General features: G+C 39.6%; 3 protein-coding genes, 1 long non-coding RNA gene and 1 pseudogene across 22 annotated transcripts; 1 reads left to right on the plus strand and 4 right to left on the minus strand.

Annotated features, from left to right (window-relative positions):
• Window positions 1-46,227: 46,227 nt before the first annotated feature.
• IPO8 (importin 8) lies at window positions 46,228-119,976 on the minus strand. Its single transcript, XM_028113228.2, has 25 exons — window positions 119,716-119,976; window positions 114,119-114,200; window positions 107,884-108,040; window positions 105,056-105,214; window positions 103,852-104,008; window positions 100,988-101,077; window positions 99,725-99,819; window positions 99,054-99,138; window positions 95,622-95,756; window positions 93,900-93,999; window positions 91,175-91,251; window positions 90,795-90,911; window positions 90,284-90,373; window positions 88,229-88,394; window positions 87,089-87,249; window positions 86,128-86,253; window positions 81,934-82,000; window positions 77,988-78,113; window positions 77,220-77,317; window positions 73,529-73,624; window positions 61,291-61,511; window positions 59,850-60,055; window positions 57,144-57,347; window positions 56,408-56,524; window positions 46,228-48,189 (listed from the first exon to the last, which is right to left on the minus strand). Exons 1-25 carry the CDS (start codon window positions 119,797-119,799, stop codon window positions 48,092-48,094), a joined length of 3,114 nt encoding a protein of 1,037 aa, XP_027969029.1. The 5' UTR covers window positions 119,800-119,976; the 3' UTR covers window positions 46,228-48,091.
• On the plus strand, window positions 65,599-65,708 carry LOC114216686 (U4 spliceosomal RNA; annotated as a pseudogene).
• Window positions 119,977-130,304: 10,328 nt separating the features above from the next.
• Window positions 130,305-177,088, minus strand: CAPRIN2 (caprin family member 2). 17 transcript variants are annotated; one of them, XM_088025994.1, is made up of 19 exons: window positions 176,949-177,030; window positions 175,562-175,824; window positions 173,536-173,598; window positions 161,826-161,912; window positions 156,741-156,832; window positions 155,220-155,302; window positions 152,756-152,923; window positions 151,678-151,721; window positions 150,194-150,865; window positions 147,667-147,789; window positions 146,453-146,534; window positions 144,986-145,041; window positions 142,310-142,414; window positions 140,082-140,228; window positions 137,068-137,236; window positions 135,610-135,792; window positions 134,780-134,880; window positions 132,540-132,603; window positions 130,305-131,226 (listed from the first exon to the last, which is right to left on the minus strand). In XM_088025994.1, the coding sequence occupies exons 2-19, from the start codon at window positions 175,808-175,810 to the stop codon at window positions 130,658-130,660; spliced, it is 3,057 nt and encodes a 1,018-aa protein (XP_087882120.1). In that variant the 5' UTR covers window positions 175,811-175,824; window positions 176,949-177,030; the 3' UTR covers window positions 130,305-130,657. The 17 variants fall into 17 exon arrangements, with proteins under 17 accessions (XP_087882120.1, XP_027969040.1, XP_027969037.1 ...); XM_028113239.2 differs by having other exon boundaries at window positions 135,610-135,732; window positions 156,594-156,832; XM_028113236.2 differs by having other exon boundaries at window positions 135,610-135,789; window positions 156,594-156,832.
• A 40,958-nt stretch (window positions 177,089-218,046) lies between these two features.
• On the minus strand, window positions 218,047-238,056 carry LOC114216556 (uncharacterized). Its single transcript, XR_003610803.2, has 6 exons — window positions 236,185-238,056; window positions 227,818-228,144; window positions 220,315-220,482; window positions 219,864-219,885; window positions 219,220-219,451; window positions 218,047-218,286 (listed from the first exon to the last, which is right to left on the minus strand). It is a non-coding gene; the product is annotated as an uncharacterized LOC114216556 (long non-coding RNA).
• A 14,717-nt stretch (window positions 238,057-252,773) lies between these two features.
• Window positions 252,774-284,843, minus strand: SINHCAF (SIN3-HDAC complex associated factor). 3 transcript variants are annotated; one of them, XM_028113273.2, is made up of 6 exons: window positions 284,673-284,843; window positions 269,440-269,587; window positions 267,781-267,880; window positions 265,308-265,434; window positions 257,432-257,582; window positions 252,774-254,050 (listed from the first exon to the last, which is right to left on the minus strand). In XM_028113273.2, exons 2-6 carry the CDS (start codon window positions 269,565-269,567, stop codon window positions 253,891-253,893), a joined length of 666 nt encoding a protein of 221 aa, XP_027969074.1. In that variant the 5' UTR covers window positions 269,568-269,587; window positions 284,673-284,843; the 3' UTR covers window positions 252,774-253,890. The 3 variants fall into 3 exon arrangements, with proteins under 3 accessions (XP_027969074.1, XP_027969072.1, XP_027969073.1); XM_028113271.2 differs by lacking the exon at window positions 284,673-284,843 and adding an exon at window positions 284,333-284,432; XM_028113272.2 differs by lacking the exon at window positions 284,673-284,843 and adding an exon at window positions 282,362-282,407.
• Window positions 284,844-288,358: the final 3,515 nt, after the last annotated feature.

Here is a 288,358-nt window from a genome sequence, read left to right on the forward strand (position 1 = left end):
TTATCAAACTCAATACCCCCCCAAAAAAAACAATCATCCAGTTAAGAAATGGGCAGAAGACATGAATAAACTTTTCCAAAGAAGACATCCAGATGGCTTACAGACACATGGAAAGATGCTCAACATCACTCATCATCAGGGAAATACGAATCAAAACCACAAGGAGACAGCACCTCACACCTGTCAGAATGGCTAAAATTAACTCAGGAAACAACAGATGTTGGTGAGGATGTGGAGAACAGGGAATCCTTTTGCACTTTTGGTGGGAATGAAAACTGGTGCAGCCACTCTGGAAAACAATATAGAGGTTCCTCAAAAAGTTAAAAAATAGAACTCCCCTATGATCCAATAATTGCACTACTAGGTATTTACACAAAGGATACAAAAATACAGATTCAAAGGGGTACATGCACCCCAATGTTTATAATGTTATCAACAATAGCCAAACTATAGAAAGAGTCCAAACACCCATCAACTGATGAATGGATAAAGAAGATGCAGTATATACACATTATATTGCTCAGCCATCAAAAGGAATGAAATCTTGCCATTTACAACAATGTGGATGGAACTAGAGTGTATTATGCTAAAAGAAATAAGTCAGTCAGAGAAAGACAAATACCATATGATTTCACTCATGTGGAATTTAAGAAACAAAACAGATGAACATAGGGGAAGGGAAGGAAAAGTAAGATAAAAAGAAAGGGAGGCAAACCATAAAAGACTCTTAACTATAGAGAATAAAATGAGGGTTGCTGGAGAGGACGTGGGTGGGGGGATGGGGTAATTGGGTGATGGACCCTAAGAGGGCACTTGTTGGGATGAGCACTGGGTGTTGTATGTAACTAATTAATCACTAAATATCTACTCTGAAAACAATATTATGCTATATGTTAGTTAACTAGAATTTAAATAAAAATTTGAAAGAAAAAACACTTTGAATATGTCATCCCACTGCCTTCTAGCCTTCAATGTTTCTGATGAAGTCAGGTGTTGATCTTATGGGGATCCTTTTGGTGAATTGTGGTTTTTCTCTTGCTATGTCCAAAAATTTCTTTTTGTCTTTTGGCAATTTAAATATGATGTGTGTAGGCGTGGATCTGTTTAAATTAATCCTACCTACAGTTTGTTGAGCTGCTTGGTTTTGTAGATAGATGTTTTAATCAAATTTGGGATGTTTTTAGCCATTACTACAAATATTTTTTCTGCCCTTTTTTCTTTTTTTTTTTTCTTCTGTGTATGCCTCTCTACTTCATCTGATTCATGTGCTATCTACCATCTGTTTTGCACTCCTTTCATTGCTTCACCCAATGATATGCTTACCTGAGAAGGTGATCCCTTCATTTTTAGAGATGTGCTTTGGTTGCTGCTTTTGATATTTACTACTCTAGATACCCCTGAGCACCTTCCAACTTTCTCTTTGCCAGAACTTGAAACCCATTCAAATTCAGTCCTGTCCACAGCAGGTCTAAGAATGAGGTCCTGCTGATCTGGAAAATTCCTCTTGCTGATGATTTCTATGGCCTGTTCCTGCTACATCCCTCTGTCCTCTGCTAGTCTCATTTCTGTCTTCTACCTAGACTTCTGAAAAATTCTGCTGACCTCAGTTGCTTTTGAAAACACTTCCATTCAATTTAGAATTAGTGAATTTTCTGTTTCCTAGTTTCATGAAAATTGAGTCTGTGGCCTTAAAAATGTTTTTTTCCTATGGTTTTCAAAAGAAGTCCTAGGAAGATTTATAATTAAACTACCACCATATTTATGCCAAATGTCCTTAAAATATGTGTAAAACTTTCTAGCATATTTTCAAAATCTATGTACAATGTTCAGAAGAAAGACAAAAACAACAAAAACAAAGCTGGTTCTGAATTTCAGTCAGATATTGTGACTGTTGTTTTGTACATTTCATCAAATGACTTTTAAGGGGGTTGGGATCAGAGTAATGTTACAGGAGGTTGGTCACATGTCTAAGTTGAATTTTGAACAGGATTGGGAAAATGGCTTAGCAGGACCAACATCAAATATGAGAGTTTCATAATTTTTCAGTGATTATCTTCAATTAATCTTGGGGAAAGAAGTCAAAGATGCAAAGAAAGAGGGCAATGGAGTTTGCAGAAGGAATAGAAAATGCAAATGGAGAAGACACTTGGGGCTAATAAGTAGGACCAGAAAATAAAGTGATTTCTTTCTCTGATTAGACAAGCAGTCACATAAAAGTGGACAGATGGTTTTACAAAATGCCAGTACAATTAATGTACAGTTAAATTGGTTTCAGGTGTACAATACAATGATTCAACAACTCTATACATTACTCAGTACTCACCATGAAAAGTGTATGCTTTATCTCATTCACCTAGTCACCCACCCCCCAACCCACCTCCTCTCTGGGAACCGCCAGTTTGTTCTCCGATTTTAAGAGTCTGTTTTTGTTTCCTTTTTTCATTTGTTTTGTTTCTTAAATTTCACATATGAGTGAATCATATGGTACTTGTCTTTATCTGACCTATCTTGCTTAGCATTATACTTGTTACAAATGGCAAGATTTCATTTTTATGGTTGAGTAATATTCCAGTGTGGGGTGGGTGTGTGTGTGTGCGTGCGCATGCATGTATACACACCTCTTCATTATCCATTGATCTAGTGATGGACACTGGGTTGTTTCCATATCTTGGCTATTCTAAATAAGGTTGCAATAAACATAGGAGTGCATATATCTTTTCAAATTAGTGTTTTTGTATTCTTTGGGTGAATTCCTAGTAGAGGAATGAATGGATCATGTGGTGATTCTATTTTTAATTTGAGGAAACTCCATACTGTTTCCCACAGTGACTGCACCAGTTTGCATTCCCACCAACAGTGCATAAGGGGTGCGTTTTCTCTACATCCTCGCCAACACTTGCTGTTTCTTGTGGTTTTTATTTTAGACATTTTGACAAGTGTGAAGTAACATATTGTGGTTTTTATTTGCATTTTGCTGATGATGAGTGATATCGAGCCTCTTTTCATGTGTCTATTAGCCATCTGGATGTCTTCTTTGGAGAAATGTCTGTTCATGTCTTCTGCCCACTTTTAATTGGATAATCTGTTATTTAGATGTTGAATTGTATAAGTTCTTTATTTTGAATACTACACACTTGTCAGATATATCATTTGCAAATATCTTCTCACATTCAGAAGGTTGTCTTTTGTCTTACTGTTGGTTTCCTATGCTATGAAAAAAAAGCTTTTTATTTTGATGTAGTCCGAATAGCTTTTTGTTTTTGTTTTTGTTTCCCTTGCCTCAGAAGACCTATCTAGAAAAATGTTTCTACTGCAGATGTCAGAGAAATTACTGCTTGTGCTCTCTTCTAGTATTTTTATCATTTCAGGTCTCACCTTTACGTCTTTAATCCATTTTGACTTTATCTTTGTGTATGAAAGTGGTCCAGTTTTCTTCTTTTGCATGTATCTGTCCCCATGCAACATGGTTCCCCAACACCATTTGTTGAAGAGACTATCTCTTTCCCATTGCCTATTCTTGCCTTCTTTATCATAGATTAATTGACCATACAACCATGGTTTTATTTCTGGGTTCTCCTTTCTGTTCCATTGATCTATGTGTTTATTTTTGTGCTAGTACCATACTGTTTTTGATTACTACAGCTTGTAGTATATTTGAAATCTGGAATTTGAAATCCAGCTTTTTTTTTCCCCATTTTCTCAAGATGGCTTTGGCCCTTTGGGGTTTTTGTGGTTCCATGCCAATTTTAGGATTATTCTAGTTCTGTGAAAATGTTGTTGCTATTTCGATAAGGATTGCATTGAATCTGTAGATGGCTTTCAGTAGTGTAGATATTTTAGCAATATTTGTTCTCCCAATTTATGAGCATGGAATATATTTCCACTTTGTGTCATCTTCAGTTTCTTTCATCAATGCTTTATAGTTTTTGCAATACAGGTCTTTCACCTTCTTGGTTAAGTTTATTCCTAGGTATTTTATTCTTTTTGGTGATATTATAAATGGGATTGTTTTCTTAAATTCTCTCTCTATTGCTTCATTATTAGTATATAAAAAGGTATGGGTTTCTATAAATTGATTCTGTATCCTGTGACCTTATTGAATTCATTTATCAGTTATAGTAGATTTTCAGTGGCGTTTCAGGGTTTTCTATATGTAGTCTCATGTCATCTGCAAATAATGAAGGTTTTACTTCTCCCTTACCAATTTGGGTGCCTTTTATTTCTCTTTCTTGTGTGATTGCTGTAGATAGGACTCCAGTACTATATTGAATAAAAGGGGTGAGAATGGACATCCTTGTTTTGTTCCTGGAGATCTTAGGGGAAAAGTTCTGTTTTCCACCATTGAGTATTAGGTTAGCTGAGGGTTTTTCATATATGGCTTTTATTATGTTGAGGGGTGTTCCCTCTAAACCTACTTTATTGAGGGTTTTTATCATGAATGGATGTTGTGCTTTGTCAATGCTTTTTATGCATCTATTGAAAAGATCATGTAGTTCTTATTCTTTCTTTTGTCAGTGTGATGTATCATGTTAATTGATTTGCAGATATTGAACCACACTTGTATCTCAGGAATATAGCCCAACTGATCATGGTGAATGATTTTTTAAAATGTATTGATTCAATTTACTAATATTTTGTTGAGGTTTTTTTATCTACATTCCTCAGAGATATTGGCCTGTAGTTCTATTTTTGTAGTATCTTTATCTGGTTTTGGTATCAGGGTAATCCTGGCCTTAATGAATTTAGAAGTTTTCCTTCCTCTTCTGTTTTTGGAATAGTTTGAGAAGAATGGATATGAAGTCTTTAAATATTTCATAGAATTCACCTCTGAAGCCATCTGGTCCTGACCTTTGTTAGGAATTTTTTGACTACTGATTCAATTTCATTGCTGCTAATCTGTTCAAATTTTCTATTTCTTCCTGATTCAATTTAGGAGGTTATATGTTTCCAGGAATTTTCCTATTTCTTCCAGGTTGTCCAGTATGTTGGCATATAATTTTTCATAATATTGTACAATCTTTTGTGTTTCTGTGGTGTTGGTTATTCTCTTTCATTTCTCGTTTTGTTAATTTGAGGTTCTCTCTCTCTTTGGTGAATCAGGCTAAAGTTTTATCAATTCTGTTAATCTTTTCTTTTTTCTCAGAAAACTGAAGACTGCTGGAGTGGAGGGGAGTGGGAGGCATGGGGTGGCTGGGTGATGGACATTGGGGAGGGTATGTACTATGGTGAGTGCTGTAAATTGTGTAAGACTGATGAATCACAGACCTGCAGCCCTGAAAAATACATTATAAATTTAAAAATAAAATAAGATCTTTTCTTTTTTAAAAAACATTTGAGAGAAAGAGCATGGGGTGGTGGGCAGAGGGGGAGAGAGAGAGAGAGAGAGAATCTCAAGCAAACTTCCCCACTGAGCACAGAGCCCGATGCAGGGGTCTATCTCACGACCCTGAGATGATAACCTGAGCTGAAACTAAGAGTTGGATGCTCATCCGACTGAGGCACCCAGGCACCCCAATTCTGTTGATTTTTTTCAAAGAACCAGCTCCTGGTTTTATTGATCTGTTCTATTGTTTCTTAGTTTCTATTTTGTTTATTTCTGCTTTAATCTTTATTATTTCCTTCCTTCTACTGGTTTGTGGTTTTGTTCTTTTGTTCCAGCTCCTTTAGGTGTAAGGTTAGTTTGTTTGGGATTTTTCTTGCTTCTTGGAGTAGGCCTGTATTGCTATAAACATCCCCCTTAGAACCACTTTTGCTGTATCCCATTGTGTTTTCATTTTCATTTGTCTCCACATATTTTTTTATTTCCTTTTGATGCCTTGGTTTACCCATTTATTATTTAGCAGCATGTTATTTAATCTTCATGTATTTGTGGGGTTTTTTTCCAGATTTTTTCTTCTGGTTGATTTCTAGTTTCATAGTATTGTGGTTGAAAAAGATGCATGCTATGACTTCATTCTTTTTGAATTTGTTGAGGCTTGTTTTGTGGCCTAACATGATCTATTTGGAGAATGTTCCATGTACACCTGAAAGGAATTTATGTGCACTATTTTAGGATGGAATGTTCTGAATATATCTATTAGATCCATCTTATCCAATGTGTCCTTCAAAGGTACTTTTTTGTTGATTTCTGTTTGGTCGATCTATCCATTGATGTTGTGGGGTATTAAAGTCTCCTACTGTGCTGTAGGAAGTGACCTGGAGCCACTTTGGAGAACTGCTGATGACAGATTAAAGGGGGCTGGTCTACAAGAGATTATGGAGGGTGAGTACATTGTTAGCAAGGTAGGTGGGAGTGTTTGCTCTGGTTCCCACAGATGTCTGTGTATCTGTGCTGGGGGGCAGAGGAGGGAAATGGTGCCTTCAGCTCTTTTGTTCCTGGAGAAGTCTCCTAAATTTCTCTGCCCCTCCAGCACCATTTTGAGATTAGTAAACAAATCTCCTTCCTAAGGAGTGTTTTTCAAAATGCTGTTTCTATGCTGTATCTCAGTAAGGTTGTTTGTTATGCTGTCTTTTCAAGGGCAGGGACTCAGTTTCCTATTGCACTCTTGCTCTCACAGAGCCAGAGCCCTGATTTTTTTTTAACTTCCTTGTGTTGTGCCCCCACTGATTATAAGAATTCTCCAAGTTAAGCCCCTCTGGTTTTCAAAGCCAGATGTTATGGGAATTTGTCTTCCCATTGTGGGTCCTCTGTGCCTGGGGTGCCTGGGATGCCTGAGGTGGGGTCTCTTCCTCTCCCTTCTCTGTGCTTTTGGTGTCCCTCCCTCCTGCAGACAGTGTGATTCCCAACCATGCCTCCACCCTTCCTACTATTTTAATGTCGCTTCTTCTCTACAATTAGCTGTGGAGGGTCTGTTCTGCCAGTCTTTAGGGTCATTTTCTGGGTTAGTTATACTGATGTGGGTGTTAATTAGGTGTATCTGTGGAAATAGTGGAGCTTAGGATCTTCCTACTCTGCCATTTTCTTTTGTTTGTTTTTAAAGTCTATTTTGTCTGATAGAAGTATTGCTACCATACCTTTTGTTTCGTTTGATTTTGTATGGTTTTGGTTTGGTTTGGTTTTTTGTTTTTGTTTTATTTTGTTTTGCTTCCATTGGCATGGAATTTTTTCCAGCATTCTTTTCTTTGAATCTGCATATCTTTAGGTGTGAAGTGAGGTTTTATTTTATTTTATTATGTTAATCACCATACATTACATCATTAGTTTTTGATGTAGTGTTCCATGATTCATTGTTTGCATATAACACCCAGTGCTCCATTCAATACGTTCCCTCTTTAATACCTGTCACCAGGCTAACCCATCCCCCCCTACTCCTCTCCCCTCTAGAACCCTCAGTTTGTTTCTCAGAGTCCATAGTCTCTCATGGTGTAAAGTGAGTCTTTTTTAGACAGCATATAGATGGGTCTTGTTTTTTATCCATCCAGTCAGCCTATGTTTTGATTAGAGCATATAGTCTATTTATTAAGATAATTATTTATAGGTATGTACTTGTTGCCATTTTGTTAATTGTTTTCCAGTTCTTTGTAGTTCTTCTGTTTCTTTCTTCTCTTGGTCTCTTCCTTTGTGATTTGATGGCCTTCTTTAGTGTTATGCTTGGATTCCTTTCTCTTAATTTTTTGTGTATCCTAGGCTTTTGATTTGTGGTTATGATGGCGTTCACATATAACCTATGTGTAGGGCAGTCTATATTAAGTTGATGGTCCCTTAAGTTCAAACACATTCTAAAAGCACTACATTTTTCTGACCCCTTTCAGGTTTTATACATATGATGTCATATTTTACATCTTTTTATTTTGTGTATCCCTTAACTAGTTTTTGTAGATACAATTGATTTAACTACTCTTAAGTTTTACCACCTCCATACAGGCTTTATAATTGATTAAACTACTACCTTCACTATGTTTGCTTTTACTCATATTTTCCTTTCAGAATTTTCTTCCAGTTATGACCTTTTTTTCATTTTAAGAATTTCCTTTAACATTTCTCATAAGGCTGGTTTAGTGGTGATAAATTCCTTTAACTCTTGTTTGAGAAAATTATCTCTCCCTCAATTCTGATTGATAACCTTGCCAGATAGTGTTCTTGGTTATAGATTTTTTCCTTTAAGGACTTTGAATCTATTATGCCACTCCCTTCTATCCTGCAAAGTTTATTCTAAGAAATCAGCTGATAGGCATATGGGGTTTCTCTTGTATGTAACTGTTTTCTTTTACCTTGCTGCTTTTAAGATTATCTCTTCGTATTACTTTTTCCATTTTAATTATGTGTCATAGGGTAGACCTCCTTGAGTTCATCTTGTTTGGGGCTCTCTGTGATTCCTGGACCTGGATGTCTGTTTTGTTCCCTAGATTAGGAAAGTTTTAAGCTGTTTCTTCAAATAAGTTTCCTCCCCTCTTTTTTTCCCCTTCTGGGATCCTATAAGGCAAGTGCTTTGAGGCTTGATAATGTCACAGAGTTCCCTTAAATAATAGTGGTGGTGGTGGTGGTGGTGGTGGTAGTAGTAGTAGTATTGCTGCCATTCAACTTGGTTGCTTTCCATTACCCAGTCTTCCAGGTCATAGATCTGTTCTTCGGCATCCTCTAATCTGCTATTGATTTACTTTAGTATATCATTCATTACAGTTACTGAATTCTTCAGTTCTTTTTTTAAATATATTTTCCATCTCTTTATTTTAGTTCTCACTGAGTTGATTCATTCTTTTCTCAAGCCCACTAAGTGTTTAGAACCATTACCTTAACCTCTTAATTGGGCATATTGCCTACTCCCATTTCATTAGCTCTTTTACTATGATTTTTGTCTTATTCCTTCATTTGAGACATATTCCTGTCTCCTCATTTAACTCTTTGTTTCTATGTACTAGGTAGGTCAACTACCTCTCTTGGTCTTGAAAGTACTAGCCTTGCGTTGAGGAACTCCTGTGGTGCCTTATGGCACAATCCCCCCTCATTAGAATTAGGTGTGCCAGGGGCTCCTTCCTGTGTGGGCTGTGTGTGCTCTCCTGTTTTGGCTAAGTTGTGATTGCCTTCAGCCCAGCTGGCTGCAAGGACCTGGTTTATCTGCTGTGGGTGCACTGCACAGGGTTTGCTCCTTGTACTATTGAGTGGTCCAGCTGTGGCTGCCAATGCTCACTGGTGTGTTGAGTGGGCAGTCAACCTAGCTGTCTGCAATTAGCCTCTCTATCACAGCTATAGGCACACCAAAGTCAGAGCTTGCTCCCTGAGCAGCCAGCTAGAAGGCCTAGCTGCAGGACCTGCAGGCATTCTGGTGTGTAGGGTTATCTCCCTGCACCACCCCCCAATCCCCTCCTCAGCCAGGTCAGGACTCACTTTGGGGTGGCACTTGTTCAGACCAGGGCTGCATTTCAGATGTGGTGGGACAGGAGCCATTTTGAAGGGATGCCTGCTGAGGTGGGCGGGTCTTCAGAGGAACACCAGGGTGGGGCTCATGGTGCTAGCAAGGTAGATGGAGAGTGTTAGCACTGGCTCTGAAAAACATGCAGACTTTAGTCTGGGGGAGGGGAAAGAAATGGTAACCACCAGCACTTTTTTTCCTGGAGAAAACTCCTGCAGATCCCTGCCCCTCTGGTGCACATTCTAATATTAATAAATCTCTACACATACACCCCAGGTACTTTTCACACTGCTGCTTTGTGCTGTCTCTCAGGCTGAGCTACTTAGTATGATGGCTCTTTCAGGGCAAGAACTGGGTTTCTGATTGCCCTCTGGCTCTCCTGGAGTTAAGCCCCCATTGTTTTTTTGTTTTGTTTTGTTTTTGTTTTTTCAAAGCCAGCCTTTATGGGGGCTCATCTTCCCAATGTGGGTTCCCAGTGCCAGGAAGTGCCTGGCACTGGGGGGTGTGTTCTGGTGTGCGTTCTGATCCTCTTGTTTCTCTGTGTTTGTGATACCCATTCTGTTTGTGGTTAGTTATGCTGGGGGTTTGGTTCCCAACTATATCTCCACCCCTCCTCTCCTTTTTGATCTGGCCTTCTCTCTACAATTAGCTGTGGAAGATCTGTTTTTCCAGGCTTCAGGTGCATTGTCAGAGTTAGTTGTATAGTGTAATTGTTAATCTCAGTATGTCTGTGGGACAAAGTGAGCTCAGGATCCTCCTACTCTGCCATCTTCCTGCGAGTTCATATGTTTTAAATTTTCCAAAAAAAAGAGTGAACTCATAAAACCCTAGGGAGCTTACCCTTGACATTTCCACCACCATTTTTTCTTATCTACCCATCTCCTGTCCTCATAAATCCATCCTAAATGTGCCCCTCATGGTCAGGGCTGGGGAAAGATCTGTTCCTGGCTCATCATAGCAGAGTAAGGGTTGATCCACTTGGTCACTATTTATTGTTTTTCATAAGATCCTCCCCCTCCATTCACACATTTTCCATTCTTCAAAGTGCAATATTGATAAGGTAAAACCTAAACCAAAACCAAAACAAGCTTTTTTGCTAATATTAAACACCTTTCCAATGTGTATTAAGAACTCAACACTCAAGGTGGTGATAGAAAAGTTTAAAGTGCATGAAGAAAAACAAGAACCTTGTGTTGCCTCACTGAAGCTCATTGATGGAAGACTATAAACTGATGCAGACCTACAGTTTTCTCAAGCAATATTTGGTAGCCCTGGTGTAGGAGTAGGGTTCTCAGCTGAACTGATCCAGAGCTGGAATTTTCTGGAGTTAAGTGAGACCAAAGGGCAATGGGGCCAGGGATTTGAGAACACTGGCAAAGGATAAGTGAAAGATAGCTTTAAAGGACCAGACCATGTATGGAAGGAAGTAAAGATTCTTATGTGTTGGTGGGGGGCAATGAAGGAGGTATGAGGAAAGAGGATTAATAACAACAACAACAACAAAAATTGGGGAGATCAGTGAGTGGTTTTCTTAAGAAAGATTAAAGAACAGAAAGCAAGGGTGCCTGGGTGGCTTAGTTGGTTAAGTGACTGCCTTTGGCTCGGGTCATGACCCTGGAGTCCCAGGATCGAGTCCTGCAGCAGGCTCCCTGCTTGGCAGGGAGTCTGCTTCTCCCTCTGACCCTCCCCCCTCTCATGTGCTCTCTCTCTTTCTCTCAAATAAATAAATAAAATCTTTTAAAAAATAATAAAGAACAGAAAGGATTGTTTTCTTTTCCTACCGCCTTTAAAAAAAATAAAATAAAATATCTCTCTGTTACCATGGTTCTCAACTTGGGGTACGGGAGGGATTTTGCATCCTCTCCTTCAGAAAACATTTGTCAATGTCTAGAGACACTTTTGGTTGTCACAAAGGGTTCCTACTGGCCTCTAGTGGGTACAGGCTAGGGATTCTGCTAAACATCCTGTACAGGAGAGATTCCCACAACAAAGAATTACCCAGCCCCTAATGTCAAAGTGACAAGGTAGAGAAACCCTGCTCTAGAGAGTCTTTGTAATCTGAAAACTGTGAAATGTAAACATTATCCAGAATTTTTAAGCCATACCTGGCTAGGAAACTTGTTTTTCAGCACAGTCATACTGCTATGAAGGTGAATACGAAGGTCTATAAAAGGGCAGGTAGATTTCAGGAGCCCCTTGGAACATGGTTGTTGTGACTGGAGACTTCAAGCCACCCAGATACTTGGTACCAGATGCTGCTGCTATATAGCAGACAACCTTCTACAAAGGTTCAGTCACTGGGATCTTCCCATGGTGTGAGACAGCCCTCCAATCACCAAAGCAAAAATACCCCCTTATTTAACTAGGAGGCAGCCACACTACTTAAAAGATCCTCTTTCTATTTATATAAGTTGGGATTATTTTCATAGCCAAGAATGACTCCATTACTTCCTGAAAGTGCCACAGATATTAGCCAACTTCATAGCTATAACTCTTATGCTGTTATTTTTTCCTTTTATTGGTTGTTTATACACCAATCATCTAAATCTAGTGACAAAGAAGGATGAATCTTTAATTGGGTTTTCCTGAAAATGCTAGCAAATTCTTTTTCTGTTCTAAAAATACATAGATAACTTCTGTACTCTATTTTGCTACAGAGGGAGGATCATTTATGATGCTCATTAGATGTTATATTTGAAAAATGGTCTCAGTATTCTCCTTGAATGTGGAGAAATTCCATTATTACCAAGATCACACAGAATGAGACATCTCAATGAGTCTAGGTAAGATAGACAAAACTAATAGTAGATGCAAACAAGAGCAACAGTTCTCAAATCTGTGTATCGGAATCACCTGGAGGATCTGTTAAAACACAGATTGCTGGGAGCCATTCCCAGAGTTTCTAAATCAGACCTAGGATGAGGTCCAAGAATGTGCATTTCTGACAAGCTCCCAGGTGATGCTGATATTACTTATCTGGGACCCCATATGGAGAACCATTGTGGATTTATACATTAATTTTCATGAATTCTTCTGTTTCAGTGTTAGGTTATATTTAAGAAATCATCTCTTCAGTACCATGTAGTATGTTTCTCTGTTTAAAAGAGCTACACTGAGTTCTTTTAACAGGTATTCCTGTGAACACACATATCTGAGAGTGGAAAACTTTAAGCTTTAAAATGTTTAGCAATCATACATGTTCACAGAAACTATGACTATGATTTTAATGACTTGATTTATTTTCTATAATCTCTTGAAAAGAACCAATTTAGTAAATGCTCACCAAAACCATATCTAGGTAAACTCCTGAATATCTAGAGCTAAAACAAGAGCTAGTCTTTCGGTAATGGGCCTGAGTAGCCATGTTCCTCATTTGTATAAAATAGTAGGTAGATATCCTATTAATAATGATATCCCTTTTGTTTAGTTATTCAATCTTTTTCATCTTTTGGTTTAAAATAATCACTAAAAACTGGGGTGTTTTAGAATTTCCTCATACTATGGAAACTTTCATTTCTAGTTTCAAGATATGATATTCTTATATCTTTTAAAAATACATTGTTTTTTAACGTTTAAAAATTAAACCTTTTTATTAAGACCAAATTCCACATAAGATGTAAAATAAAGTTTACTAACATTTTTCAGGGAATTGACAGCAATGTTATAAGTGATCTTTATATAGGAAATATCAGAACTGTTTCAATATTTCAAATATCTATTTCATAAAAATTTCATAGTATTACAGTAGGACCAATGTAACAAAGCATTCTGTGGCCAAATCAATTTAGGAAATGCTAGATTAATCTGTTAAATAATGTCTTTCTGGGAAGATTCCTCAGTGAGTTTAATATGCTTGTAATCCTTATGAAGCTGCAGCTATGACTTTCTCGATGTGGCATGTCTGAGGAATTCTGCTTTACCTAATGTGTTTTTGTAAATGTTTTCAAGGACAGGATGACGAATGCATTTCATCTAATATGTTGCCTCAGTTGACTATGACTTGTTGCTTGGAGCTCTGTGCTGAGAAGAGCTCTAAAGCCCAGTTGGGTTCAACCAAAAAAGGAATGCTATTTCTTTAGCCATGTCTTCTAGGTATGTGGAGAAAATGGTGGCATAAATGGTATGCACTTGGTATGTTTCTTCTAGATATTGAGAGGGATAGTTTTCTCTATCTCATAATTCTTATATAATTGTATAAATTATCTTGTCATATTTACTATGCTGAACTAAGTAATGATTTGTAAATAAAATTTCTTATTTCAAAAATTGCCTAAGATTTTCAAAAAAGTATACTATGAGTCCTAGCCACAGCAATTAGGCAAGAAACAGAAAAGTAATTTTTTTTTAAAAAGTAATTAAAATGGGTAGAAGATCTGAATGAACATTTTTCCAAAGACATCTTTGGATGTCCAACATCCAAAGATGACCAACAGATATATGAAAAGATATACAACATCACTCATCAGGGTAAATACAAATCAAAACTACAATGAGATATCACCTTACACCATCATAATGGCTAGAATAGAAAAGGCAAGAAATAACAAATATTGGCAAGGATGAGGAGAAAGAGGAACACTTGTGCACTGTTGGTAGGAAGGCAAATTGTTACAGCCATTAGTACTAGAAAAACAGTATGGAGGTCCCTCAAGAAATTAAAAGTAGAAATAAAGTATTACCCATTAATTCCCCTACCAGATACTTAAAGAAAATGAAACATTAATTCAAAAAGATACATGCACTTCTATGTTTATCTCAGCATTAATTACAATAGCTAAGATATGGAAGCAATACAGGTGTCCATCGATAGATGAATGGATAATGAAGACACACACACTGAACTATTACTCAACCAGAAAAAGGAAGGTGGTCCTGCCATTTGCAATACACAGATGGACCTGGATGGTATTATGCTAAGTGAAATAAGTCAGAAAAAGACAAACACCATATGATTTCACTTATATGTAGAACCTAAAAACAAATACATAAAAAACAGAAACAGACCCTAAACACAGAGCTACTGATGGTTACTGGGGTTGGGCAAAATGGGTGAAGGGGACTGGTAGATACAGGCTTCAGTTATGGAATAACTCAGGGGAATGAAAGGTGCAGCATAGGGACTATAGTGAACGCTATTGTAATGACATTGTATGGTGACAGACGGTAGCTATCCTTGTGGTGAGCAGAGCATAACATACAGAGTTGTCAAATCACTATGCTGTATTACCTGAAACAAATGTAAGGTTGTGTATCAACTATACTTCATTAAATAATTTCTTTCAGTAAGCTCTTCAGAAGTTTCTAATGTATTTTTTCCAAAATAAGTAGAACGTATGCTTCAGCAGACAAGAGGAAGTCAGCACCAAAAGCACAGTCACCCATAGACAAATGGACTGCATTAAACTTAATTCTTTCTTTTGCACAGAAATTTTTAATAGAGTGAAGTGGCAACCTGCAGAATAGAAGAAAATATTTGCAAATCATGTATCTGATAAGGAGTTAATATCCAAAATATATAAAGGATTTCTATAACTCAATACCAAACAACCCAAATAATCCAGATTAAAAATGGGAAAGGACATACCATGCATCTTTTCCAACCACAATGCTATGAAACAAGAAATCAACCACAAGCAAAACTCTGGAAAGAACACAAATACATAGAAATTAAATAACGTGCTACTAAACAATGGATGGGTCAACCAAGAAATCAAAGACGAAATTTAAAAAATGCATGAGACAAATGAAAACACAATAGTACAAAATCTTTGGGGTGCAACAAAAGCTGTTCTAGGAGGGAAGTTTATAGCAACACAGGTCTACCTCAATAAATGAGACAAATCTCAAACAATGTAACCTTACACCTAAAGGAGGTAGAAAAATAATAAAACCATAAATCAGTAGAAAGTAACTAATAAAGATTAGAGCAGAAATAAATGAAATAGAAACTTAAAAAAATAGAACAGATCAATGAAACCAACAGCTGGTTCTTTCAAAAGATCAATGAAATAAACCTTTACCAGACTCATCTAAAAGAGGAGAGAGGATTCAAGTAAACAAAATCAGAAAAGAAAGAAAAGAAATAAGTTGAGCCCACAGAAATACAAAGGATTATAAGAGAATATTATGAAAAATTATAGGTCAACATATTGAACAACCTAGAAGAAATGGATAACTTCTAGAAACATATAACCTCCCAAAACTGAACCAGGAAGAAATAAAATATTTGAAAAGACTGATTACCAGCAATGAAATTGAATCACAATGAAAGAACTCCCAACAACAAACAGTTTAGGACCAACCAGATGGCTTCAAAAGTGAATTCTAACTGTAAGTAATGTTACCAAATACTACATTTAATATTTACCAAACATTTAAAGAAGAGTTAGTGCCTATTCTCTCAAACTGTTTCAAAAATTGAAGAGGAATATATATATATAATCTATATCTATATGTCCATATATCTATATTATCTATATCATATATATATAGAATATATATATTTTTCCCTTTGCTTGTTTCCTAAATCCCACATATGAGTAAAATCATGTGGTATTTGTATTTCTCTGACTTCACTTAGCATTATACTCTTGTGTTGTTGGAAATGGCAAGATTTCATTTTTTTATGCCTGAATAATCTATATATACCACTTCTTTATCCATTCATCAGTCGATGGATACTTGGGCTGCTTCCATACATCAGCTATTGTAAATAACGCTGCTATAAACAGGGGTGTATGTATCCCTTTGAATTAGTGTTTTTGTATTCTTTGGGTAAATACCCAATAGTGCAATTGCTCATCACAGGGTAGTTCTATTTTTAACCTTTTGAGGAACCTTCATACTGTTTTCCACAGTAGCTGCACCAGTTTGAATTCCTACCAACGGTGCAAGAGGTTTCCTTTTTCTCCACATCCTCACCAAAACCTGTTATTCCTTGTGTTGTTGATTTTAGCCATTCTGACAGGTCTAAGGTGATATCTCATTGTAGTTTTGATTTGCATTTTCCTAATGATGAATGATGATAAGCATCTTTTTTGTGTGTCAGCTATCTGTATGTCTTTTTTTTTTTTTTTTTTTTTTGAGAGAGCATGCAAGAGAGAGCATGATCAGGGAGGAGAGGGAGAAGCAGGCTCCCCTTGAGCAGGGAGCTGGATACAGAGCTCGATCCCAGGACCCTGGGATCATGACCAGAGCTGAAGGCAGACAGACTGAGTTACTTAACAGACTGAGTCACTCAGGCATCTCCGTAAGTCTCTTTTGGAGAAATGTCTGTTCATATCTTCTACCCATTATTTAATTGGATTATTTGGTTTGTGGGTGTTGAGTTTTATAAGTACTTTATATATTTTAGATACTAACCCTTTATTGGATATGTCATTTGCAAACATCTTCTCTCATTCCATAGGTTGCTTTTTCGTTTTCTTGATGGTTTCCTTCACTGTGCAGAATCTTTTTATTCTGATGTAATCCTAATAGTTTATCTTGGCTTTTATTTCCCTCACCTCAGGAAACTTATTTATAAAAGTATTGCTATGGCTGATGTCAAAGAAGTTACTGCCTGTGTTCTCTTAGATTATTATGGTTTCAGGTCTCACATTTAGGTCTTTAGTCCGTTTTGAATTTATTTTTGTTCATAGTGTAAGAAAGTGGTCCAGTTTCATTCTTCATGTTGCTGTCCAGTTTTCCCAACACAATTTATTGAAAAGACTGTGTTTTTCGCATTGGATATTCTTTCCTGCTTTTTTGAAGATTGATTGACCTCCTAGTTTTGGGTTCATTCCTGGGTTTTCTATTCTGTTCCATTGATCTGCGTGTCAGTTTTTGTACCACTGCCGTACTGTTTTGATTACTACAGCTTTGTAATATAGCTTGAAGTCCAGAATTGTGATGCCTCCAGCTTTGCTTTTCCTTTTCAAGACTGCTTTGGCTATTTAGGGTCTTTTATGGTTCCGTACAAATGTTAGGATTTTTTGTTCTAGCTCTCTGAAAAATACTGGTGGTATTTTTATAAGGATTGCTTTAAGTCTGTAGATTGCTTTGGGTAGTATGGACATTTTAAAATTAGTAGCTCTTCGGGGCACCTGTGTTGCTCAGTCGTTAAGCGTCTGCCTTCAGTTTGGGTCATGATCCCAGGGTCCTGGGATCGAGACCCGCATCGTGCTCCCTGCTCAGCAGAGAGCCTTATTCTCCCTCTCCCACTCCCCCTGCTTGTGTTCCTTCTCTCACTGTTTCTCTCTCTGTCAAATAAATAAATAAAATCTTTAAAAAAATAAAATAAAAAGATTAGTAGTTCTTCTAATCCATGAGCATGATTTCTTTGTATTATCTTTAATTTCTTTCATCAGTGTTTTATAGTTTTCAGAGTGCAGGTCTTTCACCCTGTTGATTAAATTTATTCCTAGGTATCTTTTTATTTTTGGTGCAATTGAAAATGGGACTTTTCTTAATTTCTCTTTCTGCTGCTTCATTATTGGTGTGTAGAAATGCAACAGGTTTCTGTACACTGATTTTGTATCCTGTGACTTTCCTGAATTTGTGTATCAGTTCTATCAGTATTTTGATGGAGTCTCTCAGGTTTTCTATACATAGTATCATGTCATCTGCAAATAGTGAAAGTGTTACTTCTTCTTTAATGATCTGGATGCTTTTTTATTCCTTTTCCTTATCTGATTGCTGTGGCTAGGACTTCCATTAGTACACTGGTCAAAAGTAAAAATCAACATCCTTACCTTAGGGGAAAAGCTCAGGTTTTCCCCATTAAGGATGATGTTAGCTATGATTTTTTCATATATGGGCTTTATTATGTGGAGGTATGTTCCCTCTAAACCTACTTTGTTGAGAGTTTTTATCATAAATGGACACTGTACTTTGTCAAATGTTTTTTCTGTGTCTAATGAAATGATGATATGATTCTTATCCTTTCTCTTGATGTGATGTATCACATTGATTTGTGAATATTGAACCACCCTGGCAACCCAGGATCCACTTGATCATGTTGAATGATTTTCTTATATTGTTGAATTTGGTTTGCTAGTATTTTGTTGAGAAATTTGCATCTATATTCATCTGGGATATTGGCCTGTAGTTCTTTTTGTAGTGTCTTTTTCTGGTTTGGTATAGGGTAATGCTGGCCTCATAGAATGAATTTGGCACTTTTCCTTCCTTTTCTTTTTTTTTGTAATAGTTTAAGAACTGGTACTAATTTTTCTTTAAATATTTGGTAGAATTCACCTGTAAAGCCATCTGGTCCTGCACTTTGGTTTGTTGTAAGTTTTTTGATTACCGATTCAATTTCTTTGCTGGTTATTGGTCTGTTCATTTTCTTTTTTTTTTTTTTAAGATTTTATTTATCTATCAGAAAGAGACAGAGGCAGGCAGAGGGAGAAGCAGGCTCTGATGTGGGACTCGATCCCAGGACCATGACCCGAGCCAAAGGCAGACGCTTAACCAACTGAGCCACCCAGGTGTCCCAGATCTGTTCATTTTCTATTTCTTCCTGATTCAGTTTGGGAAGTTATATATTTCTAGGAATTTATCTATCTCTCCTAGGTTGTCCAATTTGTTGGCATATAGTTTTTCACAATGTTCTCTTATGATTGTATTTCTGTGGTATTGGTTGTGATTTCTCTGCTCTCATTTGTGAATTCATTTATTTGCATCCTTTCTATTTATTTCTTGGTAAGTTTGGTAAGAGATTTATCAGTTTTATTAATTTTTTTCAAAGAACCAGCTCCTGGTTTCATTGATCTGTTCTATTGTTTGGGGGTTTTTTTGTTTTGTTTTTTTAGTTCCTGTAAAATATTTATTTCTATTCTAATCTTTATTATTTCTTTCCTTCTGCTGGTTTTAGGTTTTGTTGTTCTTTTTCTAGCTCCTTTAGATGCAATGTAAGGTGCTTATTTGAGATTTTTCTGCTGCTTGAGGTAAGCCTGTATTGCTAGAAACTCTGCCTCTTAGAACAGCTTTTGCTACCTCCCAGAGGTTTTGGACTATTTCCATCTTCATTCATTTCCTTGTACTTTTTATTTATTTTTTATGTTTTTTAAAGATTTTATTTATTTTTTGACAGAGAGACAGCAAGAGAGGGTACACAAGCAGAAGCAGGGGGAGTGGGAGAAGGAGAAACAGGTCTCCTGCCAAGCAGGGAGCCCAATGTAGGGCTTGATCCCAAGACCCTGGGATCAAGACCTGAGCCGAAAGCAGACACTTAACAACTGGGCCACCCAAGCGCCCCTCCGTGTACTTTTTAATTTCTTCTTTTATTTCCTGGTTGGCCAATTAATGGTTTAGCATGTTATTTAACCTCCATGTATTTGTGGTCTTTCCAAATTTTTTCCTGTGGTTTACTTCTAGTTTCATAGTGTTGTGGTCAGAAAAGATGCATGGTATGATTTTTGATCTTGAATTTGTTGACATTGGTTTTGTGCACTAATATGCGAGTATTCTGGAGAATGTTCCATGTGCACTTGAAAAGAATGTGTATTCTGCTGTTTTAGGATGGAATGCTGTGAATATATCTGTTAGATCCATCTGTACCAGTGTGTCATTCAAAACCATTGTTTCCTTGTTGATTTTCTGTTTAGATGTTATACTGATGTAAGTCGGGTGTTAAATTTCCCTACTGTTTTTGTATTATTATTGGTTAGTTTTTTATGTTTGTTATTAACTGTTTTATGTATTTGGGTGCTCCTATGCTGCATGCATAAATATTTACAAATGTCATATCTTCTTGTTGGATTGTCCCCTTTATTATTTTACAGTGTCCTTCTTTGTCTCTTTACAGTCTTTGTTTCAAAGTCTATTTTGCCTGATGTAAGTATTGCTACTCCAGCTGTCTTTTAAACATTCATTTGCATGATAGATGTTTCTCCATCCTCTCATTAACAATCTTCATGTGTCTTTAGTGCTAAAATGAGTCTCTTATAGGCAGCATATAGAGGAGTCTCGGTTTTTTTATCCATTTTGACACCCTATATCTTTTTGGTTTCTTTAAGATTTTGTTTATTTATTTGACAGAGACACAGCGAGAAAGGGAACACAAGCAGGGGGAGTGGGAGAGGGAGAAGCAGGCTTCCTGGCAAGCAGGGAGCCCAATGTGGGGCTCTATCCTAGGACCCCAGGATCATGACCTGAGCCAAAGGCAGACACTTAACGACTGAGCCACCCAGGCACCCTGACACTCTATATCTTTTGATTGGAATGTTTACTCCATTTGCATTCAAAGTAATTATTGATAGATATGCATTGCCATTTTAATACTTGTTTTATGATTGTTCCTAAAGATTGTATCTGATCCTTTCTTCTCTTTTTTTCTTTCATGTTTTGCTGATTTTCTTTAGTGATATATTTGGATTTATTTCTCTTTATTTTTTGCATATTTATTAGTGGTTTTATATACAGTTACCATTGTGTTTGCAACCTCTTCTATATATAGCAGTGTATCTTAAGTTGATGGTCATTTAAGTTTGAACCCATTCTTTTCTCCTCTCCTCTCCACATTTTAGGTATACATTATCTTTATATCCTTTTTGGTGAGTTCCTTGACTGATTTTTTTTTTAAAGATTTTATTTATTTATTTGAGAGAGAGAAAGAGACAGAGAGCACGAGAGGGAAGAGGGTCAGAGGGAGAAGCAGACTCCCCGCTGAGCAGGGAGCCCGATGTGGGACTCGATCCCAGGACTCCAGGATCATGACCTGAGCCGAAGGCAGTCGCTTAACCAACTGAGCCACCCAGGCACCCTCCTTGACTGATTTTTTACAGCAATATTTGTTTTTACTGCTTTTGTGTTTCCTACCTCTATACTGTCACTTTTGGTCTTTCCTTTCCACTCAAAGAGTCCTTTTTAATATTTCTTGCAGAGCTGGTTTAGTGGTCACAAGCTCCTTTAGTTTTTGTTTGTCTGGGAAACTCTTTATCACTCCTATTCTGAATGATAGCCTTGCTGGATGGAGTATTCTTGGCTGCAGATTTTTCCCATTTAGCGCTTTGACTATATCATGCCTCTCCCTTCTGGCTTGCAAAGTTTCTGTTGAAAAATCTCCTACTAGCCTTATTGGTTTTCCCTTGTCAGTTACTGACTTCTTTGTCTTGCTAATTTTAAGATTTTCTCTTTCTTACTATATTTTGCAAATTTAATTACAATATATCTTATTTGTCTGTTTTTATTGATTTTGTTGGGGATTGTCTGTGCCTCCTGGATCTGGATATCTCTTTCCTTCCCCAGATTAGGGAAATTTTCAACTATTATTTCTTTAAATAAATTTTCTACCCCCTTTTCTCTCTCTCCTTCTGGGACTCCTATAATACAAATATTATGTTTGAGGGAGTCACTGAGTTCCCTAAGTCTATTCTCATTTTGCATAATTCTTTTCTCTCTGTTTTGTTCAGCTTGATTACTTTCCATTACTCTGTCTTCTAGGTCACTAACTTGTTGCTCTGCTTCTTCCATCCCTCTGTTCATTCCATCAAATGTGTTTCTCATTTCACCTATTGTGCCCTTTGTCTCCACTGCTATTCCTTATCTCTGTGTTAAGGGTCTCACGCATGTCTTCCACCCTTTTCTCCAGTCCAGTGAATATCCTTATAATAATTTCTTTAAATTTTCTACCAGACATGTTACTTATATCTGTTTTTGCTTAGATCTCTAGCTGTGGCCTATTCTTTCATTGGGATAAATTTCTCTGTCTCATCAAACAGCCTCTCTGTGTCTGTTTCTGTGTGTTAAGTCAGCTGTATCTTTTGCTCTTGAATGTCAGCTCATTGCTCTTTAGGAAGAAGAGATCCTGGAGTGCCCTGCAGTCATCTGTTCACCAGCACCTGGCACCTCAGGAGAGTATCCTATACGTGGTGCTTATGCCCTGCTGTTCTAAGTAACTTTTGTGGGCTGTTGTGGACTGTGCTTGCTCTCTGTGGTGTTAGTGGGGACCAGGCAGGCCAGCTCCAGGGGGAGCATGCCCGCTAGAGAACGTGGGAGTGGGCAGCAATATTAGCAAAATTTGCCCTGTGCCACTAGTCCTATGTCAGATCCTCCAAGGAGCTTTGGCAGCTGGGGATTGCTGGGGACACAAGGCTGGGTGCAGCACATGATGATGCCTGAGAGTGTGTACCTGGCTGCGGTGTGGCAGCTGGGCACAGCACACAATGAACAGCTGCTGGGGACATGTGGCTGGGCACAGCGTGGTGCACTGTGACAGCTGTGCATACCCAGTGGCTGGTTGTAGCCCATACTTGGCTTTAGCAAAATTTGCCCTGAACCCATGGCTGAGAGTAGTATGTTTGGATTGAGCTAATCCTCAGGAGAACTCATGGGCATGGCACACTGCTAGTGGATTAGGCAGCAAGTGTCTGTACAGTCCTACCTCTCATGGGTGGCTCTGTGTTTATGCTGGGGGGCAGGAGAGGAAAATGGCACCTGCCAGCTCCCTCGTTTTCAGGGAAGTCCCCCAACATGCTCCAAAATCAGTATGAAAAGATCTGTCACCCATTGACCCCCCCCCCCACATCATGTGAACTGTCATTTCTATGTTGTCTTTCCATGCAGGCTACTACCTTTAAGGGCGGTAATGGAGCTGTCACCCTCCCAGCTCACCCAGGGTTGATTTAGCAGATTTTTAAAGCTCCAGGCTCCAAGTAACATTGGTTTTATAAACTCACAGAATTCATCCCCCCTGATTTTTAAAGCCAAACATTATAGGGATTAGCCTTCCCTGTCTGAGCTCCCTGGTGTGCAGGCCCATTTCTCTGCCCTCTCCACACACACTCAGCTCCTTCTGACCTTCCAAAACTTTCAGATGCAGTTTCTGCTCTATATTTAGTCATGGAGTTTGTTCTGTCAGTCCTTGGATCATTCTCTGGTTTGCTGACTTGGATATGGATGATATCTAGTTGAAAACATGGGACAGGATGAGGTCAGCGTCCTCCTACCCTGCCATCTTTACAAGTCCCCTGGACCACTATTTTAGACCATACACAAAGATAAACTCAAAATGGATAAAGACCTAAATGTGAGACCTGAAACCATATAAATCCTGAAAGAGAACACAGGCAATAATTTCTCTGGCATTGGCCTTAGCAACATTTTTCTAGATATGTCTCCTAAGGCAAGGGAAACAAAAGCAAAAATAAACTATTGGGACTACATCAAAATTAAAAGCTTCTGCACAGCAAAGGAAACCATCAACAAAACTAAAAGACAACCTACTGAGTGGGAAAAGATATTTACAAATGATACCTCCAATAAGGAATTAATATCCAGAAATATATAAAGAACTCAACACCAAAACAAACAAGTAATCCAATTTAAAAATGGGCAGAAGACATGAACAGACATTTCTCTAATGAAGATATACAGGTGGCCAACAGACACACGAAAAGATGCTCATCACTAATCAGGAAAAAGCAAGTCAAAACCACAATACGATATAAGAATGGCTAAAACCTAAAACACAAGAAACACCAAATGTTGTTGAGGATGTGGAGAAAAAGGAACCATTGTGCACTGTTAATGGGAACGCAAACTAGTGCAGTCACCATGAAAAACAGAATAGAGTTTCCTCAAAAAATTAAAAATGGAATTACCATATGATCCATTCATTCCTCTACTAGGAATTTACCCAAATAATATGAAAACATTAATTCAAAAAGATATATGCACCGCTATGTTTATTGCAACATTATTTAGACTAGCTAAGATATGGAAGCAACCCAAGTATTCATCTGTGGATGAATGGATAAAGATGTGGTATATATACAAAATGGATATTACTCAGCCATAAAAAAGAATGAAATTTTGTCATTTATAACAACATGGATGGGTCTAGAGGTGTAATGCTAAGTGAAATAAGTCAAAGACAAATACCGTATGATTCACTCGTAAGTGGAATTTAAGAAACAAACAAATGAAGGGGGAAAAAGAAAAAACACTCTTAACTATAGAGAACAAACTAGTGGTTTCTAGAGGGGAGGTGGGTGAGGGGATGGATAAAATAAGTGGAGACAATTAAGAATAAACTTATCTTGATGATAAGATAATAATGTATGGAATTAATAAATCACTGTATTGTTCACCTGAAACTACTATAACACTCTATGTTAATTATACTGCAATGAACGAATGAATAAATGACTGAAGGGCAAAGGACTTGAATAGACACTGCTCCAAAGAAGGTATACAAATGCCAGCAAGCATATGAAAAGATGGTTGACATCACTAACTAGAAAAATGTAAATCAAAACCACAATGAGATTCCATCTTACCCCTATTAGGATTGCCACTATTAAAAAAAAAAAAAGAAGAAAAAAACAAGTGTCGGTAAAATGAGAAATCAGAACATTTGTGTGTTGGTGGTAGGAATGTAAAATGCTGCAGCCACTATGGAAATAGTATGATGTTCTTCAAAGAATTAAAAATAGAGTTCCTGGGGCACCTGGATGGCTCAGTCAGTTAAGTGTCTGCCTTTGGCTCAGGTCATGATCCTAGGAGTCTGCTTCTCCCTCTCCCTCTGCCGCCTGCCTTCCCCCACCCCCACTTGTGCTTTCTCTGTCTCTCAAATAAATAAAATCTTTAAAAAAAAATAGTTACCATATGATCCAGCAATCCTACTTCTGGGTATAGATCCAAAAGAATTAAAAGCAGGATCTTGAAGACCTATTTGTATACCCATGTTCATAGCGGCATTATTTGCAATAGTCAAGAGGTAGAATGAATAAAAAAGATGTGGTAGATACATACATCGATAGATGAATGAATAAAGAGGATGTGGTATATACATAAAGTGGAATATTATTTAGCCTTAAAAGGAAAGAGATCCTGTCTATGCTACAACATGGATAAAAGTTGAGGAGGTTTTGCTGAGTGAAGAAAGTCAGTCATGGAATAAAAAGTGCATGATTCCACTTAGATGAGATATCTAAAACCATCAGCTTATAAAAATAAAGTAGAATTGTGGTTGCCAGGGACCGGGAGGAAAGAAAATAGGGAGTTATTTTTCAATGGGTATAGAGTTTCAATTTTGCAAAATGAAAAATTCTAGAGATCTGTTGTACAACAATAAGAATATAGTTAACATTACTGAACTGCATGCTTAACATAAAAGTGGTTAAGATGGTGATTTTTTATAATTAAAAAAAGTTAAAGAGATTGTTGTGGGGGGCCTGGGTGGCTCAGCCAGTTAAATGTCCAACTCTAGATTTTGGAGCTTAAAGGAAAAGCTTTCCGTTTTTGACCATTGAGTATAATGGCAATGTGGGCCTATCATATATAGTCTTTATTATGTTGAGGTACATACCTTCTATACCCACTTTGTTGAGACTTTATTATGAACAGATGTTAAATTTTGTCAAATGCTTTTTCTGTATCTGTTGAGATGATCCTATGATTTTTATCCTTCATTTTGTTAATGTGGGATAATATATTGATTTGTGGATGTTGAACTATCCTTGCATCCCTGGAATAAATCCCACTTCATCATAGTTCTTTTTAGTAATTCAAATTATTATTTAAGGCCAATGTTTCCTTATTAATTTTCTGTCTGGATGATCTATCCATTGATTAGAATAGGATATTAAAGTCCCCTACTATTATTGCATTGCAGTCTATTTCTCCTTTTAGGTCAGTTAATGTTTGCTCTATATATTTAGTTGCACCCTATGCTGGATACATAAATATTAACAGATGTTATATTCTCTTGGGTTACTGCTTCATCATTATATAATGACCTCCTTTGTCTTTTGTTACTAACTTTGGCTTAATGTCTATTTTGTCTAAGTATAGTTACCTCAGCTTTCTTATTTCCATTTGCATGGATTATCTCTCTTCATCCTTCACTTTCAGTCTCTACATCTGAAGTGAGTCTTTGTAGACAGCATATAATTGGATTTTATGTCGTGTTTTTTTTTTTTTTAATCTGTTCAGCTACTATATCTTTTGACTGGAGAACTTAGTCCATTTATATTTAAAGTAATTATTGATAGGTATAAATATACTGTATTTCCCCTAATTGTTTTCTGCGTGTTTTGTACTTTTTTTCCTTGCTCTCTTTGTGATTTATTTTCTCTACTGGCATGCTTAGATTCCTTTCTCATTATGTTTTCTGTATATACTATAGAATTTTGCTTTGTAGTTACCATAAGGCTTACATAAAACCACTTTATTAATAAATCAATTTTAAGTTGATGACAACCTAACTTTGAAAATATTAGAAAGCTCCACATTTCTCCTCCAGCTGAATTTCATGGTTTTGTTTTAATTCCAGTATAATTAACACACAGTGTTATATTAGTATCAGGTGTACAATATAGTGATTCAACACTTCTACACATTACTCAGTGCTCGTTATGATAAGTGTACTCTTAATCCCCTTCACCTATTTCACCCAACCTTCTACCCACCTCCCTTCTGGTAACCACCAGTTCTCTATATTTAAGAGACTGTTTCTAAGTTTATCTCTTTTTTTCTTATTAATTTGTTTTGTTTCTTAAATTCCACATATGAATGAAATCATACAGTACTTCTATTTCTCTGACTTATTTCACTTAGCATTATACCCTCTGGAGTGATCCACGATGCGCTAAATAGCAAGATTTCATTTTCTATGGCTGAGTAATATTCCATTGACCATGTACCACCTCTTTATACATTCATCTCTTGATGAACACTTGTGTTGCTTCAATATCTTGGCTATACTAAATAAGGCCGCAGTAAACATAGGGGGGCATATATCTTTCTGAATTAGGGTTTTTGTATTGTTTGGGTAAATACCCAGTAGTGAAATTACTGGATCATATGGTGATTCTATTTTTAATTTTTTGAGGAACCTCCATACTGTTTTGCACCAGTTTGCACTCCCACCAACAGTGCATGAGGGTTCCTTTTTCCCCACATCCTTGCCAACACCCATTATTTCTTTTGTTATAGATTTAGCCATTCTGACAGGTATGAGCTAATATCTCATTGTGGTTTTGATTTGCATTTCCCTGATGGTAAAGTGATAATGAACATCTTTTCATGGGTCTGTTTGCCATCTGAATATTGTCTTTGGAGAAATGTCTGTTCATATTTTCTGTCCATTTTTAAATTGGATTATTTGGGGGTTTTTTGCTGTTGAGTTGTGTTAACTCTTTATATATTTTTGGATATTAACCCCATATCAGATATATCATTTGCAAATCTCTTCTTCCATTTGGTAGGTTGTCTTTTTGTTTTCTTGATTGTTTCCTTTGCTGTGCAAAAGCTTTCAATTTTGATGTATTCCCAATAGTTTATTTTTGCTTTTGTTTTCCTTGCCTCAGGAGACATATCTAGAAAAATATTGTGACTTAGGATGTCAGAGAAATTACTGACTGTGCTCTCTTCTAGTTTTATAATTTCAGGTCCCACATTTTGGTCTTTAATTCATTTTGATTTTATCTTTGTGTATGGTGTGAGAAAGTGGTCCAGTTTCATTCCTTTGCATTTAGCTGTCTGGTTTTCCCAACACCATTTCTTGAAGAGATTTTCTCTTTTCCATTGCCTACTATTGCCTCCTCTGTAGATCAGTTGACCATATAATCATGGGTTTATTTCTGTGCTCTCTATTCTGTTCCATTCATCTATGTATCTGTTTTTTTGTGCTAGGACCATACTGTTTTGATTACTACAGTTTTGTAGTATAACTGAAATCTTGGATTGTGATACCTCTAGTTTTATTATTTTTCAAGACTGCTTTGGCTGTTTGGGATCTTTCGTGGTTTCATACAAATTTTAGTATTCTTTGTTCTAATTGTGTGGGAAAATGCTATTGGTATTTTGATATGGATTGCAGTAAATGTAGTATAGAGAGCTTTGGGTAGTATAGACATTTTAACAATATTTGTTCTCCCAATCCATGATAATTTCTCTTTCTGCTACTTCATTATTAGTGTAGAAATGTAATGAATTTCTCTATATTGATTTTGTATATTGATTTTGAATCCTGCAGCTTTACTCTATTCATTTATCAGTCCTAGTAGTTTTTTGATGGAGTCTTTAGAGTTGTCGATATAGTCTCATGTTATCTGCAAATAGTGACAATTTTACTTCTTCCTTACCAATTTAGATGTCTTTTATTTCTCTTTCTTGTGTGATTGCCATGGCAGGACTTCCAGTACTATGTTGAATAAAAGTAGGGAGACAGGACATTCTTGTCTTGTTCCTGACTTTAGGGGAAAACTGTCAATTTTTCACCATGATGTTAGCTGTAGGTTTTTCATTATGGCCTCTATTATGTTAAGGTATGTTCCCTCTAAACCGACTTTGTTGAGGATGAATAGATGTTGAACTTTGTCAACTGTTTTTTCTGCATCTACTGAAATGATCTATGGTTTTTATCCTTTCTCTTGTTGGTATGATGTATCACATTGACTGATTTGTGAATATTGAACCACCTTTGCATCCCAGGAATAAATCCCACTTGATGGTGGTGAATGATTTTTTTTTAATGTATTGTTGGGTTTAGTTTGCTAATATTTTGTTGAGGATTTTTGCATCTATATTCAACAGAGATATTCTCCTGTAGTTCTCTTTTCCTGTAGTGTCTTTATCGGCTTTGGCATCAGTGTAGTGCCGGCCCCATAGAATGAATTTGGAAGGTTTCCTTCCTCTTCTAATTTTTGGAATAGTTTCAGAAGATAGGTATTAACTCTTCTTTAATTGTTCAGTAAAATTCACCTGTGAAGCCATCTGTTCCTGGACTTTTGTTTGTTGGGAGTTTTTTTTTTATTACTGATTTAATTTCATTGCCAGTAATCAGTCTGCTCAAATATTCTATTTCTTCCTGGTTCAGTTTTGGAAGGTTTATATGTTTCTAGGAATTTATCCATTTCTTCTAGGTTGTCCAATTTTTTGGTGTATAGTTTTCCATAATATTCTCTTAAATTTTGTTATTTATTTTTGTGGTGTTGCTTATTTCTCCTCTTTCATTTCTGATTTTATTTGAATCCTCTATACCTCTGTGTATCTCTCTCCATCTCTTGCTCTCTCTTTTATGAGTCTGGCAAAAGTTTTATCAAATTTGTTGATCTTTTCACAAAACCAGCTCCTGGTTTCATTGATCTGTTCTATTGGGGTTTTTTTTGTCTATTTCATTTATTTCTGCTCTAATCTTCATTATTTCTTTCCTTCTGTTAGAGACAGTTACTTAGGTTCTAACAGGATGCCTGGAGGCCAGCAGAGAGGAAGTCATGGCCAGCTATTGGGAAAGTCAGAGACCTGTCCTGGCAGTACTCCAAACAAGACAGGCCCAAGATGGCTGACAAAATAGGCCAGAAACCCTTGGCCAAATAAGGAAGAAAAAGCTGAAACCCTGCTTTCAAAAACTCCACCCCCCCCCCCCAAGTAATGAGTATTCCTCCCCTTTGTTAACAACTGTCAATAAAAGATAGAAACCAGGGGGCGCCTTGTTGATTCTGTCGGTTAAGCATCCACTCCTGATCTCAGTTCAGGTCTTGATCTCAAGATCATTGAGAGAAAGAGCAAGAAGGAGAGAGAGAGAGAAAGAGAGGAAGGAAAGGAAGGAGAAAAGGAAGGAAGGAAGGAAAGAAAAAGATAGAAACCTGAACCCCCGGGCTCACATCTCTCTCTCTTTCTCTTTCTCTCTCTCTGTCCAACTTACCTGCTCTCACATCTCAAGAGTATACTTTTGCTTTAATAAACTTTCTCACTTGTGTCACTCATCCACTCTGTTGTGTCTGTCCTTGAATTCTTTCTTGTAACAAGACCAAGAACCATCAGTGACATCTTTGGGATGAGCTGCATTGAGGCCCCAGGGCCCTGGGGTCTCCCCAGTTTACCTGGCACCATCTTTTGGCAACCATATAGGTAACAGTGTGTTAAGTAACCTTATTCATCAGTAGTCTCCAACTTTTGCCTCCCTTGTACTGGAGAGTTGCTTAGCCACTCCTTCTTTGTTCTACTGTCTCTTTCTGATCTACCTGAGAACTAGATGGTCCAGTAGCATTTATGAGAGACTGATTTTCAGCTCTGAAGAATAAAAGGACACTTGTTCCTTCTAGTCAAAAGGCACTCTTAGGTGACTAAGAGCTTTATGGAAGTGTCAAATTATTCCTCAGGAGGTACAGTAGTCCCATAGGGCTTTCCATCTCACTAGTATTACCTTGGTTCATCCACAAACACACATATAAGGATGGACTCTCCAGTGCTCTGAACCCCCTGGTTGTCTTAGACTTCCAGTGGGAGAAACTGAGACATGTAAGAGAGTGATTCATGGTCATTCATGGAAGTGATACAAACAGCACACTGAAATCCATTACCCTAATCCTTGGGTAACTGTCTGGTATTCCCAGATGATTGCTATCTCTTCAGAAATCTTTCTTTTGGTTCTTCTATTACGTCTTAGGCATCTTGTACTTATTTCTCTTCTCTTTTCTTTTTTTTTTAAAGATTTTATTTATTTGTTATTTCAGAGAGAGCACCCACACACATGAGCAGGGGGAGGGACAAAAGGAGAGGGAGAGAATTTCAAGCAGGCTCTACACTCAGCACAGAGCCAGACATGGGGCTCAGTCTCACAACCCTGAGATCATATCTGAGCTGAAATCAAAAGTCAGATGCTTAACTGACTGAGCCACCCAGAAACTCCTCTCTCAACTTTTTTGATCAACTACAGGCTCACTCCTCTCATCCCATTCATGTTTGCTCCCTCTGACAACCACCAGAGGTGGGACAGCACAAAGCTGACACTAAGCAGATCAGGTTCACTTTAAAAGATTATCTTGAGGATGACAGAGACTTGTCCTTGTATTGTGGAGTATCTGCAAGGTTTATTTCACATCTCTTGGATCATCGGACACTCTGATGCCCCATGTTGAGCCTCAGCTGGCCCCTCTCATACCTACTTCAGCACTCTCCTTTGCTGATGGTGGGGCACAGAGAGACCTGTGGGATGTTCTGCCTATCACAGAGATCCTGTAACTCCCACTGTTGTGTTTGCATGGGTCACCATAAAATAGGCTATAAGCCATTTTACACCCTAGCAAGGGACTCCACCCAACAAGATTTTTCCCTTTGGGTTTGCTTTATTCACCATTTAACTGAATGCCATTTAACCGAAGCAGTTCAGGGATTCAGAGGAAAATGGGACATAGAGGTTAATTCTATCTAGACTGGCTACAAAGTAGAAGAGATCAAAATGTTCCTGTGAGTCAGATAAGAAATATTTAGAAAATCTAAGGCAACCCCTATCCCTGGCAACCATTATTTGTCACCAATTGTTGAGAGGTCTATCAGAACAAGGGGAATGAGATATTCTGAGATCTTGAAATCATGATGATGTCCACTTCTGAGGAATCCACCTCAGGTCTTCAGGGTTACTTATCAAACATTGTTTTTTATCATTCCTATCAGGATCTTCAGGAAGGCATCACTCCTGTCACTGTAGATGCCAGGATGAGGCACGGGCCCTGGGGCCAGGGCTGGCCATTCATCACATGGCATGTTAGTCACCGCTGTGATGACAGGGGGCAAATGTACAGCAGGCTGGGGATGCCCACAGTCCACTCACCATCAGAACTCTCTGGAAGAGTTCTTAATTAAGGTCCTATTGAGGTCCTGGGAGAGAATCATCCTCCTCAGGATAATAGGAACCCAGGCTTCTAAAGAGATTCTCAGGAGAAGATCAGAGCCCCCTCTTGGGAACAATGGGAGCCCATGTTTAGTTGCTCCTTTTCTCATTACAGGAGTCATCTCTCCCTGAAGACAATGGGAAAATCCACCTCCATCCCCAAATTCTCTTCTAAGAGGTATCTTGAGACACTGGGACCAGCTCCCATTAGAAAGCTTTAAAAAGAAAAATGCTTGTAGTCTTTTGTAATACTGCTGGGCCCCAATGTAAATTAGAGGACAGGGGAAGTCTGACCAGAGAATGGTAGTCTTAACTATAATACCATGTTACAACTTGATCTTTTCTGGCGAGGAAACAAAAGGGGACCAATATCCCATATGGCCAGGCCTTTATGGCCTTATACCAAAACTCTGATCTGTCCATACTCCTTGAAGAGGTCCAAGGACACCACTCTCCTCACCCTCTACCCCTCAATCCACCGTCAGCTGACCAACAGCCTCAGGCAGTTCTACTTCTGTTAATCCACCACTATACCTGTGTTCTGTCCCGTTCTCTATGTGCCCCTTTTCTGCCTCTCTTGTAAACGTCTTGCTGCCAAGATTGTGTACATGCCCCCTCCCCGTTTTTTCCTGAGTCTGTTTCTTCGTTTGCTGCTGCTTTTGTGTGTCAGATCTGAAATATATCTTGAGAGAATTGAATGAAAGTTGCCCAATCTTGGTATATGGGGGGGGGGGGCTTCTCCTCATTCATTTCCCAGGTTAATTGCTGTGATCATTGGAGCCAATTTTCTGTGGTTAGTCTACCTACGGATGGGAATTGCTGTCAATGTATTCTCATCCCTGTCAAAACTCCTTTGGTCTCAGGGAGGCCCCCTGTCTTCTCTGACCTGGCACGGCCTGCCATTTTCCCTATTTGTTGGTGGAAAGAAAACATACATCTGTTCGTTCATTCAGCCTGACGAGCTTTAGGTAAGTCCACCTATGTGCACGTTAGGATTCCTGTTTCTCTGCCATTGGGCTTTTATCTGCCTCCAGCCTTGCTGGCTGCACTTCAGCAGCTCAGCCCCTGTACCTCTGCCTCCCCCTACTCCTGTTTCTACATTACCATGGGTATGGCTTGCATAACTGGATCCTATACCATCCTTGGTGCCTCTGGTACCATTGGCTCCTGTTCCCCTACCCTCACCGCTGAGGAGCAAATAGCACCCCAAGCTATTGGGCTACCTCCTAATGAAGTTCAAACTGAAGCACCTCCCAAATCAGCATGAAGGGGCCCAAGGACCCCCTGGACTTAAACCACCCACTTCAGATTTCCCCACAGGAGTCCCAAGTAAAATTGACATTGGGAACAAATTGATTGACTTTTTAGTGGATACAAGTACCACATTCAAGGTTGTTCAATTAATTAAAATAAAGATGTTTTTAGAGTTATCAACATTAAATATAAAACTTTTATTCTTCCAAGGTTTACTAAAGATTAAATAGGCTCATGTTATCTCCATTGCAATTTGTCAACAAAAAGACAACTTAAATTGATGATTAACTTGTCTGTCTCATAAAGGTTTTCATGGGCAACTGTTAAGAACAGGTAGGTTAAACAGATAAAAAGGTTTGCAACTAAAAATTTAAATAGCTTTCAAAATATGTGCTAACCTAAAACATTCAGGTTTTGCTAAGTTAAATGATAAATTGGTTAAAATTCATTCGATATCTAAGGCTTTTCCAAATAATACTAAAGCATTGATTACTGAATGTAGGTTTGTCTGATTTGGGCTTCTTATTGCAGAGAAACTGAGGATACTCGGGTCTGTTAGCAAACATGTTGTATGCTTTATTAAAGTTGTATTATGGGAAAAAGACATGTTTCTAGAAATTATGAAATATATTCATATATTTCTGATCTAAAGATTTCTGGTATAACAGTTCAGTTACTACTTAGTTTTCAGTGGAGATATAGTTTTCACTGGAGTAAAATTCTTCTAAATGTAATTAAAATTGATGGAAATGATAAGGGAAGCAACTCTGTATGTAGGAAGTAGGAGATGTAAGAAAGGGGTAAGAGATGAGAATACAAAGAAAGTAATTTTGTCCTAAAATGAGAGAAGGCTTAGGACAAAATCTGAATGAAAAAGAGAGTTGTAGGAATTTTATAAAGGGAAAACTTTGGAAAAGAATTTTGTGTGGTCAGGAGTGAGATTGGAATGGATGAGTTTTTAAAAGTACACTGGCATAAGATTGAAATTGGTTTACTCTCTGCTAAAAATACAAAGTTTTCGGGGCGCCTGGGTGGCTCAGTCATTAAGCATCTGCCTTCGGCTCGGGTCATGGTCCCAGGATCCTGGGATTGAGCCCCGCCTCGGGCTCCCTGCTCCGCGGGAGGCCTGCTTCTCCCTCTCCCACTCCCTCTGCTTGTGCTCCTGCTCTCGCTACCTCTCTGTGAAATAAATAAATAAAATCTTTAAAAAAAAATAGAAAGTTTTCTTGGATTGTTGGTCTGTTCTTGATAAGAAATTGTAAACAAATGTGTTTTTTTTTTTTTCTTTTCTTTGTCAGCCCAGAAAACCAGTTTCTGTGTTTTGTCTTTATCAGGTCTTTGATAACTTAAGAGAACTAAAACTTCTCAGTATTAAAATAGTTAAGTTTTGCTAACAACTATATAACCTTCTGTAGAATCTCTTATTGCCACCTTGGTTTAATTAGATAAATAGTAAGTTTTATAATCTGTAATCCTATTTAGGCACTTTAAAACTTTCTCAGGTTTTTAACAAATTTCCCAAGATTTGAATTCTAAATGAAGTCTTTTTGACTAATTAGGCTTGTTTATTTGGTATGTTAAATTATAGAGGAAGCATTGTCCAAAAAATGATGACAAACCTTTTCTAGGTTATATTTTAAGAGTACATGACATAACTGTTCCAGAAAACATATGAAATTCCTGAAGTTTTAATATGTCCTGGCATAAGGTCATCACTTCACATTCTAGTTACTAAAATGTTATGTGTCACAGAAATAACCAGATTTCCTTGTCACCTGCATTACAATGAACTCTTACCAGATTTTTAACCATATCCATTTTGAATCTTTTATCATTTATAGTTATTGTTCTGATGCTCCTGCAGAATGTTTCTTGTCTTCCAGGAGATTCATGAAAAGGACTTTTGACAAATACAGTTTTCTAATATCTTTAAGATCATAAAACTACCTGGGTAAGAATTTCTGGAACTAATAGAAAAGCTGCATTCAAACAGAACAAGAATTAGTAACATGGGACTGAATGAATTGAGAAAGATGGTTATGGTTTTTATGACTCTTGTTTAAAAACATTGCTGGTTCTCTAATGTTGGCTCTTCCAGATTTAAGGAAACATCTTCTCTTAAGAAGATAAATGTGATAAAATATAAAATATTCTTTTGTGAACAAACTGAAACATTTCGTTTTTCTACCAGAACCCTCCAGAGTTCAGAATCTGTCAGTGAGTATTCTTTCTTTCATGGCAACTGCAGTTGTTTGCATAAGTTCAATAAGAATCTGTTCTCCTTGTAACGGGAGACCATTGGAAACATTGATTATATTATCAAGGCTTTGACTAGAATGTCATTTGAGAGAGACATGCATAGACTCACATATGACCACATAGCTTTAAGGAATTAAGGTTGACTTGATGGAGCCAATAAAGCCCCTTGGAAATGTTAGCCAGATGCCTTGCTTAGAGTTCCCAGCAGTCTTACCAGGTGAGTAAATAATATCACTTCCTGGCAGATGCCAAATTCCTTCCCAGGATATATGGGAGACCTCGAGAAGAATCCCCCCAAATCTACAGGTATTGCAGGCATGTATGATGGCAAGTATTTGGCATGGCTTCTGGCCTTGAGAGGCAATGTTCAATCTGAAATTCCTTAGAAAGATTCCAGCAAAGCAGATTAAAAGAAAACTCAAATGGTTGATCACTATTCTTGCTGAGCTTACGTAAATAATTAGGCCAGTTTTGTTAAAACTGGACTTGTTTTACAAACAAATTAGTCTTGATCTGGCTATCTTTAATGAAAATGAGGGTGATTTAGAGAAAGATTATGTTTCAATAACACGTCTTTGTGGATGTTAGATTCTAGTTCTGATTGTGTTTGTTTGCCTATAAAACCGGGCTGGGTCCTGAGTTGTTCTGGTTTCCTTGAATATCTGGCTAGGATTCTCCAAACTAAGATTTCCAATTTTCTTTCATTCTCTTGACTTGGAATCATTGAGAACCAAAACTCCCCCTTTTCCCAAAGCCCTGCAAACTGAAGCTGGACAACTTGAGGTCAGCTTCAGAGAAATTGCCACATGGATATCCATGCCATGGATAGACAATCTTAGTCCTATTGTCTATGGGCCACTCAAAAGGATCACCAGGGGCATTTGAGCTACAAACCAAAAGGACCCATCAGATTGCCACTGTTTGCTCTCCCCCCTCCCCAACCTGAGGATGCTTCAAGATTCTAGAAATCTTTCCACTGGCAGCATTTAAGACTCAGACACTAGGTTTGCTCCAACCATTAATCTATGTTTTTCTTCTGTTTCCATAGAAATGCCTCTTATTAATTGATCGCATCCTAAACAAGACAATCTATATGACAGCTAACACCACCTGCTGCACACGTATTACCTCCTCCTGAGAAGTAAGAATCCATAGAGATAAAATCAGGCACCAAACCACTTGGCTACAAGAGGCCCTTGACTACATTCTTACAGAAATCAGCAAGACTGCACAAGAGCTAACATGTCGTGCTGTGTATAGATCACTTCATCCACAGAAGTTAAAGAAAGGCCTCCAGTCAGGTAAATCTCCAGATGGTGGTCCACAACAACCCCCAAAGAAACCCCAAAACAAATGACTGTCAACACCCACTAGACCAAGCCATGACTTCTACACCCCACTGTCCATTCAGGTTTCCTAAAACTTAGATAGCTAGGACTTCTGGAGCCCTTAGGCAGGGTCAACATCCCCTGACAGCATGAAGTAGTTACAGAAGATGGAACATCACCCATTTTCCCTAAAGATTTTAAGGGCCCAGAGTCCTTGAGGGGTTAATGTTAGAGGCAGTTAGGTTCTAACAAGATACCTGAAGGCCAGCGAAGAGGAAGTCATGGCCAGCTCTTGGGAAAGTCAGAGGCTTGTTCTGGCAGTGCTCCACAACAAAGCCTTTTTATCTTGATGAAATCCCAATGGTTCATTTTTGCCCTTGCTTCCCTTGCCTTTGGCGATGTTTCTAGGAAGAAGTTGCTGCGGCTGAGGTCGAAGAGGTTGCTGCCTGTGTTCTCCTTTAGGATTTGGATGGACTCCTGTCTCACATTTAGGTCTTTCAACCATTTGGAGTCTATTTTTGTGTGTGGTGTAAGGAAATGGTCCAGTTTCATTCTTCTGCATGTGGCTGTCCAATTTTCCCAACACCATTTGTTGAAGAGACTGTCTTTTTGCCATTGGACATTCTTTCCTGCTTTGTCAAAGATGAGTTGACCGTAGAGTTGAGGGTCCATTTCTGGGCTCTCGATTCTGTTCCATTGATCTATGTGTCTGTTTTTGTGCCAGTACCATACTGTCTTGATGATGACAGCTTTGCAATAGAGCTGGAAGTCCAGAATCATGATGCTGCCAGCTTTGCTTTTCTTTTTCAACATTCCTCTGGCTATTCGGGGTCTCTTCTGGTTCCATACAAATTTTAGGATTATTTGTTCCATTTCTTTGAAAAAAGTGGATGGTATTTTGATGGGGATTGCATTGAATGTGTAGATTGCTCTAGGTAGCATTGACATCTTCACAATGTTTGTTCTTCCAATCCATGAGCATGGAACGTTTTTCCATTTCTTTGTGTCTTCTTCAATTTCTTTCATGAGTATTTTATAGTTTTCTGAGTACAAATCCTTTGCCTCTTTGGTTAAATTTATTCCTAGATATCTTATGGTTTGGGGTGCAATTGTAAATGGGATCGACTCCTTGATTTGTCTCTCTTCTGCCTTGTTGTTGGTGTATAGGAATGCCACTGATTTCTGTGCATTGATTTTATATCCCGCTACTTTACTGAATTCCTGTATGAGTTCTAGCAGTTTTGGGGTGGAGTCTTTTGGGTTTTCCACATACAGTATCATACCATCTGCAAAGAGTGAGAGTTTGACTATCTCTTTGCCGATTTGGATGCCTTTGATTTCTTTTTGTTGTCTGATTGCTGTGGCTAGGACTTCTAATACTATGTTGAATAGCAGTGGTGAGAATGGACATCCCTGCCGCGTTCCTGACCTTAGGGGAAAAGCTCTCAGCTTTTCCCCATTGAGAATGATATTCGCTGTAGGTTTTTCATAGATGGCTTTTATGATATTGAGGTAGGTACCCTCTATCCCTATACTCTGAAGAGTTTTGATCAAGAAAGGATGCTGTACTTTGTCAAATGCTTTTTCTGCATCTATTGAGAGGATCCTATGATTCTTGTTCTTTCTTTTGTTAATATATTGTATCACGTTGATTGATTTGCGGATGTTGAACCATCCTTGCAGCCCAGGGATAAATCCCACTTGGTCGGTGGTGAATAATCCTTTTAATGTACTGTTGGATCCTATTGGCTAGTATTTTGGTGAGAATTTTTGCATCCATGTTCATCAAGGATATTGGTCTCTAATTCTCCTTTTTGATGGGGTCTTTGTCTGGTTTTGGGATCAAGGTAATGCTGGCCTCATAAAATGAGTTTGGAAGTTTTCCTTCCATTTCTATTGTTTGGAACAGTTTCAGGAGAATAGGTATTAATTCTTCTTTGAATGTCTGATAGAATTGCCCTGGGAAGCCATCTGGCCCTGGGCTTTTGTTTGTTGGGAGATTTTTGATGACTGCTTCAATTTCCTTAGTGACTATAGGTCTGTTCAGGTTTTCTATTTCTTCCTGGTTCAATTTTGGTAGTTGATACATCTCTAGGAATGCACCCATTTCTTCCAGGTTATCTAATTTGCTGGCCTAGAGTTGCTCATAATATGTTCTTATAATTGTTTGTATTTCTTTGGTGTTGGTTGTGATCTCTCCTTTTTCAGTCATGATTTTGTTGATTTGGGTCACTTTTCTTTTCTTTTTGATAAGTCTGGCCAGGGGTTTGTCAATCTTGTTAATTCTTTCCAAGAACCAGCTCCTAGTTTCGTTGATCTGTTCTACTGTTCTTTTGGTTTCTAGTTCATTGATTTCTGCTCTGATCTTTATTATTTCTGTTCTCCTGCTGGGTTTAGGCTTTATTTGCTGTTCTTTCTCCAGCTCCTTTAGGTGTAGGGTTAGGTTGTGTATTTGAGACCTTTCTTGTTTCTTGAGAAAGGCTTGTATTGCTATATACTTTCCTCTCAGGACTGCCTTTGCTGTATCCCAAAGATTTTGAACAGTTGTGTTTTCATTTTCATTGGTTTCCATGAATTTTTTAAATTCTTCTTTAATTTCCTGGTTGACCCATTCATTCTTTAGTAGGATGCTCTTTAGCCTCCATGTATTTGAGTTCTTTCCGACTTTCCTCTTGTGATTGAGTTCTAGTTTCAAAGCATGTGGTCTGAAAATATGCAGGGAATGATCCCAATCTTTTGGTACTGGTTGAGACCTGATTTGTGACCTAGGATGTGATCAATTCTGGAGAATGTTTCATGGGCACTAGAGAAGAAAGTGTATTCCATTGTTTTGGGATGGAATGTTCTGAATACGTCTGTGAAGTCCATTTGGTCCAGTGTGTCATGTAAAGTCTTTATTTCCTTGTTGATCTTTTGCTTAGATGATCTGCCCATTTCAGTGAGGGGGCTGTTAAAGTCCCCCACTATTATTGTATCGTTGTCAATGTGTTTCTTCGCTTTTGTTATTAATTGCCTTATATAATTGGCTGCTCCCATGTTCGGGGCATAGATATTTACAATTGTTAGATCTTCTTGTTGGATAGACCCTTTAAGTAGGATATAGTGTCCTTCTTCATCTCTTATTACAGTCTTTGTTTTAAAATCTAACTGTCTGATATAAGGATTGCCATCCCAGCTTTCTTTTGGTGTCCATGAGCATGGTAAATGGTTTACCACCCCGTCACTTTCAATGTGGGGGTGTCTTTGGGTCTAAAATGAGTCTCTTGCAGACAGCATATCGATGGGTCTTGTTTTTTAATCCAATCTGATAGCCTGTGTCTTTTGATTGGGGCATTGAGCCCATTTACATTCAGGGTAACTATTGAAGGATATGAATTTAGTGCCATTGTATTGCCTGTAAGGTGACTGTTACTGTATATTGTCTGTGTTCCTTTCTGATCTATGCTGCTTTTAGGCTCTCTCTTTGCTTAGAAGACCCCTTTCAATATTTCTTGGAGGGCTGGTTTTGTGTTTGCAAATTCCTTTAGTTTTTGTTTGTCCTGGAAGCTCTTTATCTCTCCTTCTATTTTCAATGACAGCCTAGCTGGATATAGTATTCTTGGCTGCATGTTTTTCTCGTTTAGTGCTCTGAAGATATCTTGCCAGTCCTTTCTGGCCTGCCAGGTCTCTGTGGATAGGTCTGTTGCCAATCTAATATTTCTACCATTGTAGGTTACATATCTCCGAGCTGCTTTCAGGATTTTCTCTTTGTCTCTGAGACTCGTAAGTTTTACTATTAGATGTCGGGGTGTTGACCTATTATTATTGATTTTGAGAGGGGTTCTCTGTGCCTCCTGGATTTTGATGCCTGTTTCCTTCCTCACATTAGGGAAGTTCTCTGCTATAATTTGCTCCAATATACCTTCTGCCCCTCTCTCTCTTTCTTCTTCTTCTGGGATCCCAATTATTCTAATGTTGTTTCGTCTTATCGTATCCCTTATCTCTTGAATTCTGCCTTCATGATCCTGTAGTTGTTTCTCTTTTTCTCAGCCTCTTTATTTTCCATCATTTGGTCTTCTATATCACTGATTCTCTCTTCTGCCTCATTTATCATAGCAGTTAGTGCCCCCATTTTTTATTGTACCTCATCAATAGCCTTTTTGATTTCGACTTGGTTAGATTTTAGTTCTTTTATTTCTCCAGGAAGGGTTTCTCTAATAACTTCCACGCTTTTTTCAAGCCCAGCTAGTATCTTTAAAATCATGATTCTGAACTCTAGGTCTGACATCGTACTAATGTCCGTATTGAGTAGGTCCCTGGCTGATGGTATTACCTCTTGTTCTTTTTGCTGAGGTGATTTTTTTCGTCTTGTCATTTTGTCCAGAGGAGAATAGATGAATGAGAGAACAAAATGCTAACAGGTTAACAACGTCCCCAGCAAATATACTCTATACAAATCAGAAAAGACCTGAAACCAGGGGAAAAGAAAGGGAAAGAAAGAGAAAAAAAAAAGAAAAAAAAAGATAAAAACAAAAACAGAACAATAAAAAAAAGCAGAATATGATCAAATATGATCAGGCTAGTGCATAGATCAGTGCCACACACTAGATTTTGGGTGTATTTTGGTCTGTTAGAAAAAAGTGCCTCCTAAAATTTTAAAGGAAGAAAGACATATATGTACAAAATAAGGGTCGATACAATGAAGGGATGGAAGATGACTGTAAAGATGAAAATTATAAAAGATTTTATAAAAGGAATTGATAAGTTGTTTGAAAAAAGAAAGAAGAAGAAATAAAAAAAAAGAAAAAGGAGAGAATGAGATCAGGCAGGAGACTAGAACAAAGCCATACACTAGTGATTTAGGGTATATTTTGATCTGTTAGAAGAAACTGTATCTCAAAATTTTAAAGAGAGAACAACTTATATATATATGCCAAAAATAAGGGTAACTACTATGAAGGGATAAAATATGACTCTAAAAATGAAAAATAAAAAATGTTTTTTTTAAAAAGGGATTGAAAAGATGTTGGTTGAAAAAGGGGAAAAGAAAAATAAAAAAAAAACAGTTGAAAAATTAACTTTGATGAACTAATGAATGATGGTAAAAAAAAGCCATGAATTCTATGTGCAGTATTCCCCTAGGACTGTAGTTCTCCTGTTCTCCTTGATCAGTAAACTTGGTCTTGGCTTGCTGGCTGTTCGTGCTGATCTTCTGGGGGAGGGGCCTGTTGCTGTTGTTTCCAAATGTCTTTGCTGGAGGCGGAATTGCCCCGCCCTTGTCCGGGCTAAGCAAGCTGCTCGGGTTTGCTCTCAGGAGCTTTTGTTCCCTGCAAGTTCTCGGTACAGCTTTGGAGGACCAGGGCGAAAATGGTGGCCTCCCAATCTCCGCCCGGAGGAGCTGAGAACTTGGGGCCCTGCTCCTCAGTGCGCCCCCAGAGAAAAGCAGTCACTCCCGTGTCCCTGGTCTCTGGCCGCACTCCGTGCTCACCCGGCCTGTGATCGAGCGTTTCTATCTCTGGCACCCGACCCCGTGTGGAGTCTCCAAACCCAGCAGATCCCTGCGGTGCGCTCCCGCACTGCTCCTCCCTGGGGAGGAAGGGGAGTCTCCCCAGATCTGCTGCATGTTGGGTCCCTGCTGGAGGAGCAGTGGCCCGACTGGGCCACGGATCACAGTTTATGGCAACCCCGAGCTGAGAGCCCGCGCCTCGGCTCCGTCTCTGCAGCCGGCTTCCCCGCTCCGATACCTGGGAGCTGTGCCGCACTCAGGCACCCCCGGTCTTTCTGTGACCCCGAGGGTCCTGAGACCACACTGTCCCGCGAGGGTTCCACCCCCACTTAGCCACTGGAGCGACATCCCTCAGCGGAGCCGACTTCTAAAAGGTCCGATTTTGTGCTCCGCGGCTCTATCACTTGCCAGAGCGGCCGACGGAGGCCCCTCCCCCGCCGTCTATCCTCCCGAATATCGCCTCGGATTCACTTCTCCGCACGTCCTACCTTCCAGAAAGTTGTCGCTTCTCTGTTCAGAGAGTTGTTGCTACTCTCCTCTTCGATCTCCTGTTGAGTTCGTAGGTGTTCAGAATGGTTTGATCCCTATCCAGCTGAATTCCTGGGACCAGACGAAAGCCAGGTCTCCTACTCCTCTGCCATCTTGCTCCACCCCCCCTCATTTACCTCTTTTAACAGTCTTTGTTTTAAGGTCTATTTTGTCCAATATAAGTATTGTTACCCTGCCTTTGTTTTCACTTCTGTTTTCATAATAATTGTTTTTCCATCCCTTCACTTTCAGTCTTCATGTTTTAGGTCTGAAATAAGTCTCTTGTAGGCAGCATATAGATGGGTCTTGCTTTTTTATCCATTCAGTCACCCTGTCTTTTGATCTGAACATTTAGTCCATTTACATTCAAAGTAATTATTGACAGGTATGTACTTACTGCTTTTTGTTACTTTACAGTTGTTTTTGAAGTTCTTCTCTATTCTTCTGCAGTTTTTCGCTTTCTTTTGTGTAATACTTGGATTCCTTTCTCTTTATTTTTTGCATACCTATTACTGGTTTTTGATTTGTGGTTTCCATTAGGTTTATATATAATATATGTATAGCTGTCTATGTTAAGCTTAGCATAGTAACATAAGTAACATAACTGATGGTCACTTCAGTTCAAACCCATTCTAAGAGCATTAAAGTTTTATTCTTCTCTCTTCCACATTTTAGGTATATCATGTCGCATTTTATATCCTTTTATTTTGTGAATCCCTTGACTGATTTTTGTAGATATACTTGATTTACTGCTGTTCTGCTTCCTATTTTTCTTACTCCTGCCTATGGTCTTTCCTTTCTGAAGAATCCCCTTTAATATTTCTTGTAAGGTTGGTTTAATGGTAATGAATTCCTTTAACTTGTGTTTTTGTAGGAAACTCTATCTCTCCTTCTATTCTGAGTGATAACTTTGCTAGATAGAGTATTCTTGGTTGCAGCCTTTTTCTCTTGGCACCTTGAATAAATCAGGCCATTCCCATCCGGCCTGCAAAGTTTCAGCTGAAAAACCAGCTGATAGTCTTATGGGGTTTCCTTATATGTAACTCTTTTCTCTTGCTGCTTTTCAGATTCTCTCTTTATCACTACTTTTTGCCATTTTAATTACTGTGTGTCTTGGTGTGGACCTCCTTGGGTTGATTTTGTTGGGGGCTCTCTGTGCCTCCAGGATCTGAATAACTGTTTCCTTCCCCAGATTAGGGAGGTTTTCAGCTCTTAGTTCTTCAAATAAATTTTCTGCCCTCTTTTCTCTCTTCTGAGATCCCATAATGTGAATATTATTATGCTTGATGGTATCACTGAGTTCCCTTTATCTAGTCTCATTTTTTTTTTCTTTTTCCTGTTTGTCATGATTGACCTCCATCCATTAGTTTGTCCTCCAGGTCACTGATCTGTTCTTCTGCTTTCTCTGGCCTTATTCCCTCTAGTGTATTTTTAATTTGTTATTGAGATCTTCATCTCCGATTGGTTGTCTTTTACGTTTTCTATCTCTTTGTTGAGGGTCTCACTGAGATTCTCCACTCTTTTCTCAAGTTCAATGAGTATTTTTATGATCATTCTTTAAATTCTCTATCAAGCGTATTATTTATTTCCGTCTCCTTAGCTCTTTTGCTGTGATTTTGTCCTGTTCTTTCATTGGGATATATTCCACTGTGTCCTCATTTTGTCTAACTCTGGGTCTGTTTCTGGGTGTTAGTAAAGTTAGTTAAACCTCCTACTCTTGAAAGTAATATCCTTATGAAGAAGAGGTCCTGTAGTGCCCTGCAGTGCAGTGTCTCCTGTTCACCAGAACCTGGTGCTTTAGGGGTAACTCCCATGTGTGTTGCATGCACCCTATTATTATGGCTGAACTGCATTTGCTTTCAGTCATCAGCAATGGCTCTCTTTGTTGTGGGGAAGGTTTGGTCCCTATGTTGTTAATGGGCCAGTCTGGGACTACCTTGGGCTTGAGTTGTCAGACCAGGCATTTGCCAGAGCTGTAGTAGCACCTAACTGTAGGGCACTCTCCCTATGTTGTCCCCTGAGGGATGTTCCCGGTGGGCAGGGCCTACAGTCAGACGGGATGTCTGCCCACAGCTACTGTTGTCACAACTTTCTGACTGGTATGTGGCTTTCTTCCCCTCCCCTCAGGGCAGGAGTCATTTTGGGGTGGTGCTGGCCCCTGCTGGGGCTGCTTTCGTACTACCAAGCTTGTGGCACTGCTTTGGATAGACTTCTGAGCGTGGGTTGGAGGAATGGGTGCACTTGTTAGCAAGGCTAGGTGGAGAGTGTTCATGCTGTGCTGGGTCCTGCAGGTGTGCATGTTATCTAGACTAGGGGCCAGGTGAGAGAAATGGTGCCTGCAAGCTTTTTTGTTCTTGGAGAAATCTAAAGATCCCTGCCCCTCCAGCACACATCCTGAGATTAGTAAATATAGCTTCCTGTACACCCTGGACATTTGTTAAACTGCTGCTTCTATGCCATATCTCAGTGGGGTTGTTTGCTATGCTCATTAAGCGTGGGGACTCTGTTTCCTCTTGCCCTCCTGCTCTCTGAGCTGAGCCTGCTGGTTTTTAAAGTTTCCAATGTTGAGCCCCATTGACTGTAAAAACTTACAAAGTCCCTCTGGTTTTCAAAGGCAAATGTTATGGGGATTAGTCTTCCCGTTGCGGGTCCCCCATGCCTGGGGTGTCCTTCCCTCCCATGATCAGTTTTGAGGGGCAGTTTGGATTCCAACGGCATCTTGCCCTTCCTACTCTCTTTGAAGTGGCCTCTTCTCTATATTTAGCAGCAGAGAGTCTGTTCCGCCAGTCTTTGGGTTGTTTTCTCAGTTATTTACACTGATGTGGGTTTTATCTAGGTGTAGCCATGGGAGTAGGTGAGCTAAGGATCTTTCTACTCTGCCATCTTCCCTGAAAGTCCCCATTCCACTCAACTTAGGCTGTCATTAGATTAGGAGAAGTCAATCAGAAAATGGCTCTATTTCCAGCACCTTTTTTATTTTCCTTCAAGGTCCTAATGTGGCTTTAATGACCTTTGCTTTTTCAGAGCATTTGTCTTTCTCATTGGGACACGATTTATGAGATAGGCCCTAGCTCCCAACCACTCTCCACTCTAGCTTCTCCTAATGAACCCTTCTTACCCTCCCAAGCCAACAGCTACCTTGCTCCACCTCCCCCCAAAATCAAGAAAACATACTGATGGATTTTTTTTTAAGATTTTATTTATTTATTTGAGAGAGAGAGAGAATGAGAGATAGAAAGCACGAGAGGGAGAAGCAGACTCCCTGAGCAGGAAGCCCGATGTGGGACTCGATCCCAGGACTCCAGGATCATGACCTGAGCCAAAGGCAGTTGCTTAACCAACTGAGCCACCCAGGCGCCCCTGATGGATTTTGATCACCTGCTTAAAGCACCACCACATTTTAGAAAACATTTCAGACAGAGGTTCAGAATCCTGGGAATCAGTCCGTGTTTTATTTTACAGTACATTCATATAAGTTCCTGCATTTCCAAGGTAACCAGATCACATTCAGGTTAGCACTGCTGGTAACAAAATTATACAACTACCCTGGCTTCAAAAACAAGATAGGATGATACACATTAACATCTCTTTCCCTTTAATACTGCAGAAAACAATACCTCACAAAAATAAAATCACATGCCTTTTACAATCCAGTGTGAAGGCATATTATTTATGTTAAAATAAACCATTTTGGACATGGGGAGAATAAGAAGAGTTTCAAAGCTTAAGATATCTAAAATGTCCCCCAGAGCCATCTTTCTCTTCTGCCAGCTGGTACATTCAATAACAATGCCTTGGGAGGAGGGACAGAGGAAAGCAAGGGATCCTTTAACTCTGAAACTCATGGCTTCTTAGGCTACTTCTGTAAAAACTACTTAAATAACCTAAACTTCTAAAAAGAGTTAATATTAACAAGGGATGGTAATATAGGAAGCACCTGGAGAAAATTCCTCCAGTCACTGAGGGGAAATATAAGCTGCAGACATTTCACAAAAACAGAAAACTGTATCACATCCAGTAATACATTAGGTTTTGAAAATACACTTTCACTTTACTGTATGAAAACACTATGATCCATGTTTTAGTCTTGAATTTGTTCAGAAAAACAGCCATAACCTCCATCTGCTATATTTCCTATAGGCATCATTACCATCCAAGAGGGCAGCTGACCAACATCCCAACCCGTGAAAAATATAACAAGCTGAACTTAGCTATAATAAAGGCTAGAATGAATTAGGTAGGAGAAAATTCAGATGTGTGAAAAGTAGAAGTTAAATTCATTTGGCTCTTTATCCTAGATAAAAAATTTTGTTAGAAAATGTTTTGGACCCAGGTCCAATAGAGCTGGAATGATACACTGTTGAAAATGCAAGCCCCTATCTGGAAAGACCACGTGCTTATGTAGCACCCTTCTCCTAAGGGTTCAATGTGCTTTAGTATAATTATCAATTCATTACATAATTAAGTACATGATTCAGAATACACTCGGACTTACTGTTAATTCCAGTGACTAAAGAGTTCCTGCCACTTGCTGCCAAGAAACTTTTGAGTCCTGAACTTACCACGTTAAAAATGAAATTTATATTCATATTTGCTGACTCCAAAAAAATACCACCTCTTTCAGAGCTCAAAATATGATGGAAGAGGGAATAAGACACTTATTAGGAAAGCCACAAAACATCTGATGAAAAACCAGAGCCAGTGCATATTTTACAACCCCTGAAGACAGCCCCCAGCAGCAGGGTGAGCGAGGCGAGCGGTGATGTTTTTGAAACCAGAGTGACTTGTAGCTAACTGCCTAACAGTAAATTCACATAGTAAAATGCAGAATAAGTCAACATATAGCCAAGGTTTACATTATATCTAGAAATATGTTTTATGCTTTAAAAAAAATTGCAATGCACTCCAAAAAAATTTTTCAGATAATTCATGTACAACAGAAGGCACTGTTATCCGCATAAATCCACTGATTCTGCATGGCAAAAACCTGAGACGTGCAATTCAATTCAGTCCTCTAAAACCACCTTGGTCATTCATCCTTTGGAGAATATGATTTGTCCTCTTCAGTCCACTGATTTTGTTTTCCTTGAATTTCATACATTACAGTAGCTGCTGAGAATATATATTTCGGGGGGAGAAAGTTCAAAGTGGAAGAGGCAGTGGATAAAAGTGCTGCCTAATGCCAGAGTTAACCGGCACAGCCCACTCTGTCCCTCCCCTTGACCTTCACATTCCCCTGGTGAAGTAAAATGTAGTGATGACATTTGGTAGGCTGATGTTCCCTCTTTCAGTTGTTGCTGGGCACAGTCCCAAAGTTAAATGCGGAGAGAACTCCTTTGTTTTCAAAGGTGAAGCCTCCCTGTTGTTCAATCTTCTTCTTTGCCTCTAGCATTTGCCAAGAGAAGGGGGGGGGGGGAGAAGAGTATTTAAGGTGACAAAGTTGGAAATAACCTCAAATGAGCTTCATTTCTTTATACTTAGCATTGTGAAGGCATGTGACTCATGATATTAGCTATTCTGCCCAACTGAGCATTCGCCTTTTGTTTCAATTCTAGTGTACTTAACAACATACAGTGTTATATTAGTTTCAGGTGTACCATATAGTGATTTAACACTTCCATATATTACTCAGTGCTCATCAAGATAAGTGTACTCCTAAACCCTTTCACCTATTTCCCGTTCCCCCCACCCACCTCCCTTCTAGTAACTAACCATCTGTTTGTTCTCTATAGTTAAGAATAGTTAAGAGTCAGTTTTTTGGTTTGTCTCTCTTGTTTTCCCCTTTGTTCATTTGTTTTGTTTCTTAAATTCCACAGAGGAGTGAGATCATATGGTATTTGTCTCTATCTGACTGGCTTATTTGCTTAGCATTATATCTCTAGATCCATCCATACTGTTACAAATGACAGGATTTCATTCTTATTTATAGCTGAATAATATTCTATTGTGTGTACACACACACACACACACACACACACACACACACACACACACACCATCTTCTTTATCCATTCATCTACCGAAAGACACCTGGGCTGTTTCCAAAATTTGGCTATTGTATATAATGCTGCAGTAAACATAGGGGTACATCTATCTCTTCAAATTAGTATTTTTGTATTCTTTGGGTAAATGCCCAGTACTGCAATTATTGGATCACATGGTAGTTCTATCTTTAACTTTTTGGGGCACCTCCATACTGTCTTCCACAGTGGAATTTTGAAATTCCAAATTTCTAATTTGCATTTCTTTCAAAAGTGTACAAGGGTTCCCTTCTCTACACATCCTCACCAGCACTTGTTCCTTGTTTGTTGATTTTCTGACAGGTGTAAGATGATATTTCATTGTGGTTTTGATTTGCATTTCTCTATGATGAGTGATGTTGAGCATATTTTCACGTGTCTGTTGGCCATCTGTATGTCTTTAGACAAATGTCTATTCGCGTCTTCTGCCCATTTTTTAATTGGATTGTTTTTTGGCTGTTGAGTTGTATAAATTCTTTATACATTTTGGATACTAACCCCTTATTAGACTGTCATTTGCAAATCTCTTCTCCCATTCCATAGTTTCTTTTAGTTTTGTTGGTTGTTTCCTTTACTGTACAGAAGCTTTTCACTATGATGTAGTCCCAACAGTTTATTTTGTTTTTGTTTCCCTACCTCAGGAGACCTATCTAAAAAGATGTTGTTATGGCTGATGTCAGAGAAATTACTGCCTTTGCTCTCTTCTAGCAGTTTAAGGTTCCAGAGCTCACATTTATGTCCTTAATCCATTTTGAGTTTATTTTTGTGTATGGTTTAAGAAAATGGTTGGGTTTTCCCAAAACCACTGTTGAAAAGACTCTTTTCCATTGCATATTCTTGCCTCCTTTGTCATATATTAATTACCATATAATTGTGGGTCCATTTCTACACTCTCTGTTCTGTTCCATTGATCTGTGTGTCTATTTTTGTGCCAGTACCATACTGTCTTGATGATTACAGCTTTGTAGTACACCTTGAAATCTGGAATTGTGATACGTCCAGTTTTGTTCTTTTTCAAGACTGCTTTGACTACTTGGGAGTCTTTTGTGGTTTTATACAAATTTTAAGATTGTTTTTCCTAGTTCTGTGAAAAATGCTGATGGTATTTTGATAGGGATTGCATTAAATCTGTAGATTGCTTGGGGCACCTGGGTGGCTCAGTCATTAGGCGTATGCCTTCAGCTCAGGTCGTGGTCCCAGGGTCCTGGGATCGAGCCTGGCATCGGGCTCCCTGCTCAGTGGGAGGCCTGCTTCTCCCTCTCCCACTCCCCCTGCTTGTATTCCCTCTCTTGCTGTGTCTCTCTCTGTCAAATAAACAAACTGAGGGTTGCTGGAGTGGTGGAGGGTGGGAGGGATGGGGTGGCTGGGTGATAGACACTGGGGAGGGTATGTGCTATGGTGAGCACTGTGAATTGTGTGAGACTGATGAATCACAGACCTGTACCTCTGAAACAAATAATACATTATATGTTAAAAAAAAAAAAGATAGCAGGAAGGGAAGAATGAAGGGGGAGACGAACCATGAGAGACGATGGACTCTGAAAAACAAACTGAGGGTTCTAGAGGGGAGGGGGGTGGGTCAGCCTGGTGATGGGTATTAAAGAGGGCACGTACTGAATGGAGCACTGGGTGTTATACGCAAACAATGAATCATGGAACACTACATCAAAAACTAATGATGTAATGTATGGTGATTAACATAATAAAAAAAAAAGAACCAGTAGTACAACAGTAAGCAAAAAGGAAAAAATAAATAAAATCTTAAAAAAAAAAATCTGTAGACTGCTTTAGGTAGTATAGACATTTTAACAATAGTAATTCTTCCAATCCATGAGCATGGAGTATCTTTCCATTTGTGTCATCTTCAGTTTCTTTCATTAATGTTTTACATTTTTCAAAGTACAGGTCTTTTACCTCCTTGGTCAAGTTTATTCCTAGGTATTTTATTCTTTTTGGTGCAATTGTAAATGGGATTGTTTTCTTAATTTCTCTTGCTGCTACTTCATTATTAGGTTTTCTGTACATTAATTTTGTATCCTGTGACCTTACTGAATTCATTTATCAGTTCTAGTAATTTTTTGATGGAGTCTTTAGAGTTTTCCATATATATATACATATATATGCAAATAGTGAAAGTTTTACTTCCTCCTCACCAATTTGGATGCCTTTTATTCCTTTTTCTTGCATGATTGCTGTGGATAGAACTTCCAGTACTATGTTGAGTAAAAGTGGTGAGAGTGGACATCCTTGTCTTGTTCTTGACCTTATGGGAAAAGCTCTCACTTTTTCACCATTGAGTATGATGTTAGCTGTGGATTTTTCATACAGAGTTTTTATTATGTTGAGCTCTGTTCCACCTGCAACTTTGTTGAGGGTTATTATTATGAATGGATGCTGTACTTTGTCAAATGCTTTTTCTGCATCTAATGAAATGATCGTATGGTTTTTATCCTTTCTCTTACTGATGTAATGTATGCCACTGATTGATTTGTGAATACTGAACCACTCTTGCATCGTGGGAATAAATCCCACTTGATTGTGCTAAATGATTTTTTTAACGTATTGTTAGATTTAATGTGCTAATAACACTTTGTTGATGATTTTTGCATCCATGTTCATCAGAGATATTGGCCTTGTAGTTCTTTTTTGTGGTACCTTTATTTCATTTTGGTATCACAGTTATGTTGGCCTCATAGAATGAATTTGGAAATTTTCTTCCTCTTCTATTTTTTGGAAAAGTTTAAGAACAGGTATTAACTCTTCTTTAAATGTTTGGTTAAAATTCACCTGTGAAGCCATCTGGTCCTGGACTGTTTGTTGGGAGTCTTTTGATTACTGATTCAATTTCACTGTTGATAATTAGTCTGTTCAAATATTCTATTTCTTGCTGGTTCAGTTTGGGGAGATTATATGTTTCTAGGGATTTATCCATTTCTTCTAGGTTATCCAATTTGATGGCATATAATTTTTTATACCATTCTCTTACAATCCTTTGTATTTCTGTGGTTTTGGTTGTTATTACTCTTCTTCCATTTATGATTTTGTTTGAGTCCTCTCTCTATGAATCTGGCTAAAGGTTTGTCAATTTTGTTGATCTTTTCAAAGAACCAGCTCCTGATTTCATTGATCTGTTCTATATTTTAGTTTCTATATCATTCACTTCTGCTCTAATCATTATTTCCTTCATTTTCCTGGTTTGGGGATTTGTTTGTTCTTTTTCTTGCTCCCTCAGGTGTAAGTTAGGTTGTTTAAGATTTTTCTTGATTCTTGAGGTAGGCCTGTGTTGCTGCTATAAACTTCCTTCTTAGAATGGCTTTTGTTGCTCCCAACAATCTTGGACCATTGTGTTTCCATTTTCATTTGTTTACATGTATCTTTTTTTATTTCTTCTTTGGGTCAACCAAGAAATCATTCATTGTTTACTAGCATGTTATTTAATCTCCATGTATTTGTGTTCTTTCCAGGTTTTTTCTTGCGGTTGATTTCTACTTTCATAGTGTTATGTTCAGAAAAGATGCATGGTATATCTTTTTTGAATTTGTTGAGACTTGCTTTGTGGCCTAACATGTGATGTATTATGGAGAATGTTCCATGTGCACACTGCTGTTTTAGGATGGAATGTTCTGAATATATCTGTTAGATCCATCTGATCCAATGTGTCCTTTAAAGCCACTCCTTCCTTCTTGATTTTCTTTTGATCTATCCATTGATGTAAGTGGGGTGTTAAAGTCCCCTATTGTATTCCTATCGATTTCTTTCTTTGTTCGTTAATAGCTGCTTTATGTATTTGGGAGTTCCCATGGCAGGTCATAAATATTTAAAATTGTTATATCCTGTTAGATTGTTCCCTTTATGATTAGGTAGGTCCTTCTTTGTCTCTTGTAACAATGTTTGTTTTAAGGTCATTTTGTCCAATATTAAGTATTGCTACCCTCCCCTTCTTTTCATAATTGTTTTTCCATTCCTTCACTTTCAGTCTCCATGTGTCTTTAGGTCTGAAATGAATCTCTTCTACACAGCATATATATGGGTCTTGTTTATCCATTCCATCACCCTTTGTCTTTTGACTGGAGAATTTAGTCCATTTACATTCATAGTAGTTATTTATAGGTATGTTTTTACTGCCATTTTGTTACTTGGTTTTGGTTGTTTTTGAGGTTCTTCTCCATTCCTTTCTTCCCTTGCTCTCCTCTCCCCATAAGTTGGCTTTCTTTAGTGATCTACTTGGATTCTTTTGTCTTTATTTTTGGTATATCGAGACTGGTTTTTAATTTGTGGTTACCATTAGGTTTGTATACAATATATTCTGCATATAGCAGTCTTTTTTTAAGGATTTTTTTTTAAGATTTATTTATTTGACAGAGAGAGAGAGATAGCTAGAGCAGGAACACAAACAGGGGGAGTGGGAGAGGGAGAAGCAGGCTTCCCGCCAAGCAGGGAGCCCGATGCAGAGCTCAATCCCAGGACCCTGGGATCATGACCCAAGCCGAAGGCAGACACTTAACGACTGAGCTGCCCAGGCGTCCCATATAACAGTCTTTATTAAGCTGATGGTCACATAAGTTTGAACCTACTCTTTACACTTGTCCCTCCCCCCCAACTCCCATATTTTAGGTCTATGGTGTCATACTTCATTTCCTTTTACTTTGTGAGTCCCTTGACTGGTTTTTACAGATATGCTTATTTTCATTTCTTTTGTGCTTCCTACTTTGATTATTCATGGTTTTTGTTTTCCACTAACATTTCTTGTAGTGCTGGTTTAGTGGTCATGAATTCTTTTAACTTTTGTCTGGAAAACACTTTATCTCTCCTTCTATTCTGAATAATAGCCTTACCAGATAGAGTATTTTTGGTTGCAGATATTTTCCTTCAGGCATTTGAATATGTCTGGCCTGCAAAGTTTCTGCTGAAAAATCCACTAGATTTTTGTACAGCCTTGTACATAACTTTGTTCTTTTCTCTTGCTGCTTTTAAAATTCTCTATCACCACTTTTTGCCATTGTAATTTTTTTTTTTTTTAAGATTTTATTTATTTGACAGAGAGAGACACAGCGAGAGAGGGAACACAAGCAGGGGCAGAGGGAGAGGGAGAAGCAGGCTTCCCGCTGAGCAGGGAGCCCAATGTGGGGCTCAATCCCAGGACCCTGGGACCATGACCTGAGCCAAAGGCAGACGGTTAACGACTGAGCCACCCAGGCACCCCTGCCATTGTAATTATTATGTGTCTTGGAATGGACCTTCTTTGATTTTGTTTGGGGATGTCTGTACCTCTTGGATCTGGATTTCTACTTCCTTCTCCAAATTAAGGAACTTTCCAGCTATTATTTCTTCAAATAAATTTTCTGCCTCCTTTTCTCTCTCCTTTTCCTGGGATCCCTATAAGCAAATGTTATTATGCCTGAGGGGGACACTGAGTTCCCTAAGTTTTCATTTTACAGAATTTGTTTTCCCCTCACCTGCTCAACTTGATTACTTTCCATCACTCTGTCCTCCAGGTTGCTAATCTGTTCTGCTTCCCCTAGTCTATTTGTTCCATTTAGTGTATTTTTAATTTCAATTATCATGTTCTTCATCTCTGTTGGTTTTCAATGTTTTCTCTTTGTTAAAGATCTCACTGAAATGTTCCACTGTTTTCTCAAGTCCAGTAAGTATCTGTATGGTGGTTACTTTAAATTCTCTATCAGGCATATTACTTACCTCTGTTATGCTTAGGGTGTCTTTTGTCTATTGTTTTGTCCTGCTCTTTTATTTGGGACACATGCCTCTGGTCTCCTCATTTTGTCTAACTTTCTGTGTGTGTTTCTGTTAGGAAATTCAGCTACATATCTTGTTTTGAAAGTAATGGGTGGAGCATGCAGTTTTAACAAGGTTAAAACTCTGCCAGAGGAGATGTGTCCCCGTCTCTGAGACCAGGCCAATCCACAAGGCACACACAGGCAGGGTGCACGGTTTTAATAAGACTGGCCACCGCTACTGCAACTGAGACCCCACAGCGTGCACAGTGGAGAGACACAGTGTTGGCAAGGTTTGCACTAGTCTTCTGGGGAAGGGGACCCACAACACCAGGCCTGAGGCAGGCCCCGCTGAAAAGGCTGGGTACATAATGTAAGCAAACTAGCCAGCTCTAGGCTGGCTCCTGCAGGTATGTGAGTGTTTATGCTGGAGGGCGGCGGAGGGAGAGTGAGGAAGGGGAATGGCACCCACCAGCAACTTTGTTCCTGGTGGAGTCTTCCAGTAATCTCTATCCCTCTGGGACATACTTTGAGATTAGTAAATAAATCTCCCTCCTGTAAGCCCCAGGCCTTTTTCAAAGTGCTGCCACTATGCTCTATGTCTGTAGGCTGTTTGTTGTGCAGTGGGGGTGGGAACTCAGTTTTCTATAGCCCTCAAGGCTCTCCCGGAACTGAACCTGCTTTTTTAAAGTTCTAGGCTGTAAGCCACACTGGTTGTAAGAACTCATGAAATTCAGCCCCTCTGGTTTTCAAAGCCAAATTTGCATGCAGGCTCACAGTATGAGAGTATGTTTCTCTCCCCTCTCCATGCCTGCAGGTCCCTCCCACCAGTGGACAGACCCATGGTCCGTTTTGCTCCCCACTGCATCTCTGCCCTTCCTATCCTCTTTGATGTGGACTCTTCTCTACATTTTGTTGTGGAGTCTGTTCTGCCAGTCTTCGAGTCATTCTCTGGGTTATTTACCCTGATGTGAGTGTTATCTAGTTGTATCTGTGAGATGAGGTGAGTGTAGGGTCCTCCTGCTCTGTCATCTCCCCCCTCCCGAAGTCCCTGAGCATTAACCTTTATGTTTGCTATCCACAGAAAAACTGCTAAAAAGACTTTACCTCCCCTATCTCAACTTCCAGTAAAAATAAGCAAAATGAAAACAAGTCTCAAAGTTGTGTTTTAATAGTTCCATAGTCTACTGTTGGAAGTGTGCCCAGAATTCTATCAGGGACTGACACAGACTACGCAGGGCTGAAGTCCATGCAGAACTTTGGCTCTAAGTCCCAGGGGCCTGTTCCACGATGTTTTCCACTAAAATATTTTTGTAAGTACAAAATCTTTTCCACTGGTTTTCTAGGAGTGACTACAATAATAAAATAATTTCTCCAGGTCAAAAAACTGAAAATCAACAAGAATCACCAACATGTAAAGCCCAGCAAAAAGAAATGAAGAGTGTTTCATTTCCAGGAAGACAAGCTCCTTGCAAGAACTCATGAAGTACCTTCAGTCTATCTGGGGTTAAGATGTTTAGATGGGTGATCCAACTGACTAACTCTCCCTCAGCAAGATGCATCCCCACCTTTATGTCTTAACTTGGGCTCTAAAATATAGGGTAAGTACTCATGAATAACACCACCACTAAAAGACACATACTAATGCACAGGATTTTGCAGAGCTAAGATAGCACAAGTGATTAAAAAGAAAATTTTTTAAAAATCATACAATAATAATTCATTATTATCCTGAAAGGTTGGCCTGTAACAATTTTTAAAACAGCCTTCAGGTGCCACAAAACACATGAATAAGGCTGACTATTGGCACACGGACATGTGCACTCCAGTGTGGAGATCTGGTGAGCTGACCTGCCACTGTCCTCCGGTGCTCTGCCAGGGTGTACACCTCCTGCAGCGCCCTCCTCTGGTCCTCACTGAGCGGTGCCATGAGGAGCTGGTACCAGGCAGCATCCCGATTCTGCACAGCTGTTGCACGGGAGGGTGGGGCGGGGGAGGCGGGTGTAGAAGAAGAAAGAGAGTCTAGTGCCATGATAATAAAAGTACGATGAGCTGACTGCAGACAGTAAGAGAGTACAACACCATCACAAACACAAGGTGGTAAAACTTACTCCGGCAAAGGACTATTTTTGTAAACCCCCAGTTTACGAAACAAAAATACGCACTCTGTATCCAACCACGTGGGACGATCAGAGGATGGTTAACACACTGCCAATCTCTGCTTTGCCCAGGTCTCTGCCTCCTTCGCCATTCTCTTCCTCCTGAGGGTTTACTAACTATGCACCCTAAACTCCAAATCTTGGCACACACCTCTACTCAGGTGCTGCCATTTTCCTCCAGCTTCTCAGAGTACCTGCAGCTTCAATACCGCTCCCCGACCGAGAACTCAAATTGGTGCTTTAGGCAAAACCAGCCCTCGAGCCTCCCAGGTTTTTCCATGTGGACAGCTTACCACAAACTCAACACAACTAAAACCAAATTTAACATCTAAACCAATTTTGGGCAGATCCCAAAACAACTTCTAACCAAAGGAAATTAAGGTAGACTTTAGAGAAAATATCTGAAGGGTTAGGGAGTAAAGACATACTTAGCAGAGCTTGTGTAAAAAACTGATATTCATCCACACTGCTGTCAAGGTCAAGCGGAGTGCTGAATCCCTCAAGGGCAGTCTCCTCCAACACTTCTTCATCCCAGTCGTCCTCCTCCTCCTCCTCTGCCTCCGCTCTTCCGTTATTGGACTGCACCGCTTGAGCGGTTACGTTTGTCTCCTCTTCATCACTTGAAATCTCCTCTGTGAACCCATTAATTATTTAAGAGGAATGAAAACACAAAAGGACAAAACATTCTGGAAATGGGAAAATTACCACCTATTTTTACATGAAATGCTAAAAATAAACCTTTACCGTAGTTTGCTAAATTGAAAATGACTTTATCCTCCTCACTAAAAACAATTTCCAAGTATCCCTAAATCTAAAGTCTGCTGGACATTACTACTGTTTTTCCATGGCTGCCTCATACTCTTTAATACAAAAATGCTATTTAATCAAAGTCCCAAATTGACTTTTCTGTCAAAAAAAAAAAAAAAAGACAAGTGTATGGTCAGTGCATGTGTTTTAAATAACAATGACCGGGCGCCTGGGTGGCTCAGGTGGTTAAGTGACTGCCTTCGGCTCAGGTCATGATCCTGGGGTCCTGGGGATGGAGTCCCACATCGGACTCCCTGCTCGGCAGGGAGTCTGCTTCTCCCTCTGACCCTCTTCCCTCTCGTGCTCTCTATCTCTCATTCTCTCTCCCTCTCAAATAAATAAATAATCTTAAATAAATAAATAACAATGACCTCCCACTGAAAATCTGGTCTTATTTTTTTTAAGATTTTATTTGACAGAGAGAGACACAGCTAGAGAGGGAACACAAGCAGGGGGAGTGGAGAGGGAGAAGCAGGCTTCCCGCTGAGCAGGGAGCCCGATGCGGGACTCGATCCCAGGACCCTGGGACCATGACCTGTGCCGAAGACAGACGCTTAACGACTGAGCCACCCAGGCACCCCAAGAATGTTATGGTCTCTTAACAGTCACCTAAATTGATTATGAACTGCTTAGAAGTGCTCAAATGAGATCATCCCTGCTAACAGAAACAGAAAAATACAGAAAGAAAAATTAGCTACATGTGGGGTGAAAAGTTGAGAGCTGAATTGTATATCATCATGGATTGTTTTATTTTCAGTGACAATCTGTTTTAAGCAGTTAGCCCAATACTGTAAATAACCAGAAGACAGTAAATGCAGAACAAAATCAACCTAAAAGGGAAAGAGCTAGAGTAAACCCAAACTAGGCAATATTACTCCAAAAATAATAGTTCTGTAAACATACCACACTGAAGCACCTGAATTAAACTGTGAAGCAGTTTTAGGGGTAAGGCAAGAAACCCTAGTTTTGATCATTGTGTGTGTGTGTGTGTGTGTGTGCGTGTGTGTGTGTATAAATGGCAAAGGTATAATTACAAAGAGCAAGAAATTCCTTTCCTAATTAATCATTCTATACTTCAGTGGAAATTCAACAGGAAAATCTGGGAAAGTACTAGGAAAGTTTTTCTCAAGTCATATTAGTTATAGACCAACAGTTTACAAAACAAAAAATTAGAGAACATAACATTCTGAAAAAAGGAATTCTGTAATTGTTGACCTACACTTAGCAAAAAACAAAACCCTTCTAATAAAGAAGCATTACTGCAAAAGTTCTACGTGGTATTCAGAAAAACAAAATAGAGGTGCTTGGGTGGCTCAGTTGGCTAAGTGTCTGACTCTCGATTTCAGTTCAGGTCATGATCTCAGGGTTGAGAGACTGAGCCCCACATCAGGCTCCAAGCTGGGCAAGGAGCCTGCTTAGGATTTTCCCTCTGCCTCTGCCCCTCCCCTCAGCACACGTGCACATGCTCTCTCTCTTTTAAATTTTATTTTGAGAGAAAGAAAAATCAGATCAGAAGATGTGCGCAGTTTTAGGGGTTAGGGACTGGTACCATTCCTTGTACATGAACAAACCAGGATGATGCCAATTAAATGTAAAATATTTTAAATCTACAGTCACCAAAATCATAGAATTTAGCATCAAAAATAAAGATGTATGTTTTCCATAAGTTCTGATTTTTCTCATTTAAAGAAATGTCTGTTTTTAACCAAAAGAGGAAAAACTCCATTTGGTGTTGGATAATGTTATTTCCTGGACCCAAGTAAGTAGTTTTCTGCAGTATCATTAAATAAAGATCTAATATCCTTGACTCTAACAATCTTATTCTGACTCTCAATTAAGCAAATAACCTTCATTTGTATACTTTATTCTAAATTTATTAATACATAAACCATAAGTATCTCCCAAATATAGTTTGATTAAGAACCATTAAAAAACAAACATATCAGGCACTCTCTATTAATCTGCTATGCTGTCACTTCTGCTCTTAACTAATGGCTCATTTAATTCATGCTGCTGACTTCACTGACACTGTCGGCACAAACAAGAAAATGAAATAACTGGTTGCTAACTTATTATCAAAACCATCTGATCCTGTTATAAATGCATTTGTATTTCCCAGGGCGTAACAACATTCATTAAGTTCAATAATTACTTACATGTCAGAAAGTGAACAAATCTAAACCCTGTAAACCCACCCCAAAATATTTGTTAAATGTGCAACAAGCCAAATGTAACTGTTTAATGACTCCAAATAGACTAAAATTTAAAAAAAATGCATGCTCAAATCAAAATCAATTCTAGCATTCATTGCAATTAGAAGACTTTACCGTTTTCTTCCATATCAGCCTTCTCCACTTTTGAGCGATCTTCGCGGTTTACCAGTTGCCTGGTAGCACAGACCTGCTTCAAGCCAAGGAAAAGGAAAAGAATTGAGGGTACAATCTGTCCCACTACAGCATCTACTGCAGGAGGTCGATTTTGCAGTTCCAAAAGGATACTCAGTCCTATTATACACATCTTCCGGTCATGATGCCTACAAATTACAAAGAAAAAAAATGTGCTCATGAGAAATGAGGATAATTGAAAAAACTACAAGAAAAAATGGCCAAGGTAATATTTTAGGGTTCATTCAATAGAATTATACAGAGGTATCCTAGCCCCCGTTTTGTACCATATGAAATCCTACATAAATCAAATTTTGTAAAAACCAATTATCATCAAAGAGCTACAGAAGTCTGTAATTAATATGGTGAATCTTGATATAATATCAATTTATGATATGAATGCTATATCTGGACCTTGGCATACAAGTTCTATTAAAGCAAGAACACCTGTATTTGACAGCATGAAATTCCTAACTAACGGGAAAAAGGAAAAATTTAGACTCTGTCTTCTGCATTAGATTGGTCTACAAGGTTTCTTAACACATACACTGTACACTAACCACAGGTGCCAAAAGCTATTCAGAAACTCAGCATATAATAAGGTGAACTTGATGGCTCTAAGTAAATCCATTAAATGTTCTCTGCTTTAACATAGGATAAGAAAAATCTGATTCTGAAGGAAAAAATTTGACCAGTATACATTATATACATTTTTCTGTTTCTTCTAAGTGGTTTAAAAATATTAAGAATGGCAAGACTACTATATTTGGTATAACACTCCCAGTAAGCCATCGTCAGAGTTGAAATTTTAGCATAATAGTCACGAATAGGTGTTCAGTCACTGGAGGAGGGCATGTACCTACTACTTGGCATCTCACTTTTCCTAAGTTTGAAAACTAGGAGAGTACTTCACATAAAGACACCCTCTCCCACTGGGGCAGCACCTGGGCTACAACAAACAATCCTTCTTTCTGACCTCATATTTGAGAACAAGCTCCCCTGAGATCTGCAGGGTTCAATATCCTGGGGCAAGACATCTTTACCAAACTGGCATTTTCCTTAGAAACCTGACCCCATTTAGAATGTTTTTGCCTACAGACACTTAATAGTCATTGAATCAGATCGACACTTAATTCTTGTAGCCTCAAGATATAATGCTAGCACATAAGTCAAAAACAAGTAGGGATAGGCTATAACTAATTTTCAGACTGTATTCTTTCCACTAGATTATACTACTGAAACACATTCTTAATTCTCTAAAAGTAAATATTATGTTAATACACTAAATATTCTTTAAAAAAATTATCTTTCTATATGCTATTATACACTTTTAAAAGTCAACTTTCCAGAAACAGAAATGTAGCGTAAAATCCAAAACACATACCCAAGAAAACAATCTGTATCATTCATCCACTGATTTATAAACTGTACAGTTATAGGTCCAGGGTTGTGAGGCAATTGAATTTGTTCTAAAGTATGTAGCAGCAAATCAGGGTTGTAGTACAAGGCAGCAATTGCAACCTGAAGACACATGGTACGGAGCTCACTAGTTTTGACTCCTCGGGTTAATCTCTCCAAAACAAGTTGAACAAAGAGTGGAATGCACTAGAGGAAGAAATGAAAAAAAGAGTCAACCATATACATAGAAACCAGGTAGAGAGTGTCGATAGTCTTAATGATAATTAAACCTTTGCTTAAACTGTTTTGAGTTATTCAATAAATTCATATTCTCATAAAACCCAGAGATTAAATGGCCAAAAAGAGGTCTGAGAGCAGCAGTGTGAGGAAGTCTCCTTCCTTTCTGAGTGCAGATTACAGTTAGTTGAAGATTGTCCCGCAGGAGTCCACACTCAAATGATGGCAATAATCCAAATGTAGACTCAGCCACTTCCACATTTAAGGTAAAATGACTAGGTTGGAATTTTTCTTTGTTAAATCAAATCGAATGGGACTGAAAATAATCATGATGTGATCAGAATTTCTCCTGAGAAAGAAAATTTCAATCACAGGATGTAATATACAGTGTGGTGACCACAGTTAATAATGCTGTATTGCATATCTGGCAGTTGCTAAGTCGATATCAAAAGTTCTTATCACAAGTAAAAAAATTTTATCTATGGTGCTATATGTTAACTAGACTTATTGTGATCATTTCAAAACATAAATATCAAATCATTGTTATGCACCTGAAAGTAACATGCTACTCGTCAACATCGCAATAAAAAAATTCCTGTTAGTATAAGACTGAAGAAAAAATGATGGCCTTCACACATGAAAATGAAGGCATCTGACTCCAATTCTACAGTATTGATGAACTACTTTTATTAGAAATATTACCTAATAGTTATTTTCACTGAAAGGGATGGGCTGAAATGATTTGTGTAAAACAAAATTCTGAGGTCTTAATACAAGCTCATTTTAAAATTAAATGTTAAAAATCAAGGCTTGAGGGGAGGATTGGAGGACCAGGAAGAGCACAGAGGAGTATGAGGGTGGTGAAGACACTCTGTTACTGGAATGGTAGATATATGTCATTATCCATCTGTCCAAACTCATAAAACGTATGACACCAAGAGTAACCCCTAGGTGGGAGAGATGGGGTGGATGGGTGATGGACACTAGGGAGGGTATGTACTATGGTGAGCGCTGTGAATTGTGTAAGACTGATGAATCACAGATGTGTGCCCCTGAAACAAATATTACATGTTAATTAAAAAACAAAGAGTGACCCCTAGAGTAAACTGTGAAATATGCATTCTCAGTGTAGGCACATCAACTGTAACCACTGTACCACCTTGGTGCAGGTGTTGATTAACAGAACACTGCATGTGTGGGGCAGGAGGATATGGGAAATCTCTGTATGCTCAATTCTGTGAACCATAACTGCTCTAAAAAGTCCATTAAAAAATAAAGTTTCGTCTGAGGGTTGCTGGGGGGGAGGTGGGTGGAGGGATGGGGTAACTGGGTGATGGATATTAAGGAGGGCACTGGATGTAATGAGCACTGAGTATTACATGCAACTGATGAATCACTAAGTTCTACCTCTGAAACTAATAACACACTATATGTGAACTAACTTGAATTTAAATAACATTTTTGAAAGAAAAACTAAAAAATAAAGTTTTGTGTAGAAATTTGAGTTAAATTTAATATGTTTTTGTAGTCCAAACTATAAATATATTAGGACCAGCAGAATACTAGCCGCCTTTAGGAGGATATATAAAATGAAAACACATAACTACACATGGTAATTTTTTTTTTTTTTAAGATTTTGTCAGAGAGAGAGAGAGACAAGGCCCAAGCGGGGGCGGGGGGGGGCAGCAGGCAGAGGGAGAAGCAGGCTCCCTGCTGAGCAAGGAGCCCAATGCGGAACTCGATCCCAGGACCCTGGGATCATGACCCGAGCCTAAAGCAGACACTTAACCAACTGAGCCACCCAGGCGTTCCTACACATAGCACTTTTCAGATTGAGATTTTATAAAGAGATGACTAATTTGATGTTTGATTAACCATATTGAGGGGGCGCCTGGGTGGCTCAGTCAGTTAAGTGTCTGCCTTGCTTTGGGCTCCCTGTCTGCTTCTCCCTCCGCTTGTGCACTCCCTCTCTTTCAAATAAATAAAATCTTTTAAAAAAAAATAAAAAACCTACTGAATTCTTCTCAAATTCTGATACAGAGCATTCAGGTACCACAACACATGTAGGATACAGGCTATATTAAAAAATATTACTATGGAAGAAAGGGGAACTCTCTTGCACTGTTAGTGGGAATGCAAATTGGTGCAGCCACTGTGGAAAACAGTATGTACGTTCCTCAAAAAGTTAAAAATAGAACTACCCTATGATCCAGTAATCGCACTACTGGGTATTTACCCCAAAAGTACAAAAACAACACTAATTCAAAGAAATACATACACCCCTATATTTATAGCAGCATTATTTACAATATCCAAATTATAGATAAAGCCCAAGTATCCATCAGTAGATGAATGGATAAAGAAGATATGTTATACCATACAAAAGAATATTATCCAGCTATAAAAAAGAATGAAATCCTGCTATTTGCAACGACGTGGATGGAAGTAGAGTATATTATGCTAAGTGAAAAAAGTCAGAGAAAGACATACCATATGATTTCACTTGTATGTGTAATTTAAGAAACAAAACAAGCAAAGGAAAAAAAAGAGGCAAACCAAGAAATAGACTCTTAATGATAGAGAACAAACTGATCTCCAGAGGGGAGATGGGTGGGGGCATGGGTGAAACAGGTGATGGGCTGAAGGAGTGCACTTGCTGTGATGAGCACAGGGTGATGTGTGGAAGTGCTGAATCACTACATTGTACACCTGAAACTAATATTACACTGTAAGTTAACCACATTGGAATTAAAATTAAAACTTAAAAATTTTAAAAAATTGTTACTACAGTTAATTATTGTGAATCAATGAAGCCACAAGAAAATGTAAACTAAGCTTGAAAAGCTCTTCTTGAGATGTTTTAATAATAAAGTTTCATTTTAACAAATATTTACTATTACACACAAAGCCATTAAGAATACAAAGAAACTGGGGTGCCTGGGTGGCCCAGTCAGTTAAGCGTCTGCCTTCGGCTCAAGGTCATGATCCCAGGGTTCTGGGATCGAGCCCCGCCTTGAGCCCCACATCGGGCTCCCTGCTCAGTGGGAAGCCTGCTTCTCCCCCTCCCACTCCCCTTGCTTATTTATGTTCCCTCTCTTGCTGTGTCTCACTCTGCCAAATAAATAAATAAAATCTTTAAAAAATAAAATGAATAAAACTAAAATTATCCCTTTGTAAAACAAAATCAATTCTGGGGACTGATTATGCAGAATACTTCTATATACTACTATGGAGTGATCTACAGGATGGATATATGATTATGTGAAGAAAGCAAGATGGGGAAAAAATATGTATAGTATGCTACTGTTTAAGAAGGTGAGGAAAGAAAAAAAAGTGAGGAAACAATGAATACACCTGTTTGCTTACTTTTTAAAATGAAAGGATGAACGAAAAATGGGGTGGGGGAGATGGGGAAATAAACTAAGGGTAGAGGGGAAAGGGATGGAAGCTAGACTTCCTTGAATACACCTTGTTTTGTAAATTAGACTTTAGAGAATTACATATAGGTTATATATTTAGAAAAAATTTTAAAGCATTCCTAAAAATTAAAATGAAATAAATGAATCACACAAACAGGGATTATTTTAAAGGACTTTAAAATTTATGATTTGACTATATTCTGGCTATATATATCCCTAGCATATGGATATACCCTGGAGATAAAAAGAGCTACTAAAAAATCTTAAATGGTTAATGGTAATCATATGTTTGTGATAATATTGGTATAATTACTCTGACACTGTATATTCATATTAGTGGGATAAAACAAGGGAGTAATTATGATGAGAACCAGGATTTTTGGTATGGCAGATATAGATTCAGATCAATTAGGTTAAGTAAAAATGATGTAGTCCTGAACTTGAATTGGAAATATCTGTGTACTAACAATAGGCAAATCTTAAAATGATACAATATGTATTGCTTGGCTTTCTTGTGGAAATAATGACCAACTCAATAACAATGAATATCTCTTGTTCTCGTAATCTTAAAATACCATTTCACAGCATAGGGCAGGAAATGTACAAGATGAATCTGAAACATCTAGTCCTACCAGACAAGCTTTGCGCAGTGGCAGTATCGTAGCCAACGAGGTTTATCCGAGGCGCGATTATTGCTAATAGTCCTACCAGACTATTAGGAATAGTCTGTAGTTTGTAGTCCAAACTACCAAACACGACCAGGATCAGGTCAAAAGCACTCATATGATAAACTCAAGAAGTTCCCACTGGCCAAAGCTGAAACAACTTTGTATACCTGAAATATACTGAAACACATCAAACAAACTTGAATTTATAAATTCATGATAATATTTTAAAAAACAAAAAAAGCAAAATACCTCATTGGTCATCTTGGGAGAATGTTAGGAAACAAACTTATTATCTTGAATCATGGTAAATAAACAGACATACTCACACTGTTGCCCAGAGTAACCTGGTAATAGGTAAAAAAACCTTTGTATAAATATTTCAGCTCATACACAAAAAAGGAATGACAGAATAATCACCACCGACAGCACTAACAACCTAAGATGAGAGACAACTAGACACTCTGTGGCTCCTGGCAGAAATATAAACCACCATCTATGAAGTATTCTTGCCAAAGGAATCACAAATGAATCTAACCAAATCTCTAGACCTAACTCCCAAGTGACAGGAAATACACAGGAATGTAATTCCAAGCAATATAGTCCTTTAGTTCTACTAGAGTGCACCATAACTATAACCTCCCTAACATTAAAGGTTCCCTAGGAACCCAAAATTTCTGACACAAATTCTTGAATACCAATTTTCCAATCCTCTGCAACCCAGTTTAGGAATAGAAACCCACTGTATTACACCAGAAATTTTTATCTGTTAACTTCAAATGGGTCCATCCAACTAAAAGCTATTCTTTTTCTTTTTTTTTTTTTAGTTTCAGGTATAGAATTTAGTGATTCAACACTTACATACAACATCCAGTGCTCATCACAAGTATGCTCCTTAATCCCCATCAACTATTTAATCCATCCCCCACCCACCTCCCCTCTGGTAACCATTAGTTTGTTCTCTATAGTTAAGAGTCTGTTTCTTGGTTTGCCTCTCTTTTATTTGGCACATGCCCCCCATGTTCACTTGTTTTGTTTCTTCAATTCCACATATGAGTGAAATCATATTGTATTTGTCTTTCTGACTTATTTTGCTTAGCATAATACTCTCTAGCTCCATCCATGTCACTACAAATGGCAAGACTTCATTCTTTTTTATGGCTGAGTAATATTTCACTGTATGTATACCATATCTTCTTTACCCAGTCACCAGTTGATGGACATTTGGGCTCTTTCCATAATTTGGCTATTGTAAATAATGCTGCTATAAACATTGGGGTGCATGTATCCCTTTGAATTAGTATTTTTGTATTCTTTGTGTGACTAGTAGCACAACTGGGGGATCATAGAGTAGTTCTGTTTTTAGTAAAAGCAATTCTTTTATTCAACTCTTTATTATATATTAGACTCCTCCAAACTGAAATTTCAACTTTTTCCACTTTCTACAACCCTTCCTATTTTACTGAGAAGATAAAGCTACTGGATTTAAGCTTCCACACCCCTTCTTGCTACCTCAAGACATCTGTATATCAGCATTATCCAAACAGCACTTTCACAACAATTAATAGATGTTCCTTGGGTTTGGAAAACAAAAACATCCCAGAGTTAAATTAATTTGGAATATACAGATAGTAACACCCTCTTAGACACATTTTCAGATAAAGGCACTAGAAGTCAAGCAATAATGAAACCTACTGAATTTTGTTTTATCCAGTATTTCCAAGGCTTATCTGAATACTTTTTGTCATGAACACCTACAAACACCATTAGATGGTCACAGTTTAAGTAATATCACTGTATTCCTGTCCACTGGTATCCATACTTTCTGTATTTGTGGGAAAAGTCATCTTTATAACTCTCCAGGGTAAACCTGTGCTCTTGGGCTTTCTCCTGCCCTCCTCATCTAACAACCTGTTTTTCAATTTTCTGTGCAATGTTTGCAATGGTCCCCACTGTAAATCTTGTTCTAGTCTTCTATTCCCAATGCTGTCAGCCTAGAGTAGAACCCATACCCTCAGACTTCAATTAGCTAATAGCCTCCTCACTCATCTTCATAGCCCAGTGCATGCAGAAGACCTGTTTAGATTAAAGATACTGCTAGCAGACTCTCATTCTAAGTGCCTATCTTTGACCACGTCATTTCTCTGCTCAATGGATTCTCCATTCAATTGCAAGGGTTGGTAAACTTCTAGTCAATATTTAGTAATACTTTCAACTTTGGGGCGCCTGGTAGCTCAGTCAGTTAAGCAATCAACTCCTGACTTTGGTTCAAGTCATGATCTCTGGGTAATGAGATGGAGCTCCGTGTCAGGCTACATGCTGGGTGTGGAGCCTGCCTGAGATTCTCTCTCCCTCTCTCTCCCTCTGCCCCTCCTCCTGCTCATGGCTTCTTTCGCTCTCAAAAATAAATAAATTCATACATACATACATAAAATTTTTTTTAAATTCTTAGTAATACTGGGATGCCTGGGTGGCTCAGTTGGTTAAGCATCTGCCTTCAGCTCGGGTCATGATCCTGAGGTTCTAGGGTAAAGTCCCATACCGGGCTCCCTGCTCAGCGGGGAGCCTACTTCTCCCTCTGCCCCTCCCCCGGCTCATGGTCTCTCTCTCTCTCTCTCTCTCTCTCTTACTCTCTCAAATAAATAAAATCTTAAAAAAATTTTTTTTAGTAATACTTTCAACTTTGTAGTCTACATCCAGTCTCTGTTGCATACTTTTTTTTTTTTAAACATCCCTTCAAAAATGTAAAAACCATTCTCCATTCCTAGGCCATACATATAGGTTACTGGCTGGATTTGGCCCACAGGCCATAGCTTGCCTACTTCTGGCTTACAGGAGAGATTCTAAACTCTTTGGCATGGATTTATTCTATACCTTTCTTGCATTATTAGATCTTATTGCTCAAAACTTTCCAAAAGTCAATCAATAGAACTAAACCCTTCACTACTCTCACTCAAGTCCTGTGCTTTAGTACTCCTTACTTTGTTACCACCTAAAACACTACTCACTGAAGCCTTCTTTGGGGTTCTTTTCTGTCTCTTTGAAACGGCAAACCTAGCTTCTGTCAAATCTGGCTTCTGTGAAATCAGTGCCTTTGAAAATACGTGTAAAACTTTATCAGTAAAAAAAAAGGGAGGCTGGAAGGTCACTCTCAAAAATAATGGAGAATTTGGTGGTAAGAAAATAAGAGGAGGCTGGTGGCTCCTCCTAATTAAAATAAAAAGATGAACCCTAAACTAGCAGTTCACATGGGAAAAGCAAGGAAAGAGATGGTCATGAAGAACCCTCCTGGGGTCAGAACAAACTCAAACATGGACTTAGAAAACTTCAAAACAGCCATTATAAATGTTTAAAGAATAAAGGAAGCCATTTTTAAAGTTACAGGAAGCTATGATGACCATGTCTCATCAAATATAAAGTATCTATTAGGACATATAAATTATAAAAAAGAATCAAATGGAAATTCTAGAGTTAAAAAGTACTATAGGGGCATCTGGCTTAGCCAGTAGGGCATGCAACTCTTGATCTTGGGGTCTTGAGTTCAAGCCCCATGTTGGACACAGAACCTCCCTTTAAAAAAAAAAGTACTATAAACAAAATGAAAAATTCACTACAGGAACTCAATAACAGATCTGAACTGGCAGAAGAGAGAATCAGCAAACCTAAAGATAGACTGAAAAAGAGTATGCAATCCAAAGACCAGAGAAAAGAAAGAATAAAGAAAAATTATCAGAGCCTCAAAGAAATGTGTAACACCACTAAGCACACCAACATATGTGTAACAGGAGCATCAGAAGAAGAGAATAAGGAGAAATAAGAAAAAATATTTGAAGAAATAATGGCTGGAAACTTTCCGAGTGTGACAAAAAACAATCTATACATCCAAGAAAGTCAACAAATTCCAAGTAAGATAAACACAAAGACATTTCATAGGAAACATGGTAAAAGACAAAGAGAAAATGTTGACAGCAGCACAAGAAAAAACATGCATCATTGCCAAGTACAAGGGAATGCTAATAAGCTTAACAACTGTTAAACAATAGAGACCAGAAGGATGGTATATTCAAATTTCTGAAAGAAAAATACGGTCAACCAAGAATTCAGTAGAAACTGTCTTTCAAAATTGAAAAAAAATAGAAACATTCTCAGAAAACAAAAGCAGAGATTTCATTGCTAGCGGACCTACCTTATAAGAAATATTAAAGGAAGTTCAAGCTGAAAGCAAGTGACCCAGAAGGGAATTCAAAGACAAAGACACACACACACACACACATACATACATACACACAAGCTCCACTAAAGGTAATTATGTAATTTTCAAAAATAGAAAAACACTATTTCTTTGACTTTCTTCTCTTGGTTTAAAAAACAATTGCAACTTAAAAAAAAAAGAAAAAGCAACTGCATAAAATAACATCTTAAAATTGTATTGTTGAGATTATAAAATATAAAAATATTTTCAACATTAACAATACAAAGGAGAAAGGAGCAAGACTGTACTGGAACAAGCAAATGACACCAGACGGTAACTCCATCCAAAGAAACAAATGAAAGAATTAAGAAATGGTAAATAAGGAGGTTAATATGACAAACTCTATATATACTTGCTTGCCTTTCTTAGCTTCTTTAACACATTAAATTACAAAAAATAATTATAAACTGTGTATTACTAGGTTTATAACATATATATGTAATATATATAACAGTAATAGTACAAAAAGGAGGAAGAGAAGATAGAACTATATAGGAGTAATGCATCTATTTCTCACTAAAATTAAGTTAATCTAAATCTGAAGTAGATTCTGATACAATGTATTAGAGTAAGCCCAGAACAACCACTAAGCAAATTTTTTAAATAGTGGGAAAAAAATTAAAGCAATTAAAACATGCTATTAGAAAATATTTACTTATTTCAAAGTATTTACTTATTTCAAAAGAAAGCAATAAAAAAATAGGGGAACAAAAAATGAGACAAAAAATAAATAAAATGGCAGACTAAATCCATGCATAACAATAACAATATTAAATATTAATAGATTAAACAATCAAAAAGGAGAGAATGTCTCATTGGATTTAAAAAAAAAGCGGGGGCGCATGGGTGGCTCAGTCATTAAGTGTCTGCCTTTGGCTCAGATCGTGATCCCAGGGTCCTGGGATCGAGCCCCGCATCGGGCTCCCTGCTCCGTGGGAAGCCTGCTTCTCCCTCTCCCACTCCCCCTACTTGTGTTCCCTCTCTCACTGTGTCTCTCTCTGTCAAATAAATAAATAAAATCTTAAAAAAAAAAACAACAAAAAAACAAGATTCAACCAAATGCTACCTACAGGAAACACACTTTAGATTCAAAAATACAAACAGCCTGGGGCACCTGGGCGGCTCAGTTTGTTGGGCGTCCGACTCTTGATTCTGCTCGGGTGGTGGTCTCAAGGACATGGGATTGAGCCCTGGTAACACTTCCCAGGGTGATCTACAGATTCAGCACAATGCCAGCTGGCTTCTTTGCTGAAACTGACAAGTGATCCTAAATTCTAATGGAAACTCAAGGGGCCCAGAATAGCCAAAGGAGTCTTGCAAAAGAACAAAACTGAAAGACTCAAACTTCTTAATTTCAAAACTTACTACAAAGTTATAATAATAAAGACAGTGTAGTCCTGGATTAAGGATTAAAAAATTAACCAGAATGAGAATCCAGAAATAAATCCTCACATTTATAGTCACATCATTTGACAACAGTGCCAAGACAATTCAATAGGGAAAGAATAGTTTTTTCAATAAATGGTACTGAGGGAATTCAAAGACAATGACAAAGACACACACACACACACACACACTGGATTTTCTTTCTATCCACATGCAGAATAATGAATTTAAACCCCTTCCTCATGCCACACAGAAAAACTAACTCAAAATAAATTAAAGACCTAAATGTTACAGCTAAAACTATAAAACTCTTCGAAGAAAAAAGAAGGAAATCTTCATGGACTCAGATTTAGCAATGGACTCTTAAATATAACACCAACCACAAGCAGCAAAAGAAAAAAAATAGATAAATTGGGCATCATCAAAATTAAAAACTGCTTCAAAGGACACCATTAAGAAAGTGATAAGACAATCCACAAATTGGGAGAAAATTTTTGCAAACTGTGTATCTGATAATGGACTTGAATTTAGAATCTATAAATAACCTCTATAACTCAATAATAAACAAATAACCCAATTAAAATGGGCAAAGAATCTGAATAGACATTTCTTAAAAAAGATAAACAAATGGCCATATGAAAAGTCGCTCAACTTCATTTGCCATCAAGCAAATGCTAATGAAAACAACAAGATCCTACTTCACACCTATAAGCATGGCTATAACAAAAAGACCGAGCAAGAGTTGATGAGGATACAGACAAATTGGAACTCTCACTCAACATGAGTAGGAAGGGGCAACGGAGCAGCTGCTCTGGAGAAATAGTTTGGCAGGTCCTCAAATGGTTAAAAATAGAATTACCACTCGTAGATATATACCAAGAGAAATGAAAACATGTCCACACAAAAATCTGCATACAAATGTTCATAACATTATTCATAATAGCCAAAAAGAGGAAATAATCAGGGGAGCCTGGCTGTTTAGTTGGTAGAGCATGCAACTCTTGATTCCAGAGTCGTGAGTTCAATCCCCACGCTGGACACTTTCTTAAAAATAATAGTAATAGGGCGCCTGGGTGGCTCAGATGGTTAAGCGTCTGCCTTCGGCTCAGGTCATGGTCCCAGAGTCCTGGGATCGAGTCCTGCATCGGGCTCCCTGCTCCTTGGGGGCCTGCTTCTCCCTCTGCCTCCCTCTCTCTCTCTCTCTCTCATGAATAAATAAAAAATAAAATCTTTAAAAAAAATAATAGTAATAATAATTTAAAAAGTGGAAATAATGCAAACGTCCATCAACTGATGAATAGCTAAAATAGATGTGATATATCCACCCAATGGAATATGTAGCAATAAAAAGAAATGAAGTACTAGTATACATGCTCCCACATGGATGAACCTTTAAAACATTATGCTAAGTGAGAAAAGTCATTCACAAAGGACCACATGATTCCATTTCTATGAAATGTCTAGAACAAGCAAATCTCTAAAATAAGAAAGGAGAATAATGGTTGCCTAGGCTGCGGGGTGAGTGTTGAGGGGAAATGAGGAATGATTACTACTGGGTATAGAGTTCTTTGGGGGATAGTGAGGCAATGCTCTAAAACTGTCGTAATAGTTGCATGATTCTGTGAATATACTAAAATCCACTGAGGCATGTACACTGTAAAGGAGCAAATTATATGGTATGTAAATTACAGCTCAACAAAGCTGTTAAAAAAAAAAATACACGGAGCAAAAGTTACAGAACTGAAAGAAAAAAGACAACTCCACAATTTTACTTGAACACTTCAACACTTCTCAGTAACTATCATACCATGATTATAGCAAACGTCAAATTAATCTCTGTTGAAAATTTATAGTGCTTTTTAAATCAGTAAAAGAAACTTTTTCTTTTTTGCATAGTATATTCAATTCTGGTTAAAAGAAGGTATATGAGAATATTTCAACAGAATCCACAAAAAATAAAGGGAAAATGCAAATCTCTGGAAAACCTATTAAGGAGAATTTACATATTTATCTCCTTTAGGATTTGCTTGATAGCCTCTTAAATTATTACATATTTTCCTGTTTCTTTCTTTCTCAACTAGAATACAAGGTGCAATTTTCAAACCACATGGGTATTTTTCTCTGACATTTAAATAGAATTTGTTCCAGCAAGCACGAACTACAGGCTATCTTTTTAATTTTCCATCATAATATAAACAAAATGTCATTCAGGTATGTAAATTTTCAATATAAACATCAAGTACAAACTTTCCATACATGCATTACCTGATCAATTCCCTTTCCTTTGCACTGAAGAATGATGACTTCAAGAAGTTTGGCTGCATGACATTCTGCATCTTCTCCTGCATCTCCACATAGTACCTACAGTAATTACAATTCAGCTCAGCAGTGAATGGCATTGCATAGAATTTGAGTCTACATGAAGCAAATATCCCATAAAAATTCGGGCATTAGAATCATAGCTTTGGGGCACCTGGGTGGCTCAGTCAGTTAAGTGTCTGCCTTTGGCTCAGGTCATGATCCCAGGGTCCTAGGATCCAACCCTGCATCGCAATCATCACAATCACAATAAAGTAAGCTATATGAGTTAATTGTCCAGATAAGTGAAGCTTCCCTTTAAAGGCAACAAAACAATAAAATGAAATCAAAAGAAATTTTAAAAAACCTTCCATTTAAACAATGAAACAAACTCTGTAGTTTTGTTTCTTTTGAGTTCATTTTTTCATAATAGTAACCATAATTTACTATCACATACCTTTTAATTTCTCCATATGGAATTTATAACTACAAACATCTTCCATGGATGTTATAACCATTTAGGACTATAAGTATTACAGTACATAAATATAACAGTTTACCAGACCATTCCTCTATTGTCAATTTTGTATTTCTACTATTATAAATTATTCTACAATGCACAGACTCATACATAAAAATTGGAATATAATTGCCTTACATTAAGGTTCCCAGAAAAGAGGTTCATAGAGTAGAGCCATGCTTATATTGGAAATAAGAAAATATGGAAAAATTAATAAGAGTTCAAACACGAGCTATAAGAAAAAGAACAGACTTAACCTGAAGAGGAGACAGAAATTAAAAATAGAGACAGAAAGAGGTAACAGAGAGAAACAAAAGACAGACTCATTGAAAAAAGACAACAAAGTGGACTTTTGTCAAAATTATTCTTAAAAAGCACAGAGAAAATTATGAAAATATTAGAAATGAAAAAGACATAAATACACATAAAGGAAAGATTAAAATAAGCAAATACTATGGAGAACATTATATTCCTTATATATTTGAAAGCTCAGATGAATTGGATAATTTCCTAGACAAATACAATTTGAGAAAACTGAATTAAAAAGAAATTCCTGATAAAGAAGACAGATTGAACATTCTCATTTAATTTTATTACTTCCCAAAAGACCATTAAAATAATAAAGAGGTTTTAGAGGCATAAATCCACAAAGACAGAGGAAAGGAAAAAAAGTAGACAGCTATAAAATTTTGAAAATTGGAAAACAGATGGATCAGTGAACTGAATCACAAATAGGAAGCTGGCAAAGCCAAAAATCAGCCCTATAAAATTTAAAATTCTACTTCTTAGGGCAATATATCTACATTTAGATTCTAAACGTGAATGGGCTCTGGAACCAGAATCCCTTGGTTCAAATTCCAGCTCTGCCACTTATTATCTGTGCTTTTAAAAAAGCTAATTAAGGGGCGCCTGGGTGGCTCAGTTGGTTAAGCCACTGCCTTCGGCTCAGGTCATGATCCTGGAGTCCCAGGATCGAGTCCCACATCGGGCTCCCTGCTCAGCGGGAAGCCTGCTTCTCCTTCTGACCCTCCCCCCTCTCATGTTTTCTCTCTCATTCTTTCTCAAATAAATAAAAATCTTAAAAAAAAAAAGCTAATTAACCTCCATGTCTTACTGTCCCCATCTGTAAAAGGACGATAAAATACTTACGTGGCAGGGTTGTAGAATAAAGAAAAAAACACTCCCTTTGCCCCAAATTGCATTTACTTGGGTTTTTGGTTGGTTGGTTGGTTTTTGTCCCCACCTCCAGAAGGAGAAGAAAAAATATATATTTCGGTAATTTTAAAAATGGGCTCTGGAGCCAGACTACCTGGCTTCAAATATGGCTCTAACATAGACTAGCTCTGTGACAGACAATTTGACTCAGGCATGATGCAAAAAATTGTGCCTCAGTCTCCTCTTTGACCAAAAGGTGATCCTTTCTTCATAATGTTGTAAAGATAAAATAAGTGAATATGTATAAAGTACTTAGGAAATGCCTCATATGCAGTAAGAGTTCAGTAAGTATTAGCTATTATTAAAAACCAAGAATACGACATATATTTTAGCCACTTGTTAAGTCTAAGACATCACTGTGAATATCACTTTTTCCCCAGCTGCTAGAACACGGAGCAGCTGTACTAATGGGTGTAGGACTGCTATGTTTTTTGCTTGCTGCTTTCTCTTCCCTTTTGCCTCACTAGCAACGGTCTCCACAACTTAGGAGAGGATACTGAAGACTGCCAAGTGATTACGATTTAATAAGCTAGGTTATTACAGGGCTAACCGGGTCTTCAAAAATCATGATTCTACCCCTTCAGTTTATATGTGATGAAACTTAGTGACCTCCCAAAATCTCCCAGGCTCTTTATGACTGAACTGAGACCTCAATCAGATGTGCTGATTATCAGTTCAGAGCTCTTAACATCTTGGTACACATCTCCTCTAGTGAGGAAGATAGGTTGTACACTAGATATTTTACTCCCAAGGCCAAACTTAAGTATCTGGCAGCCCTACGCAATGCAGTTTTATATTTATGTATATATAAATATTCACCTAAAGGAGAAGGAAAACATTATTTATACTCATCAATGATTGCAAGATACAACCAACGGAAGGCAAAATCTAATCTGTGACAAAGACAACATAGTAGACAATCCTGTTTGTATGTAAATATAAGAGTAGCCAATATATGGCTAATAAATCATCCTGTACTGAGCTAAATGATGCCATTTTTCCAACTATTCCAATTTTTTTGTCTGTTATTTATATTCAAAATCTATATATATCTAGTGGCTTCCAATATACACGTTCAATTAAAGAAAATCAGTGATTGACAAACTGTGTGGTTATTTTCTTAGCACTTTGCTTTTCTGTTGTTGGGATTTTTAATAACACTTTTCTCTAATCAAGTAGTAAGTTTGCATTTTTAAAAGAGAAAACAAAAAATTATTTATCCTAAACATTATAAAGTACACAGCTACAAGAGTGGCAAACATCAGGAGTGCCTGGGCGGCTCAGTTGGTTGAGCATCTGACTCTTGGTTTCAGCTCAGGTCATGATCTCGGGGTCATGGGATCGAGCCCCACATCAGGCTCTGTGCTTGGCACACAGTCTGCTTGGGATCCTCTCTCCCCCTCTGTCCCTCCCCCAACTCGCACACACACACACACACACACACACACACACTCTCTCTCTCTCTCTCTCTCTCTTTCTAAAATAAAATAAATAAATCTTTAAAAAATAAATAAGGGGTGCCTGGGAGGCTCAGTGACTCAGTCGTTAAGTGCCTGCCTTAGGCTCAGATCATGATCCCAGAGTCCTGGGATCGAGCCCCGCCTGATTCTCCCTCTCCCACTCCCCCTGCTTGTGCTCCTTCTCTCCCTGTGTCTCTGTCAAATAAATAAAATCTTTTAAAAAAATAAAAAATAAATTTTAAAATTAAATAAATAAATAAAAGTGGCAAACATTCTTAAGCACAACACGCAATATAAAATTTTCAAATTACATTCCAGGGTCTATTAGAAAATAAAAAATAGCAAATTTATGTTGAAGGCAACACAAAACTAAAGTATAAGAAACAAACTGAAAGAGCGTTCTGAAGTAAAACACTCAAACATTAGTAAGAACCACTATAACAACTGATTAGGGCACACTTACCTTTCTACACATTGTAAAAAGTATTTCTAAATGCTTTGGATTAGATAATAAAGTATCTGTATCTATTGTCACATAATTATGCAAGAGAGGCATCATATCTGTAAAAAAAAATTCAAAAGCCCAATGAGATTTGAGTAACAAGAGTAGAAATAAATTATTCCCACCGGAACCATATTTCTGTAGCACCCACACATTACTATCTTCCCCCACAACCACAAAATGCTAGTAACAAAAGTGATAGATCTGCTCTATTTATAGACGAGGAAGATGTGGATCAGAAAGATTAAAATGCTCATCATTTATTATAGTGATTGTTCTGAATTTTTGTCTTTTTCTCCATAGGAGTCATCACCATTTGACAAACTGTATTTTCTGGCTTGTCTGTGTGTCCCCCACCTTCCCTGCCCTCTCCCCAACTAGAATGGAAGCATCAAAACAGCAAGAGCTATTTGGCTCACTGCTGTACTGCTGTGCTTAGAGCAGTGCTTGGAATATAGACAGTATTCAGAAAATAGTAATTGAATTAATGTATGGGTATATGTTCTGACTGCAAACTAATTTAAGGTACAACAGGAAACAGTCTCCCTTCTACTGCCTATATTCCCAGAGCTGCAAAACACTGCTCCGATGGCACCACCCTTTCCTCCACGGGGAAAGAACAATTATCTTCTGATTAGTACTAGAATTGTATGTGTCTTTAAGTCAAGTGTCAAAGGAAATAATGTCTAGACACAGAAAAGCAAAAATGTTAGATAGTCAAAGCCATACCTGTAAAGTATTCAAAACAATCCTGCTGAAAAACCTCATATAATATACCTAGCAGCTGCCACATTTGAGGGGAAATACCATGGCAGGTTAAACTATATGCCAGGGAAAGAATTTCTTCATAGAATTCTAGAAGGAAGAAAATCTCTAGTTAGAATGCTAGAAAACAGGAAAAATTAAACACAAAGACCACAGTGAGGAAGATTTAGGCTACCCACTCGCATACACTCCTCTTACACCCAATATACTTTGAGCACCTCTTTCTCGGCATTCCCATCTTCAGCTACTACATTTGCCACCTTACATTTCTTACCAAGATCTGCCCCTTACCCAATAAGACAGCACAAAGATTCGTTTTTACTGAACTTACCCATAATACTGGAAATATGTATATTTTTGATACTGTGTAACAAATAAAATATAGTTTATATTTCTAAAGCTATGTTAGAAATGGATACAAGAGGGGCACCTGGGTGGCTCAGTCGTTAAGCGACTGCCTTCACTGCCTTCGGCTCGGGTCATGATCCCAGGGTCCTGGGATCGAGCCCCACATCCAGCTCCCTGCTGGGCGGGAAGCCTGCTTCTCCCTCTCCCCCTCCCCCTGCTTGTGTTCCTTCTCTCGCTGTGTCTCTCTATGTCAAATAAATAAATAAAATCTTAAAAAAAAAATGGATACAAGAAGGAATAGGTTGTGGTACATCTCTCATGTACAGGATTTTTAACCTACAAATAATTAATATTCTTTGGGAAGCTTAATTAAGCTAGGCTAAAATATCTTCCTGCCTCACATATGTTTACAAACTATATTCTGGACCATATTTTGTCAATTTACAAACCTTGTAAAATTTGTATTTACCACAAGCCAATTATACCTACCATAAAGAGTCCAAAGGGAATGCTCTTGTATTTGCATATATATTTTTTATTATTACCCTCTGTCAGAAGGAAATCATGTATAAACACACAATGAGAAAACACAATTCTCAATACAAAATTTTCAAATAATTCCTACCATGTCACTAAGCAAAAGTCTGTTAACTTCAAAAGTTTTTTTTTTCCTCTTATTTAAAAGGAACTAGGTACACCTGGGTGGCTCAGTGGGTTAGGCGTCTGACTCTTGATTTCAGCTCAGGTCATTATCTCAGGGTCGTAAGTTTAAGCCCCACATCAGGCTCTGCACTGAGCGTGGTGCCTGCTTAAGAGTCTCTCTCACCCTCTCCCTCTGTCTCCCCACCTCCACTCCTGCATGCTCTCTCTCAAAAAATTAAAAAAATCTTTAAAAAATAAAAGGAACTCAGGGCGCCTGGGTGGCTCAGTTGGTTAAGCAACTGCCTTCGGCTCAGGTCATGATCCTGGAGTCCCACGATCGAGTCCCACATCAGGCTCCCTGCTCAGTGGAGAGTCTGCTTCTCCCTCTGACCCTCCTCTCTCTCATGCTCTCTCTAGCTCATTCTCTCAAATAAATAAATAAAATCTTTAAAAAAAATAAAATAAAAAATAAAAAATAAAAGGAACTCATATTCACCCTGGACACGCTTGGAGTTTTTTTCTGTAACATTATTTAAAACACTATATTCAAAAGCTAATAGATGTTTGCCTTACCAAGAGCAAAATAAGATGGAAATCACAGATGTTGGGAAATAATTTGTTACATAAGACAATCACTTGAAAAGCAGCACTATCTGAATATGAAATATCTGAAAGTTCTGTTTATCATCACCCCACACCTTGGATATGAGGAAAGGAGAGCAAATGCCTCTTCCTAACATGAAGCCTGAAGACAGAAAAGGGGCCCGAGATTTCCTTGCACACCCTTGACAGCTTCAGCATGTATGCACGACCCAGCCACTCCAATGCTGAAGATCAGGCCTTTGAAACTTGACAGAGAAACTAGAAGGTGTGAAGCTGTTGCAGATTATTTTTTGCGGCTGTACTAGAGTCTGGACTGTGGTGGGCAGCAGTGCAGGACCCCGTGTTGATAAAGGCAGCACTGGCCTCTTCGGCAGACCACTTCTAGGGCACAATCCTGGGGCTCCAGCCAACTCCAGCCTCCCCACAGATTCAGTGAGCTACCAAACATCCTTCCGCTAAATTCCATTTACGCCTGAATGCAGCAAAAGTTATTTAAAGCATTCTCAACCAAGAAGACTGACTGTTAGGGTAGGATGGTTGTACTTACTTTGACTTCCTGCATAAGATAAAGCAGTTGAAGCAGTTAATAGCTAATCCTGGCTTCTAATAATAACTGAAATTTTAGGAGTAAATTAGCAATGAAAACAGTCCAGGGAAAAAATTAAAGGGGGACAATGAAAAGAGACTAGACCATGGACACAAATGAAGTCAGGCTGCTGGGGTGGAGGTCCTGGAATAAGAGAGTCAGCCTATATATATATATATATATATATATATGCAGAATATATATATTTTTTCTTATCTAAAATCCTGTATAGCCAAATATTGGTTCAAAATGGGCCATTAACATTACAGCTAAAAACGTAAGAAAGACCATCCATCACCTTAGGGCTAGGGATGGGCTATCAGACAGGCAACTGGAGCCATGGCTTTCTCCTCTACCCACTGCAGCCAAAAATAGGGCTGTTTCCTTAACATCCTGATGTTGCAATTGCTCAAATCAAACAGCTGGGGGAGGTAGATTAGAAGGTTGGTATAAATTATTTCTCTTCGCCTTACTTCATGGTTTCACTCCTCAAGATTACTTTACTTTAAATTTAAATGGAGAATCTTCAGTTACAATCTCTTCCATGAGGGCGCCTGGGTGGCTCAGTTGGTTAAGCGACTGCCTTCGGCTCAGGTCATGATCCTGGAGTCCCGGGATCGAGTCCCGCATGAGGCTCCCTGCTCAGCAGGGAGTCTGCTTCTCCCTCTGACCCTCTTCCCTCTCGTGCTCTCTATCTCTCATTCTCTCTCTCTCAAATAAATAAAAAAATCTTAAAAAAAAAAAAAAAAAATCTCTTCCATGAGTAAGGGCATCAGTGAATATATTCTTTTTTTGCTTATCAGAATCTCTAGGGTTATGGTCCAGAAATATCATTTTAACTGGCTCCAGGTGATTCTTATGCACACCAATGTTTGAGAACTACTGCTTTATAGCAATGATTTCAAAAGGAAGGAGGATGTACCTAGGCAGTGTACAAGATAATCCACTGAGAATGGAAAATAATGTATTACAACACTTTATATATATAGACATTTAATCCCATCCTTCTACATTTCTATTTTTATGGATGTAAATGTAATTTAGTAGCATGTATATTGCCTATAATATGCATTCAAATATTATTCACCTATATTAGAAGTACATGCTCAATTTTTTACTAATGGTATGAATGATAAAAAGTTTGGAGACAACCACTCTTAAGCAGTCACATGCTTTTCTTCCACCTTTCTGTCTGCACACTATAAAGGCTGCATCTCCCTCTTGCCCACATGACTTGGGGCTGCCACCTTTAAAATGCTTGGATACTATGGGAAAACAGTCTCCTCTACAAATTGCCATCAGTTTGCAACATCCTGATTCTATTAGTTACTCATTCTATTCAGAAGTCAGGCATTATAATATAACAGAACAACAATTATTTCATACTTCTGAGAGGACATAGGTCTAACATTTCACATTTTTCAATTCCAGATTAAAGTTACTTCACCTGAACCTCATCCCAGTTCTTCCTTTCTAAAAATATAAAATTTAAAGTTCTCTGTCCTTTAAAAATTCCAAGACTAAAAATTCTTCATTGGATATATTAAATTTTTCTCTAAATGAAAATATAAATATATAATACTAGAAAGTATATCCCAAAACAGAAGAAAATGCAAGCTTCTCTTCCTCAAAATTGCCCATATTGTTGAATTTGAAGGGCTAAAAATGCACTTTAAATTCACCAAATTAAAAAAATATCAGTTTACCTTTTTACTCTACCTTTGAACTTACCAATTACATGTTTCTGTAAAACAAGATCAATGATCCGTAGACAGATATTCTCTAACTGCTGAGTAACCTAAAGACAAATTTAAACATTTAGTTTAAAATTCATCATGATAACCCTTAATCTATAAATATTAGCCCAATAAAAATACCAACAGGACTTTTTTGAGAGGAGAAGTTGACTCTAAATTTGAAGTGAAAAATATAACCAAGAGGGCACCCAGGTGGCTCAGTCATTAAGTGTCTGCCTTCGGCCCAGGTCACAATCCCAGAGTCCTGGGATCAAGTACCACATCGGGCTCCCTGCTCAAAAGAGTGTGCTTCTCCCTCTCCCACTCTCCCTGCTTGTGTTCCTGCTCTTGCTCTCTCTCTGTCAAATAAATAAAAAAATAAAATCTTTAAATATATATATATATATATAAAACGAAGAAATTCTGAAAAGTAAACTAATGATAAAAGTGGGAGTTAAATCTGTAATAAAATTACAAATTAAGTTACTTCCTTAGCTTATATTTTATACCAAAATAAGTTCCTAATGCATGAAAGATTTCAGTGTGAAAACTTGGGCCATAAGAATACTAGAAGAAATGAAAAGAAGTTGTGTATAATCCTGAAGATGGAAAATGGCTCAAAGCACAGAAATCAGAAATAAATATATCGAGGCACTTGATTTCAAAAATTAATATCTGCATGGGGTAGGGGGAAGTCAGAGATAAATGAAAAATGGAGGGAATTATTTTCAAATGGTATCACAAAGATCAAATTCCCTCCCATGAAATCAAATCAACAGAAAAAAAGGCAAAGGTTATGAAAAAGAAATATAAACAGACCTTAAGCTTTTAACAAGATGTTCACTCAAACACATGGTAAGAGTACAAATTCTAAGCCCCAGATTACCACTTTACACTTATCAGACTGGTAATGATCAAAAAGTACGTGGCTGGGAAGTGAGACACTGCTGTCCATTGATCTGGGAAGTGTAACTTGGCCAAGTTAGCAATATCTCTCAAGCTTACGCATAACTACATCCTTTGACCCAGCAATTCCACTTCAAGGACTTTGCTCTCCAGACATATTATTACCTGTGCAAATGACATGTAAAAGGCCACTCACTGGGCGCCTGGGTGGCTCAGTTGGTTAAGCGACTGCCTTCGGCTCAGGTCATGATCCTGGAGTCCCGGGATCGAGTCCCGCATCAGGCTCCCCGCTCGGCGGGGAGTCTGCTTCTCCCTCTGACCCTCTTCCCTCTCATGCTCTCTATCTCTCATTCTCTCTCTCAAATAAATAAATAAAATCTTTAAAAAAAAAAAAAAAAAGGCCACTCACTATAGCAATGTTTGCGATCAGTATCGACCAAGATTCCATTTAACAAGGGACAGTTAAATTATATTCATTAATGAGGGACCAGTTGAATAAACTTGACATATTATATAAGGAATATTATGCAACTACTAAAAATATTTAACTTAAGTGACTAATATGGAAGGATCACCAAGAGACAATTCAAAAGTGGCAGATAAAAACTGTATGCTATCATTTTCGTAAAAGAAAAATACACACACTAATTTTTTTGCTTAGCTATTACAATAGAAAAAAAATCTCTGGAAGGATACAAAAACTTGTAGAGGACCTACCTCCAGAGAGAATTAGATCTGGGGAGCTGGGGAAGAAGGTGAATTTTCACTATCTTTTCACATCGTTTGGATTTTTCAACATACGTTATACTAAATATTTTTTAAGTAAGCAAAAATTAAACTCCATCATGGGTTACATTTTTCATCTGAGTCTCCTATTTCAAGTTTGGGGCATATTCTCTAAATATTCAGCTTTAAAGTACTGTCTTAAATAATCAACATATTTTGCCACCAGTAGGCATGGACACCAAGAACAGTTGCCAGTTGTAAATAACTGATATGCTTATTTATCACTGCATATCCCTGAAAACCAGCCCTGGAAAGAGACATATGTGCATCAACATTATTTGGAAGGATATACAATAAATGTTAACAATGACTGTTAAAAAAAAATAGAAAAAAATAAAGTTCCATCTTAAAGTTCAAAGGATCCAAAAATCTCCCAGTTTAAAAATCTGTCAATATATTTAAAACCATTAAAGAAAAACTGCATATGCATAAGCATCTGGTTTAGATTTCTAGTTTTGTTCTGCATACATTGTATGTACATGTATTCATACACATGTGATTTTTCCTTTTAAGGAAAGATTCTTCTCAAAGTTTGCTTTTAATAAGTCAAAGTTCAAGATCACAGGACAGGCAGTCAGGAGACCAAGATTCCAGCCCTTGTTTTGCCTCTAATTATCTATGACCTTGGAAAAGCCACTTACTGAAGGCTTTCAGTTTTGGGGTTTTTTCATCTGTAGGTTAGGAAGCTGGATTTGATTAGTGCTTCTCAATTTTAAACCATGCCTCCTTTGACAATCACAGTAAGTTCACATGCTCTTTTACTTGAAATGAAAAATAAATTTAACATCAATAGTAAAAAAAATTAAAAGGAAAAGGTAAAATACTATTTTATTTTCAAACTGATCCTGCTGCTCATTTTACTACTGCCCATCCTCCACACACACATATTCTGGAAAACTGGACTAGGGGATTCTAAGGTCTCTCCAAATTTAAAATACAAGTTCTGCATATAAGGCGAAAGAATTATCCTTAAGTATACTTACTGTAATGTAATTTGGAACATCTCACTATTCTGAATGGCCCATACAGTTTTAACAAGGATACAAAAATAAAACAAAATAACGAATATGGAAGTAAAAATTCACATTCAGCCTTTTAGGTGAAGGAGGCCTGCCCAGGAAAAGAATATCAAACTGTTTTTAAGAATCTGGTAATCAGGGGCGCCTGGGTGGCTCAGTCAATTAAGCGGCCTTCAGCTCAGGTCATGACTCCAGCGTTCTGGGATCGAGCCCACATTGGGCTCCCTGCTCGGCAGGGAGCCTGCTTCTCCCTCTCCCTCTGCCTGCCTGCCGCTCCCCATGCTTGTGCTCTCTCTCTCTCTCACGATCTCTCTCTCTGTGTCAAATCAATAAATAAAAAGTCTTAAAAAAAAAAAAAGAATCTGGTAATCAGGGCATCTGGGTGGCTCAGTCATTAAGCAGCTGCCTTCGGCTCAGGTCATGACCTCAGCGTCCTGGGATCGAGCCCCACATTGGGCTCCCTGCTCGACAGGAAGCCTGTTTCTCCCTCTCCCACTCCCCCTGCTTGTGTTCCCTCTCTCGCTGTCTCTCTCTCTCTCTGTCAAATAAATAAATAAAATATTTTAAAATAAAAAAAAAAGAATCTGGTACTTTTCCATTGGTATGTGATAAACACAGGATAAATCAACAGCCACAGGGTTTAACAATACTATTTAAAGAACCGGCACCTGCTTCCTAAGTCACACTGTTCAAAACAGGAGCTGCCGCCATTGCCGAGCAAGTCAGCTTGAGCTCACAGAAGTAACGAACTTAAATCTGATTTAAGGAGAGGCTATGTAATGCTTGGGGAGGAGAGCAGAAGGTTTTGGGTGGAGATGAATGGATATATTATCAGAATAATCTGACTGCAAACCCAAAACTCTGTGGCTGTGAGCAAGTCTCTCAATACCACCTAAACTTGTTTTCCACTTCTGCAGAGGGACACTACCATTTACCTGCTCTAGTGATCACATAGTAACATTAGTAAAATTCTATCAGCTAATAGAGGGGAAAGCACTTAATAAGTGTCTGCACAAATTCTTATCCCAATATTCTTCTGGAATTCAGTTTAGGAATGATGTTTTAAGCTCTTCTTCCCTTCCATTCTCATGATGTTTCTTACATTTGAATTTGTTCCATTATTTAATATCTGCCACTGTGATTGAATGGCTCTCTCTCTCTACCGAGAAGACTAGACTGTGGGTTCCACAAGGCAGAGCTCATGTCTTATTCAACTTGATATTCCCCAACAACCTAGCCTAGAACATAGCAGATGTGATAAACTAAATTCAGTTTAATACAAAGGAATATACTATGTATCTTACAACAATATGTAATATTCCCCCTTCAATTATTTTAGTATGTTCCTTTAATATTTGAAGGTAATTTTTAAAATCTAGCAACATAACAAAATAGCAATTTTAAAGTCATGACCATTGATCATGTAAATTTCAGTTAATGTTATTACAATGACATAATAAAACATAAAGAAATCCCACCTCTTTATGATCTTCTACAACTGTCAAGATAGTATCAATAGTATGTAAAATTCCCATAGCCATTACTGTTTTGTCTTCAATTTCTTCATATTCATCACTTTGAAGAACTTTGCCAAATATCTCAGCCTAGGAACATAACATACACATATTCAACAATCAGTACTGTTACAGCTATCCCTCGCTGTTGATACAAGTTAATAAAAAGGCAGGGGCACTCATCTAGATGTCAGCCTTGCTCAAACTTAAGTTATATACTTTGCCGAGTAAATCAATGACAGAAACTGTATGTTTAAAATATGGCCATTTTTTCCTTATCTAATCACTAGAGTGGAACATACATTAGTTACAACAATTAGATAGCTAAAACTTCTGGTTATCATTAAACAAATAAATTCAAAGTCTGGGAAAAAGTGAAATCTGCCAATAGTCAAATGAAAAATTTGGTAAAAGGTAGAAGACAAAGTCAAGAAATCACCCAGAAAATGAAACAAAAAAGACAGACATGGAAGACAGGAGAAAAAAGGTAGGAAAATTAAAGACTCGGTCCTGACCCAATATTTCATATCAGAACTATAGAACAGGGGGAAAAAATGGTAGGGAGAAATTAATCAAATAAGTAAGTAATCAAATAAGTAAGAAATTGCCCAAAACTGAGTTTCCAGATTCAAAGCTCAGAAAGTGAAAATTTAGAAGGCTCACATCAAAGCATATCATTATGAAATCCCAAAATACTACAGATGAAATGATCCCAATGTTATTAGATTTAAGTCCAACTGACCACAGAAATTAACAACTGTCAGAATTATTAGGGCAAACATTTTTATATTAACATTTCAAAGGCTTATAAAACTAAACTCCAAATTTTGGAATTTAATTTATTCAGATAAGTCAAGGCTTTTTATTTTTATCATTCAAGGATGAATTTACTTTCAAACTAACATAAAACTTTGCCCATTCTTACCAAATGTTGGGTCATATCAACAGCAATTGAGGCTACTTCTTGACTATATTCACATATCATCTTCTGGATAACATTAGTAACATCATCATTTTCTGTCTCTCTAACAATGTGCAACAGCTCCTGCATGATAGGCCTTACGTGTGGCTTCATATATTCCTTAGCTAATGCAATAAAACAAACAAAATCAGTAAAAATTTAGGCATTCACAAGTGGTGAAAGGAATTAACTTGGTCACACGGTAAAGTGACACAGAGTAATAGATTCTTGGCAGATACTTGCTCTATGGTAAATAAGACACAAAGCTGTACCAAAATAATCTTCACCAATATATCCACTTCCCTTTAAGTAATTGGGGCATCAACCTACACATGGGAAAGAACTGTCCTACCCAAAATTTCAAAAGCTTTCATTGAGAAATTCTAATTATACAAATGCTCTATCATCAGCATGATTTATAGGACATGTATATGACATCAAGATACAAGTATAAAAAAAATCATGTACATAAAAACTATGCCCAATATTGATGGTGCCCGTTCCCCACCACATATCCTGTACAGTATCCACTGAAACACTGTTGAATAGAAGTAAACTAGGTTCATGTTCTTCATAAAACTGAATTTACCTTCAAGGGTTAACCTGAACTTTAAACAATAATCTTCTAAACAAACAAATGATTTATCTGTGTTATCACTCACTAGAAATACCACTTGCTACTTTCACAACTAGTAGAATCATAGAATCCTAGAATTGAAAGGACTCCTGAGGCCACCTAGTCCAAGCCCGTGAATTTAAATATATGGCTATCTAACCCTTGACATATGGTGTGCCTTGCCCAAGTTGACACAGCAACCTAGTAGCACAATCAAAACTAGACACCAGGTCACTGGATTCCCAGTATACCCCAGTGCCCAATGATTACCAACTTATTTCCTAATCTAAAATTTTTCTGGAAACCAGAAAAGGGGAAGAATAAAATTCTATAAAATTCTGAGGGGACAAAGGCTCAGAAATCTAAACCCTGCGCCTTAAGACACAGAGAATCATCCTTATTAGGGAAGGAAGTAAAGAAACTATTTGAGAAGACTATGTCAAAAATAAAAATAGAATAAACCTCCTAAAAGGTATTTTTGGCTTTACCTTGTGTCTGGTTAGAAATTAATGACTGGAGAGCAAGGGCAGCTTCAACTTTGACAGGCATCTCCTTATCTTCAATCAGGCTCTTCTTTGCCAATTCAACTGCATTTCTTAGATTGAGCTCATTATGAAACTTCAAAGAACTGAATGCATGAAGTACCCAACAGGACTATGTTAGAAAAAGAAATTAAGTATGGAACTATTAGGATTATGGCATTCTATAATAAAGTCACGCATAAAGGAACTTCTTACTAAGTAAAATATAGTTAACTCTACCAAGTACTGTTTATTTTGGGAGGGTAGCATATTAGCCTTGGTTGCTAACTTCTGGATCTCCCATTTTTTTTATTTAAAAAGGCAGTATTGGGGGCACCTGGGTGGCTCAGTTGTTAGGCGTCTGCTTTCGGCTCGGGTTGTGATCCCAGAGTCCTGGGATCGAGCCCCACATTGGGCTCCCTGCTCAGCGGGAAGTCTGCTTCTCCCTCTCCCACTCCCTCTGTTTGTGTTCCCTCTCTCGCTGTGTCTCCCTCTGGCAAGTAAATAAATAAAATATTAAAAAAAAAAAAGGCAGTTTTGTAACTTCTAAATTATCTATATGAATTTTTTCACAAGGAAAAGAAAATGGAACCAAATTAAGTGTCTCTGAAAAAAGAAATCCTGTTCAAGCTTAATGAATATTATGATTTCATAACTAATTTGTTAGTTATATGTAAGAGCTACTACAAACCAATGTTTGACTTTCTTTTGCTGGCCTTCACAGCAAACAAATGAAACATTATTTTCCCTAACTAGCATCAGGATTTAGCAAGGTTCCTTTTTTTTTTTTTTTGCTCATATAAGGTATGAAGAATTTTTTTTTTTAAAGATTTTTTTATTTATTTATTTGCCAGAGAGAGACATAGCGAGAGGGAACACAAGCAGGAGGAATGGTAGAGGGAGAAGCAGGCTTCCCGCAGAGTAGGGAGCCCGATGCAGGGCTCGATCCCAGGATCCTGGGATCATGACCTGAGCTGAAGGCAGACGCTTAACGACTGAGCCACCCAGGCGCCCCTGAGGTATGAAGAATTTTAAACCTTCTAGAGGTTACCAAGTTTTAAACTACTAGACCACAGAATCATATTATTACTTTAATTCTCTATGTACATACAACACAATTACTGGTAATTTGAATCGCCAAAGACTTTTAGCAAGAGAGGTACAATTCATAGAGCCTGTCAAAGACAACAGCCTACCTATAAAAAACCTGTACGCCCTCTGCACCTCTAATCTGCATGTGCCCAAATACTTCCCCAGTGAACATTGCCTTCTGTTTATAAAATGCTTTTGTGTGTAAGACATTGTTAACACATGTTCTTCATAGCAAGACATTCTTTGTGTTGATGTAGTTATAAAGATAAATACTAGGCTCTTGAATTAATGTTCTATTTTTATTTCTCCATAAAAGATATTGATTTCAGAAGTAATATACACTTAGAACATGAATAAGTTTAAATGGATTATTATTTTCTCTATTTTTCTAAGGCGTATATATCAACCTAATATACAATTTATACTAATCAAGTTTTTAGCCAAACTAGAATTTCATGCTGTTTTAGACACTGAAAATTAATCAGTTTACGAATTTACATTGTATTATTGCTGTAACATCATCCCTCTCCCTGCATGTGTTACAAATGCAGCAAGTAGGGCTAGGGTTAACATTTAAAGCAGCTGGAATTAAAATCCGTAAATCCCTTATTTACTAGTTTGTTTTTTATTAGCTTGGGGGACCATAAGGGACATTCTAATTGACTTCATTTTATCCCAATATGTGGTAAAAGGTCAATTTATCCAAAAACATTTAGTTCAATAATTATCTTACCAATTAAAATTTTTTTAAGTTTATTTTTTTTAATAATCTCTACACCAGCGTGGGTCTCAAACCCACAATCCCCACATGACCCCAACATCGAGTTGCATGCTTTTCTGACTGAGCTAGCCGGGCGCCCCTCAAATGAACACTTTAAGATACATAATGGAAAAAAAAAAAGATACATAATGGAAATATGGAAAACTTACTCTAGCTCGAAGATAGCCCAGGTTAGACAATAGTAACGGAAATACATGATTCTGCAGCAACAACTCCATTTGGTCCTTGAATAAACTCTTCTGTAACGAAGCAGAAATGAAGTTTCAACTTAGCGATGCCTTGTTCATATATAAAAATCAAAACTAATAATTATGCTTAATATACTTCTATGTACAATTTTATAAAATTATTTGATCTACATATTGAATATTTTAAAACAAGACAGAAACAGTACCTTACATATAATTTGATACTGATTGATTTTTGTAGCAATAAATAACACTAGTCATTTTGTATCCTTTTCTCATATGGCAACAGTTTCACACTGAAAAACTGACAAAAGTGAAATTCTCTTTTTAATTAAAGAAACAGGTGACAGAAAAAAGGATGTTTACAGTCAACTCAACTATGCAGAAGCAGTCACGGGTTTTAAATTATTCACAACTTTCATATTCTCTCATTTGCCTGTGCTTAAGTAAATTATATTATGAGTAGCCTGACCTTCAATAAAATATCAGCCAGGGAACCAATCACATGCAGGGCTCCATCTTTCTTCCTTGGGTTAAAGTTCGGGTCTGTTAGGATTTGATAACAAAATGCCATCATTTTGGGCAACACCTAGAGAAACAGAAGAATCCATTTTAGTCTATGTGAGCTCTCACTCCCTTACTACTACAGTATTAAGTATGATACACAAATTTTCAAAAGTAAAGCCATTTTATTGTGTTTTACCAAGCAATTATAATTAAGAAAATAACGCTTTTCCCTAACTAGGACAGGAAAACATTCAAGTGACAGATTATAATGAGTAATATAATTTTTTAAATAGTAGGGGTATAACTAGTGTTTCAATTTTGGACTTAAAAAGAATAACTATATACCTCTTTTCTTTTCTTTGCAGCAGTATACAAGAGAGTCTGGGCTGCTGTGGTGGGAGAAGCATAATCTTCAAAAATATCTAGGATTTTAAAAGGTTAAACCACATTAGCAAAAATACAATTACTTATTATAGATTTTGAACCCAACTGACCACTATTCCTAAACAAAAAAATAAAACTGCCCATATACGACACTGGTTTACAGATAAAAAGGTGAAGGGTATATCATCAGTGCTCCCATGCACAACAATTATTTATCAAACTCTATATGTTGTCCTTTTAAACAATCATATTAAAGAGAACAATATATATTAGGCATATCTGTTTCACTGAGGACAAAAATTTATTTAGTGCTTACTATGTGCCAGGCACTGCTCAAGGCTCTGGAGATACAAAGAACAAACAAAAAGGGTTCTCAGGTGAGAGAAAGAAACAGATTATACACATACACACACATATACACATATGGAGTGCTAGTTTAAATATGGTGTCAGGGAAAGCCTCTTTAATTCTCTGTTGGGGTAACACTTAAGCAGAAATTGAATGAAGGAGGGAGAAAACTCTACACGGAAATCTAAAGAAAGCTCTCCAAACAAAGGAAACCACAAGTGTAAAAGCCTCGGGGGACTACGAGACCAGCGTTTGGCTCTGTCAACAGGTGATTCAGCAGGTGTTCAATGGATATTTATTGAATATACACCTATTTAAAACACACCACTGAACATCGTGAAAATTTTCACAAATTTCAGAACAGGCAGATATTGGAAAAGTATCTCATATGTCCATATTTAAATAGAAAAATAAAACCAAATCTAAGTCTGCCAAAATATAAAATACAAATGTAATAATACTAATAACTAACACGTATTGAGTGCCAGACACTATACTCATGAGATTACCTACTGTGCCCAGAACTTACTCTTTGGCAGGCACTATGCTAAGATTCTACAAGCATCTAATATTCTACTCTAAGCAGTTAAAGAAGTTAGTATACATGTATTAACCGACTTAGTCCTCCCAACACTATTAATACTGCTGATTTTATAGCTGAAAACAGTGCATCTCAGAGACTAAGTAACTTGCCCACAGTCACACAATGAGTAAGGGACCAAGACAGAATTGCACCCACACTGTCTTAATATCAAGAGCCTGCGCTCTCATAGTTTCTACCAAATCTAAAAACATTATTAATGTCAATGCATTTAGATTAAGAATACTTCATTCATACAAATAATTGTAAATGACAAAAATATAAAAAGAAAACTACATAATTGTGTAACTGTTCTTCCCTATAGTTATCCAAAAGTAAAATATACATATCAAATAGTAGGCACTATTTCCTAGTCCACAAAAGAAAATGATTTTTTTCAAAAAAAGCACTTCAGTCTTGAATTATCCATATTCTCTTTTAATCAATAAAATGTAAATTCTGTCAATCAACACTCACAGCTCTTTATTATTATATTTCTAAAAACTGAGATACTATCCTATTTGACATAAAGAGTAAGTGAAATAATGGTAGCTTTCTGAACACTAAACAAATACTCTGGTCGTTACAAAAACACACAGGTATTATAGACAAACTAAACACTAAAAGAATACCTTGAAAATAGAAGAAAGACTGGCTAATCATTCCACTCCCAGGAAAACAAAGGCATTAGGAAGGGGAAATAATAAATCATACATATGTAAAATGATTTTCAAAAGGAAACAGTAGAACGGAGGGATAAGTCAGATGTGTAAATATCGTTTCTCGTCATTTGCTTCTCGGGTACTTTGTCTCTAAGAGAAGAGGCACTCCCTCGGTTACTGAATCAAATGATACCAAATACAAACCACTGTAAAAGCAACATAACCCAATCATCTAGCATCTCTACCAGCAGGCTTAACTCAAGTAGCCAGAGACACCTGGCCCAACAAGGGAAAAGCACTGCGTTCTCACTATCTTCAACGTGCCTGGGGCAGTGTTAGTTTTATCGATTATTTATTCTAACGTTTATGGAAGGCAGACTAGAGCCAAGCACTAGTAGAGGAATGGAGAGGTAGAGAAGGGATGGAGAATGCAAAATAAAGCAAGTAAACAAGATAAAGTCCCTGCCCTCAAAAAGCACTAAGTTGCAGGAGAAAGAGGTACACAAGTAACATTCTGCTATGCGAAGTGCCTGAGTGTTCTAAGAAGCAATTAGTTTAAACCAAGGGTAAAAGGGAATGAACTCAAGCAACCTACACAGTTCAGGAACTTCCAGAAAGATCCAAGTAAAAAGTTTCCTCCAGAGAACAGGGCCACACAGGGATATTCTCACTCTCTTGTGGAATACTTAGCCACTAAGATTAAGAGGCATACTAAATTGGGGTGTTCCCAAAATATGGAGAAATCCAAATAATCTCCCAGATGACGAACAACCCAATCTACAAATGGGTATCCCAAAAGGTACAGAAAGGGATGGTCCCTCCAGATCAGTATCACACAGAAAAAGTTGTAGACAGTTCCATGACTGCTTCAGCACCCCTAAGAGGGATGACCAAGATGGCTTTCCAACATCTACATGCTAAGGCCTCGAGTCCATTGGCTCAATAGAACATCAAACTCTCATGAGTTTCAGAGTTTATCAGGCAACACAGAACTTTGGGAACTTAACAAAGTAATAAAATCGGCTTAAAAATATAAATTTAGCTATATTACTCTACATATCCAGGAACTGATGAGGAATAAAATCATCTTGATTACCAAATTTCATTCTTATGTACTCATATGGATCTTCTTGCCACAGCTCTTCATCCTCATCTTTATAACACATCACAGAAAAAATCACATCTTCAGAGATATTCTGAGAAAAAAACAAAACAAAATAACAAATGGCTATGCGCTATTCAAATTTGGGGACTATTAATAACGTATTTACTGACAGCCTTTATCATGTTAGTTTTCCAGACTGTTACATTAATCTTTGTGGTAAGCTTGCACTGGCTCAGGGGAAAACAGGAAAGCAAGAGCCTACGGGAGCAGGGGAGAAAGAGTTAAACTTAAGATTGCTTTTAAACAATAACTGATGAAAAGTATAGGGAAAGAGATGAATGGAAATGCTATTCTTTGAAGCAACAGTGGTGATTAATAAAGTTTTACTAACAAATCAATATTAAACACACCTTAATTCTTTAAGAAAGAAAAATAAATATCAAGCCAAGGTTATATTACTATTGTGTTTCTTATTGTGAACATTTTTATATTTCCATTTTGGCCCTAAATGTCAATGTACCAGCAATATTAAAATTTCTTTTCCTCTTCCATTTTCAAAAAAATTTCCTACTCTAGAAATGTAGATTTCAGGTGGGGAAAAAAAGAAATATCTAATAGCCTCTATGTACTCTGCTGCTAAAGCTCTACTAAGCCCGTTTGTGCTTTAAGAACTACATATGTAAAAATAGGATCATCTCTTCTCACTTATTCCAAATTAAATTCTAGGAGAAAAAAATTCAACTAAGGGACTGGACTTTTCTTATTCCTACCTTACAGAAATGTAAAAAAATAAGGCCAAAGGCATCAAGTAAAGAAAAAAAATCCACTCTTAATTTGTAACACAGTATATAAAATGAAATCGGTATCTTTATGAATTGCAAAGAAACTATCACTATTTGATCAAGGGGTTTAGACAAATACTATTAAGATGTCCACAGAAAACAATACAAAAAATATTACATTTATAAGACCAGTAATAAGGTAACACTAAACAAATTCTATCCTGAACACCAAAGGCAAAGTAAAAGAATTTATTTTCCTTTTTAGATATTATCATAGAGATTACAGAATTTAAGAATTCTTAGTTTGAGAGGGAAAAAAATTCAGTTCCTAGCATCTTTGAATTATCCAAAATTATCTACATGCAAATAAGAATTTATTTATTAATGGCCAATAATTTTTCATTCTCATTTGTTCTTTAAACGATGATGCTGAATTCTATCTTTAGGTAAACAAGTGATATAACAGAAAACTTCATATTTAATCCCCAAGAGAGATAAAAACCTTGTTAGTTCATACCTACAAAAGAAAGTGACCTTGTTTCATTTCCTGCAAAATAATACTACCTTAGTAGAGTCTTGGTGACTCTTTTCAAAATGCTATCACATAAAATACCAATTTGAGCCTAGCAACCTTTAGATAAGGACAGAAATATATTACCTGACTGAACAGAAGAGAAACTGAGGCTAAATGGGACTCCAAGTAAGACCAAGTGACTCCAGGTCTTACAACTCATTAAACTTGAAGGCCTCACTCTTCTCAAATATTTAAATTTCCAAGCCTGTCATATCAGATATAAGACTGCATGCATTTGAAATTATTCATGGAAACAAAAATATATTAAATATATAATATAGGATGAGTAACCTACTTTGTCTGGAGAACCTAGCTTAACCAGAGAAAAATCTCGGAGAGCTATTCCCTGACACTAACCTGTATGTGTGGCTTCATCTGCTTCCAGGTGACAGAATGAACAATCCCTTGATTAAGATAGTTGAATGCTTGCTGAAGAACACGGGGGGCTACATACTCTTTCTGTCTATATTGGTCTAAAATTTTTAGGAGTACCTACAGGAAAAAAAAGTTCAGGAGAACATAAATAATTTTAAGGTTAAGGGGAGGGGCATTTTAGATATGACATAAAACCCACAATCCATAGAGATTAAAAAAAAAAAACCACAGATTCTGGGGGAAATCAACATTTTGTGAGAATACTCAATACTCAAGGTGCGCCTGGGTGGCTCAGTTGGTTAAGCGGCTGCCTTCAGCTCAAGTCATGATCCCAGGGTCCTGGATCGAGTCCCGCATCAGGCTCCCTGCTCAGAGGGGAGCCTGCTTCTCCCTCTCCCTCTGCCTGCCTCTCTGCCTACTTGTGCTATCTCTGTCAAATAAATAAATAAAATCTAAAAAAAAAAAAAAAAAAACAGAAAACTCAAGGACAGTTTTAATTATTAGTTAGGTTCATGTTATATTGAATTCAAGGGTGTCTCACTGTAGTTTCCAGCCATTTGTCCCACTTCTAACCTAGGGAACTACTCAGAGTAAGTCTATACTCTATTCCATGTAACTGAGCTCTTCAAATAAGTTAAGACTCCTATTAAAAGAAATAATAACAGACTTCACTAAGTGAAAACTGAAAACAACCACAAAGCAATAGACACCATAAACAGATTGTAATATTTGATAAAGTTGCATTTCAAATTGGAAGAGGAGTGGTAAGTTATCCAAAAAATAGTATCAGAACAACAAATCAGCTCTATGAAAATAAGAAGTAGGCTGCCTAACTCAACTCCATACCAAAATTAATTCCAGATGGGGAGCTATTTCAGCAAGGTCAACAAAAAAATGAAAGCACAGGATGTCTAGAAGAAAATATTAAAGGAGCGCCTGGGTGGCTCAGTCAGTTAAGCGTCTGCCTTCGGCTCGGGTCATGATCCCAGGGTCCCACATCAGGCTCCCTGCTTAGTGGGGAGCCTGCTTCTCCCTCTGCCCTTCCTCCTGCTATGTGCTCTCACTCTCTCTCTCTCTCTCTCTCTCTCTCTCAAATAAATAAGATCTTAAAAAAAGGGAGGGGCGGCTGCGCCTGGGTGGCTCAATCAGTTAAGCGTCTGCCTTTGGCTCAGGTCATGATCCTGGAGTCCCAGGATCGAGTCCCACATTGGGCTCCCTGCGCAGTGAGGAGTCTGCTTCTCCCTCTTAACCTCCCCCCTTCATGTGCTCTCCCTCTCTCTCAAATAAATAAAATCTTTAAAAATAAAGAAAATAGAAAATATCAAAGAATTTTATTTTGTAATCTCAGACCACAGATAGTCTTTGTAAACATAACACAAAACTGAAAAGTTATTTTTTAAGCCTTATTTAAAAAAAAATATTTATGAGGAAGGAACCATGCCCAAAGCAGCTGTGACTGTCCCAAGGATCCTCCATCAGAGGTAGCACTACAACAAAGTCCAAATCTTCCAATTCCTGGTCCCAGAGCATGTCATTATAGCAAGCTTAAAACTGAACTGCTGAATAAAGAGTTCTTTCAAAACATGTACAGAATTTATAAACTCAGAATGAATTCAGTTCAAGTTATGTAAAATTCAGGTTCGTCAAAGTTGTCAGAAGTCCCACCATCACTTAGATGCCCTTTCTGCGATGCAAGCTACAGGTGGATGCTATTGCACATGCTTCTTCCTAAGACAGCTATGGCTTCTACAAGGTGGAGGTGGTGGGAGAGGAAACAACAGTGAAGGGGAGAACAGTTTTTCATAAGAAAACAATTTTTAAATACTAGGAATATATACCTTAAGTGACCAAGGTACAAATAGTTTATGACATGGATGAAAGGCCATGAAATCTGAAAGTGTACGTATGTACAACATACATATGTTTAGGTGGCCCTGGAAAAACTGGGCTGAGCACACTTCAAGAGGGCATCAACTTTAGGATGCTTACTGAGTGTAACAGCAGTGGAAACAGCAGAAGACAGAGCTGACCCACTTCCTGATTATCCTAGTTTCCATAGAGAATGCCTGAACAGATCATTTTATTCACTAATTTTCATTAGTTCATTAACAGATCATTATTCCATTTTTCCCTACAGACTGCCTTATGGGCCAACAAAATAATTTGTGAGAAAATTACAGCCATAGTTTCCTGAATTGTTGCAAGGTACTTTTTTAGAAATGATCATCCATAAAAGGAAGTATTCCATCTATGATGACAGCACTGAAGTATTTAACTTGATATCACTGACAATAAAGAAGACTAATATGCACAGATTTATAAAAATCTAGAAACACCCTCTAAATCATTAATGGCTTTTATTTTTTTTTAAGATTTTATTTATTTATTCATGAGAGACAGAGAGAGAGAGGCAGAGGGAGAAGCAGGCCCCCAAGGAGCAGGGAGCCCGATGCGGGACTCGATCCCAGCACTCTGGGACCATGACCTGAGCCGAAGGCAGACGCCCAACCATCTGATGTTTGATTAATCTTTGCTTCCTCACTGTGGTCTTGATACAGCCAGTGCTGGAATAGTTATTAAACTTCATTTGTTGAAATATAAAGAAAAATGTGACTTAAATGGCAATACAGGTCAACCAATCTTCACACCCAAATGTCCTTTGTAGGTTTTAAATATTAATACCAACTTGGATTATTTCCCAAGAACTAATTTTCACTGTACAGAATGGTTCCCAAACTTCCCTAAAAATGTGTAAGTTCTCAGCTGAAGGTCTTAACTTCTGAGCTCCAACCCTCTTGACACAGATCAATTCATTACAAAAATCTTCTGATATAAAAGCTTAGAACAAAGAGGTGGGGATCACAGGAATAGAGAATAAGAAACCCATAAGAGGTCAGAGAGTTAACAGACGAACCCAATCTAAGTACTGGTCACTGTGACATCAGTATCAACAAGCTTAAAAGGTTTGAGTCTAGCATCTAGGAGTTTGGAAGGACACTTCTTGTGGAAGCTACCCTAGGACATTTGGTTCTAAAACTGATTGCACTGTATTAGATTCCCAGAGCTGCCATTTCATCCCCTATTAATATATAATGTATTAATATGTCCATAATCTACTTTTAAATGGATAGAAAGGACTTAACTTTCTTTTTTTTTTTTAAGATTTTATTTATTTATTTGAGAGAGAGAGAGTGCAAGAGAGCACACAAGTGGGGGGAGAGGGGCAGAGAGAGAAAGAGAAGCAGTCTCCCTACTGAGCAGGGAGCCCGATACAGGGCTCAATATGGGGCTCAATCCGGGGACTCCAGGATCATGACCTGAGCCGAAGGCAGACGCTTAACTGCAACACCGAGGTGCCCGACTTAACTACTTTCAATAATAAGCATTTCCATTTAAAAAGCATACGTTTATTACCTGCTGAATTCCCACTGCATAGGTTTTCAAAAAGAATTCAGAAAATTCAAAGTATTCTTTTGTGACATTTCCTGGGCTTCCATATCTTAAAATACAAAGAGAAAATGTTTAAATACTACAAATTTTTAAAACAAAGCATGCTCACTAGTTTAAATACAGTCCCTTGCTGAAAGATCTATTTGGGCAGAAAACTAACACTTTCCCCTTTTCCACAAGCCCCAAGATGAAATCATGATGAGCTTGTACTTAGATTCTGGGCCATACTTAAAATTTCAGACAGAGGCTTCCACCTACTTATGACTTTTTTTAATAAATGTTTCTGTAATTCAAATTGACTAACTTTCCTCTGGAGCTGAGTAGCCATGCAATTGTACAGCCTTCCTGTACAATTCCTACATATTTCCAATGAGCTAAACAATGTCATGTCTCCATTCTTTTCTCACAGAAGAACAGAAATCCAGAGAAGACTGTCCACATCATTATGATCTCAAAGCCAACGTACAGTTAAGCCTACCTTAAAACAGAAGGTGACTTTTTTTTTTTTTTGGCCCACTATGGCTTTTAAAGACAAATAATGATCTACTGTGGAGCATCAAGGGACCTATCCAGTTTTATGACATCCAATGCTGAGGTATTGATCATAAGATCGTAAATCTAATAAACAGAATTACCGTTCGAAGAGACGAGCTACAATATGCAGTGCCCATTTCTTACACTTCCACCAGACTAGTTCTGGTCTATCATCCTCATCAATCTGCAGAGTCTCCTAAGAGGACAGAAACACCCAGATTAAATTTCTGAATAAAAAGGTTTATGCAAACAACAAAGGCAGAATAAATCTTGTTATAGATTAAATAATACTAAATGTGAGTTTAGATTGCAAAAGCAAATTCTTACTTACAGATTGCTACGTAGGAATTAAATAAGCAAAGCAAATTTCAACTAACTAATGCTGTTGTTCACATTTATCTCCTAACTTCAAAAGGCCCAAATAATGGAAAACTAAATACAAAACACCATGTCCCTTGAGGAAACTCTGGGATAACAGAAAGGTTTTATATCTTGATCTGAATAATAGTAACATGGGTGTACGTTTGTCAAAATTCACTGATCTGTTCTCTAAGTTCTGTGCATTTTGTATATAAAGTAAACCTCAGTATAATTTGTCCCAATGTACGGATAAAAGAAAGAATACCGCACATTTGAAGACAAGCTTAAATTTAAAAATATGTACTTTAATTTAGTTATTTTGACTAATTATTGAGTTAATCTGGTAAGTGACATACAGCATCATTGTTATTACAGATAAAAATGAGACACCATCTTTCACCTACCAAACTGGCAAACTTAAGAACAAGTCCCTATTTATTAAAGTATAAGCCAGGGCAATGTTTCTAGAGAGCACTTTACAAGACTTGTCAAAGCCCTAAACACTTCTAGAAGTTTATCCAAAGAAAATAATCATGTATGTGCATAAATATTTAACTACATCCTTATAGTTACACTAATACCCTAAAGCCACCTAAATGTCCAGCAAATGAAACACTCCATAAAAACGACAGTTTAAAAACATTCATAATCATAAAAAATATTTATGAGATTTTGAGTGAAAATTTCAAAACAGGACCTAAATATTTTTATATTTAATATATAAATTTTTATAAATAAAATGTGGCCATATATAGACCCAGGGGGAAAAAAAGGCCAAAAGAATAAATACCAAGTTTTAAAAATGGTTTTTATCATCTTTAGTGAGATTATAGTTATTTTATTAATTTTGCTTATCTAAACTTTATAAAAATGAGTAGATATTACTATTTTTATTACAACAGTAATTTTTTTCCAAACAGCAAGCCAGGATAATCAATCAGTCTACCATAAATATCCCAAACATGAGTTTTCCCAATTTTTCTCAACAAGAAGCCCTTTCTTACAGGAGGAACCGTCCTGTCAATAATAGTTCGAAAGATCTCCATCCACGCAGTCATGGTTTGGTTATTCACTAGTTGAAGAGGCAATGCATACTGAAAACAGAAGAACATCATCATCAAACAATAATACCTCCCCTCCAAAAAAGCCAGCAATTTCATCTATATTCAAAGGTTCAAATATATGAAATGGCTAACATTTGACCATGAAAATAGTAATCTCATATGGCTTAACCTAAAATTTAACTTAAAATAGATCTATAAACATACGCAAATAAATTAAAATTTTGAAAATCCAGGGATATGTGAAATATGCATGCCATGAACTGTTTTCTCTGGGCTACTTGTTTAAATAAAAAAAACTTTAATACAGTAAAGTGTCATTTATTCAGCATGAGATTCTAGAGAAGTGATTTTTACCATTTACCCCTTTGTGTGTCAAGCTTTTCACTGTAACCACTTTTTCCCCAGCTTTATTGAGATACCATTGACATGTAACATTGTGTGAGCAGAAGATATGCAATGTGATAATCTGATACACACACACACACACACACACACACGTATATACAGTGAAATGATTACTAAAATAAGGTCAACACCTCCTATAATTACCCTTTTTTTATAGTGAGAACTCATTTTAACCACTTTAATGAAAATCTTTACCTCATAAACATATTCTTCAGTTACTTTCTCTACACTGCAGCATCACACCACAACTACGGTTATCACTGTGGGTCTCCCCTGTTACACCATGAGTTCCACTCCTGTAAGACACAGTGCCTCTGCGTCCATTCATTTCAAAACCTGCTACATGCTAAGGACATAATGACAAGTAAGAGGCACAGTCTCTGTCCTCACAAAGCTTACACACTATGGGGAAAACACATATATGGACAAGGAATTACAATATGGTATGATATACAACACAGACAAAAACAGTACAATATTGTTAAAGGCACACATAAGGGGATCACCTCATCCAGGCTGGTGGTATCAGGGACATCTTTCTAGAAGTTACACACAAGCTGAGACCTGGAGAAAGAGCATGAATTGGCCAGCCATAAAGGACAAGAGTGCTCCAGACAGAACCTCAGAGGCTCAGAAAGAGAGAGGGTATGAGCTATTCATGGAGCTGAAGGAATTCCAGTACGGCCGGAGCATGAAGTAGACAGGTAAGAATGGTAAAGGATGAGATAGAGAGATGAGGGCTGTAGGCTGTGTTGAGAAGTTCCCAGTTTCAGTGCAATGGGGAGCTGCTGGGGCTTGAGATGGGGAGCAGAGGAGGGACAGATTCTGGGTTAGTGGGTGAGTGACGAGGAGTTCACTTCTGGACAAACTGAATTCTGAAGTATGTATGGAACATCTATGTGCCCTGCACACAATAAACATTTAAGAAATGCTACTTAGACAAAGTCAATTGTGTCCCGCTTTTTTTTTTTTAAAGATTTTATTTATTCATTTGAGACACAGAGATACAGAGAGAGAGAGAGCATGAGCAGGGGGAGAGGCCCTTCCCTCTCCCTGCTAACCTGAAAGGAAAAAAAAATTACCTCAGACCATCCTCTATTAAAAGTTTGAAAGATGAGGCGCCTGGGTGATACAGTCAGTTGAGCGTCTTACTCCTGGTTTCAACTCAGGTCTTGATCTCAGGGTGGTGAGGGTGGTGAGATCAAGCCTCGCATCGGACTCCATGCTGAGTGCAGAGCCTGCTTGAGATTCTCTCTCTCCCTCTCCCTCCTGCTCCTCCCCCCCCAACTCTCTCTCACTGTCTCCCTCTCTCTAAAATAAACAAATCTTTAAAAAAAAAAAGTTTAAAAGAGGAGTCTAAAAATATAAATCTTTATTGAAGTGAAATATTCTGAAACACTACAAAAGTACCTAAGGGACATGAAGCCGAGAACAAATCCAACGTCTTGGCTCTCTAGCTTGACAACACTAACCTCTCGCATGACTGATCTAATAAAAAAGCATGTAACAGAGGTCTGACTCATTCATCATCAAACACTTTACAGACTGACAACAATTATTCTTCCTCCACCCAGATCTAAATAATTTATCCAAATCTTTCAAGGATTACATTTTAAATACTTTTATATTTAAAACATTCCATCTCTATCCTCTTCTAATTATTGTTTAGACTCTCATATTAATATTCTTTATAGCTTTCAGATAATAAAAAGGAAGTTTTTGGTTTTTTTTAAGATTTTACTTATTTTTCAACAGAGAGAGAAACAGCGAGAGAGGGAACACAAGCAGGGGGAGTGGGAGAGGGAGAAGCAGGCTTCCCGCGGAGCAGGGAGCCCGATGCGGGGCTCGACCCCAGGACCCTGGGATCATGACCTGAGCCGAAGGCAGACGCTTAACAACTGAGCCACCCAGGTGCCCAGAAAAAGGAAGTATTTTAAATGAAGGAAAGTAAGGCACTAAATCTTTGTTGGCTTAATAAATTGGGTCAAATTACAAAGAAACTCATCAGTATGATTTCCCAGTACAAGAGGAACCCTCTTCTTTTCCTTCCCCTTCTCCTATAATCCTAACTTATCAACAGGCAGAACGCTGCTGACAGATTAGTCAGGTAATCTCAGGCAGTTAATTACTCTGGTTCTCCTCATCCAGCACTTCAGACACTGGAGTGAAAGGCACAGTCAGTGAATCTCAGCTCTGCCACTAAGATAAATTTGGACAATAAAGTAGATTTCTGTGAGCCTGTTCTGCCATAGGATTTTTCCCCCCATAGGATTTTTTTTAAAGAAATACATGTGAGCCTATATAATAATTTTTAACAATAACTTGCATATATTAAGCACTTTCCATATATCAGGCAGAAATACAAGGTCCCATATTTATCTTCTGCAACAGAAACTTACCTGAACAAGTGCATAAAAGATTTTCAGAATCTGCTTTTGTAGTAAAACAGAATAATGTGAGGAATCAGGAAGGAGCTGCATGATTTGTTGCTGAATACGAGGCAGAAATATTTGCATTGCTGCTATAAGAGGCTCTCTTTCCTCTGCTTTCTTATATCTACATGAGCAAAGACAAAAAGAGAAAAAAATAATTTCTCCCCCTACAGAAGAACTATAAATAATGAATGAAAAAATATTTTTTTAAACTAGATATAGCTAACGAAATAAAAACATTCCAAAAACAGTGGCTTACATTTTCTGTTTGGATTGTCAGAATAAACTTGAAAGAAACTCTGAAAGAGCACATCCCTCTTTTAGGCAGAGAAATCTAAAATCTTTCTAGAAAGGGTTAAATTGATTTCAAAGAATTCTAGACTAGTTTGCAAATTTCCTAAGTGATTTTTTCTACTACTTAAATTAATTTTCATCACACCACAATTCTTCCTATAAAACACAAGTTGATATGCTTGTTTAAATAGACATTCCTATCATATAACAAATAATGTAGGGAAAAAATTTCTTCTTATAATATGCTAAATTGAAATGTTAAAAATAGTTTGCAAACTTAGGTGCTCTTAGATTACTTCAATTGCTCCAAGTCTCAAGTATCTTCTAAAAACTCTACAGAGTCTGAACTAGTTTTTTAAAAGGAAAACTACAGGACTCTGCATGCATAAGGAGCAACCCTCCTAGAAACCAGAAAGCAATGCTATTAAATGTGACGCTCACTAGCCTCCTATCTCCCGAGCAACTTTCATGGAAAAGAACGTTGCTAGCAAGGAAACTTTAACATTTTCCATCCTGCATCCAAGGAGTTAAATGTTTGGTTTACTTAATAATGTGCTCACTTGAAGAACTTAAATATTAAGGTACCTCTACATGAGTTTCCAAGGAAAGCTGTTAATAAATGGGCCTCTGAAACTGGCAAATAAATTCAAGAAACACTGCATATCTTATCACTGCCTTAGAGATTAGCAACGTACTTTAGCAGATTAAAGGTTCTCTGAATAACTGTAGTAAATAAACATATTTGACTGTGCTTAACCCAATATTTCCCAAACTAACCTGATTTTGTAGAACACTAATACAGCAGACCTCTCTATGCAATTTAATTCTTTCTAAGTAACACAAGGCTGGTATCTTCAGCCAGTAGAAATCAACTTACTCATATGTCTTCACCAGTTGATACAGACATAATAAACTGCCAAGCCAGCTTCCACTGCCCTGTGATTGCAAGTAATAGTCTATCTTGTCGACTACTGCTGGCCAGTGACCAGGGAAATCATATTTAATGATGGCACGGAGACACATTGTTAACTGGACTCTGTAAGGTGGGGGGAAAAAAGTCCAAAATCTAAGTGGTTATAAATATCAGATTTCAAACACCTCTAATATTTACACAAAAGCACTCTAGCCTCTATTTACCTGTATTATATAGTTACATATCTCGGGCAGGGGAAAAAAAGAACAGTCCTATAAAGAAAAACCTCCTCAGTAGCTCCACTTACTGAAAATAAACAGAATGGGTAATTTCCTATAATGAATGAAAACTTTGAAACGGGATTATCCTAAATACAGCTTTGGAGGGAAAAAAGAATTTAAAGATAAAAATTCATTTAAAATTTCTCCAAAAGAAAAAAGAATGAAGACACCACTGAGCTGCAAAATTTCCCACATTGTTACCTTTTGTATTTTAGTTATCATTTCCTAAGAGGGAAACAAAACAAAACAAAGTATTGTGTCATTTCAACTGGAAAAACTTAGCCTAAGAATAGTCAAAGTAGGTAAAACAGAGGCTGATATAACAGTGGGAAGCATCTCTGTGAGCTTGAGCCAACCATTATCAGTAAATAGCCAACACAGTATGTTGCTCCTATCAAAGTTTCCTAAGACAGTAATGTTTGTCTTTTAGAATAAGAAACAAGTATTAGCTGGCAATTCTTGAAGAGGAAAGCTAAGTTATTTGTAAAGAAATAAAGAAAAAAAGCAATAAGAAAGACCTAAAACAGAGAGACTTCTCTTTAATAAAACCACAAAGTTAATAAAAGATGTGATCTCATAACATTTATGTCAGTAACCATTTCCTCAATGGGATCCCTACTATAATTGGGATTGGGGAAAAAAAAAATGAGGAAAAAAATTTCTCTTCCACAAACTGTCAATATGTCCTTATATGGTTGTTTGCAAATGGTCAGAAAGTGAACCTGGCTAAATCAGGATTCCATAATGCCAAAAAAAAAAAAAAGTGTGTGTTCAGTTGGCTAATAACTTGCATTCGCTGAAATGAAACACACAAAATAATGCCTTTTCTTTCTGTTACCAAATCCATTTGGAAAAATTTCCTTGGCCATACTCTTAAATGAACTTTGAGAATAGTTCTTCAAGACTGATTACGATTAAGCCTTCAGGACATACAAGAAGCAACTGTCTCATGATAAAGATAAAAGTCTCCTCTTGTACCACCAGCAGTTGTTCCTGAACAATAAATCCGTCCTATCTGTGTGCAATAAAACTGAAACTTCTCATTTTTTTTCAGATTTCATCTTCAAGAGACCTCCCAATCCCTTCTTATTGCAAGCAAGCAAAGGGATGGCTATGAGCAGCCATCCTTCCATACGTTACTGTAGGAGCATCACAAGATTCAGAGAGAACTGAAAGTGTGAAGACTCGGACAAGACTCAGACACACGATGGTGTCAGAGGGGAGCCACTGCCAGGCTGGCACGTGGGCACCCACCGAGACCAACAGGGATTTTCTTTCATCAGGACACGGCCTTTCTCCTCTTAACTAACAAGGGAACTGAACGAAGAGGAGTTCAATGTTTGTTCTCCTTCCTCGCTGTTCCCCTCACACTTTATTCCCTATTCCTACTGCTTATGACATAATGTACATTAGACACTCGGGGATAAAGTTATATGTCATCTCTTGATGGTAAACAATTTCATTCCCCTACCTCAGTTTCACCTCTTTCCCTCCTCCGTTTTCAACAGAAATCTAATTACTAGCTCACATGGAAAAGAATCTGTGTTTCCTATTTTAAAACTGCAAACTGTTGGGGCTCTCGGGTGGTTCAGTCATTAAGCGTCTGCCTTCAGCTCAGGTCATGGTCCCAGGGTCCTGGGATTGAGCCCGGCATCGGGCTCCTGGCTCAGCGGGAAGCCTGCTTCTCCCTCTCCCACTCCCCCTGCTTGTGTTCCCTCTCTCGCTGTCTCTCTCTCTCTCTGTCAAATAACTAAAATCTTTAAAGAATAAAATAAAATAAAAAAATAAAACTGCAAACTGTTTATGATTCTGCAGCTCTGCAGTGCAAGGGGGGAAGCCGCTAGTGTTATGTCACACTTTAACCAATATTAGATTAAAAATTCGGTTCCTCAGTTTCAGTAGCCACATTCCAGGTACTCAATAGCCATGTATGTCACGTGGCTAAACACTGGACAGGATGGATGCAGAAGATCTCCGTCATCACAGAAAGGTCTATTGGACAGTGCTGTTCTTCAGCATCTAACCTGAATTTTAAAAACGAGGGCCAGTCTTCTAGCTTATCCCTACTCTATCCTGTCTTCTTCAAAGAAAAAGATACTCAGTTCATAAAAAAATGAATGAAAAGATAGGTAAAGTATAAAGAAAAGTGGTAGGTTAAAACTGCCAGGAGTCAATTTCCCTGTACTGGGGGGAAAAAAGCAGTTGGTAAAAAGTAAAGAGATCATAACTAAGAATACAGGTTATTTATATAGAAGGGATTTATATAATTTTAGTTAAGTTTGATTTTTGCCTTAAGTCTTTATTGGCAACTTATGGCAACTAAATCTTTTCCAAAATATTCTGAGGCAAAGAATTACAAATACAAAGACAAATAAGCAAAACAATATTTTTGAGTGCCTACCTTCATTACTTTACCTCTTCAGCAATACAAACTTGAGGCTGATGATTAAATACAACCTCTCCCATCCAAACATTTTGTGCTTCCTACTAATCATATATAGTATAATGTACCTCACTAAATCTGGAGACCGAATTATTCCTTCCACAATGTTATCACGTATTTGCTGACGATCATTTTCATGAATGTTGAATGGAAATACTGCTTCTCCCGGTGGAGGTTCTCGGTCAGGCCAATACTGTGTCACCATGTTCTTCAAGTAAATGGCAGCTAAGGTAGAGAAAAAAAATGCTAATGTAGCAGTATTGAAAAGATGGCTTTAATTCAGCTTTACAGAGCATCAAAGGCTAAAGCCCTTCACTGCTAAACATGATACTCAGCAAAAATGGAAAAATCTTACAATTATAAATAGCCAACTGGGGAAAGGAAAATGTATAAGAATTTAAACTTTCCCTTTAGCTAATAAAGCAAATCTAAGCAGAAAACATTTCATTAAATCAAGCTTCAGAGTTTACAGGACAGAAAAAATGATCCAGGAAGCAAGTATATAACCTTAGACTAAATATAAGGTAGTCTAAATGAAACTCTACTAACTGCATTTTGATAGCATAAAGATTATACTGCTCCTAAGGCCTAAAGCTGAGTCCACAACAGGTGAAATTGCACCATCCTTCATGTAATACTGCTTTTCTTGTTTATTTTCTTTCACTGGCCACCATTCTGTACCACCATATTTGAAATATCGCTAATTTCTGCCTTACCCTTCTGAAATATTTACCCCTTGTAAATGTAAGAATAGGGAAAAAGACATCAACCTTTAAATATCTTTGTAAAATCTCAGGAAATTTCTTACCTGTTTATTTCTATCAAAATACATAATGTTGTTCCTATTCTGTTTACCCATCTCCAACAGTCAGCCAAAGGGTTCCGAAAGAAACAAGCTGACATACTTCAGATAGGGTTTTGATAGGGAAGGTGAAGCTTTCTAACTATCGCAGCTGAACAGTGAATATAAATACTTATAACATCATATGCTTATATATACATGATATGTAAGGATGAAGAGATGTGATCTGCAAAGCATTTTAACTTTCTTCCCTTGAGTTTCTCCTCTCCCTTCTTCCCCCACCTCACCTTCATCCCAATGTTACATAAAACTAAATTGGTTCACAGAAGCATTATGACACAGAAAATAAACCAACATGTTCTACATTGGCTATAATACAACTGAAATGTAATGAAATTATGAACTTGACAAACAGCAACTTTCAGAGAGCAAAGATACAGACATGGTAAAATCATGGACTTATTTATAATAGTCATTAAATACCATTAATTTTACCACTAAAAATTTTTATTATTGGGCACCATACAAGATGGCCTACAAAAAAGGCACACTAATTTGTATATGTTAAAATAAATCCTTGGGGCTCCTGGGTGGCTCAGTCAGTTGAGCGTCTTCCCTTCGGCTCAGGCCATGGTCTCAGGGTCCTGGGATGGAGCCCCGTCTGGGGCTCCATGTTCAGCAAGGAGCCTGCTTCTCCCTCTCCCTCTGTGCAACCCTCACTTATGCACACTCTCTCTCTCTCTAGTAAATAAAATGTTTCAAAAGTTCTTAAAAAAAAAATAAATCCTCAATTAGAGGCACCTGGGTGGCTCAGTCAGGGTTCTGAGATTGAGCCCCCCATTGGGCTCTGCACTCAGTGAGGAGTCTCCTTGTCCCTCTCCCTCCCCACTGTGCACTCACACACATGCACTCTCTCCCTCAAATAAATAAAATCTTTTTTAAAAAATAAATAAATCCTCAATTAGTTAAAACAAAATTGAACTTAATATAAGTTAATAAGAATATTAATTTCTCTTATGGATAATCATGGATTGCTAAGAATAATGAAGAAAAAGCACCAAAGATAATTCAAACTATCAATAATCTAAAGACCTCCCTTTAATCATTTAATTAGTTATCTATCTAACCATTTGCCAGAGCTAACAAAACACAAATATCATCTTAATCCAGTCACATGGAAATAATTAAACTTTGTTTTTCTGCAAAATCCACCATTCCAAGCATCTTAAGTTTAAAATTAACTTTCTAAAGCATACACACAGTTCTCTCCTTCTCAAGCACAACAAATCATCACTTAAGCCCTATGGATCCAGACTCACAACTACACAGGCCAGTCAGTCCCATAACCTCAAAGGGGAAAGAATGCCTGTAGGAACTCAATGAAGCACAATGCTATGCTTTCTGAATTGGTGTTTCCAAGCTTTTCCATTTTTCATTGTAATTTGATAGTCCCTCTCTCTCTTATTAATCTGTTAAAGGCTAGGAAATCGAATAGCGTATGTAAATTATATCCAAAACAAGATTAAGTAGATTCTGAGTAAGAGCCAAGGAGCTTCCTACATCTAAGACACATGAGTTTAAATGAAAGTTTCTTGTAATGCTTCTGGACTGATCAGAGGCATCTTTCCAGTTTTTTCTAGGTTCTGTATTCTAGAACACTGAGGTTAACCTGAAAGAATAACTTGTGAATAACTTAGCTATAAGCTGAATTTTTATATCCCTCCCTATCCATCTTTTAGAAATATATACAAAAAGTCAGAAAAACAAAAAGCAAGCAACTTACAGAAAACAGAACCCATGCTGTTTTTCAAATGAGGGTCCCCACATCAGTCACCAACAATGACTTCATCAGGTCTAATATAACACCCAATCCTCAACTACCACTTTTTTTTATTTACTTTTTAATCTTTTTTTAAAAGTTTTATGTTTAAGTAATCTCCACACCCAACGTGGGGCTCAAACTTATAACCCCAAGATCAAGAGTCGCACGCTCTGGTGACTAGGCCAGCCACGTGTCCCTCAACTACCACTTTCAAGTCCAAACTACTTTTCTGCTCATAGCAACTCCAAAATGTACTAAAGAAACTACATTTCTGAAACTAGGTTTAGGTATATTAGAGGGTCTCCTCACAGGCAAGGAATAAAAAACTGGAAACAAAGTCACCTGAGAGATTCTTAATCCTAACTATACTAAATTTAAGATGGGCTCCTTTCTCTGTACATTACATAATAATATTAATAATGCTATTATGCCTCTTAATACCTCAAAAGGAAAATAACAGGACATCCAAATTTATTTTGTTCTGCTTACCAATATCAAAATATTACATTTTTTTTTCCTATTTCTTCACAGTAAAGTAATAAGGGACATTCACTAATGAGCTTGATTGATGGTAGCAAGAATATTTTAGGATGGCCCACAAGCCAAAAAATCAAGAACTGAATATTCTGCAGAACTATGTCTTTCCACTTAATATTAGAATAATTTTTTACAGTTTTATGCATGCTGACTTTTTTTTAAAGCAAAGATCACATCATTCTTTTTTAAATGTCATGATAAAATGATAAATTACCTGTCTGCATGTCACCATAAGGTTCTTGGGGCATCTTTGTATTTTAATAATAGATTAAATAGGACAGAAAATTTATAAGTTTAGGATAGATATAATGTAGAATTTTATACTGTGTATTTCAGATTCAATGATAAAATGGATGCTCTGAGAGAAAACTGTCCTATTAAAAAATTAACCAAGATAAACTCTGTCCTGTGACTAACAGATTTGAAATCTACATAAATTATGAAGAAAAACTGCCTGTAAATGCTATTTACATTTCATATCAAAACTTAGTTATCTAAGTTATTAAGATTCAAAGTTGTATAGAGGATATGAGGAAACTAGCATTACTGCAGTTATGATACAAAAAGTAAGCAAAAGCAACTTGGTGAGAAGATTCAAAATTCAAAATTTAAATATCATTAACAGCCTACAAGTATCCAGAGAAAAATGTCCAAGGATTCTGATTTTTTTTTTTTGAAGATTTTATTTATTCATTTGACAAAGAGAAACACAGCAAGAGAGGGAACACAAGCAGGGGGAGTGGGAGAGGGAGAAGCAGGCTTCCCGCTGAGCAGGGAGCCTGATGTGGAGCTCGATCCCAGGACCCTGGGATCATGACCTGAGCCGAAGGCAGATGCTCAACAACTGAGCACCCAGGTGCACCTCCAAGGATTCTGATTATAGCTTAGCCTCTATCAACAACAACAAAAAAGAACAATAAAGGAAATATCCATAAATATCAAATTGTTTAAATAAACTAAACTAGTTCTGTATAAAGAAATAATGAACAATTGTTATAAAGAATAAAGTACATATATATGCGTATACACTGATATGGAACAACGCCCCAAGGGTATATGGTTCAATGGGGAAAAAAAAGTTATAAAACACCATGTGGAGTAAAAACAGATTTTTGATACATTTTTTCCTATTTTTTAAATATATATATATCTTTTTTATTATGTTATGCTAGTCACATACAGTACATCAATAGTTTTTGAGGTAGTGTTCCATGATTCATCGTTTGCATATAACACCCAGTGCTCCATGCAGTACATGCCCTCCTTAATACCCATCACCGGGCTAACCCATCCCCCCACCCCCCTCTCCTCTAAAACCCTCAGTTTGTTTCTCAGAGTCCATAGTCTCTCATGGTTCGTCTCCCCCGCCGGTTTCCCCTCCTTCATTTTTCCCTTCCTTCCCCTAATGTCCTCCGTGCTCTTCCTTATGTTGCACAAATAAGTGAAACGATATGATAATTGACTTTCTCTGCTTGACTTATTTCACTTAGCATAATCTCCTCCAGTCCCATCCATGTTGATGCAAAAGTTGGGTATTCATCCTTTCTGATGGCTGAGTAATATTCCATTGTATATATGGACCACATCTTCTTTACATTTTAAAACCATCATATCTATAGAAAAAAAGGAATTGGAGAACCTTGCACCAAAGTTGATGGCAGCTATCTCTGAGGGTGTAATTAAGGGCAATCCAATGAGTTTTTATAATGTTCATATGTCGTGTAAAGAAGACATATTAAGTCAATAAACTGCTTTAAAAATATTTAAAAATACTGTTTCTCCAAAGCTTCACAGGACCTCCACGATGGCCCTATAAACACTCAGATTATTAAAATAGTTTCCATGGGGCACCTGGGTGGCACTGATCAGTCGTTAAGCATCTGCCTTCTGCTCAGGTCATAATCCCAGGGTCCTGGGATTGAGCCCCACATCTGACTCCCTGCTCCACTTGAAGCCTGCTTCTCCCTCTCCCACTCCCCCTGCTTGTGTTCCCTCTCTCCCTGTGTCTCTGTCAAAAAAAATAAATAAAATCTTAAATAAATAAATATAAATAAAATAGTTCCATTTAGCAAAACGTGATTTCAGAACAGCCCTATTTCATAAAACAAAGATTAAACAACTGAGAGTTATGGTTTCAAAAAACAAGAAGTCTTATAAACCTTATTAAAATAACAAATAATTGCAACATGTAGGTTTTTCCATAAGTTTTTCTTAACAAAGGGAATCATACATATTGCTACAAGTATTTTCCCAAAGCTAATGATTCCTTACCTTTTCTTTTTATGTTCAAGGAGAATTAAATACTTTTATCAACATATAGAGTATAATCCTATCTGTATAAAACTGTTGATCTCTCCTTCTACCTGAACCTGTAAAGACTAATGTTCGCCGAATGTTAAAGATGGCCATTTCTGAGCAATGAATATTGGGTAAATTTTTTTACTTTCATCTTTGTATTTTTCTGTATTGCCCAAATTATTTATAATGAATATAAATCAAGTCACCTAATAAAAAATTTTTTTAAATATCTACTTTTTAAATTAGCATTTGTCATTTTACTCCATTTATCTTGAAATTACTATCTTTTCAGACTCATGACACTCCAAGACTTTCTCCATTTTATACCTTCTGGGCTCTAATGACCAGCTCATTAAAAAGGCAAAAAGAGGAAGGCACAACATCATGGAACTACCATAAGGTTCCACAGACTTGAAAGTAAGTCTCATGTTTAAAATAAAAGTCCTGTTCCCCAAACATGTGTTTAGGAACATCTGTGCACATATTACCTCCATGATCTGACTTATGAATGGAGCTCAAACCCACATACATAAAATCACGGCCTTCAACTATGGACACAAAGGGTGGGCCACCAGGAATCATAAAGAATTAGGGAGATTAAGCCATTGAAATTGTGAAAGCTAAGGGGGAAACGGCAAAGTTACAGAGGCAAGGAATCGGTACGTGAAAAGGAGAGAAAGAGAGGAAAAGCTAGGGAAGATGTAAGAGCTCAGTATCACCTCTAAATTTCCAGGGAAAAAGAAAGTGAGTTTTTAAGCCATTAGAAATACTTTATGTGTGCTTCCTATTTTTTAAAGAAATCACAGAAATAAATAATTTTACAAAGGATGAAAAACCTACTCACCTGCCTGGCGTACTGGGAATTCCACATGGTCAGACACTATAATCCGAAGTAAACTGGGGGCAAAATTGATAATCTTGTAGGACTGAAATTACAAAGAAATATTTATAAAATAGGCCAATATAAATGAGTAACTGTTAGCACTGTTATGGAATACATTACTATCCAAATAAAAGGAAAAGTTTTAAAGTGAGAGAAATTCTCCAAGGCAAAAATAAGATTACTGAAATACTTCAAATCAAAATTGGAATAAACTGATGAATAAAGGGGTATGAATATTTTTGTTTTTTAACTTATATTGTCAAAATGCTCTCCAGAAAGTGTAGCAATTTACACTCCCAAAAGTAATATATACCTACTTATCCAACACAAGGTTTAGCATTATCATTCCTTCAAAATTGACTCATATTTTAAATTACATTTCTGCTAAGTTAAAATTTATCCTTCCTGTTGGCTATTTGTTTTCTTCTACAAATTTCTTATTCCCTTTATCCTTTTTGGAACAGAATATTTGTTTCATTCTTAATAAATCCTAAGAGCTATTTATGAATTTAAAATCTTAACCTTTTATTGGACCTATACATTGCAAGTGTTTCTCCCCAGCTTATTTGTACTTTAATTTTGCTTATGGTATTTTTGACAAACAGAAACATGGAAAACATGGGCTACAGAAAACAGCAGATCCAACATTGGAAAACAGACAAGATAATGTGAATTATCTGTGCATGAGCTATGGAGAAGAACCAGTCCAGGTTGGAACAATGTGCCTCACAAGACAGTGTTGACAGTTGTCATCACCAGCTGCCCTCTGTTGGTGGAGCACTCTTTATTTTATTTTTAAGATTTTATTTATTTATTTGTCAGAGAGAGAGAGAGCATAAGCAGGGGGAGCGGCAGGCAGAAGAAGCAGGCTCCCTGCTGAGCAAGGAGCCCAACTCAGGGCTGGATCCCGGGACCCTGGGATCATGACCTGAGCCAAAGGCAGACGCTTAACCAACTGAGTCAGCCAGGCGCCCAGTGGAGCATCTTTTAAACCTGACACCCAAATGAGCCTGTGCTGACGTGCCTGCTGCCTGGGTCACTCCCCCCACACACACAAGTTCTACTTTGACCTACTCCTGAGTTTGGACATGCTGATTTTAGAATTAAAAAAAAAAAAAAAATACAGAGCAGCCGGTTCCTTCTGATAATACTCCCTCTAAATGTCTAGTACCTGGACCAGGTTACCGTTCTGCCACATTCCCAGAGCTTATACTTGGCCTTACCCGCTGACATTCCCAGAAAAGACTCATAAATTCTCAGTAAGGCTAAAACCGACAGTGATAAAGAGGAAATGTTCAGCTTCCCTTCTCCCAGAAGCGGGGACCTACAAGTGGCATCCTTTTCAACATACCACTAGGTTTATGTATACCACTCAACTTTTTAATTTATCACCTTTCCTACTCATTTATTCATAATAGCATTAATAAGATAAATGTTTGACTAAAAAATCTGGAGAAAAATGGTATCTTAAAAATGTCGATCTTTTCCATCCAAGAATATTTTGCTTTCCAAATCTTTCTATAAAATTTTGAATTATTGAGATGCCTGGGTGGCTCAGTCGTTGAGCATCTGCCTTTGGCTCAGGTCATGGTCCCAGGGTCCTGGGATCAAGCCCCGCATCAGATTCCCTGCTCAGCAGGAAGCCTGCTTCTCCCTCTCCCATTCCCCCTACTCGTGTTCCCTCTCTCGCTGTGTTTCTGTCAAATAAATAAAATCTTAAAAAAAATTTTTTAATTATCTTATAATTGTTCTTGTTTTCATCCTGTATAAAGCTCAGAATCTTAAATCTGTTGTATATAAATTTTTTATTTATAATTGAAACTACCATTTTAAAGTAATTTTTAAGAAAACAGATTTCTTTTAACAGCAGTTTACAGGAGTCAAAATTAATACAGATTTAGCCCAATCTTCTAACCTTCTATGTGTAATTATAAAATAACTCATGTTTGTAACATTTGAGATACAGAAAGATCCTGTAGTGAATCACAGACTAAAGCATCCATAGTTTAGTTCTAATCTCTATAGTTTAGATACTTATTGCACATAAGTACAAAATAACCTGTACACTTAGATTAATGGTACCTATTTTAAAGCAGTTATTGTGGAGACTACTTTCATTTCAACACTGTTGCCTTTGTACACATATTGGAACTCCTCTTTTTGCAACTGCCTGCCATTTCAATGACCTTGTGCAACTTTTTGTCTTCTCCTTTCAGCCTTGATTCAAACTATGTTAATTTGGCCAGCTAAAACATCCAGGAGTAAATTCAGATAAAGTCTCATACTACTTTCCACACAAGTATTTAACCCAATTTCTTTTCTAACTTGGGGTTCAAGTTTCTAAGAAAAAAAAAGACATTTCTCGATATTTACTTTCTATCTGTGAAGTTTTCTGAAAATAAAGTTTACTTAGCATAATTCTGCATTTGACGAGAACTCATTTTAAAGCAAAGACCTGCTGTCTCCCATTCTCTGCCTCACTGCTCCCACTACATTACCTTTTCTAGTACTCCAACATGCCAAGTTGAAGGCCTTTATTGGACTTGTTCTTCCCTCTGTTTCTCTCCCAGTTCTTCACCTGGTTCACTCCTTCACAACATCTAGGTCTCTGCTCAATGTCATTCTTCAGAGAATGACCACCCCATTTATACACTCCAACGCTGTCTCTCCAAGACTTTACTATCTATTGCACTTATGACCTGATATTATTTACTTGTCTCTATTCCCCACTAGAATGCAAGCTCTGTGAAAGCAGAGCCTTGGATTAGTGTCTGCATTAGAACTCAATAAATATGTTATTCATATAAGCAAACTTGCTTAAAGGGCAATAAAAATGATATAGACAGATGCATGGAAAAGCAGAGATTCCAAAGCTCGGCAATGAAAGTAATTATTTTTATTTCCCTATTGAGGCCATGTGGAGAATGCTTTATTAAAAGAAGATATCTTTGTGGATGAGTTACTGGAGCAAGATAGCTACCCATTCCTACTTCCCTTTGCAGGTGCTAAAGGGACTGCTGGGCATACAGACAAGGAGGAATGTGCACAGGATGCATTCTTAATACCCTGAGATAAAACTGAAAATGCGTTCTCTGGGGACCCCTGGGTGGCTCAGTTGGTTAAGCATCCAACTCTTGGTTTCGGCTCAGCTTGCGATCTCAGGGTCATGAGATCGAGCCCAATGTCGGGCTCCAGGCTCAGTGCAGTCCACTCAAGTTTCTCTCTCTCTCCCTCTGCCCCTCCCCATGCTCACAAGCTCTCTATCTCTCTCTCAAATAAATAAATCTTTTTTAAAAAAAGAAAAAGAAAAAATGAAAATGCATTTTCCCATAGAAACAATATCACACAGAGCAATCAAGGAACCAATCACTGGTAACAGAAATATGTTGGCTAGAGAAAAATACAGCTCCAAACAAGAATTTATCCTTCAGAACAGAGGCTGTTATGTTTTGAAACTGCCTACTCTTCTACAAGGCAATTGGTAAATCATCAGTACACTGCAGAAGCTGCCCCCACTTCCCACGCAGAGCATATTTGCTGAGAGGGGACCTAGACTAAAATAAACTAGCTGGACCCTAATCACTTATGGTAGATTACCCACCCATTTGTCCAACAAAGCAGGATATTACAGTGGTGGTAAAGAATAAGCATACAAAACCCAACATTATAGCCGTATTTTACTATACAGTTATGTGACTTTATACTTGTCTTCTACTTACAGACAATTTAAAAAAAATACTTAGAGCATATTACAACACAAAGCATTATACAAAATATAAGTGTTCAATGAGTGGCATAGCAATAAGCTACTTTTAGAAGTTGCAGAGGTAATTATGGTCTGTGATGAAATGGGTGGATATGGGGCAGGGCAGAGTGAGGATGAAATGGGTTTGAACTGAAATACTATGAAGAAAAATATAGAATTGGGTCCCAAGTGTCTCTTCTAGTTCTGCAGGCTTCCCCACCAACCTTTCCCCTTCTCCACAGTCAACTGCACTTACACACTGATGAATCAGAAACAAAGCAAGGATAGGCTAACAGAGGCAGGAAGGTATAACATGATATCAAAGATATCCCTACTGACACTATCAAAATAACATCTGGCCTCATTGTAAAGAGAAGGGGGTCACAAACAGGCCAACTCCCCTGTTCATACTAATAGATGCAAGTTCAGCTCTTGCTTTGTTCCTTCTAACCAACCCCTGGATTACTACTATTCTTCTAGCCAATCACCATATAGTACCTCTGCTCTGCAAAGCCTGGGACAGGTACTGACTTTAATTTTCCCCTATTCTGAGTAAGAGTCCTTTTCTTTTTGAGGTAACAACACATTCTCTTTAGGCTTCAGTTTAATTCAACCTTCTCTCCAGTGTTTTCACTCTCCCTTTATCTCTTGGGGATCCTGATTCACACTTAACTCCAAACACCATCCAGATTTCCCACTGGATTTCAAAGATTTAAAATGCACAGCTGCACTTTAAAGTCAACTCCAACTAGGGAAAACCTTAGTGAACTCCCACAGAAACTTTTACTTAAAACAACTGTTCTCACACTTCAGGAAGCACAGAATCATCTAGCTAGCTAATTAAAACATAATTGGGACCCACCCCCAGAGTTTCAGAGTCTCTAAATGCGAGGCCCAATAATTTCCATTTCCAAGTTCCCAGGTGATGTAGATGCTGCTCATCCTGGGCAACACTTTGAAAACCACTAATTTAGGTATATTCCTTTATATTTTAAGGATTGCCCCAACCTCAACCAGCTGTCACTCTACCCTGGGGAGTAGACCTTAATTCGTACTTTTTAGTAAGAGGTCTATCATTCATTCTTACAGGTGAGGAGGGAAAACATGAGCTAAATTTTGGGATCACTACAATTTCAAAATGCCGGTGGTAACGCTGGAACAAGGTCAGGGCCAGTAAGAAGAACACACGATGGAAGATAAAAGAAAGTCTTACACATTTTAGCGCTTATAAGAAATCCCTCCAAACGCATATTACTTGACGTATCTTTTATAAAATAGTACCACGATGAAAACTGCCTCCCCTGCACTCTCCCGGCAGCACTTCCCAGCGCTCCAACACAACTCTGCCAATCAGTGTCAAAAGAGTCCTGCCAACCCCACAGAAGCAGGCGATGGGCAGGGTTTCCCACCGCAACACTTAAAAAAGGCTGGGTCTGGAGAAAAGCTGAACTCAGATTTGAATTTTAAGTGAATTTTCCCACCCTCGTCCCTAAATCAGCGTACTTAGGGAATCACACCCTGCAAACACTAGCAAAGCTTTCCAAAGCCTCTTTCTGCGGATCAAGGGGACCGAACAAACTGCACTAGGAAAGGAAAACGACACGAAAAGATGCAAAGGTGGCCAACAGGTGCGCGAGTTGTTCAGAAAAGATCCGGGGAGTGCCACTAAACTGGACCCCGGGGCGGGGGGCGGGCCGGGCCGAGACTAGCTCCAGGGTCCGGAGCCCCGGTTGGGGTGGAGATCAGGGGCGCAGAGGAGAGCCGGGCGAGCCCGCGGGGGGCGCCAAGGGGGCGCCGCAGGCCCGCTCCTCACCTGGTTGAGCTCATTCTCAGCTGCAATCCGCAGCTTCGGGTCGATGGTGCCCTTCAGCGCCTGGATGATCCGGTTGAGGTCCATCTCCCCGGGTGGGGGCTCCGCGGCCCCCGGACCAGTAGGCCAGACTGCAGCTTTAGTTTTTCTTTTGACCCTCTCAGCCTCCTCCTCCGCGACCCCTGGACTACCTCACTCCCCACCCCCCGCCACCGTCGCCACCTGCAGCCACTTGCTGCGCCACTCTGACTCCGCGCCCCCTGTCCTCCCTTTCTACCCCCCACAACTCGCTCTCCATTCACCCTTTTACGACAGCCGGTGGGAGGCGGGAGAAGTGAGAAGAGGAAGCGGCGCTTCCTTTACGGCGGCCTCTTCCCCAGGGCGTGATGTTATGGCTGCTCCCACAGGCGGCCCCCATGCTGCTGTACGGAAAACAGTAACTGGCTTCTTCCCGGGAGGGAAAAGCGCGCACTAGCTCCGGCAGGCGGCCGCCATGCTGCCTTACGGAAAACAGCCTCCGCTCCTTCCCAGATGAGGAAACAAGCGGGCTCGGGGTCTCTTAACAGATACTTCCTAATTGAGCATATAAAGATGGAACGGCACTTTTTGTTAGTACGAAACTGGGCATCACAACCGAACCTGTTCCAGGGTAGACTTGTTGGGAACTTAAGATCATCTAGCCCACAGTAGGACAGGGTTCCCTTGATCTATGTGAGCCATCATTCATTCATTCATTCATTCCCTCAACATTTGTTAAACATACGTTTATGGACCAGAGTACTGAGATATTTAGGTACCACATTATAACAAGATGACTGAGATGCAGGTTATTATGAAGGAACTTACAATCTGATAGAAGAGACAAATGTAAAAATATTTACAGAGTAATTGTGAAAATAAAGAGAACAAAGAAACTATGTGCCTGAGAGTTTCTGAAAGACGTCTGTACCTTCTCAGAAAAGTAGTGAAAGACAAGAAGGATTATACAATTTCCACTCACTGTGGCCTTATCTGGCCCAATAAATTCAATCGCCTAGTGGTTGCCAATGTCTGTTACTGCTTCCAGTTTTCCCCCTCTTTAGTCCATTCTCCACACTGACATCTGAGTAATGTTTCCTAAAGGTTAATACTGTCATGTCCCTTCCTTGATAACTTCCCATCAATTTTAAGATATTATTCAAACTCCTTAGCACTCCAGGGTCTTAGGAAACGTAAGTGCTTTCATCTCCACACTATTTCATTAACCCACTTTTTTGGACCTCATGATAATCTAAAGCTCCTTGACCTCTGAAATCTTAACTCCAATATCCTCTTTTCAAATTAGGACCTATTCCTCCAATCTCTCTCTCCCTCAATAATTCACCAGTTTTCCAACTCAATTACTTTTTTAGTTCTCCTTAGTCTCCCCATTCCTTACTACACATACTTCTTTGCTGTTAAACTCCCAATTCAACTTTTTTTTTTTTTTAAGATTTTATTTATTTGACAGAGAGACAGCGAGAGAGGGAATACAAGCAGGGGGAGTGAGAGAGGGAGAAGCAGGCTTCCCTCGGAGCAGAGAGCCCAATGCAAGGCTGGATTATGACCCGAGCCGAGGGCAGAAGCTTAATGACTGAGCCACCCGGGCGCAGCCCAATTCAACTTCTTAAGTCTACCTTTGACCCACTATGTAAATCAACACCGCTAGAAATGTGTGTCTTTTCTTTCTTTTTAATTTGTCAGAGAGAGAGAGCACAGCAGGGGGAGCGGGAGGCAGAGGGAGAAGCAGCCTCCCTGGTTTGCAAGGAGCCTGATGTGGGACTCTCCATCCCAGGAACCCGGGATCACAACCCAAGCTGAAGGCAGACTCCCAACAGACTGAGCCACCCAGGTGCCCCCATGTGTGTTCTTTTCTTAGGGTCAACAATCCTATTCCTTCTTTGATCAGAACGATCTTCCATTTTCCCAGCAACTGTTCCAACCCTCAAGACTCTTCTCAAACTCCCTGTTTCACAGAGCCCTGAAAAGACGAGCAAAGCCATCAGGCTCAACTCACTCAAACACAGATTAATCTCTGCTTACCCCTATTCACCTCCTTACCTCCAATCTGAACCCAATTCTCTCCCATCTCTTCTGGGACCTTGCTCAATAAATCTCCCTTTTCTATATATTTTTCATAAAATAAATTTTGAGGGGACGCATGGGTGGCTCAGTTAAGCGTCTGCCTTTGGCTCAGGTCATTATCCCAGGGTCCTGGGATTGACCCCCTTCAAGCTCCCTGCTCAGTGGGGAGTCTCCTTCTCACTCTTTCTCTCCCTCTTCCACTCCCCCTGCTCATGTTCTCTCTCTCCCAAATAAAGTCTTTTAAAAAAATAAAATAAATCTTGAGTAATTGCATGCTCACAGTCGACAATTTTGTGAAACTTTTTCTTATATTTTCAACCCCTTTCTCTCCACTGATTCAATCTCAGCCTAAAAACATTTCCCCCAGTTAAAAAACAATCTTTCTCCAATAATGCTAATTATTGTTCTCTTTCACTTTTCATTCCAAAGAATGGTCTTCATTCCTTGTCTCTACTTCTTTACTTCCCTACTCATGCTTCATTCAGCTATCCCCAGGGTTCTGCCCTCATTTCCCCCAGTGAAGCTGCGGAGCAAAAATCCTTTAGATCCTTTAGATACCAAATGCAAGAGACATTTTCGGTTCTCATCTGAAAATGTCTCTCTTTGGTATCTGACACTGTATTATATGCTCTTCTTTTTTAAAAATATGTTTTCTTGTTTTAAAGAATATATTTGTAATAGTTTTTAAAGATTTATTTATTTGAGAATGAGAGTGCACGCACACAGAGGGAGAGGGAGAAGCAGACTCCCTGCTGAGCAGGGAGCCTGATGCAGGGCTCATCTAAGGACCCTGGGATCATGACCTGAGCCAAAGGCAGACGCTTAACCGACTGAGCCACCCAGGTGCCCTATATTCGTAATAGTTTGAATGCTCACTTGATCACCCAAGTCTTAAACACTGGTGCTTCTCAGGACTCTTTCACCCTCTTCTCTTTCTTTTCTTTCTCTTAAGAAAAAGAGAATTCTGCTTTTGTCATTTCATCCACTTATATAACCTTAACCATCAACTCAACGGGGACAACGCAGAAAACTGCTTCTAACCAAGATCCCCTTCCTTAAACTAGATGTATCCAAATACCTTCCATGTTTCTACCTGGCTGTACCCAAATCCTTTAAGGCACATGTCTAAAACTGAACACTGGTAGCACTGAAGATGGTTTGGAGTAGGGAGAGACTTGATGCAGTTATTTTAATAACATAAAAAGAGAGAAAAGACAAAAAAAAATAGTGACACCAGAGAAACTGGATCATTCATATATTATTGGTAGGGGTTTAAAATGATACCACCTCTCTGGAAAACAGTGGTTAAGCAAACTGGCACATCTATACTTACTACTGAGCAATAAAAAGGAATGATACATTCAACAACCAGGATGAATCTTCAGAGAATTAAGCTAAGTGAAAAAAGCCGATCCCAAAAGCTCACATTCTATCTGATTCCATTTATATAACTTTTACTAATATAACATTCTTAAATGGGGTGCCTGGGTGGCTCTGTCAGTTAAGTGTCCGACTCTTGATTTCAGCTCAGGTCTTGACCTCAGAGTCTTGATCTCAGAGTTGTGAGTTGGAGCCCCACTTTGGGCTCATATGCTGGGCATGGAGCCTACTTTAAAAAAATAAATAACATTCTTAAAATAACAAATCACAGAAGGAACAGATCAATGGTTGTGAGGGCTTAAACGGGGATGGGGACAAGAAGGAAAGGGGCATTACTATAACAGGGCAATATGAGGGATCCTTCTGGTGATGGATATGTTCTCTATCTTGACGGTACCAATCTCAAACATCCTGGTTGTAATACTGTATCTTGTTTTACAAAATGTTGCCACTTAATTTCTAAGGAAATTAAAGGGTACACAGGATCCATGTGTATTTTCTTATAACTACATGAGAATCTACAATTATCTAGGATAAATATTTTAACAAAATGCCTAAAGAGAGTTGATGTTCCTAATAAAACTTTGTGGGCTTTGGAAAGACTCAATGAAGATAAATTACTAAAAAAACAATGCTGTCAAGTTAGCAGTGTCTAAGGCAACAGGAAAAAAAAAACATAAGCATCTATGATTCTGCTCTCAGATTTCTTTCCAAGTATTTTAAAACAGCTTTCCCTAAACTATAACTTAGGTTTAACTTATACTTGTGTTTGAGTCCCCTTTTTTAATTACATGAGAGGAGGTCTATTTCTTGATACACTAACATTATTTATGGTAGAATGTGAGCCAGCTATATTGTCTTATTGTACTGTCATGGTCTGCATATGCCTCACCTCTTTATACCTCTGTCTCCTCATCTGCTTCCAAGAGCTGTTGTAAGGACTAAGTAAGATAAGCACATTGCCCAGGGTACATGCTCAGTATTAACTATCTTTGTATCCTATTTAAAAGAGAGGACAGACCTTGTTCAACCTTTATTGAATGAGACATAGTGAGACCTAGTCTCATACTATGCCTGGTACATAAAAAGCAATCAAGAAATACTGGTTGAATGAATAAATGAATGCATGTGAGAGAGATAAGGGGTCTGAAACAGGACATCCATGATAGCAATTAAGAAGGTAAGAGATACGAGACATTTCACAGGTTGAATCAACAGGAATTTGTGACTTATACAATATATAAAGTAACAAAGGGAAGTCAAGAATGATTCTGAAATTTCAAGCTTTGATGACATATGGAACTCATTAACCGGGGCAACCCGAAGGAATATTAAAGTTTGGAGCGAAGATCAGTTTGCCTTTCAACATGTTGAACTAGAAGTGCTTAAGGATTAGACATCTAGAGGTTTCCAGTGACAACTGGAAATTCCTATCTGGCACTCCCAAAAGAGCTAAGGCAGGGGTTAGAGGAAGGAACACAGGGATGCCGTTAGAGAACTATGAGTCATCTGGGCATATAGGTTAGCTAGCACACAGACACGGACATTACGCAAGAAATAAAGCATAGAGAGAGAATAACTGGCATGATTACAACTCCAGTTACAGGAAGTAGTTTTCACTCCAAGCATTGTCACTGTGGCCTTTGAGATTTAACATTTTAGTCCTCTAAATGGAGTATCACACAGCTGTCCTCCCCATCTGTTGGCGGCAGCTCATCTGCTGGTCTGTGTTACTAGGCTTGAATCTGGTCCACACGGTAGAAAGAGAAAATGGGAGTTAAAACCCAATGCACAAAAAAAATCCTATTTGTTAAGTTTAATACATTTTTTTAAACCATGATAAATAATCTGCAAGTGAATACTTCTACCCCGAAAGTGTCTATATTGCCAGGGCTCTACAACATAGCATCTGAAATATATGCAAGAGTATACACAAACATCTTGTAAATTTAAGATCTTTAGTATTTTGTTAATGTAACAGAAGTCAACGATAGTCTCTAAAATGACACATGTAACCAGAAGCCCTGAGTGCACTTTTCTAAAAGAATGTGACAGACCTCTCAGTTTTAAAAAATTAAAAATCAGTGATCAATAAGCTAAAGTAATAGGGGATTAGGAAGTTTCTGACCAGAAGTCAGTCTCTTCTCTGAGGGACTAAAATGGTAGTGGTGGTGGGAAGGGTTAGAACCTAAAGATAGTAATATTAACTAGGACTAAAGAAATACTTCGTTTCAAATCAGGGTTTCTTTCCTCAAAATGTTTATTTCCTCAGGCTTTTCACATTTCACACTGGAAAAGAAGTCATCCATCTCAACTTCGGGATCTACTGGAACTACACCTTCTGACGACAGCTCAACAGAGTCCAGTTGGCCCAGTTCACAAAGTGTTTAGTTAACCATAGCAAAACTGAGTAGTGAACCAAAAACATCTGTGTGTGCAAAACAATGGGAAATATGGTAAAAGTAACAGCACCTGAGAACTAAAGAAGAGGAAAAAACTACTGTAGAAAATGATAGGCTGTATTTGGGCTTGAGAGAGCGGAGTCTGGCCCAGGCACTTCTGCTAGTAGCCTGAGAAAGTCAATCTCCAAAAGTCTCCATCTTCTTATGTCCTTAAACAGTGTCTAGGATCTGAGGATCTAGTAAGATCACATAGATATGGGTACTCTGTAAATAATGAGGTAAAATGCAAATATTAGTGAAAGGTGGAAGGCAGTTAGGTTTTTTTTTTTTTTTTTAAGATTTTATTTATTTGACAGAGAGCAAGAGCGAGAGCATGGGCAGGAGGAACGGCGGAGAGAGAGGGAGTTGCAGACTCCCTGCTGAGCAAGGAGCCTGATGCGGGGCTCGATCCCAGGACCCTGGGGATCATGACCTGAGCCAGAAGCAGACACTTAACCAACTGAGCCACCCAGGTGCCCTGGCAGTTAGGTTTTTATGGTAAACTCTTCCATGTGTTATCCCAGGCGTAATGATAATGAAAACAAATCCTCAAGCTCCAACCAGACAAGGTGGTATAAGAACCATAAAACCTACCGTTATCTTTTACTTGAAAATTTTTCACAAAAAAGTGGTATGTACATTTCAAGTTCTACAGTAAGATTCAGAATAAAAAGTAAAAGTCTTCCTCCCTCAATCTACAACCCCCTTTCCTTAGAGCCAACATTATCAAATTTCTTGTACAAACTACCAGAAAAAAATGATCCAAGTAATCATACACACATAGATTTGGAAATGTTTAAACATTGTTGCACACTCTGCTCTGTTATCTTCCATTCTGACTTAACCAGTTCCCTATTGGTAGGCATCTAGGTTGTTTCTCCAGATTTTCCTATTATAATTAATACTATACAGAGTATCTATATGCACGTATCACAGCATAATTCTGAAACTATTTGTATATTCCAGCAGTGGAATTTCTGGGTCAAAAAACATATGCTTTCTTATGTTGATATTTACTCTCCAAAAATATACCAATTTTATTCCCATCTACAGTATGAGTGCTCATTTCTCCACATGCTTGCCAAAATACGCACCTAAGAACTTTATATATGCTTATTGATCATTGTTTATGTTTGTATTAACTGCCCCTTCATACATGTTGCCTTTTGGCCATCTTTTTCTCTATTTCCTCCCATTGCAGAGGGTCATTTGTCTTTTGACATCATTTCCACCAAACAGAAGTTTTAGGGGAATAAATTCTATGTGTAAAATTTGTCCATCCTTTATGGCTTCTGGGTTTTGTGTCCCACTTAGAAACTCCCACATTGATGTCCCCACCCTCCCCTCCAAATCACACTACCATAAACCCCAAAGTCAACTAGTCCCACCTCTGCATTCAATGTTTCCAATTGTATTTTTGGTGCCCCATTCTTTTTTTTTTTTTAAGATTTTATTTATTTATTTGAGAGAGAGAGAATGAGAGATAGCATGAGAGGGAAGAGGGTCAGAGGGAGAAGCAGACTCCCTGCAGAGCAGGGAGCCCGATGTGGGACTCGATCCCGGGACTCCGGGATCATGACCTGAGCCGAAGGCAGTCGTTGGTGCCCCATTCTTAAATATGAACAATCAACTGATTATCACAATATTCTGAGCAAATATAACAATACAGATAAGAAATTAGAACAAATAGAAAAAGTGTGGGGAATAGACTGCAGATGGAAGAAAACTTAAACTTTAGCCTCAGAAAATAATGCAATCTCAAAACGAGCAGAACACACACATGTAAAGAGCATTCAGACAAGTGTCCTCATAAATTTTAAACGTAGGAGAAATTTAAAACTGTCAAAAGGTAGGAAGATAAAATGAAGGAAATTTCCCAGAAAGAAACTTTGAGACAAAAGATTAAAGAACTGATCCAAGGAGGTCTAGCTCCTGAGTATTAAGAGTTCCAGATATAGAACAGAGGGGAAACAAAGTGTGATAGAGTCAAAGAAATAATTCAAGAGATTGTCCTTCAGCATTATTTAAAATAGCCAAGATACAGAAGCAAACCAAGGACCCACTGATAGATGAGTGGACAAAGATGTGGTGTGTATATATACAGAGGACTATTATTCAGCCATAAAAAAGGAATTCGATCTTGCAATTTGCAAACAGCATGGATGAACCTACGCGGCATTATGCTAAGGGGAATACATCAGAGAAAGACAAATGCCATGATTGCACTTACACGTGGAACAAAAAACAGAAATATGCCCATCTATACAGAGAACTGGTGGTGGCCTGAGGGCAAGGGGTGGTAGGATCAAAGAGAGTGGGCTTCCAGTTGTGGAGTAAGTCGTGAGAATGAAAGTCCAGCATAGGGAATATTATCAATGGTGTTTTAACAGCACCGTATGGTGACAGATGGCAGCTACACTTGTGGTGAGCACAGCAAAACCTAAGAGAGTGATTTGCTCTCAGCAAATGAAATGGATGAAATTGATATACCTGTGTGTCTGAACATCTGAACATCATTTATCTTTGTAGCCCCAGAGCCAGGTATAAATTAGATAACCCACATATTTTCAAGACTAAGTTAATCATTTATTTCAAGGAATGAAGCCCTTGACATAAAATGAATAAAGAAATGATGCTTGGAAAATTTAGGATTAGTGAGCCTACAGCCTCCTGGTATTGATAATGGATAACTGTATTTTTATACTCTGCATTCAGCATCTTGCACCGATAACAAGCGCGATCTATCAATTGTCAACAGTTACCCAAAAGCTGAAGTCTTTAACTAAAGGGGTGATTAAGAATACCCCTCAGATAAATTAGCAAGTAGAGGACCTAGTCAGACAAATCTAAGTTTTTCATTAAAATAAAGTGTGTGGCAGGTAAGCAGAGTGGAATTCATATGGAAAAACTTTGTCTATATGCCAACAATTATTCCACCTTATAAAATACATAAACTATCATCCTAGTTATCACGAGAATCACAATAGAGCATCAGCCATTAAAGCTAAAGAATTAAAAATTTGCAAACAGGAAAGATCATAGTATAAAAACATAGCATGTGATGTCAAAGCAGCGTGAAAATATAGCTATTACGGAGTTGAGAAAGTTAAAACAATGAGGTGGTTGACAAATCATTGGTACAGGAGGAGTGGGCGACTCTCAAAAAAAAAAAAAAAACCATGTCCTGCTTTAAATATCTGCATTTATTCACTAAATGATAGAGGCAATAACAGAAGCTCACATTGTTGGGGGAGAGACTAAAAAATTTAAAGTGAAAGAAAACTTCAGGGTGAATTTAGTGTATTTTATTAAAGTTTTTTTTTTTTTAAAGATTTTATTTGAGAGAGAGAGACAGCGAGAGAGGGAACACAAGCAGGGGGAGTGGGAGAGGGAGAAGCAGGCTTCCTGCAGAGCAGGGAGCCCTATGCGGGGCTCGATCCCAGGATCCTGGGATCATGACCTGAGCCGAAGGCAGACGCTTAACGACAGCCACCCAGGCACCTCAAGATAGTTTTTAAAAGGAAGCATTTTGATTGCAGTATTCTGGAATATAGGGAAGGGTTAGAGAAGGGTATTATTAACCCTGTAACCAACTTGCTAAGGCAGAAAGTTCTTGTTTTGATCTTGTTTTGAAACTTATTAACACCTCTTATCCTGAAGTGTTAAATAATTTCAGGGAGTTGGTGTAAGAGCATTAAATTATTATAATTAATATATTCTGAGCTGGGCATGGGCTCATCAGTTAAACTCTTAAGCCACATTTAATTCTCCATGGTGTTAAATGTTAGTATAGAGGATATAATGAGATTAACTGAATTTTTTCAAATCATGGTGCATATTTTTTGGGTTAGGGATATTAGTATTCTAGGTAACTGAGTTATAGAAGTACTTATTCATGAGAAACATACATAAGCTTGAATTGTGAAGAAAGAATATGTGTCTAGAATGAATATGAGACTCTGGCAGTGCGTGCTACACTAATACTACATAAGACAGCATATATACATGCACACAGTTCTGTAGTTTTTGGAATGAAAAAAAATTACAGCACCTAACATTTATTAAATGCTTAGGTGCGCCAGACATGTGTTAAGTCTTTTAGATATATTCTTAGTTGAACTTCACATTGCCCTATGAGGTTGCAGAAATGATTACAAAAAAGAAAAAAGAAAAAAGAAAAAATAGAGATCATAAAGGTAAAATAACGTTGCCCAAGATCAATAACCAAGGGGTGAAATCAGGACTCAAAACACAGCACTGTCTGACAGGAGATCTATCCTTTCTGACGACTAAACATTCTGCCTCCTCAAACTGAGAATCCACTAGAAAGTGAAGTCTTAACTGATGGCAGACCAGTATTATTACCCATGTATCTCCCATTGTATCTTGTTATTATTATACATGTAGTAGGTACTTAAAGATAGTGAACAGGTGATAACATGTCCAGCTTCAAGGAGAAATATGTTATTTAATAGCCAACGGAAGACAGGAAATCTTTTGATGAATGACATGTATAGTATCAGAATAAAAAGATCTGTTACATGTTACAGTCTTATTTTAAAATAGCATGAACCCATGAATAAATATCCAAGTTTATCAGTGATGAATAGTAAAGATGAAGTATTTTATCTCTCAACTAAATGTTTAATCAAGTAAGACCACTGAAGGTGCATGTAACTTTTTTATTGAGGCACAACAAGGCATTATAACTTGCCTGAACTTGAGGCAGTCAGTTTAGTAAGCTGAACGTTAATACAGTTAAGGATTAAGTGCAAACAATATACATTCACAGCTTGACTAGCGAGGCTACATCACAATTTATAAAGTGCCAGATTAGTGCTAATTGTCATTCAGCTTGAATTTTTCACCTTGGGGAGGAAAACAAAAAAGTAAGGACCTCCTCCTTCCTCTAGGAATGAAACCATTTTCCTAAACCAGTCAGTCACAAGGGCAAAGACTACATCTCCTTTAACCGCACTAATTAAAACACCATCCTTCTACTATCAATTCTGCACTGACTTTCAATCTTGATAAAGAAGGTAGCCTGAAAATGTAGAGTATTTCCAACTACTTCCATAAATCGCTCCCCTGTGCAAACGTAACCAGATCTGGTCTCCCTGGAAGAGCTGAAGAATTGCATGATTGCTAGCAGTTTCGTGGTCTGGAGCACCGTCATTGGCATAGGCAGATACCAAGACCTCTTCGTTCTTCATGAGGTTGACATACAGTGGCACATTCACTGCCAGCTTTAGCATGTGAAAAATGAAAACGTAAGTGCCATTCACCGGGCAATTAAATCTACCAAGCTGAAGATCAAAGGTTTCTCCCAGGTTGTTCAGAAGAAGATCAAACACAATGGGTTGGTCTAAAGTTCCAGGGGCGAGATTAGAGGTTCTGGCTGCTGAGAAGGCAACTCGCATCTGCTGAGGCAGGGGGTAGACGTGTACTGGCAGTATGGTGGCCGCTGGACTGGTCACAGGCACATCCACAGGGGTCATGCTACGCGAGTCTCCTTGTCCAGAGTCACCACTGTTAAAGGTTTCGTTGTCTCTTTCTGGGCTGCTCACCTGAGAAGAATCACTCCACCCTGCTGTTTTATTAGCAACAGTGAGTTTCTCATAATGAAGCAGTTAGCTTTGAACACAATATTTAACATTAGTCGGCTACTGAAACACAGATAAAGATACATAAAAGCAACAAAGTATAGCTACAGTATACTTTTCTAGATTTTTCTAGCAATAGGCTTGTGTACTATTCTAAAGCCAAAAAGGACCTAACATGATCTTATCTACTAGCCTCATTTTTTAGTCTTTTTTTTTTTTTAAAGAACATTGAGGCTCCTGAAAATGCTGGCTAGGTAGCCAAGTCTAAAACCCAGGTTCGAACATTCTTTTACTTCTTTATCTTTCTTCTGTAATTCTCACTCAGTTCTTCATTCCTCAATGACAAATCCACTCAAAGTATCTAATGTATGAGGACTCAAGAAAATGAGGACTCAAGAAAACGAAGATTAAATAAAAGAACCAACTTTTAGAACTGCTAGACAAAGATATTTTGTAATGGTACTAAGACCCACGATGAAGGTTCTACATTTCCAAGTTAATGATCATGAAATTTTAATGCTTTAAGTACCGTACAAAACACAGCTCAGATACAAAGCCAAGACAGCATGAATAGCAACTGTTTTCTTAAAAGGAAAAGATTGTTTTCTTGGGATAAAGTTAATCTTCACTAATTCTTGATTTTCAGTTACACTGAATCTTCTAATAGTACCGTCACATTTTTTAAAAAAGTATTGTAATACCCTGCTGTTGAAATTTCAAGTCATGGTATCTTTTACAATTGTTATTTATTTGACAGAGAGAGCACAAGCAGGGGAGCAGGAGAGGGAGAGGGAGAAGCAGACTCCCCGCTGAGCAGGGAGCCCGATGCAGGGCTCAATCCCAGGACCCTGGGATCATGACCTGAGCCGAAGGCAGACGCTTAACCGACTGAGCCATTCAGGTGCCCACGTCATGGTGTCTTAAATTGTTATTTATTCCTATCTTTCAATGTAGTGACATTAGAGTATCTAGAAGTTCCCATTATTACAAGAACCATCATCCTGAATCATCACATGAAACTAACTGAAGCATGCATAGTGAGTACGTATCAAAGGTGGAAATGTACTGCAGTGTCAGGCAAACTGAAAGAAGCACATACAGACTTTAATTAAACGGACAACTGACTGCCACAGCCGCTCCAGTAGTCTAGTATCTCCCTCGGGCCTTCAGTACTACACTTACACATAATGAAAACTTTAAAAGATAAATGGTGAAAACAATACACTCTGGGGAGAACTTCACAGAAGATAAAGAAAGACCTAGAGGTTATGTTTTGGGTGACCCAGTTAATTATCCTTACCTCTTGAATTTGTCCGAGGACCACCAGATGTCCCTCCTCGCTTGTAACACTGCTGGAAATTATCCTGAAACGAACACGTAGTATTTAACCTTGGCACCAAAACTGCAAGACTGATAACTAGTTATTTCCCAGTGTTACTGGCTGGTAAAACTGTAACATTCAAGTCCTCATAGCCTTTTATCTGGCTTTCCCCAGCAACCACAGAGGCTCATATGTTTCCAAACACCAAAAAAAACAAAAGCAAGGGCCACAATAGCAACACTTGTTTCATCTGTTAATTAACCTGACCATCTAGCTATGCTAATATTTGCAAAAATGATAAGGCATCTAGGAAACACTATGTAAAAGATACAATACAATGCTAGGTAATAAGGGAAATTCAGAAATATGGCATGGTCTTCTACCCCTTAGGTCAAGATAAAAGGAAGTAAGGCAAGAACACAGACTATTTCAATCTTGCCCTATTTATAAATCAAACTGAAGACAATTATGAACATTAGGGTTTTGTTCTGTTTTGATACAGGAGTCGATAAGAATTACATTGTATGAATGTACTATTGCCTGAAAACATAACAGTATCTTTAAGAAAAAATGTTCAAGAGGCAACATTTCAAACAGACTCCCAAATATGGTGAAAGTCCACCTCCAAACAATTCATGAAAAGAATATTTAATGGTGTAATTAGATTAATACATGCAATAAAAAAAAATTTTAAACAGGACAAGGTACACAACAATTAACTCTCCTACCCCAAACTCCTAATCTTCTTCCCAGTAGCAACCACTATTTCTATCTTATGTTTCCTCAGGAAGAAATTTATGTATTTATTTTTAACGTAAAGCTCTACACCTAACATGGGCTTTGAACTCACGACTCTGAGATCAAAAGTCATGCATGCTCTACTGACTGAGCCAGCCAGGTGCCCCAGGAATTCTTTAACACTGGTGTTAAGAACAGCTCCAGTGGACACCTAAATCGCTCAGTCGGTTAAGCGTCTGCCTTCGGCTCAGGTCATGATCCCAGGGTCCTGGGATCAAGCCCCACATCGGGCTTCCTACTCAGCGGGGAGCCTGCTGCTCCCTCTGTCTGCCGCTCCCCCTGCTTGTGGGCATGCGTGCTCTCTCTCTCTAAAAATAAATAAAATCTTTAAATAAAGAAACAATTCTTTAGTCTCATTTGAAATTAAAAAAAAAGAACAGCTCCATTACTGACATCTGTATTAATCAACGCATTCCCTTCACATACATGTTATTAAGAGCTAGTATTTGCATGCTTGATATACATCTGGCATTGTGGTGCTAAGCATTTATATGTATTTATTCACTTAATCCTCAGGATAGCTCATAGATTAATCCTCACAACACTTCAGAGTGAGATGAGTAACTCGCAGATGAGTCATCATCTAACAGATAAGGAACCAGAGTTCAGAAAGTTTACCCAACATACCCAAGGTCACTCAACAAAGGAAGTAATGAAATCAGGGATCAAATCCAAGTCATTTAGGTGATTTGGTGTGTTCTCTGAAGTGTATTCTAAACCCCTTTTCAATACTGCCTCTGTATAGACATCTACCTTACTTCATGTAACTACAAGCTCTTCAAATACAGGTACTTTATATATTACAAGAGAACTCAGTTTGGTACCAAATACATACTTAAAGGCTCGTAAAACTTCAAAAGTGAAAATTCTGATGTATACAGTCATAGCCATATATGCCCAATGACAGGGAGGTCCCAAGATCTCCCTTTGTTATCAGTCTTTTATCACAGTTGTAAAGAAAATCTGCGGAGCTATTCAAATAAAAAAAATTTAAACTTCCAAAAAAGGCCTTTCCTACCCCTGATATCTAGAAAAGTTGAATTGAAAGCAACACAATAAAGTGAAGCTCACAGGGTCTGGAGTTAGGAACATGCATGCTCATCTGCGTTCTACCACCTGCTTGAGTGACCTTAGACAAGTTACTTAACTGGTTTCTGAACCCCAGTCTCTCTTATAAGGTGGAGGAGTAAATGAGTTAATACAAACAACATGATAAAGTCCTTAAGACCTTCCAAGTTCTGTGTAACAGGCAACCCCTCTATGGGTTACTGAAAAGGCTTCCAACTCAACTACTCCCCACAGTCCTGACAAGTAGTTCTCAAAGAGCGCCTTATACGAAATCAACTGTGACTCTGCTGTAGTTTAATCACCAGCTAACATCAACAACTGTAATACTATTCAACTACGACAACTATTCTTACCCTTTGGGAATAAGGTGTTCCAGGATATTCTCTAGCTTGGAACTGTAGCTGGCTATAATTTCCATTGGTAATTGAAGGTGGTCCTCTATAAGTATCAAAACCTAATAAATAAACAACTTAAATAAAATTATGGGCAAAATTATACTAAACTTTAAAATAGTCTAATTCTGTACCACTTTAAAAGTTAAACTGATCCTATAATACCATCATTAGATTTATTTCTTCTTTAAGCAAACTACTGACATTGCTTCCACAATACACCACATATTTATAAAATATCACTGACTTCAAATAAGCCAACTGTAGAAGTTTACTATTGCTGGAATGCAGGTGGGGTTCAGAAAGTGGGGTATCTAAGGCCTGTCTAGAGCAATTCTGCTAATACCAAGCAGTGACAGAACACTTGGAACCACCTCTTAAGACTTAAGAGAATATCACTATCAGTAGTCTCAAAGTTTATGTTTTTATCTATGGTATCCTCTGTTAGACAACTAGAAAGTGGGCATTACCTAATTAATGACATTTTGAACAGTCAAGTCAATTAACAGAGGAAAGTAAGTATTTAAATATGAAAACCAAAATTCATCCCTGGAAAAACAAGATGCTCAATCTTTCCCTTCAGCAAGTCACAGCATCAATATGCTTTTCACACAAAAAGTTCCTCTGTTATATAGACAACAGGTATATTAGAAATACTGCATTTTGCAAAGATAGGGAATTCTCTACCACAATATGGAGGGCAACTAAAAAAGGAACAAGGTAAAGTAAAAATAGTTTAAGTAAATATAAACAAAATAATTCAGTATAATTAAATTTTGTTCAGAGCATACCTTTATAACCACCAGGGGACCGATACGAATTGGTTAGTAATCTCCCACCACGAGTACATCCTCTAACAGATCCCCGGGTATTGACAAATGGTTGAGAGGGTCTGGGAAATACATTCGTCTGTGCTGGGTAAAAGGCAAGGCTACCATTGCTTACTTGAATAGTTCCATCAGGATAACTTGCTGCTTAAGGAAACAGTTTTAGAGTCCAAGAGTTAAATGGTAACAAAGATTTAATATGCTTTATACTTAAAAGTAATTGTATATCAAAACTTTTCATACAATTTCCTCCTTTAAAAAAAACAGGTACTATAAATGTATGTTTACAGAGATTCTGGTATCTATACATATATATATTTAGGTAACAGAGTATTATTCTGCCTTAAAAAGGAAGGAAATTCTGACACATGCTACAACATGGATGAACCTGAAGACACTATGATGAATGAAGCAGGCCAGTCACAAAAGGAAAAATACTGAATGACTGCACTTACTCTAGGTTAAGTACCTAAAGAGGTCAAATTCAGAGTATAATGGAGATGCCGGTGGCTGTCGGGAGAGGGAATGGAGAGTTTGTGTTAAGTGGGTAGCACTTCAGTTGGGGAAGATGAAAAAGTTCTGGAGATGAATGCTGGTGATAGCTGCACAACAATCTGGCTGTATACTTAAAAATGGTTAAAATGGTAAATTTTATTTTATGTATATTCTAAAGGAAAAAAAGGCTAAATATTCCAGATCAAGGAGTAAAAGACAATGATTTTTAGTTAATACTGTACTTGAGAAAGCATGTGACAAATATCCCCTATAGATCATCTGCCCTACGTTTTCACGTAGTACAGATGAGAACAGAATAGGGGCATGGGTGACAGGTCCAAGGATTTACTTTTAGTACCTCCTGTGATTAACCAAGTACCGGGAATGCCCAATTCATTTGCTCAGGCTTAAGTTTTAGAAAACTCAAAAGGGGTCTGAAATACCGCCACTAAAAATCTACAGGTGTTTTAAATTAGGATAGAATTACAAAGTTGCCTATTCTGTCATGTATTAGAATAGCATGAAAGAGCACAACAGTTCATCTCCAAGCAAACATTGGAATAAGCACACTAAGTTATATCTTCACCTTAACAATGCTTTAAGAGGGAAGAGAGAAAAGACCAAATAGCTGTCTTTCTGTGCTAAAAGATTTTAAAAGCAGCTCTACAGTGCCCTATCTACCTATCACTGTCCATGGTAATCAAAGCAATCAGGTTTAAAACTACACGACTACTTCTAGGTTAAATCAACCACCTAAGTGCTAGCTCTACAAAAGTTAAGAAGAAAAGGCACATAAGTGCTTCTCGACACGTGAAAAAATAATGCTTGACTAGTCAAGAAAGAACCCCTCAACTATCACGACTGAGCTGCTTTCCATTCAATCAGCTGTCATCTAAGTCTTCCAAGTGTCATATGCAGAGACCTTACCCGCCTCTTGAGAAAGGACAGCCTGTTCCACATGGACAGCCGGCGGTTGGCACTGGGGTGGTGTTTGTGTACTTGCCGTAGTAAAACTCTGATTGTAGCTAGATGAGTAAGGGGATTCTTTTATTTCTTGTTCTTTCCGCGGAGGCAGAGGGGCATTAACATTGAATACCTTAAAAGACAAGGGTACACCTAGTCATTTGTGAAGTTTCATAGAAAATTATTAAGAGTGACATCTAACAAAACTCTGCAACTTTCAAGAACTTCTATTTGATAGGCAAAGGACTTGAACAGACATTTCTCCAAAGAAGAGAAATGGTCAATAAGTACATGAAAAGATGCTTACCATTAGGGAAATACAAGTCAAAACCACAGTGAGATACCACATCAAACCCATTAGAATGGCTGCTACCAAAAAAAAAAAAAAAAAAAAAAAACCCACAAAATCTAAGCAGTGGTGTAAATGGAACCTTGTGCATCACTGGTGGAAATGTAAAATGGTGCAACCCACTGTAGAAAACAGTATGGTGTTTCCTCAAAAAGTTAAGCACAGAATTACTGTGTGATCCAGCAATTCCACTTCTAACATATACGCAAAAGGAATGAAAGCAGAGACTCAGGTTTTGTACGCTAAGATTAAAACATCTGTAGCTTGGTTCTAATCTATATAGCTTAGATACTTATTACACATTAAGCACAAAATATTATTCGTAATAGGCAAAAGGTGGAAACAACCCGAGTGTCCATCAATAGCTGAACAGATAAAATGCAGTAGAGGGGTGTCTGGGTGGCTCAGGCGGTTAGGCATCCAACTGATCTCAGCTCAGGTCTTGATCTCAGGGTTTGAGTTCAAGCCTCACACTGGGCTCCACGCGTAGCATGGAGCCTACTTAAAAAAAGCAGTATATGCATACAGTGGAATATTACTTAGCCATGAAAAAAAGAATGAAATTCTGATCGATGGTACAACGCGGACAACCTTGAGAACATTATGCTAAGTGAAACAAGTCAGACACAAAAGGACAAATATTGTGATTCCATTTATAGGAGTACTTAGAATAGGTAAAAGTCGTAAGAGGCAAAAAGGTCACCAGGAGCTGGAGAGAGGGAGGAATAAAGACTTACTGTTTAATGAGTAGTTTCTGTTCTGGATGATGAAATACGTTTTGGAAATAGTGGAAGTGGCTGTATAACCCTGTGGACGTACTGAATGCCACTGTATTATACACTTAAAAATGGTTAAAACGGTGAATTTTATGTTATGAATATTTAGCATGGAAAAGAAAACACTATTTGGTTTCTAACAGACATAAACTCGAGTACAAAAATTAATTTCCTGCTACTATGATATCCTATAACGCATACTGAGAAAGAAAGCTACATAGGACAAGAGGGTACTTTTTCAAAAATTAAAGATGAATGAAAAAATCTGCTATCTACTAAATTTCTACCATATGGCAGGCAATGACCTGTCCAGACTCTGGCCATTGTCTATAAAATAGCACTTCCATTACTCTCTAGTCCCCTTACCCTGCTCCATTTTTTCCCTTAACACATAGCACTTGATAGTATTATATATAGAAATATTTTTCTCTCTAGCCCTCTATTTTGAAATTTAAGCTTCTTGAGCACAAAGACTTGTCTCTTTTTCATTGCTAAAACCCAACCCAAGTGATTAAGAACCGTGTCTGATTTCATCACTGTTTGTTGAATGAACAAATAAAGGAACAAATGAGAACCAATTCGTACTGAATAGGATTCAAACAGGTAGAGAAGATAGACTGGCATGAGCAAAAAAGGTACTGTGCCAAGAATATACAAGGCAAGTATGTGAGACTTGCCTGGAAGGTTATCGCAGACTTCAAAAGTTATTAGGTGTCAAGCAAAGGACTTTCAGTTTCACTCTGTAATGAATCACTGTTTGCTTTTAATTAGGAATGAGAAAAAGTCAGTAAAACCAATGTGGCAATACTGTGCAGGGTGGACTGACAGGGTTAAGAGGGAAAACAAAAACGAAGTAGTTCCAAGTGGCCAAGCAGGAAGCGGTAAGATTAGTGAATTCAGGTGTCTGAATTTACCAACCAACATATCTCCCTGCATTGTACCTGCTTTCCATGGCCACTCCACTAGCCCCACCCCTCCATCACTCAAAAGTACCTAGAGTGGGGCATTAAAACATCATCAGATACCTATTCACTAAGATTTGTTTTTTTCCTAAAGAGTTGTTTTATAGCATCCTGTTTTACAGAATAAACATATAAACCTAGTTGTAGTATTACCTTAAAAAAAGTTTTAAACTTAAACGTTTGTAGAGGAATTTGTAATTCAGAATACCAAATTGCAACAATTCTCCAAAAACCAGCAGAAGATCAAGATGAAATCAAACTAAGTTTCAGGAATGACAGAACACCCAAGTATGTGTCCTATAGTTCAAGTTTGATGCTATGGAACATCACCAGTGTGGTATTAGTAATGGTTAGTATTATTAAGCTGTTCATAGAAAATTATGTTTCTCAGGGTGCCTGGGTGGTGAAGTCGGTTAAAGTGTCCCAACTCCCGGTTTCCACTCAGGTCTGATCTCAGGGTCATAAGATCAAGCCCTGGGTCCGACTCCGTGCTCAGTCAGCTCGGGTCCCTCTTCCCTCTTCCCTCCACTCGCTTCTCCCTCTCCCCTCCACTTGCTCTAACAAATCTTAAAAAAAAAGGAAAGAAAGAAAATTGTTTCTCAGCCACACGTTTCATTAATTAATACGGATCCTCCGCTTTGCCTGCTACTAATTTTCTGAGAGGGGAAAATGTTCTGATAAAATACCCTTTCAAAATTCGCAAGGTTTTGGATTTAATAGTCTTCCACTACAAATAATATCTGCATTGGACAAAAGTAAATTATCAACCCAAATAAGAGTAATACAAAGGCAAAGTTCTTCACATAGTAAGTACCCAATAATGGATGTAAGAGAAACAATGGCTTTTTTAACAGGAATAATGAACTATAATCATTCATGTTTCATACTCACTGTCTGCATGGCTTGAAAGGGCGCTGTGTTAATGGTTACTGAACTACTACTTGCTGGAGGTGACTGGAAGCCCTGTTCAGAGCCCTTTGACATGGGAGGATTTGGAGAAGCTAGTGAAGACGGTTGCTTGCTTGGGGGCACTGCTGCCTGGGGAGGAGAAATGCAGCATCAGCCAATCACCTGCCACATAACAAGCAGTTAACTTACACTAAACCCCAGACTGGCATAAGTCAGCAAGTTCTATAGGATGACATTTGGACACAGGAATGCAAAAGAATAGCTTTTGCTTACAATTTCAAATCACAACTGCTGAGGATGCACACTAGCATTTGCTTTGCACAGCTTGCTGACTAGGTGAAAGAGTCTTACTATTAATCAGTCTAACAAATGAGGTGCTCAACTTTTTATGAGTACCTAGTTCTTTTCAAACCGTGAAATGGTATTTTCCAGCTAATAATCTAATATTTCAAATCTATACAGAAGAATTAAGAAAAATCTTAGGTTAGTTGCTTAGTCAGTGTTAATCTTTCTTGATTTTAAAGTCTTATTCCTGGATCTCTATGTCAGCTGCCTAAAAAAGAAAACCAAACCTGATTTAATTTAAATAATCCTTACCTACGATAATAAGCAAGTCCTTGATATAACAGATTACAAATCCAAAGGCTTAAAAATACCAAAAAAACCAATCCCAATCAGATTATGAAGCAGAGCTATGACTCACTTGGTCACACTTTCCTCTTCTTAAAATGAGGAACCAAGTAATTTTAGTTCAGACGAAGCCTGCACCATAAAACTTAATGTGTATCTATATTTTTTTATATTCTATAATGAATACATTCTCTTGTATAATACTTAACCAAAAATATTAAAACATAAGAGTTGTTAAATTAATCCAAAAAAATCATGGTATTTTGCTGCATCTACTTCAAGGATTTGTTCAAACTTAGCAAAACCTATCACTTTGGAATTGAAAGCACAAACTTAATATAGTCGACCCTTGAAAAATACAGGGGTTAAGAGTGCTGACCCCCCCCAACAGTCAAAAATCTGCATATAACTTTTTGACTTCCCCAAAACTTAACTATTAATAGCCTATAGGGACAGAAAGGAAGCTTTACCAATAACAAATAGTCTATTAATACATATTTTGTAGGTATACGTATTATATATGGTGTTCTTATAATAAGGTAACCTAGAGAAAAATGTTAAGAAATCCTAAGGCCCAAGTGTCCATCAACTGATGAATCAGTAAAGAAAATGTGGTATGTAGGTATGTGCGCACAATGAAACGTTATTCAGCCATAAAAAAAAAAGAATGAAATCTAACAACATGGATATGGTTAGAGAGTATAATGCTAAGCGAAATAAGTCAGAGAAAGATAAATACCATGTGATTTCATTCATATGAGGAATTTAAGAAACAAAAGAAATGAGCAAGAGGGCAAAAAAAGACCAAGAAATAAACCAAGAAACAAACTCTTAAGCATAGAGAACCAACTGATGGTTACCAGAAAGGAGGTGAGTGGGGAGATGGGCTAAGTGGGTGATGGGTATTAAGCAGGGCACTTACTGTGATGAGTACCGGGTGATTTATGGAAGTGTTAAATCACTAAATTGTATACCTAAAACTAATATATTCCAGTTAGTATGTTAACCGGAATTAAAATAAAAGCCTAATTAAAAAAAGAAAATAAGGAATACATTTACAGTACTATACTGTATTTATCAAAAAAAAAAAAAAAAAAAATCCACGTATAAGTGGACCTGCAGTTCAAACCCATGTTGTTCAAGGGTCAATGGTACTGTCAAAATGCTCTCAAAAAGAGAATGTAACTCTTTCCAACCAAGGCAGTGCTAACACTAACACTATAAACTTACTGAGTCTGCAGTTACGGAAGTAGATTTTTCCACTAAGGATTCCTTCAATATAAACATAATGAGAAACTTGACCTAATCCTACCTAGAACTTTTCATCTTTTTTGACATCAGCAATTCACACATTTATTGTAGCTGATAAGGCAATACACTATTAAGTCTATTTATATGGCAAAGTCACAGCAAAGTTACCTGTGTAAGCTCCAGGATCACAACATCTACAGAAAGCAATACATGAGTAAAGTATAAATGTCAAAAATCATTCAACTGATTGTGGTTGCAATGCATAAATGCATAAGATAAACTGGTTCTGCTATTTAAGACAGAGAAGAAATTAATTGGTCTCTTATTACCTCAGGAGTCTCTGAGGTCATAAACTCTGTTTCAGATCCCGAAGAAGCCTGATCGGTAGTAACCAAGCAAGCATTTGAGCTACAAGTAACTGAAGAAGCAGCAGCCTAGACACAGGAAAATATAAAACATTGTAAAAGATGTATTTTCTTCACTTTTTACTTCTTGGGCCCTGGGCTTCCTAACATGCTACTCTTACCACGCACTCACTAGTGCCAAATAACTACGCCAACCACTTTATACACATTAATCCTAACAATAACCCTGTGAGGCAGATACAACTATCCCCATTTTATTGACAAAAAGGCAGAGGCAAAGAAAGGTTAGGTAATTTACCCAAGATCACATGAAAATTAAGTTTTAGAGCTGAGAGTCAAACCCAAGCAGTCAGCTAAATTGCCTTTCCAGGGCTGGTCACCAAAGCTACACATCTAATCCCATCCTCACTTCAAGATTCTTGGCCCTGGAAAACTGGGGCCAAGATTTTCCATCTGGCACTCAACAGCAGTTCACCAGAAGCAGCTCAGGGTACATTTAACACTCCAGGCACACCTCTGCCAGGGATCCTAATAACTATGCTTTGACTCAATGCTCCCAAGGTCTTCAAAAGGTAGGTATAAGTACAAATAGAAAGGATACATAAATCACAGTAGCATCAAAATTCTAAAAAATTAAAGCTAGTAATATTTATAAAACAAAAATTGGGAACACAGTAGGAACTAAGGTTGTGACAACTGTCGCCAATAAAAAACTAAAGTGGCTAGAGAAGAATTTTATGGCACGATATTAGAACATAAAGAGATCTACAAAAATCTAGCAATTACATGTTATCAGTGAATCTACTCCTTTTATTTAAATGCTTTTATATGGGGCGCCTGGTTGGCTCAGTCATTAAGCATCTGCCTTTGGCTCAGGTCATGATCCCAGGGTGCTGGGATGGAGCCTGGTGTCAGTTCCCCTGCTCAGCAGGGCGGGAAGCCTGCTTCTCCCTCTGCCTGCCGCTCCCCCTGCTTGTGCTTGCTCTCTCTTTGACAAATAAATAAATAAAATCTTTTAAAATAAATAAATAAATGCTTTGATGTGATTCTCAGAAGCCCAAGTAACATAATGGATAAACTGGAAACTAATGAATGGCTACCAAATATCCAGAGCAGTTATGTTTCAGTGACCTTCTAGGTGGTCATCAGAATAGGCCACTTCCTGGGAAGGAAAACGGAGACAAAGTTTTAAAAAGGTCTTAAATTTTTTGAAATGCTTTGGAACATTTTATATATATCTAAATAAATAGGTATAATTTAGATCTGACCAAAATATTAGAATTATTACGAGGATGTAGCGTTTCTAAAATGTCTTTCTTCAGGCCAAGTATGAGACAACTGCCCGTAACAATTGGGACTGGCTGTTGTGGGGATGTAATTCTCTTGCCAGAAAGACTTACACAGCTATGTAAGGCAACTCAGGGCACTTGATACTTAAGCTTTTGAATTTTCATTAGAAGATTCACTGAACGACTTGAGACATTCTTCACATCAGTATTATTCAGAAGTTATGGCAGTTCTTGCTTCCAAATTATTATTAAGCAGACCAGCTGAAGGTAGTTTTAAGTTTTAGTGAGTAAACATGATGTTGGAGACCAGTGGTTCCCAAAAAATGGATGTGCAGATTCACCCAGGAAGCTTAGGACTAATACAGATGACTAGATAACACCCCTAGAAATTCTGATTCGGTAGGTTTTAGGTGTTATCTAGGAACATATATCTTTATTAAAGTGATCAAGTGCTTCTGATGCAGCCATCCACAGACCTGTCCCTGAGAACTAAACTAGACCAGTGGCTTTTCAAAAAAATTTAACTTGTCAAATGCAAGTCTCATTTAGAACCTAACAGCTAAAACAGATAAAATGGAGCCCTTAAAGCAGTGAGTGCAGTGAGGGACTCAGCTCAACAAATACATTTTGAAAACTGAGCCACACCTTATCAAACTAAATATAAACCACTGTAAACAAATGGTATTTACTCAAGTTTTTGGACAGGAAGACAAGAACTGTTGAGCCATCTGGTCAAAATATTTAACCTGTCAGAGCTGTTACCGTTAAGAAAACTGCCATAAGGTTTTCAGACGGATCATGACAGGTTTTTTTGTTTTTGTTTTTTTAAGGTAATGAGCAGAAAACGAGCAAACCTCGAACTTACTAGTGAAGGAAATGCAATGTGGCATCAGGCATCTCAATGATCTGGTCCCTTTATATCTCTACATGTGTTCTGTGAAAATCCGTTCCTCAGGTTAACTCTTTATATGTGGAGGGACGTGGGAGATTAGCTAACCATGGGTTAAACAAAATTAGTATCTTTCTTTAGACCCTTTACGATGCTGCTACACCAAGTGATTTAGGGAGCTCAGTGGCAAAGTAAGATTCCCAGACAAGGTACCTATGAATTCTTCAGACTTGCTTTTTCCTTGCTAGCATGAGCTAGCCTTCTCTTTTCTAACAGATGTCTTCCCCGCGGTCGTTAGGTAACCTTTTGAGGACTAGTTATAGTTTACCTAAAAAACTAGATATCCCTAGAACATTTTCAGTAATTTAGTTAGGTATATTAGAAATCAGCAAGTCTGATCATTCTTACCAAAGCAAGAGTTTCTTCCTGAATAGCCAAGAAAGATTACTTTAGAGAAGTTACCTGTAATGGCTCTTGAAGAAAATCACTTTGACTTGATAGATTTTGTTCTGTAGATGCTGCAGAGAGTGAAATCAACAGTAAACTACTCAGGGTAGAGAAAAGTTTATGCCTATCAATGGAGTGGAAACTAAAATTATTACTTTACCAAAAAGCAGTAGCTGGAAGAACCAGATCTGAAGTTCATCACGAATTTTCTATTACAGCTTTAAAAAGTCAGAGAGGATCAGAGAAGAACAGAATACTAGTCCCTTCTATAAAATACATAATGATGTTTTTAAGGTTAAAGGGGCAAAAGCAGCATTGCAAGGCTTCCAAAAGCACTATTACTTTAAAAAATAACCAGTAATAGTAATCTGGAAGATAAAATCTGAGCTATCATGAATAGTAATCAACTGCTTACGCTCAAGTTCCAAGTTTCAAACTAAGTCTTAGCTGGATCATAGATCTTTTCAGGTTTTTTCTTTGATCATGTATATTAACATACTTTTCAATTATCCAGTTTTGGTTTAGTTTCTTCTTGTTAATGTCCACCACTTTTGTTACTCTCTATTCTCCTTACTTCACCTAGGAATTACTACACCAATCCTCTAGTCAGTGTCTGCTACTCACTACAAACTGGACTAGGGCTTTAGTTACATCATTCCTCCCCTGAGATAAATGAGTGTAGGAAAGTTTGAATGTCAGATCAGATTCAATTCAAAGTTCCATCATTACTTACTGTGTTAATCAGTGTAACAAATTGGACTGAGGTCATTTCACTCATAATTAGGATTGAAAAGTTTCAACATTAGATTTATAGAGTCAAAAGGACTCCAGTCACTTCAAAAAGAACATAAATTACAAAAACAGCCATTGCACATCTCCATTCAAACATGTGGAGACTTTCTCTAAAATGCAAACAGAGAGATGCCTGGGTGGCTCAGTCAGTTAAGCCTCTGCCTTCGGCTCACATTATGATGCCACATCAGGCTCCTTGCTCAATGGGGAGCCTGCTTCTCCCTCTGTTCATGCTCTCTCTCTGACAAACAAATCTTTAAAACAAAACATCTTCTGGGGCACCTGGGTGGCTCAGTCGTTAAGCGTCTGCCTTCGACTCAGGTCATGATCCTGGAGTCCTGGGATCGAGCCCTGCATCGATCAGGCTCCCGGCTCAGCGGGGAGTCTGCTTCTCCCTCTGACCCTCCCCTCTCTCATGCTCTCTCTCTCTTTCTCTCTCTCCAATAAATAAATAAAATCTTTAAAAAAGTCTTCTACAAATAATAAAATAAAACGAATGCAAAAAGATGAATACACTAATGTCTTAATGGTAATTTACCCTTACATAACTGATGACATATAGATAAATTTAGAATAAATTAGCATATAGACAGTCTAACCCTTAAGATATCCAGAATAAAATTATCTGTAAAAGGAAACAACTGTTAAACCTATGCATATTTATTCTGAGTATTAAGGGTGAATACATACCTACTGGGCTACCTGGAGTAGTTGAAGGCGGTTGTGACGATGGAATTGCACTTGAAGGTTTGTCAAAATCCAGAATAGATTCCTAAAGACAAGATTTTAAATCATGACTAGAAACAATTATTCATTTAAAAGCTATTGCCATTAAATTATTCATGATGCCGTCCATAGCTATTAAAGAATCTAGCTAGTAACTATCACAAAATGTCAATAACTTAGTCTTTATTTAAGAGAAAAAATAGAGTTAAAAATAAAATCTAAACTGTCAAACCTTAAAATTATGTCAAATAATTCCAAGGCTTACCTTGGGGGTGGGGAAACCCGCTTGATTTGAGGTCCTAAACACTAGCATTAATCCTATAACCTCACTTTTATTATGTCCAACCAATGAGGGTTTAATTATCTCAACCACTAAACTAGCTCATGCTATTATTAAACCTTTCATAATGAGAAACCATTCTGTACCTTGGTTCTCCCAGGAATGTTTCCAACATTTTGAATACTTAAGCTACACTTGTAGTAACCACTTTAGTTCTTTCATTTATCTTCACATAACCTAAATGGGTAAGGAATTCCCTCATTTTACAAGTAGAGGGTTACAGGCTAAATACCTTGCCACAGATTTCACAGCTAGTAAACTGCAGAACTGGGATTTAAACACAGGTCTACTTCCGAAGTTCAGGATCTTTTTACTACACTAAAATATCTTATTTGTCTACTTCTTCCCTCAGTAATTGTCGTACTATTCTGAAATTCTTTAAGACTCAGTCTGACTCAATTTAGCACATTAACTACTGCCATGACACTACAATCTTCTACAACTGGAGTATCAACTCCTTGAAGGCAATAAATGTCTTACAATTTTCTACGCACAACAGCACCTACCAGATACCAGGCACAGAGCAGGTCCTCACAGTCTGAGTGGAAACTACCAAAGATCTACAGCAGAAATTATATTTGAGCACTTATACTTTTTACATGTTTAATTCATTTTATTACAACAAACTTAGTAAGAAACTATTATTCTCATTTTTCAAAAAAGACAGACAGTGAAGTAACCTGCCTGAACTGTGAGAGCTAGGAAGTGGCAGAGCCAGGATTCACCCGCATTCTGAACACCGGAATTTATGCTCCTAACAATTTCATTAAAATGCTTCAGATCAGAAGCTAGTAGCCCCAGGAATTTCATTCAAGATTCATTTAAGAATGACTCATACTTGCATAAAGTTACAAGTTCCTTGAATCTGGGTCATCAGATCCTGCAGTTTTTCTTTCCTCAATACTGGATCCTTTGGAAGGGTCGAGGAAGAACCTACAGGCTGATGCATAGGCTTAGGCACCTACAAAATAAACCCACAATCTGTAAGAGTGAAATTCACATTCAACAGCCTAATTCAGGAAATTCAGCTTATCGCTACATCTTAATGAAATCAAAACACATAGCAAAGTCCATTTATCAGATTTATCTCAGATGAAAAACTTCCAGATAAATGCATTCTCTAAATAATTTAAGCAAACTTCAAGCACTTTTTTCCCCTTCAGAACCCCTTTAATGGGAGTATTTCTAAAACATCCTCTTTTTAAAGGAAGGCCCAAAGTAACAGAACTTCCTTGATAAAAAATTTTTCATTGTTCACAGTCAGCTTGTCCTTTATTAGATGCCACTAACTCTAAGACACATAAAAGCTTTCTCCCCAGAGAAAAAATTCCTATACCAAATTAAATATACATCCCATTTTTAAATGTCTGATTTCAGAAACATTAAGATGTAAAAATATATACATACACATCTTAAAATTGAGGAAATACGCTATTACATTTTGTTACTGAGCAAGTGTAGTTTGGGGGGCTATTAAGAGGTGAGCACTTACACTAAATCACTTACACATGCTGTATACCCTGAATTAGACCTAATGCTTATAGAGTTAACTTCTTACAGCTGCCGGTGTGCCTCCCCTACCGGCTCCTCTCCACCTTCTAATTCACTGGGAAGTCACTCAGCTAAGCCTGTCAGAAGTGTCATAAAGTAAGAGTTAATAGACCCTCGGTGAAAATATGAAAGACTGTTAAAAGTATGAGCTTTAGTGATTAATTTCATGTTATCTAGTCTTTTAGTTTTGAACTCTATTTTGGCCTTGACTGTACTTAGTCATGTTCTATACGTCTAAGATTGCAAAACAGAAAGTGTAGAGAAATGTCCTCTCAGTCACTGAAAGGCCCTGCAACTTCAATATAATGCTGTCTGTACCATAAAAACAAATTAAAGGAGTTCCAGCCTTTCCAACTAAGCACTCCTGATTTTAAATATTATTCAACAAAGAGCATAATATTCTGGTATGGTAAAGGCTCAGCACTGCAATACCTAATGGAATTTTAAATTAGGTTTTTTTAAAACAGCTTTACTAAAATATTAAATTGGGTTTCTAAAATTAAGTTTCTCAAAATAGTTATCATTACAATTACTGTTGTGTGTATCTGGTTAATGAAGTAAGACTATCAATCTTCTACAGGGTCAGAAGTTAAAACTGGTATTAACACTTCAAGAAGAGGAAGAAAGGCAAGCAAAAGGAGACAACACTAAAATTCTCTTCCCTTAAGGTAGGACTGAGGTAGGGGCAATTTATTTATAAAATGCAATGCTTTGATTTCTCCAAGCAAATGTTTTTCATCCTGTTAGAGGGCCTCTGGCTAGGGTGCCCGGGTGGCTCAGTCATTTAAGTGTCTGCCTTCGGCTCAAGTCATGATACCCGGGTCCTGGGATCAAGCCCCGCATCAGGCTCCCTCCTTGGCGGGAAGCCTGCTTCTCCCTCTTCTACTCCCCCTGCTTGTGCTATGTCTCTGTCAAATAAAATCTTTAAAAAAAAAAAAAGAAGAAGAAAGCCTCTGGCTAAAACGACATGGAAGTGCAGGGAACATTACTAGACAGTGACAGAAAACACTGGGAAGATGAGAAGTTCACATTTCTTAGCAAACAAGCTTTTAACAAGTTTGCATTTAAATAGGGGTAAATAACTTGTAATTTAATAAACTAAATAGCAGAGCATCCAAGTATTATTATAAGCCTTCTTATATTCTTGAAACAGGTTATTTACCATTAATAGAATTAGGTCTCATATTTGAACCAATCTCATACTCTAAAAACCTAGTTACAGAATATTTAAAGTCTATAGTTTCCATCTCCAGAAATTTCTCATTTTGAAACAGAAATAGAGAACTAATTCAGATCCTACCCCACCTTCTGGAATATCTGCAACCACCAAACCACCAAAGAGTACAGGCTAACCTGAGCAATTACAAATGAGTGAAAGAAAAGCAGAAAATACAGAAAATTCTAATTTCTGTCAGAAAAAGTCATCTGTGGGCCAGCTGGAAGAAAATGAGTGAAACATAGTAAAACAAGCCTCTCATCCTGTGACATGCATTTTTTTTCTCACTTGTTCACATTATGATCTTATCTGAACCATCCACTATTTTTATGTCATACCATGTCAATAAAATTGTGGCATTCAAACATTATGTTCTAACTGTGGAAATTTCATCTCAGGTTAGGCTCGAAACACAGAATAGGTCTACTTCCAATTATCTAGGGAAAACGATAAATTATGCAATGAAGAGTTAAATGAAATGCTATATACATTAATTTAACATGGGTTTCGTACATTTTTTTTAAGAGGACTAAAAAATCATTACAAGTTCTTATTTATGCCTACATTGACCAAAGCAGACTGATACAAACAAACTCACATCTTTGGGTTCTGTATTAAACTTCCTGGGCAAGAGCTGGTCATTTGGTATGAGGCTTGCTGGAGCTACCCCCCAAGACTTTGGAGAAATCTGTGATTGTGGTGTTAAAGGGTGTTTTTGACTCTCAACATTGTTTTCCCAGGATTTTGGAGTCTCTGGCTGTCTTGAATCCTGGTCTTCACACATGTTAGTGGTCCATGATTTGGTGATGTCCTGTTCATTCTGCACAGGTGTCCAAGACTTTGGAGACTGCTTCTTTGGATCCTGTTCTTTCTGCAGCTGAACTGGCCAAGGCTTTGGTGTCTCCTCCTTCTTCTGTTCTTCTTGAATATATCCTGTTTTGGATTTAGGAGCTTCTTGCTTCCAATGGCTAGGAGCTGGCTTGGGTTTGGAGACGTCCTGCTTCTTCTGCTCTTCCTGCAGAGTGGACCTGAGTTTTGGATCTTGTTTCCTCTGTTCTAAGGAAACTGCAGGCTTTGATACCTCCTGGTGCTTAACAGAAGGCTCCCAGGATTTGAAGGATTCCTGTTTCTTTTCCTGACCATCTGGTTCAGTAAGCATATCCCAACATTTGGGGAGATTTGGTTTTCTAGCATAATCTGCTTCCCAAGATTGCTCGTCATCTTGTTTGCTTGAATAATCTACTTCTGTTATGTAGCGTCTGTTAAGAAACTAGACCAGAGAAAAAAATGTGTTTGAGTCACAAAATCTGTAACAGACCTTGAGGGGAACACTGAATTCTTTTAGTATTCCTATGTCCATTGGCCTGAGTCACTATGCTAACGGGAAATTTCTGTCCGCATCCTTTTCTGTCCAACACCACCCTCGACACTTCAAACATAGCAATCTAAGAACTGCACATCACAGTGCCACGTTTGCTTGATTCAGGCTCTTTTACCGAGGTTATTCTGCCTCTGCTGACCTTAGACCACTCCACCCACCTGACTCCCTAACACGTTAAGGCAGGAGACAGTTCAATTACACACATTTACATCATTCGGCCGCAGGTTTCCGGGAATCCGAGCCCTTCCTTTATTTCTATTACGCATCAATCACACTGCGACTCTGACTCTTCCTTCTTTTCAGCTTCCAAGAATTTTAATGTCACTTCAGAAAGCGAATGAATTACCAATGTGAATAAATTCTGACAAAAGCAAAATCCTACCCATCTTTAAATTCTAACACAAGGGCCAAGAACAGCAGCTAACACTTGAGCAGTTATTGTGCACCAGGCCAAATTCTAAGCAATTTAGAATTGAACTCCTTTAATCCTCACACTAACATGAGGCAGGCATTACTATTATCCCCATTTTACATGAGGGTAACAGACACAGCTGGGCTAAACATCTTACCCAAGTCACTAAGCTAAGTAAGCTGCAAAGCTGGGATTCAAGCTTAAATCTAGTTCCAGAGCCTCAGCTCCTAAACTCACTGTACGAAAGTCTCAAAAACCAAAATCAGCAAATTACCTTTCAGAAACTTACCTCTTGGGGCTGTATCTCTGGCTGTGCAAGTTCCATAAGAGACTCTGGAAAGATAATACTCCCTTGAGTATTAAATAAATACTAAATAATCCACATGTTTTTAGGCTGATTACAACTGTAGTTAATTGTAGTGACATATTTCAGAAGAAAGGATAGTACAATGAAATATATTCATGGCAAAAGTAATCCCCACTATAAAGCATGTGGTCTGAAGCTAGCTGAAGCTAGCAGCTCTCCTTAAATGCCACTTTTCTAAAGTCACGTTCCACCTATAAACTGATTTTTGGTTGAAAATAAAGACTATCTCCTCTTATGCACAAATACAGTTCCATTCAAGTTGAAACTATGTAACGCCAAGCCATGGGGTAAAAATTAAGTCATCTCAGCTTGAAACGAAGGCCTTAAAGGCCTTTTACAGGCCCCTAAAGGCCTCCTCAAAGCCAGCTTAAGGATGGAAGTTGGTAAGGGAATGGAGACACTAAAGCATTAGACTAAGAGAAAGTAAACCTAAGAAATAACTTGAATCATGCTAGTGAGAGGCTACTGGAACCCTGACCTGGACTACCTACATAGAAGTGATATTTTTTAAATAAATTGAGTCCCAACAAACCAGAACAAAAGTGCCACTGACTCAAAGTATCTCTTCCCCCTAGAAAAGTGCAATTTTGAAAAATTTCCTTTATTGACTTTGGCACATTTTTTCCAAATATGTTAACCTTAGATTATTTATAATCTCATTCTACTACCATTTTGAATTCTACTATGAGGATTTTAATCAACAATTTTAAATTGAATTATCTTACTAATAATTTAACAAAGAAATCCATTCAAATTCCATAAAGGCCTCATTTGCACAGCGTATTCTCTTGTAACAAAGAATAACCTTATGTTTCTGCAAAGATTCACTCTGTAAATATGGTAATAAAGCCTACAGACATATTCCAGGCCTAAGCTTATCCAGCTGCAAGTAGATTTCCATGCATGTAGAAATTAACAAATCAAAATAAGGCAATCCTTTTGACAACTCATTGTGTTATTAAAAACGCAAGCACTATAAAGCATTTCTGAGATAACAAACCTGACTCTTTGACAGATTCAGTTTTCAGTAATTGTTTTTTCTTCTCTGATTTTATTAGCATTTCTTCCTCCAATGACACTTCTTTTTCCTTAGCATTTTTTGGGACTGGGATACTCTCAAAATAGCCTGAGTTCAGCAATTTAGACAGCAGATCTTTCATGTGTTTGTCTAAGAAAGAATGATTAAGACTTAGTTATCACATAACCTAATAGTTCATGGAAATTATTTGGAACATAAATCCTAATATAACTTTATCCTAGTTCCATTCTGTTATAATATCCTACACACTGGGGGAATTCAAAGAACTGGTCAGTACCAGAGTAAATACGCAGTCCATCCTTTTGTCACGCTGAATCAAAATTAGGATCAGAATCCCAAAGTTTAGCAAGTCACTAGAAGTTTCTCTTGGCCTCCATTTCCACCATTTGAAAAATGACTAAAATCAGAGACCCTAATCAAAGACTAATATGTTACAAAAGCACAAATCTATTCCCTGAGCTCAGAGAAAAGCCATTTCTCCTATCTGTCCCCAAGATCTCACAGCTAGCATTACTCTACCTTCCAAGTAATTAAGATCTTAGAGAAGTAAAAGCTCCTCAAACCTAACCATTAGAAAACCCTATCTTGGACAATCTAAAGGATTTTTAAATTACAAAATCCCATGATAAAAATTTTACTCTTGAATTATGGTCTCTGTGACTCCTAGAAATATCACCATTTGATTAGTAAGAAAAATCTTATTAAAATGATGTTAAAGTCGCTGCACCATAAACAGATCTAAAGTCTTTCATTTTTAATGTCCACTAAAAATGTAATTCCAAAGTTAAACAGTGTCCATACTTGATTTGGGTTATTATTCCTTTCATAGGAGTACTATGACATAGCTTTTTTAAAAATCAATTTTGAGGTATAATTTACAAAACACAAAGTTCATTTAAGTGTACAGTTTTTAAAGTAATCTTTACCCCCAACATGGGGCTCGAACTCACAACCCTGAGATCAAGAGTCATGAGCTCCACCGACTGAGCCAGCTGGGACCCCCTAAGTGTACAGTTTTAACAGATACATAGCCACGTTACTCCCACCAGAACCAGGATATAAAACATTCTCATCAACTCAACAGTTCCCTCATGCCCCTTTTATATCAATCTCCTCCACCCACACTCTTGAGAACCACTGACCTGCTATCATTCTAGTTATGTTTTTTTCTAGAATTCCATATAAATGGAATCATACAGTATGTACTCATTTTTTGGTTTGGCTTCTTTCACTCAGCATAATTGAGATTTACATCCATGTTGTTGCAGTATCAATAGTTCATTCCTTTTTTATTATTGAGTAGATTCTACTATATGGATATATCACATTTTATCAATTATCAGTTGCTGTACATCTAGGCTGTGTTCAGTCTGGGGCTATCATTAATAAAGCTGATACAAACATTCATGTACAAGTACTTATGTGAATATACATTTACAATTCTCTTGGGTACTATAAGTATGATTGCTTGGTCATATAGTAAGCATACTCTTAATTTTATGAACTGCCAATGTCCCCCCAAAGTTATTTGTATCATTTTGCATTCTAACCAAGCAAAAAATTTCTATGATTTAAACTTGAAAGGACTTAGAAATTTTGAGATAGTTATACTGCATCCTTAGAATCTTTTTTAAAAGGAAGCAATACTAGTAACAAAAATGTTTACTAGAGGTGCCTGGGTGGCTCAGTCAGTTAAGCGGCTACCTTCGGCTCAGTTCATGATCCCGGGATCCTGGGATCGAGCCCTACATCTGACTCCCTGCTCAGCAAGAGCCTGCCTCTCCCTCTCCCTCTGTCTGCCACTCTGCCTACTTGTACTCTGTCAAATAAATAAAATCTTTTAAAAATAAAATTTAAAAAAAAGTTTGCTAGCTTCTAGCGTTTTCATTATCCTACACTAATACACAAAACTATGTACTTATGTCCATTTGTACTTGGTCATTTGGCCAAGTCTATTTAGGAAGCCAAAAGGACTCTTTTCTCTCCAGATCATTTCCACATCGATAGACAACAATGTTTCAATTAACTATATACCCAAACCATTCATAGTTTCTTACATCTGGTAGATAAGCCTTACCATTAACAATGTGTGGATTTAAAATTCATAAATAGAACAGGTACTACCATGCAGAGAACTGAACCCCAAAACGGTCAGGCAAGTATGAGTCTTTAGCTCTTTTTCCCAAATCATAGTGACTTGCCACTTCAAAACTCTCCCTAGGTTCCATTTGAGTACCATTATATAATAGCTGCTTTGAAAAGAACTAAACAGATTATCATTCTCCACATGAATGTAGTATTGCCAGACATGTAAGTTCTAACGGACTGACAGTTTCAGCCCTCAATATCAAAACAAAATCAGCCCTACACTTCTAAACAAAGTCTAGTATTTACAGCATCTAAGTCAAGAGTAGAGAAAACTCACATGTCGTTCCTACCACTGCTTTCTCACTACCTTCCAAAAGGTCCCAAAAGTACAAGGATGACTGCTCCATCTGGTCTTCAACACTGACAAGGAAAAGCAGTAGCAGAACAAAGTAGCTTCAGAGGTACATACACATAAATACATATATATGGAGCAATACAATTTATACAGTGCAACTCATCAACAGTCAAAACATTCAATGTTAATTTTGTCTTTTTACTCTCTCAAAATGAAAAAATTCAAATTTTATAAAAGATGACTAAATGCCCAGTTTAGGGATTTCAAATGTAAGCATTTTCCCTTAAAACAACTAAAATATTTTACTAAATAGAACTATTAAGGAATAGACAAAAAAGAGTTTAAGGCTCTTTTCAATGCAAAGTCATTAATTATCAAGTAATGTCCTAGAGGAAAGAAGAGTGGAATGGCAATATTAAGATCTACATTTGACTTTAAAACAGCAGTTTGTTTTCCAAATTATATTTCACTTACACATATTAAACTAAGCTACACTCCCTAAATCCATCAAAGTGAAGAGAAGGAAACAACCAGATAGACGATGATGGACTAGACTATCAGAATGGAAATTAAAAATATATATATGGCTATATATGTAAAATTAAGTTTTATTAGGTTTTTTTCCTGATACAGGACTGAGTTCCAAAACAACTGACATCTGACTGTGCTTTAGCATGGCCAAAAGACAACACTGGAAGGACCTACACTAACAAAGCAGAAACAGAGATTTGTTCATTAGCTGACTTCCTCCATCAAACCAAGAACAGCAAATGGATAACTATAGGGGGAAAAACTGGATAGCCTAAATTTTGCTGATTTTGTCTCTTAAATTATCAGATTTGTTTCTCGGTGTTTATTCACAGCATAAGAAGACCACCAAATAATTCTCACTTTGGGAAAGTTCAATGATACTGGCCAAGTTACATTTTATTTACCTCCACTTAAGTACAGCAGTAGTAAGAAGGGAAAGACTCTCAGGTAATACAACAGCCTGAGATAATTACAAAAAAAAAAAACTTTTAAGTATAATACATCATCAGTTTTATGGTTACTTGTATAGAGGCAAAACTTGATCAGACATCATTTTTAAAATCAATGTTACAATTAAAAAAGCACATTAATGAGATCTTTCAAATTGATTTTCCTTCTAGACAGCCTTTCAACCCTCTCACAGTCTGGTCCCACCAATGTTTCCCATGCTGAATCAAATGAATGTTCTCTTAATTTCTCTCTCTCGGTCTCTCTCTATATATACTGTAATACATATATGTTATTATGTATGTGTATGTGTGTATATGTATATCTAGGCTAAAATGTTCTATGTTCTCTTTTAGGAAAATATTTTCATTAGCTTACCTCAGACTTTCATTTCTTTCAGGGCAGGTCAATTTTGAAAATTTAATGAGGTAGTCAAGTTCTTTTAAAGGCAAATACACTGCACCATTCAAGCCCCCTTTGAAATCCTTCTGTACATGTTCCTGTGTTAAGTTCTGTAATACATACTGAACTTGAAGTATAGTACGAAGTTTTTTCTTCTCAGCCTCAAGTTTTAGCATGTGCTCCCTTCTCTGAGCCTTCTTCTGCGCTTTAAGTAGCTGTTAAAACAAATTTTCATTAAAGTTGCCAACTCTCCACCACCCCGTATTAGCAGTTCATTGTCCACAAAGTCTAATCCCAAAGAGTCGAGATTAGATGATCCATCTCATACATACATAAACACTGTGAAATTGACAGGTTCATTTAACCCCTTTCCTTTTCAGTTGAAGAAGGGACTGAGTAATATGGTGGTATGTCTCAGGTAACCGGAGCTTAGAAAGTCCAAGTATCTCCCAATTCCAGGCTGTATTTAGTACCTCTGGTATCACCATGATAAACAAAGTACCTATCGCTGATACATATATTGATTGTAAAACTTAACTTTTCCATATTTATGTGTATCAAGCTTTCTTTAGGCCAAGGATTTTAAGAAAATGCTTCAGTTCAGTTTTGAAGTCTTTGTTTTTCTTAAATTTCTTGTTCTAGAAGAATATTTCAACTAAAACGGTCCATTTTCAACAAACCAAAGAAGACTAGCTAAAGTGTAAGGAACTGAAAACCAAACAGAAAATGTCTCACAAGCATAATGCTAAAAAAAACATCCACAGCAAATAGTTTTTTTAAGTAAAACTGAGATTTTCATAATAGTTCAGCCTGGATGGAGCTGTGTTTTTTGTTTTTAAAATTTATTTTTAAGATTTTATTTGACAGAGAGAGACACAGTGAGAGAGGGAACACAAGCAGGGGGAGAGGGAGAAGCAGGCTTCCCGCTGAGCAGGGAGCCCGATGTGGGGTTCGATCCCAGGACTCTGGGACCATGACCTGAGCCGAAGGCAGACCCTTAACGACTGAGCCACCCAGGCACCCCGTAGCTGTATTTTTCATTATTTGGCTAACCAAACACGTATGGATAGTTAGCAGAACATAAATTTTCCATCAAATAAATATGTATGCAGACTGAGCACCCTGTGTCTGGCTCTAAAGCTCAGAACAGTAATCTCTTAAAGTCTGATATAATACATGGGTGCCAGAAGTCGCTTCCCATTTATAAAATACCAATTAATAAAAAGTACCATCTATTTCCAGTAGGAAACCTAAAAGGTCTTTTCTCCCCAGAGATGTTGTTCTAATTGTAATATTTCCATCATACTGGATATATTCCAAGTTATGAAGATTAAGAGAACAAAACAAAAATCCAAAAGTTTTCCTATATGCAGGTTAAAGTACTTGTTATACCATCATATTTAAGACTCTCCAAAAGACATGTTCATAAATCCTAACAGATTAAGACGAGAGGAAACCTCAGGAAAAGATTCATTATGACATTAATTCCTTTCTAAGAAGGAGGTATGAAAGTCACTTAATAAATTTGACTTGTGCTACTACCAGGGACGAGAGACCGTAGGTGAAGGTAAAATTTTGAGAATGAGAAATGGACTGGTTGGGGTCATGTGGGTTAGGATATTTTCAGGATGGCAAAGGCTCAGAAATGCTTTTTCCAAGACCTCAATACGGACTTAAGCCAATAACATTTACCAAAACTACAGGATTCTCAGTTTCTGCTTGAGAGAAGGAAAGAGATTAGAGGTGGCAATTCTACCTCTCCAAGACAGTAGGATTCTCTTGGGACAGTTTCATGATGGTACAAGGAAAGGCAACTGACGCTGAGGGCATCTTCAAGTTTATATCCCAGGATTACCTCAGAACTCTTGTTAGCCATTCCCAAGGCTGGAGTAGATGTTCTTATGGATTCAAGATACCCTGAACTTCCCCTATTCAAGTACCTATTACATTAAATGGTTACCTTTTTATTTACCTGCATCTCCATTAGGGTTCAGCTCTGTGATGACAGGGACTATAACTCTGTTGTTCACCAATATGTATCACTAGTGCCCAGCATAGAGCCTGACAGATGACAGGACCTCAAATATTTGTTGAATCGATCAAGTATCAAATAAGAAAATGAGTTGTTTCTTACATCATAATCAGAAAACTACTGACAATAGCCTATTTCTCCTTATTTATGTAGAAACTATGAAATCAGGTTACATTTTCTTCTCTTCTTTCAGCTGAGGACTGATTTGTAAAGAAAGAAGACATGAAGTAAACCACTATCAATAAATCATATTGAATAATAAAATCTTCTGATCCCTTGTAGAATGATAAATCCCCACCAGGACAGAGCTCATGTCATGAAGACAGAGATACAGCTGGGAAGAAGAGAAAGGCTTCCAACTAGTTTGAAGGGAAAGAAAATGTTATACAATGCAAAACTGACTCTCAAGAGGTTTGACAAAAGAAACTTTAGTAAAAGTCCAAAAATTACTATGTTGGAAGGTAACTGGCAACCACCTTTGGGGTCTTGATTCATGAAGGCATGTTCCAAAGTACTTTAACACCTCACCTAAAGTGAAAGTAAATCCATGGTATAAATGAGAAAAAATAACCAATGAGGTTAACTGGTAACTACCTCTAGACAAGAGCGGAAGAACATGTAAATAGAAAGATACTATATCCTTGTATAAAGAACACGGTTTTTAGGAGCAAAAAATAGTTAGGGCCCTACACCCACTCTACCACTTACTGGCAATACGATTTTGAAGAAGATCCTTTTGTTCTGAGCATCAGATTTATCTATAAAATGGCACTATATGTGCATCTATTTCCTAGATTGCTGTAAAAATCAAGTGACATTACATAAGTACCTGGCACACAGAAGGTGTTTAAAAAAAAAAAAACCTAAAAAGGGGCGCCTGGATTGCTCAGTCGGTTAAGCGTCTGCCTTCGGCTCAGGTCATGATCCCAGAGTCCTGGGATCAAGCCCCGCATCAGGCTCCTTGCTCAGCGGGGAGTCTGCCTCTCCCTCTCCCTCTGCTGCTCCCCCTGCTTGTGTTCCTGCTCTCGCTCTCTGTCAAATAAATAAATGTTTTTAAAAAATAAAATTAAAAAAATAAAAAAACCTAAAAAGAATTAAAAAAAAACATACTTTGAAAAAATAAACACTTGAATAAAAAACTAAAATTATCAAATAACTTTGAGTAAAGAGAGTTAATAGAAAATTTTAAGTATTATAGGGGCGCCTGGGTGGCTCAGTCGTTAAGCATCTGCCTTTGGCTCATGATCCCAGCGTCCTGGGATCGAAGCCCGCATCGGACTCCCCGCTCCGCGGGAGGCCTGCTTCTCCCTCTCCCACTCCCCCTGCTTGTGTTCCCTCTCTCTCTGGGTCTCTGTCAGATAAATAAATAAAATCTTAAAAAAAAAAAAAAGAAAGAAATAATTTGATTTAAAAGTATATCTAAAATGGCCTGCAAATATTTAAGTTACTATGGAATTCACAGAAACTACTAAAATTAAGGTATAAATGAGTAAACTTGAGTTAAAATATGCTATGGTTGGCAAAAAGAACTAATATCTTGGACTTTTTTTAAAAGTAAGCTCTACCCCCAACATGGGGCTTGAACTCATGACCCTGAGAGTTTGGGTCAGATGCTCGACCAACGGAGCCACCCAGGTGCCAGAATCTTAAACTTCCATTAACAGAATTATCCAGAAAACAGAAGGTAATGGCTCTATATTAGGCTATTTTAGATTTACACACTACCTTTTAAGAGTTAATTAAGTCAAACATCCAAAGAGAGCAACGATATTATAAGGATTAAGATGGTAGATGTCTTCAGTCTAGAAATGATTATGTTGGCCTTTTTTGTTAGGGGAGGTTTTTTTGAAGCCAGAGGAATGGAAACGAGAATTTTAGTTCACCATACAAGAAGAAAATATCCAGGAGCGCCTGGGTGGCTCAGTCAGTTAAGCATCTGACTTCGGCTCAGGTCATGATCTCAGGGCCCTGGGATCAAGCCCCACATCAGGCTCCGCACTCTGTGGGGAGTCTGCTTATTTCTCTCCCTCTGCCCCTTGCCCTGCTCATGCTGTCTCTCTCAAATAAATATATAGGGGCGCCTGGGTGGCTCAGTCAGACGTCTGCCTTCGGCTGGGGTCATGATCCCAGCATCCTGGGTTTGAGCCCCGCCAGGGAGCCTGCTTCTCCCTCTCCCTGCCTGTCTGCCTACTTGTGATCTCTGTCAAATAAATAAAATCGTTTAAAGATAAATAAAATTTATTTTTAAAAAAATCAAATATATAAAATCTAAAAAAAAAAAAAAGAATATCCAAAAAGTGAAAGACTATCTTAGGAAGCATGCTCCCCACCCCAGAAATGAATTTACAAAAAAATTTCCTTAATTGTTAAAACATGATCTTTATGGGCCTTTTAACACAACTGTAAAGCAGCAAAGAATACTTCATTAATGAATGCTTAAAGCTTCATATTAATTACTAACTAAATCTGTCAGAGATAAAAGTGTCAACTGCCAAAAGAAAATCTAACAAGCTGTGAAACCAGATTTAACTCTAACAACAATCACAAATCTTCCTAGTAATAACTATCATGGTCTCAAGAAAAAGTTTACCAATTGTCTCCTAACATGTTAAATAAAGCTAAACTTACAAGCCTATGCTATATAAATTTATAAACCTATATTCTAAAATCTCTCTCATAGGAGTGCCTGGGTGGCTCAGTCGGTTAAGTGTCCACCTCTTGACTTCGGCTCAGGTCTTGACCTCACAACCCTGATCTCCAGGTTGTGAGATCAAGCCCGTGTCAGGCTCTGTGCTGGGCGTGGAGCCTGCTTAAGATTCTCTCTCTTCCCCTGCCCCTCCCTCTCCCTCTCCCCATTTCTAAAAAATAAATTAAAAAAGGACTGCTTTAAAAAAAATAAAATCATCTTCATAAATGTACCCCCTTCTCAATGACTGCTGTAACTCCACAGTGGATACACATTTAGAGAACTAATACTTTATCACGGTACCTCATATTCAGATACCATTTGTGTTTTGAGACTCCAGAAATCTGAAAACACTAATTCTTCATTAGCTATTGTCAACCCCAATAAAGTATCAGCAGGAATTAGATGATGGTAACTGAACATCACTAATGGACACTAATATCTTTCTCAAGATCAATAAAGTGGTTTCAGAGAAAGCAAACATACTCACGTCTTGGCTCAGTCCAGAAAAGGTTTTCTGAAGTTCCTTGGCAAATTCTAAGTTATGCAGTACTTCTTCGTATTTCTCCACTGCTTCCTACCAAATAGGATAAGAAAACATCAATTCTGTTAACTTCTAAGTACAAATATTTCAGAGTAAGTGTTCCTATAAAAATAATAGAGAAGACTTCAAATTTTATTAACTAGTCATTTACTATATATAGTCAAAAAAGTAGGAGGGCCGGGCTCCTGGGTGGTTCAGTCATTAAGTATCTGCCTTCCGCTCAGGTTGTGATCCCAGGGTCCTGGGATCGAGCCCCGCGTCGGGCTCCCTGCTCTGCAGGAAGCCTGCTTCTCCCTCTCCCACTCCCCCTGCTTGTGTTCCCTCTCTCGCTCTGTCGAATAAACAAATAAAATCTTTAAAAAAAAAGGAGGGAGATAGAGCATTTAATACAAGTTATATAAAGTTAAATTTAAAAAATTCAGTATTTAGGAGCACCTAGGTGGCTCAGTTTAAGCGTGACTCTTGGTTTCGGCTCAGGCCATGACCTCAGGGTTGTCAAGATTGAGCCCCTGCTTGAGATTCTCACTCTCCCTCTGCCTCTCGCCCCTCTAAAAAAAAATCTAAAAATTAAAAAATATAAAAATTCATTTGTATACTAGAAATCTGAGCCATAACAGTTGAGTTCCTGTCTATAAAGTGTAAGCTCACAGAGACCTGTTGTTTTTAAGAGCAATAAGCCAACAGAATTCCTGTCAATATTCATTCACTACTCAAATATAGTACACAAGAAGCACAGTGAGGATCACACAGATGAATAAGCAACTTCAAGAAATCTCTGGTGCCTGGGTGGCTCAGTCAGCTGAGCATCCAACTCTCGGTTTTGGCTCAGGTCATAATCTCATGGATCATGGGATTAAGCCCCATGTTGGGCTCCATGCTCAGCAGGGAATCTGCTTAGCTTACTGATTCTCTCCCTCTACCCCTCCCCACATGCAGGCACTCTCCCTCTCTCAAACAGTCTTTCAAGAAAAAAAATTATTCTTATGGTAGAAAAGATTTGTCAATAATTACCTTAACAGGCAAAATTAAGTATTGTAAAGATATATTGTAAATATGGGGCATCTGAGTGGCTGAGTCATTAAGCGCCTGCCTTCAGGCACAGGTCATGATCCCAGAGTCCTGGGACAGAGCCCCACATCGGGCTTCCTGCTCAGCGGGAGGCCTGCTTCTCCCTCTCCCACTCCCCCTGCTTGTGTTCCCTCTCTGTGTCTCTCTCTGTCAAATAAATAAATAAAATCTTTAAAAAAAGAAAAGAAAAGATACTGTAAATTTAATTGAGTTTTAGTATTTCATAGATGAACAACAACAACAAAAAGATTTCACTGGTTAACAAAGCTGATAATTAGAAAAAGTGTAGGGACACCTGGGTGGCTCAGTCGGTTAAGCGTCTGCCTTCAGCTCAGGTCATGATCCCAGGGTCCTGGGATCGAGTCCCTGCTCAGGAGGAAGCCTGCTTCTCCCTCTCCCTCTGCCTGCTCCCCTGCTGTGCTCTCTCGCTCTGACAAATAAATAAAATCTTAAAAAAAGGGGGGGGGCACCTGGGTGGCTCAGTCGTTAAGCATCTGCCTTCAGCTCGGGTCATGATCCCAGGGTCCTGGGATCGAGCCCCACATCCAGCTCCTGGCTCAGCGGGGAGCCCACTTCTCCCTCTGCCACTCCCCCTGCTTGTGCTCTCTTATCTCTGTGTCTCGATCATTCGAGATAAATAAAATAAATAAAATGAATAAAATAAAATAAAATCTTTAAAAAAAGAAAAAGTGTAGATTTTTTAATGGGACTTTAATTCTATATGGAAGAATAATATGAAACAGAAGATGGGAAAATTGTCTAACCACATACATTTTAAAGTCATCATAATTAAAAAAATAAAGTCTTCATAATTAAAGTAATACAGTATTCCACTTCTAGCTATCTACCCAAAAGTAATGAAAACATATGTCCACATAGACATACATGCAAATTTCTATAGCAGCATATTCATTATAGCCCCAAATAAAAACAATCCAAACATCCAGCAACTGATAAATGAATAAACATAATGTGGTATAACCATTCAAAGGAATGCTCGTCAGTAATAAAAGGAAATGAATTACTGATACATGCTGTACCAAGGGTAAACCTCAAAAACATAATGCTAGGTCAAAGAAGCCATATGGGAAAGACTATCTTATATGAAATATCCTAAAAGACAAACTTATAGAGCTAGAAAGCAAATGAGAACACAAAAAGGAACTTGAAGGGGTCACAAAAATGTTTGAAAACTGGATTGTCCTGGAAATTGCTTAACTCTACAAATTTTTACTATAAATCACTGACATACACTTAAAATGGGTTAATTTTATGTACATGATACTTCAAAAAGCTGTTTTAAAAATGGTCTGGTAATACTAAATCTTTTTTTAAGATTTTATTTCTTTGGGGCGCCTGGGTGGCTCAGTCGGTTAAACATCTGCCTTCAGCTCAGGTCATGATCCCAGGGTCCTGGGACTGAGCCCCACATGGGGATCCCTGCTCAGTGGGAAGCCTGCTTCTCCTTTTCCCACTGCCCCCTGCTTGTGTTCCCTCTCTCGCTGTCAAATAAAAAATCTTAAAAAAAAAAAAAGATTTTATTTATTGACAGAGAAAGAGAGAGCATGAGCAAAGGGTAGGAGCAAGGGGAAAGGGAGAAGCAGACTCCCTGCTGAGCAGAGAGCCCCATGCAGGGCTTGATCCCAGAATCCTGGGATCATGACCTGAGCCAAAGGCAGATGCTTAACCGACTGAGCCACCCAGGCGCCCGATAATACTAAATCTTTACAAAGATATAGAATAATAAGAACTCCTATGATACTACCAGTATTAGCATGAATTAGTAAAATAATTTTGCAAGAGTATGGCATTTTTACCTATGAAGTTAACTATGGGCATACCCTGCAGCCCATGATAGGTATATACCCTGAAAAAATCTTGCCCTGTGTCAATAACATGTGTAAGATTGCTCAAAGTAGGTCATCTACTTATAAACTACTACAGAGTAAGGCAAATAAAATATAATTACTTTCATTAACATAAAAATCCTAAACTTAATGAATGCAAAAGCCAAACTGCAGAACATGTAGTAAGATAACATTTATTAAAAGGTACAAGAGAGCAACTCTAACAGATTCCAGGGCAACAAACAAGTGCTATTAAAATAAAGCAAGGTAATGGTTGTGGAAGTTTAGAGTCAGGCTATAGGAAAGAGAAAGTACCGTAAGGAGCTTCGGTGGTGCTGGTAATGTACTACTGGAGTTGCATGGTGGATTTTGATGCTTGCTTTGTTGTGGAATATAACCTACATGTAGCATTTTGTTGGGATCATGTTTCACAATAAAAAAGGTAAAGAGGCTTGGGGCGCCTGGGTGGCTCAGTCGTTAAGCGTCTGCCTTCAGCTCAGGTCATGATCCCAGGGTCCTGGGATCAAGCCCTGCATCGGGGAGCCTGCTTCTCCCTCTCCTACTCCCCCTGCTTGTGTTCCCTCTCTCACTGTCTCTGTCAAATAAATACAATCTTAAAAAAAAAAAAAGCTAAAGAGGCTTTCTGACTATAGAACCAAGAATGCAGACGATACAATCATAGTACACAGCCCTCAGAGGTACGTAAAACCGGAAGGGAATAACCCCCCTCCCTATTTACCCCCAAATGGTATTAACTTTGATTTAAGAAAAGCAGCATCAAATGGGAACTACTACCTCAACCTCCCATTATCCAATGTGGATCCAGCCTTTCTTCCTCCCTTTGTTTAGAGGAGATATCCTTCTTCTACCTGTGCCCTGGATCCTTTTCAATTATGCTTTCAAGAGAAATCTTAACTCTGTGATTCCCGTTTAAAAATCTTGAGTTTCTCCTTCTCTGTCAATGCTTAAACCATCAAGCCCTGCATGGGGCTCTCTGCTCAGCAAGGAGTCTGCTTCTCCCTTTCCCCTTGCTCCTACCCCTTGCTCATGCTCTCTCACGTTCAGGTCCCCCCCAACCCCACCTAAATTAGAAATTTGGCAACCACCTCCTTCGGGTCTCAGAAAAATTTCAAAAATGTCTACACAGTCTTCATTTCCTCTTTAGCCTTTATCAACCTGGATTCTGTTTCCACCATTCCACCGTAACTATCCTGGCTGAAAATCAGCAATGTCAATACCACCTTTCAAACCCATGGATCTTTTACAGCTCTCCTTTTGGTTTACTTGTCAGAAGACTTCAAGATGAAGGCATCCTCTGGCTCTACAAATATCTTTGTTTTTAATAACACGAAACTTCCATTCTTCTCCCATTTCTCCAGCTGTTTATTTACCAGTAAAATTTTTCCATTAACCTCTCACCTCAGTTAACATTTATGAAATAAATAAAACCTATATCAGAGAGATGTTGGGCAATTCAAATTATTTCATATTTATAAATCACTCAAAATGATGCCTGACCCTAAGTTCACCGTATTTTTAGTCTTTATTATTCAAACATCAAATATCAAAAGCTCAACCATCAAATATCAAAAGTCCTAGGCTTTTCTCCTTTCTATATTCTCACCCAAGATAGTCTCATCTTTTCTCATGGTTTCAATTAGTAGCCGTCCAGAGATGACGTATCTGTAGACTAAACTTCTCTGTGCTCCATCTTAAAATACTTACCACATATCACCCCTTATGTTTCACAAGCACATTAAAATGGTCCAAAATTGAGCTCTTTATCCTATCCTCCCAAAACCTTATTCTCCCCCAGTGTTTCCAGGCCCAATAAATAGTTTTGCCATCCATCCAAGTGTTCAAGCCAGAAACCTGGAAACCATCCTTGGCTCTTCCCTCTACTCCTACACCCTGTCACCAAGCTATGTTAATTCTACCTCTCAAATCCAGCTACTTTACTCAAACCCCGCTGCTGCTACCTTGGTACCAGCAAGGTACCTATAACCTCTGACCTAGACTATAGCCAACACTTGTCTCCTTACATCAACACTTAACATCTCCAAACCATTACTCACCCTACAAAGTGATTTTCTTTAATTATAAATCTATAGTCATGCTCTGCTTAAAACCTATCTGTATCATTTCTGATAACCTTAAGAAAAAGCGCAAAGTCTTTAAATGGCAAAGAAAGATGTATATGTGGCTTTCCCCCTCTAACTACATTCCTCTATCCATACTGGCTTTCTTTCCAGTTTCCTAAGGGCTCTTTGTAAAAACATTCTTTTCCTACTCAGGCCCTTAACACAGTCTAGCACCTGCCTAGCCTAGCCTGCTCTTCTTCCTCCTTTCCCATTTTAACTTGCTAAGTCCTATTCATTTTTTTATGTCTTAACTAAAGCACTTCTTTCTCAAGGAAGCTGTCCTCAATTCTCCAAACTAGGTTAGATTCCTCATTATAATCCATCATCACTCTGTGCTTCTCCGTAACATCCATCCCATTTGCATTTACTTATTTCCCACCTCTCTTTTCCATCACACTGTATCCACGAGGACAAGCAGCACATTTGCCCCTTAGGTTATAACCGTTACACTAAGCACCGACCCTCCCAGCGTAAATAATACATTAATGTATTATTGTTGAAATAATAAAACGCAGTTCAGAACATGATTATAGCCTCAAATATGCTAAAGATTCTGACCAGAATTTTAACAATTTTAAACAGAATTATATACTGAGATTTCTGTTTCAAAAAAAAGAACACTAGCGGAAGTAGGACTGGAGAACTGAAGGCAGGCGTCAAGACAAGGACATTAATTAGGAAAAGCCTATGTAACATTTAGGTGGTGTGCCTTGACTAGGCCAACTGCTGTGGGACTACAAAGCACAGAAGATTCCGTATTATTTAATGAGTTTGGCATTACGCATTAAATATAACATAGGCTCAGAGTTCAGCAACTAGAGATGGCTACCAAATCCTGATTCTTTAAAAATAAAAACTTCAATGAAACTGAAAGTGCCCCTTGCCACTTGCTCAAGCACTCACTTGAATCTCACTTCTCCATTTCAAATCCAGAGCTGAACCAAAAGAGATACTGAAGTTATAAGTGGGACTCTAAAAAACCTCATTAAGACAATCTTCTCAATGAGGTCCCTGGGTGGCTCAGTCAGTTAAGTGGCTGCCTTCAGCTCATGATCCCATGGTCCTGGGACTGAATCCCACATGGGGCTCCTTGCTCAGGAGGGAGTCGGCTTCTGCTCCTCCCCACCCCACTCATGCGCACATGCGCATTGTCTTACATAAAATCTTAAAAAGACAAACTTCTCATGGGGCACCTGGGTGGCTCAGTCATTAAGCGTCTGCCTTGTGCTCAGGTCATGCATGATTCCAGGGTCCTAGGATCGAGCCCCGCATCGGTCTCCCGGCTCAGCAGGGAGCCTGCTTCTCCCTCTCTCACTCCCCCTGCTTGTGTTCCCTCTCTTGCTGTCTCTATCAAATAAATAAATAAAATCTTTAAAAAAAAAAAAAGAAATTTCTCACTGTTTCAAAGGAAAAATCTAGGTTTATGCTAAAAATCTTAATGAAATCTTTCTAGTCTTTAGCTTAGTCTTTTTTTAAATTTTATTTATTTATTTGAGAGAGAGAGAGAGACAGAGCATGAGAGGGAGGAGGGTCAGAGGGAGAGGCAGACTCCCCGCTGAGCAGGGAGCCCAATGTGGGACTCGATCCCGGGACTCCAGGATCATGACCTGAGCCGAAGGCAGTTGCTTAACCAACTGAGTCACCGAGGCGCCCCTTTAGCTTAGTCTTGACAGGTTACTTCAAAGTTACTAAAAAGAGGTTATAATAGCCATGCCGATCACAGAAAGCTTTATTTACAATATTAAAAACATATATTGGGTTAAAGAAGAAATACAAACTGAAATTACAAAATTTCTAGCCTACAATATTGAAAATACAGTATCCAATTTATAGCTAAAGCAGCACTTGAAAGAAAATTCACATCCTTAAATGCATACCAACGAGGGAAAAAGGAAACAAATGAACTAAGCCCTCAATTCAAAGGTAGAAAATGAAGCAAATAAACCAAAGGAAAGCAGAAAGATAAAAGCAGTAGAAGAGAAAAACTAAAATAAACCAAGAAGCTAGCTTAAAAAAAAAAAAAACCTAAAAGTAAAAAACCAGAACCACACAAAATTAGAAATAAAGTAACAAACTTACCAAAACTTACTTTGCTTCAATCTACGAAAATAAATTTTTAACTGGATGAAATAAGCGATTTTCAAAGTTTTTTTTTTTTTTTTTAAGATTTTATTTATTTGACAGAGCGAGCCAGCGAGAGCAGGAACACAAGCAGGGGAGTGGGAGAGAGAGAAGCAGGCTTCCCGCTGAGCAGGGAGCCTGATTCGGGGCTCAATCCCAGGACCCTGGGATCATGACCTGAGCCGAAGGCAGACGCTTAACGACTGAGCCACCCAGGCGCCTCTTAAAAGAGCATCGGGCTCCCTGCTCAGTGGGGAGCCTGCTTCTCCCTCTACTGTGTTCCCTCTCTTGCTGTCTCGCTCTGTCAAATAATAAAATCTTAAAGTAAAAAAAAATAGTTTAAAAATAAAAAAAAAGGAAGGGACAAGAATAAAGGCCCCAAATGTATCTATAGCTAAGCTAAACTGTATAGAAAATGGAGTAAGAGAAGGCAGGGAAAAGAGTATTTGCTTGCTTATAGAGACCTAAAGATATTCTGGACAGATACCTAAGAACCTACTAGCAATCATTCCAGTAGTTCCCCCTTATCCACGGGGATGTGTTCCAAGACTCCAGGAAATGCCTGAAACCAGATAGTATTGAACCATATATATACTGTTTAACACATCCCTACGATGAAGTTTATCAATTAGGCACAGTAAAAAGATTGACAATAAAATGGAACAATTATAACCATATACCATAATGAAGGTTTTATGAATGTGGTCTTGCAAAATATCTCACTGACCGTAGTCACCCTTCTTATGATGATGTGAGCTGATGAAATGCCTGCATGATGAGATGAAGTGAGTTGAAAGTCACAGGCACTCTGACAGTGTTAGGCTACTATTGACCCTTTTTTTTTTTAAGATTTGACAGAGAGAAAGAAACAGAGCACAAGCACAGGGAACGGTAGAGGATCTTCTGCTTCCAGACCTAGGCTGACCACAGGTTAATTGAAACCAGGGAAAGCAAACCCACAGATGGAGGGGACTACCGTACTTTGTTAAGATAAGTGAACAGAGGAAGGACAGGGTGAAAAGCAAAACTTTTTTTTTTTTTTTTAAGACAGGGCTAGGTGGGGAGAGAGAGATAGGGGGCTATGTGATCAGGCTTGCAGAAATCCCCAAAAATGTAGAGGTGTGGGGAAACCAGAGATAAGGGGACAAATCGGACCACCCAGCCCTAGGAATGTGGGGTGGGTCGTGTGGGACGGGTGTCTTTATGATAATTACCTGTGATCAACAAAGAATAACCACCCCCTGAAAAGAAGGTAAGCCATTCAAGGTGTTATCAATAGAGATGTTAAAAGGATTAAGTTGGGGCACCTGGGTGGCTCAGTCGTTAAGCGTCTGCCTTCGGCTCAGGTCAGGATCCCAGGGTCCTGGGATCAAGTCCCACATCGGGCTCCCTGCCCAATGGGAAGCCTGCTTCTCCCTCTCCCACTCCCCCTGCTTGTGTTCCGTCTCTCGCTGTCTCTCTCTCTCTAATAAATAAAATCTTTAAAAAAAAAAAAAAAGATTTAAGTTCCCTAAGTTCCCCAGTTAGCTTTCTAGAAAAGACCACCCTAAAGGCCCAAGTTGGCAACTCTGTCAGGACCCCTCCCACTCTGAGAGCTTTCTGTATCTTCACTTAATAAACTTCTATCGCTTTACTCACAAAAAAGAGCTTTTTAATTAAATACTACACTACTGATGATGGTTCTGAGGGGTCAGATTATAGATTTTTTTCTTCCCATTTATCTGCATTTTCTAAATTTCTACCTCAAATATACATTGCTAGTATGAGATTATTAGTTCTCAAAAGTACCACAAACTATATGCTTAATTGTATCTAAAAACATGTAACATTCAATCATTTTATATTTAGTAAATCTATACGTAATAAATATTTTACATGTCTACTATATGCTCTGAACTATTTTACATGTCTACTATATGCTCTGAACTATCCTAAGTACTAGGAAAACAGCAATAGACAGAATCTCCACTTTAATGGAACTGACATTTTAAGAGAGACAGTAACAAAATAAACTTTACAGTTGGTCAGAGAAGCAAGGCCGGGCACCTGGGTGGCTCAGTCGGTTAAGCATCTGACTCTTGATTTTGAGTCAGGTCATAATCTCAGGGTCATGGGATGGAGCCCTGAGTAGGCTCCGAACTCAAGTGCATACAGAGCCAGCTTGACGAGTCTCTCTCCCTTTCTCTCTGCCCCCCCCACTCAAGAGCTCGTTCTCTCTCTCAAATAAATGAAACCTTTAAAAAAAAAAAAAGAAATTAAAGGCAAAGAGCTAAGGAGTTTGAATGGGGGAATGGTGGTACAGCGTTGTTAGGACAAGCCTTACTGAGATGACCTTCAAAATAAAAAGCTGAAGGAGGTTGAAAACTGAGCCATTTAGACACCCGGGGAAAAAGCATCCCAGGCACTAGGAACAGCATGTGCGAAGCCGAAGTGTGCCTGGGTTGTGTGAGGAACAGCAAGGCCAGTGTAGCTGGAACGAAGTTAGCAAGGGATGGAAACGCAGGAAATGCAATAAAGATGTGCAAGGAAAATAGGGAGCATCTTTTATAGGACTTTGTCAGCCACAGTAAGGACATTTTGCCACCATGATGGGAACCAATGGAGACTTAGAGGAATGTCCAACTGACTTGCATCTGAACAGGATTACTGAAGTTACCATGTCGAGAACAGGCTTGGAGAAAAGAGAAGTAGAAAAACCTGTGAGGAAGCTATTACAGTAATGTAGATGAAAGATGATGCAGCTCGGACCAGGATGGCAGAAGCGGAATTTGAGAAAGGGACAATTTCCAGATTTACCTTGAAGGTAAAACTGACCTTGCCAATGGGCTAGATGTGTGGTATCAGAAGAAAGATGAGAAATTCTCCAAGGTTTTTGGCCAACTCCATCCTTCTAATTCCTAATTCTAATAATTAACCGACATTACCAAGATTAGAGGAGAACAGGTTTTGGGGGGCAGGGTGAAGTCAGAAGATGTCAAATGGGCAATTGAACATAGGAACCTAAGGTTTTGAGGACTTATCTATTGGCAATGTAAATTTGGCAGTTGTCAGCATTTAACTCAAGAATTCAAAGTGAATACTATAGGGACGCCTGGATGGCTCAGTCAGTTGAACGTCTGCCTTCAGCTCAGGTCATGATCCCACAGTCCTGGGATCGAGTCCCACATCAGGCTCCCTGCTCAGTGGAGAGTCTGCTTCTCCCTCTGCCTGCCACTCCCACTGCTTGTGCGCGCCCGCTCCCTCTCTCTGACAAATAAAAACATTAAAAAAAAAAGTACTATAAAAAAAACAAAGTGAATACTGTAGAAATAGAATTACGAAGACAGTAATGAAAGACTGAGATTAGAGTCTGCCTGGCTGGAAGTCAAAAATACAGCTTGTCCTAGACATTTCTTAGAGAGCTACCATGAGAACCACCAACTTCCCCACCCCAACTCCCTATTTCCCAAAAATCACATACTATAACAGAACACTTTCTTCAAGGGTATTTACACAAAGAAGAGTATTATCACCTTAAAAATTACTGAACATACCCATGACTACTTGAAAACAAAGCTATGTTGAAATGCTGGATGTCCAGCTAAGTCCTCTCACCAGCTATGTGAGCACATCATTCTCAGAGCTCACACAATTCAAATCTGTGCCTCAGCAAAATTATAATTTCCTACATCACAAAAATTCTAGGTCAGTGAAGAGGAGTCAATATGGCAAGGGAAAAGACCTTGAATGCCAGTATCTGTGATACACAATGAAAAATCTTAGTTAAAAAAGATGAAGACAACAGATCTACAGACTAGACCAAATAACTTAATTTTGTCCCTTCCTAGCCAAGATATGTGATCAGGCAAACATCAATAAAGCACTTTTTTTATTTCCATATTGCAAAAACTCTTTCACCACATTAGATAAAACTTACAGTTACCAGGTATACCACAGACAGTATTTTTAAAAGTTGCAAATACTCTTTTATTTTAAGGTTTAAAAAAGAAAAAGGCCAGATAAACATGCCTCCTGCGAGGTGACATGGCAATCTAGGAAAAGAGTGGTAGGGAGAAAACACAAAAGGGATTAAGGGAAAGCAAAAGGAGAAAACCTAGGCAAGCTAGAATAAATACTTCAACATTTTAGAGCAGAAAGACGACCAGTTTAGAATAAATCAGTGAACAGCGGAAAGCTAGTCTTCCCTCCAACTTCTTCAGTCCACCCTAGCGAAAGTTTAATTTAAATCCATGTTAACTCTTAGTGATGGTCTACATTTTCACTCAAATATAACAACCCACACCCCATCCATACCATCAGCTAGAGCAAAAGAAATCTGTAAGATCTCATAGGTGAAGACGACAGTCTTTTGAAAAATCCAGTGGATTTTCTTCATTGGTCTTATCAAATCTTTGGTCTCATCAAACCCATCTAGAGTTTTATTAAGAAAAAAAAAAAAAAAAACCAGCAAGTGTGACCAAAGGATCATAAACCACTTACCAACTGGTCTGGATTAAGTTGCTCCCCATTTTTCAGGCGATCCTTGTAGTCTTCCAGTTTGAGCTACAAAAGAGAAACTTGTATCTACTATAGCCTGATATAAAATTCTGAAGAAATAAACTAAGTAACAGAGTGCTTCTTATGAAAACAAAGTTCCTGAAGTAAGCTGTTTATCTGTAAGAATACTAGTTTACTATAAGGCAAGCAGCAACTGTAGGTTAAGGGTCAGGGAAAAAAATACTACAATCAACATTAGTCTGGAATTAGAACTAAGTTAAGCAGTAATAGAACTCTTTTCTCTTCATGGCCTCTATTTATTATTAGACTACTTAAAACATAGGCACTTAAATAGTCAATCATATGCCCTTAACCCAGTGGTGCTCAACCAGGGTCAATTTTGACCCTCAGGGATCTATGGCAATATCTAGAGATTATTTTTGGTTGTCCCTACTTGGGAGGATGGGAAGGAGGAGAAGAGTGCTACTGGCATCTTGTGGGTAGAAGCCAGGGATGCTGCTAATCATCCTACAATCCAGAGGATAGCCCCTCCCCCAACCAACAAAGAATTATCTGGCACAAAACGTCAGTAGCATTTAGGCTGAGAAACCCTGCTCCAACCTCATGCTTAAACTATTAGTTACCTGTTGAATTGTGGCATTTGTCCAATAGCAAACTTCTTAATGTAAGTATAGAAATGTAAAAGGTATAAGGCATTTTCTCTAGAATTCTTAAAGTTTTTCATATTAAATTTGGCATTTCAGTAAATACATGACAATTTGCATTTATTGTCCCTGTAACGACATGACCCACTAGGGTATTCTAAAAGCAGTATTTAGGCTCCTCCCATATTGGCTTTATAGCTTTAAAGTGCTTTCCCAGAAGCTTGAAACAAAAGCACTGGTACTGACCAGATTAAGTATTCAAAAGTAAAGAAGTACTATAGTTAAGCTAGAGAGTATAAATACATGTATTCATGTAGTTCCTCTGCCTGGGGAGGAAGACATTAGTCTCCATCAACAGATCCTGCTTTGAATGGATCCTGCTTTTTACTAGTTTCCCATAGTGGCAGGAAATTTGTGCTGACCCAGGCACACTCACCTTATCACACTTGTGATCAACTGCATAACTGCATGCATTCAAAAGACAACAAAAGACAACTGGTGAGAGCTAGGGCTACAGAGAAGCTACTAATAACTGGCCTTTCTTCACTATCTTCACTATCTTCACTACCTGGGTGGGTGGGCGGGGCGACAACACAGTCAACTAGACCCAATCTCTTCACACTCCTCCATTAAAAGCAACTTTCCTAAGGTTTAACTAGGTCATAGAATAAAAATATGTAAGACTTTCCAGGTCCAGATAGTCACTCACTCACCTTACTATCACAAGCAAGAGAATCATGACACAACAAAGCAATGTGCAGTACTGTTTCACAGGCTACATGACTCAGGAAATGAGCAATGAGTAGGATCTTTACATCAGCATTTACTGTAACGTTAGGCTGATTATAAGGCGTCTCTTCATAAGGCTTTCTACAATGTTTTCACCTACCAGTCTTAAACGATCACCTAGCAACACAAAAATCAGTGCTAAAACATTTTCTGGCTCTATCATCGTTGAAGCTTCCAATGACTGCAGCAGCTATACTGCAATATCAACTGCTGCAGAAAGTCACAAGGAAAACATGCTAAAAAAAAAATCAGGCTATTACTCATCTAAGAAACATTAATACTACACTCAAAGAATTAATCTGACCTAAAGTTGCTACCTCCTCAAGTATTTCAACAGCAGCATACATAATAATTTTACTATGAAGAATATTTTTATTTAGTTATGCTGAAAAATCAAACAGAAAATGTTTAATATATCTAATATTTAACCTGCTTGTATGTTTCCAGCCAGCTAAATCCCAAGGTTACATCTTTTAGGAAAGAATACCTATGAACCCTGACAAAGTAAAAATGTCGGTTCCCTGACCCTTATTAAAGATGGTCCATATACAAGGATGGGAGGGGGGGGAAGTTACCTTCTTTTTCTCGATGTTTCTAATTTTGTGTTTAAGGCATATGAGTCCATTATCAATATATGTCTCATATGCTTGGGAAGGAGAGGCAGAACTGAGAGTAGACTGCAAGGGGCTCATGGCCCGCTGGCTTTCCCCATGCTGACTGTGGTTCACTTGGGGCTTGGCTGACTTCATATTCCCCTCTCTTCCCTCCTCTGAACGGCCTGAAGGTGACTGGTAACCAAAAGGAGATGAAGAGAGTTGCACCATTGAAACAGATGAAGCTGAAGGCAGAAAAAAAAAAAAAAAGTCAGATATAAAAAGTAAATTCAGAGTAGAGGAATACACGGAAGCTTTAACTTCCTAAGAAGTCTAGACCTACTCCCTCAAAATTCTCTTCCACAGAAATGAGCTCAAAACCCAGTTACGCTTTAGGTACTGTGCTTCCATTTCACCACTTTTAGGGCGATTAGTACCAAGCACTAGCGCCTTTACACAGGCAAAATCTACACTACGGGGGATGTTTCCAGAAATTCAACTTTCCACAGAGGGAGAACTGCTAATCAAATAATGGCTTCAGAGCTCCTCTCGTCTCCTAAGGACAATCCACATTCTGAATAATTTCTATGGTCAAATGATGACACACAAAAAAATAAGCTCTCCCCATTAGGACCTTAAGGCAGCCTTTCAAACCTTTCTACATTATCCCTCACCACTAGCCCCAAATCCAATCATAAAACAACGCCATTTAAGAGAAAATCCCGAACACGCAATTCTTTTAGAGCCTCATTAACTGAAGAGTAGCTTCTTGAACAAGACCCCTAACTTCCCTTCGCTTGCTCTGGGGCCTACAAGGCACGTCCGTCACTACTGGACATTTGTAGCGAGGTACTTGCATGAGCCCCGAGTTGGTTTTCTGTTCCGTTTAGACTAAGCGGTAACCATTCACACCACACCAGTTTAAAGGTTCATCTTCGCGAGCCTTACACCGCCCTGGAAAGTGGTCCTTGCACCCCCTTCACCCCCGCGCATCACCTCACCGAGCACCCCCAAAGCAAGGGCATAACAGGCCCCATGCAGGCCAGCGCTGATCCTCAGTCCCCGTACGGGCCAGCGCGAAAGTCGCCTCTACGGGGCGGCCACTTCAGCGCCCCGAGGGCACCGACCCCCGCCCCTCCCACAAGCCTTCCGGACGCCGAGGCACCAGGCTGGGGCCCCTTCTGCAGGTGCCTCTGGGGAGGCCGACCTGGAAAACGCACAGGCCACCTGCCCTCGACCGCCCCGCCCCGAGGATGCCGAGCCGCCCTTCCACCTCACTGCCGCGGCGGCCACCCAGCCCTGCCCACCCTAGTGGGGTGGGCAGCCTCCCCACGCCGCGTCGACCCAGGCCGCCGCAGCTCGGCTTCACCTCCGCAGGCCGCTGAGGCCGCTGCCGCAGCCCGGGCCCGCCTTCGAAAGCCGGCGGGAGCCAGGAGAGCTGCGGAGGTGGACTGGCGCCACCCCGCACTTGCGTCTCCTCCTCCCTCCTCCTCCCTCTCCCCTCCCTGTCCTCGCTGGCGGCGTCTGCGGCGACCCGGCACTCCGCCGACTCAGCCGCTCTCGCCCAGGCCCGCCCTTTCCGCCGCGCGGGGCTTATATAGGCGCCCCCCGCCCCCATCCTCCCGCACGCGCATCCTCGGGCCGCCCCGGCACCGCCTCCTTCCGGTGCCCCAGTCCCCGCCGCCGCCGCCGCCGCGGGTCTCGGCCCCGGAGGGCGTTTGTTCCAGGCCCGGCTGCGACGGGAACTCGGTCGCGAGAGGGCGCGTTCTCCCCGCGATTGCGCAGATTGCTGGGCCCCAGGTGGGCCCGGTGTGTCGCGGAGAGTCAACGGGCCTTAAACCCAGCAGCTCGGCCCGACCTTGCTGATTGCACGCGGGTAGCTAGTGGATATGCGACCTTGAACAGGTGATTTCGATCGTCAGAAAAGGGCAGCGCGCCCTTTGTGGAATTACCAGTGAAACGAGCTTGAGCCTCTGGGGTTCAGGTGCGCATTCTTGAAATGCTGGCGTGCCTTTGCCCTCCCAGATTCCATCCTTCACGGTAGGATGGGGAAAATCACTGTTTCTTCAGAAAGGACTCAGCCTGTGAGAGCAGAATGCCCCGAATCAGCATTGCCATAAAAACGGAGTGAGTGAGACTCGGCGCAACCCTCGATATAAGATTATGTCTATTTAGGCTATGTCATTTGCCGCTTTGAAGCAAACGGATCTGTTGGCAGTCAGAGAAAAGACTGATAAAAATCTTGATAAGGTTGCATAAAATCAACCGAAAAGGCTGGAAACACATCAGTATTTCTGAAGAAAGTCATGGTGTTTTTCGTACCGAACAAATAAGGGGGGGGACACCCAGCAACATCTGGGCCCCAACTTGTGTCCAGTTATTACACCACGTCGAATTGATTTAGGTCCTGTCCCTGAGGCTCTGATAAAATGTATTTAGACCAGCAAGAAAAGAATAAAGTCAAAAATATAATCGAGGAAACAATGGTCCAGTTTAAAGTGTCAGCCAAGCCCACACAAAAATTACCATGATTTTTAACATTTCTTGATACAGTATTTTGCCACTTACTATCTCTGTTCTTTTCAGTCCCTCCTGAAGTAATGTACCTGAATGTTGCATTTTAGCTTTGAATCTCTGAATCCCATATGTGACCTTGAGGGTAAGACAAATATTAGACTGTGCATTTGTTTCATTGTTTATAACTAGAGAGAACAGAAGCTGCTGAACATGAAACAAAAAGCGGGACATAGTTTTAAAAAAAATGTGAAGGACACACTTTTGGATCAATGAGAAGGCAGAAAGTTACAGCACAGGTTATGACTGTTGTAGCCTGAACTAATACCTAAGAATGGTAATTCAGTCATATTAATCATGATATATTTGCCTTCTAACTGACCAGGGAAAAACTATCCCTTGGGTCATATAGATCTGGCCATAGGTCCTAAATATTCCATTAAATGGAATAATTTGGAGTAAATCTGTATGGATTTATTTCCCAAAATGGATTCAGAAAATGAATTGAGAAGGAATGCAAAAACAAAAAAAAATTAAATTTCAAGTCCAGTAAGGTACAGCATAACAACATTTGCGGGAGATTGTAGCTCAGTAGATAACGTTGCAGTGATGTCTTCTGAAAAAAAGAAAAAAGTGATTCAGGAAAAAAGCTTTCCTGCTAGAGAAGATCTTTTAAGCCAGTGAATCTGGTTTATTTTGGAATGACATGCCCAAAGCACAAATTTATCATCTATTTTCCTCTCCCCCACTCCCTATTTTCTACAGCACCTTGATTTGCCTTGCCAACTCTGAGGTAGTTTGTGGAAAGTCCCCTCCAAGCTTAGCAAAGTAATACTATATTTAAAATGTGATTTTTTTTAAAAGTGTCACTTCCAATCCATAGGGAAAGAATACATACATACATTCATTCATTCAACAAATATTTATCATTATATGTCAGTTATATCTCAATAAACCTGGGGGGAGACAGATTGGGCATCTGCTATGTGTTGGGTGATAGGGATATAATGGTAAGTGAGACACATGTAGCCCCTGCTCTCTTGGAGCTAAGTGGAAATTCAATAAAAGTTGCAAGAATAAATAGCAAAAACAACCAAGTCGATAAAATAGAAAAACAAAAATACTAAAGACTTGTAATGGATGGTTTGTTTGATTTCTATAAAAACAGCCAAACTTTACAACCCTTGAAAATGTGAAGGTTTTATATATGCACTGTCTGGCAAATGTTTGGCTCCTGCAGGGATGGTTATACTGTAGTCACTTAAAATTAATGTAGCTTCATGTTGTTGAAACTGGAAAGATTAATTCACCAAAGGATGCTAAAGCTGGAAGCATATGAGTGGAGATACAAGAAATGATCTTAGAAATTTTGTTACGGGTGATAGAAATCTGCTTCTCTGTGACTCTTACAAGGCTTTGCAAAGTGTTAACGTGAGGAAAAAAAGGGACAAAGAAAAATAACAAGTCTGAGAAAGACAGATTCTCAGGAAACATCTAATCAAGTAAAATTGTTTAAAATATTGCACTTTCACATGCTTTCAGATTCATAAGGTATCTTTTCAAATTTGTGAGGAGAGAAACTTATGAAAATAAAGGACTGGCCAATATAGACTTTAGGCAGAAACGAAAAGTTGCCATAATATTTTCAGGCATTTTTGAGAGAATTCCCATAGCTTCTAAAGTTAATATTCGTGTGGGCTTATTTTTTCATAAAATTATAATACCACATTCCCAGTGGTTCGGTTTATACTGTTTTTCTGGTATTGGAATTAATGCACTAATAGTGCTTCACCTTTAAGTCCCTGTGAAATAAAAATTCTTGGGGCGCCTGGCTGGCTCAATTGGAGGAGGATGCAACTCTTGATCTTGGGGTCATGAGTTTGAGCCCCACACTGAGTGTAGAGATTACGAAAAAAATAAACTTTATATGTAAGAATAAAAATTCTTAGGAGAGAAAGGATCAGTGTAGAACTTGCGAATGTGTGTATGGTCAATAATATCAAGCCCATAAATATACAATTTCTGTCCAACTTCCAAATATTGTAAAGCGTCAACAACACAGACTTTGGAGCCACACAAAACTAGATTTCATTCTAACTTCTGCCCCTTAGTTGAGTGATGTTGGGCAAGTTACTCAAATTCTCTGGGCCTCAGATCCTTGAGCTATAAGACAGACATAATAATACCTGCTTAACAGTGTTTTTAAAAACTTTAGTTCACTTATGAAAAGGCATATCTTTTTTTGGCTGGCTTGCTGGCTGGCTCAGTCAGTGAAGCATGCGACTCTTGATCTCGGGGTTGTGGGTTTGAGCCTCACATCCGGTATACAGATTACTTAAAAATAAAATCTTTTTTTTTTTTTTTTAAAGAAAGAGGAAAGGCATATCTCTAGGTAAGGGTCCACAAAAACATATACTTCATGGAGGTATTTTCATTTGCTGCTTTTCTGACAATGCAGAACCCCGCATTTCTCCTGCCAGCCTGAGGAGAACTAGAGAATTTTAGGGCTGTGAAATCCCTCCCTTATCTTGAATATAAGACTAATAAAGCTTCTGGTCATCTGGGAGTTTTCTAAGGACCTAAAGAATCTAAGTATCCTGCCTACTAGTGCAAAGGGCATCCCAAGTTTTTCACTCCTTGCTACTTCCATAGAAAATATAGAAGTAGGCAATTAATTACACTAGCAGAATTGAAGCTAAAAGGAATGAACAATTCAGTATTACTACATCTTCAAAGGAATTCAGTCAGTAAGACGTCTTAAAACAGTCTTATATTTTGACCCAATAGTCCTTATTTTAGGAACTTCACCTATGGAAATAAGCAGAGATGTAGACAATAATTTATTTATAAAATTTTTTTTAATTTAATTTTATTATGTTATGTTAATCACCATACATTATATCATTAGTTTTTGATGTAGTGTTCCATGATTCATTGTTTGCATATAACACCCAGTGCTCCGTGCAGAATGTGCCCTCTTTAATACCCATCACCAGGCTAACCCATCTCCCCACCCCCCTCCCCTCTAGAACCCTCAGTTTGTTTCTCAGAGTCCATAGTCTCTCATGGTTCATCTCCCCCTCTGATTCCTCCCCTCCATTTTTCCCTTCCTGCTATATATTTTTTTTAACATATAATGTATTATTTGTTTCAGAGGTACAGGTCTGTGATTCAACAGTCTTACACAATTCACAGCGCTCACCGTAGCACATACCCTCCCCAATGTCCATCACCCAAACACCCCATCCCTCCCACCCCCCACCACTCCAGCAACCCTCAGTTTGTTTCCTGAGATTAAGAATTCCTCATCTCAGTGAGGTCATATGATACTTGTCTTTCTCTGATTGACTTATTTCGCTTAGCTTAATAACCTCTAGTTCCATCCAAGTCATTGCAAATGGCAAGATTTCAGGTTTTTTGATGGCTGCCTAATATTCCATTGTATATATACACCACATCTTTTTTTTTTTAAGATTTTATTTATTTGACAGAGAGAGACACAGCAAGAGAGGGAACACAAGCAGGGGCAGTGAGAGACGGAGAAATAGGCTTCCCGCGGAGCAGGGAGCCCGATGCGGGGCTCGATCCCAGGACCCTGGGATCATGACCTGAGCCAAAGGCAGACGCTTGATGACTAAGCCACCCAGGCGCCCCTACACCACATCTTCTTTATCCCCTCATCTGTTGATGGACATCTTGGCTCTTTCCATGGTTTGGCTATTGTGGACATTGCTGCTTATTTATAAAAATGTTAATTACAGCATTTTTTAAGTGATGAAAAATGATAAACAACAACCTAGGCATTCAATGATAGAGTAATAACTAAGTAAGGTGACTCTGATCCACGAATTATAATTCCAGCAATACAAATAATCTGTTTAAAGAATATTCAGTAACATGATATGTGAAGTTTTAAAAAAGGTAGGATAATAACATGACATAAAACATTATTTAGTACAATTGTGATTTTGTAAAATGTTTGATTTTAAATATGCATAGGAAAGGCTAGAGGATATTTTCCTCTGTTGTTTATAGCATATGTTTATTCTAGATATCAAATAAGACAAAAAAATTCTCTCCAAAGGTAACCACTATTAATTTTTTTGCTTATCTTCCAGATTTATTTCCAAGCAAATATGTGTATAATTTTATTTACAAAAATGGGAATGAACTAAACATATGTGGTAATTATATTTTCACTTAAAATATAGTAAGCATTTTTCTATTAAAACAAATTTTAACTTTTTATTTTTTAATGTAAGCTCTACACCAAACATGGAGCTTGAACTCAAAACCCCAAGATCAGGGGCGCCTGGGTGGCTTAGTAGATTGAGTGTCTGCCTTCAGCTTGGGTCCCTGATCCCAGGGTCCTGGGATGGAGACACACGTGGGGCTCCCTGCTCAGCGGGGAGCCTGTTTCTCCCTCTGCCCCTCCCCCTGCTTGTGCTTTCTCTCTCTCTCTCAAATACATAAAAATCTTTTTAAAAAATATTAAAAAAAATTTTTTAAAAGACCCCGAGATCAAGAGTCTCATGCTCTACCAACTGAGTCAGCCAGGTGCCCCACAAATTTTAACTCTGAGTTAGCTTTGGGAGATAGAATTTCATATGATTTTAATTCTCTTCTTTTTACTTTCCTGTGAACAAGTTAGAGATTAGAAAAATAGGCTTTTAGGTGATAGCTCATTATTTAATAGAAATGTTAATCATCCAAATAGGAACCACAGCAGTAATATATGATAGTACATATTTGAGTAAATGGTCACCTGCATAATTCTTCTTCTCATAAAAGGACAAGAATTCTAAATGAAACATGAAAAAGTTATCCTAAAAGAGTACAACTTATTTTGCCATTTGAAACACTTATTCACCATCACTTTGTTAACCCAGAACTTCTCACATAAATTATTTACTCATTTTTAATAAGCAATAGGTGTGACACAGGGATGAGGGGGCAGAAGGCTGACACTCTGCAACCTCCCCCGACCCCCCCACTCCTGGGTGGGACATGTGTGACATTCTTCCAGGGATCTCCCAAATATCTTAATGTTAATACCTTGCTAAAGGGGAAAATAACCTTAACTTGACAATGACAAGACCTCTGGTATCTTGTAGGTATCTTGTATGTCAGTGGTCTTTAGCATATGAAGGTTCTTTCAAAACCTCCCTTTTCCTTACTTCCCCAACTCCCAGTCAGCCACTCCTCCAGAACCCCAGGCAGGAGCTCTTTCTGCCCACAGGAGAGCCTCTCCTGGTGTTTTAATAAAACCACCAGAAGCCTCAAGAATTCTTTCTTGGTGTTGGCTCCGGACTCCACCCCACTGAACCTCACCTATATTCCAAAACCACATCAACCAAGAGCACAGCAATAGAATTACAAATAGATAAATTGAACTTAATCAAAATTGAAAACATTCTGTGCTTCAAAGGACACAAGAAAATGAAAAGAAAAAAAGTTCCCTTGAGACATGTAACTTTGCCGTCAGTTTTGATGTGGATACACTGTGATACATAAATGTTGGACAACAGTAGTTTTTAGAGTAAAATATGAGAGGTTTAAAAGGTTGGAAAAAAAGCTCTGTCCCTTACGTATTGAGTCACGTTAGCTTTTTCCTTTGTATTTCCATTGTATTAGATAAATAAATGTGAATGTAGAATTGTATAAAAAAAAGAAAATGGGGCAAGCCCTTCGGGTCCCCTCCCTCCTTGGGAGCTTTGTACTATCACTTCGCTATCACTCAATAAACAAACCTTGCTTTGCTGCCCACCACTCTGTCTGGTCTGCCTCTTCATTCTTCAAAGTGGTGTGACCAAGAACCGCAGGCAATGAGGGAGAAAAAAAAAATCCTGCAACATTTTGGGGGGCTCGTCCAGGATCTCCACCATCATTAAGGACAACCAACCAGTAAAGGTCATCAAACTCCAAATGGTGGTGGTTCAGATGGAGCCTCACGTGGAATGACTTCAAACCAGACATCTACAGGGGACCCCTTGATATACTGGACAAGAGGAACCCTGACTGCCGCCCCATCCAATGCCCCTGACCAACAGGAAGTAGCTATGATAAGTTGTCACCCTTTTTCCCTAACAGCAGTTAGGGTTACCTCTTCAGAGGGGAAAATGATGAAGGATAGCTGGAAGGCAGACAGGCAGGGACAAGAGACCCCCGCCCTACGAGGAAACCACCCTTGAAAGGATTTTGTACCACCCTGGAAGGAGCCCTCCACCTTTCCCATGTGATAGATAAGGGGACAAAAACCTGATTGAATGACAGGCTCAGGGAGGGTTAATCAGATTAAAACAGCCTGTCAACAAGCCCCTAAAAACCCCTAGACTTAGAAGCTCTGGTGGTGGGGCGCCTGGGTGGCTCAGTCGTTAAGCGTCTGCCTTAGGCTTAGGTCGCAATCCTAGGATCCTGGAATCAAGCCCCGCATCAGGCTCCCTGCTCAGCAGGAAGCCTGCTTCTCCCTCTCCCACTCCCCCTGCTTGTGTTCCTGCTCTCCTGTCTCTCTCTATGTCAAATAAATAAATACAACCTTTTAAAAAGAAAAGCAACTCTGGTGGTAATCTTTTCAGGTCCCCTCCCTCCTTGGGAGCTTTGTATTATCACTTTGCTATCATTCAAAAAAACTTGCTTTGCTGCCCACCAAAAAAAAAAAAAAAATGAAGACAATCCACAGAATTGGAAAAATATTTGCAAGTCACATATCTCATAAGGTACTTGTATCATCAATAATATATATCATATTATATATTATATACAATATGTTTTTAAATTTTTTTATTATTTTTTAATCATTAAAATATTTAGGGACGCCTGGGTGGCTCAGTCGGTTAAGCGTCTGCCTTCGGCTCAGGTCATGATCCCAGGATCCTGGGATCAAGCCTCACATTGGGCTCCCTGCTCGGTGGGAGGCCTGCTTCTCCCTCTCCCACTCCCCCTGCTTGTGTTCCCTCTCTTGCTGTCTTTCTCTGTCAAATAAATAAAATCTTAAAAAAAAAAAATCATCAAAGAGGTAAAGCAAATGCACACATCATGGAAAGCCAAGTGTAAGGGGTCACTAAATCACAACAGTCAAAAGAAAAGTGCTTTAGGAAATCAAGAATGAGATTGCTTCCAGTTTGTTTTTTTTTTTAAGTAGTTTCCACACCCAGCATGGAGCCTAATATGGAGCTTGAACTCATGACCCTGAGATCAAGACCTGGACCCTTAACCGACTGAGCCACTCAGGTGCCCCTTACACATTTTTTTTTTAAGATTTTATTTATTTACCTGACAGAGACACAGTGAGAGAGGGAACACAAGCAGGGGGAGTGGGAGAGGGAGAAGCAGGCCTCCCGCCGAGCAGGGAGCCCAATGAGGGGCTCGATCCCAGGACCCTGGGACCATGACCTGAGCCGAAGGCAGACGCACAACGACTGAGCCATCCAGGCGCCCGCCCCTTACACATTTTTAGATAAGAAAATATAAAGAACTCTTACACTAAATAATAAAAAAAAAACAATTTTAAAATGGGTAAAAAATCTGATTAGGAATTTCTCCAAAGATGTACAAATAGCCAATAAATACATAAGATGCATAACATCACTGCTCATCAAAGAAATTCAAATCAAAACACAGTGTGATGCCACTTCACAACTATTAGGATGGCTCCAATCAAAATGACAGATAATAATAAATGTTGACAAGGCTGTGGATCAATTGGTTGGAATTCTCACTACTGGTGAGAGTGTAAAATGGTGTAGCCACTTTGGACAACAGTGTGGCAGCTCCTCAGATAAACATGCAGTCTCCATATGACCCAGCAATGCCAAGTATATATTCCTAGCTGTATACAACAAGAAATGAAAACCTATCTCCACACAAAAATCGAAACACAAATTTTCATACCAGCATTATTCAGATAATCAAAAGGAGAAGCAATCCAAATGTCTATCAACTGATGAGTGGATAAATAAAATGTGGTGTACTCGTACAAAGGAATATTATTCAACCATCAAAAAGAATGAAGTATGCTGGAAATAGCAAAGCTGAACCTTGACAACACCGCACTTTGAGAAAAAGAGCCAGACACAAAGGGCCACATACTGCATGGTTCCATTTATGTGACGTGTCCAGAATAGACAAATCTATAGCCGAGAGGAGAGTGGTAGTTGTCTAGGGTGTGGGGGTAGTTTTAGAGGGGAAACGAAGAGTGACTGCTAACTGTATAGGGCTTCCTGGTGGGGGGATGAAAATGTTCTAAGGTTGAGAGTGGTCATGGGTGCACACTTCCGTGAATATACTAAAAACCACTAAATTGTAAACTTTAAAGGGGTGAATTGTACAGTGTTGTAGGTTGATTTGTGTCCACCAAAAATGATGTGTTGAAGTGCCAACCCCCAGTACCTGAGAATATAACTTTATTTGGAGATAAGGGCTTTGCAGATGTCATCAAGTTAAGGTGAGGTCATACTGGATGAGGGCGAGCCCCAAATGCACTGGTGTCCTTGTTAGAAGAGAGAGATTTGAAGACACAGAGGAAAAATGGGAAAGAAGGCCATAGGAAGACAGAGCTAGAGACTGAAGCCCCAGAGCTACAAGGCAAAGAGCACCAAGGATTGCCAACAGCCACCAGAAATTAGGGAAAGGAAAGGAGGGATTCTTTCCCAAAACTTTGGAGGGATCATGGCCCTGCTGACACCTTGATTTTGGACTTCTAGTCTTTAGAACTGTGACAGAATAAATTTCTGTTGTTTTAAGGCGCTTTGTAGTAATCTGTTTTTTGTTGTTGTTGTTGTTGTTGTTGTTTGGTTTTGGGGATTTTTTTTTTTTAAGATTTTATTTATTTATTTGACAGAGCGAGAGAGAGCACAAGTAAGGGAGCGGCAGGCTGAGGGAGAAGCAGGCTCCCCGCCAAGTGGGGAGCCCAATGCGGGGCTTGATCCCAGGACCTGAGCCGAAGGCAGACGTTTAACGACTGAGCCACCCAGGCACCCCAGTTTGTAGTAATTTGTTATAGCAGCCCTAGGAAACTAACATATATGGTGTGTGGGGTTTATCTTAATAAAGCTGTTTGGTTTTTTTAAGGACCCTGGTTTTAGTTTTGTCATAAGTGGAAATTTATATACTCTAATGGCAGAGAGCATCAAAGTGTAGAAGGTGAAGGAAAGCCCTCACCATGAAGATTTCTCCTGGGGAGGCCTGAACTCATATTTCACGCATACCAACTGTTGTAGCTGCCGGGCAGTATAATCCATCGGTTCCTGAGTCTTTTACTCTTTCTTGTCTCCAAAATCCTTGTCTCATCCGGGTTTAATTCTGTAACTGGGCCACAGACAAAGCAATCTTGCTTTCTCCCTTGTCTTACAGCACTTACTTCCTCAGTTTATTTCAGATTCTCAGATTTCCTAGGAAGAGCCTGGACTAGAAAACAGTCTGAGATACTTTGCATTCTTCTAGATCCAAAAATTTGCCCCAAGTAATGTTTATTATCCAAAATTTGATACTGTCTCATTTGTACCTTTGGGGTTTTAATTTGTGGAGTTGACTGAGTGACAACACAGAGAGGTCCATGCCATTGAAAGCAGATCTGTGTTCCTTACCTTTCCCACAGGGAGGGGTCCTGCCACCCCACCCAGGGCTGCATGGGAAGCACCAGGTTTTGGTGAGGAGGCAGAAGCAGGAGGGAGGGGAAGGCATAGGCCAGGGCCAGGATTGGGGTTTCTGCAGGAAAGACAAGGCCAAGCAAAGTAACCAGTTTAGAGTTGGTTAGTCTGAATAATTTCAGCAGGCTTGGCGCCATAGAGAGTGGTCTCTAGTTGCTGGGGGATGATTTAGGGCAGGGGAAATTTCGGCTTGGTGTGTGAGAGGGTAAGAAGATGTGTGAGTTCCAGGGGCGCCTGGATGGCTAGTCATTACGCGTCTGCCTTCGGCTCAGGTCATGATTCCAGGGTCCTGGGATCGAGCCCCGCGCCAGGCTCCCTGCTCAGCGAGAGCCTGCTTCTCCCTCTCCCATTCCCCCTGCTTGCGTTCCCACTCTCGCTGTCTCTCTCTGTCAAATAAATAAATAAATAAATAATCTTAAAAAAAAAAAAGAGAGAGAGGTGAGTTCCAGACAAGTTGACTTGCAAAAGGGTAAACACTGGCTGTGATTCATGGATGCCATATAGACCTCCAGAACCTAAAAGCACAGAACAGATCCCCATTGCTTATTACCTTCAGACCAAGGCTCCCATCGACCCGAGTACACTGTCTGAGAGGGTAACAGCTAAATAATCTTCCCTCTTGTTTGGAATTGTTTGGGAATGAAACTTGTGTTCCCACTTTTATTTTCTTCAGTCATTGCCTCCCTAAAGCCCTGTTCATCCCTCCTCACTGCCAGTCTTTCCCAACAGGTCTGATCATGTCACTTCTCTACCATCACTGAAAGATCAAAACAAAATTTGAGTAGCTTCCTCCTGCCCTCAAGATAAAATGCTCTTTGTAAATTACTGAAATTTTACTTTTGAATAGCTAAGGCAGTACAGCCGCTCTGCAGAAGGAAACGTCTCCCCCTTCACTCTTCTCCTCACTTCCCTTCCTCTGAGGCAACCAGCACTGTTTCTTGGGTATCTTTCTGTAGATTTGGATGCACATACAGTAAATACACACACCTATTCTCCCACCACTAACCATCTTTTTCAGCCAAATGTTTGCATACAAACACTGCTGCCGCTCGGCTTTTTCTCTCCTGATGGAATCTCTTTGCAGTCCTCCCAGGTCACTGTCCAAGGCGCTTCCTCGCGCTTTCAAACCAGGTTTGTTCGCACTGTTTAAATGTATTACGGCACCAGGTTTATTTAACCCCACCTCTAGTGAAGAAGACTAGGGGTATTTCTGAACTTTTGCCGTGACAAACAATGCCTCAAGGAATAGTCTTATTCATACACCATTTTGCACATTTGTGAGAGAGTCTGGCAGAGAAATCCTTAAAGGCAGAATTACTGAATCAGTTGTACTTAGCTAAGTGTTGCCAAATCACTCCGCCCCCAGTAAAGGCAGTACCACTGAGATTCTCATCAGCAACAAACAATGAAACCCATTTACCTCACCTTCATGAACATGTGTAGCAGCTGCCACGTGCCCTGCTCACATTCCAAACACCCAACTGTGTTCCTGTGATTTACAACTGTCAGCATCTGCATCCTTGTGCCTGAGGACCTACCCTTCCCGTCCCTAGTTGCAGAAAGTGCTTTATAAGATTGCAGGGGAGGTCAGATGCACAGAAAATTATCCCCCCCCCAAACACACACACACACACACACACACACACACAGCAGCCCTCACCCGTGACTTTTCAGGTCCTTCATCCCTCGGGTGGGACAGTTCTGAAGTTTTTGTTGCCTTATCTCCCAGAATTTTCCCACAAGGTAGCTTGGGGCTTAATAATGTCCCTTTTACTAGCTGCCTTACTTTCTCTATGTCATGTCCCTACTTCCCTGTCCAGTGTCCCTTTCTAGCTGTCCGATTTGAAATGCCTTCCTTGGTTTCTTTTTGTTTGAAATTAAAATCAGGCAAAAGTGGGGTGGGCCAGGTCTACCTCCCCAAAAGTAATTGAGCTGCTTCTTATTATTTGATCTCAATGTTCCTCTATCTGTTTCACGCTCATCACAATATTGATATTTTTCGTCTATTGGCAACTAATCTCTTTAAAACCATGCTGTTTTAATTAAAGCTTTAAAGCAGTTGTCTGTGCCAGAATAAATTCAGTGAATTACCTATTTTATTTTTTTTTAAGATTTTATTTATTTATTTGAGAGAGAGAGAGAGAATGAGAGATAGAAAGCACGAGAGGGAAGAGGGTCAGAGGGAGAAGCAGACTCCCCGCTGAGCAGGAAGCCCGATGGGGACTCCAGGATCATGACCTGAGCCGAAGGCAGTCGCTTAACCAACTGAGCCACCCAGGCGCCCAATTACCTATTTTAAAAATAAGAATATTTTGTTGGGATGAGCACTGGGGGTTATATGTAAGTGATGAATCACGAAATTCTACTCCTGAAACCAATATTACAATATATGTTAACTAACTTGAATTTAAATAAAAATGAAGTTAAATAATAAGAATATTTACCCGGGCACCTGGGTGGCTCAGTTGGTTGAGTGTCAGACTCTTGATTTCGGCTCAGGTTTGATCTCAGAGTCGTGGGATGGAGCCCCACGGGGGTGGGGGAGGCAGGTTCCGTGCTCAGCAGGGAGTCTGCTTCTCCCTCTCTCCCTCTCCCTTTACCCTCCCCACCCCCGCTCGTGCTCTCTATCAAATAAATAAATCTTAAAAACAAAAGGAATATTTACCTTAATCTCAGGAGGAATCATGAGAGAATGCATACTGTCTTTCTGTAGGCTAATGAAATGATTCTTGGGGGGCACCTGGGTGGCTCTGTCAGTTAAGTGTCTGCCTTCAGCCAGGGTCCTGGGATGCAGGCCCACATCTGGCTCTCTACTCAGCTGGAAGCCTGCTTCTCCCTCTCCCTCTACTGTTCCCTCTGCTCATTCTCTCTCTCTCTTTGTCAAATAAATAATATCTTTAGAAAAAAATAAAAAGTAAATAGAAAATAAGTGGATTTCAACCCCCAACCTTCCACTCTTCGTGCCTTGTAGCCAGGAATTCAAGGACTTTCTGCTCATAGCCAGGTGAAAAGATGCCAAATCTGTCAAGATAAAAGAATAATAATAATAAGAATAATAATAATATGAAGTTTAAAGTTTAGTACAGCAGAAACATTTATACCTTGTTCATCACAAAGAGGAGGCAGAGAAACTGAGGCAGTCCCTGCCCCCAGGTTTGGCAATGAAGGAGCTGAAAAGAACCAGACACATTGACTGAAACTATATTAAAATTTTTTATTTCTTTAAAAAAAAAATAGACTTCATGAATTTCCCATTGCCCTCTTTTTCTTAGAAATAATTACTATTAGTTTAGTTTTAAAAGTACTTTTGAGTAAATAACATGCTTTTCCATGTTGTTTGTAAAGACTAATTTTTCTAAGAAACCAATGAGTTAAAAGGTAGCGATTGTTCAAATAAGCTTATTTACATGCTAAGACTGAACAACAAACTGATATCTGCTCTGCTATAATATGGCAAGATAGCAAGTGAAAAAAATAATATAACAAAAACTATGTGCTCATCTCATGTAATTTAATACTCGCGGCAAACCCTATGAGTTAGTTACCGTTGTTTACAGAAAAGGAAGTTAAGACACAGGGAAGTTGAATAACATCCCCAAAGTCAAACAACTAGTATGTGACATTTAGTCATTTTCTTTTTAATTTCTATCCATTGATTTTTGTTTGTTCTATCCTGTTTTTTTATTTTCAAGAGATCATTTTATTCTTTTAAATATGGCTTTTAAAAAAAACATTTCAGGGGCACCTGGGTGGCTCAGTCGTTAAGCATCTGCCTTCAGCTCAGGTCATGATCCCAGGGTCCTGGGATCAAGCCCCACATCGGGCTCCCTGCTCAGCGGAAAGCCCGCTTCTCCCTCTCCCACTCCCCCTGCTTGTGTTCCCTCTCTCTCTGTGTCTCTGTCAAATAAATAAATAAAATATTTTTAAAAACATTTCATTCTTTCTTCATGAATGCAAAAGCTTCTTCAATCACTCTGAGACCATAACTTATAGGTCTTAATTTTTTTGATTCGGCTACTGTCTCAGTTTCCTCCAAATTCTTTTCTTTTTGTTTTTATCTCTACATTTTCATACTGGAGATTTTCCTCAAATGTCTTGTAATTCTTATGTATTCATATATAGTTTAGAGTGAGGCACTAAAACCTAACAAGAAAATCTGTGTGGGCAAGGGGTAGACTTCCTGACCTTGGCAAGTGTCGACCGGGCTGCCAGCATTCTGGGAGTCAAGTTAGAGGAAGAGACTTGAGAATCTTACTCTGCAAGATATTGATTTCCTTAGTCCCCCTGCTTTCTGCAGTGCTCCCTGTCTTTCCCCTCTGTCTGAACTTGGAGTCCCTCCACTCAATACACTTTCCTTTTTCTGCGGGGGCAGGGGGGGAGGGTGTTGCTTGGTTGCCTGTGGTGTGAAAAGGGATTTGGGACCTAACTGCTCCATTTCTAGAATTTCAATCCATCTTTCTGTTTTCAGCCCTGCCTCTCACCCTGCCTTCAGAGATAACCTGCAGCACAATTCCTGAGACTTTCCAGGCTCCTGAACCAGGGGTTTGCTTCTTGGTTTCCCCCTCTGCAGGCGGTGTGGTTTCAGCTTTCTCTGGTCTGCTGGATCAGTTAGCAATTGCCCAGCCCAGATGCTTTTTGGCTTCCAAAGTTGGATTGACATCTCTCAACTGCTCTTCTGCTGTCTCCCCTCAAGCTCTCTACTTCCTCAGAGGTTTAAGTCTTTTTTAACCCCTTAAATACCAGTCCAGTATGTGACTAAATGTCACATACTAGTTGTTTGATTTTGGGGATGTTATTCATCCTCCCTGTGTCTTAACTTCCTGATTCAGGAAGGAGCAGAGGTGAATGCGAGTATCCAATCTTCCAGGTTTAACAAGAAACCAGTGCTTTTAACCTCCCTGTTATGCTGAATTTGTGTGTAGCTTGTGTGTCTATCCTCCACATAGATTACGATTTTCTTGGAGGCAGAGACCTGAAAATAAAGACGTTCCCACACTCCTAGGAAAAGATGAAATGCTCTGTAGTTACAGCAACAAGGAACCACCAGAACCAGTTCTGAACTGGTTTAATGGATCAGTGACAGCTGGCCTCAGCTTAATGAATCAATGGCAACTTCCCGAAGCGAACACACTTCTGAACGTCAGTCAGAAATGGCTCCATGCTTTTGGAAACCCAGCCAATTCACACTGTTCTCATCTAAGCAAGCAGGTTTCCTCAGCTGGCATCAACCCACTCCTGCCTCTGACAGTCCACCAATCCTTCGACTCCACACTTCCCACTCTCTAGATCAGCTCCTTGCTTTGCCAGAGAAGGCTGTGCTTCAGTAAGTATTCAATCTGGCTTTTTATTTGGGTATTGAGTGGTAGTCTTTTCCTTCGACAGACCCTAGCAACTACCCCCTGTCCAGCACGTCAGAAGCATTTGGTGGGCAGATAAGGAAAGGTGCCAGGGCAAGTGTGTCTGAAATAAAAGGGCCTGAGCTGGTTAGCCTAGTGAGCCCAGTGGCAAGGCTACTGCGGGAATTGCTATATATAGGCATGCCTTGGAGATACTGCGGGTTCCATTCCAGATTACTGCAGTAAAGCAAATATCACAACAAAGCGAGTCAAATGAATGTTTTGGTTTCCCAGTGCATGCAAAAGCTATGTTTACGGGCAACCCTATCAGGACCCCTCTCACTCTTGAGAGCTTTTTCTTTATTTTCGCTTAATAAACTTCTATCGCTTTACTCCATCTCCATTGTCCACACGATTAATTCTTAGACTCCGTGAGACAAGAACCTCGCTCTCCCGCTTCATTTTGGTGCCGAAACCCAGCATCATTTCCGTCGAAGGGTGAGTAAAAGCGGACTCTTTTCTTTTCTTTCCTGGGAGACGTCTCTCCCTTAGATGACCTCTTCTCATAAACAGCAAAACCAGGCACCAGCCGGCCAGTTAAAGGCAAATAGTGTAGCCCCCGGTCTTAAGTCTCAGGTGACAGGCTTCTGGACAAAATTTTGGTCGATCCCCCTTCCTCAGAAGAAGGGAATGTTGGCCTAACCCTACCCAGGTCTGCTTTCTGTTCATTGGCTTTTCTTAAATGGCCTTCTCCCACCTCAGGGACTTTGCCTATAGTAGGGCCCTTTCAATCTCCAGTGATCACTATGCCCTTTTAATCAGGGATTCATTTCAGCAACAGTGTTGCCTGTGTAGATACAAGGTTTTTTTCATTTAAAGATGTGTTTCCTGAGAACTTAGGTCAAGAGGAGGATCTTTTCCTCATTTTTGCTGCTTGCTAAGACATGTGTTTTTCTGTTAGGTACAGTTTAGGTTTAATCAGGGCCAGGGATCAAAACCCAAGTTATCAGCAAGTAGGATTAGGGCTATCTCTTTATATGTAAAGTTGGAGGGAGCCGAATATTTCCTGGGCATTTACTTCCCTTGGAATATGTTGGGCATTAAGGAGGGAATTACAGACCCCCAGCCAATTCCTCAATTGGTTAGATTAGCGGCTGGGACTTTTTTTTTTTTAAGATTTATTTATTTATTTGAGAGAGAGAATGAGATAGAGAGAGCATGAGAGGGGGGAGGGTCAGAGGGAGAAGCAGACTCCCCGCTGAGCAGGGAGCCCGATGCGGGACTCGATCCCGGGACTCCAGGATCATGGCCTGAGCCGAAGGCAGTCGCTTAACCAACTGAGCCACCCAGGCACCCTAGCGGCTGGGATTTTAATGGGTCATATAATCGAGGCTTTCTTGTTCCAACAACAGAAATGTGAAATTATGATGATGCTAAATCTCGGGGTCTGTACCCCTCAACAGGGCCATTCTTGCAAATGGGAACTCAGGTATACAGACAGAAAAAGCGCCTAGGGGTAAGGCAAGGGAATATAATTGAATCAAAGTTTAAGCTGTTAACCTCACTAAGCCTTTATGATTGGACCAGACTTTGGGGGGGGCGGTATCCAGAGGACAAAAGGAAGATCAGGTGACAGATGGGTAAGAGTGGCTACTCCCGCCTGCCTGAGCCCTCCTCAAGCCAAGATGTTAGGCCACTCTTTCACCTTGGGTAGGAAACCACGGGATGCCTTGGTTCACAGGGGAGAGCTGGTATGTAGGGACTCTTTCATAGTCACCTCTCTATAACAGGTACAGGGTAACTCCTACCGGGATTGCAAGATGGGAAACAAACTATCCTCCATGGGGACTCCTCTGGACCGCGTACTGCAAAATTGGGTAATTTGCCCTTGTAAAACTTTTCTAGTATTTTCCATGGGTTAAATGGCGGGTTCTTCAAGGCAAGGTAAAATAAGACGTGACCTTCTTAGCAAGTCATGGTCTCTTCTTCAGTTCCCAAGGACTCTTCCTTGGAGTGCCTTTTAACCCACTGGAAACAATTTGGATTGCAAATTTAGGAAAGGATTGAGCTCCTCTAACACTCACTGAGTGGCCTCAGTGGGCTCTATCAGGTCTCTTCTGCAGCAAACAGGGTGAATAGACAGGTACTCCAGGTCCAGCCAGGCTGTCAGGGCTCTAAATCAGGACCCAGACCTAAGGGCTTCTTGCAGAATGTGTTTGGTGGTAACGAGACCAGTAAACTCCCTCCTGACATATTGGATAATTGTCTAAACAGGCCTCCTCCAAATAAACCCAGGTTGCTGGAGGAAACCCAGGCCCTCCCTAGCAAAGGGGATGCTGACTCTCACTCTAACTGTTCCTCCTAATAGATGTGGGGGCTTCTCCCTCACTCATTTCCCAGGTTAATGGCTAGAAGTGGAGCCAACTGTGGTTAGTCTACCTTAGGACAGGGACTTTAAGGAATATTCTCAAGCAGCTACCAAAACTCCCTTTGTTTTGGGGAAATTCCCTGTCTTCTCTGGCCTGACATGGACTGCCTAATCCCACTTGTTGGTGGATAAACATGGCGTTTACTCATTGTCCAAGTGGATGAGCTTTAGAACTGAGAACTCTTTTTCTCTGTCCTCTGCGGCACTTTGCCTCTTCTGTCTGCCCCACCCTGGCCTGTTTCTGCACCTTGGGTGCATCTCGCATACACTGCTCACTTCAGATTTCCCCAAGAGTGTCTCAGGTAAAAATTGATGGTGGAGAACAAAATGAATGACTTTTAAAAGTGGACCCAGGGGCGCCTGGGTGGCTCAGCCCTTAAGCATCTGCCTTTGGCTCAGGTCATGATCCCAGGGTCCTGGGATGGAGCCCCACATCGGGCTCCCTGCTCAGCAGGAAGCCTGCTTCTCCCTCTCACACTCTCCCTGCTTGTGTTCCCTCTCTCGTTGTCTCTCTCTATCAAATAAAATCTTTAAAAATATAAATAAATAAATAAATAAATAAATAATAAAAGTGGACCCAGGTGGAACATAACTTGGTATTTAAACTAAGTTAAGTTTGTTGGTTTAATTAAGATAGACATGTCTTTAAAGTTATCAGCACATTCAATGTGAAACTGATAAGGAAAATCTGTGTCCTAAGATGGCCCACTGAGCCAGCGAGAGAGTCCCAGTCCCTGCCCCAGGGCTCTTCCGGGTTCTTCTCCCTGCCCCGCTTCCCCCCCCTGCCCCCCCAACACCAATCCGGGTCCTTCTTCCCGCCTTGCTTCGCGCATGCGCCAAAAAGTGCCAAGTATGCAGAAGTAGGAGTGTATAAATTGCCCCCTTGTTTGCACTCGGGGCCCAGACCTTTGGAGACCACTGTCCTCTGAGCCCAACAGCGATAAATAAACCTCCTATCCTCCAAGATCTCCAGGGGCTGCTTGGTTCTTCCGTCAGGCAATCCAGTCCAGGTTCCGTAACATTTGGTTCCCTGACCAGGAAACCCAACCGCGCAGGCACATTGTTGCCACCAGTTTGGGGGCAATGGTGGGGCAGTGATGGAAGGAGGGATCCTAACAGAGAAGGCGTGCCCTGCCTAATTTTCGCCAGTCTCCCACCCTGGTCGCCTGGGGCCAGCCCCACTCTGCTGTTCCCGCTGGACTCAAGCAGACTTGGCAGGTGAGGACCTGGTCCTGACGTCGGATTCCAGTAAAGGCCTGGGGCCCCAGGACCCAGACAGACCCACGCCCATTGGGGTAGAAGGGGAGCCTGATCACCTCCCAGAGACCTCTTAGAGGTCTCACAGGTAGGGATTCCCAGGGAGGGAATGTAATAACTTCTGGAGTGTGAATGTGTGAGTGAATGTACAGTCCGACCTGGCTTGTTCATGCGGCCTGATTGTGTGACTCCACGGGCAGGCACCCTTAAGGTCCCCAGAAGCCTACGGAGTCTGAGTGGGCCCGTCTGCGATTCCATGGTGAACGGCATACAGTCTATGGTGGCATCAGAATAGTTTCTGATCATAAGTCACAACGCTGAGACCGCTACGGCTAAGCATCACCTAAGCTCCTTCGGAACATGGCCAGAAGGGCATCTGATTGGTCTCCTCACCTCAGGAGGCACCCCCCACTTTGTCTCTGCACCACCACACATGGGGGCATCACCATGGGGTCAGGGCAGAGTAAACCTACAGTTCTAGAGACCATGATCAAAAATTTCAAGAAGAGGTTTTTGGGAGACTATGGAGTCAGGATGAACCCCGGCACGTTAAGAACTCTATGTGAATTGGAATGGCCCACCTTTGATGTCAGGTGGCCTTCAGAAGGGGACATTGGATGTCCCAACAATTAGTCAAGTATGGCGAGTCATAACAGGAGAACCAGGACACCTGACCAGTTTCCGTACATTGACTCCTGGCTAGGAATCACTCACACCCTTCTCCCATGGGTGCGATTCACTTGCAATAGGCAGGGACAGGCCAGAGTCTTTGCCAGAGTCTGAGCCATTGCCTCATCCAAGCGACCTAAAGAAAATCAGCAAAAGCCCCAGTCTCCACAAATCCTAGCCGGAGATCCCGAGGACAAACTGATCCTGCCCCCACCATATGCACCCCCAAGACCGTCTACACCTGGCCCTTCAGCTCCAGACACTCCGCCACCATTGGTTTCACTGGGGCCCCCAGGCCCAGAGGATCCACTGGCACCCCCAGGCCCAAAGGATCCACTTTCTCCAGGACCAGCAGCCAGGCTGCACCCCAGGCTGGGCGCAAGCACCCTCCAAATGCCGGTACGAGAGATGCAGGAACCTGAGAGGCATGACCTCCTCAGTTGGAAACATAACAACCCATCCTACTCCGAGAAACCACAGGCCATGGTAGACCTCATAGAATCCCTCTTCCAGACTCATCGGCCAACCTGGGAAGACTGGCAACAGTTACTCCGCACCCTGTTTAACACAGAAGAAACGAGGAGAATAATGAAAGGTGCATGGCGGGACCTGGAAGAGCATGCACCAGCGGGAGTCATCGACTCTGCTGCCTGGGCTAATACGACTGCACCCTAAGAGCACCCGGCATGGGACTTCACCACAACCAAGGGACAGGCCCACATCCACTGGTACCAGGAGGCTCTCCTCCGGGGAATCCGGACAGGCGCTAAGAAACCCATGAACATGGGCGCCTGGGTGGCTCAGTTGGTTAAGCGACTGCCTTCGGCTCAGGCCATGATCCTGGAGTCCCAGGATCGAGTCCGGCATCAGGCTCCCTGCTCAGCAGGGAGTCTGCTTCTCCCTCTGACCCTCCCCCCATCATGTGCTCTCTCTCTCTCATTCTCTCTCTCAAATAAATAAATAAATAAAATCTTAAAAAAAAAAAAAAAGAAACCCATGAACATGACTAAGGTATCCTCAGTCACTCAACAACCATGGGAGTCCCCCGGGGACTACTATGAAAGACAATGTGAAGCCTACAAGATATACACTCCATTTGACCCCGAGGCACAGGAAAGCCAACAGATGGTAAACACCTCCTTCATGGCTTAGGCGTCCCCAGACATCAGAAAAAAAACTTCGGGCGCCTGGGTGGCTCAGTTGGTTAAGCGACTGCCTTCGGCTCAGGTCATGATCCTGGAGTCCCGGGATCGAGTCCCGCATCGGCTTCCTGCTCAGCGGGGAGTCTGCTTCTCCCTCTGACCCTCTTCCCTCTTGTGCTCTCTATCTCTCATTCTCTCTCTCAAATAAATAAATAAAATCTTTAAAAAAAAAAAGAAGAGAAAAGAAAAAAACTTCAGAAAACAGAGGGTTTTGCCAGAATGAACATCACCCAACTAATAGAGATTGCCAGTAAGGTCTACATGAACAGGGAGCCTGCAGCCGAACGGGAAGTCGACAAAAAGATAAAAAAGAAAGCCTCCTTGCACCGCCCTGAAAGAAAAGGATAACACAAAGATAGGGAGACCCCAACCACCGAAAGGGGGGAAGCCCAGAACCCCCTTGGCAAGGGATCAATGTGCCTACTATAAAGAGAAAGGGCATTGGAAAAACAAACGTCCCATCCGGGGAGAGGCTCAAAGGCCCAGCCGCTACAAGGAAGAACCCGAGAGGAGGACCTCATAGGCCTTGCGGGAATGGACTCAGACTGAGGGAGACTGGGCTCTTTCCTCCTTGGCCCCCATGAGCCCATGGTCAGAATGAAGGTGGGGGGCCAACCAGTGACTTTTATGGTTGATACTGGGGCTGAGCACTATGTTGTCACCTCCCCAGTGGTCCCTTTCAGCAAAAGGAGTACGACCATCCTTGGGCCACTGGGATGCAAGCGATAAAACAGCCCTTTTTCCAGGCTCGCCAATGCAAACTCAGGGGCCACAAGGTCTGACATGAATTCCTTTATCTGCCTGATTGCCCCATCCCTCTCCTGGGCCGAGACCTACTCTTCAAGCTTAGGGCTCAGATAACCTTTGAGCCCACTGGACACACTAGCCTCCAGTTGAACCCAAGGCAAGAGGAGACAGGGTCTCTCTCTCTTTTTTTTTTTTAAAGATTTTATTTATTTATTTGCCAGAGAGAAAGAGCACAAATGGGCAGAGAGGCAGGCAGAGGGAGAGGGAGAAGCAGGCTCTCCACCGAGCAGGGAGCCCAACATGGGGCTCGATCCCAGGACTCCAAGATCATGATCTGAGCCGAAGGCAGCCACCCAACCGACTGAGCCACCCAGGCGCCCCAAGACAGGGTCTCTAATACTAGCAATTACCATACCAAGGGAAGAAGAATGGAGGCTATTCTGTGCCCAGGCCCAACCAAGCAGCCCACCAGAATTCAGACTCGCCTTCCCTTAAGTTTGGGCTGAAAACAACCCACCTGGACTAGCCTGGAATCAGGCCCCTATCATTGTTGAACTGATCCCAGGAGCCCAACCTCAGAGGCAAAGGCAATACCCCCTTCCACAAGAAGCTAAGATTGGCATCCAAGAACATCTGACCAAACTCAAAGAAGCAGGTATTCTAGTTGAGTGCCAGTCAGCCTCGAATACCCTACTCCTGCCAGTCAAAAAGCCAGGAGGGGGATACAGACCAGTTCGAGACCTATGGGCCATCAACAAGGTGACCATCTCTTTGCAACCAGTGGTCCAGAATCCATACACCCTCCTTGGCCAATCCCAGGGTCAGCCAGATGGTTCACTTGCCTAGATTTGAAGGATGCCTTCTTCTGCCTCCACTTAGCTCCCCAGAGCCAGCCACTATTTGCCTTTAAATGGTCTGAACCTGATACAGGGCACCAGATGCAACTGACTTGGATGTGCCTCCCGCAGGGGTTTAAAAACTCATTAACCCTCTTTGGGGAAGCACTGGCCGTGGCCCTCGCCAGCTTCCCAAGAGAGGCGACACGATGCACCCTCCTCCAGTATGTGGATGACACACAAGAAGACTGCACAAAAGGCACCAAGGCCCTCCTACAGCTCCTGTCAGACTCGGGATACCGAGCCTCATGGAGGAAGGCATACATCTGCCAACAACAGGTCCGATACCTTGGTTTCCTCCTCACCCAAGGGAAAGGGAACTAGGGCCGGAGAGGAAAAGGGTCATCATCTCCCTGCCACAGCCCCAGACAAAAAGGGGCCTACAAGAATTCCTGGGGGCTGCAGGATTCTGCCACATCTGGATCCCTGGGTTCTCGGCAATAGTGAGACCCTTCTATGATCTCTTAGGAGGACCAGATCGGGAACCCCCTGCCTGGACTGAGGAAGCAGAAGCCACTTTCACAGAGATAAAGACCGCCCTGGGGCGGGCTCCAGCCCTGGGCCTACCAGATGTAGAAAAACCCTTCAATCTCTTTGTGCATAAAAAGGAAAAAATAGCTCTTGGGGTACCCCCCCCCGACTGTTGGACCCTGGCAACGGCCAGTTGCTTGCCTGTCAAAAGAAGCTGGACCCCGTGGCAGCAGGATGGCCACCGTGCCTCGGTGCTGACAGCCACAGTCCTACTCATCAAGGAGGTGGACAAACTTACCCTGGGGCAAGGAGTTAACGTCAAGGTCCCTCATGCAGTTGTGTCCCTCATGTAGGCACAGGGACACACACTACTTCCTTCCCAACTCTTGGCTAGCACAATACCAAGGGCTCCCCTGTGAAAACCCACAGGTCACCCTCGAAACAGTAAGGACATTAAATCCAGCAACCTTTCTCCCCACGGAAGAGGGGGAACCAGACCATGACTGCTCTGAGGTGACTGATGAAGTCTACACGAGCCATCCAGATCTGCGGGATCAAGCCATAAAGAATCCAGGGCTCACGCTGTTCAGCAATGGCAGCAGTTATCTACAGGAGGGTGCCCGGAAAGCGGGTTATGCAGTAACCACAACCAGTGAAGTCCTAGAAGCTAAGGCATTACCAGCTGGATGGTCAGCTCAACGGGCTGAGTTAATATCTTAGTCCGAGCCCTCACCTTCAGTGAAGGCAAACAAGTCAACATCTGTACTGACTCTCAGTACTCCTTTGCTACTGTACATAGACATGGAGCCATCTACAAGGAAAGGGGCCTCCTAACCTCCTCAGGAAAAACTGTAACAAGGAGGAGATACTGAGACTCCTCGAAGCCATCTGGCTTCCAAAGGAAGTAGCAATCCTGCACTGTAAGGGACACCAGAAAGGAGACGACCCCATAGGGCAGGGAAATCGTCTGGCAGATGAGGCAGGCAAGACGGCAGCCAGTGAGGACATGGACAGAGCCCCTTCCCTCACCATGGCCCTGACACCCCCGGAAGAAGTCCCTCTGCCCAGTTACACTAAAAAGGAAAAGAAATGGGCGATGGCTGAGGGGGCCACCCTGACTGAAAAGGGATGGTGGATAATGCCAGATGGGCGCATCTTTGTTCCAACAGCAACTGGAGGGCATCTAGTCAAGGAACACCACCAACTCACTCATCTGGGAAAACTGCATTAGAGGCTCTTCTCAAGAAGCACTACTACGTCAGTCAGCGGCCAGCATTGTGCCGAGCAATGAGTGAACAGTGCATAACATGTGCTAAGAATAATGCTCAGTCTGCACCACAGTCCCCACCAGGTGTCCAGAGTTTTGGAGCAACACCCTTCAAAGATCTAGAGGTAGACTTCACAGATGTGCAGGCGAGCAGGGGGTTCAGATATCTCCTAGTAGTAGTATGCACATACTCTGGGTAGGTCGAAGCCTTCCCGACCAGGATGGAGCAAAGCCAGAAAGTAGCTAAAGTCCTCTTGCAGGACTCCTGAAGGAGATCATGCCCTGGTTTGGCCTGCCATTAACAATCCATAGTGACAATGGACCCACATTTGTGGCAGACATTGTACCGGTCTTGACCAGATCTCTCAACATCACCTGGAAAGTCCATGTTCACTCCAAGCCTTACAGTCAAGACAGAAAATAACTCGCCCTGGCGCATCCCTGAGTCCCCCATCCACACGCAGCAAGCATCTATAGCGCAATATTGCTGATTCTCCAACGTTTGCTCTCCCAGATTAAGGAAACTTTCTCTTAAGATATGACTTACAGAAACGTGATAAAGTATTCATTTGTAAACATACTGAAGCATTTAGCTTTCCTCTCTACCTGAACCCTCTGAAATTCAAAAGGTCTCTCTATTCCATGGCAGTCATAGTCGTTTGCATAAGTTCAATAAGAATCTGTTCTCCTTGTAACAGGACACCATTGGAAACTGGTTATTTTACCAAGGCTTTGACTGGAATGTCATATTTGAGAGAGACATGCATAAACTCAGATATGACCAACAGCTTTAAGGAACTAAGGTTGACTTTATGAAACGTGGAGCCATTAAGGCCCTTGGAAATGTTGGCCTGATACCTGCTTACAGAGTTCCCAGCAGCCTCACCAGGTGAGTAAAGAATGTCACCACCTGGCAGGTGCAGGAACATCAGGACATATTGGGAACCTAAGGAAGAGGAATCCACCTACATCTACAGGTATTGCAGGCATGTCTGATGGCAAGGACTTGGCTTGCCTTCTGGCCTGGAGAGGCTACTAAAAGTTCGACCTAGAGATCCCTTACAAAAGTTCCAGCAAAGCAGATACTAAAATATCTATATGATAAGCTGCTGAGCTTATGTAAATAATTATGCCATTTGTTAAAACTGGACTTGTTTTTCAAACAAATTAGTCTTATTTGGCTATCTCTGGAAATGAGGGTTATTATAAAGAGAAAAATTATGTTTCAATAACACACCTTTGTGGATGCTAAATTTTAGTTTTGTGTTTGAATGTTTGCCTAAGCTAGACAACTTGAGGTAAACTTCAGAGAAATTGCCACAATAGCTCATGTATAGACAATCTTCTTGCTTGTCATTCTGTGGGGATAATGGGACCCATGGGTGTATGATCACTTGAACAACTGGGAAATGGAATAGATTCCCCAAAAATTGTATAACTCAGCTATCACCTTGACCAATTCTATGTGGCTGGGATGACAAAAATCGCTCTTTAAAAGCCAGAGGGTGCCCCATGGAGATAATGGATGGCCCCACTTCCTTTATGATTAGATTGGATGATGCACTTGGGGATGCTCTTATCTCCTGAGACAAGTCTTCTCCCATTTGCCAGTGATTCCTTGTAATTAGGATATTGTTAAGGCGGGACCTCAAAAAAAAAAGGACTTCTTGATGGTCTTATCCCTCATAGTCTTTTATCCTAGAAGCCACCTCTACTGACATACAATTGCAAACAAAGGCTTTAACCAAGCATCCAACTGTCCTCCTGGTAAAAAGAGACTCAAAGCTCACTATGGGACTTCCAGGACTTACATTAGGACTGCAATATAAAATCAGCAAATCAGTCTGGTTGCTCAGCAGTACTCTAAATGATACTTCCCAGGCATTAAATGCACTCAGCCAAGAATTAAATTCAGAGAAGGACTTCTCAAGAACCACTATTGACTGTCTACTATTGCTACACCATTTGGGGTGTGAAATTTCCTCATGTATTGTTTTAACATTACAGTTAACTCCTGCAAGTTGTCTCAATTAATAGGGGACATTTGTGATCAATTAAATAAGATCAAGATATCCACTGATCTATTTGACAAAATTGGTAATTGGGGATCTTATCTAAGGAATGTGATCATATGGCCCTAATACTTTATGTTCATCCTTTTTGCATGTGCTGAGGCATGTACCCTTTGCTGCCCATCATGACCCCCTGGAGCCATGCCACAAGCCCCTGAACCAACCCCTGGAGAGGTTCTAACTGCTACACAGCGCACTGCCCCATTTCATCAGGAAGCAGCCAGAGGGCTCATCATCCCATTCCCTAACAGCAGTTAGGGTTACTATTCCAGGGGGAGGAATGAGTAAGGGACAGGCAGGGCTAGGTGGGGAGAGAGAGATGGGGGGCTATGTGATCAGGCTTACAGAAATCCCCAAAAATGTAGAGGTGTGGGGAAACCAGAGATAAGGGGACAAATCGGACCACCCAGCCCTAGGAATGTGGGGTGGGTCGTGTGGGACGGGTGTCTTTATGATAATTACCTGTGATCAACAAAGAATAACCAGCCCCTAAAAAGGAAGTAAACCACTGAAGGTGTTATCAATAGAGATGTTAAAAGGATTTAAGTTCCCTGGTTAGCTTTCTATAAAAGACGAACCCTAAAGGCCCTGGGACCCCTCACTCTTGAGAGCTTTTTCTGTATCTTCACTTAAACTTCTATAGCCTTACTCACATACAAACACACACAAAAAATTAAAATTTTAAAAATTAAAATAAAAGCTATGTTTACACTAAACTGTACTAAGTGTGTAATAGCGTTATATCTAAAAATCAATGTACATACCTTAATTTAAAAATAGTATTAAAAGTACTAAAAAAAGGGCACCTGGGTGGCTCGGTTGGTTAAGCAACTGCCTTCGGCTCAGGTCATGATCCTGGAGTCCCGGGATCGAGTCCCACATCAGGTTCCCGGCTCAGCAGGGAGTCTGCTTCTCCCTCTGACACTCTCCCCTCTCATGCTATTTCTCTCTCGCTCGCTCTCTAATAAATAAATAAAATCTTAAAAAAAAAAAGTACTAAAAAAGGATGTCATCTGAGCTTTCAGGGAGTTGTAATCACTGATCACAGATCACTATAATAACAATGAAAAAGTTTGAAATATTGTGAGAATTACCACAATGCGACACAGAGACACAGAGTACATGCTTTTGGAAAAAAAGGCGCCAGTAGGCTTGTTCAATGCAGGGTTGCCACAAACTTTCAATTTGTAAAAGAAAAAAAAATGCAATATATGTCAAGTCCAATAGAAGTGCAATAAAAGGAGGTATGCCTGTTTATATAGACATATTTACAAATGTATGTTTGTATAGAATTCATTCAGCATTCACTCATCAATCAAGTTATAGGTACCAGAAACAAGTATGCTTCCCTGCCACCTTTGATCAATATAGTTAATGGTATGTAACCTGAACAATGAGTCGTGGTATTCTCCTCAAAACCAAACTTAAAACACAACGTCCTTCCTAACTGATACAGAAATGGACCTGTTCTTGCCCCATCTTTCATCTGAAATCTTTCAATAGCTCCCCATTGCTTCCAGCATAAGGCCCTGGATCCATGAGAAAACTCACAGGACCCCTTCAGAGGGGGCCCCTCTGCAACCCTACTGCTACTTAGTCTCCCACTAGAATGATGCCCTCCAACCATAACAAAATGATTCCCTGGCCTGGCCAACCTCTCCCTCATTTGGGGCCTTTGCATATACATCAGACCCCTGGCCTGAAGCCTTCTGCCTCCTCCCTATTTGTCTACCTCACTCACAGGCAAGCCTAAGTCTCCACTGAGGCATCACTTACCCTCTAAGAAGGGTTCCAAAGAACGCTGACTTCACACTGCTCTTATCTCAATCCACTGCATGAAACAAAATTTTTCCCTGTTGCCACCAAACTGGGCTCCTTGAAGGTAAAACTGTGTCTGGGTTAACATTTTATTCCCCATGTTGCCTTAGTGCCTGAGTCAACTTAGACACTCTGTATATACTTGCCTATTTAATTGAATCCAGTAAAACTATGAGTTTTACTGATAAAAAATTTGAGGTCAAGGGCATGAGTGGTCCAAGTCATTGAGCAAATTGATGGAGATAGAATAAAGCCCAACACTTTGTATCCATCAGCCAGCATTCCTTCTGCAACATTAGCCAGCTTGGCTTCAGCTACATGTCTGTGCCAAACAAATGCTTAGAAACTACTGGTTAGGGGCGCCTGGGTGGCTCAGTTGAACGTCTGCCTTCAGCTCAGGTCATGATCCCGGGGTCCTGGGATCAAGCCCCGCATCAGGCTCCCTGCTCACCGGGAAGCCTGCTTTTCTCCCCTCCCACTCCCGCTGCTTGTGTTCCCTCTCACTGTCTCTCACGTAAATAAAATCTTTAAAAAAAAAACCAACTACTGGTTAGAAAGCAATGGATTTCACTCAGATTTGTATATATACATACTAGTTGAAGCCTGTTAATTGTGTTAGTTGAATTCTCAAAAAATTGATTTTTGGCAAATATGATCTGTCAGTTTCCAAAAGAGAGTATGTTTAAAATCTCATTCTAATTATAAATTTGTCTATTTCTCCTTGTAGTTCCACCTGCTTTTGATTTGTGTGTATCACAGACCTGTGGCTGGTTCCACATAATGTTAAAATTATTATACCTTCTTGGATCTATGTTCCTTTTATCACTATGAAATGTTTTTCTTATTTTTTTAAGATTTTATTTATTTATTTGACAGAGACACAGCAAGAGAGGGAACACAAGCAGGGGGAGTGGGAGAGGGAGAAGCAGGCTTCCCGCAGAACAGGGAGCCCGATGCGGGACTCGATCCCAAGACCCTGGGATCATGACCTGAGCCAAAGGCAGATGCTTAACGACTGGGCCACCCAGGCGCCCCGAAATGTTTTTCTTGAGCTCTTTTAATATTGTTCACCTATGACACTATTTTATTATTTGCCTAATAAATATTTTTAGATGTCTTTTTCTAATCTTTGTGTATCATTTGAAAATAGCAGTAATCTTTTTCTTCTTAGGCCTATTTTTAATTCTTTGTAATGGATAATGAGAGAAAGTTTCAGGGCACCAAAATTTCAGAACACCAAGAAGCCAGTTAAAGGGGATTTCTGTTTTTCCCTTTACTCTCTATCTTAAACAATGCCGGAGATTCTTCAAAAAGTTATATATAGGGGCACCTGGGTGGCGCAGTCAGCTACACACCCAACTCTTGGTTTCAGCTCTGGTCTGATCTCGGGGTCTTGGATTGAGCCCAGCATCGGGCTCTGAACTCAGCAGGGAGTCTGCTTGAGTTTCTCTCTCCCTTCCCGCCCCCCACTCTCTCAAATAAATCCTTTTTTTAAAAAAAGTTACATACAGAATTACGTATGACCCAGTAATTCCACTCCAAGGTATATACCAAGACAAATGAAAAATATGTCCACACAGAAACTTGCACACAGATGTTTATGGCAGCATTATTCATAATAGCCAAAAAGTAAAAACAACCCAAATGCCCATCAATGAATACATGCAGAAATTGTCATATATACATACAATGGAATATGATTTAGTCATAAAAAGTAAGGAAGTACTGATACATGCTACAACTTGGATGAACCTGGAAATCATTATATTAAGAAAGAAGCCAGACATAAAAGGTTGCATAACTGAATGATTTTCCTTTATATGATATATCCAGAATAGGCAAATCCATAGAAGACAGAAAGCATACTAATGGTTACCAGGAGATGAGGGGACTGGGCAGTGATCACTTCAGTGTATGGATGTTTATGATGAAAAAGTATTTTTTTTTAAGATTTTATTTGAGACAGAGAGAGAGAGAGAGCATGAGCAGGGGGAGAGGCAGAGGAGGAGGGAGAAGCCAGCTCCCCGCTGAGCAGGGAGCCCGATGTGGGACTCGATCCCAGGACTCTGGGATCATGACCTGAGCCGAAGGCAGATGCTTAACCGACTGAGCCATCCAGGTGTCCCTATGATGAAAAAAAAACTAGAGAGAAGTGGTAGTTACACAACATTATGCATACACTAAATGCCCCAAAATTGTACACTTTATAGTGGTTAATTCTGTAATCGGTAAATTTCACCTCCACAAAAAATGAATGCATAGACCAACACTAGATACTGCCTTCTGCTGGTGAGATAAATTACTTTTTGCGAACGCGTAAGCAGTTCTGATCTCATTTACTTATCTTGGCAATGAAACAGAGGGTTTGTCTACAATTTACAGCCAAATCTGTGGCATGGCCAAGTGTCTGCTTCAAAGGGGGGAAATGTTCTCTTTTTATAACCTCTCTTGGGGCAACAATTATGGCCTGTGGTAACAATTCAGTTGTAATTCTAGTTCTTGAGTTACATAGAAGAACGGGCCTAATGGGCAGGCTCTTTTTTAACAGCAACATGAAATAACAAAAATGAATAGCTTCTGAATAAAAAAAGTCTTCTTAGGTAATTGGCAAAATTTACCCTGTTCTTATCTCATTTTGCAATATACGTGATTTATCTTCTGGAAGAAGGGAAGCACACATCTTCTTGGGTAAGATATTTCATGGCTGATTTTTCTGGGCTCAGGGATCTTCAGTTTTTTTTGCAGGTAGGGATCTTAGATACACAGTTACTTCCCTTCTGTCCCAAGCATTGCTCTTGCCTGGCACAGATACCCCCAAAGAAACACTGCCTAGACCTTTGAGGAGTGGAAGTGGGAGATATTTGCAAGGGTTTCCTGGTGTATTAGTTAGCTTTGCTGCATCCCAAATCATCCCAAAGCTCAGAGGCTTAAAATAACACCCAGTTTATTCAGCTCACAATTCTGTGGGTCAGCAATTTGGACTGGGCTCAGTGGGCAGTTCTTCTATGGTCCTGTTCATGCATTTGTAGTCAGCTGCCTGATATGCAGTCAGTTGGTGGGTCTGCTGGGGTCTAGCTGGTCCTAGGTGGCCTGGCTTCATGTCTGTCAGGTGGCTGGCTTATTAACTGTGGCACCTTGGTCCTTCTCTGTGTGATCTCTCATCTTCCATCAGGCTAGCCAAGGCTGGTTCACATGGTAGCAGCATTTAGAACTCATACGATGTCGATTCCATCACATTCTTTTGCTCAAAGAAAGTCAAAAGAGCAGCCCAGATTCGGGGGGTGGAGAAATAGATACCACCTCTTGGTGGGAGAGGTACTGTGACCATTTTTGCAATCTGTCACACCTAAGACTCTTCCTGCTCTAGTAACCCATTATTCCCCATACCGATTTCCCCTAGACCCCCTGCTGGTGTGACCTAGTCCAGGCATGAGGCCATTTGGTCACTGATCCTTTGAGATCATGCTCTTTCTTACCTCTGTCACGTTCTGGTCACTAGTTCCCTCTTACCTCCGATTCCATGTATATTCAGTCCCAGAGCACCCTCAGCGTCTCATCCTTGGAGAATTTCTCATTTTTGAGCATGGCTGTGGTCACCTAGAGCTAGTGTACCCATAGGATTTATCATCTCAGTTGGGCCTTCTGAGGATGAAATGGGGCGTCATGAATAATTATGCTAGCCCAGCAAGCACCAACTGGGATGTCGCTATTTAAAGCCTCAGTGGTTAGAAGCAGAGGCTCTTGGACCCACCTAGCTTGGGTTTGAATAGCAGGTCTGATAATTGTTTGCCAGTTACTTCAATTCTTAGAAATGGTTTCCTCATCTATTAAATGGTTATTATAAGAGTACTCATTTAACAGGGACTTTTGTGAGGTTTGAATGAGGTAACTTATATAAAATATTTAGCCATTATTATTATATTATTTCCAAGCTCTGCAGTGGATGGGGGAAATGCCGTCTTTTTTTTTTTAAGGTTTTATTTATTCATGAGAGACAGAGAGAGAGGCAGAAGGAGAAGCAGCCTCCCCAAAGAGCAGGGAGCCCGATGCGGGACTTGATCCCAGGATCCCGGGAATCATGACCTGAGCCGAAGGCAGACACTCAACCATCTGAGCCACCCAGGCGCCCTGGGAAATACCTTCTTTATTTAATATTATGTTGTATGCACATATGCTAAAGTTATTTCAAAATCTTTGTATTTATCAGTTTCAGTGAGTATTTATAATTTCATTTATTAAAGGTTCTATAATTTACCTAAAAACTCTACTATTATTAAGTATTTAGGTTATTTCCAGCTTTTCTCTATTACAAATGATAAAACAACAAACTTCATTGTGGATAAATATTTTTTGTAATAAATTATTTCTTTACATTAGTTCTAGAAACATTACATTAAAGAATATGAATTTTTTTAAAAGATTTTATTTATTTGAGAGAGAGAGAATGAGAGACAGAGAGCACAAGAGGGAAGAGGGTCAGAGGGAGAAGCAGACTCCCCACTGAGCAGGGAGCCCGATATGGGACTCGATCCGGGGACTCCGGGATCATGACCTGAGCTGAAGGCAGTCACTTAACCAACTGAGCCACCCAGGCGCCCGAATATGAATATTTTTTTAAAGATTTATTTGAGAGAAGGCACAAACGGGGGAAGGGCAGAGGAAGGGGCAGAGCGAGAGAATCTCAAGCGGACTCCTGAACTAGTCATGGGGTTCAATCTCAAGACCCTGACTGAGATCATGACCTCAGCCAAAATCAAGAGTCCGTTGCTTAACGGAGTCATCCAGGTGCCACAAAGAATATGAATATTTTAAGGAGCTTGGCATATATTGCCAAGTTGCTTTCCCAAAGGATCACATTAATTAATGTTTTCTTGAGCAATATCAGGAAGTATTCACCTTATTTTTCTTTGAAGAATTTTAACCATTTTTTTTCTCTTCAAGACCTGTGGAATATTGAATATGTACTTTAAGGCATTTCTGTCTTTTTTTTTTTTTTTTTTTTGAAGTAAACTCTATTCCCAAAGTGGGGCTTGAACTTGGGAGTTACATGCTCTACCCACTGAGCCAGCCAGGAACCCCAGGAAGTATTAACTTTAATACAACCTCACTAACATTGATTATTAACAGTAAAAAATAAAATCTGCCAATTTATTATGCCCACTTAAAACATAGTTCTGACAAACTTGTTTTCTGGTTTCCCAGCCCTCTGAAATTGAAAGCAAACAATTAGAGAGGGAAGAATATTAAAAAAGATACTTGGGCATGTTTGCTGATAGCTTGAGGATGAGAAGAAAGACAAAAATAAAAAAACACAAGAAAAAACATCCTTGACATCTAGAATTATTTAACAAACATGTCTTCAATCTTCAATAGTCTCTATGATTGTTGTAGGATAGGACAGTTCATTTTTATTATAATTATATGAGATGATCAAGAAAAATCCAGAATGTGCTAAATAAAATTTGTTTTAGAGTGATTTCCATTAAAAAGTAAAAAGAAAACTTATGCCGAAAGGGGACATCAATATCTTGGCTTTATTTTATTTTTAGGCCTTGAGTTGTTGTAAAGAGCCATGGCTTTGCTAAAGGCAGAGTGAGAAAACCGGGAGGGTGTGAGTTCCCCTATTCAGGAATAAAAACAGAGGATAAAAGGCCAGGGGCCAGGACAGACTTTTCCAAATCCCAGAATTTTGACCAGTTCCCCAGATTGGTTATTATTTTTATCCCCTTCCTGTTCTCCTTGAAGACAAAAGGGACTCTCTCTGTTTATCATCTTCCCAAGCAGCAAGGAAGTAGGAAGTTGAGGAGCACATTTCCTTCCCCACTTACTCAGGGTGCTAAGCATGAAAAGGAGGGCAGAGTGGCTGGCTATGTACCCAAGGAGAAAAAGGAAGTCCTATTTCCTTAGCTCTGCAGCAAAGAGAGAACCTAAGGCATCTGTCTCAGTCCAGAGAAAAGGCCATGATTATCTCACTTTATCAAGGATAAATTGCCTGGAGAACTTGTTATAACAGATTGTTCTCTCCAGAGTCTATAATTTAGCAGGGTGGGACTCGAGAATTTGCATTTCTAACAAGTTCCCAGGTGATGCTGATGACGTGGGTTCAGGGACCAGACTTGGACGACTGCTGACATGGGTCCTGGTCCTGACTAAGCATCAGAATCACCTGGGAGGTTAAGAAAAAAAAAAAAAGAAAAAAGAAAGAAAAGAGATTGCTCCTTGCCAGGAGCTTCAGGCCAGAATCTACCAATTAGAACCTTCAGAATTGGGATTGCAGGCATGTGTTGGTTTACTTCATAAAGCTCTCCATTAGATCTTGGTGTTGAGTCGGTATGGTGTTTCATAGCCCCTGAGTACCCAGCAGTATGCTAAGCACTTAGTCAGTGTTTAATAAAGCCTTACTGATGGACTGATTTAGACCCAACAACACTTTGAGCAGTTAAATATGAATCCTTTAGTATGCTAATTTTATTTGATTCGTGATGATGATATTCTTTGGAGAATATCTGTATTGGCCTATTAGCCACATAAAAATGAACACTTTTGTAAAGGAAGTCTATTCGAATAGACAAATTTATTCTAATAGACAAATAAAAAAGCTCTGGCACAGTCATGTAAATCATAATATTTCTATGGCAACAACATGACTTTTTTAAATGCCCAAATGAAGCTGTTGTGAGATTCTCTCAGATTTATCCTTTAAAAATAGTGTCTTTTGGGGTGCCTGGGTGGCTCAGTCCCTTAAGCGTCTGACTCTTGATTTCAGCTCAGGTTATGATCTCGGGGTCCTGGGATGGAGCCATGGGTGGGGCACTGCTCTTAGCGGGGAGTTGGCTTGAGATTCTCCCTTCCCCTCTGCCCCTCTCTCTTCCCCCCATCTCACACAGGAGTCCGCGCTCTCTCTCAAATAAATAAATAAATCTTTAAAAAGAAAAGAAAAAGAAAAAGAGTTGTCTCTTATCAGAATATCCAAACAGTGTAACCAAATTGATAGCTCGGACACCAAAGTTCAGTAGGTTAGATGTTCCCATGCAACATTACTTTCTTTCCTTTTTTTTTTTTTAAGATTTTATTTATTTATTTGAGAGAGAGAGAATGAGAGACAGAGAGCACGAGAGGGAAGAGGGTCAGAGGGAGAAGCAGACTCCCTGCTGAGCAGGGAGCCTGATGTGGGACTCGATCCCTGGACTCCAGGATCATGACCTGAGCCGAAGGCAGTCGCTTAACCAACTGAGCCACCCAGGCGCCCCTACTTTCTTTCCTGATAGTCTCCATAGATTGGTTTTTACAACATATTTTTCTTAGTAATAGTCTAAATATTTAGGAGAACTTGAAAACACAACAAATAGTGTTCCCATTTTTAAAGTCTTTTATTAAATAAGAAGTAGTGTTGTCACCTCAATGGTCTTCTCCAACCACAAATCAGAGATTGGATAATGTTCGTCCAAACTGTGTTATTCCCTACTTTCTTCATTTCCGTGATGACCTATCTTGGTTCTGGGTCAGACTTCTTGCTAATGAACATTTAAATTCTGTCCAACCTATTTAGCTGAAGTAGATCATTAAGCGTTAGCTTCTTGCAGCTTGGCACAAATGTAGGAAAAGTGGCTTGTGAGCTAACTCTGAATTGTGGTTAATTCGGAAGAGTTGGTTACTGTGGGGGCGCCTGGGTGGCTCAGTCGTTAAGCATCTGCCTTCAGCTCAGGTCATGATCCTGGGGTCCTGGGATTGCGCCCCACACTGGGCCACCTGCTCGGCGGGAAGCCTGCTTCTCCCTCTCCCACTCCCCCTGCTTGTTTTCCCTCTCTCGCTGTGTCTCTCTGTCAAATAAATAAATAAAATCTTTAAAAAAAAAAAAAGAGTTGGTTACTGTGTGATTTGCAGACTGAGCATTGAACTCATTTCTGAAATGAGATAATAATGAGCTCTTATCGACCCAAATGGAAAAATACCCCATATTCATTAATAATATGCAAATCAGAATTTTGTCATTCTACATGTGATGACAAAGAACACAAAAGCAATACAAAAATTAACTTAATTGGAAATATTGTAAAATTATTTTCAACATCATATGTTAAATTAAGGAGTTAGCTTTGATTGCTAAGTAGATAATAGAGAAAACCAAAGTAGTAAGCCTGGTTAGCATTTGTGCAAATGCTTTACAAATTACTTATTTTCTAGTACCATCACAACACTTAATAGTGGTCCATTTAATAGGAAGACAATTCAAGTTGAAATAGATGATAGTTAAGTAGATGATTTCAGGGAAGACTACAAGTTGTTCAAAAATTTCTCTAAATGATACATCTTTTGTATCCAGAGAGCTAAAAAATACATTCCAGGATCTAGTCCTTCTCCTGGTACATGGCTGACAGTATTTGTGGAAGGAAGAAGGAAGGGAGGAAGGGAGGAGAGAGAGTGGGGAAGGAAGAAATAAATACCAGGGGAAAAGCTTTAAATCTATTTTCTCTATCTCCTGGGCACTGGAGAAGTCTGGGTGCTAGAGAGAAACAATCCGGAATCAACTGTGACTCTTACCCTAGGATTAATTAATTCCATCTTCAAATCTCTTTTCGCAGCTCAATCCTCTCCCAAGACATCCAGCTTCAGCTCTTGATATCTCCAGGTCAGGCTGTGCAGCGGTGTAGACTCAAATGATATACAGAGTGTGTAGTTGAGCTCAGAGCCATCCCTGAGCCCTGAGCCACCTCCAAAACATAGGGATCTAGCAGAAGGGGAGGGGCGGGCAAAAGAGGCTGAGAAACAGGGACCAGAGAAACCAGATGAGCAATGGCCACTCAGGGAACTCAGCAAAACCATCTGCCTGGGGCCAGTAAAGAACCCTAGACATGACTGAGATTAGGCCTCATACTCCAGCTGAACGAAGGCTTAGAGTCAGAAATTTTCCTGTTACACATCAAAAACTAATGATGTAATATATGGTGATTAACATAACAATGAAAAATAAAAATTTAAAAAAATTTTCCTGTTACAGTAAAATCTTTTAAGTTATCCTTCTTGCATATCTGAGTTTAGGGAGTGAGATTCCTACTCACTACTAATAAAGTGATTACATGCAATTTTATATTTACATAATTAACTAGATTATTTATGTGTTTATGTAAATATTACAAAATAATTAGTGTTCTGAAGACAAAGAAAGGTCTAGGAAAGAGGAGAGGAGCTCACTTGAGTTGCTGCCTTCAGTAAGAGAAAGCAATTCAAAAGCATGAGTTCTAGTGATCCCAAAAGGATGAGGAATTTGGGGCTTAAGGGTGAGAGAACAGACATGAAAGCTATTGACAGTTTGACAGCCCAATTCAAAGCTTGAGAAACAGAGGTATGTTGAGAATGGCCCCCCAAAAAATTTCAGAGAAACTGGTTCTTTTAGAGGAAAGAAGTAGATTACTCACTGTTGGAAAAGGTTAAGAAAAATTTAGGGGTATGGTAGACTGCAGATTTTCTTAGTTGGAGTTCCTCATCTGAACCCATAGCACAACTGGAGTGACTGTTCCCCGATTCTCACAAGAGCAGTAAGTCTAGAATCTGGAACAGGTGGCCCTGTTCTGATGCATCGGGTAGAAGTTAAAGAACCTCATGCAATGGATGCCATAGGGCCCTGGGGTTTCATTGTTGAGAAAGGCTCAAAAGACAGTACACAATAACAGAAAACAAAAGTTAGAGCCTAACACTTAAAAATGGAGATCTCACCTAGGGGAGTTCCAAGCCTCGCTGAGCCAAAGTGGTCTGATTCTGGAGCGGGGGGGGGGGGGGGGGGGGGGGGTTGGGGTGGTGTAAGCCGTTCCTGACTCTGATACCCTGTTATTCTGTGTTTACAGCCAATGTGCTCTCGGCAGCTCATTAGGGTAACTACACCCCACCTTGCTGGCGGCGCTGAGCTGGGGCACCTGGCCTCTATTCTTTCAGGACCCTACTAGCCAATAACCATCAACGAGCCCAGTTCTGGAACAGCATCTCCTACCATCAGCCCTGGCCTTCAGAACTCTGGAGAACAGCTACCAGAGCTATTTGGGACGGGAGGGATAAGATTGCTGGTATTTAAGGGTACAAATGCATAAGGAGTAGTAAATAGGCCACAGGGACCTAATGCACAGTGTAATGAATATAGGTAATAGTACCGTACTACAATTATGTAATGTGATAAATACTGCTACACCAGCAATCATATTACCACATATAAATGCATTGGCGTAACAGGCTGCACACCTTAAACTTACACATGTTATATGTCGAATTTGTTCAATAAAAAACCAAAAATTTAATAAATAAGTAAATAAATAATTAAAAAAAAAAAGTTTCTCAGTGATGCTGTTACCTTCTTACCAGGCCAGGCTTTATCCCAGGGTAAATGGAGATATCCACAGAACACAGTTCTTGGTGGGTTTGCTAGTCTATATAGTACATTCAATGTCGCATCCCCACTTCTCTGGACATTTTGATTCCATCCGTCACCATTTGTCACGCAGTTCTTCCAGTTCTGCCTCACTTTTGTGAGCGGGTACTTTTTTCCAGTTCCGAAGAGGCAAACTGACAGTATATTAGCGCCATCTCCTGGGGTCCTTGTCAAGGTGTAAATCCCGTACCAGGAGAGAATGCTCTCCAAACAAACTCTCCTTCTTCGATGTTATATTCTGTGCACCCTCGGGAGCCGGTCCCACGCACACACTCCCACTTCTTTTTATTTTTTATTTTTTTTATTTACATATAATGTATTATTTGTTTCAAGGGTACAGGTCTGTGATTCATCAGTCTTACACAATTCACAGTGCTCACCATAGCACATCCCACCCCCCTCCACTCCAGCAGCCCTCAGTTTGTTTCCTGAGATTAAGGATCTCTTATGGTTTGTTCCCTCTCTGGTTTCGCCTTGTTTCATTTTTCCCTCCCTTCCCCTTTGCTCCTCTGTCTTGTTTTCAAATTCCTCATATCAGGGCGCCTGGGTGGCTCAGATGGTTAAGCATCTGCCTTCAGCTCTGGTCATGATCCCAGGGTCCTGGGATCGAGTCCCGTATCGGGCTCCCTGCTCCTTGGGAGGCTGCTTCTCCCTCTGCCTCTCTCTCTCTCTCTCTCGTCTCTCATGAACAAATAAATAAAATCTTAAAAAAAAAATTCCTCATATCAGTGAGATCATATGATAATTCTTTCTCTGATTGATTTATTTTGCTTAGCATAATACCCTCTAGTTCCATCCATGTCGTTGCAAATGGCAAGATTTCATTTTTTGATGGCTGCATAATATTCCATAGTATATATATACCACATCTTCTTTATCCGTTCATCTGTTGATGGACATCTAGGCTCTTTCCATAGTTTGGCTATTGTGGACATTGCTGCTATAAACATTGGGGTGCACGTGCCCCTTCGGATCACTACATTTGTATCTTTGGGGTAAATACCCAGTAGTATTTACTCTATTTTCTATTTTCAACTTTTTGAGGAAACTCCATACTGTTTTCCAGAGTGGCTGCACCAGCTGGCATTCCCACCAACAGTGTAGGAGGGTTCCCCTTTCTCCACATCCTCACCAACATCTGTTGTTTCCTGACTTGTTAATTTTAGCCATTCTGACTGGTGTGAGGTGGTATCTCATTGAGGTTTTGATTTGGATTTCCCTGGTGCCAAGTGATGTTGAACACTTTTTCATATGTCTGTTGGCCATTTGGATGTCTTCTTTGGAGAAATGTCTGTTCACATCTTCTGCCCATTTCTTAATTAGATTATTTGTTCTTTGGGTGTTGAGTTTGATAAGTTCTTTATAGATTTTGGACACTAGCCCTTTATCTGGTATGTCATTTGGAAATACCTTCTCCCATTCTGTCGGTTGTCTTTTGGTTTTGTTGATTGTTTCCTTTGCTGTGCAAAAGCTTTTTACCTTGATGAAGTCCCAATAGTTCATTTTTGCCCTTGCCTCCCTTGCCTTTGGCGATGTTTCTAGGAAGAAGTTGCTGCAGACACTCCCACTTTTTTTTTTTTAAGATTTTATTTGACAGAGAGACAGCAAGAGCAGGAACACAAGCAGAGGGAGTGGGGGAGGGAAAGCAGGCTCCCCAGCGAGCAGGGAGCCCGATGGAGGGCTCAATCCCAGGACCCTGGGATCATGACCTGAGCCGAAGGCAGACGCCTAACAACTGAGCCACCCAGGCGGCCTGACACTTCCACTTCTTGATGTCACGTGCTGACAAGGTCTTACAACTACTGCAGGGTATAGCCCCTTTCTTCCTTAGCAGGCCCAGCACTTCTCGGCCAGGTTGCGTTGTGACTTGACCCTAGTTAGGGGCCTAATGGCCAAGAGAGGAGGAGACAGAGAAGCCTCCTGAGAAGGGCATGGTTTTCTTGTGAGGCAAGATCCTCTGCATCATCTGCAAATAAACAAAAGTCACTAGTCTTTTTTTTTTTTTTTTTTTAAGAGGGAAGGGGGGTAGGAGCCGAGGGAGAGATAATTTTAAGCAGGCTCAACACGGAGCCCACACAGGGCTTGATCTCACGACCCTAAGATCATGACTTGAGTTGAAATCAAGAGTCCGATGCTTAACCACCCGAACCACCCAGAGGTCCTGGCACTACACTAGTCTTTAAAGAAGGAGTGCTGGGCACCGGGGTGACTCAGTTGGTTAAGTGTGGGACTCTTGGTTTCAGCTCAGGTCATGATCTCAGGGTCATAGGATCCAGCAACCTTGTGGGCCTCTGCGCTCCTCAGGGAGTCTGCTTGAGATTCTCTCCCTCTGCCCCTCCGCTTTCAGCCCCCCTCCACCCTCACTCGTGCACTCTCTTTCTCTCAAATAAATAAATCTTTAAAAAATAAAAGAAAAAAAAAAAAGAAGAAGGAGTGAGTCCTGTCTGCAGGCCCAGAGGGTCCAAGGGAATCTGAAGATTCAAGATTTTTTAGCGCGTCAACCCAGAAGTCCCCATCCAAAGTCTCACTTCTTCCAAATCAGGGCCCTGGCCTGGATACAGCCGACTCAGTACCGTTCAGAAGTCAACATTCTGTGGAACTCCGCTACTCTTACCATTTCTAAGTCTCCAGCATTACTGCCCCCAGGCTATAGGAGCTGGGAGTCTATTTATACACAGCCAAAGCAGCACTCTGGCTTCACATTTCCCATTGCATTGGTGAGTAATCACCCTAGCCTTTCCTTGTTCCTCTCCAACGCATCTGCATCCGTGGCTCCAGGCAACTGCCATCTAATTCCACAATTCTTACTTAATTTTCCCCTGAAACCCTCAAATCCCTGGGACGTTACACCTACCAATGCATTCATTGCCTTCCATCAGAAGCCCATCTCAGTTCTCACCTGTACAAGCTTTAACAATCACTCTGGAACTGCATGCCTGGGTCCCCCTACAGCCAGCAAGGGCATCTTTATTACATTCAGCCAGGTCCAGAAACAAGATTCCATTTTAGAGACAGTTCCTTAGGACCACATCCAGGATCAGCTGTCACAGGCTGGATTTACCGGGAAACAGACTCTAAGACGTTGAGGTTTCTGTGCAGAAGTTATCAGAGTGTCCTTGCAGAAACAGAACCTGTGGGTGGTGAAGAAAGACAGACCCAGCAGACAAAAGGGTTGGACTGTAACGCAGCTCAGGGGAAGTCTCGGCAGATCCCATGGGGAGCGCTGAAGCTGGCATAGCTCTAGCAAGATATCCCACATAGAGGCAAGGTGGACAAGTCTTTGTCCACACATGAACCAATCATCAGATATGCATGGTACCGGGGCGGGCGGGGGGGTGGCTCAGGGTGGGTATCACAAAACCTTAGGTAAAGTGTCTTTCTTTGGCTGAGAACAATTACAGAAAGCAGTCCAGCTGAGAGGCATCCGCCAATGACCGCAACCCCCCCCCCCCAACCTCAACCCCGGAGCGGGAGGAATGAGGGGAATCTGGCTGGCAAACCACAGCATCCACAATGCTCTTCAACACTGGGCATGTCACTTACCTTGCTGAGACTGTTTCCCGACCTGTAAAATAAGAGAATAATCCCGACCTCACAGGATATCCAAAAGAGCAAATGAAAACACAAGTGCAAGCAATTTGTAAACTGTTAACAAGGTTATTCTTTTCAGCCTGAATTCTGTAGCAATATCACCATCTCTCTGTTAAGCTCCCCACTCAATTCTCATCTCCAGAACAGTTGGTATTTTAGTTTGCTGCCAAGATTTATCTTTCAAGTCAATTTTATTACTTCTCTAAAAAGTTGCAGTTATGGTGTTGACACATAGCTAATTTATTATGTGTGTCTTTGGATTGTTTTCCACCATAAATTATTTCCAAAACAGACCCTACAATAACAAAAAAAATTAATTATCCTATTATCTGGGGCTCTATAGAGAATACAATTCAAGAATTTGTAGTTCTTAAAAATTGAAAACTGCTCTTCAAAAACTTACCAGTTCATAGGGCGCCTGGGTGGCTCAGTCGTTAAGCGTCTGCCTTCGCTCAGGTCATGATCCCAGAATCCTGGGATCGAGCCCCCCATCGGGCTCCCCGCTGGGCGGGGGGCTTACTTCTTCCTCTCCCACTCCTCATGCTTGTGTTCCTGCTCTCGCTATCACTCTCTGTCAAATAAATAAATAAAATCTTGAAAAAAAACCCAAAACTTACCAGTTCAAAGATTCAGAAATGAACCATTCAATTTTAAATAATTCTCACTAGAGGGAGCTATTTACAAATAAATGCTCGCACACATAGCCGCAGTTTCTGACCTTAAGCGTATTTCAGACGTGTAAACTAAAGTGTATTTTGAAAATTCAAGGATAATTTCAATTGAAGAAAGATTAGACCTTACACAAAAATCCTAAGGTGAACTTAACAAATCTCCTTCTTACCTCTTTCTAAACATTTTATTTATTTATTTATTTATTTATTTATTTATTTATTTATTTATTTTTAAAGATTTTATTTATTTATTCATGAAAGACAGAGAGAGAGAGAGAGAGAGAGGCAGAGGGAGAAGCAGCCTCCCAAGGAGCAGGGAGCCCGATGCGGGACTCGATCCCAGGACCCTGGGATCATGACCTGAGCCGAAGGCAGACGCTTAACCATCTGAGCCACCCACGCGCCCTAAACATTTTATTTTTTAAATATTTATTTAAGTAATCTCTACACCCAATGTGGGGCTAGAACTCATGACCCCAAGATCAGGAATCTCACACCCTTCCGACTGAGCCAGTCAGGCACTCCCAAACATTTTAGAACAATTGAAATATATGTGCAGTAATTCTAGAGCATTCACAGATATGATGTCACATTAGTATTTAGGGAGAGAAAATCAACTCTATGATCTGTAAGTTTCCCTCCAACTTTAACCTTCTGTGACCTATAAAATGATCAAGTTTGGTATATGAAGTACAAAAACATGATTTACATAGGCAATATTTAGAAATACATTAGAGTTACTTTTAAATGCTTTTGTAATGAATGGAGCTACAGCACAATGACCTATGAGAAATTTAGCATGTCTTGATTTGATTTCATTTATTAAAACAAGGCAACAACTTGAAAATAGAAGACACTTTATCAACACCATGTTTAAACATGATTTATCCCATTGATTTAGTGCTCTCTAAAGTGTCATTACAGAAAGCCCTTGCTTTCAAAAAGGAACTGGGAGTGAGTGGGTGGGGTGGGGAGAACTAGTTCCCAAAATTTGCCATGTAGAATTCTCAATTATTGCTGTTTTTCTGAACTATCCCAAACAGTTATATCTGTTGCTTTTCTCTTCCTCCTTTTCCTCCTCCTCCTCCTTTTTAAAACTTCATTGACTTCTCAAGGCGCCTGGATGGTTCAGTCAGTTAAACACCTGCCTTCAGCTCAGGTCAGGATCTCAGGGTCCTGGGATGGAGCCCCGAGTCAGGCTCCCTGCTCAGCGGGGAGCCTGCTTCTCCCTCTCCCTCTGCCTGCCACTGCCCCTGCTTGTGTGCACTCTCTCTCTCTGTCAAATAACTAACTAACTAAATAAATAACAACTTCATTGACTCCTAAAATCTGAACATTTTCCTATTCTTTCTCATTTTCGTTTCTTGACTTGTATAAAGACAAGGACAAAATAATCCCAAAGCAAGCAGGAAATAGAGTCCATTGTAATGTGTTGCAAAGACGACGACTTTGGCTTTAAAGTCAGGTCAACCAGAATCTGAACTCAGTTGCACTGGTTGTTAGCTGTATGAGCTGGATAAATTCCATAACTGGAAGCTTCAAGCTTCTCCTCTGTCAAATAGAGACAGCATGAGATTCTTGCAAGCCCTCAGTACATATCAGCATGCTAGGCAGTCAACATAGTGCCGCACAAGGGAAAAGCCTTTGGTACATGTTGGCCATTGTGATAGGGAGAAAGACAATTACAGGGGAGTAGGCATGACAGGATCCCGGGCTGTGTTCTTTGACCAAACTCCTGAAATCCAGCCAGGGACTTGGGATCAGGAAGAGACCTCAGAGATCATCCATCCCAATGCTCTTTTTTTTTTTAATGATGAAACCAGGACTAGAGAGGCAATGTGCCTTTCAAAAGGACTCACAACAGGGGAGACAGCATGCCCACTGGCACAGAGGGGCCCCAGAGGAAACCGAGAGGTCCTCTCACTGACTTGGGACCCTAGACTTCCAAGGTTCTATTAAAGGGTTCAGCTTCCAAAAAGCTAGATCTGGTTTTGAGATGGTTAAAAACAAGACCTTCGGGGAGGAGTGGGCGCCTGGGAGGCTCAGTCGTTAAGCGTCTGCCTTCAGCTCCGGTCATAGTCCCAGGGTCCTGGGATCGAGCCCTGCATTGGGCTCCCTGCTCAGCGGGGAGCCTGCTTCTCCCTCTCGCACTCCCCCTGCTTGTGTTCCCTCTCTCCCTGTGTCTCTCCCTGTCAAATAAATAGATAAAATCTTAAAAAAAAAAAAAACAAAAAAAACAAGGCCTGGGGTGCCTGGGTGGCTCAGTCGGTTAAGCGTCCAACTTTGGCTCGGGTCATGAACTCAGGGTCCTGGGATCGAGCCCCGCATGGGGCTCCTTGCTCCGCGGGGAGTCTGCTTCTCCCTCTTCCTCTCCCTCTGCCTGCCGCTCTGCCTACTTGTGCTCTCTCTCTGTCAAATAAATAAATAAAATCTTTTTTAAAAATTAATTAATTAATTAATTAATTAAATAATAAAAAAAACAAGGCCTTCAGGTCCATGTTAAATATTTGCTTTGTAGGGCGCCTGGGTGGCTCAGTTGGTTGGGCGACTGCCTTCGGCTCAGGTCATGATCCTGGAGTCCCCGGATCGAGTCCCGCATCGGGCTCCCCGCTCAGCCGGGAGTCCGCTTCTCCCTCTGATCCTCTTCCCTCTCGTGCTCTCTGTCTCTCATTCTCTCTCTCTCAAATAAATAAATAAAATCTTTAAAAAAAAATATTTGCTTTGTAGAAAAAGTCGCTGGAGTCGATCGACTCTAGACTCCAGCTCTTTATGAAAAGTGGAAAGTATTTGCTGGGGTACAAGTAGACTCTGAAAATGATCAGAAACGGCAAAGCGAAACTGCTCATCCTCGCCAACCACTGCTCAGCCTTGAGAAAATCTGAAATAGAATATTATGCCATGGTGATTAACATAACAATAAAAAAATTAAAAAAAAAAGAATATTATGCCATGTTGGCCAAAACTGGTGTCCAATACAGTGGCAATAATATTGAATTGGGCACAGCATGTGGGCAATACTACAGAGTATGCACACTGGCTATTATTGATCCAGGTGATTCTGATATATCAGTAGAAGCATGGCACAACAGACCGGTGAAAAGTAAATCACACAAAATTTTCCTTAAAAAAACTGACCAAAGCTTGTTTAAAAAAAAGAAAATTTCTGTCCATGAGACAGCCAGTGATAGATCTGAGGCTTCCTCACTCCTGGTTCCATTGCTCTATGGGGCTGGGGGCGGGGGGACCCTCCGAGCCCATGACCCAAACCTTGACCAAGAAGGCGCTAGGCAGGGGCGGAGGAATACACGGATCCGCAGAGGGGGTGGGACTTTGCCTGGAAACTGCAAAGACCTTAGAAGCTTTCTCCCGCTTGTGCATGAGGCTAGCCCATCACTCTGTTTTTCCATGGTGATTTCTTTGGGACTCATCTCCCTTTAGATTTGTATCCAGAGGACAGGATACAAGGGCTAAGTACTTAAGCATGGAGATACTTTGTCGAGTTTGCTAGGTTTTCCCTTAGTAGGACAGTAATCTTTCCCAGTCACAGAGAAAAAGCAGAGCACAGAGAATGCTTTAAGCTGTGCCTCCTTCACAAGGGGCCCAGAGTTCCTGCGATCCCCCGAGGCCTTCACAGGTCGCTGCAGTAACTAGCTGCAGTGATCAGGAGGAAAAGCCCTGGGCGGCAATAAGGGATGTTCATCCCCTAGGATGGCCACTGGGAAGGCCTGCGGGCTCGGCAACTGGGGTCAGAGCTGCTTTTCTCCCAATGATGATAATCCTGGGCTTCCTCCTCCCCACGGGTTTTGCATTCTGTAACCTTCACCTGTATCTATCACCTGTGTGCTCTGGGCAAATGAAACTGCTGTTTTAGTTACACTTCTGCCTTTGAAGCATGGGTCCAAGATATTAGCTGTGGCACAAATTAGCTGATGTCAAAAATAATCTTTTTTCCTAGTCTTTCACTTTACACTCTACTTCAATGTTAAATAGTATAAAACGTATGTCCTCAAAATCATTTGGTTTAATCTGGGACATATGGAAGTAGCATCAAATATGTAAACTAAATGACTCAAATGCAGTGACTTCTACTGGTTTTCCCAACATTCTTCTCTGGCATAATTTTGAAAAACTATTTTTAGAGAAGAATGGAATGAAGAGAGCTGTTCTACTTTTTAAGAATGTAAAGAGAGGGGCGCCTGGGTGGCCCAGTCGTTAAGCGTCTGCCTTCGGCTCAGGCTCAGGTCATGATGGATCCCGGGGTCCTGGGATCGAGCCCCGCCTCGGGCTCCCTGCTCAGCGGGAAGCCTGCTTCTCCCTCCCCTACTCCCCCTACTCCCCCTACTCGTGTTCCCTCTCTCGCTGTGTTGTGTCTCTCTCTGTCAAATAAATAAAATCTTAAAAAAAAAAAAAAGAATGTAAAGAGAAGTGATTTGCTTAGTCGGGACTTCATTTTTTTTAGTAAAATAATCTTGAGGCAAAGAGAAAAATAGACATAATATAAACTATTTGCAAAATAATGAAAATGAGAATAATATATAGAAAACTTAGTTTAGGAGATGTAACCAATCTATACTCAGTGGTAAATGACCTTAAACTTGAAATGCTTTCTTTCTTAAAAAAAAAAAATTTAGACTCATAAAAGTAGAGTAGTTAATATATTTAAAAAGAAAATAGAATTAAATTAAGAGAAAATAAAACCAGTAAAATGGATATATCCAATAGGTGTTTTGGTGGAAAAAAAGAAAACAAGCAAAATAAACATTTCCTGTCAAATTCAACATGCACACACAAAGGAGAGAAAAACACAAATAAAATAAGAAGTGAGCAATATACTGGAAATGTTTTATTACAAAATAATGAACATCAGTATATGCAGATAAACAGAAATCTCAGTATTAATTGAATACTGATTGAATGATTAATAGAAAAATTGCAATGGCCAGAACTGACTCAAAAGTTGAAAACCTGAAACTTATAACTGAATATTGTTTAAGTTATCCAAGGAATATCCACAGAAGTTTTCCAAGCTCAGTTAGTTTTGCAGTGGAATTTTACTTTCCATAGTTTGACCAACAAGCACACAAATATGAAAACTAATTATTGGCCAAACTTTGTTTATGCAGCAAAACTCATTTACATCCCTGGGTTTGAATCATATCATGACTTCTTTCTTCCATTTACTCATGGAAGTCTGCAACTCTCACTTTTTTTTTTTTTAAAGATTTTATTTATTTATTTGAGAGAGAGAGAATGAGAGATAGAGAGCACAAGAGGGAAGAGGATCAGAGGGAGAAGCAGACTCCCTGCTGAGCAGGGAGCCCGATGTGGGACTCGATCCCGGGACCCCAGGATCATGACCTGAGCCGAAGGCAGTCGCTTAACCAACTGAGCCACCCAGGCGCCCCAACTCTCACTTTAGTCTGCTAAAACATTTGATTTCACTTTTCATTTCTGTGGCTCTTAGAATGTTAAAATGTTTTTCTGGCCAGCTCCACAGACCTCTGATCTTTATGAAATTTTGCGTTCTTTCATACTCTTAGGTGAAGAGCCACCCAACTTTTCAACATTTTTGAATGGCATTTGATTGCATTCTGAAAGCTCTGCAGCTTTGTGAGACCATGAGGTCACACTTCTTAAGGTCATTCTACTGACTAGTCCTTCCAATTACTAAAACATTATAAACCACAATAATTAAAACAGAGTGATACTGACACAAGAAGAGTTTTTCACTGGAACAAGATAGCACAGAAACAGGCACTAGACTTTAACAGAACTTAATATATAAAAATCACTATCAACAGGAAAGAGGGGAAATTGTTCTATTTGTTGCATAAATAGTGTTGTAAAGATAGCTAGCTATTTGGTGATACAAACAATTATAAACTTCAATGAATTGAAGATCCAAGTATAAAAAAAACAAAAACTATAACATGAACATTTACATTTACTTTGGATAGGAAAGGACTTTCTAAATTTACACACAAAAGAAAATATCCCATTCCATTTGACTGCATAAAAATTTTAAACCTCGGTGTATCATTAAACATAAAATGAAACAGCAACAACCAGGTGAAAAACATAACAAACAATTTTTTTTATTTATTTATTTGAGAAAGAGAGAGAATGAGAGATAGAGAGCACGAGAGGGAAGAGGGTCAGAGGGAGAAGCAGACTCCCTGCTGAGCAGGGAGCCCGATGTGGGACTCGACCCTGGGACTCCAGGATCATGACCTGAGCCGAAGGCAGTCGCTTAACCAACTGAGCCACCCAGGCGCCCCCATAACAAACAATTTAAATGATTAATGTCCTTTATATATAAAGAGTTCATACAAATTACTAAGAAAAACACTAAGATCCCAAAAGGAGACTGAGCAAATTATAAATTAAAGAGGATTCCCAGAAAAGAAAATACAAATGGAAAAGAAATATGAAAAAATTAAACTAGCACACCACCAAGAGTGAATTCTAGTGTAAACTATAGACTTTGGGTGATCATGACATATCAATGTAGGTTCCCAGGTGTAAAAAATGTACCACTCCATTGAGAGATGCTGACAGTGTGGGAGGCCGTGCATGTATGGGGAAAGGAGTGTATGGGAAATCTCTGTACCTTCCTCTCTATTTTGCTGTGAACCTAAAACTGCTCAAAAGAAAAATAGTCTAGAGAAAGACTATAAGAAAAAAATATTAACCTTACTAGAGATCAAATAAAAGCAAAAATTTTAAGTGGCAAAATACCCACTTTTTTCTATGAAATTAACAAGGATTACAAAATTGAACAGTCAGTGATGATGAAGGTATAATAATATAAGCACTCTCACATACTTCTGATGAGAATCAATCTAACCTTTCTGGAAAGTCATTTAACACTATCAGCCATGGTTAAATGTTCCACCCTTTAATCCAGTTTGTCTATATATTACTATATATATTACTAATCTACTGCTGATTAACAAAATTACTCCCAAATTTAGCATCTTATAGCACATTTTTTATTGAGATATATTTGACATATAATATTGCATAAATTTACGGCGTACAACATGGAAATTTGATACATTTATACATTGTAATGTGATGACCACTGCAGTGATAATTTGCACCTGTATCACGTTCCATAATTATCATTTCTCTTTAGTGGTTGGAATAACTAAGTTCTAGTCTCTTAGCAGGTTTGAGGATTATAATACAATATTGTTGTCTATATGTACTATAGACAATAACATTTATCTCACCTAAGTTCCGCAGGTCAGGAATCTGGGAGCAGCTTGGGCTAGATGGTTCTGGCTCAGAGTTTTTCAAGCTGTTGGCCAGGGCTACAGTCATCTGAAGGCTTGACTGAGGCTGAAAGATCTGCTCCCAGGACAATTCATTCACGTAGCAGTTGGCAGGTGCCTCAATTCTTTACCACAAGGATCTCTCCATGGAGATGCTAAAGTGTCTTCACAACATGTCAGCTTTCTGCTGCCAGTGTGCGTGATCCCACAGGGAGGGAAAAAAGAGGCCACGATGACTTTTGTGACCTAGCCTCAGAAGTCACCCTTCACCATGTTTGCAATATCCTATTGGTTAAACAAAAAAACTCTATTTAGTGGGGGTTGGAGGTGGGGAAGACTTAGACAAGGGCAAGAATATCAGAAAAGGGGGATCGTTGGGAGCCATATTGGAGGCTGGTCACCACAGTCTACTTATAGGAATCTACTTACTCTACTTTATTCAAAAATCCGAAATGCAGAGAAGACTTGAGGCATTAAGATAGTTATCAAAATAATATTGATAATAGTAACAATTTGGAATCACAATATTCAACAACAGAGCTGGGGTCAAGTAAATAAAGGCATAGCTATCCAATAGAATATGATATTCGGTCATACGTTCATTAAATAAATGTTTTAAATTATTTTGGAAAATGCTTATGCCCTGGTGTTATGTGGTAAAAATTATTTAAACCTTAAATATAATACCGAGTTTTTATAATGTGCTAGGAACTGTTCTAAGTATTAACATGTATTAACTTAATCCTCACTATAGCTCTACAAAGTGGATCACTACTATTATCCCATATTATAGCTAAGGAAACTGAGTTACAACTGATAATAAGTAAATTGCCCAGATTACCATAATTAGAAAGTGGAAGAGCCAGAATTCAAACCTAAATTATCTGGCAATGTTAACCACTACATTATATAGCCTTATATAAAGTATCATAGAATCATGTAAAATATATAATTTTCATATTTCTGTATATACTTATATGTATAGAGAAAGGACAAGAAAACACACCAAAATATTAAGGACTACTACCTCTGGGTAATGGGATTACGAGTGATTATTTATTTTTTGTACTTTTCTTCATTTTCCAAATTTTCTACCATGGGTGTCTACTATGCAGCTCATCAGAAATAATACTTTCAAGGACCTACAAATACTGCTGGAACACTGTGCCTAGATTCTAGAAGCAAAAAAGCACAATTTAAAAAAACTCATTGCGGTGCCTGGGTGGCTCGGTCGGTTAAGCGACTGCCTTCGGCTTGGGTCATGATCCCAGGGTCCTGGGATGGAGCCCTGCATCAGGCTCCCTGCTCAGCGGGAAGCCTGCTTCTTCCTCTCCCAGTCACCCTGCTTGTGTTCCCTCTCTCACTGTGTCTCTCTCTCTCTGTCAATTAAATAAATGAATAAAAACAAATAAATAAATAAAAAATAAAAAACTCATTGATCTTGGAAGAACATTACCAAAATGATTTCATTCTCAGCCCAACACACTGCAAAACCACTTTGTGGAAGGTGGAATGTCTTAGTCTGTGTGCACGTATTGTTTACACAAATACGAAAAGAACAACCACAAATATTTTTAGAGCATTTTGTGGAGTTTACAAAGCTCATTCACATATTCACTTGATGAGCCAGCTTACTTCTGCAATTAACACCCTTCTCAACTATTTATACCACTCTTGAGGTGTTTGAAAAATGCCCTTTGTTAATCAGAACTGAACACAGCCGGATTCTTCTAGGGCGTGTGCACACCACAGGCTGAAGTCATTTAAGAGAACCGAAATATGTTTGAGTTGAATCCTTTCCTTCTCGGGCTACGTGGTTATTTTAACTGTGCTCCTTTCAAAGCTTTATTACACAGCCATGAAAATACTGAGCTTTTAAGCCTGCTGATGGGAAGCAAGTAATCTCATTCTTTAAAGGTGCACTCATTCTTTCAGGTCAGTAGGGTCACATTGCAAGATCCTGAAGGTTAGTGCACAGTTGAATTAGGAAGTTGATGGTTGAATCTGCTTAGCTAAGTATCTTAACTACTACTACTCAGGTGTCCTCAGTGGAATTTTGTGGAAGGGTATATTTTCATTATTTCTTGCCAAATTTTAAAGCACGGCATGTTTTATTGCAGAAACTAAGTAATTCTCCGTGGGGCAGGGGGTGTGCAGGGGAACAATTACCATAGCACATATTGTATATCTCTCAGTTTACTTATGTAAGAAAACGTAAAAAGGTACTGCCAGGTGAGTAGAATGTTTTATTCTGAATCTAAATGATAAAGCTATCTTTTAGAGGGTGTATAATCAAGGAAAAGAAGGACATTTGGGTATTTTTCCAACAGTTAATGGAATGGTTATGTGCATAGGGATAAAGGAAAGAGGCAGTAATTTAAACTGTAGATCTAAGATCTTCAAAACAAGGGGCACAGTTGACAAGGTGTCTGGTTAATGTAATGGGAAAACCAATAATTCCGGTTTCAAAGATTTTTTTTTATGCTTGAATTAGCTGATTTGTCCGATTTAACTACATAATCCCCAGCTTTTTCCTTTATGTTAAAAAGTGACCAGATAGGGGCGCCCGGGTGGCTCAGTCGTTAAGCGTTTGCCTTCGGCTCGGGTCATGATCCCAGCGTCCTGGGATCGAACCCTGCATTGGGCTCCCTGCTCAGCGGGAAGCCTGCGTCTTCCTCTCCCACTCCCCCTGCTTGTATTCCTGCTCTCGCTATCTCTCTCTCTGTCAAATAAATAAATAAAAGCTTAAAAAAAAAAAGTGACCAGATAATATAGAATTGCAGGGATAGCCCATATAACCCAAAATATGTCCAGCTGAGTTCCATTGGGGTGATTTTCTGACTAGCTGCAAACTGTCATATGCTGCGTATTATGTTCAAAACTGTGTAGTATATGAAAAAAAAACAAAAATAACTACAAATTCTTTGCAGCAACTTCTATAAAGATGTTGATTCTATTTCCCCACCTCTTGCAACTGGACTGGCCTTGTGACTTACTTTGGGTAGTGATGGGACATTAGCAACTGTGATGCAAGAAGTGGCTTGAAAAGCATTTTTCCCCCAAGATTTAATTATTTATTTGACAGAGAGAGACACAGCAAGAGAGGGAACACAAGCAGGGGGAGTGGGAGAGGGAGAAGCAGGCTTCCTGCCGAGCAGGGAGCCGCATGCGGGGCTTGATCCCAGGATTCTGGGATCATGACCTGAGCTGAAGGCAGACGCTTAACGACTGAGCCACCCAGGCGCCCCGGCTTGAAAAGCATTTATGGGACACCTAGGTGGCTCAGTCATTAAGCGTCTGCCTTCGGCTCAAGTCATGATCTCAGGGTCCTGCCATAGAGCCCCGAATCAGGCTGTTTCTTCCTCTCACTCTCCCTCTTTGCTCTCCCAATCTCTCTCTCAAATAAATAAATAAAAATTTTTCAAAAAAGCATTTATGCAAAGAGGCTGGTCCTTCCTGTTTTTTGGAAATAAGCTGCTAAATTAGGTTGAGATTTCTCTTCTTTTTCTTTCTTTCTTTTTTTTTTAAAGATTTATTCACCCATTTTAGAGAGAGAGAGCACCTGCATGCATGAGCACGTGGGAAAGGGGCAGAGGGAGAGGGAGAGAAGAGTCTCAAGCAGACTCTGCCCTGAGCATGGAGCCCTACGCAGGGCTGGATCCCAGGACCCTGAGATCACAGCCTGAGCTGAAACCAAGAATCCAACGCTCAACCGTGTCCCCTGCGCTCCACCGCTCAACCGCTCCACCCAGGTGCCCCTCTCTTCTTTTTCAGTAACCACTGAGCTCAACCATTTTGATAAAACAATTGGTATAAATGTTGTTTTTGATAAGACATATTTATATTTACTTGACAAGGAACTATGCAAGATTTATGAAAGTCATGAAAATGAATACATTCTTGTCTACATCCTAGAGGGAAATAAAGCAACTCAAAAAGAAATAAGGCAATAGCTCTAAAAATATACAATAGGATCCCAACTAACAAGTAGGTTGTATTCTAACAGTCATTTATAAGTCAGTTGTCTGAATCTTAGAATATGTATCCATGCATCTATCACAGTGTCTGGTAAATGGCTGGTGCTCAGGATATAGTTCTTGACAAACTGAGGGTTGATGGAGGGAGGTGGGTGGGGGATGAGCCAAATGTGTGATGGGTATTAAGGAGGCACTTGCCATGATGAGCACTGGGAGTTGTATAGAAATGCTGAATCACTGAATTGTACTCCTGAAACCAAATTTGTACTGTATGTTAACTAAGTAGAATTTATTTATTTATTTATTTATTTATTATTTATTTGACAGAGAGAGACACAGTGAGAGAGGGAACACAAGCAGGGGGAGTGGGAGAGGGAGAAGCAGGCCTCCCCGAGAGCAGGGAGCCCGACGCGGGGCTCGATCCCAGGATCCTGGGATCATGACCTGAGCCGAAGGCAGACGCTTAACGACTGAGCCGCCCAGGCGCCCTAACTAAGTAGAATTTAAATAAAACTTTGAAAAGAAAAAAAAAAAGATACAGTTCTTGAATAAAAGAATGAACAAACAAATGGAAAATAGAAATGGCTGTTATATTTCCTGACCTACAGCAAGAAAGAAACTTGACGTGCTGCGTGCTGGTTAATTTTATGTGTCAAATTGGCTTGGCCATAGTACCCTAGTTATTCAAGTAAACACTAATCTAGGTGAAGGTATTTTTAAGGTATAGTTAACATCTATAGTTAGTTGATTTTAAGTTAAAGAGATTATTCTGAAAATCTGGATGAGCCTCATAAAATCAGATGAAAGGCCTTAAGAGCAAACTAAAAGAGAGAAGGGGAAGGATAGGGAAAGAAATGTCAGTAATTGGTGAATCTATGTGAAGTTTTTTGCACTGTTATTGTAACTTTTTGAAGGTGTAAAATTTTTTCAGAATCAAAAATTTTTGTAAAGGCAGGGGGAAGGTAAGTGGAGTAAAAGTGTCCAAAGTCCTCACACTGTCCAGGAAGTGGTAAAAGCACATATTTACATTAAAATTTTAGGGGCACCTGGGTGGCTCAGTTAAGTGTCCAACTCTTGGTTTCAGCTCAGGCCAGGATCTCAGGGTCGTGATGTCAAGCCCCACGCTGGGCTCCTTGCTCAGTGCAGAGTCTCGAGATTCTTCCTCCCTCTCTGCTCCTCCCCACACTCACACTCGCTCTCTCTCAAATAAATAAATCTTTTAAAAAAAATAATTATTAAATTTAATTAACCAAGGATTCATGTTATAATGTTTCGGGTAACCACTAAAAGAATAGTAAAAAATAACTAACAAGCTAATGGGAAAAGGAGTGGGCAGCGATGAAAGAATAAAAGATAATTACTCCAAAAGAAAGCAAGACGTGAAAGGGAAGAAAGAACACAGACCACGTTGGATAAAATAGAAAACAAACCGTAAGATGTTATTTTTAAGTCCAAATATATTAGTAATTACATTAATTGTAAGCAGACTAAAAGGGAATGGTTGTTAGACTGGATTCAAAAATGATTCTGTTTTTATAATAAAAATAAGACATTATATGCCTTTTTCACTCTGTTGACACTTGCGCTGATGGCAAAAAAGACAGCAGTGGGAAAACTGCCAGCACCTGACCCAAGTCAACACGGTGACACCAAACTACACTAACAGCCGTTGTATTTTTCACTGCCGGGCACTTGCCAGAACAAAAAGTCCATTTCACTTAAGGATGCCCTTGATGGGGGCGCCTGGGTGGTTCAGTCGTTAAGTGTCTGCCTTTGGCTCAGGTCACGATCCCAGCGTCCTGGGATCGAGTCCCGCATCCCTCCCTGCTTCTCCCTCTCCCTCTACTGCTTCTCCCCCTGCTCTTGCTCTCTCTCTCTCTTTCTCTGACAAATAAATAAATAAATAAATAAATAAAATCTTTAAAAAAAAAAGAATGCCCTTGATGAAGCATTAAACATTATCAATTTTATGAATCCAGTTCTCAAATACAGTTCTTTTTAATATAGGGATCTTAGCAGTCTTTTCCTCCAATCCTATTCTCATATACAAATCACCTCTTCAGGATTCTAGTAAATGGTCAATTCGTTTTGGCTTGAATGCTGCAAGGATAGGGAATGTGTTCCCCGTAATACAGTTTACTGAGCAGTCATCTATTCCTACTGTCGTATCCCTGGACCAGCCTCTTAGTACTCCCAGGGAACAGGTGCTCACTTCTCTGCAAAGCAAATGGTTCCATCTTTAAGGAAGTTAGTTGCCAAAGGCAACATTGTAATAGCTTGGAAAACACTTGGTTAACAAGGCTGGAGATTTCATGAAGATTTTTTTTAAGATTTTATTTATTTATTTGACAGAGAGAGACAGAGAGAGAGAGGGAACACAAGCAGGGGGAGTGGGAGAAGGAGAAGCAGGCTTCCCGCAGAGCAGGGAGCCCCATGCGGGGCTCAATCCCAGGACCCTGGGATCATGACCTGAGCCGAAGGCAGACACTTAACGACTGAGCCACCCAGGCACCCCTTCAAGAAGATTTCATAAAAATTATGAACCACATAATACCCAAAGAGCCAGTTGTTGTCCATGTTTAAGATCACAGAGAGGTGCCTGGTAGCTCAGTCGGTTGAGCACCCAACTCTTGATTTTGGCTCGGTGATCTCAGGATCATGGGATCAAGTCTCAGGACAGGCTCTGTGCTCAGTGGGGAGCCTGCTTGAGGTTTTCTCTCTCCCTCTCCCCCTGCTCGAGCACAAGCACACGCATGCATGCTCTCTCCCTCTCTCTCAAATAAATAAATCTTTTTAAAAAAAGATAAGCAAATCCACATTTTGTGGGTGTACACGTTTTGTTTAACCTTATAATAAACACATGCAAGTTAATAAACTACTATGGCTCACTCCACAATTTACAAATACACATATATTTCTGACCAGTAACCATGGTGAAGAAGAACCAACATCTTATAGAAAAAAACAAACAAAAAAGAACCAAGAATAAAACAGTCAATGCTCTGTTTAGATTGACAAATAATGTGAAAATGCTAGCCATGTTTAATATTGGTCACAAAGACTCAAGGAGCCAAAATTGCATCGATGGTCTTTACAGTTATAGTTTTGGAGAGAATATTTCTTTCTTTCTTTCTTTTTCTTTCTTTCTTTCTTTCTTTCTTTCTTTCTTTCTTTCTTTCTTTCTTTCTTTTCTTTCTTTCTTTTTCTTGGAGAGAATATTTCTGGCAGTTATATTTCTGATGTTCCAACTAGTTTCCAAGGATGTTCGGGGTAAAAAGCTGCCTGACCAACTTCTGTGGTAGATCTTATTCATAAAGCATGTACTACCATCAAAAAGGGACAAACTCTGATGCATACATTCATGGCAAACAAGCAGTGGATATTTGCCTTCTTTAGATGTTGGATTTGCATATTGGATTTACCAAGAAGCACACAAGATTTCTAAAATCTCTGATGGCCAGCTGCATTCATCAGTATCCAGTAGGTGTTTCAAATATGGAAAATGATGGAAATCATGTCACAGAAGATATTTTAAAAATGACTTCAAATAAATGGTCAGGAAGCTTGAGAATGACATAGAAAAATCCAACCAATCTAATCTACTAGAAAAGGATAAAAGCTGAAGAAGCCTATATTTGAACTGGACAAACTAATGAAAGCAATAGTTCTGGAAAATCATTTGGGAAATAAAAATGCCTACCTTAGCAAAAGATGGTGATAGATTTAAGCTATGGACCCAAGAATCTTCTTAAAAGCAGAACTTTTAAATGCTGACAAAAACGAATTCTTATGGAGTGGAGGAAGCAGGTAAGTGGTTAAGAGAATACAACATATAACATTTTAAAAATATTAAATAAAATTTTCTGTCCTCACAGAATCTATTATATTCACTTCATGCACAATTTATTCTCCTCTCTTTGTTCTATTGTCTTTAACTTCTTTGCCAAATGCTAGCCAGTATTTAAATTTTTTCTTTACCACAATAAAACTGTTATTTAAAAACAACAACAACAGGGTGCCTGGGTGCCTCAGTAGGTTAGGGTCTGCCTTCTGCTCTCAGGGTCCTGGGATTGAGCCCTGCATCGGGCTCTCTGCTTGGCGGGCAGTCTGTTTCTCCCTCTGTGCTCTCTCTCTCTCTCAAATAAATAAATAAAAATCTTTAAATAAAAATAAAAAATAATTTAAAAATCATAATCCGTGTATATGCAATCACATTTATATACCAGCAGAAAAGGATGGTGAAAAACAAACCAGGAATGAGAAGACAGTGGTGATCAAAAATAAAAACTCATTTTTAAAACCAATCACACAGTGCCAGTAATATTAAACATTTATTGAGAGGGCTTACTGTGTGCCAGGCACCATGTACCAGTCGTTATGTACAATCCCCCTTCAAGTTTACAACCAGTATGACTGTGTCAGCTGGATCCTCTCAGAAGCAGATGGAGCTTTACTGGGGGACAATGCCTGTGGAAGATAAAAGGTGGAAAAATTAGGATTGGGCAGGCAGTCTTCAGACCACACTGCAGATTTGACATCTGTTAAACGTCAGGTTGGACGGGGAGAGCCTCACTGAGACCTCGCTGTGGTCTGACGGAGCCTTGGCCATCCGGAACTCTGGAGCAACACTGGCCCACTGGAGGAGTCTCATCCTGGGCTGAAACGACAATGCCCATACGCCACTGAGCTCAGTCACTGGCCGGGGGGTTACTTAGGAAGATCATGATCTCGCCTCAAAATCAGAAGTGGCTCCTGAAGGTTCTAAGAGCTAAAAGCACTCCTCAGAGCTGACCAGCAAGTTCCTTCCTGCAGGGAGATCTGAGTGGTGTACCTCACGGCTGCCATGGCGAGGGAGGTTTTATTATGATCCCTGCTTTTCGGAAAGTAAAATGAAGCACGGAGGTTATGTAAATTTCCTAAGTTACACAACCAGTAAAGAGCTAATAAATGTCTCCTGTGTTCCTTGTGGCCGATAGTAAAACCTATTTTATAATTTAATGGAGTTTTTAGAAATGTTCAACGTTCATCAATCAGTCGTTTAAAAATGCCTTTTTAAAATATTAACTGTTTCATATTGTTTTTTAAATCTGCCAAGTATACAAAAAGACCACCATGCCAAAAATAAGTAAATAAATAAAGACTACTGTGTAAAAGTTTTACATTTTAGAAAAGCAAAATGATGGGGGAGAATATGCTCCAAGCTCCAGAAATGTTCAGTCCTATTTTTCTTTCCCCTCCAGTCAAAAGGTGGTGGTGTTCTTAACAATTAAATCTCTGGGCTTCAGGCGAAGGTGCTAAGTTTCAGTGTGGATGAAGAGTTTACAACGTAGTTCTAAACATCTGAAAACTGGAATTGCAGGAAAGCGCTCGGAGACCCGTAATTACAGTAGCGCTCCCAGGTGCTGCTATAACAGCTTTACTGCCAACACACTGGTCTCTTTTACCTCCTACACTAGGGAGGTATGAAGGGCCAGAGGAAATGGTCAAGCAGCAGACAGTCTAGCAGTTATAGGCACCACTTGCCTAATGACATTTTCTAAATCGATTTCTTTATTACCTGGAGACCCTTCTCCTTCCCCTTCAATTGTCATGTTTTCTTGACTCCGAGGAAAACACTGCTTTGGGCAAGCCCAAGAGCCCAGGTGGCACTGACCTTCAGAATTCTAGACTCCTCCATTCCTGCCAATTCTTTCACCGTAATCTGTCCAGGGAAAGAAGAAGGGTAGAGGGAAACCTAGGGGAGCAAATTGTAGAGCTAGAGTTGGGATCACCTTTGCATGAATAGAGTTCTTCTGGCTCTTTAGCTTTTTTTTTTTCTTTTTTTTAAAGATTTTAGTTATTTGGCAGAGAGAGACACAGCGAGAGCAGGAACACGAGCAGGGGGAGTGGGAGAGGGAGAAGCAGGCTTCCCGCGGAGCAGGGAGCCCGATGCGGGGCTCGATCCCAGGCACCCCTTTGGCTTTGTTTTTAACATAACTTTCAAAGGCTATCTGACATGTTAGTGCATGCCCTTCCAGTCTCTCACTCTTGTGTTATTTTGTTGTTATTCCTTTTAACTATTATTTTCTAATTAGCTCTTCCTTACTCAATATCATGAACTTCTTTTTATGTCAGTACATTAATTTCTACAAATTTGCACATATCTGTAGCACAATTTATTCAAAGAATATCCCATCATGGGGGCGCCTGGATGGCTCAGTCATTAAGTGTCTGCCTTCGGCTCAGGTCATGGTCCCAGGGTCCTGGGATCGAGCCCCACATCGGGCTCCCTGCTCAGCAGGGAGGCTGCTTCTCCCTCTCCCACTCCCCCTGCTTGTGTTCCCTCTCTCTGTGTGTCTCTCTCTGTCAAATAAATAAATAAAATCTTTAAAAAAAAAAAAAGAATATCCCATCATGGAACATTTAAATTTTTTCTTTTCCTTCTTTTTTTATATTAAAAATAACAGTTCAGGGGTGCCTGGGTGGCTCAGCCGTTTAAGCGTCCGACTTTTGGGTTTCGGCTCAGGTTGTGATCTCAGGGTTGTGAGACTGAGCTCCACGATGGGCCTGTGCTCAGCAGGGAGTCTATGTAAAAGATTCTCTCCCCTGTCGCTCCTCCCACTCATGCTCTTTCTCTCTCTCTCAAAATAAATAAATAAATCTTTTTTTTTTTTAAATTAGTGAACATCCTTATAAGCCAAATTTTTTTGGTAAATTTTTTGAGATAAAATTCACAAAACAAAATTTACCATTTTAACAGTGTTAAAATGTACAATTCAGAAACTGTTAGTATATTCACAAGATGGGGCAACCATCACCACCATCTAGTTCCAGAGCATTTCCATCACTCCCAAAAGAATCGCCATGCTCGTACCAATCACTCCCAATTCCCCTCTTCTCCCATCCCCTGGCACCCACTAATCTACTTTCTGTCCTGTGGGTTTACCTATCCCTGGGGTTTCATACAAATAGAATTATACTATATGTAGCCTTTTGTGTCTGGCTTCTTTCACTTAGCAACATGTTTCAAGATTCCTCCATGTTGTGGCACTTTGGTGCCATAGGAATCAGTGTTTCATTCCTTTTTATGGCTGAATATTTGGCTGACATTTGGGTTGTGCTGACAAAACTAGGGAAACGGGTGCCTGGGTGGCTCAGTCGGTTAAGCATCCACCTTCAGCTCAGGTCATGATCTCAAGGTCCTGCGACTGAGCCCTGCGTGGGGCTTCCTGCTCAACAGGAAGGCCGCTTCTCTCTCTCTCTCTCTCTCTCTCTCTCCCCCTTTGCCTCTCTCCCACTTATGTGTGCTCTCTCTCTCTCTCTCTCCCAAATAGAGCAGGACTAGATACTGAACTCCACTGCCAAGGACAAAGACAAGGCTATTAGTACACTGGGGGTTGGGAATGGAAAGTTGGATTTACAAGTGATTTTTTTACTTTGTTCTTCAAAATGTTGTTCCATTATCTTTACAATGAGAATACATTTTTCTAAAGCCAGACGCTTGGAGTTGTGGCTATGGTTATTTGTTCTGATGCAAGGAGGGTTATGTTTAATGCACCCATGGCACCCTGCATAACATGAGGTATCTGAAGTGAAGGAAAAAATCATGTGAACTTACTCACCTAATATATACATATATATTCTTTTAAATCAATAAAAAAAGAAACCTATATCTAACCAAGTAGTGAGTTCTCTCACAATGTGAAAAAATAAAAATGTGGGCTTTAAACATGGTTAATGTCTAAAAGCTCTCTCCCTCAGATGAGTAAAACATTAGGCAGCTTGGTTCTCTAAGCCGTCTGGCATAGCTGATACAGGGAATATGCACTACAGTAAGGGTCAAGTTGGCAGTTTTTCTGTAGAGAGCACATTCTGCAGTTCCACTTCATATCCTACAAATCCCAAGCAATGTTGCTTTCTGAGCTTCTTTGATTAGAGAGAGACCATTCCACACGGTGCTATTTTTCCCATACTTCCTATCAATGGCAAGCCTCCATTTCATAAGATACCTCGTAGCAAAGTATTTTCTTTCCTTTTTTTTTTCTCTCTCTCTTTTTTTTTTTTTTTTTTTTGAGAGAGACAGAGCACAAGCCGGGGGGAAATGCAGAGGGAGAGGGAGAACAAGACCCCCCAACAAGCAGGGAGCCTGATGCAGGGCTCGATCCTAGACGAGGGGCTAGATCTCAGGACCCAGGATCACGACTCAAGCCGAAGACAGATGCCCAACCGACTGAGCCACCCAGGCGCCCCTGTAGCAAAGATTTCTTAAAGAAGACACAAAAACATAAGCATGGGGGCACCTGGGTAGCTCAGTCAATTAAGCTTCCAAATCTCGATTTGGCCTCAGGTCATGGTCTGGGTGTAGTGAGATCGAGCCCCACTTTGGGCTCTGCGCTCTGCACTCAGCATGGAGCCTGTCCCTCTCCCTCTGCTCCTCCCTGTCTTTCTATTTATTTATTGGAGAGAGAGAGAGCGAGCACAAGCAGAGGGAGAGGGAGAGGGAGAGGGAGAAGCAGGCTCCCTGCTCAGAACCGACTGAGCCAGCCAGGCATTCCTAAATAAATAAAATATTAAAAAAAAAAAAAACCAGGGCGCCTGGGTGGCTCAGTTGGTTAAGCGACTGCCTTCGGCTCAGGTCATGATCCTGGAGTCCCGGGATCGAGTCCCACATTGGGCTCCCTGCTCGGCGGGGAGTCTGCTTCTCCCTCTGACCCTCCCCCCTCTCATGTGCTCTCTCTCTCTCTCTCTCATTCTCTCTCTCAAGTAAATAAATAAAATCTTTAAAAAAAAAATAAAATCAATAAAATCAATAAATAAATAACCCAAACATAACCATGAAAGAAAAAGGTGATAAATTAGTTTGTATTCAAATGAAGAGCATTTATGTTAATTAATCAATTGGGGAATACTTTCACTACATATGTGTGTGTATTATGTATATATATAAATATAAAATAACATTGTTTACTTTAAATATCTTACAATGTTACTTGTCGATTATACCTCAAAGCTGGAAAAAAACCAGTAATGAGTTGCCTATTTGAAAGTATTTGGAATTACTATAAAAAACAGTTCTCAGGTCTCAGTTTCTCCAAACCTGGAATTGAACACGCAAGGCACACCTCCCTACATAAATTAAATTAAATTAAATTAAATTAATAACATTTGAAAGATAGCATTAAGAGATCTAAAAGGCAACCTACACGGTGGGAGAAGATATTTGCAATACATATATGTACACATGCACACATACACACACAAACATATCCCTCAAAGCATTCATATCCAGAATACGTATAAAACTCTTACAAATCAGTAAGAAAAAAAAAGATAGTCAAATAGGAAAAGACAAGACATTTCAGATATTTCATAAAGGGCTATATGAATGGCCAATAAACACCTGAGAATGTGCTCAACTCATCAGTCATCAAGCTGATGTGGATTAAAGCTAAAACATGACCAGAATGGCTAAAATGAAAAGATGTTAAATAGCAATTGTTGGCAAGGGTATGGAACAAATGGAACTCTCATACACTGCGGGTAGAGTACAAAATGGTACAAACACTTAGGAAAATCATTTGCCAGTATCTCTGAAAAGTGAACATACACATATCCTATGATACAATAATTCCAGCCCTACTATATACCCAACATAAATGCATCCATATGTTCACCAGAAGACATGTACTGCAGTGTTGATCAAAGCTACCAAAATATCTATGAAATAATTTTGGTACATTCAAATGATGAAAATTATACTTTAAGGAAAAGGAGTGATCTAAAACTATACACAATATAGATGAATCTTAAAATAAGGTTTAGCAAAAAAAGCCAGATAGAATAGTGTTATCCAATTCCATTTATATAAAGTACACACATAGGCAAAATTAATCTATATTGCTGGAAGTCAGGGGAAGGTAGTGACTGGAAAGGAGCATGGGTTGGGGGGCTTCTGAAAAACCTGGTAATATTGCATTTCTTAAACTGATGCAAGTTACATGGGTGTGCTCAGTAAGCAAAAGTCATTGAGCTATACATTTATGATAATGCCTTTCTATTTTTTTTTTTAAGTAGGCTCCACACCCAATGTGGGGCTTGAACTCAAGACCCTGAGATCAAGAATCCCTACTGACTGAGCCAGCCAGGTGCTCCAATAGTGCCCTTCTTTTTATGTATTATACTTTTTTTTTTTAAAGATTTATTTATTTATTTGACAGAGAGAGACACAGCAAGAGAGGGAACATAAGCAGGGGGAGTGGGAGAGGGAGAAACAGGCTTCCCGCTGAGTAGGGAGCCCGATGCGGGGCTCAATCCCAGGACCCTGGGATCATGACCTCAGCCGAAGGCAGACGCTTAATGACTGAGCCACCCAGGCGCCCCTGTATTATACTTTGATGAAAAGTTTGAAAATAAATGTACCCAGGGAAGCTTAAATTTTTAGTGGCTAGATGTTTATCTGCAAAAAAAAAAAAAAAAGTTTATCTGCAAATACTTTGCAAATTATTTTTTAGTTTTTCGGATTTCTACTTACAAAATTTTTGATATTGGCATCAAAATTGTTTATCAGTTGGCCTTTCTGAACCTCTGTTTTCTCATCTGTAAAATGAGGACAATAGTAGAATTTAAAAGCCAGTGTGATTTTTAGGGGTGCCTGGCTGATTCAGCCAGAAGAGGATGCAACACTTGATCTTGGGGTTGTGAGTTCGAGCCCCATGTTGGGTGTACAGATTACTAAAAAAGATAAACTTAAAAAAAAAAAGAAATAAAAGGACTTTTAAAGCGCTTAGCACAGTGCCTGGCACAAAATGTTCAATGGTAACAATACTTTTCTTTGAACCAGTGGGACTTGCCATGTGGCTAATACACGTCCTGTACTAACCTCTGTCTTAGCATTTCTTACTGTCTATCTTCCAAGACTGTGAGGCACTTGAAAGCTGGGATACCGTGTGGTATACGCTATTCCCAGAGTCTAGCTCAGCATCTGGCATAGAATAAGAACTGGATATCTATTAAGCAGATGACTGAATAAATAAATTTCAGACACTTTGCAGCGTCTATTTTATTGCTAAATTATGGAATCACATTTATTTTCCCTGAAACAAGTTTTCTTGGTTTCTATCATCCACTAATAATTTTTCCCAGAATATTCTGACTTTCTACTATTCCCTCATATTCTTCATTACCTTCTTGTTAGGGTAGCTGTAGAACTTCATTTTTATAACTACTAAATCTAAGTAACTTCATTTCTACTCTCCACTCAACCTTCTTTAAAAAGCCTTGCAAGTCTTAATTTTTTCCTGCTCTGGCCCAAATGTAGAGACTTATCTTTGATGAATAAACCAGTTTGGCCATTCCCACTAATTTCTACAACGTTTCAACATGATTAAGAAAAAATAATCTGGGGGGCATCGGGTGGCTCAGTTGTTAAGCGTCTGCCTTCAGCTTGGGTCATGATCCCTGGGTCCTGGGATCGAGCCCCGCATCGGGCTCCCTGCTCCTCGGGAAGCCTGCTTCTCCCTCTCCCACTCCGCCTGCTTGTGTTCCCTCTCTGTGTCTTTCTCTGTCAAATAAATAAAATCTTAAAAAAAAAAAATCTGGGGCTAAGAATTGTGGGCATCCAATCAAATGGGAGGCAAAGGAAGAAACCAGAGGTCCCCAGGTAAAGCCAGGTTTTTGTTTTCTTTCCACTGATGACATGGCATGCTTAATAACTTTACTCCTGGGCGCCTGGGTGGCTCAGTCGTTAAGCGTCTGCCTTCGGCTCAGGTCATGATCCCAGAGTCCTGGGATTGAGCCCCACATCAGGCTCCCTGCTCAGCGGGGAGCCGGCTTCTCCCTCTGCCTGTCTCTCTCTGTCTCTCCTGAATAAATAAATAAAATCTTTAAAAAAATAATTTTACTCCTGAGGGAAGATATTTCATTCTGAAAAACACAGTGTTTATAAAGGCAAGAGGAAACAACCGTTTGATAAGCATGTAATATAAAACAGCTCTGTGCTGCTGACCCTCCTCCTTCTCCCTCAAATCTAGGAACGGTTAATAAACCCAGTTTCATCAAAATCATCTCTTGGACTTGAAAATAAATAGCCCTCACCCCCAACCTTCCATGGTTCTATGGTTTCCTTCAAACAGTTTCCATCTTACTGACATGTAATGCACATACAGAGAGGTACACAACTCTCCAAACCTTTCTGATCTCTCTTTACTTTTCATTAGGAAAGAAATGAGTACATACCCATTTTTTTTACATATTATGCAAGTGTAGCACTGTGCTAACATCATATATAAAAAACATAAAACAATGCATAAACAGATCTCAAAATTTGTGATAAGAAAAAAATTTTTGTAACTATGTATGGTGACAGATGTTACCTAGACTTACTGTGGTGATCTATTTTGCAATATATACAAATATCAAATCACTGTGTTGTACACCTGAAACTAATACATTACATGTCAATTATATACCTCAATAAAAAAGAAAGGAGAAATAAGAATGACAAAAAAAACCACCAGAAATGGCACTCTTCTGGGATAAGGACATTCAGAGGAGAACACTTTCTTTCTCCTTTGTAGTAATTTAAAGTTAATTGCAGAAAATAGTAAGGGCTGGCTTTTAGTTCTTACTGAAGAGTAAAATTGTCTTTTCCAAAAGGAACTAGAGCGTTGGTGGTATAGTGGTGAGCATAGCTGCCTTCCAAAAGGAACTAGAAATAAGATCCTCCAAACATTTTACATGTTTCTAAGGCTTACCTTTAAGCTAAATGACTACTTAGCTATGGATGAAGCAATGGGTTAGCTCCAGTTTTAGCTCTACAACTATGTACCTAGGTGACCGCTAGGTAAATTTCATTTGCAAAACGTGGGTGCTAACCTGGATGATGCTAAAACCGTTTCAAAGTATGATGCGTGACTAGCACCACCTTGTGGACATTCGTATAGAAATACATGATAAGGAAAGTTATATGGCCAGAGTAGAAAAGTTGCTGGTTAAAATAGCAGTGAAGGCCTTAGTCGCTCAATTCTTCCTGGCAGTCTCCTCAATAATTCATAGTTTAGTGGGAATATGTGAAATGGTTTTAGTTCTTCAGAAAAAAAAATGAAAATTGTAATTTTTAACTATGACAGATTTCTTCCTCTTAACACCTGACGGACTGACATCCCCGGGAGGCTCTACAAACAGCCAAACCTATCCCGGCAGCACTCCTCTCTCATCACTGGCTTATTTGGAAAAGAAAGAAAACATTACAAAGAAATCTGAAATCTGTCTAATGGAGAGTTTAAGAAGCAGAGTCTCAAGCTGCAAGAGCCAAGAGCACCCCTGAAATTCTGCACTCCAGTGCCACTGTCTTTGGCACCAGCCAAATGGGGGAAAGGGGACAGCATTTTGGTTACAATGTGAATGGTGCTCGGGGCGCCTGGGTGGCTCAGTAGGTTAAGTGTCTGCCTTCGGCTCGGGTCCTGATCCCTCGGGTCCTGGGATCGAGCCCCACGTCTGGCTCTCTGCTCAGCAGGGAGCCTGCTTCTCCCTCTCCCGCTCCCGCTCCCCCTGCTTGTGTTGCTCCCCCTGCTTGTGTTGCTCTCGCTCTCTCTCTGTCAAATAAATAAATAAAATCTTAAAAAACAAAACAAAACAAAACAAAAAACAATGTGAATGGTGCTCCTTTAGAGCTGTTCCAGGAGGCCAGGCTGGTGGAAGCAGGCAACTGGCCGGGCTTAAATTGTTTAGAGCTTTGGGCCTCGAGGCTAGAAGGTATTCTGAACAATTTCAGCATGTTTTATGAATTGGTTCCACTGGTACAACACAGCCAAGTTTTACCCTTCAAAAATCATCCCAAGAGCCTATCTTGGCCACTCCCTGCATTTCAGCACACTTTTGTGCAGCTTAATTACTGTATATCTGGCACCACTGCATGCCCTTTATACACTTTCCCAATCCTGGGATTCATGTGCTGCCAAAGCATAATCATCTTGTGAATACATTCTCCTGTAAGCACTGAAACTTAAGAAAGCTTTAGAGTTTTTGAGGGGATAGCTGTCTTGATGTGCAATGTTGGAGACCTTTCCTGTGTTCACCATAGCTATAGATTATAAAAGTTTTCATTCCTCTTGTAACCACTCAGACCTCATAAAGATGAAAAGAACAAATGACGACACACACCTTTCACTGTGCTATTTTAGGGCAGGCCCCTTATGATGCACTCTCTCACTTTATTCTTTTCTTTAAATTTTATTTTTTATTTATTTGACAGAGAGAGAGATTGAGAGAAAGAGAGAGAGAGTGAGCAAAAGCATGGGGTGTGGGAGAGGGAGAAGTGGGCTCCCTCCTCAGGACCCTGGGATCATGACCTGAACCAAGGCAGACACTTAACTGAGCCACCTAAGCGCCTCATTTTATTCTTATTACAGCTCTGCTATATTGCCTTCAATTTACAGAGGAGGAAATGAGCTCAGAGAAATTATCAGAGATCATAAGGCCAGAAAGTACCAAAATCAAGATTTGAATTCAAGTCTTTTTTTTTTTGACAGAGAGAGTCACAGTGAGAGAGGGAACACAAGCAGGGGGAGTGGCAGAGGGAGAAGCAGGCTTCCCGCGGAGCAGGGAGCCCAACATGGGGCTCGATCCCGGGACCCTGGGATCATGATCTGAGCCGAAGGCAGACACTTATCAACTGAGCCACCCAGGCGCCCCAGAATTCAAGTTTTCTAACTCTAATTCCATTGTTTATTCATGTATGCCCTGGTGATATTTACTAACAAGCTCATGTGCCAAACATAACCCCTGCACCTTATCCACCACAACTTTACTTCTGAATGAAAACCACAGAGAAATCAAGAAAATGAGTCAAGGGCAATGAAGGGACAAGAATAAGCCCAACACCCTCAGTGACCTGAGATCCTCAAAGGAGTTAAGGATGGCATGATTTCTCAAGTGAAAGGGACTATTTAGGACATGTAATAGGGTCCTGACATAGATGCTGAATGAATACTTGAAAGTTTGTTTAAAAAACCTCACAGTACTTACCACCCCACAGATTATTTATTTACAAAAGGAAAAAAAAAATGTCCTTTGAAATGGAAAGGTCTGGTAGTCACCATCTTAACCAAATGATCAATCTTAGCATTAACCAGTGGGACAACTTGACCTTATGTGCATCTTGATGTGATACAATAAGAAATGAACCACATAGCCTGCTATATTCTTACCAAAAAGTATAGTCCAAATCTACTAAGAAAACCAGAAAAAGCCCAGGAGATGGGACATTGTACAACTGACTGGGACACTTCAAAAAATTCAATGTCATAGGGGAGAAAAAGACAGGGAGGGCTATTCCAGGTTAAAATGTATGCAAAAACCTTGATTAGATCCTGCATGAGGAAAAAATTTTAAAGATTTTTATTTATTTGAGAAAGAGAGAAGATGGAGGGATGGGGGCAGAGGGAGGGGGGAGAGAAAATCTCAAGCAGACTCCGCATGAGCTGAGCCCAGCACAGGGCTTGATCCCGGGATCCTGAGATCATGATCTGAGCTGAAATCGAGTCAGACGCATGACTGAGCCACCCAGGTGCCCTGAGGAAAAAGTTTTAAAAAAGACATTTTGGGATAATAGGCAAATTATCCCATACAGATCATATTAAATGTTATTGAGTCATTGTTATTATTCAGGTGTGGCGGGTTGCCTGGGTGGCTCAGTTGAGCGGATGCCTTCGGCTCAGGTCATGATCCCAGGATCCTGGGACCGAGCCCACATCCCTGCTCAGCAGGGAGCCTGCTTCTCCCTCTCTCTCTGCCTGCCTCTCCCCCTACTTGTGCGCATGCGCTGACAAATAAAATCTTAAAAAAAAAATTATCTCAGGTGTGGCAATGGCATTGTGGTTTTATGTAGAAAACCTTTATTCGAAGATGAATGCTCAAGTATCCAGGGATGAAGTACCATGTTGTCACAACTTACTTTCAAATGATTCAGCAAAACAAATTAAAGTACATGTGGTAAAATATTAACAGTTGGCAGATCTAGGGAAAAGTTATTCTATTGTACTGCCCTTTCAACTTTAGTGTATTTTTAATTCTTGAAATTCATCGAGACCATTAGCATAGGGACACCTGTGTGGCTCAGTCGGTCAGGCCTCTGCCTTCGACTCCGGTCATGATCTCCAGGTGCTGGCATCCAGCCCCGCATAGGGTTCCCTGTTCAGTTGGGAGTCTGCTTCTCCCTCTCCCTCTGCCCCTCCCCCTTCCCCACGTGTGCTCTAAAATAATTATTTTTTAAAAAAACAGACCATTAGCATAAATTCAACTCTTCTATGAACTTCTGAAAATACAAAATTATAATCAATAAATATGTATTGTGCTATTTACATAATAGTAATCACCGTGCTAAACTCGGGGAGCAATAGTGGTGAGAAAAATAGTTCCAGCTTTCATGGAACCTACTCAGCATGTAATTATGAGTGATGGGGGGGTACAGTGGCTGCTCTGGAAGGCTTCCCCAAGTGGTACTGACAGGAAACCTGAAAGGTGAGTAGGTGATGCCTAGCTAGGTGGTGGTGGGGAAATGGGTCAGGGGGACCAAACAGTATGTGTGAAGGCACTAATAATGTGAGTTGGTCAATCTGGAAAGTGACAGGAGGATGTATTCCTGCTGCTTCCCAGTCTCCCACCCTGTCCACATAGCTGGTCTCCTGGTTCCATTAACCACTTCCTCCCTTCAACCTTTCAGACCTAAAGGTGGTAAAACACCCCAATACTACCAGTCCCAGTGTTACTGGGCCTCAGAACTGTATTCTTCCCTGGGATTTCCCCACACCTTGTGCACAGCTTTGTAAACTCCCTTTATTAAGCTTTCCTCAAATTATCCATTTTCAGTAAGTCATCTATTTCCTGCCAGCACCCTGATAAAAAGCTCTGGAAGATAGACTTGAGAGATGCCAGCTTATTTTAGATAGTATCTGGGATGGTGGGAATGGAGATGGCCCAGGAAGAGGGCCAAAGATGACCCTGGCCAGTGAGCGTCTGAGATAGGAAAGCCTAGAAGCTGCAGTGTTATCAGCCAAGAATATTTGAAGATACTATCCATAATATCAAGTGCTGTTGAGGGGCTGAATGAAAAAATTGAGGGCTCTGGAATTCCCCATGAGAAAGCCATCAGTGGTCCCTGGAGTGGTGGGTACAGAATCAACACTGGAGTGGATTGTAAAGGTGGTTGGAGGCAAAGAATACACTTGTTACCTTAAAAAGGTGGGGCGGGGGGTGGAGGGACATAATTGTTCAGGTTCCTATTTTAATCCCACCGATGACTTGCTGAACAATCTTTTGAGATTTTTGAGTCTTAATTTTTGATATTTAAAACCACTTTCTTGTAATTACAAAAAAGCAAAAACAAAAACCCCAGGCAATGTTAAAGCTAATGTAAGCTGAGTATGGAGAATTGAAGTTCTAAAATGGAGCTAATTATTTCCCCCCGTTTCAAGCACTAAACAATGGACAGGCTTTGCCAAAATCTTTTCAGTTCTCTAAACTACAAGATTAAGCTGTTTTACACTGAAGCCTGCAACTAAGTATGTCCAAGACCCCCTAACTCAACATACAGTAACAAGCAGCTTCTAACCAGGGTGCAGGATATCTGAAACCCAAAGCATTCTCATGATCACAATGAGTAACCAAACTCCACAGCTCGAGAAATTGTTAGAATCCTCAGATCCCTTTCTTTGAGAACATTAAGCCTGTGAAATTATCTATCTTTGATCCAATTTGGCTTTTTCCTCCCTTCCCAGTTCACTGAACATCACACAAAAATGACTGCCAGAGTACCACAATGCTAAATCTGGAGCATTAGGAAAAGTGTTACAGGAACGCTGAATGGAGAGGCTCCCTGGGCATCCATCCTTCACTGCAGAGCAAGCCATGAGCTCTGGCTACCTTCACTGATTTTTAGATTATCCAGTTGTTTCACTACACAAAAAGACAGTATATTAATAGGTACACCAAAATTAAAGAAACAAAACTTGATCAACTGATTTAAACTGAGTAAGTCATTCAGCAAGGGTAACACTTGCCTCTCATTTTCAGCCTTCAAAACAGAGGAAGGTAACCACCTCCAAATGCAGGTTAAGACAGTACCACTGCTAGAGCAGGGACAGGGGCCAATTCAGTGAGGAAAGGCTTTGCAATCTGGGAATTCGATTTAAGTTACAAAAGACCTCCTGGCACCTCCACTTAACCCGTGAACAGGTTTTTGGTTGTTTAACTTTGCAGTTGTTTAAACAATGTTTAAAAGCGCCTGACCCACAGTAGGGGAGCGTTTTTTGTTTTTTGTTTTTTTAACTTGCTACAGAAAGCACTTGTAATGTAGGGCAAAGAGGCCCAATTTCAAGTGATTCAGTCAGAAAAGAAAATGAGGTGCTGTGGCAGACAACACTCCAAGATGTCCCTCATGTGCCCCACACCCCAGTAGGGGGTGTTCATTGTGTAATCTTCATTTGAATGTGGGCAGGACCTGAGGAGACTCGGACTTGCTAGCCAACTGGCTCTGGAGACCCACCGGCATGATGCAGGAAGCAGCCACCTCAGAACCACCCAGGAGCCCTTACAGCCAGGTGAGGAATCTGGGCTCTCCATCCTAAAGCCACAGGAAATGATTTCTGCCAACAACCTGAGCTTAACTTCAGGTTAACTTGGTAACTTCACAGTAACTGGATTAGGTGTTGGCAACTCATCTGGACTATCCCAAACCAAATTTAAACCCTAACCGTATGGGGCACCTGGGTGGTTCAGATGGTTAGGCGTCTGCCTTCAGCTGGGGTCATGATCTCAGGGTCCTGGGATGGAGCCCCACGTTGGGTTCCCGTCTCAGCGGTGTCTTCTTTTCCCCCGCCCTCTGCCCCTCCCCCCTGCTTGTGCGCTCTCAAATGAATAATTTTTTTTAAGATTTTATTTATTCATGAGAGACAGAGAGAGAGAGAGAGAGAGAGAGAGGCAGAGGGCGAAGCAGGCTCCCAAGGAGCAGGGAGCCCGATGCGGGACCCGATCCCAGGATTCTGGGATCATGACCTGAGCTGAAGGCATACGCTTAACCATCTGAGCCACCTAGGCGCCGGAATAAATAAAATCTTAAAAAAAAAAGCCCTAGCTGTAGCATAGAAAGTTTGGCCCACAGGATCCACCTTTCCCAACTAATAATCTACTTTTAAAACTTTGATATGGCGGCACTTGGGTGGCTCAAGTCAGTTGAGTGTCTGCCTTCAGCTTCATGACCTCAGGATCCTGGGATGGAGTCCCAGGGCCCCATGTAGGGCTCCCTGCTCAGCAAGAGTCTGCTTCTCTCTCTGCCCACCCCCAACCCGCGCCTGTGCTCTCTCAAATAAATCTTTAAGAAAAAAAACACAAAAACAAAACCCACAGGCGCGCCTGGGTGGCTCAGTCGTTAAGCGCCTGCCTTCGGCTTGGGTTGTGATCCCAAGGTCCTGAGATCGAGCCCCTCATCGGGCTCCCTGCTCAGCGGGAAGCCTGCTTCTCCCTCTCCCTCTGCTTATGTTCCCTCTCTCACTGTCTCTGTCAAATAAATAAAATCTTTAAAAAAAAAACCCACAAAACTTTGATATGGATTACACCCCTTTAGATTCCTCATAATTCTATGAAGTAATTTTGTTAATTACTTTACAGAAGTTTGGAGGCTCACAAGTGACTCAAATGGCTAATAAAAGGGCAGAGCCAGAAATTAAGAGACCACGTCTGACTCCAATGCCAAAATCCACCTTTCCCTATAACCAGTTTTTATAATTTCTTTAAAGTCTCAATGATGATTCCCATTATGCCAATAGACAGTAACAATAAAATCACATCATGGACATTAAAACACTGGAGACATTTTTAAAAAAATAATAAAAATAGAAAACAGAAGAGCAGAAAAGAAAAAAGAAAAAAAGAAATCAACCAACCAACCACTGGAGAAAGTTTGTCCTTCATTATTAAATCTCATCTACTAAGGTTAGTTCCTGGGCATGTCTGTTAAAAGGTCTTTTATTTTAAAGTATTTCTAGAGGACTTTTTTCCTTCATGGCTTATTATAAAACTTAGGGAGTTAAACTGAGTATCTGTAAAGGCCAAAAATGTTAGTTATTCTTACCTAAGAACACCTTTTAAAGAAAGCCACAAAACAGCTTCTTTTATTTTCTAGTAAGACTAAATTTATTCAATAACCTAAGTAAAAGTTTTGATTATAAGTATCCAACAGTATAAAAAGTACAAAACAGATTTGTAGATTTCTAATATATTAATACAAAGTGCATGACTACATACAGTACATCCTACAGGCAAAGAGGTGGAAGGGGAAAAAGAAGACTGTGGTTGAGGTCTAGTAATAAATAAATAAATACAGAAGTAGAGATGATCCATATTATAGTATATTCTACCACCAATACTGTAGCCAAAATGTACAAAAAAAAAAAACCATTTCAAAATAACGGGAGGAAGATGGTAATGGCTGGGACTCTTGGAATACACCTCAAAGGCTGTGGGAGAGCCAACCCAACTCACTGAGTAGTCTGTGCATATGGTGGCTTATAGTCTGTGCCATAAGAAATATAAAATTTTAAGTTTAGATTAAGAACTATAAAACTATAGGGTGCCCATAGAAAGTGGCTCACTCCTTGTTATTTATACTATCCAATTTTAAAAATCCAGTTTTAAAAATAAGCACTGAGTCATGTTAGTGTAAGGTAGGCAAATGATCCTCCCTTATTATGAAAAGTCTGAACTGGTGATATGTTCTTCCTGAATGTTTAGAAAAGAGGCAATGAGAGTACTTTGGTTTGGGTTCAAGTAAAAGGCTTTCAAATGAAGATTTTAGAACTGAAGAGCTCTGTGTTCAGGATTTATCATCTAATATCTCAAGGTTCACAAAGCCTGACCGTAAGAAGCCAAACCTAAACCAACCCACTCAGCATTAACACACACCTCTTTTCTTTTAGAATTTTACTTTAATAGAGTGAAAAGAAACCCAAAACCCTAATAGATTAAAACAAGTCAAACAACCACTCTACACAGATAAAACCTTCACAAAGGTCAACTGAAGTAATCCAGAGCTAAAACTGAATTGTGCAGATTTTCAATGAAGTCACCAGTCTTGTAACACAAACAAAAGTCAATTATTTACACACTAGGCAAGCCCTCTAAGAAATGTGCCCCAAGAAGCATTAACCTTTGTTTATTTGTGTGTGCTATCCTGAAGACTTGCACATTTTTTCAGATAATTTAACCTTCTTAATAGAATGTGATCTCTACCATGTGGTAATGCTTTGGTACTATTCATTTAGGATTGCTCATCCTAAAATGTGACATTTCCCCAGAGGAGCTTTGATTCTGCTTTAGAAGTTTCAATATAGATTAAAATCTTTATCAAATATCAATATGGAGGGAGGTGACACAGGATGCAACATATACAGTCAAGTTACCACTCTGTGTATTTAGAAATTACTCCTTCAAGGTATTTGCACCAGAGAGCTTAGTCTGTCCTGCTTCATATTCAGTAGTACAGGTTTGAATCATCAGAACCTTGGCAAGACCTTATTATTGCAAAATTATTAACAACTACCTCTAGGGGCAAGTCCATGTTACTGAGTTATGACAAATTTATTATCATGAAGGAAAACAAGTATAGCCAGCCATCTTAAAAAATGCCCCAACCACTGCTTCTCAATATAGAAAGACTAAAACTACATACGTTTATCATACAACAAATCCCATCTCTGTCCCCTGAAATTCCCCTAGTTTCATTCATTAGAAGGGGATTTAAAAAAAAAAAAAAGACTTAAAGAGCACTTTACAGCAGCATTCAGCTTTCCTATGAAATACTCAGCATCTTAAATATTATGTACACTTTTTTTCTTTTAGTAAGCTAGACACTGGCTTCAGAGTTTATGGAACTGGAGGAGAAATAACCACCCATTCAAAACTATTCTAGAAATTGTCTTTTGGCAGAATAGCAGGTATCAGAGTTAAAAATAAGAGGGTTTTGTTGCTTTGTTTTCTTTGCAAAATTTAAATCATTTTTGTTCCCCTTCTACCTAAACCTCAGTCACCACTCCTGAGTGGAGATGGGCAGAGGCTCTGGGCCCTGCTCCTCCGGCTTCTCAGCAGCTGTTTTCTTATTGCTGCAGCAAGGCTTGAAGAGATGCGTGTCAATGAGGACTTCCCCAAAACGGCCTTTATAGATAATCCCGCAACATATTTTCTGTCTAAAAGAAAAAAATGGGAAACAGATTAATAAGCTAGAAAACTAGTAATACAAGAAAACAAAGGGGGGAAAAAATCTCCATCCTTATAACTAAGTACCACATGAGCAAGCATTCCAAATGAAAGGCTCCTAGAGAGATCCCCAATTAGCTAAGTTATGGGAAATACCCAGGTCCCTTAAATCTCACACTGGAATCTTATCATATATTAAGGGGGGCAGGGGTCATTCTGAGAGAGAGCAGTCAGTTTCAGAAGCTGCTCCTAACATTGTAAACTGTTTCTTCTAAAAATCACTGACTCTTGGAAAAAAAAAACAAAAACAAAAACAAAAACCGCCATCATAAACAGGCTGATACAACTGGTAAATATATATACAATCAAATATACATAAAAAGGCATAAAAAATGACGGTACAACAAAATATCCATGGATCACATACTCTACGGGGGAAAAAAAATCATTTTTTATGAAGGACCCCTGTATGCCCTTCTCCAATCCCACTCTACCCCATCTCATTCTCTCCTCCTTAATTTTAAGCCTATCACTACTTTTTTTCTTTACACTTCATAGTTTTACCACATCTGCATCTCGACAGATATTGCTTGGTTATCTCCTATTTAAAAGAAACATATATATGGAATCATACTCTATGCTGCAATTTTTTTGCTCAACATTGAGGTCCATAGCTATTGTTAAGCAGAGCCTTTATTTCATTTTACGTATAGAATTCTACCATGTAAATATACATTCATCCACTCTCCTTTTACTGGGACAACTTCCACTACTACAAATATGCTATATGCATCAATGCATGCCTAAACGTTTTCTAGGTTGCTGGGATACAAAATGGAAACATGTTCATGTTTATTCAAAAATGCCAATTATTTATCAATGTGGTTCCCTTGTATTCCTATTTACTAAAGGTTTTAAGTTTTGAAGAAACATTCAAATTTATCAAACATCTTCAAAATACTGCTAAGATAGTAGGCATTTTTTCCCCTCCTTTACAAACTGTCAATGTGGCAAATTTCTATCAGTTGATTTTTAATGTTTAAACCAATCTTATATCCCTAGAATAAATCTAATCTGGTCATGATATACTCTTTTGCTATCAAAGTTACGTTAGCCTCATAGAATGCTTGGAGTCTATACTCTCTTTTACTCATCATCTGAAAAAGCCAATGCAAGATCAGAATCATTTGTTTCTAGAATGTTTGGCAGAACTCGCCTAAATGGGTCTGGGGTTTTGGAGGGAAGACTTTGACCAATGAATCAACTTATTATACTATACAGGTTTTCTATTTTTTTTTTCTATTTTTTGAGACAACTTAGGTAAACTTTTCCTACTAATGTATCCACTTCACCTATATGTTCAATTTATTGGCATACAGTTGTTTATAATGTGTGTCTTTTAAATTTGGTTTATTTATAGCTAAATCTCCCTTTCGTTATCCAAGATGCTTATGTGTATTCTCTTTTTTCTTTATCTGCTTCATCTCTAAGTAGTTTTTTTGGTCAGGTCTTTTTCAAGATCTAATTCGTATCTTTACTGATCATATTCGCTGCATACTGGTTTTCTACTCCATTTGTTTCTACTCTTATCTTTAAGACCTCCTTGCTTTCATTTTTCTTTGTATTGGGCTTCATTAATCTTTAAATTGGATACATATCACTTCATTTACTTTTAGTCATTCTTTTCTAAGCATTAAAGGCATTAACTTGGGGCGCCTGAGTGGCTCAGTCGGTTAAGCGTCTGTCTTCAGCTCAGGTCATGACCTCAGGGTCCTGTGATGGGAGACCCACATCAGATTCCCTGCTCAGTGGGAAGCCTATTTCTCCCTCTTTCACTCCCCTCTGCTTGTGCATCCCCCTGCTTGTGCACGTGCTCCATGCTCTCTCTTGTGTACGCTGTCCAATAAATGAATGAATGAATGAATGAATGCATTAACTTTTCCTCCAACTCTTTGAAACTTCCTATCATTTGTTCTGATTCGTGGTATTTTTCAGTTGTTCTTTAGTTATAAAGGTTTTCTCATTTATATTATATTTTCTTCTTTGGACTCAGTTTCTTAATTTACAAATATATATAAGTTTTCTATTTCCATCTTGTTTTGCTAGGTATATTTAGGTATATTTTTAAATTTTCTGCCCGGCCCTTCTCAACTCTGGAGGTCTTCACTCTTTTTTTTTTTATTCTTTTAGTGGTGACATAGTTAATCTAGTCCCAAAGTTATTCAATATATTTATTCTCAACAATGCAAAGGATGTTAGGATACCTTAACTCTTATCACTATTATTGCCTAGACTTATGTTACTGTCTTGTAATTCGCTTTTTTTTTATCCCACAACTATTGTTATTTCAAGGAGTCAGTGTTTGTTTAAATTCACCTAAATGTTTGCTACTTTAACTATCCTCAGAATTTTAATCTAGGATCTCTTTTTCTGCCTGTAGAACTTTGTTATTTAGGGTCAGCTTGGCAGCAAGTTCTCAAATTTTTTTCCCCAATCAAAAAGTCTTACACCCTTGTTCATAAAAGATAATTTTTTTTAGTTTATTTATTTTAAGTAATCTCTACACTCAATGTGGGGCTCAAACAACCTCATGATCAAGAGTCACATGCTCTTCCAACTGAGCCAGCCAGGCGCCCCAAAGGATACTTTTGCTACATATATATAATTCTAGGTTGAGGATTTCTATCTCTTGGTCCATTGAAAGTATTAATCTATTGTTTTTTGGCTTCCTTTGTTCATGCTCAGAACTCAGCTTTGTATGTTTGTTGTTCCTTTGAAAATAATGTCTTTATTTTCCCACTGCTTAAAGATCTATTTTGTCTTTCATGTTCCACAGTTTCACTGTAACAAGTCATCTATGGGTGAATTTTCTCTACTATAAGATAAATGATTATTATCTCACTTTTGTTAGTCTTCCCCAAATATGTGAAAAAGAAAACCCTTATCACTTTCTCTTTGAATATTCTCTTTATTGGTCTATTCTCTTTTTTGACTTTGGGGGCCCCACATTCACTTAGCATTTTGGTCTTTGATTATTCCTTTTTAATTTACTCACCTATCAATGCTATTTTTAAAGACTTAAAAATATATATTTCTACCTTTTACTTTTTTCAGTGAGAGAACTGGTCAGAATACCTAGTCTACTCCATTATAGGAAATTTAGGTTCCCTAACATGATTTTTATTTTACATCAATTTTAATAGGAAGAGTATACAAAATCCCAACTCTCAGCTCAATTCTTGCTTAATCCACCTACAACCATGTGTGCTACCAGCTGTTTGCCAAATGCCATTTAATTGCTAAGGAAGTGTGAAACCATTGCCTGTAATTAAGAAGGTTTGCTGGTTAGAGATATTTTCTGCTGCTTTTACCTTTTCCAGTATGTGAGATCTAAAAAGGAAAAAACTGGCGTTCTGTTAGAGCCAGAGGCCATCTCTGTATCTGAGCCATCATCTGACTGGTTACTGTAACAAGGAGATTGAGCTGGGGAGGCACTTGAGGTGGTACTGTGGGCATCAGAATCTGCAATAAAGAGAAAAGAAATGTAGAATTTCATTATATGCAACTAAGGCTCAACATAAAAAACTGTGAATGAATTAGTAAAAGGATTTATTTTCTATTCACTATTGGTATTTGAAGACATTTGTACTAAAGTGTTTCTAAAAGAAAATGAGGACATAAGCTTCTATGAAGATAAGAATAGACATACTTTTTCCCCATTCTTCCTACTAATAAATAAGTACAACTAAAAACCCTGGATATTACATATAAAACAATCTTAAAGACTCTAAAAGTTGGCAAGAGTTAGAGAGCCTGACCCAAGGAAAGACATGGTGGTGAGTTCCCTAGCTTTTATGGGTTTTCTTTTTGCCTCATAAATCCCCGTCTTGGAGCTAGAGAAGCCAGCAACCCAGAAATGCCAAATGGGTATAGATTAAAAAAAAAAAAAAGTGCCAACAAAACCCTGCTCTCAACAAAAGGCCAGGAGGAAAGTGGTACCCTAACAAGACAGAAAACTTTTATTAGATAATAATCACTCTATACTTAAGCACCATAAAAAAAAAAAAAAAAAAGGGACCCAACCCCACCCACCCCAGCATAGGCCAAGTGGGGAGCCTAAGATTTCCATCCTTTTAAGATTGGTATGAAACCCTCAACAACTCCACCAGGGTGTCAAGAGGAAGCCTGTTGAAGAGTCAGGACTTTCACCACGGCCCACTAGGAATGAGTATCCCCACCATGTGGGAGCTTTAACTCCCACCCCCATCCCATAGCAATGAGGCGCTCCTCCCACCTCAGGTGTCAATGGAGGTTGAGGGGGGAAGGAACCTGACTTTTAACACCACTGGGCAGTAACTTTTAACATCTCTGCTACAGGGGTGTCCAAAAAAACCCAGTAAAATCAAAGGTTTAAATAAGAAGATCCATAACATAATTTTTAAATGTCCAGGTTTCGATTTTTTATTTAAATTCAATTTAATTAACATATACAGTATTATTAGTTTCAGAGGTAGAGTTCAGTGGTTCATCAGTTGCATACAACACCTAGTGCTCATTACTTCAAGTGCCCTCCTTGATGCCCATCACCCAGTTACCTCATCCCCCCACCCACCTCCCCTCCTGCAACCCTCAGTTTGTTTCCTACAGTTAACAGGCTCTTAATGGTTTGTCTCCCTTTCTATTTTCATCTGATTTTATTTTTCCTTCCCTTCCCCTATGTTCTCTGTTTTGTTTCTTAAATTCCGCAGGTTTCAATATAAAAAAATGCCTCAGGGGCACCTGGGTGGCTCTGCCGGTTTAAGGCCCGACTCTTGATTTCCACTCAGGTCTTGATCTCAGGGCCTGTAGGTTTGGGCCCCACTTTGGACTCCACCCTGGGCATGGAGACTACTTAAAAAAAAAAAGAGGGGTACCTGGGTGGCTCAATTGGTTAAGTGTCTGACTCTTCATTTCAGCTCAGGGTCATGATTTCAGGGTCCTGGGATCAAGCCCCATGTAGAGCTCTGCTCAGCAGGCAGTCTGCTTGAGGATTTCTCTACCTCAGTCCTTCCCCCTCCCTTGCACTCTCCCTCAAATAAAAAAATCATAAAAAAAAAAAAAGAGAATCCCTTATAGGGGAACATATGGTAGAGCTCAGTTGATAGAGCATTCGACTCTTGATCTTGGGGTCATGAGTTCGAGTTCCACACCCAGGGCAGAGTTTACATACATACATACATACATACATACATACATTAAAGAAGAATTTAAAAAAAAACCATATCCAGAACCAAGATCTCAAACTGAAAGAAAAGGTAAGCCGATATTAGCACCAAGATGACAGAGATGTTAGAATTAACTGACCAAAATTTTAGCACAACTATGACAAAAACGCTCCAGTGAACCATCACGAACATAACTGAAACAAATAAGAGTCTCCATGAATATATCTCAAGTTTAAAAAATAAATAAAAGCTATAAAGAAGAACCAAGTGGAACTGAAATTTGAACTGGGGAAAAAAAAAACAGTAAATGAAATAAAAAGCTCAGTGGATGTGCTTAACAGCAGAATGGAGGGGACAGAGGAAATAATCAATGAACTGGAAGAAAGAACAACAGAAATTACCCAACCCGAACACCACAGAGAAAACAACTGAAAAGAGACTTAGAGACCTCTGGGACTATAACAAAAAAAAATCTGCATTTGTGCCACTGCAGTCCTGGAAAGAGAGAGAGGGTGGAGGTGAAAATGTACTCAAAGAAACAGAATGGCTGAGGGGCACCTGGGTGGCTCAGTTGGTTGGGTGACTGCCTTTGGCTCAGGTCATGATCCTGGAGTCCCTGGATGGAGTCCCGCGTCGGGCTCCCTGCTCAGCGGGGAGTCTGCTTCTCCCTCTGACCCTCCCCCCCCTCATGCTCTCATTCTCTCTCTCAAATAAATAAATAAAATCTTTAAAAGAAAAAGAAAAGAAATAGAATGGCTGAGAACTCGCCAAATTTAGCAAGAGACATAAACCGATATATTCAAGAAGCTGAGCAAACCCCAAACAGGATATACTCAAAGAAATCAATACCAAGACACACCATTAATTAAATCTTTTTTTTTAATTAACTAAATTTCTTAAAACTAAAGACAGAGGAAAAAAATCTTAAAAGCCAAAGAAAAACAATACCTTACCTATAAAGGAAAAACAGTAAGATCTTGATTTCAAAAGGAATAAGGCAATTCATCAGATACAAGCTAAACATGATTTAGTATTTTTGCCCTTAAAAGACAAGTCAAATTTACAAGCCAGAAAATAAATGTTTTGGTTGATGGTCACCATGCTCTAAGGCTTTCATGCTGCTATTTTCCCGTCACAACAATATCACAAATAAGGGTCAAGCTTACCACACTCCCCCCCTCCCAGGATAGGTGGATACAGCAATCCTCCAATTCAAAAGAACCAATTATTTATTTTATTTTAAAATATTTTATTTATTTATTTGACAGAGACAGCAAGAGAGAGAGAACACAAGCAGGGGGAGTGGGAGAGGGAGAAGTAGGCTTCCCGCCGAGCAGGGAGTCCGATGTGGGGCTCGATCCCAGGACCCTGGGATCATGACCTGAGCTGAAGGCAGACGCTTAATGACTGAGCCACCCAGGTGCCCCAGGAACCAATTTTTTTTTAAAGATTTTTTTTTATTTGAGAGAAAGAGAGCGTATGCAAGTGGGGGGAGGGGCGGGGGAAAGGGAGAAAGGGTGTCAAGCAGACTCCACGCTGAGCATGGAGCCCAAATGGGGACTCCCATCTCCTGACCCTGAGAGATCACAACCCAAAAGGACACAAAACCCACCATGCCACCCAGGTGCCCCCCAATTAGTATTTAGTAAGGACGTACCTATTACATATCAAACCCCATGTCATATCCTACATGGCAAGAAACAGACTAAAAAAAACCCTATGAAGAGAGCTTATAGTGCTTTGTATTAACAAAAGTTTACCTACAAAATCCTCAAGAATAGCAGGCTTTAAGAAATAAGTCTACTGGAATGTTTAAAAGACTTCCCCAACAATCAGCAGCAGCAATCAGCTCAATGCTGGTTTTGAAGAAAACTCATTATCACAGGAAGTGCTTAGCATCTAAGAAACAATTCTGAAGCTGCAGTTTATTAGACCATTTTCTACCTATAAAAATGGCAATTTCATATGGTTTAATCTAACACTTGGGATACTAGAATACAACTAACTATATAAGAATGCAGTAAGGAAGAAAATTCTCTTCTAGAATGCAGGCCTGGAAATTCTTCAAAGAACTACAATTTTTAAAATCTTAAAAACTGTGGAATTTGAAAAGGCACAAAGGAGTAATTAGCTAGCATGGGATAGGTAGAGATGATAAGCAAAGTAGTGGAAGCAGAATACACCATGCACAGGAAGGGAACTGACTCAGCCCAAATATTCTTTGCCTAAAATAGGACCTCCAAAAGACTCACTAGGGATTTTCAACTTTATTCCATAGCAACCAGAATTCATTGTAGATTTTAAGAAGGATGACAGGGGCACCTGGGTGGCTCAGGCATTAAGCGTCTGCCTTCAGCTCAGGTCATGATCCCAGGGTCCTGGGATCGAGCCCTGCATCGGGCTCCGGGCTCAGCGGGAAGTCTGCTTCTCCCTCTCCCACTCCCCCTGCTTGTGTTCCCTCTCTCGTTGTGTCTCTGTCAAATAAATAAAATCTTAAAAAAAAAATGACAAAAATAACATTTATATAGGAATTTGTTTTGTTTTACAAAACCCTTTTTAACCTGATTATCCCCATTTCTAAGATTAGAAAAATATGGTTCAATGTTCAGTGCCACGAGGGTCACATATTTGTTAAGTTTCAAGAACAGTAACTCAAATCCAGATCTTTAAGCTCTAGGTCTAATGCCTTTCCAGTATATCACACAAAAGAAAGAGTATCTCAGAAAGAGAAATAAAGGTCAGGTACACGCAGGATGCATGGAAGCAAATATATGACCAGAGGTGGGAACACCATTTAGTGGGTGATGTATAAAAATTCAAGTAACTCAAAACTGTTGTGTTGCACACAGGTGCTATCAATTCACAATGCACACAGGAAAACCCTGCTTCAGTCTAAGCCTACAAAGCCCACACACCTTTTTCAAAGGGACTTATTTTCAGTCTCCAATCCCTCCCTCCACAACACAGCTTTATAATAAAAATCTAAAATTACACTGGAAATATTCCCTTAGGTAAGGCAAAACTGAGTCAGGTATCACTTTCCCTATAATTAAAGGGAGGAGCTAAGACTATACATATGAATAATCAATTCCTCTAATCGTCAAGCGGTAGAAGAAAATTACTATTTTCCAAATGTTCATTAAAACTTAGTCGGAATAGGGGCGCCTGGGTGGCTCAGTCATTAAGCGTCTGCCTTCGGCTCAGGTCATGATCCCAGGGTCCTGGGATCGAGCCCCGCACCGGGCTCCCTGCTCCACGGGAAGCCTGCTTCTCCCTCTCCCACTCCCCCCTGCTTGTGTTCCCTCTCTCACTGTCTCTCTGTCAAATAAATAAAAAAACTTAGTTGGAATAGAGGACAGAATTAGTCTTTTTCTATTCCCCAGGTGATAGCTGATTAAGAAGGGAACACATGTAAACAAATAATCCAGTTACAAAATGGGCAGAGGACCTTCATAGACATTTTCCCAAAAAAAGAAAAGGACAAAATATAACAAGTGTTGGCAAGGATGTGAAGAAAAAGGAACCTTTGTGCACTGTTGTTGGGAATGCAAACCAGTGCAACCACTGTAGAAAACAGTATGGAGGTTCCCTCAATAAACCTAAAAATAGAAATATGTGATCCAGTAATTCCACTACTGAATATTTACCCAAAGAAAATGAAAACACTAATTTGAAAAGATGTATGCACCCCTATGTTTATTGAAGCATTATTTACAATAGCCAAGGTATGGAAGAACCCAAGTGTCAATCTATACAGATAAACAAAGATGGGGGGTGAGCATGTATGTATATGTGCACACACATGTGCAGAAATATTACACAAAAGGTTTGCAATGATGTGGATAGAGCTAGGGAGTATTATGCTAAGCAAAATAAGTCAGAGAAAGACAAATACCATATGATCTCACTCATATGTGGAACGTAAGAAATAAGAGATAAACGGGAGGAGGTTGGCAAACCAGAAAACACTCTTAACTATAGGGAACAAACTAGGGGTTACTGGAGGGCGGGCGGGGGGAGAATGGGCTAAATGGGGGAATGGATATCAAGGAGGGCACGTGTTGTGATGAGTATTATATGTAAGTGATGAATCACTAAATTCTACTCCTGAAACTAATATTACACTGTATGTTAACTAACTGGAATTTAAAAACTTGGGGGGAAAAAAACATTGTTTAAATAAAAAAGAACACGTATAATTAAAATACACACAGATTTGATATTACCTAAATATTTTACTTTAAAGTATTAAGATATTTTAGCCAGAGATTAAATATATCATCAGAATAACCATGGACTAGTAACACCTACTTAAAAGAGCAGAAAGTTAGCAGAAGATCTGCAAAGATTTCAGAGTCGTGGGTATTGATTATACTACCCCAGAGAGCAGGGTGCTATTACAGGTGGAGCACAGGGCTTTGAAGTCAAGACAAACAAGAGGTCGAATTCATCTCTACCACCTTTACTAAGTGACCTGGGTCAAGATTAAATCACCACTCTACTTCCTATCCTAATCTCTAAAACAAATTACTGAGATAGTTATGTATGTAAAGTGCTTGGTATATATACCAAAATGCCCAAGAGATGATAGTTCTCCTTTCCTCACTCTACCTTATTAGTATATTTAACTATCTTTTACCATTATTCTAAAACAAGCATTGACTGGTAATATTTTGTGCTACAAACTGTTATTATATTTGTCCTACAGGACCCAACAGATTGTTCTTTTAATCCTGAAAACTCTATTACCGGTCCACAACCCCTACCTACAATTTTGAAAAAGCTCTGAAAACAGAAAGTTCGGCCACAAAATCTGGCCTGACCTGAATTATAAAATTAGGGTAGCTAAGGGATGCCTGGGTGGCTCAGTCGCTTAAGCATCTGCCTTCGGCTCAGGTCATGATCCCAGGGTCCTGGGATCGAATCCCACATCGGGCTCCTTGCTCAGTGGGGAACCTGCTTTTCCCTCTGCCTGCTGCTCCCCCTGCTTGTGCTCTCGGTCTCATTCTCTTCCACACCCCCTCTCAAATAAATAAAATAAAAATAAAATCTTCTTTAAAAAAAATTAGGGTAGTTAAACCTGACTAGCCCATGCAAGTTTTATTTATTCCACCTATGTGAATACTCCTAAATTTGTGCTACAGAAATACTAATGTGGGCGCCTGGGTGGCTCAGTTGGTTGGGCGGCTGCCTTCAGCTCGGGTCATAATCCTCGAGTCCCTGGATCAAGTCCCGCATCGGGATCCCTGCTCGGCGGGGAGTCTGCTTCTCTCTCTGACCCTCCCCCCTCTCGTGTGCTCTCTCATTCTCTCTCAAATAAATAAATAAAATCTTTAAAAAAAAAAAGAAACACTAATGTGTTTGATTCAGTAGTGCTGCCTTAGAAACCCTCCCACTTGATGCAAATGCTACATATAACAACATTATATGCACTGCATTTCCTTTTCAAACCCTGAAATTCTAAACTCCGAAATATTTAAGTGCCACTACAGGTGCTGTCTCCTTCAACAACTTCCTTTAATAAGAGTATATGAACCTAATACTAGCTTGTCATTCCTTTCCCATTCCATCACACACAACACACACTGCCCCAGAAACCTAAAGTCCTGAGGCTAGCTTTACTGCAATATGTGAGTTATGATTTCTAAAGTTACTTTCCAGAAAACCTGGGCTTTGGTCTCATATTGTCCACTAATTATTTACATACCTTTTCTGCACATCTCCAGACCTCAATTTCTTTATGCATAAAAAACAAGTGAACAAACTTGAAAACCGCATCTTCTAGAAAGTTTCAGATGGTAATAAAGAGATCAGAGTGGTCATAGGGGTCTCCACACAATCTGAATAAGTGGCTAGTCAAAGCACTTTGATGGTTTCAAAATTAGAGTTTCAAGAGTCCATAGAAATGTCTCTACAGTACACAATGCCTTCACTTTTTTAACAGAAATTTAAGAACTCTATACATACCATAGGCCACCCCCCCAGACAAAAATAAAAACCAAACAACTATTCTTAAGTACCCATATTTCAATATCAAACTTACTGTGACGTTTAAATTCCTTCTGTAGTTTACTGATCTGGTTGCTTTTTATCCTGTTTCCAGATAGAGTTTTCACTTTCTTTGGTTTCAATGTAGTCTTCAGACTGGGTCCTGCCCTTGCATCTACCACCTGGAAGAAAATACTGAATATTTAATACCATTTAAAAAATGACACCTCGTGTATTCCTTTGGTTCAGATAAATGCCTATTTGAAGAAGCCAAAATTGAGAACCAGTTTTCTACTCAGAGTGTGTGAGTCCACATGAACTTTTTTTTTTTTAAAGATCTTATTTATTTATTTGACAGAGAGAGACACAGCAAGAGAGGGAACACAAGCAGAGGGAGTGGGAGAGGGAGAAGCAGGCTTCCCGCCGAGCAGGGAGCCCGATGCAGGGCTCGATCCCAGGACCCCGGGATCATGACCTGAGCCGAAGGCAGACGCTCAGTGACTGAGCCACCCAGGCGCCCCTCCACATGAACTTTTAATCATCACATGATTTTAAAGAATAAACAGTCCTGGGATCGAGCCCTGCATCGGGCTCCCTGCTCGGCGGGAAGCCTGCTTCTCCCTCTCCCACTCCCTCTGCTTGTGTGGCTGTGTCTCTGTCAAATAAATAAATAAAATCTTAAAAAAAAAAAAAAAGAATAAACAGTTCATCTAGTATTTTTTTCCTTTGAAGCAGGCAATACTGTGTGCTGTACAAAAAACTGAAGTAGATACGAACCATGAGAGACGATGGACTCTGAAAAACAAACTGAGGGTTCTAGAGGGGAGGAGGGTAGGGGGATGGGTTAGCCTGGTGATGGGTATTAAAGAGGGCACATTCTGCATGGAGCACTGGGTGTTATGCACAAACAATGAATCATGGAACACATCAAAAACTAATGATGTAATACATGGTGATTAACATAACAATAAAAAATTAAAAAATAAAAAACTGAAGTAGATTTATATATGGTAAGAATGACAAAGAGGTTAAAGAAAATCAAGCCTAACAACAACTAACATTTCTACAAGACAGTGTTTTAAGGTTTACAAAAAGCTTTCATACACTTTTGATTTTACCTTCACTACAAAGTAGTAAGGGGACTATTTTTGTTACTCCAATTTAGGGTGAAGAAAAACAAGAGAAATTCTCTTTTGCTTTATTTCACTAAGATAGTAAATGGGCGAGAATGGGTAGAAAGGGGTACAAGACCAAATCAAGGTTTTCACACCTACGCTTTACGCTCTTTTCACTATACGCTTTTATCCCTGAGGTCATTTACATGGCAATGCTATGTTCTCTCACTGCCTAGCATGGCACTGGTCCAGCCCTGCCTGGTACCACTTCTCATGAATTCATTCACCTTTACTATTTGCACATTTCCACCCATAAAAAGGTTGCCATCACCTTCAAAAATCACAATTTGGATTGTCTCTAGATAAGCTATTATTAAGAGAAAACTCACTTTTTAAATAACTTTTTTATAAGTCATAAGACCCACAAAAACCTATAATAATGTAACATGGTCACCAAACAACAATGTAAGGCTACTGTTAGGAAAAAAGATAAAGAGGGGCGCCTGGGTGGCTTAGTCGTTAAGCGTCTTTCTTCGGCTCAGATCATGATCCCAGGGTCCTGGGATCAAGCCCCGCATCGGACTCCCTACTTCTCCCTCTCCCAATCCCCCTGCTGTGTTCCTGCTTTCGCTGTGTCTCTCTCTGCCAAATAAATAAAATCTTTAAAAAAAAAAAGGAGAAAAGATAAAGAATAAATGTCTGCCTGCTTAAAAACAAGTATTCTGTATAAATGCCATAAACGTTCTAAAAGCTAGCATACAAAAGAATTAAGTAAGACTTAACAGTGTTGTTTTGGTCATTGAAAACCAGTGACCATGAGCAAGTAGAACACACATTTACATACCAGTATAACCTCAACCAGATTTAAATATAGAGAATAAGAATAGCTTCCACATAATTGATCACTATGTGTTAGACTTTACATATATAATCTCATTCAGTTCTCAAAAGAGCTATGAGATAGCTATTATCCTTGCACTTTATAAGTAAATGTAACTTGCCCAAAGTTCACAATTACTAAGTGGTAACAGCAGGATTGAAATCCAGTTGATTCTAAACCCCATGCGCTCATGATGGTACCACAGTAAGTTAGGATAAATGTTATCCTAAGAGATGAAAAAAGGATCCATGTCTAATTAACTGGAGGAATGTGTGTTAAACCTAAACATATGTGAATGTACACTGTGAATCTCCAAAATGAGGATATTGGATACAGCCTTAGGGAAATGTTACACCAAGCTATTTTGCTTCTAAACATGCCAAAATGTTAAGTAATTATATCTGAGCAGTAACCGTTTATTTTTTTTCCACTTTTCCATCTGAGGGATGTACTACTTCCTAAATTAGGGGGAAAACTGAAGTTACTTTAAATGTAAAAGAGGTATAACTAACAAAGACAAAAGATGAACTAACATGATTCCAGTTTTTTTTTGATCCTGCTGGCAATTTCTTCCATCTTTTCACAAGCAGGACACAGGCGTTACAGATGTCTCCAGAACGGGTCTCATGCAACCTGATAAGAAAACAATCAAACCTTTATTAGTCTCATTTACATTAAAGAATTCATGCAGGGGCACCTGGCTGGCTCAGTTGGTAGAGCATGCAACTCCTGCTCTGGGGGTTTTAAGTTTGAGCCCCATGTTGGGTGTAGACTTTACATAAAAATAAAATGTTAGGGGGAAAAAAAGAATTCATGCAATTACATTTCTTTTAGAAAAAAATACACCCGATTATAGTTTATAGATGCTATTTCTAATTGTCCTGGATGACCCAGTTCCATTGTTTCTGTGGTACTTTTTATTAAATCCTTGATCCAATGAACCAATTTTATGTACTGCAATTTGGTCATCCTAAAATAATGTTTTTAAAATTAAATAATAGTAAAATTTAAGACCTAGAGAAGATCCTCGTCACCATGGTTTCAAACAATGTAGTCCAATTAATCTTTTTGAAGTGTGTAGGTACTTCCACAAACAAAATGTCACCTTTTAAGTAAAATAATGTATCATGATATTCTAGTTTTACAAGACACGTTAACTGGAGAAGCACTGTAATTTTTTCAAAATGATTGCATCTGCACAGGGGTAAAAATCTATAGGACTAGTCACCAAGCTCTTTTTTAAATTTTATCTTTGAGAAACAGATTTAATACATTTTTCCTGTATTACAAATACATACAGAAAAATACTGGTAACTTTTATCATGTATACCACTGGAAACATTAAAAGAAAAATGTAATTTAAAAAGGGAAGGTCAGGGGAAATTCTTTGACAACCTTCAAAATAATTACAAAATCCAGGATTAATAAACAATCACCAGGTATTTTGATTTAAAAAAGGTGGTAAAAATAACTTCTAATATGGGAAATGGTTCAACACTAAGTATTTTACCCAAGTGTTTGTCAGAAAGTAAATTCCATTCTAATAACCAGAGGTTTATTGTCAAAAGATAAATGAGGGGCACCTGGATGGCTCTGTCAGTTAAGCGTCCAACTCTTGATTTCAGCTCAGATCATGATCTCAGGGTCCTGGGATGGAGCCCCACCTACTGCCTGCACTCAGCGGGGAGTCTGCTTGATTCTCTCTCTTCCCCTCCCACTGCCCCTCCCCCCCCAAAATAAAGAAATCTTAAAAAAAAAAAGATAAGTGAAGAACAAAATTATAAAATGAAACATACCCTGACAGACTTCAGGGCAGAACATTAAGTCCTGTTATTATCCTCAGGAGGCTGAGTTAAAATACATTTCCATAATTTAGAAAAACAAAGCAAAGAATAGAAAACTATCGGAAGACAACGACTATTAAGAGAGAATAAGAGTAAAGTCTCTATATATCTTGAAGTTAAAAACAAAAGAGTTTGGTATAACTAAGGGGCTTCCGATACAGTACAGTAGTTCCTTATAATCTGGAAAAGGGTTAAGTAATCAGTACTGTTTGGTTCGTTTTCAAAGCAAGAGCCTTAAAATAGCCTAGATGAGAATGCAAGTGATTTTAATTTATTAGCACGTCACTCCAATTGCCTGCCTGATCTTTTTCACTCTAAGAATGGTAAAAAAACATCAGATGATCTTACCCAAAACAGCTCTGGAAGTCCTTTTCATAGCGTTTACTGTCAGTGAATCGAGAACTGGAGGACTTCGCTCTGCAAATACAGCAGCCCTCTATACTTCGGTACATCTTTGGCTTGTGAAAACCAAACATCTTTTCTTCTGGGCAATAGTCTGTAAAGCCAAGGGAATTGACACAGCTTTGTTTAGGGCTGTAACAGGGAACCATTAAAAGGAGAGTTCTCTGCTCCACCCCACCCCCAGCAACTTGCTATTACATGACCAAGCCAGACAGGAGGGCTCTGGGGAAGACCTCCCGGAAATACCGCCATTCTTGGCACTAGCATGGCAAGTGCATAAAAAGACACGGAATAGCTCAGTTATTTAACAAGGCCTCTACCACACCTCCTTCTACCCCACTGGCAACACTCATTCCAAAAATGAGGGGAGGGAGGCATTTTTTAGAAATCAACTTTTTAAGTAGAAATTATAACAAACTCTCCCCACTATAAAATGATGGAATCATACACAATGAAGGACACATCCTAAAATTTAAGATAAGGCACCCCCCCTTCTATTTTGCACCTTTGCATGGATATGATTCCCCGCTGGGGAAGTTCTGAGCATTTACCATGACCACTATTTGATACTAAGAACACAAGTAGCTCAATATGCATCAATCCACAATACTTTGCCCTATGGGAAGTTAGAGGGGATTTCTTCCGTGATAAATGGGAAGTTCTAAGCCAGCAAGTTGACTCTGAATTAAAACTACTGAAAGCAGGATGTAAAATTCACAAAAATCCAGGGTCAGGATTTAAGAATAATAATTTTGTAAATCATTAAAATGAATTAAAAACAAGCTCATATTTCTTGACCATTGGTCTAGTTCAGCTGTTACAGAAGTTTCTGGAGCTCTTCTATGAAGCCCTGTGCCTGAGAGCAGTAATAAATAGTGAGAGGCAGATGTCCAAGAAATGTAGGGTGAGATAAATTATGATTCTCATGATAAAAAAAAAATCTCAACATCAAGCAAGGAAGACACAACTCTAGAGCTACATGTAGCAAACAAAAATGTAGCTGGCAGTAAATAACCATCTTAGAAGAAATTTAGAATATCCAAACCAGTGGAGCCTGGGTGGCTCAGACGGTTAAGCACCTGCCTTCAGCTCAGGTCATGATCCCAGGGTCCTGGGATCCAGCCCCGCATCGGGCTCCCTGCTGAGCAGGGAGCCTGCTTCTCCCTCTCCCTCTGCTGCTGCTTCCCCTGCTTGTACACTCTCTCTGTCAAAAATAAATAAAAAATCTTAAAAAAAAAGAATATCCAAACCAAGGGCCAGTTTCACCAGAACATCTGGTGTTCTTTTATGGTATCCCCTAAGAGAGGGACTAAAAAGGCAATGAATATAGAAACTAAACCCCAGTGGGTGTTAAGAGTCCAAATACAAATCATCACAAAAGCATCACATACAGCATCAGTAAGAGAAAATTATTAATACCAATCAGATTGGTGCCCATAGTTTTAGGAGTCATAACCATAGAACACCCTCTTTTAAAGGTCTTTTAGAAACACAATGAAATATAAGAGTAAAACAAAAACTTTGGTATGTCTTTGGATGATCTATCTGATCCCATTCCATCTCAATTCTGGTTAGTATACCAGAGCAAGTATTTATAAAAGCAATTCACAGAAATAATCTAATATCCAGGCTGTGTGTGTGTGTCTGAGATTGAGGGATTCTGAAATATGGACAGAGGATTTATGATTTATGTTTAAGAAAATGTTTTATGAGCAAACAATTAGCTAAACACTGAAGCTTTCCTTTTAAACGGGCTATTGTTTATCAAGTGTTCTTTAATGTTTTTGTTGGTGAGGGAGGCAGGCAAAGAAGGGAGATGGGGCGGGGCAGAAGGCCACTGATGCATTTCAATAATTAAGCCTAAACAGTTATTTCAATTTAAGAATTGTTCAAACAAGAAAACAAAATATTCCTAGTTGATTATTTTTGTTAAATGGAGCACTTAGGAATTTGATTTTTTTGAGAGAAATGAGGAAGATACTCTATATAGTAGGAAGAGGTATAGTAAGTAAGGCCTGTGAAATGAGATAGTTTTTCCCCAAACAACAAACCCAAATGATAAATGAAAAGAAAATGTCCTGGGGTGTCTGGGTGGCTCAGTTGGTTAAGCATCTGGGGGTTCATGATCCCAGGGTCCTGGGATTGAGTCCTGTATTGGGCTCCCTGCTCAATGGGGAGCCTGCTTCTCCTTCTCCTGTTCTCCCTGCTTGTGCTCTCTTGCTCTGTCAAATAAATAAAATCTTAGAAAAAAGTGTCCTGAAGAAAATGACTGTGTATTCCTGTTTTGAGGCAAAAATGTTACTCTTTCCAGTCCTCACAACTAACCTGTGGGCTCTCCAAACTCCCCTAACATTCTCCATTACCATCAAGGTCAAAAGTCCACACTTCCTCTTACAGTCGCCAGCTTCATCAATAGCTCTAGGAAACTTCAGCCTCCCTTCTCAGCAAGGACAAAGGAAGTACAGCAAGAAAGGCCAGTTCATTCCATTAATACACAGACCAAATCCTATTACAACAGATAGATTCCTCTCTCCACTTACAATCCCCTTCCCTCTCCACAAATAAACATACCATCAAAACCATACAGCATTCGGGTCATCTCCAAGATAGGAACTATCTTCAATGAGGCTGGATTTGACCAAGAAACACAGTTTGTGCTAGTTATTACACTAGCAAGCTTTTAAGTAATGCTAGGGTTACAGCTAAATACTGAGGCCTTCCATTTTATAAGCAGCTATTGTGAATCAAGTGTTCACCTTCAATATGATTTTTTTGTTGGTGGGGATCTCCACAAAATTTACCCAACAGTCCCCACAAGACATCCCAGTCTTCAGATTGAGTAATATTTTTTTAGATATCAGGGGAAATCGCCTGATATCTTCTGATTGACAATCCTTTACGCAGCTCTGAGACCTTACGTTCGTCCTGATACAATTCTGCTTCAATGTCTGAGAGGAAGTAAATCCTAGGGTCCATGCTTTTCTAGGCAGTGCTAAATGCAGTAAGGTGCAAGGCATTCACCTGATGCAACACACAAGTAGTGTATGAACCTTTCAATGGATCACTTAAACCTATTAAACCTTTTCTGCGCTTATTCCTGCATTTGAGAGGCACCTGGGAATCTGCAGCAAATACACAGGGGTTTCATTTTGGGCTTTGTTTACAGCAACCCAGTTAAGCAGTGGTTGGTGTTTTAACCATTTTGTGCTTTGGGGAGCCCAGAAATTAAGGAAAGTATTTTCACAGAATCTACAGACCCGCTAATGTTTAAAAAATTAAAAAATAAAACAAAAACAACCCTAAAAAAATCTACCCACTGTCTGGAGGAAAAGGACACAAAATGGCTCTAAAACCAACTTACTTTTTATATTTGAGAAGGTGGTAGGTAGGTGTGACACAACTAGATTTTAGACCTGGAATTTGTTATTTCAACAAACCTGGTGGTTCCTTGGAATACTTCTTTCCTAGTCCCACATTTGTGCAATATTAAACGATTCCTCCAGAACAATTTTATTTGTTCAAAGACACTGTAAGCTATTAAACTATTTGTGACTTTTGCATCTATTCTCACAGGAATCACATCATTCGGCACTGTTTTCAGAGACGGAAGCTAATACCATCTGCTTCCTAATTGATGAATAATTACAGAAGAGAATGGGCACCATACAATCTTGCTCTTAAGTGTGTGGGGAAAGCAGAAGAAAATTAAGCTTTGAGATAAAGCCAAAAATCAGGAAAGACAAAATGCTTATTAAAAACTGCCATTTGTCTTCTAAAATTAGAATAGTGGTGATGGTTGCAAAACTCTGTAAATATACTAAAAACCACTGAATTGTACACTTTAAAAGTGAATTTTATGGTGTGTGAATTAGATCTCAAAAAGCTTCTTTTAAAAAATGAAAACAGGGGCGCCTGGGTGGCTCAGATGGTTAAGTGTATGCCTTTGGCTCAGGTCATGATCCCAGGGTCCTGGGATTGAGCCACGCCCTGGGGGGGGGGGGCCTGGCTCAGCGGGGAGCCTGCTTCTCCCTCTCCCTCTGCCTCTTCCCCTGCTCATGCTCTCTCTGTCTCAAATAAAATCTTTAAAAAAATAATAAAAATAAAAAAATAAAAATGAAAACAGACTGGGTTAGGAATTTTCCTGTCTTTATATATCTTTGTAACCTCAGCATCTAGAATCCCCGTCACTTAGTAAGTACTCAATAAATGTGATTAAACTTTTTTAACAAGTTATTTCTTTTAAAAAGTTGCTGTTTATACAGCATTTCATGTTTTATAAGGCACTTTCATTAACATTATTTCTTCGGCTGCTGTCAGCCAAATAGCCACAAATTTTTACTGTTCTGTCCAACTTAATCCAATCTCCCAAAGGGTGCCTGGGTGGCTCAGTTGGTTAAGCGACTGCCTACAGCTCAGGTCATGATCCTGGAGTCCCGGGATCAAGTCCCACATCGGGCTCCCTGCTCAGTGGGGAGTCTGCTTCTCCCTCTGACCCTCTCCCCTCTCATGCTCTCTCTCACTCTCTCTCAAATAAATAAATAAATCTTAAAAAAAAAAGATTAAAGTTAATAGTTAAGTCAGCAAAAACCATAAGAGAAGTAACTGTAATTATATGGGCAAAATATCATATAGACAACAAAAAGTGAATTTTAAAAAAATGCAACAATTAATTCTAAACATCTGATTAATTTCCCGGGGTTTTTTTCCCCACTTTAAATCTGCACACTTCATATAAAATCTAATGATCAAATTAATTAAAGGATGGGGAATGCAACCTTAGTGTTAACACAAGGAAAGAGTGGGGTCAACTGTGTATCAAAGATACAAAAGGACCAATTCTATTCTTTATCAAGTAATCTCTATGCCCTATGTGGGGCTCAAACTCAACCCTGAGATCAAGAGTCCAATGCTCAACTGACTGACTGAGCCAGCCAGGAGCCCCATCAAAAGGACCAATTCTAATCTAATCTAATGAGATTACGAAGCCGAAGAGCAGGGATGGTATCTATTTTACACTTAATTCAACATGCAGACTGAGTGCAACATAATATAAATGGGAAAGAAAAGGAATCTTCACAGCAACAGCTAATACTGAAGGGATGCTCTTTCAGAAAAGTTTTCTGATAAATAATTCTAGCCTTAAAGAGGCTCTTTTAACAATACTAATTTTAAACTTGACTTTGATCAGGAAACAGTATGAAGAATAGTGAAATGCAAATTTTAAAGCTTTTAGTACCCTTTTTAATATGGAATTGGAGATAGTGAGGTGAAAAACTTAATTCTACAGAGTATTCTTGTCTTTTATATCTTACAAGGGTATTAATTTAACATTTAGAAAAATAGAGATTTATCTTCTTATGATAAATGCAACATCTAATTGGCTCACCTTTTCTGGTACACTTTGAAGGACACCAACAGTTCCTCCTAAATATAACTTCCCCAATTCCACTTTCTAGATTCCTTTCAGGAAGTAAAGGGTTTTTTATTTTTTTTTTAGATTTTATTTATTTATTTATTTATTTTGACAGAGAGAAACAGTGAGAGAGGGAACACAAGCAGGGGGAGTGGGAGAGGAAGAAGAAGGCTTCCCGTTGAGCAGAGAGCCCGATGTGGGGCTCAATCCCAGGACCCTGGGATCATGACCTGAGCTGAAGGCAGACGCTTAAGGACTGAGCCACCCAGGCACTCCAGGGTTTTTTTATTTTCAAAAATACCTTTCAAAACTCAAAATGCCACTGAATGGACTGGATAGAAGAAAACTGAAAAGAGAAGTTATGTATGCCAAGGGTGAGAAATCAACTTTATAGTTAATGTCACAATTTGTCCATGCCACTTAGGGAAATGAAATTCTGATTAACACATTTACGGTGCAACCTCCCAAAAAAGTATTCCTAAAGTGTTTTTCATTTTCAATAGACCAAAATCCTACAGCTTCTAATCATCACTTTTTCTTAAAAACTGACACAGACCTTAAGGAAAAAAAAAAAAATACACAAGATACTGGAAGCATCCTAAATGTCCATGGATTCTTAGACTGGTTAAATTATAATGTCTTCAAGGCGCCTGCGTGGCTCAGTCGCTAAATATCTGCCTTTGGCTCAGGTCCTGATCTCAGTGTCCTGGGATCGAGCCCCACATCGGGCTCCCTGCTCTGCGGGAAGCCTGCTTCTCCCTCTCCCACTCCCCCTGCCTGTGCTCCCTGTCAAATAAATAAATAAAATCTTAAATAAAAAAAATGATGTCTTCATACTACAGAACACAGTTTCAGCCCCTAAAAAGAATGCAGAGATCTGTGACATGTACAGCGTGAGAACTATCCCAAGATACCTTGTTCTGTAAAATAAGCGAGTAACAGTTACACAGTACAATCCCATAGAGTGTTTTTAAAATGGGACCTTAAATAAACTGGCTTTTTAAAATAGGTTTTTAGGGGCACCTGGGTGGCCCAGTTGTTAAGCGTCTGCCTTCGGCTCAGGTTATGGTCCCAGGGTCCTGGGATCAAGCCCCGCATCGGGCTCCCTGCTCAGAGGAAAGCCTGCTTCTCCCTCTCCCACTCCCCCTGCTTGTGTTCCCTCTCTCGCTGTCTCTGTCAAATAAATAAAATCTTTAAAAAAAAAAAAAAAAGGTTTTTAAAAACAATAACTAGTGGTTGCCTCTGAGGGGAGCAAGAATGAAAGAAACTTACTTTCACTTTCCTCTTTCTAGCACCACGCCCCAAAACCTTAGTTATCATTGCACACCTTGACTTAACTAAAGAGGGATCTGAAAGAACGGAGGCAGCTTAAACAAACTTCCTCAAAGACACAAGATGGAGAGATAGCCATTAGGAAATATGCTCTAAAGCAGAGAGAGTACAGAACAGACATGGAGCAGAATGGGAAGGAAGCTGCAGAGAAGAGACAAGCAAAAGATTTGTAAAGTGGGAAGGAAGCAGCGGTGAACAAAGACAAAAGGAACCAAGCAACCAAAGACAACTTTGAAGTGAAGGAGATGGCATTTCTTAAATGACAGGATGATGGGAAAGGAAGAGAGATAAACACTGAAAAACACCCGTGATCAAAAGTTATGAGCAACCTTTAGTTGCTGTAACTGTTAATGTCACCCTTGACACCATTTTTAGTCAGTGGTATGCTATCTTCAATCACCTGTAAGTACAGGATCCAGTAAACACTAACAGTGTAACTGGAGCAACACTTCACGGAGTCAAATACGACTAAGTGTGTTTTGTGTTCTCATGCTGCTAGGCCACTTGGCTGCAATGTTCCCCCACAATGAGACCTGTTTCATCAGCAATTAAGGAAAGCGAAAGCCATGGAGCAACTGAACATGATTACTCCCTCTTACCTCCTTGATACCAATCCATATCCCAACATCAAAAGTTCTGAATTTACTTATCCACTTTTAGAGGACAAATTTTAACTTGCCTGGAGGAAAACTGAGAAAGGGTTGTGGACCCCACTTGTTTGCCATTGGCTTCTTCACACATGCACCCAGTCTCTGAGAAATTATATGGTTAAGTATTTATTATGGCTGCCTATGGAATCCACACTTAGCAGAAGAACTTAGAACTCATCCTACAGGAAAGAGGTCAAACTCAAAAATAAAGTCTTCAACTGAAATAGCATAAGCTAAAAATAAAAATAAAAAAATCCAGGTCTCTGAGTTTTAGATAGTGTAAAAAAAAAAAAATACTAGGTCCTCCCATTTTTAATAGTGTGAAAAAACACTGGGTATCCCAATTCTAGATTAGGAGTGATTCCAATGGATGAGAAAATTGTAAAGGTTGGGGACTGCTTCTAAGGGATGATTATCATCATTTAAGAAATGTAACTACTGTTGAGTCTGGTGAAAAAAGGCACTGTAATGAGTCAAGTTGGAGTCTATTTCTGCTTTTGTCTTTACAACTGAATAGGAAGTCACTTCTAATTTTATTTGCCCCTCTGCAATATTAGGGTGAAATCTCACTTCTACTTTCCAGGGATGCTGTGAAGCAAGAGTATGAAAATACCAGTGTCTGTATACCATCTATTTCCTTGAATTTATAAGACTTGCACATTATAGGGGTCCCTGGGTGGCTCAGTCCTTAAGCATCTGCCTTCGGCTTGGGTCATGATCCCAGGGTCCTGGGATCGAGCCCCACATCGGGCTCGTTGCTTGGCGGGAAGTCTGCTTCTCCCTCTCCCACTCCACCTGCTTGTGTTCCCTCTCTCACTGTGTCTCTCTCTGTCAAATAAATAAATAAAATCTTTAAAAAAAAAAAAGTTGCACACTATAGAAATATAAGCTCAATCTATCCCAGGACATGTCCAACAAATTAAACTGAGGATAGAATCCTGATTTCTGAAGGTTTTCTTTTAAGCCCAGGTTTGTGGGAAAAGAGGAACTTGGTCTTTTCAGGGAGATTTTAAGGTCATGAAATTGGACCATATTCTTTTCTGTGAAGCTGTCGTTATTTCCAAACTTATGAAAAACGGTAAGAAACGGGATATGGTAGCGTACACCTGGTCTGACCCAAACCTCAGAAAATTTTCTTAAGCTCTCTGACCCTTCCATTTCTCAATAGTACCTACAAAGCATCAACACAAGGACTGGCAAGTCCTAACCTTTAAATACTCTAAATTAATTCCATAATCTTCTCTTCCAGACATGCTCTTCTGGTGTTCACCTTAGTTATGACCTATACAGTCACACAAAAAATCTGGAAGTCAACTGGGCTCTCCCTTATCCTCTGCCTGGCTCCCAACATGTTTCTACTATGAAGTCCTTACTTCTTCCTTCACTTCTCTGGTTCATGTCCCTTCTGTGCTCACTGCCTATTTGTTCCTTCAAACAGGTGGTCTTCCTAAAGCTCAAACATTAATCATCTCTTCCAAGTTATCAATACGGGCTTTAGAATAATATCTAAGCTCCCTGGCACAAAATGCAAAGCTTTTCAGGATCTGGTCCTGCCTACCAGCTGCTCCCAACTTGGAATCCTGATATTCCAGGAGTGTCAAAAACCAACTTTAATAACTAGCCACATCTCTACTCAGGTTGTTATCTCTGTCTGGGATGGTTTCACCTCCATCGCCTCAACTCAGGAAATTATATATATATATTTTTAACAAAAGCTGTCTATACCTGTATTATAATACCTAACATAGGATTTTTACATACTTGTTTGCTATATTATCTCCTCCTCTCAATGGTAAACTGTTGCAGGGCAGGAACTGTCTTACATTACAACCAGGTGCTGCCTGTACAGGGTACACAGATACACAAAGAATTTGCTAACACCTGAAGAGTGGGATAGGCAAAACAGATCTGAACGGTATACTTGAGGGCACAGATGGGAAATGGCATCCACAATAAAAAGGTGTATTAAAAAACTGGTATTTTGAATGGATTCATTTTTAACACTGTCTATAGACTTTTGCAGAAAAAAAAAATTGTGAGGTTCAAAGATTTCCAGGGAATGTAAACCAAGTGAATTACTCTAATTAGAGAAGATTAATAATAATTCAATGCTTTCATAACAATCAGCAGAAAAATATTTCTTATTTGAAGCAGGTATGTGGGGAGGAAGGAAAGATTAAGAGAATAGTGTGGAACAAAATGAAATCTCAAAATGAGAGCTATTTAAACTCAGCATACATTAACATGAACCAAATTAAAATTACATTAAGACAGATCAAACTTATAATAGGTGGAAACAACTCAATAAAAAGCTAGCAATGAATTACTTTAGTTCAATTGCAACTCTCATATTTCTGGTGCAAAAAGAAAACCTTCCTTGAAAACAAACTGCCTTCTCTTGGACTAGATGCATTTCCAGATTATTTCCATAATACAGAAAACCTTAGTTATAGACTCAATTAAGAGAGAAACTGGGGGGCGCCTGGGTGGCTCAGTTGGTTAAGCGACTGCCTTCGGCTCAGGTCATGATCCTGGAGTCCCGGGATCGAGTCCCACATCGGGCTCCCTGCTCGGCAGGGAGTCTGCTTCTCCCTCTGACCCTCTTCCCTCTCATGCTCTCTATCTCTCATTCTCTCTCTCTCTCAAATAAATAAATAAAATCTTTAAAAAAAAAAAAAGAGAGAGAGAAACTGGGGGCACCTGGGTGGCTCAGGTCATGATCCCAGGGTCCTGGGATCGAGCCCCACGTCAGGGTCCCTGCTCAGCGGGGAGCCTGCTTCTCCCTCTCCCTACCTACTTGTGCTCTCTCTCTACCTCTCTCTCAAATAAATAAAATCTTTTAAAAATTAAATAAATAAATAAAAAAGAAACCGAAGAGCCAAAAGACAATGAAATGTTTTCATTATCTTCCAGAGTCAAAACTAAGTGTGGGAAATCCAGGACTCCTGTGGACAAGAGAAATCAGGAAGAAAGAAAATGGCATTTTCTTGATTTCCACAAGTTTTTGATATAAAATGGTTCAATCAGAACTGGACAGGCAACCTGGTGTAGAAGACAATGTCTTCCCAGAACCAGTTTCTGAAGGTGGGGGGAAAGGGCCAAAGACACTCATTCCTTCCACTCAACATTTACTGAATATTTCCTGCAGCAATGTTACTGGCCCCGGGCCTCAGTTTTGTCTCCTGTAAAATGTCTACTTCCCAAAGTTGTGAGAACAGCCAATATTTACCAAGTACATTACTTAACTATTTATAGCTTTGTTAAGTATTATTATTACTATTTTGCAGAGGAGAAAATTGGACCACAAAGTGACTTATTTAACATGATCACAGCTTTGAAACCTAGGCATTTTAACCCAATTTCCGACCAACCAACCTAGTGCCTCAACAAATGGGTTCCCTTCTTTCTCAGCCAATTATATTCCCTTTAAGTATAAGTAAATAAATGGTCATATTTTAAAAACAACCTACTATGTGTTAGCATGGTAAATTAATTTGTCCTCCTAACAGCTTATGCAGTTGGTTTAGATCTCAAATAAGCTTAAGCTTTCACCAGTGAAAAACTTATTTTACATGGAAAATCATTCTCAAATTGCTTTTCTGACATAAATCTGCTGGAGTCTGAGCCCCACGAGCCAGGTTTTTCCAGGGCCTGATTACAACTGGGAAAATAAATTGACCATCCAGCTTCCAGACCTGTAGAGTTAAGAATACGACGCAACAGCAGTCTTGAGGCCTGCTGCCCACCAAAGTTCCAGAATGCACTACCTATTTCATCTCCAAACTCCCTCAAAAAGTAATGCAAAAAGAAAGGCGGTAGACCTTGTCTGTCAGTCTTTCCCACTCTCCATTCATTCACCTTGATAAATCAAATCTCCCTTGCACATATCATGTGATATTTAAAATAAAAACTGTTGGGATGCCTGGGTGGCTCAGTCGGTTAAGCGACTGCCTTCGGCCCGGGTCATGATCCCAGGGTCCTGGGATCGAATCCCACAACAGGCGGGACTGCTTCTCCCTCTCTCTCCCTCTGCTTGTGCTCTCTCTGTCAAATAAATAAAATCTTGAAATAAAAATTGTTAAGCTCTTTTGTATTTGAAATCTCCCAGAACACTGAAATTCTAGCTGTATCCCAGATATAAAATACTAATTAAGAAAAACAAATCAAAGAATCTTAGTGTACTTACAAAGCATCTCTTATGCTTCTTAAATAACCCAGAGAAATAACTGCACAAAAGAAATTCATAAAGTTATTGAATACAAACTTTTTCATTTTCTTGACATGTTCCTTCTACCCACTTGAGAAATGTACTGTTACTAGTATTGGCTGCCTTTAAGTATTTGTACTTTGGTCAACCAAAACTTGGGAGAAACATGTCTATTTAATAACAGAACAATGAAAAGCACAATTTGTAGAGGGTTTTTGTTGTTGTTGTTGGGCGTGGCATCTAAGGATACTATTTTTTTGGTAAGACCACTTTTAGATTCTAACCCTTAAACATGATCCAAGCGCAGGAGAAATCAGGAAAGAAGCAGCAGATACGGTGCTGCTTATCGGCTGTCTAGACTGCAAGCAAACCCCAAATACCAAAGAAGCATCCATGTGTCAAACCAGCATAATTTTTGAGCTATGCCTGGGGCCACATTAAAAAAAAAAAAAGAAAAAAGTTGGCTTGAAAAGAAAATCTAAGAGGGGTAACCAGAAGGTCAACCCCAGTTCACAGGAACTAGGAAGCAGCTAGCAGGGATAGCTGTAGCCTTTTACCCTGTCATCCCCCTGATTAGCTTCCTCCCCAACCCCCGTATAATATCTCCAAGGAAGGCCCAACTCCCTACGAGCTAGCTTCTTCAAGGTCATCCTAGATAACGCAGTGAACAATCACCAAACATTGAGCCAGGCATACCTTTAGGCCTAAGAGAGATTTTCCCCCTTCCCCAAATGGTTATATAAATACTTTAAATGCCATCAGGCTTTTCTCCAACTCCACCAGAAACAAACTCCCAGACTTTAGATTGAGCAACTAAATAAACGTGTTCGGTTTTGCGACCCACATCATTAAAAGGCTTTTCAAGTCCGGCAAACTCCTGTTCAAAAACAGGTGCTTTCAGTGTACGTTTAATGACAAGGTCAAATTCTTATTTTTAATTATTAAAAGAAAAAAAAAGTTTTTTCAGCCTTCCTTAGGACAACGTGAGGCGTGGGGACTGGGGGAGTATTGCTGAGGTAAAACTGCCTCACACAGGGTCCGTATTGGTCTAATCAGTAATTCCTAGCCTTCCCAGTGCCTGTAGTGAGTTACCCCAGGTTAGACGGAGAAAATAAAAACAAAGAAACCTACTAGGTCTAGTTACCAGAACAAACTGCACCGCCCTGCCACCCCAAGAAACCAACCCCACCCGCAACCAAAACAAACCTCGCCCCTCCGGGATCCCCCTCCCACACATAAACACACAAAGAAAACAGCGGCACGCACAATTCAGCTACAGTCCTCACTTCCCCTTGTAGGACAACGGGGAGCCCCGAAACTTCCTCACGGTGGTTTTTTCGGGCGTCGTCGGGGCTGGGTCCCCTTAACGTGCGGGCCACGGCTCGGCTGCGGGGGGTTGGGGGTGCCCGCCGCACGCACCGGCTTCCCAGAAAGCAGCAAGATGCCTCCCCAAGTCCTCCCGTGGCCCTCGGGCCCCCCCAAACGCGCCCCCCCGACCTCGGCACGCGGTGACGGCCGAGAGAGAGGCACCACGGCAGCAAATAGAAACGCTCCCCGGTGGGTTTGTTGGTAAATAGAACAACTTGGGTCGGGAAGAAAGTTCCTGCGGAAAGCTGTTCGCCCGGGCGAAGGCGGCAGGAGGTGACCCGAGTCCCTCGCCGCTTCCTCCCTCACCTGCGCCGGAACAACGGGCCCCCGCGCACGCCCGCCCGCCCGCCCGGCGCCTCCCGCAGGCCGCGCCTCCCGCACGCCGCGCTGCCGGGGCTTGTTCCTCCTCATGGCTTTGCCCTGACGTAATTCAAACATGGCAACAGTTCGACTTCAAAGGCGAATCCACAGACCTCCCAGACACAGGCTCCGGGCCACGGGTAACGGGCCAAGAACTCGGGGCCACGCTCTCCCGGGCCCCTCGGCCGTCGCGGCACTCGGCGCCCGTCCTGAAGCGCCGGGGCCCCGAGACCGCCGCCTCCCTGCCCGCCCGGAGCGCGGAGCACGCCGCCTCCCCGCGCACCAGCATGGCACCTCACACCAGCAGCGCCGCCAAAGTTTCCCCGCGAGGGGCTGAGGAACAAAAGCCCCTCTCGAAACTCGCCCGAAGTTCGGGGGGCCGGGCCCGCACGGCCCTCCGCCCCGAGCGCCGGCGGGGCCCGCACGGGCACATGCAGCTCTTTGTTTTCTGTCCAGCCGGGCGCTGCCTACGTGCAGCATCAGGGATGTCGGATTGTTTCTCAGAGGCGAGACACTTGACGATCACCCTGGCGAAGGGTCCGGGCCCCGCGCCCTGAGAGCCCGGAGCCTGTCCCCCCTTCCTCCCCTCAGCAGCAAGCCCATTTAATCAAAGTTTTTCAGTGTCCTTGATGAGAAACGCCCGATTACCCGCCCCGCACCAGCGGAGAGTTGGCGACTTTCACTCTGCTTTTTAAACTGGCAAGACGCCATCATCAGCAAATCACATTGTCCTGCCAGCCGGCCGGCCCCAACAACACCCGCATCTCACTGCCGGCCCGGAGCCGGACACTCACACAGACCTCCGGCGAAAACCAGGGTCGCAGCCCCAAGCACGTGGTCTGTCATGTTCAGCACAAAAAGCAGTGCCCTCAAGAGTTCTCTCACTCCTTCGGCGCAGACAACGCCGCTGCCTCCATCCCCAAGTCAACTTGGCTCTGACTGGCCATCTTAAGCCGCACACGGTTACCCCAGAAAGCCCCCGCCGTGGCGCCCACATCTACGCTACAGGTGAATAAATTGCGAACAAAACTTGAGGCTCCACAGACACATCGGCCCCCCGCGCTGCCTGGGCGCGGTCCCGGGGGAAGAGGCGTTGGGGAGCCGGGCTGCTTCGGAGCGGCCGCGTGTTGCTCTCATTGTCGCATCCGCATCCCTCCGGAGTTCGGCAAACAACGCCACGCCGCGTGCACCCCGGCCACCCCGGCGCTGACCCAAATGGCCGATTTAAAACCCCCTCACGCCCGCCAGCTCGCAAGTAGACGGCAACTTAAGTTTCCGAGCGAATGGCGTTTATTGTCCACCCTTCTCAAACACGCGCGGGGGGCTGCAATGAAACTAAACCACGAGGTTCAACCACCGCGCCCGACCACTCCCGGGGCGCGCGCCCACGCGGATGCACCAGCCCCGGGCCCCTCCGCAATTGCCAGCAAGTCGTTTTTCTCTCGGGCCTTCCAGCCACCCAGCTCCTTTCCGCCAGAGAACACTAGGGCTGAGAAAAGTCATTGTCACCTTCAACGTGGATCCCTCAACTCCGGCGACTCCTCACTCGTTAGCAGCCTCCACTCACTTCCCCCACCCCAAGACTTTCGGTTTGCCTCCACTACCCTCCCCAATTAAAAAGACACATTAACGTGTATACAAAAGAACCCGGGGTTTGAAGATCACGAGAACATTGCTCCCAGCAATGCCATCTCCAAGACAAAACTTCCTGTGCGTGCGTGTGTGTGTGCGTATGTGTGTGGAAGGACTGGGGGAGGTGGGGGAGGTGAAAAGAGGAAAAAAAAAAACACTCTGAAATCAAAGCCTCATGAGACAGTTTTGCACCAGAGTAATGGTTAGAGTCACTCACCTTCCAAAGGCAGCCGTTCCACACGCAATAACGTTCCCGAGGTGCGGAGTGCAAGCCAAGCCAACCCCCCCTCCAATCGCTCCCTCCTCCTCAACTGCCTTGTCTAGAAAGATTGTCTCCTGCAGTTCTGCAGTTGCTACCGCTGGCCGAGAAGGTGTAGATTCCGCTTTCCCTCTGCGCACGCGCGTCTCCCGGTACAAAATTCTCCTGAATCGAACTTATTTGCATACGGGCGCGCGCGCGTCGAGGGCTGGGAGGGGAGAAGGCCCGGCGGCCGCGCGCGCTCCCGGGGCCTCTATTGTCCTTTTAAGGGGAGAAGCGCCGCGGCGCGGGAAACGAGGCGGCCAGAGGGAAACGGGGGCGGGGACTGCTTACTACGGCTGACGTCACGTAAACAAACGCCCCCTGGCTGGAGGCTGCGGCGGAGGGGGAGTGGCGGGGTGGGAAAGGCGGAAAGGTTAGCGGCGGAGGAGAACGTTTGGCTGAGTGACGTGCTTTCCACCCTGAAGTTCTTGGGGCGCACCGTTTCTCGTTGAAAAATAGTTTTGGAAGCTGTTTTTGCAAAATTGTCACACTTGTGCCCACTTTCAGGCTGGAGGCGACAGGGGAGGTGGTCTTCCAAGCAACCAGAATGAATTTATGCCTCCTGTATTTCCTAAATTTTGTTTGGTTGGGTTTTTGAAGCTTTTTTTTTTTTTAGTCCTCTGGGACCAGGAGAGGTTCGTTTTTCCTACAGTTTTAATGAGACGTTTAATAAAGTCCCATTTTGACACTCTGCATTCATTAACTCCCGCCTGCCCTCCTCAAGCAGTAACCCAACCCATAACGATCCAATTTTTCCCCACTTTGGCCTTAAGATTTCAAGCCTGTCCGAGTGGAATGGTTGTTAATTTCCGTGGGAACAGTGTAGCTTTCCTAAAAGACTAGTCGGTGGAAAGTCAGTAATCTAGGAACATGCATACCTTCTCCAGCTGCTTGTTAAAGGTGTTCCACTCACCCAGAACTAATACCACTAACTGGTGGTCTTGGGAATGGCAAAAGTAGCCAGTCAAGTGCAGACTTTGCCTAATGAAATATATAATAAGCCAACAATTTAAAAGCTTCCTGTCCCGGGAGGAAAGAAAAAAAAAACTGAGAAATTGAAGTCACTCTTCTCATTTTAAGTGAAAAATGAAAAAAGAATACTTGTGATACACCTTTATTTGGAGAACACACCTAACACCAACAGACTGAGCCCCTGATGAAATGATAGAGGGAGGGTGGGGAGAGAGGAAGGATGTTTTTCCCAGAAACTTGATATTGTTCCCAAGCTACAAAAGTGTGGACATCAACCATAAAACTTAATCATCTGCTGACAAGTTTCACTGCTTTCACTGTAATGTCAACAATATGGATTTAAATAGATACTTCTGAAACGCTAATTTAATTCAACAACCAATTCACAGTACAGTCAAGACAAACCCACTTCCAACGTCTTTCAACTAATGCTGCTTTTTTTTCTTTGGGTCCTGTAACATACTGTTTCCCTAACTGTATATGAAAACTACATATTAAATACCTGTGAAAAAGAGAAAGAAAAGATACCCCTCACTAAAATGTGAACTCCCTTAGGGCAAGAATTTTATATTGTGTTCATTTTTGTACTTCAGTGCCTAAAACAGTGCATAGCAGAAAAATTGAAAAACTGCTTGTAAAATAATAAATTGATGGACATTTTCAAAGTTATTTATCAGACTTATCTCAAGTCAAAACAGCTTTACTTTAGTGTAGAATTTTTGTATTTACTCTAAAATGAGTTTGGAAGTTATAGTGATCACCTCGATTAATATGATGCCTATGATGCTCAAATGGTTCTTATCATAATAAATAAAGTGGAGTAGGCTTCCTAGCTGTTTCTGGGCTTTCTTTGGTAACAAACTGGACCTTAGCATAAACACTTAACTTCTTTTTGAAGAAAATTTTTATAAGTTGTCCTGTATTCTCACATTCTTATTTGGTTTATGACAGATCTTTCAAAAATAATTTCAAATTAGTATATGCTTTTCCAAGTATGAAAGTTGCAAGTGTGATAATATTTTTCAAACTTCAATTATTGCTTACAGGATATATCTATATATATATTATATATGTATATAAAATATAAAAATGTACCTTGAATGCCTTTTCTCTTAAAAGTTTATGTAAGGAATATATACTATAATCCAGGGATGGAATAGGTTCAAATGTACAAGCAATTCAGGAATTACATACAGTATTTAGGATATACTATTCAGATAAAAAACTACCTAGGGGTGCCTGGGTGGCTCAGTCCATTAAGCGGCCACCTTCAGCTGAGATCATGATACCAGAGTCCTGGGGTCGGGCTCCCTGCTCAGTGGATAGCCTGCTTCTCCCTCTCCCTCTGCCTGCCTCTCTGCCTATTGTGCTCTCTCTCTCTCTCTCTCTCTGTGTCAGATAAATAAATAAAATCTTTAAAAGAAATTAAAAATTAAAAAAAAAGCTACCTGTAAGCTTCAGAGCTAAGTTACTTAATATTGTACAGCAAGACTTCCTGTGCTCTCAAAGTAGAGGTCAAGAAGTAATCTGGGTAATTTTTTGTAGGAAAGGTAGCAACAAAATCCTTAAAGAGGAATTTTAGTTTCTTAGAGCCTTAAAAAAAAAAAGGAAAGAAAGAACCTCCTATTTTTGAACAACCAGATACATTCCAAAGGTTCTTTTGTTCATTTTGTTGCTTGAACATGTTGTTATGGCCGTCTCTATCCAGGTCCAATAGCTCATTTATGGGCTACTTTAAAATACTATTACCTAAATATCCCAAGTGAATTTTTCATAGAAAGAAAGAGAAAAAGGGAGAAAGGGAGGAAGAAAGAAAGAAAAAAGAAAGAAAGAAAGGAAGGAAGGATGGAAGGAAGGAAGGAAGGAAGGAAGAGAAAGAAAGAAAGAAAGAAAGAAAGAAAAAGAAAGAAAGAAAGAAAGAAAGAAAGAAAGAAAGAAAGAAGGAGAAAAAAGAAGTAATTTATAATATATAAATTTGGATAATAAGAGATTAAATTACACAATGTTAAAATATTTGAGTATTTTTAATGACTATAGTGCTATGTTGAACTCATATTGAGTTCTCAAAAATGTTGAAATTAAAAATATAGTAGGGGCACCTGGGTGGCTCAGATGGTTATGCACCTGCCTTCAGCTCAGGTCATGATTCCAAGGTCCTGGGATCGAGCCCCACGTCGGGCTCCTGGCTCAGCGAGGAGCCTGCTTCTCCCTCTCCCTCTGCCTCCCCCCCTGCTCATGCTCTCCCTCTGTATCTGTGTCTCAAATGAATAAATAAAATCTTTAAAAATAAATAAAAATAAATAGTAAAAATTGAAATTGAAATTGAAAATAAATTACAAGATATTCTGGTTAAGCCAACTACCTTCCTTATAATTTGTTGTCCCCACTGTAGAATTATCCCTAGCGCTTGAACATTTTTATTCATCTAGCAAACATTTAATGATCATAACTATGTGCCAGATAGTAAAACCATTTCAGAAGTAGAGGAGCTCAAGCCCTCCTTACGTTTTCTAACTTATTTCTATATAATTCTATTTTATTTGCTACTTTTTCTTCTGTAGGATTCATTGCCTTCTTTTGAGACTGAACGATTAAGCTACTTTACAATTTCTTATAATATTCTTGGCATG

The sequence above is a fragment of the Eumetopias jubatus genome, unplaced genomic scaffold (assembly GCF_037043125.1).
Source record: "Eumetopias jubatus isolate StellerSeaLion01/CBP00866 unplaced genomic scaffold, mEumJub1_p1.0 scaffold_8, whole genome shotgun sequence".
In the NCBI taxonomy this organism is placed as follows: domain Eukaryota; kingdom Metazoa; phylum Chordata; class Mammalia; order Carnivora; family Otariidae; genus Eumetopias; species Eumetopias jubatus.

Coding starts and splice junctions, on each gene's coding strand:
- IPO8 (XM_028113228.2), bottom strand. CDS start 119,799: ATGGACCTCAACCGGATCATCCAGGCGCTGAAGGGCACCATCGACCCG. Junction 104,009..105,055: donor CAACTGGTGAAGACATATGA/GTAAGTTGATTT, acceptor TTGCTCATGTAG/ATATAAGAAAGCAGAGGAAA. Junction 73,625..77,219: donor TTTTTACAATGTGTAGAAAG/GTAAGTGTGCCC, acceptor TAATTACTGTAG/GTACTATGTGGAGATGCAGG.
- CAPRIN2 (XM_028113244.2), bottom strand. CDS start 175,810: ATGGTGCAACTCTCTTCATCTCCTTTTGGTTACCAGTCACCTTCAGGC. Junction 146,535..147,666: donor GAACTTGTAACTTTATGCAA/GTATGAGTCATT, acceptor TCTTGTCTTTAG/GAATCTATTCTGGATTTTGA. Junction 145,042..146,452: donor TACTCCAGGTAGCCCAGTAG/GTATGTATTCAC, acceptor CACTCTCTGCAG/CATCTACAGAACAAAATCTA.
- SINHCAF (XM_028113273.2), bottom strand. CDS start 269,567: ATGTTTGGTTTTCACAAGCCAAAGATGTACCGAAGTATAGAGGGCTGC. Junction 265,435..267,780: donor CAAAAAAAAACTGGAATCAT/GTTAGTTCATCT, acceptor ATTTTCTTCCAG/GTGGTAGATGCAAGGGCAGG. Junction 257,583..265,307: donor GAAGGAATTTAAACGTCACA/GTAAGTTTGATA, acceptor TCTTTATTGCAG/ATTCTGATGCCCACAGTACC.